At 44.8% G+C, this 288,358-nt stretch overlaps 8 protein-coding genes and 1 pseudogene across 12 annotated transcripts in view; 5 read left to right on the forward strand and 4 right to left on the reverse strand.

Moving 5' to 3' along the window:
• Positions 1–14,449: 14,449 nt before the first annotated feature.
• On the forward strand, positions 14,450–71,621 carry LOC140722087 (uncharacterized; annotated as a pseudogene).
• LOC140722121 (uncharacterized) lies at positions 28,916–35,637 on the reverse strand. Its single transcript, XM_073036923.1, has 2 exons — positions 35,618–35,637; positions 28,916–32,966 (listed from the first exon to the last, which is right to left on the reverse strand). Exon 2 carries the CDS (start codon positions 32,574–32,576, stop codon positions 31,245–31,247), a length of 1,332 nt encoding a protein of 443 aa, XP_072893024.1. The 5' UTR covers positions 32,577–32,966; positions 35,618–35,637; the 3' UTR covers positions 28,916–31,244.
• LOC140722088 (uncharacterized) lies at positions 50,581–89,812 on the forward strand. The gene is made up of 4 exons (XM_073036881.1): positions 50,581–50,719; positions 52,142–52,292; positions 81,319–81,488; positions 88,326–89,812. Exon 4 carries the CDS (start codon positions 88,790–88,792, stop codon positions 89,810–89,812), a length of 1,023 nt encoding a protein of 340 aa, XP_072892982.1. The 5' UTR covers positions 50,581–50,719; positions 52,142–52,292; positions 81,319–81,488; positions 88,326–88,789.
• LOC140722122 (uncharacterized) lies at positions 81,479–211,063 on the reverse strand. 2 transcript variants are annotated; one of them, XR_012097540.1, is made up of 2 exons: positions 211,031–211,055; positions 81,479–81,987 (listed from the first exon to the last, which is right to left on the reverse strand). XR_012097540.1 is itself a non-coding variant. In XM_073036925.1 (2 exons), the coding sequence occupies exon 2, from the start codon at positions 205,501–205,503 to the stop codon at positions 204,364–204,366; it is 1,140 nt and encodes a 379-aa protein (XP_072893026.1). In that variant the 5' UTR covers positions 205,504–205,907; positions 211,031–211,063; the 3' UTR covers positions 203,339–204,363. The 2 variants fall into 2 exon arrangements, 1 of the variants encoding a protein (XP_072893026.1); XM_073036925.1 differs by lacking the exon at positions 81,479–81,987 and adding an exon at positions 203,339–205,907 and having other exon boundaries at positions 211,031–211,063.
• Positions 105,053–107,999, forward strand: LOC140722090 (uncharacterized; the record flags this gene model as incomplete). The annotated part of the gene is made up of 1 exon (XM_073036882.1): positions 105,053–107,999. A coding segment is annotated over one exon (1,377 nt), but the record flags the coding sequence as incomplete, so codon positions are not given.
• On the forward strand, positions 119,184–192,465 carry LOC140722117 (NACHT, LRR and PYD domains-containing protein 3-like). 2 transcript variants are annotated; one of them, XM_073036913.1, is made up of 15 exons: positions 119,184–119,330; positions 135,543–135,836; positions 136,950–137,007; positions 138,730–138,787; positions 160,916–161,083; positions 166,425–166,519; positions 168,651–169,064; positions 169,626–169,792; positions 178,692–178,863; positions 178,969–179,034; positions 183,896–185,633; positions 188,435–188,521; positions 188,679–188,849; positions 189,005–189,172; positions 191,734–192,465. In XM_073036913.1, the coding sequence occupies exons 6-15, from the start codon at positions 166,510–166,512 to the stop codon at positions 191,819–191,821; spliced, it is 3,081 nt and encodes a 1,026-aa protein (XP_072893014.1). In that variant the 5' UTR covers positions 119,184–119,330; positions 135,543–135,836; positions 136,950–137,007; positions 138,730–138,787; positions 160,916–161,083; positions 166,425–166,509; the 3' UTR covers positions 191,822–192,465. The 2 variants fall into 2 exon arrangements, with proteins under 2 accessions (XP_072893014.1, XP_072893015.1); XM_073036914.1 differs by having other exon boundaries at positions 160,920–161,083.
• Positions 211,064–230,368: 19,305 nt separating the features above from the next.
• The window catches only part of LOC140722116 (uncharacterized), a 265,387-nt gene continuing 207,397 nt past the window's right edge, over positions 230,369–288,358 (forward strand). Inside the window, 3 exon segments of the mRNA XM_073036910.1 lie at positions 230,369–230,512; positions 232,620–232,792; positions 244,930–246,692. Of these exon segments, the coding sequence (XP_072893011.1) occupies positions 245,337–246,692 (1,356 nt within the window). The 5' untranslated portion in view covers positions 230,369–230,512; positions 232,620–232,792; positions 244,930–245,336.
• LOC140722119 (uncharacterized) overlaps positions 243,222–288,358 on the reverse strand; it is a 1,111,870-nt gene continuing 1,066,733 nt past the window's right edge. For 2 of the 3 annotated variants that reach the window (XM_073036922.1, XM_073036921.1), the window contains exons 3-4: positions 268,232–268,382; positions 258,806–260,790 (exon numbers count right to left, since the gene is read on the reverse strand). In XM_073036922.1, coding sequence (XP_072893023.1) covers positions 259,173–260,378 — 1,206 coding nt within the window. In that variant the 5' untranslated portion in view covers positions 260,379–260,790; positions 268,232–268,382 and the 3' untranslated portion in view covers positions 258,806–259,172. Of the gene's footprint in view, positions 243,801–258,805; positions 260,791–268,231; positions 268,385–288,358 lie in introns of those variants that run through there. The other variant, XR_012097536.1, reaches the window with a different exon arrangement.
• LOC140722123 (uncharacterized) overlaps positions 280,087–288,358 on the reverse strand; it is a 161,951-nt gene continuing 153,679 nt past the window's right edge. Inside the window, exon 5 of the mRNA XM_073036926.1 lies at positions 280,087–281,537. Coding sequence (XP_072893027.1) covers positions 280,109–281,537 — 1,429 coding nt within the window. The 3' untranslated portion in view covers positions 280,087–280,108. The remainder of the gene's footprint in view (positions 281,538–288,358) is intronic.

A 288,358-nucleotide genomic window follows, 5' to 3' on the forward strand; every position in this document is an offset into this window, starting at 1 on the left:
ATCGAGTCTGCTCCGCCAGTTCATGGCTGATCCTGGATTCCACGCAACCCCATATAGTGTCTTCACACTATATCCTTTGATGCCCTGACCTTTCAGGAAACGACAGACTTGCGCTTGAGATGTAAAGCAAGACTTGTCCTCCACCGCAGACTGTAGCAGAGCGTTCCACAGACTCTCATGCTCCATGATAGGTAATTGTAGTATGGCAAGCGGCTGCGGATTGTAACATTAACTCCGTGGTCACACTGGCGCTGCTCAGAATTCTGCATTCTGAGAGACATAACTACCTCTCAAAACTTCAGGAGCTTCACCGCACAGTCGGCGGTGACGTCACATGAAGCGGCTGCTGTGCAGAACGACTTTGAGGAACCTGCTTACAATCATGGGCACAGTATACCCCTCGGTTACTGACATAGGTAAACAGACATGGCTCTCCATTACTTTAACCTCAGTAACACCTGCTCTCTATGCTCCGGCAAACATGGAACATTATTCACTGCATTACTAAAATGGATATTTTAAATATCTGGCAAATTGACTTATAAATAAATAACTTCAGACCGCCGTTATATCTGTTTCTGTGCTCCATATTCACTGTCCCTGACGACACTGAAACATTCTTTAATCTCACCGAAGAGCACATCGCGGGAATTGCAAAACTTCGACGTTGAAGCGGTCGATTGAAGTGGAATATGGACAGAAACTTCACAGACAGGCCCTGTCCTGTGTTCACATAATCTGTCGCATTGCGCTGTCTATAGTCAGCACTTAGAATTGATTGGGCAGAAATAGTTTCTGATTGTAACAATATCTGGCACCAATAGAATCTGCTGCTGAACCTAGGTATTGTCTGAAATCGAGATGGTATGTTGTTTCTGTAATCGGTACTATTGAATGGAAACTAATGCAATGAGCTACCTGCACAATCACAGTTAATTTGCAGGTAGATCCCTGCGCTGTCGCGGTTGTAGCCATTGCTCACGGTCCATTTATATTCTTCCTGTCATTTTTGTACAGATGTACATCTACAACCTGGCCTCGGTTCCGTCACCCAGCTTACAGCATCGCGTCCTCTCTCCCTCATCCCCTCGGGCCGACTCCCCAAAAGCCCGCCAAAACTAGCTTACAGACCCAGAAGAGAGAATAACATTAATCCGAACTGGTTAACAAATGAATGCAATTCTCGTTATCAGTAAATTTTAACCTAAACAAGCTTCCAGCGCTCTTTTATAACAAAGAAGCATTCTTACTTTTAACAAGAAAAAGAAGCCATTTTGATTAACAGACGGAGTAACAAAGAAGAAACGCCCTTTACACTCCCCTCCCACCAAATAAAAGTCATGTCCTCATGACTTCTAAATAACTCCCCAACCCTTCCTGCCAATACACACCCTAACCCAGGCACAAACAGTGACATTGCTCCCCAAACAGTAGACCTCACGCCCTGTTCCTCAGGCGCTACACAGGTCAACTTATCTGGGAGTTCCTTAACCCTCCGAGACCTCCATACCCCTTCAGCAAAACCCTCCAGGCTCGGACACAACCGGGGATACCTCGGGTCCGCTTGCCAACTTCTCTCTCAATCTCTCACTCATAACCCCACTGCAACTCTGAGCCCCCCGCTGTCCACGGCTAACCCTCCCCACTACACCTGACTCAGTGGTAGAAGGGCTAACGTTATCTTCCTCAATCGAGGAGAAGTTAGCAAAAGGCAGAATGTACCACACATCCAGAGCATCATCCTTCGAATCCGTATTCTTCCTCACTTCTGCGATCGGTAGCTGCTGTTTGATCTTCTCCAAACGGAAGCACGTGGCCTGCACTGCTCCCCCAGCCTCTTCAGCCTCCCGCAATCGAGACATCAGCTTCCCCTCTGGCTCCTCCAACTCCCGCCACAGTCTCAACAATTCTGTATTCACTGCACTTATCTCCAGCTTTTCCTTCCTGATGACTTCTTCAAGGTCAACCTTCAGGGTTTCCACTTCATTTGGACTGTCGATGGTCATCTTCAGGTTCCCTTCAAGCTTCCGCTTTCCTCTTCCAAGATCTGTCCGCAATTGCTTCACCTCAAACTCCCCTCTCCGGGCTCTCGGTTTGCTGTTACTCTTAATCAGATAACTTTCTTGGTCTTCCAACTGATTCCGGATCACTTTCTCCGGTCTCTACTGAGAATTCGGCCTCTCCATCTCCACTTCAAACTTGATTCCGTAAAGACAGTCACTCACGAGCTGCGACCTTCGCCAGACCTGACACGTGTCCAGAGAAAGCTTTAGCTCTTTAGTTCTCAGTCGCTCCTGCAACAGTCTCGCTTCAGATTCTCCCGAGGCAAATCCAAATACCAGGAGAACATCCACATACGCCAAAACTCCAGACACCCCCACGTCCCCCATGGTCTTCCACATGCCCCGCGGGAAGTTTGCAAGGGCTCCGGATATGCCCTCTGGCATCTTTCCGGACGAGAAGAATCCTAGGGGACCTATAAAGGCCGTCTTCTCCTTGTCGGCCTCACTAATCTGGATCTGGCAACATCCACTCCTCAGATCCAGCACCTTAAACCACTTTGCACCACTCAGACAGGCTATCGCCTCTTCGACCCTCAGGGCCCTATTCTGGTCACTATACTCCACACACACGCTGCCTACGTCTCCCACGGCTTCAGGGCCCAGTCGCCGCAACCTCTCCCTCTCACCGAGGTGTCTTCAGCGGTCAACTCCCCTCCCTCGTGGTTTTTCGCAGCGTCCACTAAGAGGGTCTCACCCTGAGATACTTGCCCCAGGCCGTACCACCACCGGCTCTCGTTTGAATTCGGTACCGGCCCGTGGCTATTACACAAGTCCTCCCAAGCAGCTCGAAACTCTGGGTGCATCGACAATGCCTCCAAACAGCCCTCACCCGCCTCCTCCGGGCAGGCCCCCAGGCGCATCCACACCAGCAGGGTGTTGGTCCCCTCCAGAATCGAAACGCTGCCCGTCTCAACAATGTCCGGATACATCAGCATTAACGATTCACGAACCTCAGTCACCCCGCATTGGCCTCTAAGAACTCCATTTTCACTGACCAATAATCGTCGTTGGATAATCACCGGCACTGGTACCCCAAATCTCCAGTGCCCTCATCGTCGTCAAGGGTAAATGCTTCCAATACCGGTTGTAAAACGAACTGTAGAGCAACTTGACCTGCGCCCCGGTGTCGAGGATGGCTTTAACTTGGCTTCCATCCATCCGTAACGACACCTGAGTGCGTGGTCCCTCTAAGCCTTCAGGAATAGGGTCTGTTCCTTTCGGGAGTTCCTTGGTACATTGCTGGGAACGTGCTCCCCCAGAGACCCCAAGCCGTTCCCCCACTGGGCCTCTAAGTTTCTCGACAATCTAGGATCAACTGAACAATTGAGGGAGGAGCTGATCCCCTTGACAGATCCCCCTGGCACCGCAAGAAATTTATCTGCCCCCCCCCCCCCAGCCAAAGAAGGTACTCTGGAAACTTCCCACCAATCTCCCGCCACAGATATGGTAAGCCCCCCAGCTGTGGCATTTGAATTCTAGTCGAACCAAACGCATATCCCCCCGCTTTCCCATAACTGGCAGTTGTCACCTCCAGGTAATTGGAACAGACAGTTCTAACAACGTCACAAGCCCGCCTACTCAAACTCTCAACCAATCCCTGTCGCTTTCCCTCAGCCCAGCACTGCCATTCGCCTAACATCTGAGAGGTCCGCTCCACCCACGCCTCCGCCATTTTAGGGCTGGATATTATTCCAACAACCGGGCGGAGCCTACCACAGCTGAAACATCCCAACCTGTCATTCCTCACTCTCCTAACAGTATGGACAGCCCATGGTCCCACCACCATTTCGTCAGCGCTAGTCTGAACTCGAACAATGATCTCCAGGCTACAAAAAGCCACCCCACCCAACATGCACACAGTGATAACCAGCAATCGCACACCAGCAGAGGCACAACAGCATTCCATCCCCGCAGCACGCATAGGTTAAAGAAGGGGGAACACACAGCTCCCGCTTAATTTCAATCCCGGAGGAGCCCCCACAATGTAGTCCCCTGGCAGGCCTTAGGCTCGTTCAGTTCGCTTCCGTCTAGGGGGAGCAGCCTTCGGCCCCGCCAAACTGGGTAGCCAACCTGTGTGGATGCTGTGCGATGTCCCCACCCCGCCAAATAACAGACAGTACACCATATGCGATTAAATGATTACAGTTTATAGATATTACTATAACTAAGTGATTTATAACGATACAGTATACATGAAGGAAAAGAAAATAAAGAAAAGGCGCCAAACTTATCAAAGTCCAAACCACTTCGTGCACAACTGTTGGAGCTCAATTAACAAAATCTTCTGGTCACCATTTGATCCCCTCCGAACTCCTCGACTCGTAGCTCGGGACCACCCGAAGTGATCAACCAAGCACATCTGTCCTCGTCTCTTCTCCTCGCCGAACATCCTGGCCTCGGACCCCCACTCGGGGTCCGTTCCTCACCCAGTTTACAGCATCGCGTCCTCTCTCTCTCAGCCCCTCTCGCCGACTCCCCAAAAGCCCGCCAACAATAGCTTATAGACCCAGAAGAGAGAATAACATTAATTCCAATTGGTTAACAAATGAATACAATTCTCGTTATCAGTAAATTTAACCCAAACAAGCTTCCAGCACTCTTTTGCAACAAAGAAGCAATTCCTACTTTTAACAAAACAAAGAAGCCATTTTGATTAACATATAGAGTAACAAAAAAGAAAAGAAACCTCACAAAGAAGAAACCCCTTTCCCTTAATAAGAAACCCCCTCTACGCAACATTTCCATGGATGCTGCCCGACCTGCTGAGTTCCTCCAGTGTGTTGTACGTGTTGCCTTTACCAGCGTTTGAAAGCCGCCAATCCTTCAATGTGGGGGCGAAGATGCTGGAGAAGACAGCGCCTCACTCGCTACAAGGAGAGCCCGAACACGTGACAATGTCCGTGATCTGATTGGATACATCGCCATGACGTTCAGAGCACTGTGACGTCATTCACTGGCTCGCATTTTGGAAAGGATTCCATCGGTCATCGCAGATACACCAACAGCTTCGCACTGGGAAGCGGCCGTTCACCTGCTCCGTGTGTGCGAAGAGACTCATTCAGTTAACCCACCTTGTGATGCTCCGGTGAGTTCACAATAAATAGAGGCCACATTTCTGTCCGGAGTGAGCAAAGAGTTTTACTCAATCATCCCAGCTGCTGCAACACCAGCAACTTCACATCAGGGAGGAAGTTCAAATCAGCTCCGTGTTAAATGTTTAACCATCACGGTGACTGAAGGCAGCTGCAGGTTCATGAGGGACTGTTACTGTCAGATTCTGCAGTTCTTGCGGCTGCTCATCGCACCCAGGACTGAACCCTGGTCACTGAGCATTGGAGGAGTCTGTTCTGCTGATGTTAGCCTTAAACTGGACTGGTGTTTAATATTGTGTATCTGTGAAAGATAAATCACTTCTGTATCAAATCCCGTGTCTCAGATACTTACTGTCTCTACCACACTCACGATGCAAACTAGAGAGGCCACTCGGCCCATCTGGTCCCTGCCCATATTTCTGTTCCATATCAGTTTATCAAAATCTACCCTTGCCGTTTCCCTCTCACTCTCCCTGAGATGACAGGTTGCAACTAGTCACCACTCCGTGGGATAGGAGATTTCTCTTGAATTTCATAGAACTATAGAAATCTACAACACATTACAGACCCTTTGGCCCACAATGTTGTGCCGACCATGTAACTTACTCAAGAAACTGCTTAGAATTACCCTACCGCAAAGCCCTCTATTTTCCTAAGCTCCATGTACCTATCTAAGAGTCTCTTAAAAGACCCTATTGTATCCGCCTCTACCACCGTCGCTGGCAGTGCATTCCACACACACACACTACTCTTTGCTTAAAAAAAAATAGCTCTGACATCTCCTCTGTACCTACTTCCTAGCAGCTTAAACCTATTCCCCCTCGTGTTAACCGTTTCAGCCCTGGGAAAAAGCCTCCGGCTATCCACACGACCAATGTCTCTCATCATATTATACACCTGCATGAATTTCCTGCATGATTTTCTCCGGGCTGAATAAGACAATGAGCTTACTGTGGTTGTGACTTTCTTCAGGGCTCTGGATGAAGTTGGTTAAACTCCTTCTTCCCTGCTCTTTTCAACGTTTTGGGTCATTTTCACCAATTTTAACGGACTGTGTCTCAGACAGCTGGGTTGTTGCAATTGTTACGTACCAGTACATTAGATCACTAATGGAGTCTGGTTTCGATGTGAAAACGACTATCTTCATTAGTATTGTAACGGGGTCCTGAATTACCCCTATGAACTGTGTTTTTGAAAAGAGAGAGGGAGTTGTTGTTCAACACCGAACACCTTGTTGGAGAGAGGGGGGGGGGAGGAGAGAGAGAGAGAGAGAGAGAGAGAGAGAGAGAGAGAGAGAGAGAGAGAGAGAGAGAGAGAGAGAGAGAGAGAGAGAGAGAGAGAGAGATGGTTTCTCTGCAAGCTTGTTTACACTTTTACAAGGACACTGTCAGCTTCTGTGTTACAGAGAGAGAAGGGAGGAACTGTTTGATGGACAGCTGGGGCTCAGCACGGTGAGATAAGTAGGAGGTCCGCTGATAGACCTCCAGACACATGGTTTTGGACACTGAATGATCTTTGTTGTGTCCACAGAAAAAGGTGGGTTTTGGAAGATCGATCAGGAGCATCGATCAGTGGCTCTCGCAGTGTGAAAAGGCTGTGACCGGTGGGGAGTTATTCGTATGCCCATCCCTCGCCTGGGTTAATAACTCCACCACAGAAGAACGGTCCCGTTTGTAGTGTCACAGTCGGTGACTTCCAAAGGATTTCGGAGGAGGACGGGATTCTCGACGGCGTCAGCTTACGTGAAGACTCAAATCTCTCCCTCTCTCTCTCTCCATCACTACTCGACTCAATCCCACGAGATGAACTGAACTTCACTCATCTCCGTAAGACGGTATCCATTCACCCCGAGGCGTGAAGAAGCTTGGCTTTCCTATTTCCACACACACATACACACACACACACACACACACACACACACACACACACACACACAAAAATTGCTAACCTGTTTGATATATCTGCATTTATCTTGCTGTATCGCGTAGTTACTAATAAATAGCATTAGTTTATAGCAATACCAGACTCCACGATGTTTTCTATTTCTGCTGGTTCTTTGACCGGTCACGGGGTACGTAACAGTATCTACTCCAAATATAAAAGATTAAACGAAATAAACAGAAGTTAACAGTGTATTGCCTATATATAGCTCCCAAACTATCAAGCTTGGGAAACAATGCTTAAAGTCTTCAGATGGTAAAGTGGAAAAGTTCAGTAATCCACGGAATAAGTGAGTGAGAGGAGAGATTTGTAAATCCACACGAACATGTAGAGAGAAGGCAATTACGAAGAATTCCACACACATTCCACGCTGGGTAAACGAAATAACTGTCGCCGAAGATCTTATCCGTCGATTAGTTCCGAAATCCACTTAGAAATATCACCAGGTGACGGTAACAGGAATATCGTCTTCAAGTGGTTACCACAGAAGACCCCGATTCCAGGTAAGGGCCAACAAAAGTGATACCACAGGATACTCCAGCAAATCCACACATATGGATGATACGAAGTGACAGTCACACATCCGTTGTGCACTGCGTGCCGATGATCAGATCAACCCAACCTTTTGGGCATGGAAGAGTTGCAGCCTATAGCAGTCACACGCTGAAGTTCCAACAGCTTGTCTCCCTCTCCCTCTCCCGCTCCCTCAGGCTGCCGCAGCTTGTGTCTGACGTCAGAGCCCCGCCTTACTCAGGCACTTAAAGCGACACTCACAGTAAACGAACCTGCGGTCTCGTAACACAAAGCACCTCTAAAGTCTGACAGCAGACTAGCGAGTGAATCTTCGATAGTGCAGAGTCAGAAACCGAAGATTTGCCAGCCTGGGTCAGGGGTTCCAGAGAGAGATGGGGTTCAGAGCAGGAGGACGAATAAGATAGATAGATAGATAGATAGATAGATAGATAGATAGATAGATAGATAGATAGATAGATAGATAGATAGATACTTTATTCATCCCCATGGGGAAATTCAACATTTTTTCCAATGTCCCATACACTTATTGTAGCAAAGCTAATTACATACAATACTTAACTATTTAAATACATTGAATGGTAACTGAAGCTCAGTCCTAACCCCGGCACTTTAACATATCCTACTCCTGGCGGTTGAATTGTAAAGCCGAATGGCATTGGGGAGTAGTGATCTCTTCATCCTCTCTGAGGAGCATTGCATCGATAGCAACCTGTGTAGACCAGCAGGATGTGGTCAAAAGTGAAAGATTAAAAGCATTTGGAAACTGGTTGATCGAAAAAAAGGTGGTTAATTTCTGCAAAACACAGGTGGAAATAAACAGATCAGGAAGAAATTTTGGAGAAGAATAAATAGAAAACGTTTAGGCAGAGCCCCTTCAGCATGCTTAGCCTGTGTACTTCGCTGCTTAGTTGTTCTCTGAATTGCAGAGTTCCTCTAGCGTTTTGTGTGTGTGCGTCTCTGTATTTCCAGTAACTGCAGAATCTCCTGTGTTTTATATCTGCATTTTACTTTGGCATTAGATACACGTTGATATTGAGTATGTTGCTTATGGGAGCCGCTTTCTGCGTTAAAACAGCTGCAGATTTTCCTATCCACACGGTTAAAAAAAAATGAGGTATGGACATTCAACTGGTGCTTGCAGAAATGTTTAATGGCACCGTGATTACCCATAGGGCCATGCGTTAAGAATTTCGCCGGCGCTGAAGCGCCGATGAAATGCGCAGGCGTCAGGCTGAGGACGTCCCCGAGTATCACGCATGCGCGCAGTACACAGAAGACTTTCAAAATGTCGGTTGCAGGTAAGAGCGATTCTCTGTGTTTTTATCTTAAACACCGACTTCGGGATAATTCCTTTGAATTTCTGACACCTTGACCAGCAATCCCGGGACAGTGCTGCCCTCTTCCCTCTCTCTCAGGCCCACGATCTGTACACGGGCCCCGGGGAGCTTCCGGTTGAATGGGAACCGAAGGATCTCTCAGACAGAGCTGAGCTCCAGCTATCTAAATGCAAGGATTAGGAACTCAGAGAAAGGGAACAAAATCTTTTACATCACCAGTTCAGAAAATCGGCATTAGTACTCTTTTCCATAGATGCTGCCTTGCCTGCTGAGCTCCTCCAGTATTTTGTGTGTGTTGCTTCCTCTACCTCCTCTTGCTCTGGACTTTTCTACCGGTGAGAACATGTTTTGTCCCATTCTCTCTGGGTACGTAATGATATCAAACACCTTTGCCCTGGGCAACAAGTAGCTTTCACATCCCAAATGTGCCAGACTCCAATGAGACAGATTACTGCCCTTCCCTTCATATTCATTGGCATTGCATTCACTGAGTTCACCACCGTTAGTCACCCGGGGGAGAGTTCAGAGGGAATATTTATGTAGAATATAGAAAGTAGTGATGCCTGTTTGCATTTGGGTGATGCAAAAGTTGCTGGAGAATTTGCAAGTGGGAAGAAGTGGAGTGATATTTGGAAATCTGACTTTTTAAAGCGTAATTTAGCAAGCAAACCACATATGGGCAATGTGCAAAAGCTCTGGTGAGAAAATCCTCCATTTCCTGTTACAGGCCTGCTACATAGGTTGTGTGAGAGTGCAGATGAACTCGATCAAACCCAGAGGAGATCAAAGTTCCTATTGACAGTGATTTGCTAGATGTTAAAATGAATACCTCTCTATATAAAATTCACTGTGCACATCTTGTCACTGGGTAAAAATTGGGTACAAGATTTATCTGCACACTGGTTATTACAAATTAGAGGGGAGATTATTACAAATTAGAGGGGTATTGGAGGGAAGGAGGGGAGACCTCCAGTGTCCCTGATGCCCTCACCTGCAAGATGTACATCCAGCTGCTGCTTGTAACCCTGCACTTCAATGAGCTGGAACCTGAAATGGGTGAATTCCAGATCATCCAGCAGTTGGAGGGGGTGATATATATGACATGAAGAGAGGTGAGTTACTCCCAAGGTGCAGGACACAGGAAACTGGGTGAGAGTCAGGAAGGGGAATGAGGTTAAATATCCATCGCAGAGTACTCTAGTGGCCATCCCCAACAACAGGTGGACCACTTTAGTAGCTGTTGGGGGGAATTACCTGGCAGAGGAAAGTCAAAAGGCTGATTAGGGATTCGTTAGTTAGAGGAACAGAGCAAGAGGGGAGGAATATCCTAGTGGTAAGGCTTGCTAGTGGTAGTGAACAGGGGAGGGGGTGATGTGGTTAAAATAAGTTGTAGGGGGAATGGGAGCCAGAATGACAGAACAGATAGTGGAGAGGGTGAATTGAATTGACTTTATTAAATACATACTTCATAAACATGAGGAGTAGAAATATTTACCTTACATCATCTAAATGTGCAATGTGTAATTTATAGTAATTTATAATAGATAGTTTGCACATAGGACAGTCAATATAACATCGAAATGCAATTGTATCAGCATGAATTAATCAGTCTGATGGCCTGGTAGAAGATGATCTCCTGGAGCCTGTTGCTCCTTTTGCTGTGGTACTGTTTCCTGGATGGTAGCAGCAGGAACAGTTTGTGGTTCTGATGAATTGGGCCTGTTTGACCCTGATATTCGTTGGGCCCTTTTTACACACCTGTCTGTGTAAATGTACTGAATCATGGAAAGTAGATTGTGCAATGTATAATTTCCTTGTATATATTTAGAGACATTTTTTGGTGTATAAAATGATGAGGGCTATTGAGCGTGTGAGTGGCCAGAGGAATGTTTTTTTTTCCAGGGTTGAAATGGTTAATGCCGCTTTTCCACACTCCCATAGACCCTTTGTCCATCTCCTGAGTAAATAGAGATGGAAAAATATTTAAGATCTCCCCCATCTGCTTTGGTTCCACACGTGGATTGCCATTCCGGTCTTCCAGAGGACCAACTTTGTGCCTTGCAATCCTTTTGCTCTTAATCTATCACTAGAATCCCTGAGGATTATCCTTCACCTTTTCTGTGACAGCAACCTCATGCCATCTTTTAGCCATCCTGATTTATTTCTTATGTGTTCTCTTGCATTTCTTATACTCCATAAGAAACTGACTGCCTATCCCTGTTATGCAATTCCACTTTCTTTACCAGGGTCTCAATATCTCTTGCAATCCAAGTTTCCCTGCAGTTTCTATCTTTACCTTTTATTCTGACATACCCGCTTACTACTTTCAAAATTTCGCTTTGAAGGCCTCCCATTTACCAAGCACACCTTTGCCATAAAGCAGCCTGTCCCAATCCACAGTTGCCAGATCCTAGTATCTTAATTCCAGGTGTTGATCCGTACCCTGAACACATCTACCTTTCCTACGCTGCTCCTTGTATTGAAATATACAGGGCTCAGCATATTCACTGCACCATGCTCAACATTTTCATTCCTGACTTTGTCTGAGGCCTGAACAACATCTGTCTCCACAACCTCTCCACTATCTGTTCTGTTATTCAGGCTCCCATTCCCACTGCAACTTTAGTTTAAGCCTCCTTACCCCCACCTCCCACCATGCAGCTCTATCACCCCTTTGGCTTTCCTCTCCCAGGTCAATAAAAAGGAGGTGCATACCAGGTACAGGCAGATAGGAACAAATGGGGTACTTATGAAATACAGGAAATTCAAGTGAACACTTATGAAAGAAATAAAGGCACGAGGTTGCCTCAGCATACAAGGTGAAGGAGAATCCTCAGGGATTCTGCAGACATGTTAAGAGCAAAAAGATTGCAAGGGAACAAAATAATTCTCTGGAAGATCAGAATGGTAATCCATAAGAAGGGATAACATAGACTTGGGGAGATTTTTTTTGCATCCGTATTTACTCAACAGATGAACACAGAGTCTATAGAAGTGAGGCAAAGCCGCATCAACTTCATGGACCCTGTACAGATTACAGAGGTGGAGGGGTTTGCTGTCTTGAGGCAAATCAGTGTGGATCAATCCCCAGGGCCTGACAAGTTGTTCACTAGGACCCTGCGGAAGACAAGTGCAGAAATTATTGGGGCCTAAGCACAGATATTTAAATCATCCTTAGTGACAGGTGAGGTACTGGAGGATTGGAGGACAGATTGTTCTGCTGTTCAAGAAAGGCTGTAAAAATATACTAGGAAATTATACGTTGGTGAGCTTGACATCAGAACTGGGAAAGTTATTGGAATGTGTGTGCAGGAACCCAGTATACACTGTAAGTATTTGGATAGGTGTGGACTGATAAAGGATAGACAGCATGGCTCTCGCCAATCTTATAGAGTCTCTCGAGGAAGTTATCAGGGAAGTAGATGAAGGCAAGGCAGTGGATGTTGTCTGCATGGACTTTAGCAAGGCACTTGACAAAGTCTCATATGGGAGCTTGGTCAAGAAGGTTCAGTCACTCAGCATTCAAGATGAGGCAGTAAATCGGATAAGACACTGTCTTTGGGAGAAGCCAGAGTGTAGTAGCAGATGGTTGCCTCTCTGACTGGAGGCCTGTAACTAGTGGTTGCCACAGGGATCAGTGCTGGGTCTATTGTTGTTTGTCATCTATATCAGTATTCTGGATGATAGTGTGGTTAACTGGATCAGCAAATTTATGGATGACAACAAGACTGGGGGTTTAGCGGACTGCGAGAAGACAATCATGGCTTGCAGTGTGATCGGGACCAGGTGGGAAAATGGTTTGAAAAATGGAAAATGGAATTTAATGCAGACCAGTGTGAGTTGTTGCACTTTGGTATGACCTACCAAGTGAGGTCTTTCATAGTGATTGGTCGGGCATGGAGGAGTGTTGTAGAAGAAAGGGACCTGGGAATACAAGTCCTTAATTCACTGAAAGTGGTATCACAGGTAGATAGGGATGGAAAGAATAATTTCAGCCCATTGCCCTTCATGAACCAAAGTACTGATAACAATAGATGGATGTTATGTTGACTTCTAGAAGACATTGGTAAGGCCTAACTTGGAGTATTGTGTGCAGTTTTGGTCACCTACCTACAGGAAAGATGTAAAAGAAGTTCAGAGATTTCAGAGAAAATTCACAAGGATGTTGCCATGTCTGGAGGACTTGGGTTAGAAGGAAAGATTAAACAAATCAGGACTTTATTCCTTGGAATGCGGAAGATTGAGGGAAGATTTGATTGTGATAGAGAGGCACAGATAGTGTTAATGCAAGCTGGCTTTTTCCACGAAGATTGGGTGGAACGACAACCAGAGGCCATGGGTTAAGGGTGAAAGGTGAAATGTTAAGGGGAACATGAGGGGAAACTTCTTCACTCAGACGGTTATCCGGCTGTGGAATGAGCAGCCAGCACAAGTGGTGCATGCGAGCTCGATTTCAACATTTAAGAGGTTTGTTTTGGTACCTGGATGGTAGAGGTGTGGGAGTGGGCTGTTTAAATAGTTCAGCACAAACTAAATGGCCCAAAGGGCCTGTTTCTGTGTTGAAATTTTCTATGATTGTGACAAGAACCTGAAATAATACAAAAATTCACTCTAACCCCTTTTGACAGCTGTGTGAACCAACCAGTCATTTCAGCAGGAATTTTTTATATGGCGTTAAAACTGTGACACTTTAAGTTAATAATACATAAAAGAAAATCCCAGCTGCACGTCAAGAAAAACTATTTGTGTGAGAGTGTTTCAGTTACTGTGGGGTGAGGAACCCATGCAGCTCAGTGGGAACAGGGAATAATACCAATGTAGAGAGTCAAACTGAGCCAAGGCACAAATTGGAGATGGCAGAAATGCCCCATTCTTATAGAGACAGGAAGAGCATCAGGGAATTGATGGTCATTCCAGATACCAGCACTCTGCCCAGTCAGAAGTTGATTTCTCTGTCCAACTTTCGTTGAACCTCACTGTAACAGTGTGATACCAGATCAAACCTTGGCAACTCAAGTAATCTCATCTGAAATGTTGTCCTACACCCATTGATGGATTTTGCAAATCTTTTTACAGGTTAAAAATGAGAAGTAATTCGTCTCTAGGAAGCTCAAACATGGCACAGCAGTTTTGTTGTCTCTGTCCAGATATTTAAGAAGTGGAACAAGGGAACCAATTGACCACCCTTCCTGCTCAGACTGTGGGGAGGGATTCACTCGGTCATTTGACCAACTGGCACGCCTGTAATTTACACAGGAGAAAGGCCTTTCACCTGCTCAGACAGTGGGAATGGATTCACTCGGTTATCACAATTGAAGGTACATTAGCAAGTTCACACTGGGCAAGGCCATTCACCTGTTCTGTGGGTGGGAAGGGGTTCAGTTGGTCTTCCCACCTGTGGACACACCAGTCAGTTCACACTGGGCAGAGGCTGGTCATCAGCTGAATTTGTGGGGAAGGATTCACTCGGTCATCTGGCCTAATGGCTCACCAGCAAGTTCACACCAGGGAGTGGCCGTTCACCGGCTCAGAGTGTGGGAAAGGATTTACACAGTCATCTACCCTACTGGTACATCAGCAAGTTCACACTGGGGAGAAGCCGTTCACCTGTTCAGAATGTGGGAAGAGATTTACTCAGTCATCCCAACTACAGAGACATCAGCGAGTTCACACTGGGGAGAAGCTGTTCACCTGCTCAGACTGTGGGAAGAGATTCACTCGGTTATCCCACCTCCAGAGACATCAGCGAGTTCACACTGGGGAGAAGCCGTTCACCTGTTCAGAATGTGGGAAGAGATTTACTCAGTCATCCCAACTACAGAGACATCAGCGAGTTCACACTGGGGAGAAGCCGTTCACCTGTTCAGAATGTGGGAAGAGATTTACTCAGTCATCCCAACTACAGAGACATCAGCTAGTTCACACTGGGGAGAGGCCGTTCACCTGCTCAGTCTGTGGGAAAGGATTCACTCTGTCATCTACCCTACTGGTACATCAGCGAGTTCACACTGGGGAGAAGCCGTTCACCTGCTCAGTCTGTGGGAAAGGATTCACTCTGTCATCTAACCTACTGGTACATCAGCGAGTTCACACTGGGGAGAAGCCGTTCACCTGCTCAGTCTGTGGGAAAGGATTCACTCTGTCATCTACCCTACTGGTACATCAGCGAGTTCACACTGGGGAGAAGCCATTCACCTGCTCAGACTGTGGGAAGAGATTCACTCGGTTATCCCACCTCCAGAGTCATCAGCGAGTTCACACTGGGGAGAGGCCGTTCACCTGCTCAGACTGTGGGAAGAGATTCACTCGGTTATTCCACCTCCAGAGTCATCAGCGAGTTCACACTGGGGAGAGGCCGTTCACCTGCTCAGTCTGTGGGAAGAGATTCACTGAGTCATCCAATCTGCAGAGTCATCAGCGAGTTCACACTGGGGAGAAGCCATTCACCTGCTCAGAATGTGGGAAGAGATTCACTCGCTCATCCACCCTACAGAGTCACCAGCGAGTTCACACTGGGGAGAGGCCATTCACCTGCTCAGTCTGTGGGAAAGGATTCACTCTGTCATCTACCCTACTGGCACATCAGCGAGTTCACACTGGGGAGAGGCCATTCACCTGCTCAGTCTGTGGGAAAGGATTCACTCGGTTAGCTAACCTACAGAATCACCAGCGAGTTCACACTGGGGAGAAGCCATTCACCTGCTCAGAATGTGGGAAGAGATTCACTCAGTCATCCCACCTACGGAGTCATCAGCGAGTTCACGCTGGGGAGAGGCCGTTCACCTGCTCAGTCTGTGGGAAAGGATTCACTCGGTTAGCTAACCTACAGAGACACCAGCGAGTTCACACTGGGGAGAAGCCATTCACCTGCTGAGAATGTGGGAAAGGATTCACTCAGTCATCCCACCTACTGGCACACCAGTCAGTTCACAATGGGGAGTGGCCATTGTTATGAATCCCTAGGTTTTGTTTGCTGTAGACTGTCATTTTAAGAGAGAGAGAGAGAGAGAGATTAAGAAGGCAAATCAGTCTGACTTGCAGCTTGTTTAGTTTTAACCAAGGACACAGACACTCAGAGTCAGACGGAGACGAAGGAGGAAAAATGGAAGGATCAAAACCAGGGAACTAGTGGCCAAGGGTCACTGTTTGGAACTTTCCTATGCCCACAAGGGTGGGCTAATTATCGATTCACCGTACATCGAATGTGTGGTTGTCACCTCATTTAATCCATAGGAGTGGATCTGATTTGGGGTATCCTGTGGAGACCACTTATGTGTTAACCCTTGCCTGGCTGTGGTGTGGTAATTCATTAAGATGATACCCCTTATGACAAGTCACTTTGGGTGGTAATTAGTATGTGGATTTGGAAGGATGACAGATAAAATCTACAGCGACTGTTGGTCTCGTTTTACCACCATGGAACCCGTGGAATAAGACATAATTGCCTTCTCTCAACATTTACCCTGGATTACAAATATCTCTCTCTCATCACCTATTCTGTGGTTGAACTGAACTTTCATACTTTCCCATCTCAAGACTCCAAACCTTGTTTCCCCCGAGCTCAATAGTTTGGGAGTTGTATTTATACACATAACACTCACGAGGAAATCTGCAGATACTGGAAATTCAAACAACGCACGCAAAATGTTGGTGGAACACAGCAGGCCAGGCAGCATCTATAAGGAGAAGAACTGTCGACTTTTCAGACTGAGACCCTTCATCAGGACTAACTGAAAGGAAAGATACTAAGAGATTTGAAAGTAGTGGGGGGAGGGTGAAATGCGAAATGATAGGAGAAGACCGGAGGTGGTGGGATGAAGCTAAGAGCTGGAAAGGTGATTGGCGAAAGTGATGCAGAGCTGGAGATGGGAAAGGATCATTGGACAGGAGGCCTCGGGAGAAAGAAAGGTGGGGTGAAGCACCAGAGAGACATGGAAAACAGGCAAACAATTAAATATGTCAGTGATGGGGTAAGAAGGGGAGGAGGGGCATTAACGGAAGTTAGAGAAGTCAATGTTCATCCCATCAGGTTGGAGGCTACCCAGCCGGTATATAAGGTGTTGTTCCTCCAACCTGAGTTTGGATTAATTTTGACAGTAGAGGAGGCCATGGATAGACATATCAGAATGGGAATGGGACGTGGAATTAAAATGTGTGGCCACTGGGAGTAGTCTGTTGCTGCTGGTTCGTTTCTAAAGCGTTACGGTTTGTAACAAAATGGGGCCTGCATCTGGGATATGAACAAATTTAAGGATTGATTTAATATCAATTTCATTAGGGAAATCCCTTTTGATTTATTTGTGTGTGGAAAATGAGCAGCAATGGATGTTGATAGATATCTGGAAGTGTGAACCTCTCAGGCATTAGAGGACACCAGAAGGATTGAGTTGTAGAGTATTGCTAAAACGTTAATACTTGCTAAGGTGAAATTGACAATGAAGAGGGCACAGATGCAGAGGATAATAGCTGAACATTATGTATCTGAGGGTGTGTTTAAAGTGGAGGAATTGGATTTTCCTGAAAGTAAACCTCGTGAGCTTGAGCTCCAGTACAAGTTAGAAAAATTAAAGATGGATGCTGCGGAAAGGCAGAGGCAGTTTCAGGCTGGAGAGGCAGAAAAGCAGAAAGAAAATTCTCTTACAAAGTGTAAATAAGGGGAAGGCTTAGCAAGCCTATTCTGCTTTGACAGTTGCTGAAGCAGCTTATTATTTATTTATTTATGCTGCCCCAATCATCGCCAACGGGCTATAAATGTGCAGGAGCTGTGTGTGGTTCAGTGCTTTGCTCAAGGACACACACGCTGCCTCGGCTGAGGCTCGAACTTATGACTTTCAGATCGCTAGTTCAACACCTTAACCACATGGCCACGCACCACACATAATGACATAGTGAAACAGGCTGTGCTCAAAGCTTACGAGTTGGTCCCAGAAGCTGACAGGCAAAAGTTTAGAAATTTGAAGAAATCTGTGAACCAGACATTCGGAATTTGCTTATGAGAAATTTTTGTGTATTGACCACTGGTGCACATCTGAACATGTAAATGATGATTTTAACAGCTTGAAAGAGTTGGTTTTAATTGAAGAATTCAGAGGGTGCGTCCCTTATGACATAAAGTCGTATTTAGATGGAAATGATGTTGCCACTATGCAGGAATCTGCTAGATTAACAGATCAGTTTGCTTTAACTCATAAAGTTATGTTTACCCTGAATAAGAGTTTCCAAAAGGCACTTGTCAAGTTGTGGGTAAACCGAATGAGCTCACCCCAGTGGCCTGTACCTGCATTCGGTGAACCCTTTTCCAACGTTATAGTTGATTGTGTTGGCCCATTGCCAAAGACTAAAGCTGGCCATCAGTATTTGCTAACTATTATGTGTACTGCATCCAGATTCCCAGAGGCAATACCTCTCAGAAATATTAAAGCTAAAACTGTGGCGAAGGCTCTTACCAAAATTTTCAGTTTATTCGAATTGCCTAAAGAAATCCAGTCTGATCGAGGATGTAATTTTACATCTGGATTATTCCAGCAGGTAGTTTCTGAACTGGGAGCAAAACAAATTGCATCATCTGCGTACCATACAGAATCACAAGGGGCTTTAGAAAGATTTCATTCTACCCTCAAAACAATGATTAAGACATATTGTGTTGAAAATGGAAAAGACTGGGATGAAGGAATACATTTGCTTTTGTCCAGATGAAGGAATACATTCGCTTTTGTCCACAGAAAGAGAGTCAGTACAGGAATCACTGGGCTTTACTCCATTTGAACTTGTATTTGGTCACAGAGGGACCTTTGACCTTGTTAAAAGGAACGGTGGATTGATGGGGATGTACATGTTAACTCGTTAGACTATGCTTTGAAGTTCAAAAATAAACTACACCAAGCTAGTAGTCTAGCGAGACAAAACTTAAAGATTTCTCAAAACAAAATGAAGTGTTGGTTTGATAACAGGGCTCGCGAAAGAAAATACCAGGTGGGAGATAAGGTGCTTGTCTTATGTTGACGAATCCACTTCAGGTGAAATTCGTATGACATAGTCTCCCAAATTAATGATGTGAATTATGTTATTAAAACACCCAACTGACTTGAACTAACACAGGTGGTACACATAAATATGATAAAGCCTGCTTTGACAAGCAGGTACCATCTGTGTGTGTTGTTGTCAAAACAAATGAAACTGGCAACCCTGAGAATGAAACAATTGACTCGTCTGAGACTTTTCACAAGCCAAACATGGTCCCAGTTAGGCTAATGAACTCGGTTGTTCCAGAAAACATTGCTAACAAGTTGTCTCATCTGCAGCCAAAGCAACATCCACAGCTGAAGGAATTAATTCTGAAGTTTAAAGATTTATTTCCCGATGTCCCCAAGCAAACCACGGTCGCAGTACATGATGTAGATGTTGGTCAAGCCAAACTGATTAAACAACACCCATATAGCATGAACGTAGAAAAGTGTAAACTGGCTGACCAGGGAATTGAGTATATGCTGGAGAATGGTATTATTTGGCCTTCAAAATGAGATTGGAGTCACCCTGCATTATTGTGCCCAAACCTGATGGTAGTGTTAGATTTTGCACTGAATATAGAAAGGTAAATGCAGTAACAAAAACAGATGCCTATTCTATCCCTAGAGTGAATGATTGCATCGATGAGGCTGGAAAACCCAATTTCTTACAAAGATTGATTTGTTGAAAGGGCATTGGTGTGTTCCATTGACGGACAGAGGTAGAGAAATTTCTGCGTTTGTGACACCATCTGGGTTGTATGAATACAATGTTTTGCCTTTTGGAAGGAAAAATGCTCCAGTAACATCCCAGAGAATGATTGATTTTGTAATTCGAGGGTTAGAACACACAGATACCTATATTGATGACTTAGTTACAGGGAGTGGCACTTGGGAAGAGCATATCTCTGCAGTAGAAAAGCTATTTGACAGGCTTTCCTAGGACAACCTTACAGTTAACTTGGCTAAGAGTGAATTTGGCCATGCCAGTGTGACCTGTCTTGGCTATGTTGTAGGTCAAAGCACGTTGGCTCCTGTTCAGGCAAAAGTCCAGGCAATTTCTCAAGTTCTTATTCTGACTGCTAAGAAGGCTCTTAGAAGGTTTCTGGGAATGGATGGATGTTACCGTAAGTTCTGTAAGAACTTTGCTGCTATCGCTCTGCCTCTGACTAATCTCCTGAAGAAGGGTGAAAAGTTTATTTGGACTGAGCCTTGTCAGAAGGCATTTGATTGATTGTTATCAGTATTTGAGATTAGGCCAATCAATGTAGTGCTGTCAGCAAAATTTAATTAGCAGATTGGAGCTGTGGGTGGCAACACAAGTCATGGGTGCACAGAGAGTAAAGGAGGGGGCCAAAGTGACAACCCTGTGGGGTATGTGTGCTGAGGGTCAGAGAGACAGAGGAGATGGAGCCCACTCTTACCACCTGCCGGCGATCTGACAGGAAGTCCAGGATCCAGCTACACAAGGCAGGGTGAAGGCCGAGGTCTCTGAGCTCCTTGTCAATACTTCACGCCTTTGTATGGCTACTGCTCCGCCGATGACTGCAAGGAACTGCAGAGAACATCAGAGAAACAAGCCTCCACTCCATGGACTCTTCCTACACTTCCCCTCCCTTGGAAAAGCAGGCCATGTACTCAAAGAACCTCATTACCTGGACATTCTTGCTGCAAACCCGCTCCCCCATCGGAGAAGAGATACAAAAGCCTTAAATCGCGTAACACCAGGCTAAAGGATGGCTTCCTGTCTGCAGTTACAAGCCAAATGAATGATAAAATGGACTCAACCTCACAATGTAACTGGACGTGACCCTGCACCATATGTCAATCTGCACTGCACTTTCTCTGCAGCCATAATGCTTTGTTACAGTGAGTGTTTTGTCGTATATCAGCTCAATGTACTGTTGTAATGTATCTGTCTGTGTGGATGGTACGTCAGGCAAGATTTCCACTGTAGCTCAGTACATGATGATAATAAATAAATTTCCCATTTTAATTGTGTGGAAATATTAGACAGACTGAGCTTCTGCTCTGGAACCACAGAAGGAAACTGAACTGTTGTCATTCCTGTGGAAAGCAAATATATGGAAAATGCTTCAATCTCACATTACGATCTGCGGTAACTGGGATCAGGTGACCGGTGGTGGGTCTCCCATATCAATATCAGAATCAGGTTTAATAGCACCGGCATATGTCATGAAATTCGTTGTCCCTAATTCACCTAATTAGTAGAACCTAATTCATAACAATAGTTTTTAACAATTGTGATTTAAAATAAGAATATACATCTATAGTACAGAAATAGAAAAAAAATTAAAGATATAATAAACTATCTTAATTGTGTGGAACTATTTGACTGACTGGGTTGTTGCTTTGGAAATTCTGAAGTGAAGCTGAACTAAACTTTTCACATTTATGAGAAGCTCAGATAAATAGAAAAGGCTAAATTCTCACATAAATGGGTCAGACACCCAGAAATATCGGCTGCACTTCAGCGCCTCAAAACAGTGGAATGAAACAACAGAAACTATTGCAGAGAAAAAAAACATTGTCCACCCACAACGAGAGGATGTGACAGATCCGGATCTCACTGACTTGTCTGAACGGGGAAAGATGAAGCTACACGTACACGTAGAGCAGTGACCCGCAGATGCTGCAGATCTGCGGAAAAACAAGAACGGGAAACAGGATCAGGTGACGGGTGGAGGGTCTCCCTCCTGAACCAGTGACTCTGCTCCTCGCCCCTCACACGCTGCCTGACCCATCCGCCGCATTCCCCACATTATTCCATATTTACCACAGATACATGATTATTTTTCCACACCATATCTTCCCCGATCCCTTTCCCTCCACCTCCAGGTCACAGAGTCACTGGCTCAATTCCCATCCCGGTCCGAAACATAATTCAGACCCAAACAGGAAATGTTCACGTTTCATTTAAATCAGCTCTGTGTTTATAAACACTAATTTCTATTCACATTCCTCCAGAGCCTTGCTGGACAGGAACACTGAAACATCAAGTGAGAAACAGCAGGAGGTGGCCATTCAGCCCGTCTAACCATCAGCAAGGTGGCGGCTGCTCTCCCATCTCAGCCACATGTTTCTGCCCGATCCTCATTTCCTCGATCCCTTCGGTCTCCACTCATCTTTTATGTGAGGATGATCACCGAGTCTTCACCGTCCTCTGTGGTGGGGATTTATGGACATTCAACACCCTCGGAGTGGAGACGTTTCCCCTCATCTCAGTCCCAGACAGTCCACCCCTGTTTCAGAGATTGGGATCCCTGGTTCAACCGGTAATGATGTTGAACATTTCAATATGTTCACCTCTCAGTCCTCGATTCTCTAAATGAAAGTGTTATCATATTTGATCTTTCTTCATATGATAACCCCACCACTCCAGGGATCAGTCTGGTGAATCTTCATTGCACTCTCTGTAACAAATACTCTCTAACCTCTTTGTTAATCCTCTATGGAATTAATTTCCATCTTCTGCAGCCCCGTGTTGCCCCAACCACTCACCTCCCACCCCTGTCACTATTTCCACCTTCCCACCTCCCCCCTCACCTGGATCCACCTCTCACTCCCCAGCTCTTGCCCCATCCCCACCCCTCACGTCTTTTCTCTGACTATTTCCTATCCACTCTCAGTCCAGAGGGAGAGTCTCGGCCCGAAATGTTGACGGTCCATTTCCCTCCACAGATGCTGCCCGACCCACTGAGTTCCTCCGGCAGTTTGTCCTTTGGTCTCTATAACCCGTGTTAGTGTGGGGATCGGGATTTTACACCATATTCCAGGTACAATCTCAACAAAGCACAAATAATTGTCACTTTGCCTGGACCATTGGCGCCGCTTGCAGGGCAACAGTCTGCCGGTGTTTGCCCCCAATGTGGTGAATCCCTCTGCTCGACACCACCGTGGGCTCAGACATTTCCACAGATGATCCCCGGGACAAACATCCTGTCCGCCCCCTCTCTCACCATCTTCATCCTTTCAATAAAATCCTCCCTCCCCGGGGAACCGGCATCAAACCGACGGGCTGAGCGGTCTCCTCCTACCTCTCAGCGATACATCAGACTCCGGCCGCAGGAGACGCTTCACAAACGCCCCAACTTCCCTCGGAGGGAAATGGAAATAAATCAGAAAGCGGACATTTACTTTGAGGTTTTCTCCGCTCTGAGGAGGCGGTCGGCGCTTGAGCGGGAGACGGACTCAGCGGGGTAACGCCCGCTCGGCCTGTCCGCCTCCGCGACTGGTTGTAACCGGTGATTGGCATCGCTTCGCACCAATGGGAATAGCGCAGCGCCCGAATCCTGTGTTGACAGCGGTGGGGGAGGGGCTGGTCACGTGATTATTAGCCCAGCCGGTAAACCGATAAAGCTCGAGCACAGCAGCGCGTGGGTGACGTAAGACACCGCGCACGTGAGGGCAGATCCCTGTGGGGGAGCCCATGTGTGACGTCAGGCGCGTGGGGGAGGAGCTGTGTGACGTCACCTGTGAGTGCTGGCATTTAAAAGCACCTTGATGGACTTTTCAGTGGGACAACAACATTAATCACGGGTTTCATCACTGAATCTAGTGTTGTGGGATGTAAAGTCCCCTGTTATGTGTCCGGCTGTGCCGTGTTGTTGGTGGAGTGGGCAGCGTGGTGTTTGTCTCGATTCGGGTCACAACACCAGAATTGCCAGCGGGGTCCACACACAGTGTATTAGTCAACAGAAAACCTCTTGTCCCTGCAGTCTTTGTCTCTTGGTAAACTCAACACCCTGACAGTGTGGACCATAAGATACCCCTTCCTCTCAGAGTCAGGGGATCATTCTGACAGCTGATCGCTGAGAGGAATTATATTTATTGGTCATTAAAGTTCACCCAGATTCGTTTGGACGGATTTGATGTGGAGTTCGGGGTGTAGCAGTGAAAGGGCCGGACGACCGAACTCTCTCCGTTGTCCAAACATCCTTCCAGGTGAGGCGACACTTCACCTGTGAATCTTACGGGGTCGTCCGTTGTGTCCGCTGCTCCCGATGCGGCCGCCTCGACACTGGTGACACCGGCTCCTCCGCGGTTGTGCGGGGTAGGGTTTTTTTGGAGGGGGGGGGGAAATCGAAGATATTGTTCCCTTTTGTGCGGGAGGGGTGGGTTTTGGGAGTTGAAGATCAGGATGCCGTTAGTTTTTTATGCGGGGTGGGCGGGGTAGTAGTTTGATTTTTCTCTCTGAACGACTTTGATGCTCTTTCCTTGTTTCGTGGTTCTTTGGAGAAGAAAAAAACTCACTTGTTTAGATAGATAGATAGATACTTTATTCATCCCCATGGGGAAATTCAACATTTTTTCCAATGTCCCATACACTTGTTGTAGCAAAACTGATTACATACAATACTTAACTCAGTAAAAATATGATATGCATCTAAATCACTCTCTCAAAAAGCATTAATAATAGCTTTTAAAAAGTTCTTAAGTAGTTTACTTAAATACATTAAATACAATCAACCCTGGCACTTTAACATATCTTACTCCTGGCGGTTGAATTGTAAAGCCTAATGGCATTGGGGAGTATTGACCTCTTCATCCTGTCTGAGGAGCATTGCATCGATAGTAACCTGTCGCTGAAACTGCTTCTCTGTCTCTGGATGGTGCTATGTAGAGGATGTTCAGGGTTTTCCATAATTGACCGTAGCCTATTCAGCGCCCTTCGCTCAGCTACCGATGTTATACTCTCCAGTACTTTGCCCACGACAGAGCCCGCCTTCCTTACCAGCTTATTAAGACGTGAGGCGTCCCTCTTCTTAATGCTGCCTCCCCAACACGCCACCACAAAGAAGAGGGCGCTCTCCACAACTGACCTATAGGACATCTTCAGCATCTCACTACAGACATTGAATGACGCCAACCTTCTAAGGAAGTACAGTCGACTTCCTGCTTTATGGATACCTGCTTTGATAATAAATTAACCTTTGAACTATCCGCTCCGAGCGGGACTTCCCGGTGTGCAAAGATTTCAATTCCGATTCCCATTCTCGTTCCGACGTGTCAGCCCATCTTGTGCCAATATGAGGCCACCCTCAGGGTCCAGGATCAGCAACTTATATTCCGTCTGGGCACCCCCAACGGAATCACAACCTGATAGCATAAATATAGATTTCTCCTTCCGGTGAACAAATTCCCTCCTCACACCCCTCCCTCCCACTCCCTCTCTTCCTCTCTGACTTTTCACGTCATCTCACCTGCTTATCACTTCTCTCTGGGTCCACTGCTCCATCCCTTTCTCCTATTCTCCACTCCCCTCTCCTATTAGACTCTATTTTCTTCTGCTCTTGAGCTTTCCCACCTACATGGTTTCACCTGTCACCTTCCAGCCAGATATTTCCTCGCCCGCCCCAATTTTATTCAGGTATTTCCCTCATTCCATCTCCTTTCTGAAAGAGGGTTCAACTGGAAACGTCGACTGTTGACTCTTTTCGATAGATGCTGCCCGGCCTGCTGAGTTCCGCCAGCATTTTGTTTGTGTTGCTCTGAATTTCCAGCATCTGCAGACTTTGTCGTGTTTGTGATTTACCTCTCCGTTGTCCCTCCGGCCTCCGGGCACTGGTGGCGCTGTGTGGAACTCCGGCCACCCGCGGCGATATGCGGACCTCCGGCCGTGGGTGTTGCTGCCGCGAACCTCATGCGAAACGCAGGCGCGGTACCGACCACGGCTGTCGCCGGTGGTTCTCCCATTCGGGCGGCGGAAGGGGGGGGGGGGGTTGATCCTCGGTTTGTGTAAATCGAGGGCTTGCTGCAGTGGGAAAGGGCCCCTTCCCCTATCCCAGGTCCCTCTCTGCCTCTCTCCCCTTTCAACTTTCTGCTCCTTTATCTCTACAGTTCTTTCATGCTTATCCCTATCCCCCCTTTATCTGTCCTCTGATTGGTTCTCCACCTGGCGCCTCTAGCCCTTCCCCCTCCCCTATCTCTATTACTGGGCTTCGGCCCTCTCACCCCCCCCCCCCCCATTCCTGATGAAGGGTCTCGGCCCGAAACGTTGGCTACTCTTTTCTCACGGATGCCGAGTTCGTCCAGCGTTGTGTACGTATTATTTGTGATTTACCTCTCCGTTGCCCCTCCCGCCTCCGGCCACTGGTGGCGCTGTGCAGACCTCTGTCCACCGGTGTTGCTTCGGAGTACCTCCTACTAAACGCATGCGCGGCGTTTCTCCTATTCGGGCAGCGGTGAGTAAGGGGCTGATCCCGGGGTTGTGTAAATCGGATCCGGCTGCAGAGGGAAAGGCCTGGGATCGAGCTCGGCCGGACGTCTGGAAGATCCGGGCTCTCGGTCCCGTAGCCCCGGTTTTAGCTTTGGGCCCGAACCCTGTGGGATCGGTAAGTTGTGGTTCCCCGAGCCGGAAGGATGCTTGGAACGAAGGGGATCTGTCTATGTGTGTGAATAGAGCTGTTAGGTGGATGTATATGTGTGGGGTGAGTGGTCGGATGAGGGATGTGGGAGCAGAGTGGTGATCGGACGTTCCGTAACCCGGGGAAGAGAGGTCCCGGGACAAAATAAGTTGTTAACTAGGGAGAATCTGGGCAATTGGATGAGCCAGTTGGCGTGTCCTTTCAGGAAGCAGCAATTCTCTGTTCATATTAATTACTGTGTAATCTTGCTGTTAACATTGTGTTTGTTACAAAGCCCCAGAGTCTGGGAGCCCATGGGCTGCGACTACAGATTGGGAAGTGGGGGGTGGGGGGGGGGAAGAGGTCAGTGACCTTTGCATCAGAGGAGGACACGGGGTTGCACAGATGGTTCGGATCTAGTGGGACATCCGGTGTTTACAAAGGGAGAGAGAGTTTTAACCAGCGAAGCATGGTCAGAGGTGGAGGGGTACAGGAGCTGCCTGACAGATCGTTCTACAGTAATTGTAATTTTTATAATCTCACAGATGGTGACTGAGGAAGAAGCTTGTTGAGGGAGGATACCCGGAGGTGAGCAGGTCAGACACGGGATCAGGAGAGTGACAGTGATGTGATTTCCTGTGTCACGGGTACAGACAGTCGTCTCAAGTGAGGAGTTTGTGTGGAGATGCAGCTTCCCTGGAGGTGGAGGAAAGAGGACACAACAACAGGTGGAACCAGCTGTGGGAAGACATGGTTTGTCAGGTCTGACGACGAGCTGAATGTACTGTAACCTTCAGACTGAATCAGAAAACCATTCTGAGGGTATTTGAAATGTCAGAAGCAGGGGAGATGTGATCCCATGTCTCCATCAGACCCTCAGTGAGATGGTTCCAGTTATAACGTGCAGGGATGAAAGCACGGTGTTCGGGTTCTGATTTAATCACTGATTCTGACACAGTGAGAGGGTTAGTTTTGCTGTAAGGCAGCAACATTAATGGAAGAAGACACAGAAACTTCATCAATTGCTAGTTGTTTAGCAAAAGTGATCAATTTGTATATTACCTTGACAGAAATAGCTATTTCCAGTGGTGACAAAGGGGTTCAGTCTGGTTTACTTCAGGTTGGAGAGGGGCGTGGAGTTTTGAAATCAATGCCTTGCGGTGCCACCATCCTTAATTTAGCATGTCTGGAGTGGAGGATCACACAGCACGGAAACAGGCCTTTGGCCGGCCATACCTGTTCTGACCATCCACTCACTGTCTACACTGGTCCCATTTATCAGCACTTGGATCATACCCGACTGTATCTCGGCAGTTTCAATGCTCATCCTGTTCGTAAATGTTGTGAAGGGACCTGCCTCCACCACCACCTCGGGCAGTGTGATCCAGATTTCAGCTACCGTCTGAGTGACAAATCTCTTCCTCAGATCCCTCTAAACCTCTTCATCCTCTGCTTAAATCCATGCCCTCTGATCTGTGACACCTCTGTCCCAGGATCATGGCCGATATGGGCATCAGTGAAGCCTTTGATAAGGTTCACATGGTAAGTTGCTGTGGAAAGTCAGATCACACGGGATCCAGGGAGAGCTGGCTCATTGGATGCACAGTTGTCTTGATGGTAGGAAGCAGAGAGTGATGGTGGGAGGCTGTTTATTGGACTCGAGGCCCGGGCCTAGTGAGGTTCCCCAGGGTTACAACCATGTCTCTCATTATTTATTGATATTTAATGATATTTGCATTTGCACAGTTGAATTCGATGCTTCACTTGATCTTTCATTGATCCTGTTACTATTCTATAGATTTGCTAAGTGTTCCTGTAGGGAAAAACAATCTCAGGGTTGTATGTGGTGACATATATGTACTCTGATAATAAAATTTACTTTGAACATCAAACATTGCTACTTGTCATCTAGATCAATAATTTGATTAAGAATGTACAGGGTATGGAGAGTAGGTTTGCAGCAAGTTCAAACAATTAGTTTTTCTGAAAGATATTATGTATAAACACTCCACTCTGTTTCCCTCTCCACACTCGACCACCCCTCACATTACTGTCTTCCTTCTCTGCCTCGTCCTCCCTCTCACCCTAACATTGGACATATGTTCAGGGTGCAAGTGAATTATTTTCGGGGAATCGGAAGGGGAATACTTCACTCTGAGGTTGGTGAGAGTGTGGAATGAGCTGCCAGTGGAAGTGGAGGATGTGGGTTTGATTTAGACACTAAAGAGGAATTTGGGTGAGGACGTGGATGGGAGGTGTATGGCGGCTCTGGTGCAGGTAGCTGCAACTAGGCAGTAACAAAAAAAACAGGTCGGCATTGACTGGAAGGGCCGAAGGGCCTGTTATATTGCTGCTGCTCTCTTTGACTCTAGTAATATAGTGATTTGTAACTTCCACATCAGTGCTTTGCTGTTTATGACTGAACCCAGACATTTACCCAAACAACAATTGTAAGACTCTTGGCTGGCTACAGAAAGCATTTACAAGCTGTGTTTCTTGCCAAAGGGGTTGTTACTAAGTACCGACCATGCAGGGCACCCAAACTTTTGCTTTGGGCCCTTTTCCTTTTTTGTTATTTTGAAACTGTAAAAGATGGAAATTAAAATGTAATCTTGTTTAAAATATTAAAGAAATGTGTCATCTTTGACTTTATGCCTTTTGGAAATCAGGTCATCTTTTACTTGCTGAGCTATTCACAGTAACAGAAATTTTGACCAGGGGTGCCCAAACCTTTGCAATCCACTGCTGGACTAAATGTGTAAATGTAGGACGGGACTACCTTGAAAAATAAATGTGCTAGGTTTTCCAAAATTGACTCCTTCCATCTGAGGCCACGAATATATCAATCACCCCTCGTATATATTTTCATCAAAAATGAAGAGGATTCAGCACTCAATGTGTGTATATGCAATCGTGATGAGAAATACAGACCAGAACACGTACATGAGAGGCCAACTCAGAAAAATGAATCACCACTCTGGAAGAAAACATTAACCAGTGGAATGAGTATGACCCTCCATGGGAGACATCCCAACGATCTGAGCTGATGAGATGGTGACAAATGAGCCCTGAATAAGGACGTTCACTCCCAATGTCATTCTTCCTCAGCCAGAGATTTGAGGGGCGAAGAACATCTCAGACAGAACTGCGGTCAGCTCGACTTCTTCAGTCTGCAGGAAATTCAAGGGAAACCTCTTCTTCCAGTGTGATGACAATTTGGAACCCATCACCACAGGGAGAGTGAGAGGTGAGCAACAGGGGAGGATTTGAAAGATCTGTTGTGGAAGAGAATCAGGTCCAGCCGGCCTGAGTTGACTACTGTACACTAGGTGTGTTATAAATTCACTAAGTACCAGAGACAGTGTTTAAAATAGGACTGATTCATTTGTCACAGATCTAGTCCCATTAAAGGTGAATATGCAGCAGATGAAACTCCTCCCATGCCCGGTGACCAGGGTGCAGACCTGGGTGTGGTCAGCAGCAGCAATAGTTGCAGAGTTCAACACCTACAGAGTTTAGCACTGACAGACATTCTCAAAGTTGCATTCAGCAACAGTGATGGACAAATATCCAGCATGCAGCTCATTGAAACTTCCTCCCCAGTGTGAACCCGGTAGTGTGTCACAAGTGTAACGCACTGTAAGGTTTCACTGCTGATGCAGTGGACTCTCTGCAATGTTTCACTGCTGAGGTAATGGCTTCTCTGCAGCAGCAGTGTTTAGGGTAAGACTAGAAATAACAGGGTTTTGGAGTGTGGGACTATCCAATGACAGAAGTGTTCTTTCTTGTGAGTCAGGAGGAGAGATTTTCATGGTCTTTTGCTGGGGAGAGATGAGAAGAAGAGAGAGTGGGCCCTTTTTCTTTCTTTTTCATTACTTCACTAACCATCTAGTCAAAGTAAGAATCATACATCTCAGTCGTTTAATCACATATTGTGTATCGTTTGTTACTGTGGGGGTACTGATTTGTAACAGGGGACACATCACACAGCATACACCTAAACAAGATTTCTTAAGTTTGGTCGGGCTGGGGGGTTATCACCCCCTATATTTAGCTGCTAGCCGAAGCAAGAGTTGCATAGGGTTAGATTACTGAGTGAATCGCTTCCAAAATACACAGCAGGTGAACGGTCTCTCCCCAGTGTGAACTCAGTCATGCACATTAGGTTGATTTCACAGAGAGAATCTCTTCCCAAAGTCTGAGCATCAGATCGGCCTCTCCCCAGTGTGAACTCATTGGTGTCTCTGTAGTTGAGATGTCCGAGTGAATCCCTTCCACACACTGAAGCCTGAATTATGCTTCACCGTACGGTCCGCATAGCTGCGTATCTGATGCGGCACCCTAGGCCATACCATACGCCGTAGCCTAAAGAACACCTTACGAAAATGTAACTGTGCGTCACAGACCGTGAGAACTGTGATCGGTCTGCTTGGTAGCAGCACATTTCCTCCTAGGGATTTCCTGTTGCTTCGAAGTTGGAAGATGGACCAAATCGAGGAGAGGTTACGTGAGGAAGTCAGAAAATATCTACATTTGTACGACTCTCCACTGGTATACTATAAAGACTTGCAAATGGCATGAAATTCGTGTAAAGATATTTCCACAAACATCGGTTTGGACGTCGCGGACTGCACAAAGAAATAGAAAAGCTTCTCTTTTCTGCGCTGCAGTAATTTCAATAAAAGTAACTCTTGTTCAACATCAATTAGCTTCAACTCCAACAAGATTAACTCAGCAGTCGCCATCGTTCCCAACTCCACATGAGTCAATTCAATACAGTGACATAGAACCCCAACACCAACTGGCGCTTTGCCAGAGCAACGCAGACACACGAACTCACAAGTAAAAATGCACACAACGGTGTAGGCCACTTGCATGGGCTACTGTGTATGCTACACTGTAGCGTCTACGCAGAGGTATAATTCAGGCTTGAGTCTGTGAACGGCCTCTCCCCAGTGTGAACTGACCAGTGTGCTTGCAGGTGGTATGACTGAGTGAATCCCTTCCCACAGTCTGAGCAGGTGAATGGCCTCTCCCCGGTGTGAACTCGCTGATGTACCTTCAGTTTAGATGACAAAGTGAATCCCTTCCCACAATCTAAGCAGGTGAATGGTCGTTCCCCAGTGTGAACTCTCTGATGTACCTTCACTTGAGATAACTGAGTAAATCTTTTCCCACAGTCTGAACAGCTGAATGGCCTCTCTCCAGTGTGAATTCGCTGATGTACCTTCAGTTGAGATGACCGAGTGAATCCCTTACCACAGTCTGAACAGGTGAATGGCCGCTCCCCTGTGTGAACTCGCTGGTGTGCCAATAGGTGGGATGACTGAGTGAATCCTTTCCCACAGTCTGAGCATGTGAATGGCCGCTCCCCTGTGTGAGCTCGCTGATGAACCATTAGGTGAGATGACCGAGTGAATCCCTTCCCACAGTCTGAGCATCTGAACGGCCGTTCCCCAGTGTGAACTCTCTGATGTACCTTCAGGTCAGGTGAACAAGTGAATCCCTTCCCACAGACAGAGCAGATGAACGGCCTCTCTCCAGTGTGTACTCTCTGATGTACCTTCAGTTTAGATGACAGAGTGAATCCCTTCCCACAGTCCGAGCAGGTGAACGGCCTCTCCCCAGTGTGAACTCGCTGGTGAGCCATTAGGGTGGATGACTGAGTGAATCCCTTCCCACAGTCTGAGCATGTGAATGGCCACGCCCCAGTGTGAACTGACTGATGTCTCAGTAGCTGTGATGACAAAGTGAATCCCTCCCCACAGTATGAGCAGGTAAACGGCCTATCCCCAGTGTGAACTGACCTGTGTGCTTGTAGGTGGGCTGACTGAGTGAATCCCTTCCCACAATCTGAGCAGGTGAACAGCCTCTCTCCAGTGTGAACTCGCTGATGTACCTTCAGTTTAGATGAGCAAGTGAATCCCTTCCCACAGTCTGAGCAGGTGAACGGCCTCTCCCCAGTGTGAACTCGCTGATGTACCTTCAGTTCAGATGAACGAGTGAATCCCTTCCCACAGTCTGAGCAAGTGAACGGCCTCTCTCCAGTGTGAATTCTTTGATGTACTTTCAGTTGGTATGAGCAAGTGAATCCTTTTCCACAGTATGAGCAGGGAAACGGTCTCTCCCTAGTGTGAACTCTCTGATGTAGCTTCAGTTTAGATGACTTAGTGAATCCCTTCCCACAGTCCAAACAAGTGAACAGCCACTCCTCAGTGTGGACTTGCTGGTGAACCATTTGGTCGGATGACCGAGTGAAACCTTCCCTACAAATTCAGCAAATGACCAGCCTCTGCCCCAGTGTGAACTAACTGGTGTGTCCACAGGTGGGAAGACCAACTGAATCCCTTCTCACACACAGAACAGGTGGATGGCCTTGTCCCAGTGTGAACTTATTGATGTCCCTTCAGTTGAAATGTCCATCTGAATCCATTCCCACTGTCCTACCCGTTTAAAATGACAGGTGTGCCAGTCGGTCAGATGATAGAGTGAATCCCTCTCCACAGTCTGAGCAGGAATGCTGATCGAGTGAATCGCTTGCTCCACTTCTTAAATATCTGGACAGAGACAGCAAAACTGGTGTGTTGTGTTTTTGATTTCCGGAGAGAAATTCCTTGTGATTTGTAACCTGTAAAAAGATTTACAAAATCCATCAGTGGGTGTAGGACAAAATTTCAGATTATATCACTTGAGTTGTCAAGCTGTGAACTGACATCACACAGTTACAGTGAGGTTCAACACAAGTTGGAGAGAGAAATCATCATCTAACTGGGCACAGTGCTGGCATCTGGAATGACCATCAAACTCTCTGATGCTCTTCCTGTCTCTATAAGAATGGAGCATTTCTGCCATCTGTGACCTGGCTCAGTTTGACTCTCTCCATTGGTATTATCCCTGTTCCCACTGAGCTGCATGGGTTCCTGGCCCCACAGTAACTGAAGCACTCTCACCGAAAAAGCCAGCAGTGCATTCCACACACCCACCACTCTCTGTGTAAAAAACTTACCCCTGACATCTCCTCGGTATCTATTTCCAAGCACCTTAAAACTCTGCTCCCTCGTGTTAGACATTTCAGCCCTGGGAAAACAAACCTCTGGCTGTGCACACGATCAATGCCCCTCATCATCTTATACACATAAAAAAGGCTCTAAACATAAACAAGGAAATTACAAATTGCTTTGAGGATTTGTTGGAAGTATACAAGATGATGAGGGAGAACATTGGGTAAATAAATGCAAGCAGCTTTTTCCGCTGAGGTTGGCTGGGATGACAACCAGAGGTCAGGGGTAAGTGGGGAAGGTGAATATTTAATGGGAACATGTGGAAAAGCTCTTTACTGAAATGGTTGTGAGAGTGTGGATTGTGATGCCAGCACAACTGGTGAATATGAGCTCGGTTTCACCATTTAAAAGAAGTTTGGATGGGAGCCTGGATGGTAGGCGTATGGATTTGTGTAAAAATGGCCCAAAGGATATCGGGGACCAAATTCACCACAACCACAAACTGTTCCTGCTGCTACCATCCAGGAAACGGTACCACAGCAAAAGGACCAAAAGGCTCCGGGACATCATCTTCCACCAGGCCATCAGACTGAATAATTGATTTCTGTTTTCTTGACTGTCCTATATACAAACTAAATATCATAAGTTAATTTAAATTACACATTGCACATTTAGACAGTAATGTAAATATTTCTACTCCTCATCTATATGAAGGATATTTGTAATAAAGTCAATTCAATTCAATTCACCCTCTCCACTATCTGTTCTGTCAATCTAGCTCCCATTCCCCCTACAACTTATTTAAACCACATCAACCCCCCCCCCCCCACACTACCTCCAGCAAGCCTTATCACTAGGATATTAGTTGCCTCTTGGTCTGTTCCCCTAACTAACAAATCTCCTATCACCCCTTTGACTTTCCTCTGTCAGGCAATTACCCCCAACAGTGTCTAAAGTGGTCCACCTGCTGTTGTGCGGGATAGCAACAAAGTACTCTGCGATGGCTATTTAACCTCATTCACCTGCCTGACTCTCACACAGTTTCCTGTGTCCTGCACCTTGGGTGTAACTCACCTCTCTTCATGTCATATCTATCACCCCCTCCAACTGCTGGATGATCTGCAATTCACCCATTTCAAGATCCAACTCCTTAAAGTGCAGGATTACAAGCTGCAGCTGGATGTACATCTTGTAGGTGAGGGCATCAGGGACACTTGAGCTCTCCCCTCCTTCCCTCCAATATCCCCTCTAATTTGTAATAACTGATGTGCAGATAAATCTTGCACTGTGCATTTTTTTTACCCAGTGACAAGATGTGCACAGTGAATTTTATATAGAGAGGTATTCATTTTCACAGCTAGCAAATCACTGTCAATAGGAACTTTGATCTCCTCTGGGTTTGATCCAGTTCATCTGCACTCTCACACAACCTATGTACCAGGCCTGGAACGGGTAATGAAGGATTTTCTCACCAAAGCTTTTGCACATTGTCCATATGTGATTTGCTTGCTAAATTATGCTTTGAAAAGTCAGATTTCCAAATAGCACTCCATTTCTTCCCACTTGCAAATTCTCCAGCAACTTTAGCATCACCACAATGCACACAGGTAACACCAGTTTCTGTATTGTACATAAATATTTCCCCTGAAGTCTCCCCCAAGTGACTAACGGTGGTGAACTCAGTGATGGCAATGCCAATGAATATGAAGGCAGTAGTCTGTCTCATTGGAGTCTGGCACATTTGTGATGTGAAAGCTACTTGTTGCTCAGGACAAAGGTGTTTGATATCATTATGTACCCAGAGAGAATGGGACAAAACATGTCCTCACCGGTAGAAAAGTCCAGAGCAAGAACACACACAAAATGCTGTAGGAACTCAGCAGACCAGGCAGGATCTATGGAAACGTGTACTAAAGCTGAGTTCATCCAGCAATTTGTGTTGCTTGGATTTCCAGCATCTGCAGATGTTCTCTTGTTTGTGATTGGAGATAGAACAAAGGTGATTTTCTCAACTGGTGATATAAAAAATTTTGTTCCCTTTCTCCGAGTTCCTAATACTTGCATTTAGATAGCTGGAGCTCAGCTCTGTCTGAGAGATCTATCGGTTCCCATTCCCTCATCGGCCGGAAGCTCCCCGGGGCCCATGTACGGATCGTGGGGCTGAGAGAGAGGGGAGAGAGCAGGAGTGTCCCGGGATTGCGGGTCACGGTGTCCGGATTTCACAGGAATCGTCCCTCAGTCGCTGTTTAAGATAAAAAACACAGAGAATCGATCTTACCCGCAGACGGTATTTCCAAGGCCTTGTGCACCGTGCGCATGCGTAATACTTGGTGACGTCATCGGCCCTGACGCCTGCGCATCTGTTCGGTGCTTCAGCGCCAGCGAAATTTTAAACGCACCGCCTTATGGGTAATCACGGTGCCATTAAATATTTCTGCAGGCTCTGGTTCAATATTCATACCTCATTTTTTTCGTGTGTGTATTGAAAAATCTGCAGCTGTTTTAACGCAGAAAGCTCCCATAAACAATATACTCAATATCAACGTGTATCCAATGCCAAAGTAAAATGCAGATATAAAACACAGGAGATTCTGCAGTTGCTGGGAATACAGAGACGCACACACTCAAAATGCTACATTTTCGAGTGGATTTACAAACCTCTCCTCTCACTCACTTATTCCGTGGATTACTGAACTTTTCCACTTTACCATCTTACGACTTTAAGCATTGTTTCCCAAGCTTGATAGTTTGGGAGCTATATATACGCACAACACTGTTAACTTCAGTTAATTTCGTTTAATCTTTTATATTTGGAGTAGATACAGATAAAGATAGTGGTTTTCACATCGAAACCAGACTCCATTAGTGATCTATTGCTGCTGGTACGTAACAATTGCAACAACCCAGCTGTCTGAGGCACAGTCCTTTAAAATTGGTGAAAATGACCCAAAACGTTGAAAAGAGCGGGGAAGAAGGAGTTTAACCACCTTAGTTCGGAGCCCTGGGGAACGTCACAACCACAGTGAGCTCATCGTCTTATTCAGCCCGGAGAAAATCATGCAGGGAATTCATGCAGGTGCATAAGATGATGAGAGGCATTGGTCGTGTGGATAGTCAGAGGCTTTTTCCCAGGGCTGAAACGGCTAACACGAGGGGGAATAGGGTTAAGCTGTTTGTAAGTAGGTACAGAGAAGATGTCAGAGCTATGGCTTTTAAGCAAAGAGTGCTGTGTGTGTGGAAAGCATTGCCGGCGACGGTGGTAGAGGCGGATACAATAGGGTCTTTTAAGAGACTCTTAGATAGGTACATGTAGCTTAGGAAAATAGGGGGCTATGCGGTAGGGTAATTCTAAGCTATTTCTAGAGTAAGTTACATGGTCGGCACAACATTGTGGGCCAAAGGGTCTGTAATGTGTTGTAGATTTCTATGGTTCTATGAATTTCAAGGGAAATCTCCTATCCCACGGAGTGGTGACTAGTTGCAACCTGTCATCTCAGGGAGAGTCAGAGGGGAACGGCAGGGATAGATTTTGATATTCTGATATGGAACAGAAACATGGGCCAGGACCAGAATGGCCGAGTGGCCTCTATAGTATACACAGTGAGTGTGGTAGAGACAGTAAGTGCCTGACACACGGGATTTGATACAGACTGATTTATCTTTCACAGATCCACAATATTAAACACCAGTCTAGTTTCAGGCTAACATCAGCAGAACAGACTCCTCCAATGCTCAGTGACCAGGGTTCAGTCCTGGGTGCGATGAGCAGCCGCAAGAACTGCAGAATCTGACAGTAACAGTCCCTCATGAACCTGCAGCTGCCTTCAGTCACCGTGATGGTTAAACATTTAACACGCAGCTGATTTGAACTTCCTCCCTGATGTGAAGTTGCTGGTGTTGCAGCAGCTGGGATGATTGAGTAAAACTCTTTCCTCACTCCGGACAGAAATGTGGCCTCTATTTATTGTGAACTCACCGGGGCATCACAAGGTGGGTTAACTGAATGAGTCTCTTCGCACACACGGAGCAGGTGAACGGCCGCATCCCAGTGCGAAGCTGTTGGTGTATCTGCGATGGCCGGATGAACCCCTTCCGAAATGAGAGTCAGTGAATGACGTCACGGTGCTATAACGTCATGGCAATGTATCCAATCAGATCACGGACATGGACACGTGTTCGAGCTCTCCTTGCAGCGAGTGAGGCGCTGTCTTCTCCAGCATCTCCGCCTCCACATTAAAGGATCGGCGGCATTCAAGCGCTGGTGAACTGACAGATACAGCGGAACTAACGAGCTGATGTGTTTGTGATTCCCATACACAGATCCTTTGACTTTTCTACACTGTTAAAAGTTTACAAAGCTTGTCAGTGAATGAAGGACAACATTTCATTTTTCAAAATGTTCTTGAGACGAGCGGGGTAATTTAGTGAAGGTTTATAACCTTTGTTATATAACTCAGCCATGACTTTTTTTTAATACTTAAAACGTTCATTTAATACCCCGGGCAAATAATCAACGACCAGCCTTATCTTATCATCTTCAAAGTTAATCATACCTAACCGACGAGATGGCGAATTATAGTAACCTTTCTTTCCAAGAAACGCAATGATCACAGGTGGAGGTTTCTGCTGAGAAGAGGATTTGAACACTGGGTCTCGGTGTACCCGGTCTATTCTAGGCGGAGTCTCCAAAACGTCAGAAAACATACGAGCCAACAGCTTTGCAAAAAATTCTGAAGGTCGATTGCCTTCGACCAACTCAGGAAGACCCAAAATTCGTATATTGTTCCTTCTTGATCTATTCTCAAGGCAACAATCTTTCTTCTTAGAGATTCAACGATTTTCGATTGTTTATCTCCGAACTTCCCCAACTCATCCGTCTTAGTATCGAGTCTCGTTAAAGCATCTTCATGTTCCTGAATCTGAGTAGTCTGTTCCTGCAAAGTGTTTTGAATAGTCTGCAGCAGAATCTCAATTCGTTTAAGCTCTGTGGTAACCTTTAAACACACATCCGAATGTGGTTCAGACGTTTCGCTCTGAGCTTCCGAATTAGCTCCGCAATAGCTTCCACAGTCACAGAAGGATCCTCTTCTTTTTTCCAGAAGTTTTAGCACGAGACATCAACGCAGATTGGATTCAGTAACTTAAAAAGAACGAAGCTGTTCGACAAACACGTCTACTCCATGCAATGCCATGAGGGGAAGGACAACATTTCAACTCAGGTAATTTTAGTCCCCATAGTGCCTTCTGATAAAAACACTGTCACAGCTCCAAACAATTTGGAGAAATAATACTTCATCTTCAAACTGACCGCAGTTCCGGCATCAGGCACAATATCAAACTCTCTGCTTCCCTCTCTGTATCAAAATGGATCATTCCTCCCCTTCATCAGTCTGTGACTTGGCTCAGTTTGTCTGTCTCTTTCGCATTCTGAGCATGCTCCACACACCGACTGAGATCACATTTTATTTACACGGCTGTGATAGAGACTTTCTGATTATTATGTCCCTCCTAGCATTTGACGGTGGTAAATTCAGAGTCAGCAATGCTGTTGAACATTGGGAGTAGGTGATTAGGGTTTTTCGTTGGAGATCGATAAACTGCCGGTAGTGTGTGGCTGGATGAGTGGGTCGTTTTCAGACTGGAAGGAGGTAGCGTTTGGAGTACCCCAGAGATCAGTCCCTGACCACAGTTGTTCACAGTTTAATGTCCTGGCGGAGGCAGCGAGATATAAGGTGCCCCAGTCAGCTGCTGACGCAGAAAGAGTGGAGTTGGGGGAGGCTATTCACATGCAATTTCGTAGCTTTGCAATCAGTACATAGTGCACTGTGGGGCTGCAGTGGCGGGTTCCAATCTGCTAATTAGATTTGCTGAACAGTGTCGATGATCAGAGGGATCGCAGACTCCAAGGAGGCGGGGCATTGACGTCAGTCACAGGCTGACAGCGCTGACTGTGGACTGAACCATAAGAGAGAGAGCGATCTGCAGACAGGCAGTCGGCCAGTCTAAGGAGAGAGAGAGAGAGAGAGACTGGAAAAGCTGATCGCTTCAGTTAGTCGCAGCTGAGGCTTGAAACTCTCCTATGCCCACAAGAGTGGGTTGATCATCGGTACACGGATCCACAACAAATGTGTGTGGCTGTCACTTAGTATAATCCATAGGAGTGGATTTTGGAATATCTTGTGTTAACCCTTGCCTGGGTATGTTGTGTGGTAACCCCTGGAAGACGGTATTCCTGTGACAGGTCATTTTCGCTGATAACTCGTATGTGGACGGATTCAACGGATAAGAACTTCGACGACGGTATTTTGAAGTAACGGCCGTTTCTCTACGTTTCACCCTGGATTACAAATATCTCTTTCCCGTCATTTATTCCGTGGATTACTGAACTATCCTACTTTACCACCTCAAGACTCTGAGATTTATTCCCTCAGGGTGGATAGTCTGGGAGTTATATTTACACATATAGGCACTTAGATAGATAGATAGATAGATAGATAGATAGATAGATAGATAGATAGATAGATAGATAGATAGATAGATAGATAGATAGATACTTTATTCATCCCCATGGGGAAATTCAACATTTTTTTTCCCAATGTCCCATAGCTAACTCGTCTAACAGTGTAAACTTTCCTTTACTTCGTTAAGTTACTATATGACAAGTAGATACTCATAAAGAAAGTGGTTTTAACATCAAAACCAGACTCCAGTGTGAATTCTATTGTTGTTGGTTCGTTTCTAAAACGTCACAGTTCGTAACAACAGTTTTATAAAACTAGTTAGACCACATCTGGAGTGTTTCATGCAGTTCTGGTCGCCCCCATTCTCGGAAGGATGTCGGGGCTTTGGACAGGGCGCAGAAGAGGTTTCCCAGGATACTGCCTGGATTAGAGGGCATGAGCTATAACGAAAGGCTGGACAACAGTTCAGTTCAGAAATGACAACAGTTCAGTTTCCTTCTGTGGTTCCAGAGCAGAAAATCAGTCTGTCTAAAATTTCCACACAATTAAAATGGGAAATTTGTTTATTATCATCACGTACTGAGCTACAGTGAAAATCTTGCCTGACGTACCATCCACACAGATTGATACATTACAACAGTACATTGAGCTGATATACGACAAAACACTCACTGTAACAAAGCATTATGGCTGCAGAGAAAGTGCAGTGCAGATAGACATATGGTGCAGGGTCACGTCGAGTTACATTGTGAGGCCGAGACCATTTTATCATTCATTTGGCTTGTAACTGTAGACAGAAAGCCGCCCTTGAGCTTGTCATTACTAATAACTGCAGGTCTTCTTTTTTTCTCACTTCCTCGTGGCACTAGACGGGAATGTCCATTAAGCCCTTTAATTTTTGAAACTTGTATTGGAGCCTTTATCTATAACACTACGTGAAGCTGAAAATATTTTCGGTATCTCTATGAATGGAACCATACATAAGATTTCTCTTTATGGAGATGATCTTTTGGTTTTTATTTCAAAACTTGAGGAATCAATTCCTAATCTTTTGGAAACACTTAAAGATTTTGGTACATTTTCAGGATATAAACTTAACTTGAATAAAAGCGAATTGTTTCCATTAAATGCCCATGTTAGTATATATGATGATATTCTTTTTAGAATTGTTAATACATTTAGATATTTAGGTATTATAATTACTAAAAAACATAATGATCTCTATAAAGCGAATATAGTTCCTTTAATGGACTCCATGAAGCAGCTATTTTCTAGATGGAATCCACTTACTTTTTCTTTAATAGGTCGTATTCATGCTGTAAAAATGATGATTTTACCTAGATTTTTATATATTTTCGAAAATATACCTATCTTTTTAACTAAAAAAATTCGATCAAATTGACTCTCTTATTTCTTCCTTTATTTGGACCAATAAGAGACCAAGAATTAATAAGTATCAATAACACAAATCTAAAAAAGATGCTGGACTTGCACTTCCTAATTTAAGACTGTATTATTGGGCTGTGAAAATTAGACAATTATGTTTTTGGTTATATTGGCTTGATAGGAACCAAAAATCATTATGAGTTGATTTGGAATTAAAAGCTGTTAAACAATTTTATTTAACTTCAATTTTAGGAGCTCCATTACCTTTACAGCTCTCTAAAATTCCAAATTTAAATCTTTACCCGGTTATTAAACAATCCCTACGGATTTGGGTTCAGTTTCGTTTTTTAAAAAATTTTAAACAATTTAAGTTGTCCAGTTTTTTATATCGAAACTTTTCATTTAAACCTTCAACATCTGACCCAATTTTTCTCCTATGGAAAAATAACGGGATCCATTCTTTTACAGATTTATTTTGTGATTGTCGATTGATGACCTTTGAAGAGTTATTTAACAAATTTTCTCTCGCTCATACACATTTTCAGCAATATGTTCAGATTGGACATTTTTAACAGCAATATTTACCTAAGTTTCCATATTTACAAGAATCTGATTTGTTGGATAACATTTTGAAATCGAATCCCTTAGTGAAAGGTTGCATTAGCAGAATTTATAATTTATTTTTGTTACAAAAGGAGAACCTATCACTAAAGACTAAATAAGATTGGGAGAGAGAACTTAATATGGCCTTTGTTAATGAAGATTGGCTTCGAGTTTTGAAAAACGTAAATTCTTCTTCTGTATGTGCCCACCATCGTTTAATTCAATTTAAAATTGTTCACCGTTATTATTTAACAAAGGAGAGACTATCTAAAATATTTCCTAGTATAGACAAATGCTGTGATAGATGTAAAACTCAATTAGTTCTTTGTCACATATGTTCTTGTCATGTTCTTCATTAAAATCGTTTTGGAAATCTTTATTTTCGACAATTTCTAAAGCTCTGATAATTAATTTACAACCTAATAGATTGACTGTTCTATTTGGAATAGTTTCCATATCATATTCAGGGTATTTCACCTTCAGATGAACATGTAATTGCATTTGTTACACTACTGACAAGAAGGGCTATTTTATTAAAATACAAAGATATTTCTTCCCCTACATTAATTGAATGGTTTTCTCAGGGAATGTTATGTCTTAGTTTGGAAAAACATAGAAGTAGAACTTTTGATCCTCGATTCGAATTTGAAAGAAGATGGGGTTCATTTGCCAAATATTATCATTTAATTTGAATTACTCTGTATGGTTTCCTTCCAAATTTATTTTTTTTATAAATACGAAATGGCGGTTGATGTTTCTTATTTTCATATTTAGATGATGGTCAAATGTGTGTAGTTATTGGATTTTTCCCCCTAGTTAGATGGGGTTCCTTTTTTTCCAAATACTTTTATATATATGTAAATAATTTCCAATTTTATATTTTACGATCAGTTTTTATCAGCTTTATTAATTGCATACATATTAATCTATTGAAGTTTTGTATCATTTTATAGCTGTACAAGATTCTGTACCAATAAAAAAGATTCTAAAAATTTAAAAAAATGAAAACGACTAAACAGTAACTGTAACAAAGCATTATGGCTGCAGAGAAAGTGCATTGCAGATAGACATATGGTGCAGGGTCACGTCGAGTTACATTGTGAGGCCGAGTCCATTTTATCATTCATTTGGTTTATAAACACAGACAGGGAGCCGTCCTTGAGCCGGGTGGTTCGCGCTTTAAGGCTTTTGTATCTCTTCCCCGATGGGGGAGCGGGTTTGCAGCAAGAATGTCCAGGTTGTGAGGATCTTTGAGTACATAGCCTGCTTTTCCGAGGGAGGGGAAGTGTAGGAAGAGTCCATGGAGTGGCGGTTTGTTTCTCTGATGTTCTCTGCTCTCCAAAGTTCTCTGCAGTTCCTTGCAGTCATGGGCAGAGCAGTAGCCATACAAAGGCGTGAAGTATCGACAAGGAGCTCAGAGACCTCGGCCTTCACCCTGCTTTGTGTAGCTGGATCCTGGACTTCCTGTCAGATCGCCGGCAGGTGGTAACAGTGGGCTCCATCTCCTCTGTCTCTCTGACCCTCAGCACATATACCCCACAGGAGTGACACCTTGCCCTCTCCTTTACTCTCTGTGCACCCATGACTTCCATAGCCACCCACAGCTCCAATCTGCTAATTAAATTTGCTGTCTATACTACACTGACTGGCCTAATCTCAAATAATAACGAGGCAGCCGACAGAGAAGAAGTCATCACCCCGACAAGAAAACAACATCTCCCTCATTGTGACAAAAAGACAGGAGCTGGTTGTGGATTACAGGAGGAATGGAGACAGGGACCAAATTCAACATTTCCAAGTCTGTTGTTGACACAAAATGCACATTTTAATATTGATCATGAGACAATGTATTTTATATATTGTTAATGACTGAAATCATATTTACAGATTGTTACTGACAGAGAATCGTATAATTTGTGTTCCGTGTGTTATCTGAATGTACTTGCCTGTGATGCTGCCACAAGTCAGTGTTTCTCTGTACCTGTACCTTCCCGTACTTGTGCACTTGGCAATAAATTCAACAGGACCTGAGAAATCTCAGTGAGATTTGATTAGTGATGATCATCTTAGCAGCTCGGTAGGTGGAATGTATGAGACAGTACACTGTTAAATGCAAAACCCTGAACAGTGTCGATGATCAGAGGGATCTCAGATTCCAAGGAGGCGGGGCAATGACGTCAGTCACAGGCTGACTTCGCTGACTGTGGACTGAACCATAATTGAGAGAGAGCGATCTGCAGACAGGCAGTCAGCCAGTCTAAAGAGAGAGGAGAGAGAGAGAGAGAGAGAGAGAGAGAGAGGGATGAGAGAGAGGAGAGAGAGAGAGAGAGAGAGAGAGAGAGAGACTGGAAAAGCTGATCGCTTCAGTTAGTCACAGCTGAGGCTTGGAACTCTCCTATGCCCACAAGAGTGGGTTGATCATCGGTACACGGATCCACAACGAATGTGTGTGGCTGTCACATCGTATAATCCATAAGAGTGGGTTTTGGAATATCTTGTGTTAACCCTTGCCTGGGTATGTTGTGTGGTAACCCCTGGAAGACGGTATTCCTGTGACAGGTCATTTTCGCTGATAACTCGTATGTGGACGGATTCAACGGATAAGAACTTCGACGACGGTATTTTGAAGTAACGGCCGTTTCTCTACGTTTCACCCTGGATTACAAATATCTCTTTCCCGTCATTTATTCCGTGGATTACTGAACTATCCTACTTTACCACCTCAAGACTCTGAGATTTATTCCCTCAGGGTGGATAGTCTGGGAGTTATATTTACACATATAGGCACTTAGATAGATAGATAGATAGATAGATAGATAGATAGATAGATAGATAGATAGATAGATAGATACTTTATTCATCCCCATGGGGAAATTCAACATTTTTTTTCCCAATGTCCCATAGCTAACTCGTCTAACAGTGTAAACTTTCCTTTACTTCGTTAAGTTACTATATGACAAGTAGATACTCATAAAGAAAGTGGTTTTAACATCAAAACCAGACTCCAGTGTGAATTCTATTGTTGTTGGTTCGTTTCTAAAACGTCACAGTTCGTAACAACAGTTTTATAAAACTAGTTAGACCACATCTGGAGTGTTTCATGCAGTTCTGGTCGCCCCCATTCTCGGAAGGATGTCGGGGCTTTGGACAGGGCGCAGAAGAGGTTTCCCAGGATACTGCCTGGATTAGAGGGCATGAGCTATAACGAAAGGCTGGACAACAGTTCAGTTCAGAAATGACAACAGTTCAGTTTCCTTCTGTGGTTCCAGAGCAGAAAATCAGTCTGTCTAAAATTTCCACACAATTAAAATGGGAAATTTGTTTATTATCATCACGTACTGAGCTACAGTGAAAATCTTGCCTGACGTACCATCCACACAGATTGATACATTACAACAGTACATTGAGCTGATATACGACAAAACACTCACTGTAACAAAGCATTATGGCTGCAGAGAAAGTGCAGTGCAGATAGACATATGGTGCAGGGTCACGTCGAGTTACATTGTGAGGCCGAGACCATTTTATCATTCATTTGGCTTGTAACTGTAGACAGAAAGCCGCCCTTGAGCTTGTCATTACTAATAACTGCAGGTCTTCTTTTTTTCTCACTTCCTCGTGGCACTAGACGGGAATGTCCATTAAGCCCTTTAATTTTTGAAACTTGTATTGGAGCCTTTATCTATAACACTACGTGAAGCTGAAAATATTTTCGGTATCTCTATGAATGGAACCATACATAAGATTTCTCTTTATGGAGATGATCTTTTGGTTTTTATTTCAAAACTTGAGGAATCAATTCCTAATCTTTTGGAAACACTTAAAGATTTTGGTACATTTTCAGGATATAAACTTAACTTGAATAAAAGCGAATTGTTTCCATTAAATGCCCATGTTAGTATATATGATGATATTCTTTTTAGAATTGTTAATACATTTAGATATTTAGGTATTATAATTACTAAAAAACATAATGATCTCTATAAAGCGAATATAGTTCCTTTAATGGACTCCATGAAGCAGCTATTTTCTAGATGGAATCCACTTACTTTTTCTTTAATAGGTCGTATTCATGCTGTAAAAATGATGATTTTACCTAGATTTTTATATATTTTCGAAAATATACCTATCTTTTTAACTAAAAAAATTCGATCAAATTGACTCTCTTATTTCTTCCTTTATTTGGACCAATAAGAGACCAAGAATTAATAAGTATCAATAACACAAATCTAAAAAAGATGCTGGACTTGCACTTCCTAATTTAAGACTGTATTATTGGGCTGTGAAAATTAGACAATTATGTTTTTGGTTATATTGGCTTGATAGGAACCAAAAATCATTATGAGTTGATTTGGAATTAAAAGCTGTTAAACAATTTTATTTAACTTCAATTTTAGGAGCTCCATTACCTTTACAGCTCTCTAAAATTCCAAATTTAAATCTTTACCCGGTTATTAAACAATCCCTACGGATTTGGGTTCAGTTTCGTTTTTTAAAAAATTTTAAACAATTTAAGTTGTCCAGTTTTTTATATCGAAACTTTTCATTTAAACCTTCAACATCTGACCCAATTTTTCTCCTATGGAAAAATAACGGGATCCATTCTTTTACAGATTTATTTTGTGATTGTCGATTGATGACCTTTGAAGAGTTATTTAACAAATTTTCTCTCGCTCATACACATTTTCAGCAATATGTTCAGATTGGACATTTTTAACAGCAATATTTACCTAAGTTTCCATATTTACAAGAATCTGATTTGTTGGATAACATTTTGAAATCGAATCCCTTAGTGAAAGGTTGCATTAGCAGAATTTATAATTTATTTTTGTTACAAAAGGAGAACCTATCACTAAAGACTAAATAAGATTGGGAGAGAGAACTTAATATGGCCTTTGTTAATGAAGATTGGCTTCGAGTTTTGAAAAACGTAAATTCTTCTTCTGTATGTGCCCACCATCGTTTAATTCAATTTAAAATTGTTCACCGTTATTATTTAACAAAGGAGAGACTATCTAAAATATTTCCTAGTATAGACAAATGCTGTGATAGATGTAAAACTCAATTAGTTCTTTGTCACATATGTTCTTGTCATGTTCTTCATTAAAATCGTTTTGGAAATCTTTATTTTCGACAATTTCTAAAGCTCTGATAATTAATTTACAACCTAATAGATTGACTGTTCTATTTGGAATAGTTCCATATCATATTCAGGGTATTTCACCTTCAGATGAACATGTAATTGCATTTGTTACACTACTGACAAGAAGGGCTATTTTATTAAAATACAAAGATATTTCTTCCCCTACATTAATTGAATGGTTTTCTCAGGGAATGTTATGTCTTAGTTTGGAAAAACATAGAAGTAGAACTTTTGATCCTCGATTCGAATTTGAAAGAAGATGGGGTTCATTTGCCAAATATTATCATTTAATTTGAATTACTCTGTATGGTTTCCTTCCAAATTTATTTTTTTTATAAATACGAAATGGCGGTTGATGTTTCTTATTTTCATATTTAGATGATGGTCAAATGTGTGTAGTTATTGGATTTTTCCCCCTAGTTAGATGGGGTTCCTTTTTTTCCAAATACTTTTATATATATGTAAATAATTTCCAATTTTATATTTTACGATCAGTTTTTATCAGCTTTATTAATTGCATACATATTAATCTATTGAAGTTTTGTATCATTTTATAGCTGTACAAGATTCTGTACCAATAAAAAAGATTCTAAAAATTTAAAAAAATGAAAACGACTAAACAGTAACTGTAACAAAGCATTATGGCTGCAGAGAAAGTGCATTGCAGATAGACATATGGTGCAGGGTCACGTCGAGTTACATTGTGAGGCCGAGTCCATTTTATCATTCATTTGGTTTATAAACACAGACAGGGAGCCGTCCTTGAGCCGGGTGGTTCGCGCTTTAAGGCTTTTGTATCTCTTCCCCGATGGGGGAGCGGGTTTGCAGCAAGAATGTCCAGGTTGTGAGGATCTTTGAGTACATAGCCTGCTTTTCCGAGGGAGGGGAAGTGTAGGAAGAGTCCATGGAGTGGCGGTTTGTTTCTCTGATGTTCTCTGCTCTCCAAAGTTCTCTGCAGTTCCTTGCAGTCATGGGCAGAGCAGTAGCCATACAAAGGCGTGAAGTATCGACAAGGAGCTCAGAGACCTCGGCCTTCACCCTGCTTTGTGTAGCTGGATCCTGGACTTCCTGTCAGATCGCCGGCAGGTGGTAACAGTGGGCTCCATCTCCTCTGTCTCTCTGACCCTCAGCACATATACCCCACAGGAGTGACACCTTGCCCTCTCCTTTACTCTCTGTGCACCCATGACTTCCATAGCCACCCACAGCTCCAATCTGCTAATTAAATTTGCTGTCTATACTACACTGACTGGCCTAATCTCAAATAATAACGAGGCAGCCGACAGAGAAGAAGTCATCACCCCGACAAGAAAACAACATCTCCCTCATTGTGACAAAAAGACAGGAGCTGGTTGTGGATTACAGGAGGAATGGAGACAGGGACCAAATTCAACATTTCCAAGTCTGTTGTTGACACAAAATGCACATTTTAATATTGATCATGAGACAATGTATTTTATATATTGTTAATGACTGAAATCATATTTACAGATTGTTACTGACAGAGAATCGTATAATTTGTGTTCCGTGTGTTATCTGAATGTACTTGCCTGTGATGCTGCCACAAGTCAGTGTTTCTCTGTACCTGTACCTTCCCGTACTTGTGCACTTGGCAATAAATTCAACAGGACCTGAGAAATCTCAGTGAGATTTGATTAGTGATGATCATCTTAGCAGCTCGGTAGGTGGAATGTATGAGACAGTACACTGTTAAATGCAAAACCCTGAACAGTGTCGATGATCAGAGGGATCTCAGATTCCAAGGAGGCGGGGCAATGACGTCAGTCACAGGCTGACTTCGCTGACTGTGGACTGAACCATAATTGAGAGAGAGCGATCTGCAGACAGGCAGTCAGCCAGTCTAAAGAGAGAGAGAGAGAGAGAGAGAGAGAGAGAGAGAGAGAGAGGAGAGAGAGAGAGAGAGAGAGAGAGAGAGAGAGAGAGAGAGACTGGAAAAGCTGATCGCTTCAGTTAGTCACAGCTGAGGCTTGGAACTCTCCTATGCCCACAAGAGTGGGTTGATCATCGGTACACGGATCCACAACGAATGTGTGTGGCTGTCACATCGTATAATCCATAAGAGTGGGTTTTGGAATATCTTGTGTTAACCCTTGCCTGGGTATGTTGTGTGGTAACCCCTGGAAGACGGTATTCCTGTGACAGGTCACTTTGAGCTATAACGAGAGGCTGGACAAACTTTGTTGTTTTCTCCAGAGCGGCGCAGGCTGGGGTGAGACTGGATGGACGTTTATAAGATTACAAGCGCAACAGATAGAGTGGACAGACGATATATTTTTCCCGGGGGTTGAAATTTCTAATACATTTAAGGTGAGAGGAGATGTGAGCGGCAAGTTTGCTTCTTTCCACAGACTAATGTGAAGATCACATTCCTTAACTTCTCTAGTGCCTTTAACACCATCCAGCCCAAGATCTTAAGGTACAAACTAACGGAGATGGGAGTAGACTCTCACATGGTGGATTGGATAGTGGACTACTTGACAGATAGACCTCAGTATGTGCGGTTGGGAGACTGTAGGTCTGACACGGTGGTCAGCAGCACAGGAGCGCCGCAGGGAACCGTACTCTCTCCGGTCCTGTTCACCCTGTACACATCAGACTTCCAATATAATTCGGAGTCCTGCCATGTGCAGAAGTTCGCTGATGACACGGCCATAGTGGGGTGTGTAAGGAATGGACAGGAGGAGGAGTATAGGAAACTGATACAGGACTTTGTGATATGGTGCAACTCAAACTACCTGCGTCTCAATATCACCAAGACCAAGGAGATGGTGGTGGACTTTAGGAGATCTAGGCCTCATATGGAGCCAGTGATCATTAATGGAGAATGTGTGGAGCAGGTTAAGACCTACAAGTATCTGGGAGTACAGTTAGACGAGAAGCTAGACTGGACTGCCAACACAGATGCCTTGTGCAGGAAGGCACAGAGTCGACTGTACTTCCTTAGAAGGTTGGCGTCATTCAATGTCTGCAGTGAGATGCTGAAGTTGTGGAGAGCGCCCTCTTCTTTGTGGTGGCGTGTTGGGGAGGAAGCATTAAGAAGAGGGACGCCTCACGTCTTAATAAGCTGGTAAGGAAGGCGGGCTCTGTCGTGGGCAAAGAACTGGAGAGTTTAACATCGGTGGCTGAGCGAAGGGTGCTGAGTAGGCTACGGTCAATTATGGAAAACCCTGAACATCCTCTACATAGCACCATCCAGAGACAGAGAAGCAGTTTCAGCGACAGGTTACTATCGATGCAATGCTCCTCAGACAGGATGAAGAGGTCAATACTCCCCAATGCCATTAGGCTTTACAATTCAACTGCCAGGACTTAAGAACTTTTTAAAGCTATTATTAATGCTTTTTGAGTTAGTTCTTACTGAGTTAAGTATTGTATGTAATTAGTTTTTGCTACAACAAGTGTATGGGACATTGGAAAAAAGGTTGAATTTCCCCATGGGGATGAATAAAGTATCTATCTATCTATCTATCTAATGAGCAGCTGGAGTCTCTGCCTGGGGGGGGGGGGGGGGGGGGGTCGCCAATCCTGACACGTGATCCCGTTTGCCCCTCCCATTTAACCGCAGATGGGCAGCATCTGGCGTCTGTTTCCGAGGCCCCGCCTCCCGATGATGTAATAATCTCTTCGCGCATGTTCACAGTCTCCGGGTGGACGGTGTTTTCCTCTCTGCTCACAGCTGAAGTGGGTCGGCTGTGTGTTCGTGAAAGACTTTCGTCTCTTCCGTCGGTATCTCTGTCTGCGGGCCGAAGATATCACTTTCCCATCGGTGAGTATTGAGACCGATCCCGAGCGGGGAGATCCGATGTTGACCGTGAGCCCCGAACTGTGGGCCAGGAATTCATTTGTTTCCCAACTATCTGGGCTCGTCAGAAATGTGTCGACTTCACTTAATCTGCATTGAACGATCCAAACCAGGAGCCCAGGCTGTCTGTTTCCACAGAATTGAAATGGAAGTCCCGCCGTCAGGTCACGTGAGGCTGTGTGCCGCAGATTTGCCCCGCCCTCCGCTTTGTGACGCCAGATCACGTGGTGTGCTTTTGGCCGCTGAGTACCATTAACTTCCCCGAACTCGCCTCGTTTACTGAGGCTTCTCGCATTTGGCCTGGAGCTTTATGGCTGTTGTGTCTTCTCCCGGACTGGGGTGGGTGAGAAAGGAGAACGTCCCAGGTTGTGGGGATCTTTGGTTTCACTGCCTGCTTTACCGAGGGACTGGGAAGTCTAGGGGGAGAATGGTTCGAGCCTCAGCTCCCCGCAGTAGAGCTGAGCCATACATTACTCCTGCACGTTCATAGCCCAGCGAGGGCGGTCGGTCCAGTATAGACAAGACAAGATCTGTATCCTAGGATCTGTAATACAAATTTCCTGAAATGGTCCTGTTTTCACCTGGAAATGGAGTGATAGTATAACAGTAAAGGAAGCACAACTTTTCCCTGTAAATTATCCTGGAACCGATTTGTCTGTTATTCCTGGAAATGTGTACAGTGCAGTCGTTGCTAATGAGGTTCACATGAATAATCTCAGGAATGATCGGATTTATATATGAGGAGCATTTGATGGTTCTGGACCTGTGCTCAATGGAGGTCAGAGGGGCGGTGGGGGTGGTGGAGGGATGTATGGTTAAGTAAACCTACCGAATGCTGAAAAGCCTGGATACAGTGGACATGGAGAGGATGTTTCCATTAGACAGAGAGTCTGTGATCTGAGAGCACCGTCTCAGAATAAAGATGCTTTCCTTTAAAACTGAGATGAGAAAAAATTTTTGGCCACAAGATGTCTGATCTGTGGAATTTGTTGCCGCAGAATTTGTTTGAGGCTGCCATTTGGGTATATTTGTGAAGATTAATATACTGATGATTGCTGAGTAGTTTCAGGGTTACAGGAGGAAGGCAGGAATATGGTGTTGGAATAAAAATTGGCCATGATTGAATGGCTGAGTGGTGGAGCAGACCAGATGGATTGAATCACCTAATTCTGTTCCTGTGTCTTGTGTCTTACCATGACTGAATGATGGCTCCTTCTTATCCCATATTGTTTTGTGATGTGTGAGGGACAATTAAAGATTGTTCACTGACATCATTATATTTGCCAACGTTTAAATTTCAGTGAGTTTTGTTCCTAGTAACATTCAGCAGATACGTTTGGTCCTCCTTTTCATTGTTAACGTGCTTCATTATCTTTCATGTTTAAGTTAGACCTGCAGAGAGAGATTTATTGGAAGAAAAACCACGACTGAAGACGAGGGAACAGCAACAAGTGAACCAGCCCGAGGATTGAGAGCATCAACTGGAGAGAACCCATCTGACTTGGAGATTCCAGTGATTCAGTCAGGAGAAAGTTTGGTGAGTCTCATTTACTCAAACACTGGTCCTTTAGACATTACGTACCTGTACAAAGGAAGGTAGGAAATAGTTGGGAGTGAGACTGAATGTGCCCAGAAGAACCAGTTATGCCAGTACCAGTCAGACTCAGTTATGAAGAACCCCCCCCCCCCCCAATTTTCCCTTTAAACTTTTCACCCTTCACCCTTAACCCATGTCCTCTGGTTTTTTTTTCTCCCCTAGCCTCAGTGGAAAAAGCCTGCTTGCATTCACTCTATCTATACCCATCATAATTTTATACATCTCTATCAAATCACCCCTCATTCTCCTACGCTCCAGGGAATAAAGTCCTAAACTATTCAACCTTTCTCTGTAACTCAGTTTCTCAAGTCCTGGCAACATCCTTGTAAACCTTCTCTTGCACTCTTTCAACCTTAGTATTATCCTTCCTGTAATTCAGTGACCAAAACTGCACACAATACTCCAAATTTGGCCTCACTAATACCTTATACAACCTCACCATAACATTCCAACTCTTATAATCAATACTTTGATTTATAAAGGCCAATGAACCAAAATCTCTCTTTACTACCCTATCTACCTGTGATGCCACTTTTAGGGAATTTTGTATCAGTATTCTTAGATCCCTCTGTCCTAGTGCACACCTCAGCGCCCTGCCATTTACCTTGTATGTTCTACCTTGGTTTTTCCTTCCAAAGTGCAATACCTCACACATGTCTATATTAAACTACATCTGCCATTTTTCTAGCTGGTCCAGATCCCTCTGCAAGCTTTGAAAACCTTCCTCACTGTCCACTACACCTCCAATCTTTGTATCATCAGCAAATCTGCTGATCCAATTTACCAAATTATCATCCAGATCATTGATATAGATGACAAATAACCATGGACCCAGCACTGATCCCTGTGGCACACCACTAGTCACAGGCCTCCACTCAGAGTAGCAATCCTCCACTACCACTCTCTGACTTCTCCCATTCTCAATTCACAATCAAATTTACTACCTCACCATGTATACCTAGTGACTGAATCTTCCTAACTAACCTCCCATGCGGGACCTTGTCAAAGGCCTTACTGAAGTCCACTACATCCACTGCCTTGCCTTCATCCACTTTCCTTGTAACCTCCTCGAAAATCTCTAATATATTTGTTAAACATAACCTACCATGCACAAAGCCGTGTTGACTCTCCCTAATAAGTCCCTGTCTGTCTAAACAATTGTCAATCCTATCTCTTAGTACTCCTTCCAATAATTTACCCATGACCAACATCAAACTTACCAGCCTATAATTTCCTGGATTACTTTTTGAGCCTTCTTTAAACAATGGAACAACATGAGCTATCCGCCAATCCTCTGGCACCTCACCCATAGATAACTACTTTTAAATATATCTGCCAGGGCCCCTGCAATTTCAACACTAGTCTCCTTCAAGGTCCGAGGGAATACCCTGTCAGGTCCTGGAGATTTATCTACTTGCCTCAAGGTAGCAAGCACCTCCTCCTCTTCTATCTGTATAGGTTCCATGACCTCAATACTTGTTTGCTTCATTTCCATTGACTCCATGCCAGTTTCCTTAGTAAATTCAGACACAAAAAAATCATTTAACATCTCCCCAATTTCTTTTGGTTCCATACATAGCCGACCACTCTGATCTTCAAGATGACCAATTTTATCCCTTAACTATCCTTTTGCTATTAATATACCTGTGGAAGCTCTTACTATCCTTCACCTTGACTGGCAACACTACCTCATGTCTTCTTTCAGCCCTCCTGATTTCTTCCTTAGGTATTTTTTTGCACTTTTTATACTCCTCAAGTACCTTATTTGCTCCCTGTTTCTTATACATGTCATACATCTCTCTCTTCTTTATCAGAGTTCCAATATCCATCGAGAACCAAGGTTCCTTATTCTTATTCACTTTGCCTTTAATCCTGAGACTTTGTCCCTAGGGTGTCCTCATGGGCCGTCCAGAAATGATTTCAGCTGGTGACAACCCTGTTTTCCCCTGTGGGGTAACCCTTATGTGGAATCGGGCTAATGGTCGGACCTTCAACCAAGTGGGTCCAGTCTCCACTGTTAGTCTGGCCAGTTTACTCTTCAGAGTGCCATTGGCTCTTTCCACTCTGCCAGCGGCCCGTGGGTGGTGTACAAACTGGAATTGTTGCTTGATAGCTAGTTTGTTACATACTCCTTCATTTACTTTCACCATAAATGTGGGCCATTGTTGAACTCAGCATCTCTGGCAGGCCATACCTGGGAATTATTTCCCTTAATAATACCTTCACAACAGTCACAGCAGTATTAATGGTAGTTGGAATAGCTTCAATCCATCTACTAAACACATCTATAATAACTAAGCAGTATCTATAGCAATGGACTCTAGGCAATTCAATAAAATCAACTTGTAGACACGAAAAAGATCCACCTGTCAAGGGAGTCGTACCCGGTGTGCAGGGTACAGGATACCAACCATTCCCTCCTTTCCCAGGAGTGTACAATTATGTATATAATCGACCAGTATTGGTAAAAACTGTGTAGGAACACAAACCTGTCCCGCTGGGGTGATCCAAAAACCCAGGTCGGGGTCTTTCTGGCACCCCATCTGGGACCACAGTTTTCACTCCTCCTCAGAGGCGTCCCCCTGAGAAGAACAAAACTCGAGGTAGCTGTAGAGCGGTGAGTAAGTTGTTTACAAAGGTGGCATTACTAATGGGGTGGCCAGAGGAAGTCAGGAATCCCCATGTTCCCAGAGAGCCCCCTAGTCATGTACAATTCCAAATGCATAACGGGAGTCTGTGTAAACGTTTGCACTTTAGTCTGTTGCTGGGATACAGGCACGAGTCAGAGCAAACAGCTCAGCCTTCTGGGTGGAGACAGCTGCTTCAAAAGAGGCTTGCTCAATTACTTCACTGTCCATCACTATCGCATAGTCAGAATATTGTTTTCCTGATGGATCCACAAAAGAGTTTCCATCCTCATAAAACGTTGCCTCGGGCTAGAGGGGGTATTGCTAAATGGATGGGAGAGTCTGTCCTTCTTTCACTGTGATCCGGAAGGGCTAGAGGGGGTATTGCAGAATGGATGGGAGAGTCTGTCCTTCTTTCACTGTGATCCGGACGGGCTAGAGGGAGTATTGCAGAATGGATGGGAGAGTCTGTCCTTCTTTCACAGTGATCCGGACAGGCTAGAGGGGGTATTGCGGAATGGATGCGAGAGTCTGTCCTTCTTTCACAGTGATCCGGACAGGCTAGAGGGGGTATTGCGGAATGGATGCGAGAGTCTGTCCTTCTTTCACAGTGATCTGGACAGGCTAGAGGGGGTATTGCAGAATGGATGGGAGAGTCTGTCCTTCTTTCACAGTGATCCGGACAGTCTAGAGAGGGTATTGCAGAATGGATGGGAGAGTCTGTCCTTCTTTCACTGTGATCCGGACAGGAGGGCTGACTTCATGGACTGAAATTGCCCAGAGATGGGGTATAACGTCTTGGGTTCGGTCACTGTTAAAAGAATGTCTTACCAGATGTCCTGTTTTCACCTCAAACTCCTTCCAGTATCGGAGTTGGCCCACGGCAAAGTCTTGCCAGTCTCCCTCGGTGCTGGAGGCCTGTTTCATCAGAGTGTAGGCAAGGAGCCCTAGGCTCTTTGGCTTGAACCCAGGGCAAACCCTGAAGGTGGTATGGGGAACCACCAATCCTGTCTGTCGCCAAAAGAAATCTGGAACTTCAGCAAGAAATGCAATGCCGTCTCTTACTTTAACCTCTCCAATCACCGTGACTGGGAATTTCTGTCCCTCGAGGGGTGCATAATATTAGCTTTCCTCAGTTGAGCACCACGTAGGGTCATAACACAGAGTCACATGAGAGTCGGCCGCTGGCAGAAGGTGTTCAAATGTACTGGAGTCCAGATAAAGTGCCCACCCCTGGGTGGTCAGAAACTGAGGAAGCTATCAGTTGTTCGCAGTTCCAGCGTGATATCCTTGTCCGTGCATAGAATCTCGACTTCCAACGGACAGAGGAAGTCTCTCCCTACGAGATTACACCCCCGTCTGGTGGTGACTGTAAATGAAACCTCACACTGGTTCCCCTGGAATTCCACCTGCAGTGGCTGGGTACGTGAATACGTATATTCCGTGCCTTTGAACCCTGACAGAGTGATTGTAGCGTCTGATAGCTGGAATCCCTTTTCCGATACTATTTCCTGATCGAGAGTCGTTGTGGTTGCCTCATATCAGTCATAAATGGAATTGGATTTCCAGCAACTTGCAATATTACACTGGGCTCTTCCTGAGGGTTGACACTCATGGTTGGAAGCATCTTCTTGTCAGTTTCTAAATGGGTTGTTGTCCCCACCTGTCCCTTGGTCGGTTTTTGTTCCCATTTCTGTTTCTCAGATATAGCCCGCTCGCGTCCTTCTTCCCGCTGAGCATATTCACCTTTAATATTAGTTCCCTTCGGGGTTGATGGGGATTCGATAGTTGGGTCCTAATGATATGTCAAAGCTCGTCGCATTCGATTTTGGTCATTGTCAGGCCAATCCATATTATTTGTTTTAATCATATTGGCTAACTTAGTTGGTAAGCATTGGAACAGTAGGGCATTGAACTGGGGGGACAGATTCCCATCATTAAAGTCTTGGTCTCCTGCGAAGGTGCCGTAGCAGGACACAAATCGCTCTCAATAGTCTGGTCCCCATTCCCCAGGTTTAGGTTTGCATTCAGGTACTTTAGTGATGTTTACAGGTTGCTGGAGAGCCCTTTACAAAGCTTGAATGATCTGGTCTGTCTGTTCATTCTCATTATGGTTTCTCGCCTGTAACTCCTGATAGGTTTGGTATCTCAATTCTGCCTTCCATTTCCACCCCTCATCAGCTGAGAGAATCATGCAGGAGAGACCGAATAAATCTTGCAGAGTCGCATTAAACATTTGTGTAGTACTGTGGACACACTGAGCAAACTGTGCTGGTTTTTCTTTTCTATCTGGGGCATGATTCATGATCATTATCATTTCTTGAGGCTTCCAGTCTGCATACACAGGATTCACTGAGGGCTGTCCCTTCTGCTAGTCCTAGGGGGAGCATTTGCTACTGCTGTTCAGGAGGATTTAAACTAATGTGGCGGGGGTATAGGAACAAGTGCAGAGAGACAGAGGGGTGTAAAATGAGAGTAGAAGCAAAAAGTTGTAAGGTGAAAAGTAAAAGTGACAGGCAGTCAAATCCAGGGACAAAAATCAAAAAGGGACACTTTTCAACATAATTGTATAAGTGTTGTAAAAACAAGCCTGAAGGCTTTGTGTGTCAATGCAAGGAGCATTCGTAATAAGGTGGATGAATTGAATGTGCAGATAGTTATTAATGAATATGATATAGTTGGAATCACAGAGACATGGCTCCAGGGTGACCAAGGATAGGAGCTCAACATCCAGGGATATTCAATATTCAGGAGGGATAGACAGGAAAGAAAAGGAGGTGGGATTGTGTTGCTGGTTAGAGAAGAGATTAACGCAATAGAAAGGAAGGACATTAGCCTGGAGGATGTGGAATCGATACGGGTAGAGCTGCGTAACACTAAGGGGCATAAAACGCTGGTGGGATTTGTGTACAGGCCACCTAACAGTAGTAGTGAGGTTGGGGATGGCATTAAACAGGAAATTAGAAATGCGTGCAAAAAAGGAACAGCAGTTATAATGGGTGACTTCAATCTACATATAGATTGGGTGAACCAAATTGGTAAGGGTGCTGAGGAAGAGGATTTCTTAGAATGTGTGCGGGATGGTTTTCTGAACCAACATGTCGAGGAACCAACTAGAGAGCAGGCCATTCTAGACTGGGTATTGAGCAATGAGGAAGGGTTAATTAGCAATCTTGTCATGCGAGACCCCTTGTGTAAGAGTGACCATAATATAGATAGATAGATAGATACTTTATTCATCCCCATGGGGAAATTCAACCTTTTTTCCAATGTCCCATACACTTGTAGCAAAAACTAATTACATACAATACTTAACTCAGTAAAAATATGATATGCATCTAAATCACTAACTCAAAAAGCATTAATAATAGCTTTAAAGATGGAGAGTGACATAGTTAATTCAGAACCAAATGTTCTGAACTTAAAGAAGGGCAACTTTGAAGATATGAGACGTGAATTAGCTAAGACAAACTGGCAAATGATATTTAAACGGTTGACCGTGGATAGAAACATAGAAAATAGGTGCAGGAGTAGGCCATTCGGCCCTTCGAGCCTGCACCGCCATTCAGTATGATCATAGCTGATCATCCAACTCAGAACCCTGTACCTGCTTTCTCTCCATACCCCCAATCCCTTTAGCCACAAGGGCCATATCTAACTCCCTCTTAAATATAGCCAATGAACTGGCCTCAACTGTTTCCTGTGGCAGAGAATTCCACAGATTCTCCACTCTCAGTGTGAAGAAGTTTTTCCTCATCTCGGTCCTAAAAGTCTTCCCCTTTATCCTTAAACTGTGACCCCTCATTCTGGATTCCCCCAACATCGGAAACAATCTTCCTGCATCTAGCCTGTCCAATCCCTTTAGAATTTTATACATTTCAATAAGATCCCCCCTCAATCTTCTAAATTCCAGTGAGTAAAAGCTTAGTCGATCCAATCTTTCTTCATATGAAAGTCCTGCCATCCCAGGAATCAATCTGGTGAACCTTCTTTGTACTCCCTCTATGGCAAGGATGTCTTTCCTCAGATTAGGGGACCAAAACTGCACACAGTACTCCGGCTGTGGCCTCACCAGGGCCTTGTACAACAGCAGTAGAACCTCCCTGTTCCTATACTTGAATCCTCTTGCTATGAATGCCAACATACCATTTGCCTTTTTCACCGCTTGCTGTACCTGCATGCCCACTTTCAGTGACTGGTGTACAATAACACTCAGGTCTCATTGCACCTCCCCTTTTCATAATCGGCCATTCAGATAATAATTTGTTTTATTGCATATGAATGTTGAGGAACAAACTAGAGAGCAGGCCATTCTACATTAGGTATTGAGCAACGAGGAAGGAAATGTTGTCGTGCGAGACCCCTTGGGTAAGAGTGACCATAATATGGTGGAATTCTTCATTAAGATGGAGAGTGACATAGTTAATTCAGAAACAAAAGTTCTGAACTTAAAGAAGGTTAACTTTGAAGGTATGAGACGTGAATTAGCTAAGATAGTCTGGCAAATGATACTCAAAGGGTTGACGGTGGATATGCAATGGCAAGCATTTAAAGATCACATGGATGAACTACAACAATTGTTCATCCCAGTTTGGCAAAAGAATAAACCAGGGAAGGTAGTGCACCCATGGCTGACAAGGGAAATTAGGGATAGTATCAAGTCCAAAGAAGAAACATAAATTAGCCAGAAAAAGCGGCATACCTGCGGACTGGGAGAAATTCAGAGACCTTAATTAGGAAAGGGAAAAAAGGTTATGAGAGAAAGCTGGCAGGGAACATAAATTACAGCTTTGTGAAAAGAAAAAGATTGGTCAAGACAAATGTAAGGACCTTTACAGTCAGAAGCAGGTGAAATGATCATAGGGAACAAAGACATGGCAGACCAATTGAATAACAACTTTGGTTCTGTCTTCACTAAGGAGGACATAAATAATCCTCCGGAAATAGTAAGGGACCGAGGGTCTAGTGAGATGGAGGAACTGAGGGTAATACATGTTAGTAGGGAAGTGGTGTTAGGTAAATTGAAGGGATTAAAGGCAGATAAATCCCCAGGGCCAGATGGTCTGCATCCCAGAGTAGCCCAAGAAATAGTGGAAGCATTAGTGATAATTTTTCAAAACTCCTTAAATTCTGGATTAGTTCCTGAGGATTGGAGGGTGGCTAATGTAACCCCAGTTTTTAAAAAAGGAGGGAGAGAAAAACCGGGGAATTATAGACCAGTTAGTCTGACGTCAGTGGTGGGGAAAATGCTAGAGTCGGTTATCAAAGATGTGATAACAGCACATTTGGAAAGAGGTGAAATCATTGAACAAAGTCAGCATGGATTTGTGAAAGGAAATTCATGTCTGACGAATCTTATAGAATTTTTTTTAGGTGTAACTAGTAGAGTGGATAGGGGAGAGCCAGTAGATGTGGTATATTTAGATTTTCAAAAGGCTTTTGACAAGGGCCCACACAGGAGATTAGTGTGTAAACTTATAGCACACGGAATTGGGGGTATGGTATTGATGTGGATAGAGAATTGGTTGGCAGACAGGAAGTAAAGAGTGGGAGTAAATGGGACCTTTTCAGAATGGCAGGGAGTGACTAGCGGGGTACCGCAAGGCTCAGTGCTGGGACCCCAGTTTGCATTATATATTAATGATTTAGATGAGGGAATTAAACGCAGCATCTCCAAGTTTGCAGATGACACGAAGCTGGGCGGCGGTGTTAGCTGTGAGGAGGATGCAGGGTGATTTGGATAGGTTAGGTGAGTGGGCAAATTCATGGCAGATGCAATTTAATGTGGATAAATATGAGGTTATCCATTTTGGTTGCAAGAACAGGAAAACAGATTATTATCTGAACAGTGGCCGATTAGGAAAAGGGGAGGTGACCTGGGTGTCATTGTACACCAGTCATTGAAGAGAGGCATGCAGGTACAGCAGGCGGTGAAAAAGGTGAATGGTATGCTGGCATTCATAGCAAAAGGATTTGAGTACAGGAGCAGGGAGGTTCTACTGCAGTTGTACAAGGCCTTGGTGAGACTGCACCTAGAGTATTGTGTGAAGTTTTGGTCCCCTAATCTAAGGAAAGACATTCTTGCCATAGAGGGAGTACAAAGAAGGTTCACCAGATTGATTCCTGGGATGGCAGGATTTCATATGAAGAAAGACTGGATCGACTAGGCTTATACTCACTAGAATTTAGAAGATTGATGGGGGATCTTATTGAAACGTATAAAATTCTAAAGGGATTGGACAGGCTAGATGCAGGAAGATTGTTTCCGATGTTGGGGGAGTCCAGAACGAGGGGTCACAGTTTAAGGATAAAGGGGAAGACTTTTAGGACCGAGATGAGGAAAAACTTCTTCACACAGAGAGTGGAGAATCTGTGGAATTCTCTGCCACAGGAAACAGTTGAGGCCGGTTCATTGGCTATATTTAAGAGGGAGTTAGATATGGCCCTTGTGGCTAAAGGGATTGGGGGTATGGAGAGAAAGCAGGTACAAGGTTCTGAGTTGGATGATCAGCCATGATCATACTGAATGGCGTTGCAGGCTCGAAGGGCCGAATGGCCTACTCCTGCACCTATTTTCAATGTTTCTATGTGTGGAAAATTAGAATCTCCCACAATCACAACCTTGTGCTTACTACAAATATCTGCTATCTCCTTACAAATTTGCTCCTCCAATTCTCGCTCCCAATTAGGTGGTTTATAATACACCCCTATAGGTGTTACTATACCTTTCCCATTCCTCAATTCCATCCAAATCGGCTCCCGAAATGAGCCCTGTAATCTATCCTGTCAAAGCACTGCTGTAATATTTTCTCGGACAAGCATTGCAATACCTCCCCCTCTTGCCCTTCTGACTCTATCACACCAGAAGCAACGAAATCCAGGAATATTTAGTTGCCATTCACACCCCTCCTGCAACCATGTTTCACTAATAGATACAACATCATTTTTCAGTTATCAATCCATACTCTAAGCTCATCCACCTTTCTTACAATGCTCCTAGCATTAAAATAGATGCATTCAAGAAACTTTCCACCTCTTCCTCTCTGTTTATCCCTAAACAACTTTATTATCTCTTTTTTTTCCTTCTCCCCTACATCTTCAGTCTGAGTGCTCCTACATCAGGGAGGAAGTTCAAATCAGCTCCGTGTTAAAAGTTTAGCCATCACGGTGACTGAAGGCAGCTGCAGGTTCATGAGGGACTGTTACTGTCAGATTCTGCAGTTCTTGCGGCTGCTCATCGCACCCACGACTGAACCCTGGTCACTGAGCATTGGAGGAGTCTGTTCTGCTGATGTTAGCCTGAAACTAGACTGGTGTTTAATATTGTGGATCTAGATAGATAGATAGATACTTTATTCATCCCCATGGGGAAATTCAACATTTTTTCCAATGTCCCATACACTTGTTGTAGCAAAAACTAATTACATACAATACTTAACTCAGTAAGAATATGATATGCATCTAAATCACTAACTCAAAAAGCATTAATAATAGCTTTAAAAAGTTCTTAAGTCCTGACAGTTGAATTGTAAAGCCTAATGGCTTTGGGGAGTATTGACCTCTTCATCCTGTCTGAGGAGCATTGCATCGATAGTAACCTGTCGCTGAAACTGCTTCTCTGTCTCTGGATGGTGCTATGTAGAGGATGTTCAGGGTTTTCCATAATTGACCGTAGCCTACTCAGCGCCCTGCGCTCAGCCACCGATGTTAAACTCTCCAGTACTTTGCCCACGACAGAGCCCGCCTTCCTTACCAGCTTATTAAGACGTGAGGCGTCCCTCTTCTTAATGCTTCCTCCCCAACACTCCACCACAAAGAAGAGGGCGCTTTCCACAACTGACCTATAGAACATCTTCAGCATCTCACTGCAGACATTGAATGACGCCAACCCTCTAAGGAAGTACAGTCGACTCTGTGCCTTCCTGCACAAGGCATCTGTGTTGGCAGTCCAGTCTAGCTTCTCGTCTAACTGTACTCCCAGATACTTGTAGGTCTTAACCTGCTCCACACATTCTCCATTAATGATCACTGGCTCCATATGAGGCCTAGGTCTCCTAAAGTCCACCACCATCTCCTTGGTCTTGGTGATATTGAGACGCAGGTAGTTTGAGTTGCACCATATCACAAAGTCCTGTATCAGTTTCCTATACTCCTCCTCCTGTCCATTCCTTACACACCCCACTATGGCCGTGTCATCAGCGAACTTCTGCACATGGCAGGACTCCGAGTTATATTGGAAGTCTGATGTGTACAGGGTGAACAGGACCTGAGAGAGTACGGTTCCCTGCGGCGCTCTTGTGCTGCTGACCACCGTGTCAGACCTACAGTCTCCCAACCGCACATATTGAGGTCTATCTGTCAACTAGTGACCACTCCGTGGGATAGGAGATTTCCCGTGAATTTCATGGAAACATATAAATGCACAGCACATTACAGATGCTTTGTCCCACATTGCTGTGCCGACCATGTATCTTACTCTAGAAGCTGCTTAGAATTACCCTGCCACATAGCCACCCATTTTCCTAAGCTCCATGTACCTATCTGAGAGTCTCTTAAAAGACCCTATTGTATCCGCCTCCACCACTGTTGCTGGTGGTGCATTCCACACACACACCACTCTTTGCTTAAAAAACTTAGCTCTGACATCTCCTCTGTCCCTACTTCCAAGAAGCTTAAACTGATCCCCCTCATGTTAGCCATTTCAGCCCTGGGGAATAAGCCTCTGGCTATCCACACGACCAATGCCTCTCATCATCTTATACACCTGCATGATTTTTTCCAGGGTGAATAAGACGATGAGCTCACTGTGGTTTTGACTTTCTCTCTCTCTCTCCTTGTGAGGCTGATGTCACAGTCCCGCCTCACTCAGGCACTTAAAGTGACACTCACAGTAAACGAACCTGCGGTCTCATAACACAATGCACCTCTAAAGTCTGACAGCAGACTAGCGAGTAAATCTTCGATGGTGCAGAGTCAGAAACCAAAGAGTTGCCAGATTGAGTCAGGGCTTTGGGGCTGCAAAGAGAGATGGCGTCTAGAGTTTACGAGGAGGAGGAGCAATCAGACCAGCAGAATGTGGCTACAAAAGAAAGGTCAGAAACATTTGGAAACTGGTTGACCGAAAAAAAGGTGGTTAATTTCAGACAGCAATTGTGGAGAGGAATAAAAAGACAATGTTTAGGCAGAGCCCCTTCCGCATGCCTAGCCTGTGTACTCCGCTGCTTAGTTGCTCTCTGAATTCCAGAGTTCCTCCAGCATTTTGTGTGTGTGCGTCTCTGTATTTCCAGCAACTGCAGAATCTCCTGTGTTTTATATCTGCATTTTACTTTGGCATTAGATACACGTTGATATTGAGTAGATTGCTTATAGGAGCCACTTTCTGCGTTAAAACAGCTGCAGATTTTTCTATACACACTAAAAAAAATGAGGTATGGACATTGAACCGGTGCTTGCAGAAATGTTTAATGGCACCGTGATTACCCATAGGGCCATGCGTTAAGAATTTTGCTGGTCCTGAAGTGCCGATGAAATGCGCAGGCGTCAGGCTGAGGACGTCCCTGAGTTTCACGCATGCGCGCAGTACACAGAAGGCCTTGAAAATGTCGGCTGCAGGTAAGAGCGATTCTCCGTGATTTTATCTTAAACACGGACTTTGGGACGATTCCTGTGAAATCTGGTCACTGTGACCAGCAATCCCGGGACAGTCCTGCCCTCTTCCCTCTCTCTCAGCCCCATGATCCGTACACAGGCCCCAGGGAGCTTCCGGCTGATGAGGGAATGGGAACCGATGCATCTCTCAGACAGAGCTGAGCTCCAGCTATCTAAATGCAAGGATTAGGAACTCGGAGAAAGGGAACAAAATCTTTTACATCAGCAGTTGAGAAAATCGGCATTAGTACTCTTTTCCGTAGATGCTGCCTGGCCTGCTGAGCTCCTCCAGTATTTTGTGTGTGTTGCTTCCTCTACCTCCTCTTGCTCTGGACTTTTCTACCGGTGAGAACATGTTTTGTCCCATTCTCTCTGGGTACGTAATGATATCAAACACCTTTGCCCTGGGCAACAAGTAGCTTTCACATCCCAAATGTGCCAGACTCCAGTGAAACAGACTACTGCCCTTCCCTTCATATTCATTGGCATTGCATTCACTGAGTTCACCACCGTCAGTCATTGGGGGAGGGTTCAGGGGGAATATTTATGTAGAATACAGAAACTAGAGAAACTAGTGATGCCTGTTTGCATTTTGGTGATGCAAAAGTTGCTGGAGAATTTGCAAGTGGGAAGAAGTGGAGTGATATTTGGAAATCTGACTTTTTAAAGCGTAATTTAGCAAGGAAACCACATATGGACAATGTGCAAAAGCTTTGGTGAGAAAATCCTCCATTTCCTGTTACAGGCCTGCTACATAGGTTGTGTGAGAGTGCATGTGAACTCGATCAAACCCAGAGGAGATCAAAGTTCCTATTGACAGTGATTTGCTAGCTGTGAAAATGAATACCTCTCTATATAAAATTCACTGTGCACATCTTGTCACTGAGTAAAAAATGCACAGTACAAGATTTATCTGCACACTGGTTATTACAAATTAGAGGGGAGATTATTACAAATTAGAGGGGTATTGGAGGGAAGGAGGGGAGACCTCCAGTGTCCCTGATGCCCTCACCTACAAGATGTGCAGCTTGTAACCCTGCACTTCAATGAGCTGCAACTTGAAATGGGTGAATTCCAGATCATCCAGCAGTTGGAGGGGGGTGATAGATATGACATGAAGAGAGGTGAGTTACACCCAAGGTGCAGGACACAGGAAACTGGGTGAGAGTCAGGAAGGGGAATGAGGTTAAATAGGCATCACAGAGTACTCTCGTGGCCATCCCCAACAACAACAGGTGGACCACTTTAGAAGCTGTTGGGGGGAATTACCTGGCAGAGGAAAGTCAAAAGGCTGATAGGGGATTCGTTAGTTAGAGGAACAGAACAAGAAGGGACGAATATCCCAGTGGTAAGGCTTGCTAGTGGTAGTGAGCAGGGGAGGGGGTGATGTGGTTAAAATAAGTTGGAGGGGGCATGGGAGCCAGAATGACAGAACAGATAATGGAAAGGGTGAATTGAATTGACTTTATTAAATACATATTTCATAAACATGTGGAGTAGAAATATTTCCCTTACATCATATAAATGTGCAATGTGTAATTTATAGTAGTTTATAATAGATAGTTTGCTCATAGGACAGTCAATATAACATTGAAATGCAATTGTATCAGCATGAATTAATCAGTCTGATGGCCTGGTGGAAGATGATGTCCTGGAGCCTGTTGCTCCTTTTGCTGTGGTACCGTTTCCTGGATGGTAGCAGCAGGAACAGTTTGTGGTTCTGATGAATTGGGCCTGTTTGACCCTGATATTCGTTGGGCCCTTTTAACACACCTGTCTGTGTAAATGTACTGAGTCATGGAAAGTAGATTGTGCAATGTATAATTTCCTTGTTTATATTTAGAGACATTTTTTGGTGTATAAAATGATGAGGGGTATTGAGCGTGTGAGTGGCCAGAGGAGTGTTTTTTTTTCCCCAGGGTTGAAATGGTTAATGCCACTTTTCCACACTCCCATAGACCCTTTGTCCATCTCCTGAGTAAATAGAGATGGAAAAACATTTAAGATCTCCACCATCTGCTTTGATTCCACACGTGGATTGCCATTCCGGTCTTCCAGAGGACCAACTTTGTGCCTTGCAATCCTTTTGCTCTTAATCTATCACTAGAATCCCTGAGGATTATCCTTCACCTTTTCTGTGACAGCAACCTCATGCCATCTTTTAGCCATCCTGATTTATTTCTTATGTGTTCTCTTGCATTTCTTCTACTCCATAAGAAACTGACTGCCTATCCCTGTTATGCAATTCCATTTTGTGCTTTACCAGGGTCTCAATATCTCTTGCAATCCAAGTTTCCCTACAGTTTCTATCTTTACCTTTTATTCTGACATACCCGCTTACTACTTTCAAAATTTCGCTTTGAAGGCCTCCCATTTACCAAGCACACCTTTGCCATAAAGCAGCATGTCCCAATCCACAGTTGCCAGATCCTAGTATCTTAATTCCAGGTGTTGATCCATACCCTGAACACATCCGCCTTTCCTACGCTGCTCCTTGTATTGAAATATACAGGGCTCAGCATATTCACTGCACCATGCTCAACTTTTTCATTCCTGACTTTGTCTGAGGCCTGAACAACATCTGTCTCCACAACCTCTCCACTACCATTCAGGCTCCCATTCCCCCTGCAACTTTAGTTTAACCCTCCTTACCCCCACCTCCCAGCATGCAGATCTTAAACCCCTTTGGCTTTCCTCTCCCAGATCAATAAAAAGGAGGTGCATACCAGGTACAGGCAGATAGGAACAAATGGGGTACTTATGAAATACAGGAAATTCAAGTGAACACTTATGAAAGAAATAAAGGCATGAGGTTGCCCCAGCAGACAAGGTGAAGGAGAATCCTCAGGGATTCTGCAGACATGTTAAGAGCAAAAAGATTGCAAGGGAAAAAAATAATTCTCTGGAAGATCAGAATGGTAATCCATATGAAGGGATAACATAGACTTGGGAATATTTTTTTTGCATCCGTATTTACTCAGGAGATGAACACAGAGTCTACAGAAGTGAGGCAAAGCCGCATCAACTTCATGGACCCTGGACAGATTACAGAGGTGGAGGGGTTTGCTGTCTTGAGGCAAATCAGTGTGGATCAATCCCCAGGGCCTGACAAGTTGTTCACTAGGACCCTGCGGAAGACAAGTGCAGAAATTATTGGGGCCTAAGCACAGATATTTAAATCATCCTTAGTGACAGGTGAGGTACTGGAGGATTGGAGGACAGATTGTTCTGCTGTTCTAGAAAGGCTGTAAAAATAAACTAGGAAATTATATGTTGGTGAGCTTGACATCAGAACTGGGAAAGTTATTGGACTGTGTGTGCAGGAACCAAGTATATACTGTAAGTATTTGGATAGGTGTGGACTGATAAAGGATAGACAGCATGGCTCTCGCCAATCTTAGAGTCTCTCGAGGAAGTTATCAGGGTAGTAGATGAAGGCAAGGCAGTGGATGTTGTCTACATGGACTTTAGCAAGGCACTTGACAAAGTCTCATATGAGAGCTTGGTCAAGAAGGTTCAGTCACTCAGCATTCAAGATGAGACAGTAAATTGGATGAGACACTGTCTTTGGGAGAAGCCAGAGTGTGGTAGCAGATGGTTGCCTCTCTGACTGGAACCTGTGACTAGTGGTGTGCCACAGGGATCAGTGCTGGATCTGTTGCTGTTTGTCATCTATATCAGTAATCTGGATGATAGTGTGGTTAACTGGATCAGCAAATTTGTGGATGACACCAAGATTGGTGGTCTAGTGGACAGTGAGGAAGACTATCATGGCTTGCAGTGTGATCTGGACCAGGTGGCAAAATGGTTTGAGAAATGGAAAATGGAATTTAATGCAGACCAGTGTGAGTTGTTGCACTTTGGTATGACCTACCAAGTGAGGTCTTTCACAGTGACTGGTCTGGCACGGAGGAGTGTTGTAGAAGAAAGGGACCTGGGAATACAAGTCCTTAATTCACTGAAAGTGGTATCACAGGTAGATAGGGATGGGAAGAATGATTTCAGCCCATTGCCCTTCATGAACCAAAGTACTGATAACAATAGATGGATGTTATGTTGACTCCTAGAAGACATTGGTGCGGCCTAATTTGGAGTATTGTGTGCAGTTTTGGTCACCTACCTACAGGAAAGATGTAAAAGAAGTTCAGAGATTTCAGAGAAAATTCACAAGGATGTTGCCATGTCTGGAGGACTTGGGTTATAAGGAAAGATTCAACAAATCAGGACTTTATTCCTTGGAATGCAGAAGATTGAGGGGAGATTTGATTGTGATAGAGAGGCACAGATAGTGTTAATGCAAGCTGGCTTTTTCCACGAAGATTGGGTGGGATGACAACCAGAGGCCATGGGTTAAGGGTGAAAGGTGAAATGTTAAGGGGAACATGAGGGGACACTTCTTCACTCAGACGGTTATCCGGCTGTGGAATGAGCAGCCATCACAAGTGGTGCATGCGAGCTCGATTTCAACATTTAAGAGGTTTGTGTTGGTACCTGGAGGTGTGGGAGTGGGCTGTTTAAATAGTTCAGCACAAACTAGATGGCCCAAAGGGCCTGTTTCTGTGTTGAAATGTTCTATGATTGTGACAAGAACCTGAAATAATACAAAAATTCACTCTAACCCCTTTTGACAGCTGTGCGAACCAACCAGTCATTTCAGAATTTTTTATATGGCGTTAAAACTGTGGCACTTTAAGTTAATAATACATAAAAGAAGATCCCAGCTGCACGTCAAAAAAGACTATTTGTGTGAGAGTGTTTCAGTTACTGTGGGGCGAGGAACCCATGCAGCTCAGTGGGATCAAGGAATAATACCAATGGAGAGAGTCAAACTGAGCCAAGGCACTGATTGGAGACGGCAGAAATGCGCCATTCTTATAGAGACAGGAAGAGCATCAGGGAATTGATGGTCATTTCAGATACCAGCACTCTGCCCAGTCAGGAGATGATTTCTCTGTCCAACTTCCGTTGAACCTCACTGTAACAGTGTGATACCAGATCAAACCTTGGTAACTCAAGTAATCTCATCTGAAATGTTGTCCTACACCCATTGATGGATTTTGTAAATCTTTTTACAGGTTAAAAATGAGAAGGAATTCGTCTCCAGGAAGCTCAAACACGGCACAGCAGTTTTGTTGTCTCTGTCTACATATTTAAGAAGTGAAGCAAGGGATCCAATTGACCATCCTTCCTGCTCAGACTGTGGGGAGGGATTCACTTGGTCATTTGACCAACTGACACGCCTGTAATTTACACAGGAGAAAGGCCTTTCACCTGCTCAGACAGTGGGAATGGATTCTCTCAGTTATCACAATTGACGGTACATCAGCAAGTTCACACTGGGCAAGGCCATTCACCTGTTCTGTGTGTGAGAAGGGGTTCAGTTGGTCATCCCACCTGTTGACACACCAATCAGTTCACACCACACCGGGCAGAGGCTGGTCATCTGCTGTATTTCTGGGAAAGGATTCACTCTGTCATCTGACCTAATGGCTCACCAGCGAGTTCACACTGGGGAGAAACCGTTCACCTGCTCAGAATGTGGGAAAGGATTCACTCGGTTAGCTCACCAACAGAGACACCAGCAAGTTCACACTGGGGAGAAGCCGTTCACCTGCTCAGAATGTGGGAAGAGATTTGCTGACTCTTCCAGCCTACAGAGTCATCAGCGAGTTCACACTGGGGAGAAGCCATTCACCTGCTCAGAATGTGGGAAGGGATTCACTCGGTCATCCGGTTTATGGAGTCATCACCGAGTTCACACTGGGGAGAGGCCATTCACCTGCTCAGAATGTGGGAAGGGATTCACTCAGTTATCCGATTTACAGAGTCACCAGCGAGTTCACACTGGGGAGAAGCCGTTCACCTGCCCAGTCTGTGGGAAGGGATTCACTCACACACCCCACCTACAGAATCACCTGCGAGTTCACACTGGGGAGAAGCCGTTCACCTGCTCAGTCTGTGGGAAGAGCTTCACTCATTTATCCACCCTACGGAATCACCAGCGAGTTCACACTGGGGAGAAGCCATTCATCTGCTCAGTCTGTGGGAAGAGCTTCACTCATATATCCACCCTACGGAATCACCAGCGAGTTCACACTGGGGAGAAGCCGTTCACCTGCTCAGACTGTGGGAAGGGATTCACTCAGTCATCCCACCTACAGAGTCATCAGCGAGTTCACACTGGGGAGAGGCCATTCACCTGCTCAGTCTGTGGGAAGGGATTCACTGAGTTAGCTAAGCTACAGAGTCATCAGCGAGTTCACACTGGGGAGAGGCCATTCACCTGCTCAGTCTGTGGGAAGGGATTCACTCAGTCATCTACCCTACAGAGTCATCAGCGAGTTCACACTGGGGAGAGGCCGTTCACCTGCTTCGTCTGTGGGAAGGGATTCACTCAGTCATCTACTCTACTGGTACATCAGCGAGTTCACACTGGGGAGAAGCCGTTCACCTGCTCAGTCTGTGGGAAGGGATTCACTCGGTTAGCTAACCAACAGAGACACCAGCGAGTTCACACTGGGGAGAGGCCATTCACCTGCTCAGAATGTGGGAAGGGATTCACTCAGTCATCCCACCTACAGAAACATCAGCGAGTTCACACTGGGGAGAAGCCGTTCACCTGCTGAGAATGTGGGAAAGGATTCACTCAGTCATCCCACCTACTGGCACACCTGTCAGCTCACAATGGGAAGTGGCCATTGTTATGAATCCCTAGGTTTTGTTTGCTGTAGACTGTCATTTTAAGAGAGAGAGATTAAGAAGGCAAATCCACAGACTCAGAGTCAGACGGAGATGAAGGAGGAAAAATGGAAGAATCGAAACCAGGGAACTAGTGGCCAAGGGTCACTGTTTGGAACTTTCCTTTGCTCACAAGGGTGGGCTAATTATCGATTCACCGTACATCGAATGTGTAGTTGTCACCTCATTTGATCCATAGGAGTGGATCTGATTTGGGGTATCCTGCGGAGACCACTTATGTGTCAACCCTTGCCTGGCTGTGGTGTGGTAATTCATTTGAAGACGATACCCCTTATGACAAGTCACTTCAGGTGATAATTAGTATGTGGATTTGGAAGGATGACAGATAAAATCTACAGCGACTGTTGGTCTCGTTTTACCACCATGGAACCTGTGGAATATGACATAATTGCCTTCTCTCAACATTTACCCTGGATTACAAATATCTCTCTCATCACCTATTCTGTGGTTGAACTGAACTTTCATACTTTACCATCTCAAGACTCCAAGCCTTGTTACCCCTGAGCTCAATAGTTTGAGAGTTATATTTATACACATAACACTCACGAGGAAATCTGCAGATGCTGGAAATTCAAACAACACACACAAAATGCTGGTGAAACACAGCAGGCCAGGCAGCATCTATAAGAAGAAGAACTGTTGACATTTCAGGCTGAGACCCTTCGTCAGGACTAACTGAACGGACAGATACTAAGAGATTTGAAAGTAGTGGGGGGAGGGTGAAATGCGAAATGATAGGAGAAGACCGGAGGGGGTGGGTTGAAGCTAAGAGCTGGGAAGGTGATTGGAGAAAGTGATACAGAGCTGGAGATAGGAAAGGATCATTGGACAGGAGGCCTCGGGAGAAAGAAAGGTGGGGGGGAAGCACCAGAGAGACATGGAAAACAGGCAAACAATTAAATATGTCAGTGATGGGGTAAGAAGTGAAAGAGGGGCATTAACGGAAGTTAGCGAAGTCAATGTTCATCCCATCAGGTTGGAGGCTACCCAGCCGGTATATAAGGTTTTGTTCCTCCAACTTGAGTTTGGATTAATTTTGACAGTAGAGGAGGCCATGGATAGACATATCAGAATGGGAATGGGACGTGGAATTAAAATGTGTGGCCACTGGGAGTAGTCTGTTGCTGCTGGTTCGTTTCTAAAGCGTTACGGTTTGTAACAAAATGGGGCCTGCTTCTGGGATATGAACAAATTTAAGGATTGATTTAATATCGATTTCATTGGGGAAATCCCTTTTGATTTATTTGTGTGTGGAAAATCAGCAGCAATAGATGTTGATAGATATCTGGAAGTGTGAACCTCTCAGGCATTAGAGGACACCAGAACGATTGAGTTACTGAGTATTGCTAAAACGTTAATACTTGCTAAGGTGAAATTGACAATGAGGAGGGCACAGATGCAGAGGATAATAGCTGAACATTATGTATCTGAGGGTGTATTTAAAGTGGTGGAGTTGGAGGTGTTTCCTGAAAGTAAACCTAGTGAGCTTGAGCTCCAGTACAAGTTAGAAAAATTAAAGATGGAGGCTCCGGAAAGGCAGAGGCAGTTTCAGGCTGGAGAGGCAGAAAAGCAGAAAGAAAATTCTCTTACAAAGTGTAATTAAGGGGAAGGCTTAGCAAGCCTATTCTGCTTTGACAGTTGCTGAAGCAGCTGATTATTTATTTATTTATGCTGCCCCAATCATCGCCACTGGGCTATAAATGTGCAGGAGCAGTGTGTGGTTCAGTGCTTTGCTCAAGGACAGACACGCTGCCTCGGCTGAGGCTCGAACTCATGACTTTCAGATCGCTAGTTCAACACCTTAACCACATGGCCACGCACCACACATTTGACCTCGTGAAGCAGGCTGTGCTCAAAGCTTACGAGTTGGTCCTAGAAGCAGACAGGCAAAAGTTTAGACATTTGAAGAAATCTGTTAACCAGACATACGGAATTTGCTTATGAGAAATTTGTGTGTTTTGACCGCTTGTGCACATCTGAACATGTAAATGCTGATTTTAACAGCTTGAAAGAGTTGGTTTTAATTGAAGAATTCAAAAAGTGCGTCCCTGATGACATAAAGACGTATCTAGATGGAAATGATGCTGCCACTATGCAGAAATCTGCTAGATTAGCAAATCAGTTTGCTTTAACTCATAAAGTTATGTTTACCCTGAATAAGAGTTTCCAAAAGGCACTTGCCAAGTTGTGGGTAAACCGAATGAGCTCACCCCAGTGGCCTGTACCTGCATTCGGTGAACCCTTTTCCAAAGTTATAGTGGATTGTGTTGACCCATTGCCAAAGACTAAAGCTGGCCATCAGTATCTGCTAACTATTACGTGTACTGCATCCAGATTCCCAGAAGCAATACCTCTCAGAAATATTAAAGCTAAAACTGTGGCGAAGGCTCTTACCAAGATTTTCACATTATTCGATTTGCCTAAAGAAATCCAGTCTGATCAAGGATGTAATTTTACATCTGGATTATTCCAGCAGGTAGTTTCTGAACTGGGAGCAAAATAAATTGCATCATCTGCATACCATACAGAACCACAAGGGGCTTTAGAAAGATTTCATTCTACCCTCAAAACAATGATTAAGACATATTGTGTTGAAAATGGAAAAGACTGGGATGGATACATTTGCTTTTGTCCACAGAAAGAGAGTCAGTACAGGAATCACTGGGCTTTACTCCATTTGAACTTGTATTTGGTCGCAGAGTGACCTTTGACCTTGTTAAAAGGAATGGTGGATTGATGTTAACTCGTTAGACTATGATTTGAAGTTCAATAATAAACTACACCAAGCCCGTAGTCTAGCGAGACAAAACTTAAAGATTTCTCAGGACAAAATGAAGTGTTGGTTTGATAAGCGGGCTTGCGAATGAAAATACCAGGTGGGAGATAAGCTGCTTGCCTTATGTTGACAAATCCACTTCAGGCGAAATTCAATAGACCGTATGAAATAGTCTCCCAAAATAATGATGTGAATTATGTTAGTAAAACACCCAGCTGACTTGAACTAACACAGGTGGTACACATAAATATGATAAAGCCTTTTTTGACAGGCAGGTACCATCTGTGTGTGTTGTTGTCAAAACAAATGAAACTGGCAACCCTGAGAATGAAACTATTGACTCATCTGAGACTTTTCACAAGCCAAACATGGTCCCAGTTAGGCCAATGAACTCGGTTGTTCCAGAAAACACTGCTAACAAGTTGTCTCATCTGCAGCCAAAACAACAACAACAGCTGAAGGAATTAATTCTGAAGTTTAAAGATTTATTTCCTGATATCCCCAAGCAAACCACGGTCGCAGTACATGATGTAGACGTTGGTCAAGCCAAACTGATTAAACAACACCCATATTGCATGAACGTAGAAAAGTGTAAATTGGCTGACCAGGGAATTGAGTATATGCTGGAGAATGGTATTATTAGGCCGTCAAAATGAGATTGGAGTCACCCTGCATTATTGTGCCCAAACCTGATGGTCATGTTAGATTTTGCACTGATCATAGAAAGGTAAATGCTGTAATAAAAACAGATGCCTATCCTATCCCTAGAGTGGATCATTGCATCGATAAGGCTGGAAAAGCTAATTTCTTACAAAGATTAATCTGTTGAAAGGGTATTGGTGTGTTCCATTGACGGACAGAGGTAGAGAAATTTCTGCATGTGTGACACCATCTGGGTTGTATGAATACAAGGTTTTTCCTTTTGCTCCAGGAATCAGGTTTAATAGCACCGGCATATGACAGGAAATTTGTTGTCCTTGCAGTAGCAGTAGAACCTATTTCATAACAATAGTTTTTAACAATTGTGATTTAAAATAAGAATATACATATATATAGTACAAAAATAGAAAAAAATTGTAATAACTTATTTTAATTGTGTGGAGCAATTTGACTGACTGGGTGTTGCTTTGGAAATTCTGAGGTGAAGCTGAATTGAACTTTACACATTTATGAGAAGCTCAGAGAAATAGAAAAGGCTAAATTCTCACATAAACGGGTCATACACCCAGAAACATCGGCTGCACTTCAGCGCCTCAAAACAGTGGAATGAAACAACAGAAGCTATTGCAGAGAAAAAAACATTGTCCACCCACAATGAGAGGACGTGACAGATCCGGATCTCACTGCCTTGTCTGAACGGGGAAAGGTGAAGCTACACGGACACGTAGAGCAGTGACCCGCAGATGCTGCAGATCTGCAGAAAAATGTGAACAGGAAACGGGATCAGGTGACGGGTGGAGGGACTCCCACCTGAACCGCTGTGACTCTGCTCCTCTCCCCTCACACACTGCCCGACCAATCCGCCGCATTCCCCACATTTTTCCATATTTACACCAGATACATGATTATTTTTCCACACCATATCTTCCCCGATCCCTTTCCCTCCACCCCCAGGTCACAGAGTCACCGGCTCAAATCCCATCCAGGTCCAAAACATAATTCAGACCCAAACAGGAAATGTTCACGTTTCATTTAAATCAGCTCTGTGTTTATAAACACTAATTTCTATTCACATTCCTCCAGAGCCTTGCTGGACAGGAACACTGAAACATCAGGCGAGAAGCCACAGGAGGAGGCCATTCAGCCCCTCTAACCATCAGCAAGATGGCGGCTGTTCTCCCATTTCAGCCACATGTTTCTGTCCGATCCTCATTTCCTCGATCCCTTCGGTCTCCACACTTCTGCCGGCCTCTGTTTTATGTGAGGACGATCACTGAGTCTTCACCGCCCTCTGTGGTGGGGATTTACGGACATTCAACACCCTCGGAGTGAAGACATTTCCCCTCATCACAGTCCCGGACCGTCCACCACTGTTTCAGAGACTGGGATCCCTGGTTCAACCGGTAATGATGTTGTGCATTTCAATGTGTTCTCCTCTCAGTCCTCGATTCTCCAAATGAAAGGGTTATCACATTTGATCTTTCTTCATATGATGACCCACCGCTCCAGGGATCGGTCTGGTGAATCTTCATTGCACTCTCTATAACAAATACTCTCTAACCTCTTTGTTCATCCTCTATGGAATTAATTTCCATCTTCTGCAGCCCCGTGTTGCCCCAACCACTCACCTCCCACCCTTGTCACTATTTTCACCTTCCCACCTCCCCCCTCACCCGGATCCACCTCTCACTCCCCAGCTCTTGCCCCATCCCCACCCCTCACCTCTTTTCTCTGACTATTTCCCGACCACTCTCAGTCCAGAGGGAGGGTCTCGGCCCGAAATGTTGACGGTCCATTTCCCTCCACAGATGCTGCCCGACCCACTGAGTTCCTCCGGCAGTTTGTCCTTTGGTCTGTATAACCCGTGTTAGTATGGGGATCGGGATTTTACACCATATTCCAGATACAGTCTCAACAAAGCACAAATAATTGTCACTTTGCCCGGACCACTGGCCCCGCTTGCAGGGCAACAGTCTGCCGGTGTTTGCCCCCGATGTGGTGAATCCCTCCGCTCGACACCACCGTGGGCTCAGACATTTCCACAGATGAGCCCCTCCTGTCCCCACCGGGACAAACATCCTGTCCGCCCCCTCTCACACCATCTTCATCCTTTCAATAAAATCCCCCCTCCCCGGGGAACCGGCATCAAACCGACGGGCCGAGCGGTCTCCTCCTACCTCTCAGCGATACATCAGACTCCAGCCGCAGGAGACGCTTCACAAACGCCCCAACTTCCCTCGGAGGGAAATGGAAATAAATCAGAAAGCGGACATTTACTTTGAGGTTTTCTCCGCTCTGATGAGGCGGTCGGCGCTCGAGCGGGAGACGAACTCAGCGGGGTAACGCCCACTCGGCCTGTCCGCCTCCGCGAATGGTTGTAACCTGTGATTGACATCGCTTCGCACCAATGGGAATAGCGCAGCTCCTGAATCCTCTGTTGACAGCGATGGGGAAGGGGCTGGTCACGTGATTATTAGCCCAGCCGTTAAACCGATAAAGCTCGAGCACAGCAGCGCGTGGGTGACGTAAGACACCGCGCACGTGAGGGCAGATCCCGGTGTGGGGAGCCCGTGTGTGACGTCAGGCGTGTGGGGGGAGGAGCTGTGAGACGTCACCTGTGGGCGAGCGCTGGCATTTAAAAGCACCTTAATGGACTTTTCGGTGGGACAACAACATTAATCACGTGTTTCATCACTGAATCCAGTGTTGTGAGATGTAAAGTCCCCTGTTATGTGTCCGGCTGTACCGTGTTGTTGGTAGAGTGGGCAGCGTGGTGTTTGTCTCGATTCGGGTCACAACACCGGAATTGCCAGCGGGGTCCACACACAGTGTATTAGTCAACAGAAAACCTCTCGTCCCTGCAGTCTTTGTCTCCTGGTAAACTCAACACCCTGACAGTGTGGACCATAGATACCCCTTCCTCTCAGAGTCAGGGAATCACTCAAATAGCTGATCGCTGAGAGGAATTATATTTATTGGTCATTAAAGTTCGCCCAGATTCGTTTGGACGGATTTGATGTGGAGTTCGGGGTGTCACAGTGAAAGGGCCGGACGGCCGAACTGTCTCCGTTGTCCAAACATCCTTCCAGGTGAGGCGACACTTCACCTGTGAATCTTCCGGGGTCGCCTGTTGTGTCCGCTGCTCCCGATGCGGCCGCCTCTACACTGGTGACACCGGCTCTGCCGCTGTTGTGCGGGGTAGGAGTGTTTTTTGGGGGTTGATGATTGGGATGCTGTTCTTCTTGATCCGGGGGGTGAGGTGGGAGTTTGATTTTTTTCTCTGAACGACTTTCATGCTCTTTCTTTCTTTCGTGGCACTCTGGAGAAGGAAAAAAAATTGCAGTTGTTTATGGATACCTGATTTGATAATAAATTAACCGTTGAACTCTCCGCTCCGAGCAGGACTTCCCGGTGTCCATTCCATTTCCATTTCCATTTTCATTCCGATGCCCATTCCAGTTCCGACATGTCAACCCATCGTGTCCTCTTGTGCCAAGATGAGGCCACTCACAGGGTCCAGGATCTGCACCTCATATTCCGTATGGGTACCCCCTTCCCCAACTTGATAGCATGAATATCGATTTCTCCTTCCTGTGAACAAATTTCCCTCACACCCCTCCCTCCCACTCCCTCTCTGACTTTTCACGTCCTCTCACCTGCTTATCACTTCTCTCTGGGTCCGCTGCTCCATCCCTTTCTCCTGCTCTTCATTCTCCTCTCCTATTAGACTCTATTTTCTTCTGCTCTTGAGCTTTCCCACCTACCTGGCTTCACCTGTCACCTTCCAGCCAGACATTTCACGCCCTCCCCGATTTTATTCAGATTTTTCCCCCATTCCATCTCAATCCTGAAACAGGGTTCAACTGGAAACGTCGACTGTTGATTCTTCCCGTTAGATGCTGCCCGGCCTACTGAGTTCCGCCAGCATTTTGTTTGTGTTGCTCTGAATTTCCAGCATCTGCGGACTTCGTCGTGTTTGTGATTTACCTCTCCGTTGTCCCTCCCGCCTCCGGTCAGTGGTGGCTCTGCATGGACCTCCAGAGACAGGTGGCGCTGCATGGACCTCCAGAGACTGGTGGCGCTGCATGGACCTCCGGGCACCAGTGGCGCTGTGCGTACCTCCGGCCACCGGGGACAATGAGCGTACCTCCGGCCACCGGGGACTATGTGCAGACCTCCGGCCACCGGTGGTGCTGCGGAGAACCTCCTGCTATTCGCATGCGGTTTGCTCACTGCATCTGTTGTTGGCATTTCTCCGATTCGAGTGGGGGTGAGTCGGAGTTCATCCTGAGATTGTGTGAATCTTGGCCGGTTGCATTGAGACCTGCGGCTGGAGCAGGGGTGCTTTGCCAATTTTTTGAGGTGTACGAGGGGTGATTGATAAGTTCGTGGCCAAAGTTAGAAGGCCTGAAGTTATACAGCTCTCGGTACCTGCACGTGTAGTTCAACTCTTTGATTGATTATGCAGAAAGTTTGAAATTAATAACTTTTGTGGTCTTTCTGTTTCAGATAATTGAAAATAGCTAGGTTTTGTAAACACGAGGAAATCTGCAGATGCTGGAAAGGTTTTGTAAAATTGATTTCTTCCACCTTCAGCCACGAACTTATCAATCACCCCTTGTATGTCACACCCAATTTTTGTACCTGCTCATTTCATGTACTGAACAACTTCCTTGCCCCATTCACGTAACATATATGTAATGAGCAGGTACACAAATTGGGTGTCGCACACACACACACACACACACACACACACACACACACACATATATATGTATATACAAATATATGAGAATATGCCTTTTTATAATGTCTAGCACTATACCAAGATGAAAGAAATATATATGAATTCCAGAGCTCCACAGAAATATAGTGATAGTTAAGTCATAAGTTAAGATTATAGCCAATCACAACATTTCAGTATATAACTGGTACAATAAAACGTATAATACGGTACTTAATTTAATAATATGACAAAGTAGCGCACGGTTGAATTCACTAATTCTCACAAAATATAATTATCAAGCAAGTTAACGTTGTTTGCTTAGGGTTGTTTGTGAGATAAATTTAGTTTTGTATTAGCAAGTAATCCACGGATCACCACAATCACAGCTCCTGGATTTCACCAAAAACAATCAAATATCCTATCCTAATGTTATTAGTGGTATTTTCCCCACCAGCCACCAACCCCTCTCCCCAACCCCCACTTCTGTAAGTTTCCCTCTATTTAATATGCGGCCGCTGTTAAATTCCCCGCTTGTTTATTTTGACTGTTTTTTACAGAGGTGCTGGAGTGGCGTTCCGGTGAGCTCCGGCAGCACTGCACCCCTGTTAGATCCAAGTAAAATGGACCCGGGGATCAAGCTGCCCAGGTATATGAGGTGTTGAGTGAGTATTTCTGGTTTGGGATCAGATGTTTGTTTCTGGAGTTCCTTTGGAAGCAATGACTGCCAGTCTGAGGAGGGAATGAGTTCCCATTCCATCCCTCACAGGGAGAGGCTGTGATTAAATGGGCTGTTCTGTGTTTGAACCAGTAGAAATAAACCTGGGGGGGGGGGGGGGTGTTCAGTGTTCGGACTGTGTTTGGAAATTCCTCCTCACTGTCGCCTGTCTGTCAGACAGTGGAAATCAAACAGAAACTCAAGTGGCTGGAGATCTGCACTAAAAATGAGAAATTCTGAATCCATTCGGATAAAAGATTGTGAACCTGAATCCTTAACTTTGTTGCTCTCCCCACAGCAGTTCCTTACCTGTTGAGCGATTCTGGTGATTCACTCTGGAATGGTTTAAATTTCCTGATTGTCTGTTATACTTGGGAATGTGTTCAGTGCAGTTGTTGCTAACAAGGTTCACATGAATAATCTCAGGAATGATCGGCTTTATGTATGAGGAGCATTTGATGGTTATGGGGCTGTGCTCACTGGAGTTCAGACGGGGGTGAAAGGGGACGGGGTGGTTAAGTAAACCTACCGAATGCTGAAAAGCCTGGATACAGTGGATGTTTCCATTAGACGGGGAGTCTGTGATCTGACAGCACGGTCTCAGAATAAAGATGCTTCCCTTCAAAACTGAGATGAGAAAAATTTCTTCAGCCAAATGATGTCTGATCTGTGGAATTTGTTGCCACAGAGGTTGGTTGAGGCTGCCATTTGGGTATATTTATGACAGAGATTAATATATTCATGACTGCTAAGTAGCTTCATGGTTACAGGAGGAAGGCAGGAATATGGTGTTGGAATAAATCTCAGCCATGGTTGAGTGGTGGAGCAGACTCGATGGATCGAATCACCTAATTCTGTTCCTGCATCTTATATCTGACCATGACTGAACGATGACTCCTTCCTATCCCATATTGGGTTTTGTGACGTGTCAGGGACAATTACAGATTTGTTCACTGAGATCATTATATTTGTCTTCAATGCTTCGATTTCAGTGAGCAGAAATATTTTGTTTTCCTTTGTATTGTTAACGTGCTTCATTGTCTTTCTGATTAAAGTTAGACCTGCGGTGAGAGATTTATTTGAAGAAAAACCCACAACTGGAAGCAAACCACGACTGAAGACGAGGGAACAGCAACAAGTGAACCAGCCCGAGGACTGAGAGCACCAACTGGAGGGAAACCCTTCTGACTCAGAGTTTCCAGTGATTCAGTCAGGAGAAAGTTTGGTGAGTCTTACTTACTCAAACACTGGTCCTTTACACATTACATATCTATACAAAATAAGGTAGGGAATAGTTGAGGTGAGAATGAATGTGCCCAGAAGTATCAGTTATCTCTGTCAGACCCAGTTATAATCACTCCAGGTCTGGTAATGTACAGTCAGTGTCCCAGCTCTTTAAAGTCACACACATTCCCTCAGTGTTTGCTCATTTGAAGAACTTACATCTTCTGAAGTAGCTTTCGGTCGGTTCTGAGGGTGGAGAGGGAAAGAGGGGTGTCTATATTTACTATCTTGCAAAAATGAGTAATTGTTTGAAATTACTTGCTGCAAGCTCACTACCCATATCCTGTACATTCTCAACCAGATTATTGACATCGATGACAAGTAGCAATGTGTGTTACCCTGGGGAGCTCCACGAGGCATGGGCCTTGACTCCAGTAAACTGCCTCTCGTCATCACCATCGAGCTGTTCCCACCATCGAGCTGTTCCCAGACTCTGGGCTCTGTGACAAACACAATGTTAGCAGCAAGATTAGACAGTGATTAATATAAAGAGAGATTTGTTGCTTCCTGAAAGCTGTCTGATGCAATGGACCAGATCCTCCTTTGCTTACAACTTAATCTGCCATAGGACCCATCCTCCCGGGTCACACTGTGTCCGATAACCCACATCCCCAATGTCCTTCCACTCCACCAGTAGCCCCACAACTTCCCCACCAATTACCCCACACTCGTACACGTAAACAGATCCACGTTACTGTTGTGCCGACTGTCTAACACTGCCTCCCATATTATCCCCCACCTTAAATACCTCCATATACCTGTCTAGTAGTCTCTTAAATTTCACTAGTGTATCTGCCTCCACCACTGACTCAGGCAGTGCATTCCACACACCAACAACTCTCTGAGTAAAAAACCTTCATCTAATATCCCCCTTGAACTTCCCTCCCCTTACCTAAAAGCCACAACCTCTTGTACTGAGCAGTGGTGCCCTGGGGAAGAGGCGCTGGCTGTCCACTCTATCTATTCCTCTTAATATCTTGTACACCTCTATCATGTCTCCTCCCAATCTCCTTCTCTCCAGGGAGTAAAGCCCTAGCTCCCTTAATTTCTGATCATAATCCATACTCTCTAAACCAGGCAGCATCCTGGTAAATCTCCTCTGTACCCTTTCCAATGCTTCCACGTCCTTCCTATACTGAGGTGACCAGAACTGGACACAGTACTCCATGTGTGGCCTAACCAGAGTTTTATAGAGCTGCATCATTACCCCATGACTCTTAAACTCTATCCCTCGACTTATGAAAGCTAACACCCCATAAGCTTTCTTAACTACCCTATCTCTGTGAGGCAACTTTCAGGGATCTGTGGGCATGTACCCCCAGATCCCTCTGATCCTCCACACTCCCAAGTACCCTGCCATTTACTTTGTACTCTGCCTTGGAGTTTGTCCTTACAAAGAAGTGTACCACCTCACACTTCTCTGGGTTGAACTCCATCTGCCACTTCTCAGCCCACTTCTGCATCCTATCAATGTCTCTCTGCAAACTTCGACAATCCTCTACACTATCCACAACACCACCAACCTTTGTGTCATCTGCAAACTTGCCAACCCACCCTTCTACCCCCACATCCAGGTTGTTAATAAAAATCACAAAAAGTAGAGGTTCCAGATTAGATCCTTGTGGGACACCACTAGTCACAACCCCCTAATCCAAATGTACTCCATCCATCTTGACCCTCTGTTTTCTGCAGGCAAGCCAATTCTGAATCAGTTAATGTAATCAACTAATTTCCGAGTATGGGCTGCACATTTAATAACAGCCAAAACTCGAGGTAGCTGTAGAGCGGTGACTAAGTTGTTTACAAAGGTGGCATTACTAATGGGGTGGCCAGAGTAAGTCAGGAATCCCCAAAGCCCCGTAGTCATGTACAATCCCAAATGCATAAGCTTCAAAAGAGGCCTGCTCAATTACTTCACTGTCCATCACTATCGCATCATTTCCCTGCTGGATCCACAAAAGAGCTTCCATCCTCAGAAAACGTTGCCTCAGGTATGGGGACCACCAGTTCTGCTTGTCGCCAAAGGAAATCCGGAACTTCGGCCAGTAATGCACTGCCCTCTCTTCCTTTAACCTCTCCAATCTCCGTGACTGGGAACTTCTGTCCCTCATGGGTCAAAGCACAGAGTCACGTAGGGGTCGGCCGCTGACAGAAGGGGTTCAAACATGGTGGAGTCCAGATTAAGTGCCCACCACTGGGGATTCGGAAACTGGGGAAGCACTCGGTTGTTCACTAGTCCCAGGGTGATACCCTTGTCCGTGCATAGAATCTCGACTTCCAACGGACAGAGCAAGTCTCTCCCTGCTAGATTACACCCCCGTCTGGTGGTGACTGTAAATGAAACCTCACACTGGTTCCCCTGGAATTCCACCTGCAGTGGCTGGGTACGGGAATACATATGTTCCGTGCCTTCCAACCCTGACAGAGTGATTGTAGCGTCTGATAACTGGAATCCCTTTTCCAATACTGTTTCCTGATCGAGAGTGGTTGTGGATGCCCCATATCAATCATAAACAGAATTGAAATTCCAGCAACTCTCAATATTACATTGGGCTCTTCCTGAGGGGTGGAACTCACAGTAGGAAGCATCCTTGCTTGTTCATTTCTAAACGGGTTGTTGTCCCCACCTGTCCCTTGGTAGGTTCTTGTTCCCATTTCTGATCCCCAGATGTAGCCCACTCGCGTCCTTCTTCCGGCTGAGCATATTCACCTTTAATATTAGTTCCCTTAAGGGTTGATCGGGATTCGAAAGCCGGGTCCCAATAATATGTCAAAGCTTGTCGCATTCGGTTTCGGTCATTGTCAGGCCAATCAATATTATTTGTTTTAATCATGTTGGCTAACTCAGTTGGTAAGCATTGGGGCAGTAGGGCATTGAACTGGGGGGACAGATTCCCATCATTAAAGTCTTGGTCTCCTGCAAAGGTGCCGTAGCAGGCCACAAATCACTCTCAATAGTCTGGTCCTGATTCCCCAGGCTTAGATTTGCATTCAGGTACTTTAGTGATGTTTACAGGTTGCTGGAGAGCCCTTTCCAAGGCCTGAATAATCTGGTCTGTCTGTTCATTCCCATTATGGTTTTCCACCTGTAACTCCTGATAGGTTTGGTATCTCAATTCTGCCTTCCATTTCCGCCCCTCATCAGCTGAGAGAATCATGCAGCAGAGACTGAATAAATCTTGCGGAGTTGCAGTAAACATTTGTGTAGTACTGTGGACACACTGAGCAAACTGTGCTGGTTTTTCTTTTCTATCTGGGGCCTGATTCATGATCATGATCATTTCCTGAGGCTTCCAGGGTGCATACACAGGAATCACCATAAGACAAAGGAGCAGCAGTCGGCCATTCAGCCCATCAAATCTGCTACGCCATTTCAACATTAGCTGATCCAATCTCCCCTTGAGTCCCATTCCCCCGCCGTCTCACCATAACCTTTGATGCCCTGACTACTCAGATACCTATCAATCTCTGCATTAAATACACCCAATGACCCAGCCTCCACTGCCGCACGTGGCAACAAATTCCACAGATTTGCCACCCTCTGGCTAAAAAAATTTTTTTGCATCTCCATTCTGAATGGGCGCCCTGCAATCCTCAAGTCCCGTCCTCTCGTACTAGACTCCCCCACCATGGGAAACAACTTCGCCACATCCACTCTGTCCATGCCTTTCAGCATTCAAAATGTTTCTATGAGGTCCCCCCTCATTCTTCTAAACTCCAAGGAGTACAGTCCTAGAGCGGTCAAACGTTCCTCATATGTTAACTCTCTCATTCCCAGAATCATTCTAGTGAATCTTCTCTGAACCCTCTCCAATGTCAGCACATCCTTTCATAAATAAGGAGCCCTAAACTGCACACAATACTCCAAGTGACGTCTTACCAGTGCCTTATAGAGCCTCAACATCACATCCCTGCTCCTATACTCTATTCCTCTAGAAATGAAAGCCAACATTGCATTCACCTTTTTCACCACCGACTCAGCCTGGAGGTTAACCTTAAGGGTATCCTGCACGAGAACTCCCAAGTCCCATTGCATTTCAGAACTTTGAATTCTCTCCCCATTCAAATAATAGTCTGCCCGTTTATTTCTTCTACCAAAGTGCATGACCATACACTTTCCGACATTGTAATTCATTTGCCACTTCTTTGCCCATTCCCCCAATCTATCCAAGTCTCTCTGCAGATTCTGTTTCCTCAGCACTACGGGCCCCTCCACCTATCTTTGTATCATCAGCAAACTTAGCCACAAAGCCATCTATTCCATAATCCAAATAGTTGATACACAATGTAAAAAGAAACGGCCCCAACACGGACCCCTGTGGAACACCACTGGTAACCGGCAGCCAACCAGTATGGGATGCCTTTATACAACAACACACACAAAATGCTGGTGGAACACAGCAGGCCGGGCAGCATCTATAAGGACAAGCACTGTTGACGTTTCGGGCCGAGACCCTTCGTCAGGACTCAATGGGGATGCCTTTATTCCCACTCTCTGTTTCCCGCCAATCAACCAACGCTCTATCCACATATGTAACTTTCCCATAATTCCATGGACTCTTATCTAGTTTAGCAGCCTCATGTGTGGCACCTTGTCAAAGGCCTTCTGAAAGTCCAAATATACAGCATCCATTGCATCTCCCTTGTCTAGCCTGCTTGTCTTCCTACAAATTTCCTCAAAATTTGCACTAGGTTTGTCAGGCAGGATTTTCCTTTAAGGAAACCATGCTGAGTTCTGCCTATCTTGTCATATGTCTCCAGGTACTCCATAACCTCATCCTTGACGATTGACTCCAACAACTTCCCAACCACCGATGTCAAGATAACAGGTTTATAATTTCCTTTTTGCTTCCTTGCCCCCTTCTTAAGTAGCGGAGTGACATTTGCAATCTTCCAGCCCTCGGAACCAGGCCAGAATCTATTGACTTTTGAAAGATCATTGCTAATGCCTCCGCAATCTCCACTGCTACCTCCGTCAGAACACGAGGGTGCATTCCATCTGGTCCAGGAGATTTATCTACCCTTAGACTATTCAGCTTTCTGAGTACTTCCTCTGTCGTAATTGTGACTGCACATATTTCTCTTCCCTGACACCCTTGAATGTCCGTTATATTTCTGATGTCTTCCTCAGTGAAGACTGATGCATAATCCTTGTTCAGTTCCTCCGCCATCTCCTTATCTCCCATTACAATTTCTCCAGCATCATTTTTTATCAGTCCTATATCTACTCACACCTGTCATTTACTCTTTATATACTTGAGAAAGCTTTTAGTATCCTCTTTGATATTATTTGCTAGCTTCCTTTCATAGTTCATCTTTTCCCTCTTAATGACCTTCTTAGTTTCCTTCTGTCAGCTTTTAAAAACTTCACAATCTTCTGTCTTCACACTAATTTTTGCTTCCTTGTATGCCCTCTGCTGTGCTTTTACTTTGGCTTTGACTTCTCTTGTCGGCCACGGTTGCATCCTTTTTCCATTCGAAAATTTCTTTTTCTTTGGAATATATCTGTACTGCACCTTTCTCACTTCTCGCATAAACTTCAGCCACTGCTGCTGTGCCATCCTTCCTGCTAGTTTCCCTTTCCAGTTAACCTTAGCCAGTTCCTCTCTCATGCCACTGTAATATCCTTTACTCCACTGAAATACCGACACATCGGATTTTGGCTTCTCTTTCTCAAATTTCACAGGAACTCAATCATGTTGTGATCACTGCCTCCTAAGGGTTCCTTCACTTCCATCTCTCTAATTACCTCTGTTTCATCACACAATACCCAATCCAGTACAACCGATCCCCTAGTGGGCTCAACAACAAGCTGTTCTAAAAAGCAGTCTCGGAGACATTCTACAAATTCTCTCTCTTGAGATCCAGTGCTGACCTGATTTTCCCAATCCACTCGCATGTTAATATCCCCCAAAATTGGAATTCCTTGGAATGTAGAAGATTGAGGGGAGATTTGATGGAGGCATACCAAAATTATGAGTGTTATAGATGGGGTAAATGCAAGCTGGCTTTCTCCACTGAGATGGAGTGGGACTACAACCAGAGGCCATGGGTTAAGGGTGAAAGGTGAAATGTTAAGGGAAACATGAGGGGAAACTTCTTCCACTGACGGTCATCCAGGTGTGGAATGAACAGAAAACCCAGCTGGTCCATGCGAGCTCAGTTTCAACTTCTAAGAGGGTTGTATAGGTACCTGGATGGTAGGGGTACAGGAGCAGACAGTTTAAGTAGTTCAACACAAACTAGATGGGCCAAAGGGCCTGATTCTGTGTTGTACTTTTCTGTGACTGTGACAAGAACCTGAAATAATATGATTATTCATTTAATTCCTTTTAACAGCTGTGCGCATTCATCTGGGCAGGAAATGTTTACATGGCTTCAAAACTGTGGCACTTTACATTGACAGTAGATAAAAGAAAATCCCAGCTGCACGTCAACAAAGGGTATTTGTGTGAGAGTGTTTCAGTTACTGTGGGGCCAGGCACTCTTGCAGCTCAGTGGGAACAGAGAATTATACCAATGGAGAGAGTCAAACTGAGCCAGGTCACAGATTGGTGATGGCAGAAATGCCCCATTCTTATAGAGACAGGAAGATCATCAGAGAGTTTGATGGTCATTCCAGATACCAGCACTGTGCCCAGCTGGAAGATGATTTCTCTCTCCAACTTGCGTTGAACCTCACTGTAACAGTGTGATGCCAGATCACACCTTCACATCTCAAGTAATCTCGTCTGAAATATTGTCCTTCACCCATTGATGTACTATAAATCTTTTTCAGGTTAAAAACGACAAGGAAATTATCTACGGGAAGGTCGAACACAATACGCTGTTTTGTTGTCTATGTCCAGATATTTAAGAAGTGGAACAAGGGATTCACTCGATCATCATTCCTACTCAGACTGTGGGGAGGGATTCACTCGATCATCATTCCTACTCAGACTGTGGGGAGTGATTCACTCGATCATCATTCCTAGTCAGACTGTGGGGAGGGATTCAGTCGATCATCTGATCGACTGGCACGCCTGTCAATTTACACGGGGGGAATCCATTTATCTGCTCAGACTGTGGGAATGGATTCAGTCGGTCATTTCAACTGAAGGTACATCAGCAGGATCACCATGGGCAAGGCCATTCACCTGTTCTGTGGCTGAGAATGGATTGAGACGGTCTTCCTGCCTGTTGGATACACCAGTCAGTGCACATTGAATTTGTGGGGAAGGATTCACTCGGTCATCTGACCTAATGGCTCACCAGCGAGTTCACACTGGTGAGCGGCCGTTCACCTGCTCAGACTGTGGGAAGGGATTCACGTTGTCAGCTCACCTACTGAGACACCAGTCAATTCACACTGGTGAGAGGCCATTCACCTGCTCTGACTGTAGGAAAACATTTACTTCGTCATCTGAACTTAAGTTACATCAGCGAGTTCACACTGGGGAGAAGCCGTTCATCTGCTCAGACTGTGGGAAAGGATTCATTTCATCATCTAACCTTAAAGTGCATCAGCGAGTTCACACTGGGGAGAGGCCGTTCAGCTGCTCAGACTGTGGGAAAGAATGCACTTCATCATTCCAACTTAAGATACATCAGCGAGTTCACACTGGGGAGAGGCCATTCACCTGCTCAGACTGTGGGAAAGGATTCACTTCGTCATCTAATCTTAAGCTACATGAGCGAGTTCACACTGGGGAGAGGCCGTTCACCTGCTCAGTCTGTGGGAAGGGATTCGCGTTGTCATCTCACCTACTGAGACATCAGTTAGTACACACTGGTGAGAGGCCGTTCACCTGCTCAGACTGTGGGAAAAGATTCAATTCGTCATCTCAACTTAAGGTACATCAGCGAGTTCATACTGGGGAGAGGCCATTCACCTGCTCAGACTGTGGGAAAGGATTCACTCAGTCATCCCACCTACAAGCACATCAGCGAGTTCACACTGGGGAGAGGTCGTTCACCTGCTCAGACTGTGGGAAGGCATTCACACGGTTCGCTACCCTACAAGCACACCGGTCAGTTCACACTGGGGAGAGGCCATTCACCTGCTCAGACTGTGGGAAAGGATTCACTTCATCATATAAACTTAAGGTACATCAGCGAGTTCACACTGGGGAGAGGCCATTCACCTGCTCAGACTGTGGGAAGGGATTCACTCAGTCATCCCACCTGCGAGCACACCAGTCCGTTCACACCGGGGAGACTCTGGTCACCTGCTCGGACTTTGGGAAGAGATTCACTCAGCCAAATCAACCAAATGTGCATCATTGAGTTCACTCTGGAGAGATCGTTCACTGGATGTGTGTCCATCACCGTTGCTGAATGCAATTTCGAGAGTGACTGTCGGTGCTGAACTCTGCAATTATTGCTGCTGCTCACCACACCCAGTTCTGCACCCTGGTCACTGGGCATGAGAGGGGTTTCTTCTGCTGCATATTCACCTTTAATGGGACTGGAGTTTAATATTCTGCATCTGTGACAAATAAGTCAGTTCTATTTTAAACTTTGTCTCTGGTACTTAGTGAATTTATAACACACCTAGTGTACAGTAGAGAGTCAAATCAGGCTGGCTGGACCTTGCCAGAGTTTCAACTACACGACAGTCCCTTTAAATCCTCCCCTGTTGTTCCCCTCTCGCTCTCCCTGTGAGATGGGTTCCAAACAGTCACCACTCTGTGGGTGAAGAGGTTTCCCTTGAATTCTCTGCAGACTGTAAAAGTCGAGCTGACTGCAGTTCTGTCTCAGATGTCCTTTGTCCCTCTAATCTCTGGGCTCAGGAAGAATGACATTGGGAGTTAACCTCCTTATTTAGGGCTCATTTCCACATTATGGGTCATTTTCCCTGCTTCTAAAGTGTTGTTAGAGAACACCACTGTCCTCTAAAGACTGAAAGCAGAATGGGAAACCATCTGTTGGATGTTCAACAGAGCAGGGTCAGAAAGCAGAGGCAGGTCTGCACAGGGCAGAGTGTGGGGCTCCGGGAAATGGTTGGTGTAAGAACGGACCATGAGAAGGGAATCAGCAGCAGGGAGTGGAAACGAATAACAGAGTAGCAACATTTCGAAGCTGATTGACAGAAAATAATTTGGTTGTCTGACTGATGACACAAACAATACCTATTGTGAGGTGCTCCATTGGTTGAGGGAGATGTGGGTGTTGGGAATGGTTATATCTATTGAGGGAGTTAGTCCTGCTTGTTTATCCTGTAATATTATTTCTGGATGGTAATTATATAACCATATAACAATTACAGCACGGAAACAGGCCATCTCAGCCCTTCTAGTCCATGCTGAAAGCTTACTCTCACCTAATCCCACCAACCCGCACTCAGCCCATAACCCTCCATTCCTTTCCTGTCCATATACCTATCCATTTTTAAAAAAATATCGAACTTGCTTCTACCAATTCTACTAGAAGCTCCTCCACACAACTACCACTCTCTGAGTAAAGAAGTTCCCACTCGTGTTACCCCTAAACTTTTTCCCCCTAACTCTCAACTGAAGTCCTCGTGTTTGAATCTCCCCTACTCTCAATGGAAAAAGCCTATCCACGTCAAATCCATCTATCCCCATAATAATTTTAAATACCTCTATTATGTCCCCCCTCAACCTTCTACACTCCAAAGAATAAAGATCTAACTTGTTCAACCTTTCTCTGTAACTTAGGTGTTTAAACCCAGGTAACATTCTAGTAAATCTTTTCTGTACTCTCTCAATTCTATTGAAATCTTTCCTATAATGCGGTGAACTGAACTGCACACAATACTCCATATTTGGCCTGAACAATGCCTAGTATAATTTTAACATTACATCCCAACTCCTATACTCAATGCTCTGATTTATAAAGGTCAGCATACCAAAAGCTTTCTTCACAAATCTATCCACATGAGATTCCACCTTCAGAGGACTATTCACCATCATTCTATTATCTATGCCCCATAGATCACTCTGTTCTACTGCATTATTCAATGCCCTACCATTTAGCATGTATGTCCTATTTTGATTAGACCTACCAAAATGTAGTGCCTCACACTTATCAACATTAACCTCCATCTGCCATCTTTTTGTCCACTCTTCTAACTGGCTTAAATCTCTCTGCAAGCTTTGAAAACCTACTTCATTATCCACAACGCCACCTATCTTAGTATTATCTGCATACCTACTAATCCAATTTAGCACCCCATCATCCAGATCATTAATGTATATGACAAACAACATTGGACCCAGTACTGATCCCTGAGGCACACCACTAGTCACCGGCCTCTAACCTGACAAACAGTTATCCACCACTACTCTCTGGCATCTCCCATCCAGCCACTGTTGAATCCATTTTACTACTTCAATATTAATACCTAATGATTGAACCTTCCTAACTAACCTTCCATGTGGAATCTTGTCAAAGGCCTTACTGAAGTCCCTATAGACAACATTCACTGCTTTACCCTCATCAACTTTCCTAGTAACCACTTCAAAAAGTTGAATACGGTTTGTCAAACATGATCTTCCACGCAGAAATCCATGTTGACTGTTCCTAATCAGACCCTGTCTAATCAGATAATTATATACCATATCTAAGAATATTTTCCATTAATTTACCCACCACTGACGTCAAACGTACAGGCCCATCATTGCTAGGTTTACTCTGAGAACCCTTTTTAAACAATGGAACAACATGAGCAATTCGCCAATCTTCCGGCACCATCCCCGTTTCTAATGACATTTGAAATATTTCCGTCAGAGCTCCTGCTATCTCTACACTAACTTCCCTCAAGGTTCTAGGGAATATCCTATCAGGAACCGGAGACTTGTCCACTTTTATATTCCTTAAAAGCTCCTGTACTTCCTCTTCTTTAAGCATCAGAGTTTCCATAACTACCCTACTTGTTTCTCTTACCTTACACAATTCAATATTCTTCTCCTTAGTGAATACCAATGAAAATAATTTTTCAAAATCTCCCCCGTAGCTGTCCACTCTGATTCTCTAAGGGACCAATTTTATCCCTCACTATCGTTTTGCTATTAATATAACTGTAGAAACCCTTTGGATTCATTTTCACCTTACTTGCCAAAACAGCCCCATATCCTCTTTTAGCTTTTCTAATTTCTTTCTTAAGATTCTTTTTACATTCTTTATATTCCTCGAGCACCTCATTTGCTCCATGCTGCCTATATTTATTATAGATCTCTCTCTTTTTCCGAACAATGTTTACAATATCTCTTGAAAACTATGGCTCTCTCGAACTTTTAACCTTTCATTTCAACCTAAAAGGAACATAAAGATTCTGTACCCTCAAAATTTCACCTTTAAATGAACTCCATTTCTTTGTTATATCCTTCCCATAAACAAATTGTCCCAATCCACTCCTAAATCTTTTCGCATCTCATCAAAGTTAGCCTTTCTCCAATCAAAAATCTCAACCCTGGGTCCAGTCCTATCGTTCTCCATAATTATATTGAAACTAATGGTATTGTGATCACTGGACCCAAAGTGCTCCCCAACACATACCTCTGTCACCTGAGCTATCTCATTCCCAGCAGGAGATCCAACACTGCCCCTTCTCTAGTTGGTACCTCTATGTATTGCTGCAAAAAACTATCCTGCACACATTTTACAAACTCAAAACCATCCGGCCATTTTACAGAATGGGCTTCCCAATCTATGTGTGGAAAATTAAAATCTGCCACAATCACAACCCTGTGCTTACTACAAATATCTGCTATCTCCTTACAAATTTGCTCCTCCAATTCTCGCTCCCCATTATGTGGTCTATAATACACCCCTATAAGTGTTACTACACCTTTCCCATTCCTCAATTCCACCCAAATAGTCTCCCTAGACGAGCCCTCTAATCTGTCCTGTCAAAACACCACCCCGATATTTTCTCTGACAAGCAATGCAACGCCTCCCCCTCTTGCCCCTCCAATTCTATCACACCTTAAACAACGAAATCCAGGAATATTTAGTTGCCAGTCACACCTGTCCTGCAACCATGTTTCACTAATAGCTACAACATCATATTTCCAGCTATCAATCCATACTCTAAGCTAATCCACCTATCTGACAATGCTCCTAGCATTAAAATAGATGCATTTAAGAAACTCTCCACCTCTTCCTCTCTGTTTATCCCTAACGGTGGAAGCAACTTTATCATCTTTTTGTTTTCCTTCTCCCCTACATCTTCGGTCTGAACCCACATCAGGGAGGAAGTTCAAATCAGCTCTGTGTTAAAAGTCTAACCATCACAGTAACTGAAGGCAGCTGCAGGTTCATGAGGGACTGTTACTGTCAGATTCTGCAGTTCTTGCGGCTGCTCATCGCACCCAGGACTGAACCCTGGTCACTGAGCATTGGAGGAGTCTGTTCTGCTGATGTTAGCCTTAAACTAGACTGGTGTTTAATATTGTGGGGCTGTGAAAGATAAATCACTTCTGTATCAAATCCCGTGTGTCAGGTACTTACTGTCTCTATCACACTCAAAATGTACACTAGAAAGGCCACTCGGCCCATCTGGTTCCTGCCCATGTTTCTGTTCCATATCCGTATATCAAAATCTACCACTGCCGTTCCCCTCTCACTCTCCCTGAGATGACAGGTTGCAACTAGTCACCACTCCGTGGGATAGGAGATTTCCCTTGAATTTCATAGAATCATAGAAATCTATTTTCCTAAGCTCCATGTACCTATCTGAGAGTCTCTTAAAAGACCCTATTGTATCCGCCTCTACCACCGTCGCTGGCGGTGCATTCCACACACACACCACTCTTTGCTTAAAAAATTTTGCTCTGATATCTCCTCTGTACCTACTTCCAAGCAGCTTAAACCTATTCCCCCTCGTGTTAGCCGTTTCTGCACTGGGAAAAAGCCTCTGGCTATCCACACGACCAATGCCTCTCATCATCTTATACACCTGCATGAATTCCCTGCATGATTTTCTCCGGGCTGAATAAGACGATGAGCTCACTGTGGTTTTGACGTTCTCGCCCCTCTCCCCTCTCCTCCCCTCTCCCGTCCCCCTCCCCTCCCCTCTCCCCCTCCCCCTCCCCCTCCCCTCCCTCTCCCTCCCCCTCCCCCTCACCCTTTGTGTTTTACGTCAAAGACCCGCCTCAATCAGGCACTTAAAGGGACACTCACAGAAAACGAACCTGCAGTCTCGTAACACAATGCACCTCTAAAGTCTGACAGCAGACTAGCGAGTGAATCTTCGATGGTGCAGAGTCAAAAACCAAAGAGTTGCCAGATTGAGTCAGGCTTTGGGGCTGCAAAGAGAGATGGGGTCTAGAGTTTACGAGGAGGAGGAATCAGACCAGCAGGATGTGGCTACAAAAGAAAGATTAGAAGCATTTGGAAACTGGTTGATCGAAAAAAAAGCTGGTTAATTTCTGCAAAATACTGGTGGAAATCAACAGTCAGGCAGCAATTGTGAAGAGGAATAAAAAGACAACGTTTAGACCGAGCCTCTTCAGCATGCCTCGCCTGTGTACTCCGCTGCTTAGTTGCTGCTTGAACTGCAGAGTTCCTCCAGCATTTTGTGTGTGTGCGTCTCTGTATTTCCAGCAACTGCAGAATCTCCTGTGTTTTATAACTGCATTTTACTTTGGCATTAGATACACGTTGATATTGAGTATATTGCTTATGGGAGCTGCTGTCTGCGTTAAAACAGCTGCAGATTTTTCGATACACACGAAAACAATAAGGTATGGACCTTGAACCGGTGCCTGCACAAATCTTTAATGGCACCGTGATTACCCATAGGGCCATGAGTTAAAAATTTCGCCGTCGTTGAGGCACCGATGAAATGCGCAGGCGTCGGGCTGAGGACGTCCCCGAGTATCACGCATGCGCTCAGTACACTGAAGGCCTTGAAAATGTCGGTTGCAGGTAAGAGCGATTTTCCGTGTTTTTATCTTAAACACCGACTTCAGGATAATTCCTGTGAACTTCGAAAACCGTGACCCGCAATTCTGGGACAGTCCTGCTCTCTTCCCTCTCTCTCAGCCCCACGATCCGTACACGGGCCCCGGGGAGCTTCCGGCTGATGAGGGATTTGGAACCGATGGATCTCTCAGACAGAGCTGAGCTCCAGCTATCCAAATGCAAGGATTAGGAACTCGGAGAAAGGGAACAAAATCTTTTACATCACCAGTTGAGAAAATCACCTTTGTTCTACCTCCGATCACTGACAAGAGGAAATCTGCAGATGCTGGAAATCCAAGCAACACACACAAAATGCCGGCGGAACTCAGCATTAGTACTCTTTTCCATAGATGCTGCCTGGCCTGCTGATTTCCTCCAGCATTTTGTGTGTGTTGCTTGTTCCACCTCCTTTTGTTCTGGAATTTTCTACCCGTGACGACATGTTTTGTACCATTCTCTGTGGGAAGATAATGATATCAAAAACCTTTGCCCTGGGCAACAAGTAGCTTTCACATCACAAATGTGCCAGACTCCAGTGAGACAGACTACTGCCCTTCCCTTCATATTCATTGGAATTACCATCACTGAGTTCACCACCGTCAGTCACCTGGGGGAGGGTTCAGGGGAAATATTTATGTACAATACAGAAACTGGTGATACCTGTGTGTATTGTGGTGATGCAAAAGTTGTTGGAGAGTTTACAAGAGGGAAGAATTGGAGTGATATTTGGAAATCTGACTTTTTAAAGCATAATTTAGCAAGCAAACCACTTATGGACAATGTGCAAAAGCACTGGTGAGAAAATCCTTCATTACCCGTTACAGGCCTGCGACATGGTGTGAGAGTGCAGATGAACTGGATCGAGCCCAGAGGAGATCACAGTTCTTACAGACAGTGATTTGCTGGCTGTTAAAATGAATACCTCTCTATATAAAATTCACAGTGCACATGTCGTCACTGGGTAAGAGAATGCACAGTACAAGATTTATGTGCACACTGGTCATTACAAATTAGAGGGGACATTGGTCGGAAGGTGGGGAGAACTCCAGTGTCCCTGACACCCTAACCTACAAGATGTGCGTCCAGCTGCACTTTAAGGAGTTGGAGCTGAAAATGGATGAATTCTGGATCATCCAGCAGTTGGAGGGGTGATAGATATGACAGGAAGGGAGGTGAGTTGCACCTAAGGTGCAGGACACAGGAAACTGGTTGAGAGACATGAAAGGGAATGAAGTTAAATAGCCATCACAGAGTACTCTTGTTGCCATCCCACACAACAGCCAGGTGAGCCGCTTTAGAAACTGTTGGGGAGGGAGGGATTACCTGGCAGAGGAAAGTCAAACGGGTGATAGGGGATTCGTTAGTTAGGGGAACAGAACAGAGGGGATGAAAGGTCAGTTTTGATGCTGTCAAAAGGACCTGAAAAGTGTTGTTTGGGATAGGCCGTTTTCTGGCAAAGGAGTACTTGGTAAGCGGGAGGCCTTCAGAAGTGACATTTTTGAGAGTGTAGAGTTTGTATGTTGAAAGGTAACTAGTGCAGGGAATCTTGGATTTCAAGAGATATTGAGGCCCCCGATATTTTGTTCCTCTAAATGCCTCAGACTGTTGGGTGCTACCAAGACTCATTAATGATAACAGTATTGTTACGTACCCGTGACACATGACAGTGGTACCCTTGTCACGTGACTGGGGTTGAAGTTATACTGGACATGAGGTAATGGTCTTGTGATGGTGGAGTTATGTCATTTTCCCGCCAGTAGAGGTCATGTGACAGGTTTTTTCTACAGGGTATAAAAGGAAGACCCACCCTGTCAGGTGGGGCAGTTCGTGGCGGAATTTGCCAAGATGACTTCATGTCACTGCGTGATTTAATGTGATGACGCAGTTTAGTTAAAAATGAAGTTCTATATAATGCCTAAAGCTTAAAAGGTCACTGCCAATGGTTTCTTTGCCATGGAGAGTGAAGAAAAGTTTGGAAGGTAAAAATCGAGGAGAACCGATTTTCGAAGGTGGAAAAGTTCGACCTTGTTTGATCCTCATTCGGAAGGATTTCGTTGACTATTCTCGCTGTTAATCCCTGGGTTGACCAGAAAGGATTGAGAATAGTGTGGGAAGAAAGGTCAGTACCTTTAAGCCGTTATATTTTATAAAATTCTTCGTGGGAAAGTTCGACGCCGGGGAATTGAAGGACATCGACGTGGAAGAGAATTTAAATCGCCTTAAAAAGTCTCTCCCTTTTAAAAGGACTGTGAGCTTTTGAACTTTTGGCATATCGCTCTAAAGAACTGTTTACTTTCGGCATACCGTTTTAAAGAACTGTTTTTTTTTCAATACTGCTTTAAAGACTGTTTGAACATGCAGCGCTATTAAGAACTGTGAATCTGCCGCACAGCAGCTGAGTTCCGATTACGTTTGGGTTTGTTTACTTTTGAGGGGGTTTGTTTCAGTGTTTAATAAACGTGTTATTTGTTGTTAAACCCTTGCCTATCTCATCTATATTTATTGTTGCCTGGATACGTAACATTAATTATGGGGGCTCGTCCGGGATTTGGATCGTTTGAGTTTAAAATGTTTTTTGAATTTTGAATCGGTGTTTTGGTAACGGGGATTGCTCGGGTTTTTTTGTTTGATTGGCTTGTGAGTGGTATTTGGCAACGATGAATATTGATGAGTTTCTGGATTCGCCAGACGCGGATTTGTTAGCGAAGGCGAAAAAAACTGAAGTATCTGAGATTGCTAAGAGATTGCAACTTAAAGGTATTTTGGCGACTACATCAAAGGCTGTAATACAGAGAAAGATCGCATCACATTTTGTGGCTTCGGGTGATTTTGATGAATCGAATTTAGAATCGTTTCCAATAAGTAATCTGGAGATGCAGTTGCAAATTGAACAAATGAGGTTGGAACAAAGTAAAGCAGAGTTGGAGCGTTATAAATTGGAATCTGAACAGAAAAAGAGAGAGTTTAAATATGCAATGGAGAATTTAAGGTCTGAGAATCAGTCTTCTGATTCTAGAAAACCGTTTGTTGCTAGCCAAGAAATTAAATTGGTCCCTCCATTTAGTGAAACAGAAGTGGAAAGATATTTTCAACATTTTGAAACTATTGCTCGGATGTCAGAGTGGCCGAAAGATAAATGGTCAGTGTTGTTACAGAGTGTGATTAAAGGCAAGGCACAACAAGTTTACACAGCTTTAACTGCTGCGCAAGCATTAGATTATGATATTGTGAAAACAAATATTCTCAAAGCATATGAATTGGTCCCAGAAGCATATAGAGAAAGATTCAGGGGTTTGAAAAAGTCTGTGGAAAAGACTTATGTGGAATTTGCCTATGATAAAGCTATGTGTTTTGAGAGATGGGTTTCTTCTAAAAATGTAAATGAGGACTATGATACATTGAGAGAGCTGATTTTAATGGAGGAATTTAAAAGAAGCATTCCTGTTGAAGTAAGGACCTACTTAAATGAGAGGGATACTGATAAATTGCAGGACTGTGCTAGATTAGCTGATGAGTATGTTTTAATCCATAAGAATAAATTTCTTCAGGGTAGAATTTTCAAGAGGAAAAATAATATGGAGACTCCAGGTAAATTAGAAATTAAATCAGAGGTTAATGAGAAAGGTAAGGAGGAAGGTAAACCTGTGAAGGAAAGACAGTTTGGTCTTATTTGTAACTATTGTAAGAAGCCTGGCCATGTAATAGCTAACTGTTTCAAATTGAAAAAGAAAGAGAAGGAAGCAGTTCCAGATGCTTGTGTGCAACATACTGAAGCACCTGTAAAGTTACAGGGTTTGGTAAACACAAATGAGGATTTGTTAGAGTCTGACAAAGTTAGAAAGGGATATGATCACTTTATAACTGAAGGGTTTGTATCCTTGAAAGACGGATCTACTCTGGTGCCAATAAAAATTCTTAGGGATACTGGAGCTTCTCAATCACTGATGTTAGATAGTGTGTTGAAGTTTAATGAAGAGAGTGATACTGGTGAGGTAAATTACATAAGAGGTGTTGGAAGTGATTTTATGCCTGTACATTTACATGAAGTAAATTTAAAGTCAGGGTTAGTTACAGGATTTGTTAAAGTAGGATTACAGCATAGCTTACCTGTGAAGGGTATTTCTTTCTTGTTAGGTAATGACTTGGCAGGTGGACAAGTTTTTCCTGAAGTGCATTTGACAATGGAATCAGAGGAACCAGAGGTGAATTCTAACACAGATTCTTCCTGTGTTGTGACTAGAGCTATGGCTAAAAAGATTGATGTGCAGAATGAGGTTGTTACTCATGACTGTTCAACTCAGGATGTGAGTTTTGAGGATGTGTCAGAGACTTTCTTACCTTCGTTGTTTGAACAAGATTCTGGGAGTAAGTCTGACTATGAAGATTTATCTCTGTCTCGGAAGGAGTTGATAGCAGAGCAGAATAGAGATCCTGAGATTGTAAAATTAAGGGAACAAGCTTTACTAGGTAGTGAAATTGAGAAGGTGTCAGTAGGATATTACTTGGAAAAAGGAGTGTTGATGAGGAAGTGGAGGTCGCCTACAATTCCTGCAAGTGAGGAATGGAATGTTGTTTATCAGGTAGTTGTTCCTAAAGTTTATCGGAATGAGATTTTGACTTTAGCTCATAGTGTGCCTTTAGGTGGACATCAAGGGGTAAGGAAAACTGTGGACAAGATTTTAAAACATTTTTACTGGCCTGGTTTAAGAAAAGATGTGGCGATGTTTTGTAAGACGTGCCATACTTGTCAAATTGTGGGTAAACCAAATCAGGTTACACCAGTAGCTCCATTACAACCTATTCCAGCATTTGGTGAACCGTTTTCTAAAGTTATTGTAGATTGTGTTGGTCCATTACCAAAGACAAAAACTGGTTATCAGTATTTGTTGACTATCATGTGTACTTCGTCTAGGTTTCCAGAGGCAGTACCACTTAGGAATATAAAAGCTAAAACTGTGACGAAGGCTCTTATAAAATTCTTTACTTATTTTGGATTGCCTAAGGAAATACAAACTGATCAAGGTAGTAATTTTATGTCTGGATTGTTTCAACAGATAGTTTATAAATTGGGAGCTAAGCAAATCACTTCGTCTGCATACCATCCAGAATCGCAAGGTGCCTTGGAGAGGTTTCATTCTACTCTCAAGAATATGATTAGGACATATTGTGTGGAAAATGAAAGTGACTGGGATGAGAGTATAAACTTACTTTTATTTGCAGTAAGGGAATCGGTACAGGATTCTTTAGGGTTTAGTCCATTTGAACTTGTGTTTGAGCATAGAGTTAGAGGACCTTTAGCTTTATTGAAGGAACAGTGGATTAGTAAGGAAGTGCATACTAATTTGTTGGACTATGTTTTGAAATTTAAGGACAGGTTACATAAAGCTTGTAGCTTAGCCAAGGAAAATTTAAAGTTGGCTCAGGAGAAAATTAAAACTTGGTATGATAAGGAAGCTAGGATGAGGATGTTTAAGCCTGGAGATAAGGTGTTGGTTCTTTTCCCAGTGCAGACAAATCCTTTTCAAGCTAGATTTCATGGTCCTTATGAAATTGTGTCTAGAATCAATGATGTGGATTACGTAATAAAAACTCCAGATCGTAGAAGGTCAACACAACTTTGCCACATAAATATGATTAAACCATATTTTGAGAAACAACCTGATACTGTGACTGTTGTGGTTAGTGAGAATGAGTTTGATTTAACTGGGAACATGATAGATGATTCATCTGACTTTCATTCTAAATCTAACATTGTTTCTGTTAGGCTACCTAATTCGACCATTCTGGAAAATATGGATGAGAAATTAGCACATTTACAGCTAGAGCAGAAACAACAGATGAAGGAATTGATTTTTAAGTATAAGGATTTGTTTCCAGATGTTCTGAGAAGGACTACTATAGTTTCACATGATGTAGATGTTGGAGATGCCAAACCTATTAAACAACATCCATATAGAATGAACATGGAAAAATGTGAACTTGCTGAGAAAGAAATTGAATACATGTTAGAGAACGATATTATTAGACATTCTAACTCGAATTGGAGTTCGCCATGTGTTATGGTGCCAAAACCTGATGGTAGTATTAGGTTTTGTACGGACTATAGGAAGGTGAATGCTGTAACGAAAACAGATGCATATCCAATTCCTAGAGTAGATGATTGTGTAGATAAAGTTGGGAAAGCAAAGTTCCTTACAAAGATTGATTTATTGAAAGGGTATTGGTGTGTTCCATTAACGGACAGAGGTAGAGAGATTTCTGCATTTGTAACTCCATCTGGGTTATATGAGTATAATGTTCTTCCATTTGGGATGAAGAATGCCCCAGGTACTTTCCAGAGGATGATTAATTCTGTGATTCAGGGATTGAAAGATACTGATGCTTATATTGATGATTTAGTGACAGGAAATGATACTTGGGAAGCACACATTATTGCGGTGGAGAAATTGTTTGAAAAGCTTTCAAAAGCTAACTTGACTATTAATTTAGCCAAGAGTGAATTTGGACATGCCACTGTGACTTACCTTGGTTATGTTGTAGGTCAAGGTAAGGTAGCTCCTGTTCCGGCAAAAGTTCAGGCAATTTTAGAGATTCCCACTCCGACGGGGAAAAAAACTCTCAGAAGATTTTTGGGAATGGTAGGATATTATAGAAAATTTTGTAAGAATTTTGCTAATGTTGCCCTTCCATTAACTAATCTTCTGCAGAAGAATGTGAAGTTTGTGTGGACAGTGTTTTGTCAGGAAGCATTTGAAAAATTGAAAACAATGATATGTCAACAACCTGTGCTTAAGGCACCTGACTTTGAAAAACCTTTTTCATTAGCTGTAGATGCTAGTGATGAAGCTGCGGGAGCAGTATTGATGCAAAGGAATGAGGGTGATGAGGTTGATCATCCAGTAGCTTACTTTTCTAAGAAATTTAATAAGCATCAAAGAAACTATTCAACAATAGAGAAAGAATTGTTATCTCTTGTTTTAGCTTTAGAATATTTTGAGGTATATGTTGGTACAACTCAAAAACCACTTATTGTTTACACTGATCATAATCCGTTAGTTTTTCTGAGTAAGATGAAAAACAAAAACAGAAGATTGTTAAATTGGAGTTTGATGTTTCAAGAGTACAATATTGTGATAACTCATATTAAAGGTAAAGATAATGTGGTTGCTGATTGTCTATCTCGATGTTGAATGTACAATGTAATATTTTTTTTTGAGTGTTTTTTTTATTGTAACACTCCTACTGTATTGTATATTGTGTATGTTATATAATTTATACATTTGTTTTTCTTGTAAGTGATTGTTAAAATTTTTGTTCTTGTCAGACCAAAAATGTCTTTTTTTGGAGGGAGGTGTTACGTACCCGTGACACGTGACAGTGGTACCCTTGTCACGTGACTGGGGTTGAAGTTATACTGGACATGAGGTAATGGTCTTGTGATGGTGGAGTGATGTCATTTTCCCGCCAGTAGAAGTCATGTGACAGGTTTTTTCTACAGGGTATAAAAGGAAGACCCACCTTGTCAGGTGGGGCAGTTCGTGGCGGAATTTGCCAAGATGACTTCATGTCACTGCGTGATTTAATGTGATGACGCAGTTTAGTTAAAAATGAAGTTCTATATAATGCCTAAAGTTTAAAAGGTCACTGCCAACGGTTTCTTTGCCGTGGAGAGTGAAGAAAAGTTTGGAAGGTAAAAATCGAGGAGAACCGATTTTCGAAGGTGGAAAAGTTCGACCTTGTTTGATCCTCATTCGGAAGGATTTCGTTGACTATTCTCGCTGTTAATCCCTGGGTTGACCAGAAAGGATTGAGAATAGTGTGGGAAGAAAGGTCAGTACCTTTAAGCCGTTATATTTTATAAAATTCTTCGTGGGAAAGTTCGACGCCGGGGAATCGAAGGACATCGACGTGGAAGAGAATTTAAATCGCCTTAAAAAGTCTCTCCCTTTTAAAAGGACTGTGAGCTTTTGAACTTTTGGCATATCGCTCTAAAGAACTGTTTACTTTCGGCATACCGTTTTAAAGAACTTTTTTTTTCAATACTGCTTTAAAGACTGTTTGAACATGCAGCGCTATTAAGAACTGTGAATCTGCCGCACAGCAGCTGAGTTCCGATTACGTTTGGGTTTGTTTACTTTTGAGGGGGTTTGTTTCAGTGTTTAATAAACGTGTTATTTGTTGTTAAACCCTTGCCTATCTCATCTATATTTATTGTTGCCTGGATACGTAACAGTATCATAATTCCACCCCCGAGCTCAACTGACTTATTTTTAATCATCTTCTGTTGGTTTCTAAAAGCTTCGAATAGTTTTTGCTCTTTTGTTTGCCCTCTCTTTGGCTTTTATGTTGGCTTTGGCTTCTCATTTCAGCCACAGTTGTGTCTTCCTGCCTTTACAATGCTTCCACTTCTTTGGGATGTACCGATCACTCAGCTCCTGAATTCTCCCAGAAACTCCAGCCATTGCTGCTCCGTTGTCACTCCTACCTTTTCCCTTCCAAACAAGTTTGGCCAGCTTGTCTGTCACAGAAACATGGAGAAGTTCAGTACAGAAACAGGCTATTTGCCCAATCCAGTCAATGCCAAACAAACATTTAAACTGGCTAATGCAACTACCTGCACCGGGACCATCACCCTCCATACCCGTACCATCCAGGCTCCCATCCAAACTTCTCTTAAGTGGTGAAACCGAGCTCATATTCACCACTTGTTCTGGCATCTCATTCCACACTCTCACGACCATTTCAGTGAAGAGCTTTTCCAAATGTTCCCATTAAATTTTCACTTCCCCACTTACCCATGACCTATGGTTGTTATCGCACCCATCCTCAGTGGAAATAGCTGCTTACCTGTACCCTATCTATACTGTCATAATGTTGTCTATTCCCAACAAATCCTCAAAGAAATGTATAATATCTTTGTTTATGTTTCGAGCCTTTTTCAGATGTATAGGATGATGAGGGACACTGATCATGTGGATAGCCAGAGGTTTTTTCCCCAGTGCTGAAATGGCGAACGTGAGGGAGCATATTTTTAAGGTGCTTGAAAGTTGATAAGGAGGGAATGTCAGGGGTAACTTTATTTACAGTGAGAGTTGTGGGTGCATGGAACGGATTGCAGGCTACTTGTGTGAGAGTGTTTCAGTTACTGTGGGGCCAGGAACCCATGCAGCTCAGTGGGAACAGGGAATAATACCAATGGAGAGAGTCAAACTGAGCCAGGTCACAGATCGGAGATAGCAGAAATGCCCCATTCTTACAGAGACAGGAAAAGCATCAGAGAATTTGATGGTCATTCCAGATACCAGCACCGTGCCCAGTTAGAACATGATTTCTCTCTCCAACTCTTCACTGTAACAGTGTGATGCCAGCTGACACCTTGACAACTCAAGCGATCTTATTAGAAATGCCCTGCACCCATTGATGAATTTTGTAAATCTTCTTACAGGTTAAAAATGACAAGGAATTTGCCTACGGGAATCTCGAACATAACACGCCAGTTTTGTTGTCTCTGTCCAGATATTTAAGAAGTGCAGCAAGGGATTCAGTCGATCATCCTTCCTGCTCAGACTGTAGGGAGGGATTCACTCGATCATCTGACCCAATGGCACGCCCGTTAGTTTACATGGGGGGAGCCCATTCATCTGCTCAGACAGTGGGAATGGATGCACTTGGTCATCTCAACTGAAGGTACATCAGCAAGTTCACACTGGGACAAGGCCATTAGCCTGTTCTGTGTGTGAGAAGGGATTCAGTCTGTCATCCCACCTCTGGACACACCAATCAGTTTACATTGGGCAGAGGCTGGTCATCTGTGGAATTTGTGGGGAAGAATTCACTCAGTCAACTAACCTAATGGCTCACCAGCGAGTTCACACTCGGGAGCGGCCGTTCACCTGCTCAGACTGTGGGAAAGGATTCACTCAGTCATCTCAGTTACTGAGACACCAGTCAGTTCACACTGGGGACAGGCCATTCAACTGCTCAGCCTGCGGGAAGGGATTCACATCATCATATCAGTTACTGAGACACCAGTCAGTTCACACCGGAGAGTGGCCGTTCACCTGCTCAGACTGTGGGAAGCGATTCACTGAATTATCTCGACTGAAGATACATCAGCGAGTTCACACCGGAGAGAGGCCATTCAACTGCTCAGACTGTGGGAAGGGATTCGCTCAGTCATCTCAACTGAAGGTACATCAGCGAATTCACACTGGGGAGAGGCCATTCACCTGCTCGGACTGTGGGAAGGGATTCACTTCATCATCTCTACTAAAGGTACATCAACAAGTTCACACTGGGGAGAAGCCGTTCACGTGCTCGGACTGTGGCAATGCATTCACTTCTTCAGCTCACTTACTGAGACACCAGTCAGTTCACACTGGGGAGAGGCCATTCACCTGCTCAGACTGTGGGAAAGGATTCACTTTGTCATATAAGTTACTGAAACACCAGTCAGTTCACACCGGAGAGTGGCCGTTCTCCTGCTCAGTCTGCGGGAAGGGATTCACTGATTTACCTCAACTTAAAGTACATCAGCGAGTTCACACCAGAGAGAGGCCATTCACCTGCTCAAACTGTGGGAAGGGATTCGCTCAGTCATCTCAACTGAAGGTACATCAGCGAATTCACACTGGAGAGAAGCCGTTCACCTGCTCAGACTGTGGGAAAGGATTCACTCAGTTATCTCAACTGAAGGCACACCAGGGAGTTCACACCGGAGAGTGGCCAATCACCTGCTCAGACTGTGGGAAGGGATTCGCTTCATCATCCCATCTGAAGATACATCAGCGAGTTCACACTGGAGAGAGGCCGTACACCTGCTCAGACTGCGGGAAGGGATTCACTGCATCATCCCATCTGAAGGTACATCAGCGAGTTCACACTGGAGAGAGGCCATTCACCTGCTCAAACTGTGGGAAAGGATTCACTCAGTCATCCATCCTAAAGGCACACCAGCGACTTCACACTAGGTAGAGACCGATCTGCTCAGACTTTGGGAAAAGATTCTCTCAGCCAAATCAACCAGTGTGCATCATTGAGTTCACACTGGGGAGAGGCCGTTCACCTGCTGTGAATGTAGGAAGCGATTCACTCAGTCATCTAATCTTATGTAGCTCTCATTTCTGCTGGCAGCTTAACAGAGGGGTTTATAGCCCCCCCACCCCAGTCTGGCCAAACTGAAGAATCTCGTTTGTGTGGATACTGTGCGATGTGTCCCCTGTGTAATCTGCCCCTGGGGTTCATACTTTCTATGGACTATCTCTTTAAAATGCAAAGAGAACCGAGACTGACTTTGGACACGCTGTTGGATTTCTGCAGAAGTGCTGGGTTGCTATGGTGACCAGCAAATGTTTATACTCTCTGTGGTTAAGCAAGGTCAGAATGATCCTTTACCGACACAGAACAAACAAGCAACTTCTTACAGAGAGAGGGGGCGGAGCTACATGATGGACAGCTGGTGTTCAGCACAACGGTATTTAAACACACGTAACTGCTTTTCTCGCAGGACACGCGGACGCACGAAGGCAAGTGATGAAAGTTTCTGCCAGTTGGACTTTCTAGCAGGGTGGGATTTGAGGATCGATAAAGAAGAGTCGATCTGTGGCTGTTAGTGCGTGTAAGAGCGGCCCTGTGGAATCTACCGGTGAGTCTAACCCTTGACTGGGTTGGTAGATTTTCTCTTGAAGAAGGTGCTCTTCAGTTGGTCATCTCTGGCTAACTTGGAAGATTTGATGGGCATTGGAAAAGGTCAACAACACTTGTTTACTTGGATTACATCTCCCTCTCCCTCCTTCCCTCCCTCCCTCCCTCCTCTCCCCCCCCCCCCCAATCTTGTGAACTAAATTGAATCTACCACATCATCGTAAGACTATGCCGTTTACCACCTAGGTTTGGATTTTATATACAGGTGGCCCCCGTTTTTGGGACGCTCGCTTTACGACAGCTCACTGTTACGAAAGACCTACATTAGTACCTGTTTTTGCTGACCAAAGAGGATTTTCGCTTTTACGATAAAGATGATGCCTCCTTTATATGTGAGTTTACCCCGAAAAAGACTACCATGACCGTGAAGCCTTGTGCGGCAGTTGTGTACGCATGTGTGTACGTGCATAGCTGTGCACGTGCCGATTCTTTTTCTCTCCAAATCAATTTCAGTTCACTATCTTCCCGATTTTCAGTGAAACTACACTGTAAATACAATATTTCTACTTTATATAGTGTGTATATTTATCATATCATTCCTACTTTTACTATAGGTTAGTGTTATTTTAGGTTTTATGTGCTATTTGGTATGATTTGGTGGGTTATTCTTTGGGTCTGGGAACGTCCAAAATCTTTTCTCATTTAGATTAATGGTAATTGCTTCTTCGCTTCATGACATTTCGGTTTACAAACGGTTTCATAGGAACGCTCTACCTTCAGATACCGGGGGAAACCTGTATTCACACCTATATATGCATAACATTGCTAACCCTTGGATTATCTGGTTTAAGTTCACTATTATTAGTAGTTACCAATAAAATAGTGTTTGTTAACTGCAAAACCAGACTCCAAGTGTGTTCAATTGTTGCTGGTAGTTTTATAGGTTTGCGTCTGTGTGACACCTGAAGTAACAAATGGTACATAATATGTGATTAAACTATTAAGATTTATAATTCTTACTTTGATTATAGGGTTAGTAAAGAAAACAAAAAGAAAGAAAAAGGGCCCACTCTCTCCATTCACGTCTTCTCATCTCTCCCCAGCAAAAGGCCATGAGAATCTCTCTTCCAGACTCACAAGAAAGAACATTTCTGTCATTGGATAATTTTGTCGTGGTTTTTCGTGCCCCACAAATGACCAGGAGACGCAGAAGATTCTTCAAGAAGTATTAAACTTTAATTTGCAAATCAAACCTGAGACAGTCATTGAGCTAGTCGCTGATTGCCCACCAATCCTTGGACATAGCATGTTTTATAGCAATCTCCTGGCTTAGTTGCATTAGCATATGCAATCGGTCTATAGTTGCGTACCACACGTACATCCGCCACTATTGTTTCTACCCATTGACTTAATCATGTTCTAATCTACATCTCTTAGCTACCTCTCAGTAACACACCATTGTCTTCTACATTCTTAAGATTTCATTCTCCTACTAAATTGGGTACAAGCATAGCAAATAGCAAACTCAGACTACATAATCTACGTCTTTTAGCTTCTTATTAACAAACCATTGTCTTCTACATTCTTAAGATTTCATTCTCCTATTAAATTGGGTACATGCATAGCAAATAGCAAGGTTCAAAGCTGACTACATAGTTTTGGTTACACATCAAATAATCTCAACTTTTATACTCCAATATATCCCCCCTTTGAGACCCAGAGGGTCTCACACAGAGAAAAGACGAAGAGTCTGCGCACAAAAGCCCCAATAAACTCAAGCACTTATTCCCAAATCTTGGGTTAAACTATAATTTTCTGCGCCAAGACCTCAAAGTATTCTCTCCCTGTTACCCTGGGCTGCTGAGCCAAAAACCTGTCCTTCTGTACCTGAGACAGGGAAAAAGACTCAGAAGCCCTTACAATTTACTTCCACACTGTTGTTTTGCTCTTGTTCATCCTGCAGGTGTTGTAAGCTGTAACGATACATTTTTGGTGTTTCTTTCTCCACTAAGCTTGCTTCAGTAATTGCCACGAGCATCGGAAATTGTTTGGTTGCAGCATGCACTACAAGAGATTTGAGACAAGGAAGAAAACAGCACAGCACAAGCGCACAGTTCAACAATATAATACTGACAGTTATTGCTATTTTAGTCAGCCATGCTCCCCATCCTCCGAGTCTACTTTCCAACCAATCAAAGAACTGATGTCCGAACCCTGCATTCTGTTTGACCTCCGTCCGCAGATTCTTTAACTTATTCATTACTCTGGTGAAAGGCCCTTATGGGCTAGTATTGTTCGGTATAAAAGTGCAGCATTGTTCTCCAAACATTACACACACACCCCCTTTCTCTGCCAAAAGCCAATCTAGTACCTGTCTGTTTTGCCACGTCACCCTCCTAGTTGCATCCAGCTGTTGCCCTAAGGCCTCCAGTGCATCATCGGTGTAGTTGATGAATCTCTGTTGATTGTAGTATATATAGTTTATCCATTCAACATTTTTGCTTACCCCTATCACAGGTATGATAGCTTCCCAGTGAGCATCTCATGCGGTGTCAGGCATGTTATTCGATTAGTTTGCATGCGGTAACTCATCAATTCTAACGGTAAAGCATTGACACAATTAAGTTTAGTGTCTGCACAAATTTTGTTTAGTTTGGCTTTCAGGGTTCCATTAATTCTCTCTACCATGCCCTGCGACTGAGGGTGGTATACACATCCAAATCTTTGCTTTATCCTCAGCGCCTGTAGTACCACTTTGACCACTTTCTGGATAAAAGCTGAACCATTGTCTGAGCTAACTTCTGTAGGTATTCCAAACCTTGGGATCACTTTATTTGTCAGAAATTTTACCACTGTCTTTGCCCCTTGATCTCTTGAAGGTACCACCTCCACCCATCTGCTAAATCGATCAATTACTACCAGCATGTATCTTTTACCTCTCACTGTCTTTATCATGTCTACATAATCAATCACTAGATGTTTAAATGGTCCTTCAGGTACAGGAATGTGACCTATTGGGGTTGTAATTCCCTTCCGAGCATTATTTTGTGCGCATACCTCGCACTGTGATAAGACAAAGTCCACTGAAGCCTGTAAATAAGGTGACCAAAAACCATCCTTCTTTATTTTCCTTATCACTTCCCCCCTTGCACAATGGTCCATCCCATGCGCTTCTGAAATCAGAATCGTCAGTAGAGGGGTGGGCGCTACCAACAAACCGTCTTCCGTGCTCCACAAGCCTTCCGGGTTCTGCTTGGCCCCCCTTTTTCTCCACATTGTCTGTTCTGCCAAAGTTGCCTTACCTTGTATTTCAATTAGGTCCTCTACCTCAGGTTCTGGAGTTAGGCTTACCTGGGGGGCAATGACGGCTGACGTACATCCGGACGCTTTTCTAGCAGCCTCGTCTGCAGCTTGATTTCCCTTTGTTATTACATCGTTTCCTTTTTTATGTGCCTGGCACTTTACTATAGCCAATGCTTGAGGTTTCATTATGGCTTTTATCAAGTCTAGAATTTGCTGACAATGTTGTATGGGATCTCCGCTACTTTTTTTAAAACCTCTCTGCTTCCACACTGCCCCGAACAAATGGCATACTCCGTGAGCATATGCTGAATCAGTATAGATGTCTACTTTCTCACCTTTCATCATTTCACACGCAGCTGTCAGGGCTTTGAGTTCTGCTAGTTGGGCGGAACACGGTTGGGGACAGGACTCCATCCTAATAATCTTATAGCTCGACTGATCCTGCTGCACCACTGAGAATCCTGCGTGATTTCCATCATAATCCGTATAATAAGAGCCATCTACGAACAGAACCTTTTTATCTATCTCCTCTAGTGGTTCTGACCGTAAATCTGCTCTCAATCTGGCAAATGCCATCGTCTTCCCTACACAATCATGGGGTTCTCCTTCATAGTCTAAAGGGACAAAATCGGCTATATTACTGGTAGTGCATCTCTGTATAGTTATGTCAGGAAATGTCAATAGCATCTGATACGCTGCTATCCTGGCTGGCGTCAGCACAAATTTCCCTTTTTCCAGCAATTCTGCTACTTTGTGGTGTGTGTACAGAGTTACAGGATAGCCCAGGGTTACCGATGATGCTTTTTCATATGCATAGTACAGCGCCGCCAATCCCTGATAACAGGGTGGGAACCCCTGAGCCACCTCATCTAGTCTCGTACTGTAGTATGCTATCGGCTGCTTTGCTTTTCCTGTGCCTGTCTCTTGTGTTAGAACCACTGTAACATAACCCTCCTGTCGATTGGATACATACAAATAAAAAACCTTCTCGTAGTCAGGCAAAGCTAATGCTGGTGCTGACTGCAGTTCCTGCTTAATAGTATTGAAAGCTATCTCCGCCTCTCCATTCCACTGTAAGCCGTTCTTCAAATTTGTATGTCCTGCTTCTTTCATTATCTTTCTTAAAGGTGCCACAATCTCAGCATATTCTCCTATCCAATCTGAGCTATACCCTGCCATTCCCAAAAATGTCATCATCTGCCCTACAGTCTGGGGTTTTGGGACCTTAGCTATCGCCTCAATCTGATCTGGTGCTATCGCCTTCACTCCCTTGGATATTACCCTGCCTAAGTACTCCACTTGCTGTGTGCAGAATTGCAGTTTCTTTTTGGATACTTTATGTCCTCCGTGCGCTAGCTTCTCTAACAGAGTTATAGTGTCCTGCTTACACTGTTCCTCGCTGTGGGAGCAAATCAACAGGTCATCCACATATTGTAACAATGTACTTTCCAATGGCATGCCCTCTAGGTCTGCCTTCAATACCTGATTAAAAATGTGTGGTGAATGTTTAAATCCTTGCGGCATTCTGGTCTAGGTATACTGAGCACCTCTGTAGGTAAATGCAAACAAATACTGACACTGGTCGGCCAGAGGAATGCTGAAGAAAGCCGAACACAAATCAACACTGAAAAGTAACTTGCTTCTGGTGGAACATTAGTCAAAAGCGTGTGTGGGTTGGGGACTACCGCTGGCCAGTCCTCTACCACATTGTTTACCGCTCGCAAATCATGCACCAATCTCCACTAAGATTTATCTGCTTTTAAGACCGGCAACAACGGGGTATTGCATGGACTGTTTGTTCTTTTAAGCACTCCTATTTCAAGCAACCCCCGCACTGTCGATGCTATTCCCTCTTCCGCTTCTGGTCTTAGTGGGTATTGTGGTCTCCTGGGTGGAATTGCTCCTTTTTTCAGCCTTATTTCCACCGGACTAGCTGTTTTTATTTTCCCTACGTCCGTGTCATGCTGTGACCACAGAATAGACGGCAACTCATCTAACCTTTTATGTTTCTGCTGGTCTCTTTCCTTTCCCAGCACGGGCATGTGTGATTGGGGAGTTATTTCGACCTCCCTCACTGTCCCTACCATATCTACACTTACCATTATTTGAATACAATTATTGTCTTCTGATATCCACACCTCTGGCGTGATTTTCCTCCACATTGTTACGGTTTCAGCACTCTTAACTAAAGGTCCTAAGTCTTTAGACTGATATCCCTTATTTACCAACAACGTTACGTGGGGCGCCGCCTCCGGTATCCTGTACCATTTTTCTAAAAAGGTGTTCCACTTAACTTGTAAAGCTGCCCCTTGCTTTCCAATTATCACCGCCTCCCCTTCCAGGTGCTGTTGGGCACATGCCTCCAGGTGCCATTTCTCCTCTAACTCCCTGAGTCTCGTCAAAAATCACTGTACAATGTAGCTCAGATTTGGGCATTACAACCCTGGGTAATATAGCCTGCACGCCCTTTTTCCATTTTTCCCAGGTTTCCTGAATCTGATCTGTGATGTCTCCTATCCAAAAGACATTAGCCTTCTTGTCTTCTCGCACTATCAATTGAGCCCCTGCTCTTTCCACACTCAGCCCATTTCTGGTGCATTCTAATTTTAATTTCAGTTTCAATAAGGCATCTCTGCCTAACAAATTAATCGGAGTTCCTTTAAATACTAGCACCGGCAAAACAATTTCTTTATTTCCCATTCTCAAACACACTGGAGCCATGCACTGTGTCAACTGTGTTTTCCCCGAGAACCCTACCGTCTTAATAAACTTTCCTGACATGGGAAGGTGAAGGGCATACTGTGGCTGTACGCAAGTGTACGTGGCTCCAGTATCTATCATCATTGGTGTCAGTTGCCCTTCTAACATAACCTGAACACTGGGTTCCTCATCTGCCTCCCTTGTTATCATTGGGTAATGTCCCTTCCCACTCAAGTTCTCGGGGCACCCCTAAAACCTCGCATAGGGGTTCACAGGTCCGCTTGGGCCGGTGGGGGCTAGTCCTTGGCTAAACTTAGTTCCCTTCTTATCGGTTCCTGCTGGTGTGTGACAGGCCATAGTATAAACGGACAATCTCTTCTCATGTGACCTTGCTGATTACATTCCCAGCACAATCTCTCTACCTCTCTTTCCCACTGTCTTCTCACTGGTCTCCTTTGCCCATAGCTCCTCTGTCCCCCTCCTTGGGACTTCCAGTCCTGTCTGGGCTGTTTGAATTTAGTCTGTTCCTGATAGAGCATTTGTGGGAACGCTCCCTCAAAGTTAATTATTGGCATGGGGTTTTCCAGCCCTTGTCTTACAGTATGACCGCTCCCTCCATATAGCAGTGCTTTGTCCAGCTCGATGGCTGTACTCGAACCGGTGGTTGTTGGCAGCATCTTTTTGTTTTTCGCTTTTTCCTTCTTTTTGAGTTCTTCAAGCTGCATTTGTATTAACTTTCTTTGCACCTCTTCCTGCTGCTCAGCCAACCTTTGTTTGTCTTTCCGGTATTTCTCAACCGCATGGACTACGTGGACTCTAAATTCTTGTGGGGTCTTTGACGTTAGCCCAACCACCTCCTCCAGTTTGGATTTTACTTGTGGTGGCATTGCATCCAAAAGGCTATGTCGGAACAGTGAGGTCATAAATAAGCTATTCTCCACCTCTTGCTCAGTCTCCAGTCTCCACCTTTTCAACTGGTTTTCTACGTAGGCTGCTGGGTTTTCAGTGTCTCCCAGTGGATCCCCTTTTAAGGCTTTGGGGTCCACTTTGGGTGGATAAAGCTTTCTGAGGGCCTGCCATACCCTCTGCCTCACTCTGTCAAAGCCATCTCCATCAGTTCTTGGTTCGTTCGAGTTTACTATGCCAGCCATTTCCATTAGTTCGTTAAATTTGGAGGTTCCCATCAGCCTTATCAACAATGCCTTCAACTCTCCCATAGCCAATAATCGTCCCGCTGTTTCTTCTTCAAAGGCTCTAATCCATTTCCCTGCTCCTTCATGTAAATTGGGCAGAGTGTTTTTCAGACCTTCTAGGTCCTGGGATCCCCAAGGGATATACTGCACTTGTCCTGATCCTTTAACTAACAACGGCATCATTCTTCCTGCTCCTTCCCACCTGCCCTGGCTTTCCTCCTCACCTGACTCCCCATCTGTCTCTGGGTATGTCTTTACTGCCTCCCACACAAATGTCTCCGGGGTTCTGCTCTTCCCTCGGTCTCCCTGTGGAGTCCTTCCTTTCTGTATTGATTCAATACTTGGTTGGCCCCTAGAATATTTTTCGCATCTCTCCTGGCAATCCCCTTTCAGTAACTTATCTGGCTCTCTCTCTACTTCTGCAAGTCGCTCTCCTACTGCCTCCTTCTTTCCTTCTAGGCTTCTGCCTCCTACCTCTTCCCCACAAATTCTCACATCCTCTCTCTCTCCACTTAACTCTTGCTCCTCCAATGAGTCACCTTTTCTAGTCTGTTTATTTCTATGGTATAATCGATACTCCTCATATTTCTTTTCCTCTCTCAAGTATTTCATCCGTTCAATCTGTTTTTGCATTTCTCTCTGTACCTGTTCTATCTTTATCCTTTCTGCCTGTATCTCCTGCCATATCGCCGCTTTTTCCTTCTCGTATTTCTTTTTCCTCCTCATTATCCCAAACTTGGACTTCTCCCTGCATGTTTACTGTTCCCGTCAGCAGGGGGCACTGCTTAGGGGTTCCTTCCTCATTATAGGGAGGGGGTTTTTCTGTTTCTTTCGCATCCGGGTACGGAGCCGAAGACAACTTCTCACCGTACCCTTCTCTCTCTTTAACAGGCTGTTTCTCCAGCACCTTAGTGTCTTCCTCGCTTGTAATCAATATTCTACCTGTCCTCCTCAGCATTTCTCCCTCCGTTCTGAAGAGTTTTAGCACTTCCATTTCTCGTTCTCTTTTTTGCTCTCTTTTCTTAGATTTATCTTTTGATTTGTAACTTTTAATTAGTCCCTCCATTTCTTCGCACAAACTTACATCAAATGTTCCTTCTTTTAGCCACTTTGTGACCAGGTTTTTGGTTCTTTTTTCCCATTTTTCTGAAGTTTTTGTGATCTCATCTTGAACTAATGGGAGTTTTTTGCTCAGAATCTCTAATGCTGTTCCTTTACCTGTCATGTTATTCTCTCTTGTTAAGGTATTTTAGAGATTCACAGTTTGTTTACTGGATAATACTATTTACTCTAATTCTACACCTAGTCCTAGTCTAACACCATGTGGCCTTTTTCTTCCTATAACTTACTCTAATTCTACGCCTAATCTAACACCTCGCCCATTCAGACCCTTATCTCTTAAGGCGGTAACCACGAGGACTTTCTACTCTAATTCTATTCTAACACCTCGCCCGAGCAGACCCTTATCTCTTAAGGCAGTAACCACGATGACTATCTACTCTAATTCTATTCTAACACCTCGCCCGAGCAGACCCTTATCTCTTAAGGCAGTAACCACGAGGACTTTCTACTCTAATTCTATTCTAACACCTCGCCCGGGCAGACCCTTATCTCTTAAGGCGGTATCCACGAGGACTTTCTACTCTAATTCTATTCTACTTTCCCTGCCCGTTCAGCCCTTCCTTTCATACGAAGCGGTACCCACAGGGATTTACCAACACCACGTGGACTTTTTCTTAACGTATTAACTTATTTGTACTTACCCTCACTGCAGTGTTCTTGAGCAATCCTCTGAGCCTCCTCTGTTAACCCCCAATTCTGCCAGATTCTTTGGCAGTGGTTCCACACTTCTGAGACTCCAAGACCTCCCCAAAGCCAACCGAATTCTTAGTCCAAATTGTCGCAAAAAGCGCTTTCGTTTTGTTTGGGTGCACCCTTAATTCTGTTAGCCTTGTGGGGGTCCCTAGAGGACCGGGAAGCGTTCCCAATCTGCCGTTTCCCTTCCGCAGGTCTCTATCCGGTCCCATCTGGGTCGCCAATTATGTCGTGGTTTTTCGATCTTCACAAATGACCAGGAGACGCAGAAGATTCTTCAAGAAGGGTTAAACTTTAATTTGCAAATCAAAGCTGAGACAGTCATTGAGCTAGTCGCTGATTGCCCCCCGATCCCCGGACACTGCAGCTTTTATAGCAATCTCTAGTTGCATACTGCATACACTGCACGTACATCATGTCCCTTTTGTTCCTATCAATTGGCTTAATCATGTTTTAATCTACATCTCTTAGCTACCTCTCATTAACACACCATTGTCTTCTACATTTTTAAGACTTTGGTCTCCTACCAAATTGGATACATGCATAGAAAATAATAAACTGAGAACTGAGCAATGTTCTAATCTACATTTCTTTAGTTCTTTAGCTACCTCTCATTAACACACTATTGTCTTCTACATTCCTAAGATTTCATTCTACTAAATTGAGTACATGCATAGCAAATAACTGACTTCATAGTTAAAGTTTATACTTTTATACTCCAATAAACACAGCAGGCAAGGCAGCATCTATAGGGAGAAGCACTTTCGACGTTTCAGGCCGAGACCCTTCGTCAGGACTAACTGAAAGGAAAGATAGTAAGAGATTTGAAAGTACGAGGGGAGGGGAAAATGCGAAATGATAGAAGACTGGAGGGGGTGGGGAGAAGCCAATAGCTGGAAAGGTGATTGGCGAAAGTGATACAGAGCTGGAGAAGGGAAAGGATCATGGGACGGGAGGCCTCAGGAGAAAGAAAGAGGGAGGGGGGCACCAGAGGGAGATGGAGAACAGGTAGAGTGACGGACAGAAAGAGAGAAAAAAAAGGAGGGTGAAAAAAAAAATATATCAGGGATGGGGTAAGAAGGGGAGGAGGGGCATTAATGGAAGTTAGAGAAGTCAATGTTCATGCCATCAGGTTGTAGGCTACCCAGCCGGTATATAAGGTGTTGTTCCTCCAACCTGAGTGTGGCTTCATCTTGACAGTAGAGGAGACCATGGATAGACATATCAGAATGGGAATGGGACGTGGAATTAAAATGTGTGGCCACTGGGAAATCCTGCTTTCCTTGGCAGACAGAGCGTAGGTGTTCAGCAAAACAGTCTCTCAGTCTGCGTCGGGTCTCACCAAAGGCCACACCGGGAGCAGCGGACGCAGTATACCACACCAGCCGACTCACAGGTGAAGTGTCGCCTCACCTGGAAGGACTGTCTGGGGCCCTGAATGGTGGTGAGGGAGGAAGTGTAAGGGCAGGTGTAGCAGTTGTTCTGCTTACAGGGATAAGTGCCAGGAGGGAGATCGGTGGGGAGGGATGGGGGGACAAGGGAGTCGGATAGGGAGCGATCCCTGCGGAAAGCAGAAAGGGAATGTGGAGGGAAAGATGTGCTTAGTAGTGGGATCTCGTCGGAGGTGGTGGAAGTTACGGAGAATTATACATTGGACCCGGAGGCTGGCGGGGTGGTAGGTGAGGACAAGGGGAACCCTATCCCGAGTCGGGTGGTGGGCAGATGGGGTGAGGGCAGATGTGCGGGAAATGGGAGAGATACGTTTCAGAGCAGAGGTGATGACAGACAGACAGACATACTTTATTGATCCCGAGGGAAATTGGGTTTCGTTACAGACGCACCACCAAGAATAGTGAAGAAATATAGCAATATAAAACCACAAATAATTAAATAATAATAAGCTAATCATGCCAAGTGGAAATAAGTCCAGGGCCAGCCTATTGGCTCAGGGTGTCTGACACACCGAGGGAGGAGTTGTAAAGTTTGATGGCCACAGGCAGGAATGAATTCCTATGATGCTCAGTGTTGCATCTCGGTGGAATGAGTCTCTGGCTGAATGTACTCCTGTGCCTAACCAGTACATTATGGAGTGGATGGGAGTCATTGTCCAAGATGGCATGCAACTTGGACAGCATCCTCTTTTCAGACACCACCGTCAGAGCCCCTTTGTTTAAAAAAGGAAGACATCTCCTTCGTCGTGCAATGAAAAGCCTCATCCTGAGAGCAGATGCGGCGGAGACGGAGGAAACGTGAGAAGGGATAGCATTATTGCAAGAGACAGGGTAGGGAGAATAATAGTCCAGGTAGCTGTGAGAGTCTGTAGGCTTCTAGTAGATATCAGTAGATAGGCCGTCTCCAGAGATGGAGACAGAAAGATCAAGAAAGGGGAGGGAGGTGTCGGAAATGGACCAGGTAAATTTGAGGGCAGGGTGAAAGTTGGAGGCAAAGTTAATGAAGTCAACGAGCTCAGCATGCGTGCAGGAGGCAGTGCCAATGCAGTCGTTGATGTAGCGAAGGAAAAGAAGGGCACGGATACCCGTATAGACTTGGAACATGGACTGTTCCACAAAGCCAACAAAAAGGCAGGCATAACTGGGACCCATGCGGGTGCCCATGGCTACACCCTTGGTTTGGAGGAAGTGGGAGGAGGCAAAGGAGAAATGATTGAGAGTAAGAACTAATTCCGCTAGACGGAGGAGAGTGGTGGTAGAGGGGAATTGTTTAGGTCTGGAATGCAAAAGGAAGCGGAGAGCTTTGAGACCGTCCAGGTGGGGGATGGAGGTATAGAGGGACTGGACGTCCATGGAGAAAATAAGGCGGTGGAGGCGAGGGAACTTAAAATTATTGAAAAAATTCAAAGCGTGCGAAGTGTCACGAACATTGGTGGGAAGGGATTGAACAAGGGGGGATAAGACAGCGTCAAGGTATGCAGAAATGAGTTCGGTGGGGCAGAAGCAATCTGAGACAATGGGTCTACCTGGCCAGGCAGGTTTGTGGATCTGCAGCTTCGTTCCGAGGCCCCGCCCACTTACCTGGTGACGGGCTGGCGACATCGCGCATGCTCAGTACGGGAAGGGCGGTGTTGTTTTTCGTTCTTTGTTGAAGCGGGTCGGCCGTGGGATCGAGATCGGGATCGGGAGGGGGTCCTCACCCTCGCCCCCTGGGGTGCGGAGCCGGGGACAGATTATTCTCTGCAGGGCGACGACAACAGTTTCCTTTCGGTGAGTATTGAAACAGGTCCGGAGCGGGGAGGTCCCGAATTCAAACAAGAGAACTGGAGAACAAAAGATGGGGGTGGGGAGGGAGAGAGAAACACAAGGTGATCGGTGAAACCTGAAGGGGGTGGGGATGAACTTTCCCGAACTGGCGGCCTCGCCTCGCTTCCTTCACAGAATCTGCCGGGGTCGGTCCGGGTTGTGAGACTTTCACACCGAACCGTCTGAGATGAGCCGGCGCTCAGCCCCTGTTGTTCTGGTCCTATTAGCATGATGAAGTAAAACATATTTCGATATTGTTACTGACAGAAAATTGTATAATTTGTGTTCCGTGTGTTATCTGAATGTACTTGCCTGTGATGCTGCCACAAGTCAGTGTTTCTCTCTCCCTGTACCTTCCCGTACTTGTGCACTTGGTAATAAATTCAACAGGACCTGAGAAATCTCAGTGAGATTTGATTAGTGATGATCATCTTGGCAGCTCGGTAGGTCGAATGTATGCGACAGTACACTGTTAAATGCAAAACCCTGAACAGTGTTAATGATCAGAGGGATCTTAGACTCCAAGTTCATCGTTCCCTGAAAGAGACTGCTCAGATTGATCGGGTGGTTAAGAAGGCAAATGGTTGTCTTTATTAGTTGAAGCATTGAGTTCAAAAGTCGGGAAGTTGTGTTGCAGCTTTATAAAACTAGTTAGACCACATCTGGAGTGTTTCATACAGTTCTGGTCGCTCCCATTCTCGGAAGGATGTCGGGGCTTTGGAGAGGGCGCAGAAGAGGTTTACCAGGACACTGCCTGGATTAGAGGGCATGAGCTATAACGAGAGGCTGGACAAACGTGTTGTTTTCTCCAGAGCGGCGCAGGCTGGGGTGAGACTGGATGGACATTTATACGATTATGAGAGGGATAGAGTGGATAGACGATATATTTTTCCCCAGGGTTGAAATTTCTAAGATAAGAGGCCATCCGTTTGAGGTGAGAGGGGGTAGGTTAATGGAGATATGAGGGGCGTGTATGTTGTTCCTCACCGAGTCTGCTGGGTCGGTCACTGGAATTTGCTCCCTGGGGTGACCCTCCGCTCTGACGCAGTAATCATCCTGTGCATGCTCACAGACGCCGCCCCCCCCCCCCCGTCCCCCGGATCGATGGTGGTTTTTCTCCCCGTTCGTTGTTGAAACGATATATATATACCTTCGGGCCGGGAGCCGGGGGAAAATCAGATTCCCGTCGGTGAGTACTGAGGCCAGTGTCGAGTCGGCAGTGAGTCCCGGTAACTTCCCGAACTGTCGGCCATTTACTCATTTTCCAACTATCTGGTCGTGGAGTGGGGCTGAGGAGGGGGAAAAGGGTCACCCTGATTGAACGCCGGAGCAGAGTCGATGGGCTAAACGGCCTAATTCTGCTCCTATGTTCTGTGGAGCCGGTTTATTGTCGGGGAGACGCGCCCACCGGTCACGGTATCCTGTTTTCCGCTCTTATTCTGCCGCAGATCTGCAGCCTGCGGGTTTTTCCCGAGGCCCCGCCCCCCCCCCCCCGGCTCTGTCGATGTGAAAATCTCATTGCGCATGCTCACAGTCGCGGAATGCAGTGATTTTTGGCCGGCAGAGTGCAGTCACCGTTTTGTGCTGACGTGGATTTTTTGGAGAAATCTAATATTGGCCAATGAGTCCCGTTAACTTCCCGAACTGTCGACTTCGCCTCGCTTCCTGGAACTTCTCAAAAACTTTTTTCACTTCAGATAAACCGCTTTTAAGCCTGGTGATATGTATCTTCTCCCTAATGGGGGTGGGTGAGAAAAGGGAATGCCCAGGTTGTGGGGATCTTTGATTTTACCGAGGGAGTGGGAAGTCCAGAAGGAGTTCACGCAGGGGAGACTAGTTTCTGTGATGAGCTGATCTGTGTCCGTAACTCTGCAGTTCCTTGCCGCCATGGGCAAAGCAGTCACCATACCAATGTGACTTATAGTTTGTTCCGGTTTGTTCAGATCTTTTATATAGTAGTATTGTGGTGAGCATTTGGTCCATAATGACAGATGAGGCAGCTCATTAAACTCAATAACAGTTTTATCGTGATAAACACAAAATAGACCGGCCAGCACGACCCTGAGAGTGAACCCAACCAGTCTCATACAGACAGGGGAGGCGACCATCACACACCCTGGTTACAGTTAGTGTGACCCAGAAATATATGATCCAAGCTAAAAGGTAACAATAAATGAACTGGAACATCCCATCATAATCCCACAAAAGCATTTTAATACAAGAACAATAAACAGTGCTGTTCATTAGAAATCTAGGGGCGGGCTGTTAACCAACCCCTCCTCCTGAGGACCATCAGTGATCATCCTTGATCCCTTCTCCCAGCTGATCCCATCTGCTCATTCCCCGCCCATGCTGTTCAACCTCTGTCCAGTCTGTATCCCACCACCCCAATGATATATATCAACCATCTTGTTCAACCTCTGTCCAGTCTGTATCACATCACCTCAATGATATGTATCAACCATCTTGTTCAACCTCTGTCCAGTCTGTATCCCATCATCTCAATGATGTATATCAACCATCTTGTTCAACCTCCATCCAGTCTCTGCTGCCTGGGGTGATGGTAGTGGCAGATACATTGGGACTTTTAAGAGATATTTAGATCAGCACATGAATGTGAGGAAAATGGAAGGATATGGACATTGTTCTGGCAGATGGGATTAGTTTAGTTGGCCACTTCATTAATTGAATAGACTGAGCACTGTGCTGTACTGTTCTGTGTCTCTTGTTGAGAGGTTTTGGGGTAATGGAGGGAAAGGAGTGAGTGGGAACAACAGGTCACAGGAGCCCAGTGTGGGAAATGGCAGATCACCCACTTCTGTAGGAGAAACTGAAATCCTGAGTATGTTAAAATGGAGAGTTTGTGCAGTGGGTAGAGAGGGAGGTGAAAGGTACATTGTATTTATTGTAAGAGTTATTGGGTGTAAGAGTGAAATGACATTAACAATTACTTGCGTTTTGTTGAGATTGTACCTGGAATATGGTGTAAAATCCCGCTCCCCATACTAACATGGGTTATATGTTGAAGAAACATGCTGTTGAAGAAAGGCTGAAAAAAATAAACCAGCAAACTATAGGCCAGTGCTTCTGACATCAGTATTAGAAGCACTGCATATATAAGTATTTGAAAAGACAAGACTGACTTGGAACAGTCAGCATGACTTTGTTTGCTCTTGGCAACACACAGAATTTTTTTTTTGGATGAGGTTATGGGGAATGTTACCAGTAAAGTAGATTTCCTTGTTACCAATAAAGCAAATTTTGTTTACATGGTCTTTTGCAAGCATTTAACAATCCCGCGTGGGAGGTTGTTCAAGAAAATACATTTGCATCACGTTCAACGTAAGGAAGTAAATTGGAGTAGACAATGGCATTTTGGGAGAAGGTGGACTGTGATGGTAGATGATTGTCTCCATTAATCGGGGCTTATGACCAGTGGAGAGCCGCAAAAATGTAGTTGGGTCCGTTGCTGTTTGTCATCTATATCAATGATTGGGATGGTAATGTTTTTAACTTAATAAGCACATTTACATGTGACACCAAGATTAGGGGTGTAGTTGACAGAGAGGCAAATTATCTATCATCGGTTACAGGGATCTGGAACAGCTGGAAATACTGAGCTGAAAATGGCAGATGGAATTTAATGCAGGCAAGTGCAAAGTGTTGTGCTATGGTAGGTCTTACACAGTAAACAGTAGAGCACTAACGTTGCGGTGGAACAAAAGGATTTGGGAATAAAGGTCCATAATTCATTGAAAGCAGCGCCACAGGTAAATAGGGTGGTTAATAAATGCTTTTGGCATAGTGACCTTCATCAATTAAATTATTGAGTGCAGGAGATGGGATGTTATTTTGAAGTTGTATAAGACATCGGTGAGTCCGAATTTGGAGTATTGTGTGTAGTTTTGGTCACCTACCCACAGGAAAGATGTAAGTAAGTTTGAAAGAGTACTGGGAAAAATTTCAAGAATGTTTCCGGAGGACCTGGGTGATAAGGAAAGGATGAATAGTTTTGGACTTTAATCCTTGAAATGCTAAAAATTGAGAGGAGACTTGATAGAGCAGTACAACATGAAGATGGGTAGAGATAGGTAAATGCAAGCAGGCCTTTTCCACTGAAGTCAGGTGGAACGACAACCAGAGATCATGCATTGTGGGTGAAAGATGAAAAGTTTTATGGGGACATGAGTGGATAAGTCTTCAATCAGAGGGTTGAGAGACTGTTGAATGAGCTGCCAACAGGAGTGGTACATGCGAGCATGATTTCGCCTTTGAAAATATGGATGGGTGAATATGGCTGTGCAGGTGGGTGGGAACAAGTGGTTCAAATGACTGAGACAAAGCGCCTGTACTGTGGAGCGTTTTGATATGACTCTCTAACTATGACTCTGACTGCTTGATCACAGACAAAGGTTTGATTGAGTAAATATCAATTAAATATTAAAAAATTAATATCAGACTTGAATGATTCACACCTTAATTCCCCAAGAATATTCAACAGCGTGGATATGTTTTGATATGATGTCAAACTGCCCACACACTCCCAGTCACGGATCTTTCGTAACCAGGGAAAGACAAAATGCTGGAGTAACGCAGCAGGTCCGCGGAGGCAGTGTGTATGGAACTGAATACAAAGGGAGCGTTTCGGGCCGAGACCCTTCAGAGGAACTGGAAAGGAAGGGGGAAGAGGCAATATCATTGATTGATTTGGATTGTGCAGGTTGCTTTTCTGTGAGACTCGGAGCTCAGGGTTTGTGTTTAAGCAGCTGCCTGCACATTCTTTAGAACAGGGAGCAGCATTTCTGCTGAAACTGGTTCAACATTTCACTCTCAATCTTGTAAACAAAGTCACTTCAGTATTCTATTTAACTATTTCTGCATATGCAAATATGCTAAGCTGTTAATAGTTTGCAATGAACCTGTAGCATGTCGTAAACGACACTGCTGATGGGCTCGACCCAGCTATGTTACCAATTACAGCTGTGAGTTTGCAGTATTTACCGTAGATTCCGGATTTTAAGCCGCTACTTTTTTCCCACATTTTGAACAGCTTTGAACTTTGCGGCCAATAATCCGAAGCGGCTAATGCATGATTTTTTTCATGCCGCCTCGTAAACATTTTGCCTCATAACAGTAGACCAATAAAATTGATGAGTAGTTCACAGAGGTCCAATGAAATTGTACGATAAATCAAGCGCACTTTCACAATTAAATTATTGTAAATCAGTCATTTGTACTCACCCTCATCAACATGGAAAACACTCGAAGCATTGTGCTGCCTACTTAGTTTAAACTATATTTGTTTTCTGTACTACATCGCGGGATGCTATGACGTCACACCCGGTTTCGCGGTGTCTTGTGGGAAAATGCCGGTTTGCGATAAACGGAAAGGAGGGGGGGGAGCGCATTACGCGAGCGGCTTTGGATCTGAGCGAACTTTGCTTTTAAGTTAAAGGTGATCAATAACTTTTCCTGGTAGGCTGCAATATATATATTTTTTTACCAGTCGTTAGGAGATATTGGAATGTTGTTCAGTAAAGAAGTATACGCAACGTATATTTAAAAGTAGCCGCGTACGGGCACGGTTCGAAAAAAAGCATTTGCAATATGTATTTGTTTTTGTTACCATATGGATTTAATTAAAAGTTAAAAAAATCCTCACGTGTAATATCTTTCTGTGTAAATATCTCATATTACAACGTGGGACACCTGCGGCCGAAAATCCGGTGCGGCCTAAAATCCGATGCGGCCTTTACAATTAAAAAATTGATTTTATTTCTAAAATTAGAGCCAGCGGCTTTTAATCAGGTGCGCTCTGTAGTCCGGAATCTACGGTAATTATTTTTACTTCAGACTCACATTATCTGCAGTTATTTTTAAACTTTTTTTCCCAGTACTTTTTAAAAAAAAATGGATCCACGACATTCCCAACTGTGACATTCCTTAATATAAAGAATATTACACAGTGTATGAAACATGCATGCATCTTTCTCAGTCAAAGTTGCCAATAACCCTTGAAATATTGTTGATGTAAGGGTAAACGTGAGGGGTGGAATGAGGTGGAGAGAGAGAGGTTGAGCAGGGAGAAGGGAAACGGTCAGGGCGAGGGTCTGCAAGGTGGACAGGGAGCAGCTAAGATGAGGGTGAGTCAGTGGAGTAGGTAGATGGGGGTTAGACCTTGGGACAGAATGGGTAGACAGCGGGAGGAGATATAATTAGAGAGAAAGGGACAGAGAGGGCGGAGGGTGACAGAGTGGGTGAGTGAGGGGTTTGAAAGATGGGTAGAAAGGGGAGAGAGAGGTGGGAAGGGAAAGAAGAGTGAGAAAGGTTAAGAGGGAGTAGAAGATACAGGGTGAGAGGGAGGGACTGTGAGAAAGGGAATGAGGGAGAGTGAGAAGAGTAGAGTGTTGGTAGAATAGGAGAGAAAGTTGGAGAGGTTGATGGACAGAGTAGAGTGAGTAACATGTAGAGAGGATGAGGGAGTAGAGTGGGAGTGATAGTGTGAGTGGGGTTTCGGGAGTGGAGGATGGAGATGAGGAAGGAGAGGTGTGGACGAGGGGGCGAGGAGGATGGTTGAGCGAGAGCAGCTGCAAGCAAGCAGGGGTGAGTGACTGGGGATTTGTGGGAGAGGGACGAGTGAGATAGGCCGTGAGGAGGGAGCAGAGCTGGATGTTCAGTGAGTAGCGAGGGGTGACTGAGTTGTCGTGGCAGGTATATTTAAATTATACTTGCTGATATGTGAGGTAATGGAGGGTTGGAGGATAGCTAACGTTGTTCTGTTTAAGAAATGCTGAAAAATTAAACCAGAAAACTATAGGCCAGTGATTCTTAATACTTAATACTTTATTGTCACCAAACAATTAATACTAGAGCATACAATCATTACAGCGATATTTGATTCTGTGCTTTGCACTCCCTGAAGTACAAATTGAATTAAGTATAATAAAAATTGAAATTATAAATCATAATTAGAAAATAGAAAAGGGAAAGTAAGGTAGTGCAAGTTAGGTTTGGTTATTTGGAAGGTACGGCCCAGATCCGGGTCAGGATCTGTTCAACAGATTCTGACACCAGTAGTGTGAATGGTATTGAAAGCACCACATTATATAACTATTTGAAAAGACAGGACTGATTTGGCATGATCAGCATGACTTCCTCTGTGCTTGGCAATGACAGAATTTTTTTCGATGAGGTTAGGGGGAATGTTCCGAGGGAAGTAAGTAAAGTCAATGCAGTGGACATTGGCAACATGAACTTTTGCAAGGCATTTAACTATCCCGTGTGGGGGTTTGGTAAAGAAAATTCATTTGCTCCAAGTTCAATGTAAGGAAGTAAATTAGAGTAGACAGTGGTGTTTTGGGTGAAGGCCGACAGTGATGATAGATGGTTGTCTCCCTGATTGGGGGTTTATGACCGGTGGAGGGCCACAGAAACGGTAGTTGGGCCATTGCTGTTTGTCATCTATGATAACGTGTTTAACTTGATAAGCGCATTTGCATATGACAGCAATATCAGGGGTGTAGTCGGCAGAGAGGCAGGTTACAGTGGGATCTGGCGCAGCTGCAAATTCTGAGCTGAAAATGGCAGATGGAATTTAATGTAGACAAGTGCAAAGTGTTGCACTATGTAGGTCTTACACAGTAAACGATTGTGCACTAAAGAGTGCGGTGGAATAAAGGGATCTGGGCATACAGGTCCATAATTCATTGAAAGTAGCGCCACAGATAGATTGGGTCATAAAAAAGAGCCTTTTCCAGATTGCCTGTGTAAATTAATGTACTGAATCCTGGAGATGGGATGTTGTTTTGAGGTTGTAAAAGACAATGGTGAGTTAGAATTTGGAGTATTGACTGCAGTTTTGGTCATCTATCTATAGAAGACAAGTAAATAAATTTGAAAGAGTACTGGGAAAATGTTTTTCTGTGAGATTCTGAGCTTGGGGTCTGATGTAAGCAGCTGTCTGGCCCCACATATTCCACAGAACTACAGGCAGTTCTTCTTAAAGCAGAACTTTAGGCCATTCTGCTAAAACCATATCCAACTCTCATTCGGGTGTTAAAACATTCACATTATTTGTCTGTTTGACTATTTCTGCTGCAGGGAGGGTCAATGAATGTGAAAACTGATATAAAGAATACTACCGATGATTTCGAAACCACAACATTACCAATTACAGATGATGCTCTGCTTGCTGTGAGTTTCTGGAATTTTATAATTTCTTCCTTCAGACTCACATTGTCTATATTTGTTTCTAAAACTTTCTTTTCATGATTCCTTAAAAAATCAGTTTGTGACAGTCACCGGACCATGAGACACAGGAGTAGAATTCAGCCTATCGATTCAGCTCTGACATTCCATCATGGCTGACCCCTGATCCCACTCAACCCTATACATCTGCCTTCTCACCATATCCTTTGATGTTCTGAATGATCAGGAGACAATCAACTTTTGCCTTAAATACACCCACAGATTGTCCTCCACTACAGTCTGTGACAGATTCACTACTCTCTGGCTAAAACAAATCCTTCTTTAATCTTTTCTAAACGGTCGCCCCTCAATTTTAAGGCTGCAACCCCCAGATTTGGATACCTTCACCACAGGGCCCATCCACTCCACATTTGCCCCAGCCAGTCCTTCTAACAGTCAGTAGGTGTCAATGAAATTCCCCAGCATTCTTCTAAATTCCAGTGAGTACAGACCCAAAGCTGCCACATGCTCCTCATATGTGAACCCCTTCATTGCTGCAATCATCCTCATGAACCTCCTGCGGTCACTCAACGATGACAACACATGGTTTCTGAGATATTGGGCCCAAAACTGTTGACAATACTGAAAGTATGGCCCGATTAGTGTCTCATAAAGACTCAGAATTATCTCCTTGCTGTTATATTCTATTCCCTTTGAAATAAATGACAACATTGCACTTGCCTTCTTTATCACAGACTCAACCTGTAAATTAACCTTCCAGGAGTCAGACCCGAGTACACCTGATTCCCTCTGCACCTCTGATGTTTGAACATTCTCCCGTTTAGATGACAGTCTACATTATTAGACAGGGATAGACAGGCGGTAGCTGGGCAGGAAGAAGAAGGAGAGATGGAGAGGGATGAAGGCATGAGAGAGCAGGGAAGGGTGTGGGGAATGAGGAAGGAGAGTTGAGCATGGGATGAGTAGAGCACGAGAGGGGGAAGTAGAGAGCTCGGGGTAGGTGGGGAAGGAGAGGGTGGGAGGAAAAGTGGACAGGGGGTGGGAGAAGAGCGCAGCGGGGAGGGGGCAAGTGGGAGGACAGCGTGGGAAGGAAAGCGAGTGTTTTGTGCTGAGCGACAGACACTATATAACCGAATAACCTCGGGTGTAGCGGCTCAGACTGACATCTCTGTGTATGCTGAGCAGACCACTCACCCGGCACCTCACTGAACTCCGTCCGGTTTCAACATCACAGTAAGTGTTGTCTCCGATTCTTCAGAACCAGGGAGCATTTACAATGGGTTTTGGCTTTTGTCGGGCTCGGGAGGGAAGTCAGTGGGAGAAGGGATCTCTGAAATCTTCAAATTAACAAATTAATTATTGACCAAATGGATTAAAAGAAACAATTACCTTCAACTACAAACATTCTCCAGTTGATTTCTACTGAGACGCTGTAGAAAAACCTTTCTGCAGTGATATGCGAAATGTCCCCCCAGGGCAGTGAAAGAGTCTCTCTCCCTCTTCTCCCTCCCTGACACACACTCACTCACATACACAGGAAAAACTACTGAGAATACAGAGCTACTGTAAGATATTGGCATTCGGAACATCGTCGTGGACTATGCCACAGATCGATTCATTTAATTATGTCGCAAATATATATATATATATATATTAAAACTACAGATATTGGGTGTTTGAAGTAAAATAAACTACTGGAAACTCTCAAAGTCTGATATCAATTGTAACAAGTAGACATTCAGATTGCAGACACTGGTGAACTCTCTTTTCTATATCATCGGTGTTTTAATGTTTTTTCCTGTTACAGAAATATTTAAATACAGTGTTAAATTAGCTTTGTTCACAGTTGAATGTGAGCGCGAAATGTTGAAGTAGTTTGTTCATTTTCAGCAGAGAAGCCGCTCCCTGCTCCAAGGAATGTCTGCGTGTCAGAATTTGCCCTGCAGACAGGCAGCAGCTTGCACATAGAAAATTGCACTGTGAGTCTCACAGAGCAGCAACACCGGCCCCTCCCCCATAGTTACTCAATGACCCTCGTCTGATGGTCTGGTGTAAAGTTAGAAGAAAACGACTTGAAAATATACCCACAGGGAGACTAAACGTTCTTAGTGAATTAAGGTGAGAACAGTTCAGCTTCAGATATTTTGATATTTCTGATCTTTACTTCCAGTTGACACGTTTCCCATGTTTTGGATTAGTGTTCAAGAAGATATTCGCAAACAAGAGAACATCTGTAGATGCTTGAGCAACACACACAAAATGTTGGAGAAACTCAGCAGGCCAGGCAGCATCTTGGGAAAGAGTGAACAGTCAACGTTTCGGGCCGAAATCCTTCGGCAGGACTCCTTTCCCAGATGCTGCCTGGCCTGCTGAGCTCTTCCAGCATTTTGTGTGTGTTGCAAGAAGTTACTCGCTCTATTTTGTCCCTTCTGTCGGTCGTGGTATTTGTGTTCTTGTATTATCCTGTCTGCACGGTTGAGATTCTCCACAATTCATGTCAAGGTTAAAAATAGTTCCCAAATCAGGGGTTAAGATTCCAAAGCAAGTGTGCCAAAAGATGTTTAGTCAACATGGCTTCTGTTTCCAAAACCTGTGACTTCAGATGAATGCATGTCGTTTTTCTCATGACTGTGTTTATTGTTGGTGTTTCGAGCTGATTTCCTCAACGTCCTTTAAAAGAAAAGACGTTGATTCTGTTCAAGGTCTCGATACATAACAAACATTGGGGGTGGTGTGGTGACAGGCGGCATTGCAGAGTGAACATCATGATTTCACAGTATGGGGCAGCAGGCTCGATGGGCTGAGTGGCCAATTTCTTGCTGGTCTGTGCACAAGAAAAGCTCTGACTACAGAGTTACTGTAAACTAAGTTAATGTACGGACCACGGCAAATAACCTACTGTTGAACAAACAACAACTATTGCAGTAATTAAATCATCCAGAACATTGACCGAGATGATAAGCAACAATGAACCTAGCACCGACCCCCGCTGCACCCGACGAGTCACTGGTCTCCAGTCAGAGAGTCAAACCATCTTCCACCACTTACTGGCTTCTCCCGCAAAACCAATGTCCAAACCAATTTACCACCTCATTCTGAATGCCAAACCTTCTTGACTAATCTCCCAGGTGGGACTCTGCCTAATGTCTTGCTACATTGTACTGAACTATATATTTTTAATTCAGTAAATTAACTGTTCTCTCTCCCAGAGCAGTAAGTGTCACGTTGTTCCAGTCTGATAACTGTCCAACAACATTCTTGCACATCATACTTTCACTGCTCTGGGGAGAAACGAACCATAAAAGTAAGGAAATGGGGGGGGGGGGGTAGAGACTTTGTGGAACTGTGCTGTTGCCCATTGTCTGAGTCTAGGATCTGATGAGCCCAGGGCTGCTGCAGGACCATCCACACTGCAAGTGTCCTCTCAGGGCTGTGGGAACGAGTCTGTTTCAAAAAGCCTCGGATATCGCTGTGAACACAGTCCCAAATCGGCAGTGTCCAGTGTCCGGCTCTCTGGAAAGTGAAACGATAAAGATGGTTTCCCATCACTGACAAGTGGAGCAGCGGCATTACTGGCTCACGATGGCTGTGATTGTCCCAGGGATGAGGATGTGATCTTTGGCCGTCCAGCTGCACAGTTTGTTATTGGGGAACAGAGAAGAACATGGGAAGTGGATCTTCAGCCCGATGGACTCAATCGGAATTAATACCCGAAGAGTCATCAGGAGGATGTGTCATATCACAGGCATACATAGTGAATGTTGTTGACTTTGTGGCAGCAGTACAATGCAATATATAATAGTAGAGAAAAAACTGCATTACAGTAAATATCTGTTACTAAAAGTTAAATAATTATTGCAAAAATGAATTCAGTGAAGTAGGTTCATGGGTTCCATGTCAATTCAGAAATGGGATGGCAGAGGGAAGGAAGTGGTTCCTGGCTAGTTGAGTGTGTGCCCTCAATCTCCTGTACCACCTTCCTAGTGATACCAATGAGAAGAGGGCATCTTCTTGGTGAAGCAGATCCCTAATGACTGATGCCGCAGTTTTGAGGCATCGCTCCATGACGATGTCCTGGATGCTATGGAGGCTACCGCCCATGATGGAGCTGACTGAATTGACAACATTGCTGAGAGTATTTCAATCCTCTGCAGTAGCTTCACCACTTCCCCCACCCCACCATATCAAGCGATGTGCAGACAGTTAGAACAATTTTTACGGTACAACTGTAGAAATCCGCAGTCGTTGTTCACATCCCAAATCTCATCAAACTCCTAATGAAATATAACAGCTGCCGTGCATTCTTTGTAACTGCATTGATATGCTGGGTCTTGGATAGATCCTCAGAGATGCTGACACACAGGAACATGAAGTTGCTCACTCTTTCCACTGCTGACCGATCAATGATGATTGTTGTGTGTGTGTGACCTCGTCTTACCCGTTCAGAAGTCCGCAGTTAGACCATTGGTCTTACCGATATTGAGTGCGTTTGTTGCTGCAACACCACTCATCCAGGTGATATATCTCGCTCCTGTTTGCCTTCTTCTCGCCATCTGAAAATCTGCCAACAATAGTGGTGTCATTAGCAAATTTGTCACTGGCATTTGAGCTGTGCCAAGCTGCACAGCCATGGGTGCAGAAAGAGTAGGGCAGTGGGCAAAGCACATATCCTTGAGGTGCACCAGTATGGATGGTGATGTGCAGGCGTTACATCCAAACCGCATAGATTGTGGTTTTCTGTTGAGGAAATTGAGGATCCGGTTGCAGAGGGAGGTAGAAAGGCCCAGCGGTTCAAGCCTTTTGATCAGAACTGTAGGAATAATTGCATTACACGCTGAGCTCTGGTGGAGAAACAGCATTCTGATGTAAGTATTCATATTGTCACGGTAATCCAAAGCCGCGTGAGGAGCCGATGAGAGTGCATTGTGTCCTATTGTGGATGCAGGTAAATTACAGTGGGCCCAGGTCCTTGCTGAGAGAAGAGCTAATTCTAGCCATCGCAAACCTCTCAAAGCATTTCCTCACAGTAACTGTTATTGCTATGGACGATAGTCATTAATGCAACTCACACTGCTCTTCTTGGGCACAAGTGTAATTGTTAGCCTTTTAAGGGATGTGGAAACTTCCAACTGCAGCAAAAATGACCCCATCTCGGAAACATTCACAGAATACAACTCCTGTTGTTCTGGGGTGGCTGAAATCCCTTGTAAATATGTGTGACGACAGCACCCACCACTTCCTCACTCTCCGTAAATCGATAGAAACACAAAGAAAATTCCCACAATGTATTGTATTGAAGGAAAGGCAGATGAGCTCAGGCATGGATCAACACATTGCATTATGATATTGTCACCATTATTGAGACTGGCTTGCAGAGAACTGGCAGCTCAGTATTCTGGGATTCTGTTGTTGTAGAGTTGACAGAGCGTGGGGGATTAAAGGGTAGGGGTGGTTTCACTCAGGGAAAATGTCACGGCAGTGTGCAGTAAGGGCAGATGGGAGAACTCATCTAGTGAGCCTTTATGGCTAGATCGGAGAAATAAAATTTGTTTAAAGATGTTAATGGGTCTGTCTTATAGACTGCCCAAGAGTCTGTGGGATTTAGAGGAACAAATTAGTAGACGTCAGAGAATATTGCAAAAAACATAATTTGTTATAATTTGATTTTAACCGTCCACATACGGACTGGAACTCTCATGCTGTAGATGTACTCATGTAGTTGACAAATGTCTTCAGGAAAGTTTCATTAATCAGTACATCGATGTCCCAAAGACTCAAGTGTGATACTTGATCTCCCATTAGGGACTGAGACAGGACAAACGTAACAGAAGTCTGTGTAGGGAAACTGTTTGCATCCGGTGATCACAACACCATCATATTCAAAGGAAGTATGGAGAACGATAGCTCTGCTCCGTGGTATTGAGGCCCTGGTATAGAAAAAAAAAACGTACAGAAAAGCTGGATGAACTCAGTAGGTCGGGCATCATCTGTTGAAAGGAGCAGTCAAAGTTTCGGGTTGAGACCCTTCATCAGGACTAAAGAAGGAGGGGGCAGGGGCCCTATAAAGAAGGTGGGGGGAGGGTGGAAAACCAATCAGAGGAAAAATATTCTTGAACATCAAAATCTCCAACTTCCAGTAATTCCCTCTCTCTCCCTTCCCCCATCCCACCTTCACTCTGTCTCCTCTTCTAGCTGCCGGTCACCTCTCATGACTCTGCCTTCTTCTACTACCCATAGTGCTTTTCCCTTAGATCCCTTCTTCACCTCTCCTGCCTATCCCCTCCCTGCTTCCTCTCCCCCACCCTTTGATCTTTCCTCTGATTGGTTTCCCACCCTCCCCCACCTTCTTTATAGGGCCCCTGCCCCCTCCCTCTTTAGTCCTGATGAAGGGTCTCGACCCGAAACGTTGACCGCTCATTTCAATGGATGCTTCTCGACCTGCTGAGTTCATCCAGCTTTTTTGTACATCTTGATTTGACCACAGCATCTGCAGTGTACTTTGTGTTTAGAAAAAAAATAGATGCATAACCGGTGTAGGCAGGTAGGAAAAAATTGAGGTACTTTTGGAGTTGAGAAAATGCAAGATAACATTGAGGAAAGAAACCAGGAAGGCTATAGGGTGGCATAAGGTTGTCCTAACAGACAAGGTGAGGGATCATACAGATGTTTTAAAAGCAAAGGGATTTCAGGGGACACAATTGATTGTCTGGATTATCAGAATGCCAATGTATGCATGGAGCCAAAACAGATAGAGGTGTTCTTAAGTGGATTTTTGCTTCTGTGTTCACTTGTGAAAATAATCTATAGAAGTGAGACAAAGGAGAATTGAGGCCACGGATGTTATACAAATTACAGATGAGAAAGTGTTTTGGGCAAATTGGGCAACTTCGAGTGTATATAAATCCCCAGTGACTGAGAAGTTCAGTCCTTGGACCCCGATGTAGGCGGATGCAGAAATTGCAAGGATGTAACCGTTATGTTTAAATAATGCTCAAAGACAGGAGAACTACCAGAAGATTGGAGGATAGCTAATTTTGATCCACTGTTTAAAAAAAGGCTCCAAAATTAAACCAGAAAATTATAGGCCAATGCACTTGACATCAGTCATGTGAAGACATTGGATATAGGAGTATTTAAATAAACAGGACTGATTAGGGACATCCAACATGACTGTGTGTTCTAGACAATCTATTGAGTTTTTTGAAGAGGTTACAAGGAATGTTACCAGGAAAGTTGATGAAGACAAGGCTCTAGATATTGTCTACATGGACTTTAGCAAGGCATTTGGCAAGGTCCCGCAGAGTGTGTTGACCAATAAATTTCATTCTCTTGGCATCAAAGTTGCGTTAGTAAATGGGAGTAGACATTAGCATAGAGGAGGAAGGCAGATAGTGGTAGCAGATGATTGCCTCTCTGACTGGAGTCCTGTGACTGGTAGAATTCCACAGGGATCGGTGCTGATATCCGTTGTTGTTTATAATCTATATCAATGATCTCGATGATAATTAGATTATCCGGATCAGCATATTTGCGGATGACTCCAAGGTTTGGAGTGTATTTGACAGCGATGAAGACTATTGGAGCTTGCAGCGGGATCTGCATTGGGTGTAAAAATGTCTGATAATGGCAGATGGAGTTTAATGCAGGCTCGTGAGCTGTTACGCTTCAGTAGGATCAACCAGGGTGGGACTTACACAATGAAGGGTTCGGCACTGAAGGGTGCGGTAGGACAAAGGCATCTGGGAATACGGGTCCACAATTCATTGAAAGTGGCAGCACACCTAGATAAGGTAGTAAAGAAATCTTTGGCACATTGGCCTTCATAAATTAAAGTATTCAGTACAGAGCTTTGCATGTTATAAGCTGGTTATGAAGCCTAATTGGTTGCAAAGAAAGAAAAATGAGAGATCCACATGGAAATCTGGACAGAAAGGTTAACTTTGTTAACCTGTTTGTTTTCCTCTTCAGGGTTGCTACATTGATCCCACTCCCGCCTCCTCCCGCTGTCAGACCCGTCCTGAGCCGGTGAGAGTTAGTGTGACCCGGACTGCGGCAGTCCCGCTCTACCCCGGCTCACCCGGCCCTGTCCATATGTAATGAGCGACGGACACATCACAGCCGAGTGGCCTTGGGAGCAGCAGCTCAGACTCAACTCTCCGTACAGGGTGAGCACACCGGTGCAGGACCATTGTCGATTACCCAGGAAGTCAGACTGTGATTTCCTGGGACCACATTGAACGTCGTTCAGTTACATCATCAGAGGTAAGTGTTGTCTATGATTCTGTACAACGATTCAATGTTAACAGCGAGACTCAGCTTTGGTCAGGATCGGGAGTGAATTTAGTTGGAGAAGGGAGTCCTGACATGTTCATGTTAACGAGTCAAGTTACTGTCCAAATGGATTAAGAGAAATGACGTCTTTGCCGTCAACCAGAAATACTCTCCTGGGTTGTTTCTACTGAGTGCGAGCAGAAAGCATCTTTTACCCCGGTAGTGAGATGTGAAATATCCCACGGGGCAGTGACCCGTCACCGATCTCTCTCAAACAAGAGAAATTCAGTAAATGCTGGAAATTTGTGTAACACACACAAAATGCTGGAGGAACTCTGCAGGCCAGGCAGCGTCTATGGAGAAAAGAACAGTCGACCTTCGAGACCCCAGCTAATGGATTTTACATCGCGTCATTGGTTCTATCGCTCTTCTCTGTACCACAAAGAGTTAAACTTTCTTCACGCTTGAATGAAAGTGTTTTCACTGGAACACTGGAATCTAGAAGGATGAGAGGGGATCTGATCGAAACATATAAGATTATTAAGGGATTGGACACACTAGAGGCAGGAAACATGTTCCCGATGTTGGGGGAGTCCAGAACCAGAGGCCACAGTTTATGAATAAGGGGTAGGCCACTTAGAACAGAGTTGAGGAAAAACTTTTTCACCCAGAGAGTTGTGGATCTATGGAATGCTCTGCCTCAGAAAACAGTGGAGGCCAATTCTCTGGATGCTTTCAAGAAAGAGTTAGATAGAGCTTTTAAAGACAGCGGAGTCAAGGGATATGGGGAGAAGGCAGGAACAAGGTACTGATTGCGGATGATCAGCCATGATCACAGTGAATGGTGGTGCTGGCTCGAAGGGTCGAATGACCTACTCCTGAACCTATTGTCTATAGAACTGCACCGTCTGGCACCAACAAACATTCCACTCTCAAAATCACTGGGACATTTCATCTCCATGGTGATGTTTGTTGGAGACAGAACGTACCCTGTACTAAGGAACAGGACAGAGGGAGAGACCTGCTGGTAATGCTGTGGGTTTAGTTAATGATTACCACCAAGAGCTGACTGAACATTAACCAGGGTGTGTTCATTACTTACAGAACCCGTAACACAGCTACTGGGACAGGGTGGTATCAGAACCTGGAGCCGCTGTACACGGTAAGAAGCTCTATATACTGAAATATAAACATCACAAAGGCAGTCAGACACTTAAATGAACAATCAAATGAGATTGATAAAGTATTGTGTTGATCGACATTAGAACTGTAGCGAATCGCTTTTAAGTGAATTAACAATTCCCTTCATCTAATTGAATGCATCGACTTCCTGTGCATGTCCCGCGGGGAACCGGGGCAGCTGATAGTGCTATTGGAATCGCCGCACGTTCAACTGAGCTGCGAATCATCAGCAAAGGCTCGGGAGGTACGAGCTTCCCGCATCTCGGAACTGTCCCCGGGCTACTGCTTCCAACAGCAGGAGGCCGATCCGCCCACACTCGGGGCTTTACTGATCCCCGACCGAGGGAGCTGAGGATTTGCTTTGCTTATTCCTTCACTGGCGGGATCGACACTATCTGTCCATCCTGGACGGCATTGCGATTCGTGGTCAAAAGTATGGAACCACCCACATTGGAGATTACAGCCAGGGCGGGGGGTAGTCGTGGGGGAAGGCGGTGTAAGGAGTTGATGCTTCCATTATATAGTCAGTTGGTGAGACCTGTTGAGGATCACCATCTGCAGTGTTGATTCCCTTCTGTCAGATGTGAGTGGGTAGGTGGGAAATGAAAGGAAGGTTTACCAGACAGATATCTGCCCCCGTGAGTTTTTCTATGAGGAATCTGTTGTCATCTTGCCTTGTGTTACATAAAACAGGGGAGACCTGCTTGTATACATCACAGTTTTTTTTTAAAATAACAATGTACATGATTGTTTCTGTGGAAATTTGGTAAAATGAGTGGGAAATTCGATGAGACATAAAGTATGCCGCGGAGTTTGACAGGAACGTGGACAAAATAGTTCCTGTTGTGTGAGGATCTGAAACCAGGCACCGCCAGTTGAAGACAGTTGAGATGTTTTCTCTCTCTCTCTCTGTGGGTCTAGTGTGTCATGGGAATGACTGTCCTCAATATTCAGGAGAAGGAGAGTCTTTCAGTTAATATTGTAATCCTGCAGTGTGGTGGCACTTGATACACAAATGAGTGAGATGTTACAGGTGAGAGGCAGGATTGATGAGCCGAGATCACAGTCAGATCTGCGTTGGTCACAATCAATGCGGGATGCCAATGTAATTAAATCTCCCGTCAGCAACTTCTGGCTGACAAAAACACATATCAATGGGCACTGTACTGTGCACGTCCCATACCTAATACTGCGGCCACTGATTGTATGTCCGTGGTTTTCTACATCTGTAGCCCATCCATTTCAATGTTCGACATGTTACACGTCCAATGACGCCTCTCTGCACAATGCATTTGCAGCATGGTTATTTCAGTTACTGTCGCCTTCCCGGCAGATTGAACCAATTTCGCTTTTCCCATTCAATCTCTCTCATTAACAAGGCGTTTTCGCTCTCAGAACTGCCGCTCGCTGATCTTCTTTCGCGCCATTCTCCGCAAAACTGAGACTGTTGAATGGGACAATCCCAGGAGTTCAGCGGTTCCTGCGATATTCAAAATGCATCCTCTGGCACCGACAAACATTCCACTCTCAAAATCACTGAGATCACATTTCATCTCCATGGTGATGTTTGTTTGGAGACAGAACGTACCCTGTGCTAAGGAACAGGACACGGAGAGACCCGCTGGTAACGCTGTGGGTTTATTTAATGATTATCACCAGGGCGCTGACTGAATATTAACCAGGGTGTGTTCATTACTTACAGAACCCGTAACACAGCTACTGGGACAGGGTGGTAACAGAACCTGAAGCTGCAATACAAGGTAAGGAGCTGTGTATATTGATATATAAACATCATAAAGGCAGTTAGCCACTTAAATGAAACTGAGAACTTATTGGGTTGTTCAACAATTGAACTGTAACGAATCACTTTTGAAAGAATTAATAATTCCCTTCAACTAATTGAATGCATCGACTTCCTGTGCATGTCCCGGGGGAGACCGGTGTAGTTGGAGGTGTTATCGGAAACGCCGCTCTTTCAACCCAGCTCCGAATCATCAGCAAAGGCTCGGGAGGTGCGAGCTTCCCGCATCTCGGAACTGTCCCCGGGCTACTGCTTGCAACGGCAGGAATCCGATCCGTCCACACTCGGGGATTTACTGATCCCTGACTGGGGGAACTGAGGATTCACTTTGCTTATTCCATCGCAGGTGGGATCGACACTATCTGTCTGCCCTTTACGACATTTCGGTAGGTAGCTGCTGGGAGAGGGCAAAATTATGAGAACTCCTCACACTGCAGTTTATGGGGGGGGGGGGGACTGGGAGGGGTGTAAAGATGTGATGGTTCCATTATATAGTTGGTTGGTGAGACCTGTTGTGGGTCACCTCCTGCAGTGTTGTTTCCCTTCTATCAGAAGTGTGTGGGTAGGTGGGAGATCAAAAGAAGGTTTGACAGAGAGACACACACAAAATGCTGGTGGAACGCAGCAGGCCAGGTAGCATCTATAGTGAGAAGCACTGTCGACATTTCGGGCCGAGACCCTTCGTCAGGACTAACTGAAAGGAAAGATAGTAAGAGATTTGAAAGTAGGAGGGGGAGGGGAAAATGCGAAATGATAGGAGACCGGAGGGGGTGGGGTGAAGCTGAGAGCCAGAAAGGTGATTGGCAGAAGGGATACAGAGCTAGAGAAGGGAAAGGATCATGGGACGGGAGGCCAAGGGAGAAAGAAAGGGGAGCACCAGAGGGAGATGGAGAACAGGCAGAGTGATGGTCAGAGAGAGAGAGAGAGAAAAAAAAGGAGGGGGAAATTAAAACAAAATATATCAGATTGAACTGAAAGCAGGCACCGCCAGTTGAAGGCAATTGACATGTTCTCTCTCTCTCTCTGTGTCTCTCTCTGTCTCTCTCCCCGTCTCTCTCTCTCTCTGGGTCTGGTGTCTCATTGGAATGGCCTCCGCAATATTCAGGAGAAGCAGATTATTACAATTAATTCTGTAATCTGTGCACTGTAATGGTCTTTGAAGGACAAGTGAGTGAGATGTTACAGGTGAGAAGCAGGATTAAGGCGCTGAGATCACAGACTAGATCGGTCACAGTAAATTCAGCATGTGAATTTTATTAAATCTCCCATCAGCATCCTTTGGCTGACAAAACACATCTAGTAAATTTAATGCTAAAGGGATTTTCATCAATCAGTAAAGGGAAACAGCTCAGCTATTTGTAAAGTATGAGTGATAGCGAGGAAACACACTGACAGGAGGAAAGTAACAGACACATTAATCATAATTTTATCTGATCGATCCGGTTACTTATTCCTAATAAGTGAACACTAATTTCAAGGTGAAATATATTCTTATCTTACTGTACTCGTTAGGGTGTGGTTATCTCCAGTTTGTAATCTCGACACAGTTGCTGCCTTGCCCATTATTGTAATGGCCCCATTGTGGACAAATATTGAAGTTTGCTTTATCAAAGGGCTGACTCTGAGATCAATGGAGCTCCAGACATTTGGGGCACAGTTAATCTGGTGAAAGGGAATGTCCGGTGTTCAAAAGAAAATACTATTCCAAAATCATAACTTTTCACCAGAGTTGACAGCGCCCGTCCTGCTGCTGTGCTTTTCCTATAAGCTCACAGGGATCTTTGCCCTCAGCTATTGCTACAGTTTATAGTCTGAAAATAAATTACTCCCCAAATATACAATAAATTAATGCCAAGAGTAAATCTGCAGAAGCTGGAAATTCAAGCAACAAACACAAAATGCTGGAGGAACTCAGTAGGCCAAACTGTATAGAAAAGAGTACAGAGGATGTTTCAGCAAGACCGGACAAAAAAAGAGATGATAGGTCAGAGCTAGAAGGAGGGGGAGGGAAGTGGAGGAAGAGGTGGAAAATAGATAGATAGATAGATACTTTATTCATCCCCATGGGGAAATTCAACTTTTTTCCAATGTCCCATACACTTGTTGTAGCAAAACTAATTACATACAATACTTAACTCAGTAAAAAAATATGATATGCATCTAAATCACTATCTCAAAAAGCATTAATAATAGCTTTTAAAAAGTTCTTAAGTCCTGGCGGTAGAATTGTAAAGCCTAATGGCATTGGGGAGTATTGACCTCTTCATCCTGTCTGAGGAGCATTGCATCGATAGTAACCTGTCGCTGAAACTGCTTCTCTGTCTCTGGATGGTGCTATGTAGAGGATGTTCAGAGTTATCCATAATTGACCGTAGCCTACTCAGCGCCCTTCGCTCAGCTGGTGATAGGTGAAACTGGAAGGAGGAGGGATGAAGTAAAGTGCTGGGAAATTGATTGGTGAGAGATGCAGGGCTGAAGAAGTGGGAATCTGATAGGAGAGGACAGAAGGCCATGGAAAAGTAAAAGTGGGGAGAAGCACACAATGGAGGTGATGGACAGGTAAGGAGATAAGGCCAGAGAGGGAAAGAGGGATGGGGAATGGTGAGGTGGGGGGCGCTATTACCTGAAGTTTGAGAAATTGATATTCATGCTATCAGGTTAGAGGCTACCCAGACGGAATATAAGGTGTTTCTTCTCCAGTCTGAGTGTTTCCTCATCACGGCAGCTGAGGAGGCCATATATTGACATGTCAGGATGTGCATGGGAAGTGGAATTAAAATGGCCGGCTACTGGGAGATACCGCTTTTTCTGGCGGACGGAGTGTAGGTGTTCTGGAAAGCGGTGCTGCCGGAAGTTCTTGGCCCAAAATGTCGACTGTTTTCTATAGATGCCTCCTGGCCCTGGCCCGCTGAGTCCCTCCAGCATTCTGAGCGTGTTGCAATGAATTAGTGTGTTGACACCAACTGAACGGAGCCGGGTTGCGGGTCGCGGTTGCTCCCTGGAGCGGATCGAGTTGTGGACAGATACTGGATGTAATCTGTGTCACCGGGCACTGAGGCACAATAGGAAGCCTGGACCGAACAGCCCAGTAGAATCGTTTGCTTGAATCAGCTTTTGTGTCATATAATGTGCTGTGGAGCAGGGTGTGGAATTACATGCTGACTGATGTGAAGCCCAGGTTTATATGTGTGTTATCAACTGAATCTCGCTCATGGTGTGTTCACTTACTGTTTGCACCCACAAAGTTGAGGTACTCGGATTCGCTGGAACAGAAACAGAAGCTCAGCACCGAGTACACACAGAGACCGTACTGGGTGGGGAACGTTGTGGTGTTTCAATATGTCCCCTCGTCAGGAGAGGATTTCCAGTGTTTCTACCTGTTCGATATCGTCTTTAAAACTGTGTGGCATTACGGACATGGATGCTTTTTACTGTGTGTGTGTTTTTAAGGAAAACAGACATGCACCTGGCAGTGATACTTAATGTAAAACTTGCTGTACTGGATTTCAGTGGGTGTTGATACAAATATCAAAGTCTGCCCTCCGTGGGCAGTTTAGTATGTACCTCCTGTACCTAATAAAGTAGCTACTGAGTGTATGTTCGTGGTCTTGGACATGGCATCGAAGTTTACGGGGAGAAGGTCAGGAACTGGGATTCAGACGCAGATTAAACAGAAAGGATCAGCTATAATTGAACGGTGGAACCGACTCGATGGGCCAGATGGCCTAATTATGAACCTATGTCTTAAGGTCGTATGGTCTTCTGCTGCTGCAGCCTGTCCACTTCCAAGTTAAAATGTTACGTGATCAGTGATGATTTTTCTGCACACTACTGTTGCAGCCTGTGATTATTATAGTTACTATCACCTTCCCGGCAGCTTGAATCAGTCCGGCCATTCTCCTCTGGTCTCTCTCATTAACACAGCGTTTTCCCATACAGAACTGCAACTCATTGGATGTTTGTCTGTTTGTATTTCACACCATTGCCTGTAAATTGAGACTGTTGTGGGTGACAATCCCGCAGATATTCACACTACACCATCTGGAATCAACAATCATTCCACTGTCAAAGTCACCGAGGTCACATTTCTTCCCCAATCTGATGTTCTGAACAACATCTGGACCTCTTGACCATTTCTGCATGTTTTTATTAAAGTGCCTGAGCTGGTGCCACGTGATTTGTTGATAACGAGCTGGTGTACAGGTGCACTTTGTAAAATTACCATTGAGTTTATTTCCTATTTAGAGAACCCACTCACACCCAACTCGGTGTTATCATAAATGAGATCTGGATCTATTTATTCACTCCCCTGTTTCCCACAACTGGATGGCACAACTGCGAACTAAAAATTGTCATGATGACAAGGGCGGGTCAATAGAAACATAGAAAACCTACAGCAAAATACAGGCTTTTCGGCTCACAAAGTTGTGCCGAACATGAACCTACCTTAGCAATTACTAAGCTTATCCATAACCCTCTATTTTAAAGCTGCATATACCTATCCTAAAGTCTCCTATAAGACCGTATCATATCCTCCTCCACCTCCTTTGCTGACAGCCCATTCCACGCACTCACCGCTCTCTGCGTAAAAAAAAAAAACACTATGCCTGACATCTCTTCTGTATGTACTCCCCATCACCTTAAACCAGTGTCCTCTTGTGGCAACCATTTCAGCCCTTGGAAAAAGCCTCTGACTATCCACACGGTCAATGCCTACCATCATCCTATACACCTCTATCAGGTCACCTCTCATCCTCCATCACTCAAAGGAGAAAAGGCTGAGTTCACTCAATCTCTTTTCATAAGGTATGCTCCCCAATCCAGGTAAGATCCTTGTAAATCTCCTCTGCACCCTTTGTATGTCCTCCATGTAGAATATGACCCATCCCCAACCACTCTTTGCCTTCTGTGGGCAAGCCAGCTGTGATCGACAAAGCAATGTCCCCTTGGATCGTATGCCTCCTTTGGCGTTACATGCTGAATAGACTGAAGTTCAGGTTTATGAACGTGTTATCAACTGAACATTGCTCAGCGTGTGTTCACTTTCTGTTAGGGACAATAAAATTCAGATGCTCGGATTCGCTCAAACCAGACCCAGGAGTCCAGCACCGGGTAAAAACAGGGACTGTACTGGGCTGTGTAATGGTGTTTCAATAACCCCACTTGTCACGGCAAGTATTTCTAGTTTTCTACCGTATCCATACTATCAGTTGCAGTTCCAGGGGAAGCTGAAACAGGTGAAGGTAGATGAGGTTATTTTTCTGAGGTGGAACTGTTTTCAAAGGAAATGAGAAGCAGAGTTTTTTTTTTCAATGTGTTTAATTCTGCAGGGCACAAATTCTGGACAGACAAAGGAGTGACGTGTTGCAGGCGGTCGCAGGGATGTGCCACTGAGATCACAGTCCTGCTGTGATCATAGAGAATGGCAGAACAGGACTGAGGGGGGCGAATGTCCTGTTACTAATTCCACACTCTATGTGGTGGAACTAGTGTGTGTTTGGAATTCTCTTCCTCAAAGGAAACGAGAAGCAGGGATTATTTTCAGTGAGTTTAATTCCACAGCGGAGAGATTCTTGACAGACAAAGGAGTGAATTGGTCCAGACGGTCACAGGGATGTGTCACTGAGCTCACAGTCCAGCTGTGATCATAGAGAATGGCGGAACAGGACTGAGGGGGAGAATGTCCTGTTGCTAATTACACATACCAGCAGCGCACTCTGACAAATAAGAAACGTAGTGAAATTAATGTTTTTCCCCATCGTTCTCTGACGAGGAATGGTACAAATACTTGGAAAATAAATATGATGTTGGTTGCTGTATGTCTGAAGTAAATGGGTTGCCAGGCAAATTCCCCATCGGGATATGATCATAATTTCATATGATTGCTACTGTAAGTATCTACCTCCACCACTGACTCAGGCAGTGCATTCCACGCACCAACCACTCTCTGAGTACAAACCTTCCTCTAATATCCCCCTTGAACTCCCCTTACCTTAAAGCCATGTCTTCTTGTACTGAACTGTGGTGCCCTGGGGAAGAGGTGCTGGCTATCCACTCTATCTATTCCTCTTAATATCTTGTACAACTCTATCATTTCTCCACTCATCCTCCTTCTCTCCAAAGAGTAAAGCCCTAGCTCACTTAATATCTGATCATAATCCACACTTTGTAAACCAGGCAGCATCCTGGTAAATCTCCTCTGTACCCTTTCCAATGCTTCCACATCCTTCCTATAGTGAGGCGACCAGAACTGGACACAGTACTCCAAATGTGGCCTAACCAGAGTTTTATAGAGCTGCATCATTACATAGCGACTCTTAAACTCTATCCCTCGACTTACGAAATTTAACACCCCATAAGCTTTCTTAACTACCCTATCTATCTGTGAGGCAACTTTCAGGGATCTGTGGATATGTACCCCCAGATCCCTCTGCTCCTCCACACTACCAAGTATCCTGCCATTTACTTTGTACTCTGCCTTGGAGCTTGTCCTTCCGAAGTGTATCACGTCACACTTCTCCAGTTTGAACTTCATCTGCCACTTCTCAGCCCACTTCTGCATCCTATCAATGTCTCTCTGCAATCTTCGACAATCCTCTACACTATCTACAACACCACCAACCTTGGTGTTGTCTGCAGACTTGTCAAGCCACCCTTCTACCCCCACAGCCTGGTCGTTAATAAAAATCATAAAAAGTAGAGGCACCAGAACAGATCCTTGTGGGACACCACTAGGCACAACCCTCCAATCTGAATGTACTCCCTCCACCACGACCCTCTGCTTTCTGCAGGCAAGCCAATTCTGAATCCACCTGGCCAAACTTCCCTGGATCCCATGCCTTCAGACTTTCTGAATAAGCCTACCGTGTGGAACCACTGGGGGAAGCAACAGTGGCCATGCTCCGGTACAGAGTCCGAAGCTCAGAAGGGTAAGGAAAGGAAGTGGAAGGCAGTAGTAATAGGAGACTCGATAGCTATGGGGTCAGATAGGCGATTCTGTGGACGTGATCAGGAGACCCGGATGGTAGTTTGCCTCCCTGCTGCCAGTGTTCGGGATGTTACTGATTACTGAACTGGGAGGGTGAAGAGCCAGAGGTCGTGGATTACTGCCTGTGCCACGCGACAGTGAGAGTAGGAATGGAATGAGGTGGAGGATAAATGTGCGGCTGAGGGATTGGAGCTTGGGACAGGGATTCAAGTTTCTGGATCATTGGGACCTCTTTTGGGGCAGGTGTGACCTGCACAAAAAGGACAGGTTACACTTGAATCCTAGGGGGACTAATATCCTGGCGGGGAGATTTGCTAAGGCTACTGGGGAGAATTTAAACTAGAATGGTTGGGGGGTGGGAATCAATTTGAAGAGACTAGGGGAGAGGAGGTTAATTCACAAATAGAGAAAGCTAGTAGACAGTGTGTGAGTGAGGATAGGAAGGTGATAGAGAAGGGGAGCGCTCCAAACGAAGATGCAGGGGAGAAGGAAGAAAAAGATAATAAAGTTGATTGCATTGTTAGGGATAAACAGAGAGGAAGAGGTGGAGAGTTTCTTAAATGGATCTATTTTAATGCTAGGAACATTGTAAGAAAGGTGAATGAGCTTAGAGCATGGATTGATACCTGGAAATATGATGTTGTAGCTATTAGTGAAACATGTTTACAGGAGGGGTGTGACTGGCAACTAAATATTCCTGGATTTCGTTGCTTCAGGTGTGATAGAATCAGAGGGGCAAGAGGAGGAGGTGTTGCATTGCTTGTCCGAGAAAATATTACAGCGGTGCTTTGGCAGGATAGATTAGAGGGGTCATCTAGGTAGTCTATTTGGATGGAATTGAGGAATCGGAAAATGTGTAGTAACACTTATAGGGGTGTATTATAGACCACCTACTGGGGAGCGTGAATTGGAGGAGCAAATTTGTAAGGAGATAGCAGATATTTGTAGTAAGCACAAGGTTGTGATTGTGGGAGATTTTAATTTTCCACACATAGACTGGGAAGCCCATTCTGTAGAAGGGCTTGGAGGCTTGGTTTGGAATTTGTAAAATATGTGCAGGATAGTTTTTTTGCAGCAATACATAGAGGTACTGACTAGATAAGGGGCTGTGTTGGATCTCCTGTTAGGGAATGAGATAGGTCAGGTGACGGACGTATGTGTTGGGGAGCACTTCAGGTCCAGTGATCACAATACCATTAGTTTCAATATAATTATGGAGAAGGATAGGGCTGGACACAGGGTTGAGATTTTTGATTGGAGAAAGGCTAACTTTGAGGAGATGCGAAAGGACTTAGAAGGAGTGGATTGGGACAATTTGTTTTTTGAGAAGGATGTAATAGAGAAATGGAGGTCATTTAAAGGTGAAGTTATGAGGGTACAGAATCTTTATGTTCCTGTTAGGTTGAAAGGAAAGGCTAAAAGTTTTAGAGACACATGGTTTTCAAGGGATATTGGAAACTTGGTTAGGAAAAAGAGAGATATCTACAATAAATATAGGCAGCATGGAGTAAACGAGGTGCTCGAGGAATATAAAGAATGTAAGAAGAATCTTAAGAAAGAAATTAGAAAAGCTAAAAGAAAATATGAGGTTGCTTTGGCAAGTAAGGTGAAAATAAATCCGAAGGGTTTCTACAGTTATGTTAATAGCAAAAGGATAGTGAGGGATAAAATTGGTCCCTTAGAGAATCAGAGTGGACAGCTATGTGTGAAGCCGAAAGAGATGGGGGAGATTTTGAACAATTCTTCGGTATTCACTAATGAGAAGGTTATAGAATTGTGTAAGGTAAGGGAAACAAGTAGGGAAGTTATGGAAACTATGACGATTAAAGAGGAAGAAGTACTAGCACTTTTAAGGAATATAAAAGTGGATAAATCTTCGGGTCCTGGTCAGGATATTCCCTAGGACCTTCTGAGAGGTTGGTGTAGAAATATCAGGGGCTCTGACAGAAATATTTCAAGCGTCATTCGAAATGGGGATGGTGCTGGAGGATTGGCGTATTGCTCATGTAGTTCCATTGTTTAAAAAGGGTTCCAAGAGTGAACGTAGCAATTATAGGCCTGTCAGTATAACGTCAGTGGTTGGTAAATTAAGGGAAAGTATTCTTAGAGATGGTACATATAATTATCTGGATGGACAGGGTCTGATTAGGAACAGTCAACATGGATTTGTGCATGAAAGGTCATGTTTGACAAACCTTATTGAATTTTTTGAAGAGGTTACGAGAAAAGTTGATGAGGGTAAAGCAGTGGATGTTGTCTATATGGACTTCAGTAAGGCCTTTCACAAGGTTCCGCACGGAAGGTTAGTTAGGAAGGTTCAATCGTTAGGTATTAATATTGATGTAGTAAAATGGATTCAACAGTGGCTAGATGGGAGATGCCAGAGAGAAGTGGTGGATAACTGTTTGTCAGGTTGGAGGCCGGTGACTAGTGTTGTGCCTCAGTGATCTGTATTGGGTCTAATGTTATTTGTCATATACATTGATGATCTGGATGATGGGGTGGTAAATTGGATTAGTAAATATGCAGATGATAGTTAGGTAGGTGGCGTTGCGGATAATGAAGTAGGTTTTCAAAGCTTGCAGAGAGATTTAGGCCAGTTAGAAGAGTGGGCTGAACGATGGCAGATGGAGTTTAATGCTGATAAATGTGAGGTGCTACATTTTAGTAAGAATAATCCATATAGGACATACATCATAAATGATAAGGCGTTGAAGAATGCAGTAGAACAGAGTGATCTAGGAATAATGGTGCAAGGTTCCAAGAAGGTTGAATATCATGTCGATAGAGTGGTGAAGAAAACTTTTGGCATGCTGGCCTTTATAAATCAGAGCATTGAGTACAAGAGTTGGGATGTAATGTTAAAATTGTACAAGGCATTGGTAAGGCCGAATTTGGAGTATTGTGTACAGTTCTGGTCACCGAATTATAGGAAAGATATTAACAAAATAGAGAGAGTAGAGAGAAGATTTACTGGAACGTTACCTGGGTTTCAGCACCTTAGTTACAGGGGAAGGCTGAACAAGTTAGGTCTTTATTCTTTGGAGCGTAGAAGGTTGAGAGGGGACTTGATAGAGGTATATAAAATAATGAGGGGGATAGGTCGAGTTGATGTGGATAGGCTTTTACCATTGAGAGTAGGGGAGATTCAAACAAGAGGACATGATTTGAGAGTTTAGGGGCAGAAGGTTAAGGGCATCATGAGGGGCAATTTCTTTACTCAGAGAGTGGTAGTTGTGTGGAATGAGCTTCCAGTAGAAGTGGTAAAAGCAGGTTCGGTATTGTCATTTAAAGTAAAATTGGATACGTATATGGACAGGAAAGGAATGGAGGGTTATGGGCAGAGTGCGGGCCACTGGGACGAGGTGAGTGTAAGTGTCGGCACGGGCTAGAATGGCCGAGATGGCCTGCTTCCGTGCTGTAATTGTTATATGGTTATCTGGTTATATGTAGATCACATCCACTGCACTATCCTCATCTATATGCCTGCTCACCTCCTCAAAGAACTCTATCAGGCTTGTTAGACACGATCTGCCCTTCACAAAGCCATGCTGACTGTTCTGGATCAGACCATGATTCTCTAAATTCCCATAGATCCTATCTCTCAGAATCTTTTCCAACAGCTTTCCCACCACAGACGTAACGTAAGGCTCACTGGACTATCATTACCTGGACTATCCCTACTACCTTTTTTGAACAAGGGGACAACATTTGCCTCCCTCCAATCCTCCGGTACCATTCCCGTGGACAACGAGGACATAACGATACTAGCCAGAGACTCAACAATCTCTTCCCACGCCTCGTAGAACAGCCTGGGGAAGTACAGGAGGAGCAGCGTTAGGCCCGGGGACTTTTCCTTCCCAATGTATTTTAACAACTCCAACACCTCCTCTCCCTTGATATCAACATGTCCAGAACATCAATCTCACTCATATTGTCCTCACCGTCATCAAGTTCCCTCTCACTGGTGAATACTGAAGAGAAGTATTCATTGAGGGCCTCGCTCACTTCCACAGCCTCCAGGCACATCTTCCCACAATTATCTGTAATCGGTCCTACCTTCACTCCTTTCATCATTTTGTTCTTCACATAATTGAAGAATGCCTTAGGGTTTTCCCTTACCCTACTCGTCAAGGCCTTCTCATGGCCCCGTCTTGCTCTTCTCAAACCCTTCTTAAGTTTCTTTCTTGCTACCCTATATTCCTCAAAGGAGCCATCTAATTCTTGCTTCCCAAACCTCATGTATGCTGTCTTCTTCCAGCTGACTAGATTTTCCACCTCACCTGTCACCCGTGGTTCCTTCACCCTACCATTCTTTATCTTCCTCACCGGGACAAATTTATCCCTAACAACCTGCAAGAGATCCTTAAACATCGACCACATGTCCATTGTACATTTCCCTGCAAAAGCATCATCCCAATTCACACCCTCAAGTTCTAGTCTTATAGCCTCATAATTTGCCCTTCCCAATTAAAAAAATTCCAGTCTTCTCTGATTCTATCCTTTTCCATGATAATACTAAAGGCCAGGGAGCGGTGATTACTCTCCCCCAGATGCTCACCCACTGACAGATCTGTGACCAGACCCGATTCGTTACCTAATACTAGATCTAGTATGGCATTCCCCCTAGTCAGCTTGTCAACATACTGTGACAGGAATCCGTCCTGGACACATTTAGCAAACTCTGCCCCATTTAAACCCTTGGAACTAATCAAGTGCCAATCAATATTAGGGAAGTTAAAGTCACCCATGATAACAAGCCTGTTATTTTTGAACCTTTCCAAAATCTGCCTCCCAATCTGTTCCTCCGTATCTCTGCTGCTACCAGGGGGCCTATAGAATACTCCCAATAGAGTAACTGCTCCCTTCCTGTTCCTGACTCTCAACCATACTGACTCAAAAAGGGATCCTGCTTCATTACTCACCCTTCCTGTAGCTGTAATAGTATCCCTGACCAGTAGTGCCATCCCTCCTCTCCCTCCCTCCCCCATCCCTTTTAAAGCACTGAAGTCCAGGAATATTGAGTATCCATTCCTGCCCTGGTGCCAGCCAAGTCTCCGTAATGGCCGCTACATCATAATTCCATGTATGTATCCAAACTCCCAGTTCATCACCTTTGTTCCTGATTCTTCTTGCATTGAAGTACACACACTTTAGCCCTTCTGACTTACTAGGTTTACACCCTTTATTCTGCTTCTCTTTCCTCAAAGCCTCTCTATATGTTAGATCTGGCTTTCCTCCATGCACTTCTTCCACTGTTCTATCGCTCCGGGTCCCATCCGCCTTGCAAATTAGTTTAAACCCTCCCGAACCATGCTAGCAAACCTACCTGCAAGGATGTTGCTCCCGCTCGAGTTCAGGTGCAACCCATCCAATCTGTACAGGTCCCACCTTCCCCAGAAGAGATCACAATGATCCAAAAATCTAAAACCTTGCCCCTTGCCCCAACTCTTCAGCCACAGATTCAACTGCCATCTCCTCCAATTCTTAACCTCACTATCACGTAGTACTGGCAGCAATCCTGAGAACGCCACCCTTGAGGTCCTGTTCTTCAGCCGACTGCCTAGTTCCCGAAACTCACACTTCAGGACCTCATCCCTCTTCCTGCCTATGTCACTGCTATCAACACGTATCACGACTTCTGGTTGCTTTCCTTCTCGTAACAGTATGTCATGCACCCGGTCAGAGACATCCCGGACCCTGGCACCCGGGAGGCAACAAACCATGCGAGTGTCCTTCTCACATCCACAGAATCTCCTGTCTGCTCCCCTGACTATAGAGTCTCCAATGACGACAGCTCTCCTCTTCTCCGTCCCATCCTTCTGCACCACAGGGTCAGGATCAGTGCCAGAGGCCCTGCTACTGTGGCTCATACCTGGCCGGTCGTCCCCACCAACAGTATCCAGGACATTAAACCGTCATGGTCCGGATCGGTTCCCCTTTAAATTTAGTTAAGTTCCGATCCGGACCATTAACTCCTTGTTCCCGTATAATTCTGTTTCACGCGTCTCTTGAGCTCGGCAATCAAGGTAATCTACCCTCGAGCCGAACCGGCAGAGTATAAACCCCTGGCCTTAGCCGTTCGGGGCAAGAGCGTTAAAGAAGCCGTTACAAGTCGCCGCCGCCACGACAAAACAAGTCAGAGTGATCCAGCCCGCCTTGGAGTAACAGCAATTTGTCTTCCATCGCCAGAGTGGGTCTGGGCAAGGTCAATCTACCAGGCATGAGTTGAAGGCGGAGTCCGGACTCGACGTTTATGCCCCTTGTCCGTGTCTACCCCTGGAAGAGTCTCGGCTCGGTGCCTGAGCTGAAGGCGGAGTCCTGGCTCGATGCCATGCCCAGTGTATGTCTACCCCTGAAAAAGAGCCCCGGCTCGGTGCCTGTGTGGAAGGCGGAGTCCTGACTCGATGTTCCTACGCGTTGCCTCCATCGGGCAAGTCCGGCTGGACTGCCGCTGCCTGGCGGTTGTTCTGCCCCTTCCTACCCGTTGCCTCCGTCGGGCAGGTCCGGATGGACTGCCGCTGCCCGGCGGGGATTCCCCCTTTCTACCCATTGCGCCCCTTGTCCAAGTCCAAGGTCCGCGGATGTCCATGCTCCCCTGTCCGAGTCCAAGGTCCACAGATGTCCATGCTCCCCCTGTCCGAGTCCAAGGTCTGCGGCTGTCCCAGTTCCTTGTTTCCAATCCAAGGTCCGCGGCGATCCTAGTCCCTAGTCCCCTAGTCTGAGGTTCGTGTTCCTCTTTGTCCTCGATTTTAGATCTTCTGTGTAGCGAGTAATAAACGCTATTTTATTGTACCTAAGAAAGAAGTGTTTGTGTCCTGCTTGTGGGACCTTCCCCAGCACCCCTGTCCCCACGACCTGACATAAACTTATTATTCAGTGGAATGGCTACAGGGGTGCTCTGCACTACCTGTCTACTCACCTTCGCTTTCCTCCCTCTGACTGTCACCCAATGACCTGCTTGCGGCAGCCTAGGTGTGACTACCTACCTGTAGCTCTCATCTATGACTGCCTCATTCTCCCTTATGAGTCGAAGGTCATCCAGCTGCTGCTCCAGATTCCTCACACAGTCTTCCAGATCGACCAACCGCATGCACTTCTGGAAGATGTGACTCTGCGGGAGAGGAGAGTTCCCCCAAGACTGTCACATCTCACAGGCGAGGCACATCACCGTCTGAGGAAGCATTGAAAAGACTAACTGGGAACAAGCTCGCCCTCCGACTCTTCTCGCTGAAGCCTCCCAAGTCAAAGCCTCAAAGCTCCACTCCTTCACTGGCCCACTCACTCATTGGCCGCTTTTGACAGACCGCTGCGCTTGAGCTACCCCTCTATTTACTCGTTTGAGTTTTTCAAACTGCTTGCTCACCTGACCTCAATTGCTAAAACAGCTGCTCTCTGCTGAGTCTGAGCTATTCAAATCTTGATTGTCTGATCAGCGGCTTTCTGCTGAGCTATTCAAATCTTGATTCATTTGATTGCACAGTCCAATTACTAAAACTGCCAGAATCTCTCAAGTCAAATTCTCAAAGCTCCACTCCTTCACTGGCCCACTCACTCACTGGCCGCTTTCCACAAGAAATGCGTACACTCCCTTCAGAATTTCCAAAGGAGCAATCCAGGCTGTCTGATATTTCCTCACCGTTGCAATAGAGGATCTTTATTTTGTTTTCCATGTACAGAGGTTGAGTGAAAATCGTGTCTCCGGTATTCTCTGCACAGATCAATGCATTGCAGCAGTACATTGAGGTAAAACAAATCATTCTGGTTACAGAGAAAGTGCAGTGCAGGTAAATATGTGATGCAAGGTCACATCGATTTAGACTGTGAGGCCAGGAGTCCACTCATCACGCTGTTCGCTTCTATCAGCAGAATGGACACCGTTCTTGAGCCCGGTGGCATGTTTCTGTTTTATTTTATCTTTGCCCCATGGGAGGTTGAGAAGTGAGAATGTTCAAGGTTGTGGTGATCTTTCATTCTGTGGCCTGCTTTACTGAGGCAGTGGGAAGTGTAGACAGAGTCCATGGAGGGGAGGTTGGTTTCTATGATGTACTCAGCTGTGTCCACAGTTCTCTGCTATTTCATTCAGTTAAAGGAAGAGCAGTAGCCGTATGAAGATGTGAAGTATCGGGATGGGATACTTTCTGCGGTGCATTGATAAAGTATGTAGAGTAGAAAAGGGCACATACCAAAGTTCTTATTGTTTGTTCTGGCTTTGTTATCTGCTAGTGCGTACCATTATTTCAGGATCTGTGCATTGCTGGAGGACCATCAGAGATCGCCTTTGATCAACCATCTTGTTCAATCTCTGTCCAGTCTGTATCCCATTGCTGCAATGATATATGTCAATCATCTTGTTCAACCTCTGTCCACTGTATCACCATCTCAATGATATATATCAACCATTTTGTTCAACCTCTGTCCAGCCTGTATCCTACCACCTCAATGAAATATATCAACCATCTTGTTCAACCTCTGTCCAGCCTGTATCCCACCACCTCAGTGATATACATAAACCATCTTGTTCAACCTCTGCCCAGCCTGTATCCCACCACCTCAGTGATATACATAAACCATCTTGTTCAACCTCTGCCCAGCATGTATCCCTTGCTGCAATGATATATTTCAGCAATCTGTCTTTCAAACGTTGTCTTCATTGTGAAGTTTTGTTTTGCATCTTTTCCAGGGTCGTTGTTGTCTTCTTATTTTTGATAGCTTGAACACAAAACGAGGCGGGGTAAAAACAGCCATTTCAATTTTAGTTTCACCATTACAAAATGGCTGCAGTGTTAATCTTTGTTATTAAGGAACTCATAACATCTGATGTTGAGTTTGTTATTTCCTTTTTCGTTTATTTCCAGTGAGCTACTTCCTCTGTTTCCAGGATAACAGCCCATCAGAGCTGCAGCAAGTGTTTCTCTTTTTTATCGCTCTGTGGTCACCGCCTCTCAGGGTAGAGACAATGGCCTCAGGAGCAAATGTAGCAGAATGATAGTGGGAGGAAAGGATGCTGTGAGTATTGACTGTATGGGATGAATTACACCAGGGTCAGAATGAACTGAGAACTAAGAAATTGGTTGGGGTGGGATGGTAGTTACAGTTTAGGGTGGCAATCAGTTTACTATCTGTGCATTAAAATGAAGAGGGAGAAATACTACAGTTGCGGGAAATTTAAAGTGAAGAGCAGAAAATACTGGAAATGCACAGCAGATCGGCAGCATCTCGGACAGTCTCAGCTCTGGAACTGGGTCTTCCACCATTTGTCCTTTCAGAGATGTAGTCTGATGTACTGAGTTCCCAGCATTTTCTACTTTATAATTTTACATTTTGTTCTTGCTACACTGAGGACAAGATCCCACACAGCAGGAAGATTGTGATCAAATGTGCTCGGTTTGGCTGCTGGGGTCAGGCTGAAGTGTATCCGCATCCTCTATACAGACCGGGGAACCAGCCAGAGCACCAGCCCCGGCAGAGGGTCATTAGCTTCTGAGGATATGGAACTGGCAGTATACGGGCTTCGGTCCAGGTTGGTAATTCAACAGCTGGGATTGGAATTTCCTCAGTCCGCAGTGAAGCTGAAATCCCGGGATGTTGGACATTGGTTATGGGGAAATCACGGTCTACACTGCCCACTAGGACATCATATCTGTCATGTATTTTGGAGATTATTTAAGAGTTAACTAGGGAGTTGGGTGAAGTTGGGCAGTAATGTTGTTCAACTTTGGTAAAGCTTGTAACAAGATCCCACATGTCAGCTGATCGGAAAGGTTTGTTCACGTGGGATTCACGGGGACCTGGTGAAGTGGATTCACACCGGGCTCGAGGACAAGAAGCAGAGGGAGATGATTGAAAATGGTTTTAGCAAATGGAGGCCTTTGACGAGTGGCATGTGTGTGTGTCACTGTTGGGACCTCTGTAATTCATTATTCATGCCATTGATTTGATCATGAATGTACAAAGCACGATGAGCAAGTTGAATTGAATTGAATTAAATTGAATTGATTTCTTAAATCCTTCACATACATGTGGAGTAAAAATCTTTACGTTACGTCTCGGTCAAAATGTGCAATGTGCAATGAAAGTAATTATAATAATTTATTATAAATTGAACAGTCCATATAATATAGAGTGCACTCAATTGAGTGTGAGTTAACTAGTCTCATTGCCTGGTGGGAGAAGCTGTCCCTGAGCCTGTTGGTCCTGGCTTTTATGCTGCGGTACCATTTCCCGGATGGTAACAGCTGGAATAGATTGTGGTTGAGGTGACTCTGTTCCCCAGTGATCCTTCGGGCCCTTTTTACACACCTGTCCTTGTAAATGTTCTGAAAAGTGGGAAGTTCACAACTGCAGATACGCCGGTCTGCCCACACCACTCTCTGCAGAGTCCTACGATTGAAGGAAGTAAAGTTCCCATACCAGGTAGTGATACTGCCAGTCAGGATGCTCTCAATTGTGCCCCTGTAGAAAGTTCTTTGGATTTGGGGGCCGATACCGAACTTCCTCAACCGTCTGAGGTGAAAGACGTGATTTTGTGCCTTTTTCACTGCACAGCCGGTGTGTACAGACCACGTGAGGTCCTTGGTGATGTGGATGCCGAGGAACTTAAAGCTGTTCACCCTCTCAACCCCAGATCCATTGATGTCAATAGGGGTTAGCCCGTCTCCATTCCTCCTGTCGTCCACAGCCAGCTCCTTTGTTTTTGCGACATTGAGGGAAAGTTGTAATTTTGCCATCACTGTGTCAGAGAGATGACTTCTTCCCTGTAGGCCACCTCGTTATTGCTTGAGAGGTGGCCAGTCGATGTAGTGATGTAGACAAATGTAATTAGCAGTTTAGAACCGTGTGTGGCGACACAGTCATGGGTGTACAGGGAGAATAAATTCGGGAGACTGATTGATAAGGCAACAGGTGACAATGAATTTCAAAGACATCTTGATCAATTATGGAGATGGGCTGAGGAATGGCAATGGTTTTTAACTTGGACAAGTGAGAGATGGTGCATTTTGGACAGTCAGACCAAGGTGGGACTGGTATAGTGAATGGGAGGGCACCGAGTGTTGTGGAATGGAGCGACCCGGGAGTACAAGAGCACAGTTCACTGACATTTGATGGACAAGTATAGAGGGTGAAAAAAGAAGGCATTAATCATGCTGGCCCTCATCAGTTAGGGCTTTGAGTTCTGGATTATGGGCATTATATTGTAGTTATATACTTGCTTGGTGTGGATACACAGAGTATTATGTACAGTTGTGTTCACCCTACTGTAGGAAACATATTATTAGTCTGGAGAGGGTGCACACAAGATTGCAGAAGGTGCTGCCTGGACTAGAGGGCAGAGTTATAGGGAGAGATTGGCTGAGCTGGATTTTTGTTCCAGAGGAGAATGGGGGTAACATTGTCGGAGTTCATAAAATCAAAGGGGAGTATAGGTAATGTGGTTTGTCATTGTATTTTCCCCAGGGTTCAAGATTCTGGACATACGGAGACTGATATTTATTGTCTGTTCATAAAGTGACGTTAGGCACAGGAGAGTCTGGACATACGGGGAATGATATTTATTGTCTGTCCATAAAGTGACGTTAGGCACAGTAGCGTCTGGACATACGGGGAATGATATTTATTGTCTGTCCATAAAGTGACGTTAGGCACAGGAGCATCTGGACATATGGAGAATGATATTGATTGTCTGTCCATAAAGTGACATTAGGCACAGGAGCGTCTGGACATATGGAGAATGATATTGATTGTCTGTCCATAAAGTGACGTTAGGCACAGGAGCGTCTGGACATACGGTGAATGATATTGATTGTATGTCCATAAAGTGACGTTAGGCACAGGAGAGTCTGGACATACGGGGAATGATATTGATTGTATGTCCATAAAGTGACGTTAGGCACAGGAGAGTCTGGACATACGGGGAATGATATTTATTGTCTGTCCATAAAGTGACGTTAGGCACAGTAGCATCTGGACATACGGGGAATGATATTTATTGTCTGTCCATAAAGTGACGTTAGGCACAGGAGCGTCTGGACATATGGAGAATGATATTGATTGTCTGTCCATAAAGTGACGTTAGGCACAGGAGAGTCTGGACATACGGGGAATGATATTGATTGTCTGTCCATAAAGTGACGTTAGGCACAGGAGCGTCTGGACATACGGTGAATGATATTGATTGTATGTCCATAAAGTGACGTTAGGCACAGGAGAGTCTGGACATACGGGGAATGATATTGATTGTATGTCCATAAAGTGACGTTAGGCACAGGAGTGTCTGGACATACGGAGAATGATATTCATTGTATGTCCGTAAAGAGACGTATGGATAAGTGTGAACGAGTGCAGGGAAGAGTATACAGACATTGCTGGTATTTCAAGAAATAATTATAGTTATAGGTTGAACAGGTTAAAACTAGATTACCTGGAATACAGGGGAATGAGGGGGTATCCTAGCAGGGTTCCAACTTTTCTATGCCATTTGCCCCTACAATTAAAGGAAGGAAACCATGGATCCCAGGTTCAGAACCACCGCTAGAGATATAGAGATCTATGATGGTATAAATATGGTGAATGCAGGCATTCCCCTCAGGTGAATACCCCTCAGGTTGGGTAAGGTCATGGATTGAGGGGAAAAGGTGACACACTTAAGGGGTATCCGAGGGGGAATTATTTCATTCAGAGGGTGGTGCGAATGTGGAACTGGCCCCCAGCGGAAGTAAGAGATGAAGGTTCAATTTTAGTATTTGAGTGATGTTTGGGTAGGTACATGGATGAGGGAGGTATAGAGGGCTGCGGTCTGAGTGCAGGGGGGATGGGACCACACCGAACATGGCACGAACTGGATGGGCTAACAGTCCTTTGTCTGTGCTCTAAGGGCTCTGTGAATCTCAACTGAAACTCCTACACATAATCGACATTTATTGCAGATGGGTCGTATCCAACAATATGTTTTTATTTTAGATCAGCGTCTGCACTGCTGAGAGCTCTGTAGATCTGTAACTGCCATGTGATTTACTGAATGCACCGCGAAAGGGTAAAAACAACCACTGGAATTTTAGTATCACCATTACAAAATGGCTGAATGTTCAGTTCATCTTTGTCACAATGAAACCGAGAACGTGTCACACTGAGTTTGTTATTTCCCCGCTCGGTTATCTTTGCGAGCCACTTCCACCGTCACCAGGGCAACAGCTCACCAGAGCTGCAGAGAGTGTTGAACATGTTTATCGCTCTCTGGTTGCTGACTCTCAGCGGAGAGACAGTGGCCTCAGATACGAGGATGCTTTGAGCATTTCCTGTCCGGGATGGAATGAAGAAGAGTGTAGGGATTGTATTTATACAATTCGGTTCAGGGTGTCAAACATCCTGCAGTCTGTCAATCGTTTCTGCATCAAAATAACAAAAGGAAATCTCCTGCACTGAGTTTCCAGTGCTATATTTTCAATTTTATATTTAAAACATTTTCTTCCTGTTACACAACGGGGAAGTGGCTGCTAATTGACCTGGGCTACACCGCACTCAATAAAATAATGAACAACTGTGTTCAATGTAACTGTGGGTGCAAGCTAAAATGTATCAGCGCCCTCTTTGTGATTCAAGACCCATGTTTTGCAGCTAATCCCCGTCTAGAAAGAGGATCATCAGGCTCCAGTTCTGTCATGGGTTGGTGTGGGAGTGTAAGTTTTTGAACTGGGATTAGCTAAGACACTGCTGCATATTACCGGCAGCAAAGAGCCCTGGGAGAGTTGGTGCTTGAGATACAATCTTGGGATGGGGGCTCCAGGAATATGGGACTGTCAGCGTCTGGGCTTCGGTCTACGTTGGTGCTTTTACAGAAGCGGCTGGATGTTCCTCCTTCCGCAATGAAGCAGACGTCTCCGGTGGTTTGATATTGGTAGCGTGAATCTCTCAGTGTGAGATGTGGAAAAGGCTCTCGGTGTGGGCTGTGACCCTCTGGGGTTGCATCCTGGGATACCACACATGTCTTGACCCAGATAAAATGAACCAGGGGATCAAGTTGTCCGGGTTTATGAGATGTTGAGCGAGTATTTCTGTTCTGTGCTCAGATGTTTGGTTCTGAAGTTCCTTTGGAAGCAAAGCAGAGAATTAGTTCCCATTCCATTCCTCACAGGGAGAGGCTGTGATTAAATACACTGTTTTGTGTTTGCACCAGTAGAAATAGCCCGGGGTTTCAGAATTCAATTCCCCCTCACTCCCACCTATCTACCTGCCAGTGGGAGTCAAACAGAAACTCAAGATGCTGAAGATGGAACAGTACATCTCAGGAACAGGCCCTTCAGCCACAATGGTGTGCCAAACCAGCTGAAAAGTAAATCAACCCCCCCCACCCCCATAAAATCTAGAGTTGGTGGGGGGGGGGGGGTGTTAAGGCAGGAGTGATTATTTACACCAACTGAATAACAACAAGCCTGGATACAGTGGAAATGGTGTCTTGACTTGACAGAGTCTGGGATCTGAGAGTGCTGCCTCAGAATAAAGAAGCGTCACTTTAAAATTGAGATGAGAGACATTACTTCAGCCAAAGGTTGTTTGATCCGAGGAATTTGTTACCACAGAGGGTGATGGAGGCTATCCTTGGGTATATTCAAGTTCTGGATTGCTAAATAGGTTGAGAATGATATCAGGAAGCAAGAATACGGTGTTGGAAAATAATCCCGCATGATTGATGATGGAGCAGATTAGAATGACTGAATCGCATAATTCTACTCCTATATATTATGACTTGTATCTTATACCATGACTGAAAGATGACTTCCTTGTATCCCATCACAAACAATAGGAAATCTTCAGATGCTGGAAATCCAAGCAACACACACAAAATGCTGCACTAACCAAGCAGGCCAGGCAGCATCTATGGAAGAGAGTAGCATCGACATATAGACGCTGCCTGGCCTGATCAGTTCCTCCAGCATTTTGTGTGTGTTCTTTTGTATCCTATGTCAGGCTTTGAAAAGTGTGAGCGACAGTTACAGATTTCTTCACTCGGATCATGACAAATGCGTTCAAAATTTAAATTTCAGGTTAATGCTTTGTTCTCGTTTGTTTTAGTAACATACTTCATTATCTCTCTAGTTAAAGTTAGACCTGCGGTGAGAGATTTATTGGAAGAAAAGTCCACGATTGGAAGCAAATCCCAAATGAAGATGAGGGAACAGCAACAATGAACCAGCCCGAGGACTGAGAGCACCAATTCGAGTGAACCCATCTGACTCAGAGATTCCAGTGATTCTGTGAGGAGAAAGTTTGGTGAGTCTCATTTATTCTGACACTGGTCCTTTAGACATTACATACCTGTACAAAGGAAGGCAGGAAATAGCTGCGGTGAGAATGAATAAACCTATAAATACCAGTTATGCCAGTTGCAATCATTCCAGATCTGCCAATGTGCGGTCAGCATCAGCTCTGTGAAGCCACGCACATCCCTCATATTGTTTGCTCATTTGAAACTCTTATCAGTTCTGATGTTTCCTTGCTTGTCTGTGTTAGGTCATAATGAACTCAAAACACGTTGAGAATTTCCTCCATTTATAAGATGCCGCGATTGTTTCCTGCTGTGGTGATTGCAGAAATGTGGAATTACCATGAACTCCAGCAACATATCATTGACGCCTCTGTCTATTGCAAGCTGCAATGATATACTTGCCCTCGAGTATATCGTCGTGCAAGCCTCTGCTAAGAGCAAACCCTCTTGAAGCTAAATGTCCCAGCACCTCATTTCATTCAGTCCTAACTAGAAAATGCCAACGAATAATTTATATTTACATACCCTGTCATCATCAAACACTTTTCTTCTAACAAATTGTCAGAACCTATGAATCTGTGAATAAGCATAAATAGGTTTTGCAATGTTCCCATTTGACCCTGTACCATGGGTTATATCTGCCCTTGAGATGAACAAGTGCTCTTGCAGCCAGGACTGCTGGAGCTGCCAGAATAGGTTTAAACTCAGTCATTTCGGGATGGGAAGCAGCGTGTCGGGTCAGATGATGAAGCTGTTGATATTAAGATATATCCAGTGTTCAGAGAGACTGTGAGAGGTTTAGCTATGGACAGGGCATCATGTAGTGAAAAGCAGCAACAGTTTCCGCTCCCCCCACACACACTCCCCCTCACACCTTCCTATTTTTTGCTGGTGTTAATCGCGGGAGTTAGGAACTCTTTCTACTCACTGAACAGTGAAATTAAAGCCTGTGATTCCATTCAAAGCCCAGTTTCTTTATAAAGAATGGGGTTGAAGTGTTATCGAGATGAACATGGCGGAATGCGTCACGGAAGTTTAAATCAGATCAGCAGCAGTTTTGGAGAGCCGAGTGGTCTCCTTATGCATTTGCTGTGTTAATTAGAAAAGTACCGACAGTTCAATTAGTGTAAGACAATATAACTTCAGCATATTAATTATATTGTGGAACTGGAAAGAAACACTGCATTGATTAACAATATACATTGAGATTTGTGCGTTAATGTTGGACGCCAGCGGGTTGCAGATCGACCATGACTCATTCGGTGATCTGGCCAGCGCGGTACGGGACCGAAGGATGCGCTCCCCGTTCCCTGTTACGCTACCGTGCACTCCCGCTTACCGCCTGTGCGTGCCCTCTCACGGAGCTTCGTCACACTAACACTCCCGGGCTGACGTTGAGACGATTTAAGCGTGCTGCACGTGTCCGGTATGTCTCGTGAAGTGACGTGAGATTTACTTGTCTCTCATTGGAGATTTCAAATGCCTATTTAGTATACCAACCAATGGGGATATGAGCTTCGTCATTTGTCATCCGTAGACCCCACCACGTGTTTCCTACCTGACTGCTGGGAAAGATCCAACAAGCTTGTTTTTGAATGTCACTTTTCCGCGCCAAGGAGTTGGCGGAGCCGTAAGGGTGACACATTGAAGTGGGAGAATAGGGGGCTTCTCTTCTCTGAAGTGGCGAGGACGAAGAGGGCTTCAGTATATCTGTTGCAGACACTGGTAAAGTGTTGCCCTGCAAGTGCGGTGTGGGGAGGGAAGTGATTTTGAGAGCAAGTCACGATCATACTATGGGACACAGTGGGAACCGATGGCTGCCATTTTTTTAATATCTGGGTTTTAATAAAAGGAGTAAACAGACTCACCTTAGGCCAGCAGGCTGTCCCAGTGGCTGTTGTGGGGACAGATGCTTGGAGTATGCTTGCTCCCTGCTTGCATTAGCAATTTATCTGAGGAATAATTTGAGCGGAACCATCCATGGCCGGAGGTCAGTAGGTCAGAGCGTTTGGCTGTCTGGTTCTTTCACTGTGACACCCCGAACTCCACATCAACTTCATCCAAACCACTCAGGGCGAACTTTAATGACCAACAAACATAATCGCTCTCAGTGATCAGCGATCTGAATGATTCAGTCACTTTTAGATGAAAGGATACCTACAGTCAACATTGTGGAAGTGTTTATTTTCCCAGGAGACAAGACTGTGTACGGGAGGTGTTCTGTTACCTGATGCAATCTGTGTTTTCCCTGCTGGCAATTCCAGTTAACATCAATAAAACTGCTGTTTATGAAAATCCTAAACAACGAGACTCTGCACTGACTGCAGCCACTCCATTCCAAAGCAGATCACCCTGGAGAGTCCTCCCCTCTGATGACGCATTGATCACATTGCGCATGCTCGCATTCCCGGAAGGGCGGTGTTTTCCTTTGTATTCTTTGCTGAATAGGTTTCAGGGTCGGGAAAAGTCTCCTGGGCGGAGAGCCGGGGGATGGATCACTGACTGTGGAGTGAAGACATAACTTTCCCATCGGTGAGTATTGAGACCAGACCCGAGTGAGGAGGTCTGATGCTGGGCAGTGAGACCCGTTATCTCAATCGAACTGGCGGCCTTCGCCCCGCTTCCTGGACGGAAACTGCCGGGGTCAGTCCGGGTTGTGGGACCTTCAGACCAAACCGCCTTGGATGAGCTAACGCTCAGCCCCTCTTATTCTGCTCCTCGGGAGGGGTGGGGATGAGGCGGTGATGCTGGGAACACATCCATCTTTCGCCCGTTTGGACAAGGCACTGAGATCTACATCTATCACGTCCTTCCGTTGCAGGTGGGGAATATGTTTCTCCTGACTCCATTCCACTCTTCCAACCGGCCGAAATGCAGCCAGTGTTTCCGGGTATATTACCCATTTGTGTGAGAATTTAGTCTTTTCTATTTTTCTGAGCTACTCAAAAATGTGTACACTTCAATTAAACCTCCCTCCAGAATTTCCAGTCTATCTGATATTTCCACATAATTAAAATGAGGATCCGGTTTATTGTCAGGGGAGACACTTCACCAGTCACAGGATCCTGTGTCTCGCTCTCATTTTACCGCAGATCTGCAACATCTGCAGGTTTCATTTCAGCCCTGCACTGATGGTGCAACAGTCATTGCGCATGCTCACTGTTCCTGGATGGGCGGCAGTTTCCTTTCCATTCTGTGTTGGGATTGTCTGCGGGGTCGGGAGTGGGAGAGGACCCTCGCCTCTGGGGCAGTGAACTGGGGGAACATCACCAGCATGGGCTGAATTAAATGCAGCATGAGGCAGGGTAAAAGGAGCCATTACAACTTCAATTTCATTATTATAGAATGTTGCCGCGTTACTCTTGCTCATAATGAAACTCGCAGTACATGATGTAGAGCTTTGTTATTTGCTTTTTCGGTTACCTTTGGTGAGCAATTGCTCAGTAACAGCCCAAAAAGGAGTGCTGCCTGTTTTTTTCTTTAATTCTCTGATCACTGCCCCTCAGTGAAGAGACAAGTGACTTCAGGAGGAGATGTAACAAATTGACAGTGAGGTGGGGAGGTATTGGGGATGGATGTTGTGAACATTGATGTATTGGAATGAAGAGAAAACTGGTGAATAAGGGAATTGCATTTCAGCAAAATCTGTTCAGGACATCACAAGCATTGTGAAATCAGTCAATGTTTGTGCATTGTTTAAGATAAAAAAAAAGAGAAATTACTGAAATTCTGGGAGATCTCCAGCCTTCCAGATAACCACATCTGCACCAGGTGCACCAAGCAGCAAATCCTCAGAGAATGTGTTAAGGAACTGGAGCTGCAGCTCGATGTCATTTGCCTCATACGGGACACTGAGGAAGTTCAAAGTAAAAATTATCAGAGTACCTTTAAAACCACCATCCCCTCAAAACTATTCAGCAAACTCCAACAACTGACCTCAATACATCCTTGTGCAATTGGATCCTGGATTTCCTCACTTATAGACCCAACTCAGTTCAGATTGGCAAAAACATCTCCTCCACATTTTCCAACAGCACAGGAGAAACACATGGATGTGTACTTAGCCCCTTGCTCTCCTCGCTTTACACCTGTGACTGTGTGGCTAAGTACAGCTCCACCACCATATATAAGTTTGCTGATGATACCTCTGTTGTGGACTCTATCAAAAGGGGAGGTGAATCAGCATACAGGAGGGAGTCTGAAAACTTGGCTGAGTGGTGTAATAGCAACAACCTCTCACTCAATATCAATAAGACCAGAAAACTGATAGTAGCAGTCAGGAGAGGGAAGCCCGAGGTCCCTGAGCCAGTACTCATTGGAGAATCAGAGTTGGAGGGGGTCAGTAACTTTAAATTCTTGGGTCACACTCTCAGAGTTTCTGTCCTGGACCTTTCATATAAATATAATTGCGAAGACAGTACTACAGTGCCTCTACTTCCTCAGGAGTCTGTGGAGATTCGGTATGTCATCAAAAACGTTGGCAAACCTCCGCAGATGTGTGGTGGAAAGTCTGCTGATTGGCTGCATTACGGACTGGTCGGGGAACACCAATGCCTTTGAGCAGAAAATCCTTCAAAAGGTACTGGATTTGGTCCAGTATGTCACGGGTAAAGGTCTCCCAAATATTGAGTTTATCTACATGAAATGTTGCCGTACAACAGCAGCATCCATCATCAAAGATCCTCACCGCCCAGGCAATGCACTTTTCTCGCTGCTGCCATCAGGTAGAAGGTACAGGTGCCTCAGGACACGCAACACCAGTTTCCAGAACAGTTACTATCCTACAAACATTTGGATGTGAATGTACAAGGCTTGACCAGTAAGTTCGCAGATGGCACAAAATTAGTGGATGGTGTTCACGGTGAAGATTATCGTAGCTTATAGGGGATCTAAATGGGCAGAGGAGTGTTAAATAGATTCCAAAACCAACACCAGCAGCAACGTTTCCATGCAGAGATTGGTGATGATGTGGAGGGAATTGCCAGAGGAAGTGGATGAGGCAGACACAATTGTATAATTCCAGAAGCAGTTGGGATGTGCAGATGGAATGAAGAGTCCAGGAGGGAAATGGGCCCATCACAGGAAATTGGGACCATCTCGGTGAGCACTGTGGTCAGTATTGTCTCATTGGGCTGAAAGGTCTCTATCTGTGCTCTGTTACTCTGTAACTCTATCAGTAGATGCACTGGACAGACATACAGACATGGTGTGGGAGTTCATGTTAACAGGGAATGTTTTTTTCCCTAAGCCAACGGATGCTCTGATACAGGGGATGGCGATACTGTTATTTGCAAAGTACTGTAATCGTATTCTCTCTGACTCACTGTTTGCTTGTTTGTAATTCAGGGTATCACCAGCAGGTGGAGCTTTCCTGCTCCGAGACCAAAGTGTAAACAAGACGACGACAATCAACAATCCTGTCACAATCAGAATGGACAGAGGTATGATCACTGGGATCATTCTAATTAAACTTCTGTTCTGTTGGCACACACTAGTACAGATGAACAAACTTACACAGGTCACAGAAAACTTTCATCAAGCAGTGTAATTGATCCCACTGGTAAAGCGGCCTTGAGTTATTAATCAAACTAACAGTTCCAGCACAGTGACCTGACACTGGTAATGGTCGAATCACTCCACTCACCTGAGTGAGTTTCAAAGCTTCACCTGAGTGAAAGGTGCAGAAGATCCTGAATCAGGTGGTCGTGACTGAAACAGAGACAGGAGTGCGACTGCTGGCTTGTGGGTTGTGTAAACGTCCAGGGTCAGTTTCTGTTTCACCTCTTACCAGGCCCTGATGTGTAAGATATTTCCAACTTTCATTTATAAAATTCAGAACCAGATGGTAGGAGCATTTCCAGGAATTCAGAGATTGTGTGATAAATGAGCATTTCTGGTTTTGGAAGGGCAGCTATCAACTCCCTCCTGGTTTTCTTGGCTGCTGCGGAAAGGAGATGAGGGGAGTTTCTGAAATCTGTTTTCTGTAGCCGAGCCGAGAACATTGGCAGCATTGGTAATGGCTGAGGATCAGATGACATCTCATTCTGGATAAATATGCGGTTTGCTTCAGTGTTTTAATACCCAAATCCATGTCTGCGCTGTGTACAAATGGTGAATGTGAGTTCTCAAAATTTCTCTATTAAGATCGTCTGCTACCTGGATTTAAAATTCCCAGGATCTCTGATGGAAAACCCGGTATAGCCAATGACCAAATGTCTCAGTCCCCAGCAGACATTGTGATGGTGCTCAACTCTGATTCCGGGGGTAATAAAACAGAGATTACAGCCTGGACACAGGTCCTTCGGCCCAGCTAATTAATGCTGATCCAAATGTCTTTTGTGCTTGCTCCATTTTCCCACAGCTTTTCCCAAATTTCCCTTATAGACTCATTCTGTCCGTTTCCCTGCCCACATCCTCTCCACTTTGTAAATTTATTTGTGTTTACTGCCTCCTCTGGCTGCATGTAATTTATACCCATCACCCGCCACGTGAACGAATGCCACTTCAGTCCATTTTAAATTTCTGCCCCTGAGTCTTCGACTCCTCTACCCCGGAAAAAAGACTATGACCAGAGTTTGTATGTTCCTGTCAGGATTAAAGGCAAAGTGAATAAGAATAAGGAACCTTGGTTCTGAATGGACATTGGAACTCTGAAAAAGAAGAGAGAGATGTATGACAGGTATAGGCAACAAGGAGCAAATAAGGTGCTTGAGGAGTATAAAAAGTGCACAAAAATACTTAAGAAAGAAATCAGGAGGGCTAAAAGAAGACAAGATGTTGCTTCGGCAGTCACGGTGAATGATAATCCAAAGAGCTTCTGCAGGTATATTAAGAGAAAAAGCATAGTAAGGGATAAAACAGGTCGTCTTGAAGATCAGAGTGGTTGGCTATGTATGGAACCAAAAGAAATGGAGGAGATCTTAAACATGGTTTTTGCATCTCTATTTACTAAGGAAACTGGCATGGAGTGAACGGAAATAAGGCAAACAAGTAGTGAGGTCATGGAACCTATACAGATTGAAGAGGAGGAGGTGCTTGCTATCTTGAGGCAAATCAGAGTAGATAAATCCCGAGGACCTGACAGGGTGTTCCATCGGATCTTGAACGAGACTAGTGTTGAAATTGCAGGGGCCCTGGCAGATATATTTAAAATATCGGTATCTACGGGTGAGGTGCTGGAGGATTGAAGGATAGCTCATGCTGTTCCATTGTTTAAAAAAATGATCTAAAAGTAATCCGAGAAATTACAGGCCGGTAAGTTTGATGTCATATCTTTATTTAATGTCCCAGTATCACCGGACACCGTTGCATTAAGATCCCGTGGTCATCATTCAACTGCTGTGAATTAAGTGTTTAGCATTAATGTGTCTATCCTGTTATTTTACTGGGAGTGAATGTGTCCAGTCATCGGCTTATCGGGATGGTCACCAAGCAGGATGTACGGTTCACATTCACCAGCACGGTTCCACTTCAAATCTGGTCAGCCAGAGTCTCGGCTCCATTGGAGTCTGAATCAGCTTTGCTTAGATCTAAATCATACTCTTATAACCTGCAATTCATCACTTATTTCAGGTGGGAAATTGAAGCTAGTAGGGAAAGTACTGAAGAGGATTTTACCAGGCGGATCATCGGGGAAGGATGATCGGGACACAGGAAGCAAGGTACCGAAGCAGGGTCAGATTGAGAGCGATGTCCCAGAATGCAGTACAGCCGCAGCGGAAGTGGAGCAAATGCAGCCCAGAGACACCAATCAGAGCCCTGGAACCAGCACAAGTGAGTCAACTGCCTGTCAGCCCAGAGACAGTGACATCAGAGACACTGATCAGGACCCTGGAACCAGCACAAGTGAGGCGACTGCCTGTCAGCCCCGAGACAGTGACATCAGAGACACTGATCAGGACCCTGGAACCAGCACAAGTGAGGCGACTGCCTGTCAGCCCGGACGCTCATTGAACACGGAATTGTCAAGTCCCCAACACGGAGCAGGTGAGTGAAATATGAGGGTGATGTGTTTGCAGAATCTGGCAGGGAGGAGGGTAAATGCGATTCCTTGCTGGAGGGTTGGTCAGAGAGAGGGGGAATGTGTGGGTGTGGTACATGTGGTGTAGTGGGCACCCGTTACCCCACGACAGGAAATATACTACCTGCTCTGAGGATTTACAGGATGTGCATTGGAGGAAAGGCAGTTGTCCAGATAAGAGAGTATTTCCAGGATGTGAATTAAGGGAAATGTATTCACCAGGATGGAGAGAGTATCTCTGGGAAGCGAATAGTACCGACAGTCCCAGCATTTATCGACAATCCAAAATTGAAATAGGTGAGTGGGTCGGTTGGGGGATGGACTGGATTGCATTAAATGTTGTCCTTCTATTAACGTAATGCCTAGAACATTGCTTGGTAGGTTTTAAGGCCAGTTGGAGAATGGGAATATATCCGTTTTTGTGTCTGTACGCAGGTTGAAGTCATTTTTTTTGTTAAGTTTGGTGAGAGCGGTGGAAACGAAGAATATTTGAGTTCAAGCCAACATTTTCCTTTTCATATGCACAGAGCCAGGGTTTACAATCTCTGACCTCCTGGCAGAGGGGGAGGAATATCGACTCTACCAACTGACAAAGTTCTACAGAGACAGACTCAAACAAGCAATTGAAGAAAAGGTTGAAAGACTCGGTTGGGTGTTGACAAAGGAGGGACATTTTAGTAGAGAAGAAAATGAGGTGAGTGTATTGAGTGTATTACCACCAATCTGCTGGGAATAGTGACCAAAATTAATCTTCACATTCTTTGCGTTCTACCTGGCAAAGGAGACTTTGATCTCTGACTTGTCTCTCGCAGATATGGTTTCAGCTGTTAAGGTGGGGGGCACTGGGAACGACAGAGTCAGCCTCAGCTTTTTTTCTCTCACCTGCTGTATTGATCAGTGTGATATAAGAGCAGTGGCGGCAAGTTATGGAAACTATGACATTTAAAGAGGAGGAAGTACTGGTACTTTTAAGGAATGTAAAAGTGGATAAATCTCCGGATCCTGACAGGATATTCCCTAGGACCTGTAGGGAAGTTGGTGTAGAAATTGCAGGGGCTCTGACAGAAATATTTCAAATGTCATTAGAAATAGGGATGGTGCCGGAGTATTGGCGTATTGCTCATGTAGTTACATTGTTTCAAAAGGGTTCTCAGAGTAAACCTAGCAATTATAGGCCTGTCAGTTTGACGTCAGTGGTGGGTAAATTAATGGAAAGTATTCTTAGGGATAGTATATAGAAGTATCTGGATAGACAGGGTCTGATTAGAAATAGTCAGCATGGATTTGTACGTGGAAGGTCATGTTTGACAAATCATTGAATTTTTTGAAGAGGTTATGTGGAAGGTTTACGAGGATAAAGGAGTGGATGTTGTCTATATGGACTTCAGTAAGGCCTTTGACAAGGTTCCACATGGAAGATTAGTTAGGTTAGTTCAGTCGTTGGGTATTAATATTGAAGTAGTAAAATGGATTCAACAGTGGCTAGATGGGAGATGCCAGAGAGTAGTGGTGGATAACTGTTTGTCAGGTTGGAGGCCGGTGACTAGTGGTGTGCCTCAGGGATCAGTACTGGGTCCAATGTTGTTTGCAATCTACATTAATGATCTGGATGATGGGGCGGTAAATTGGATTAGTAAGTATGCAGATGATACTAAGGTAGGTGGCGTTGTGGATAATGAAGTAGGTTTTCAAAGCTTGCAGAGAGATTTAGGCCAGTTAGAAGAGTGGGCTGAACGATGACAGATGGTGTTTAATGCAGATAAGTGTGAGGTGCTACATTTTGGTAGGAATAATCCAAATTGGACATGCATGGTAAATGGTAGGGCATTGAAGAATGCAGTAGAACAGAGTGATCAAGGAATAATGGTGCATAGTTCCCTGAAGATGGAATCTCATGTGGATTATGTGGTGAAGAAAGCTTTTGGGATGCTGGCCTTTATAAATCAGAACATTGAGTATAGGAGTTGGGATGTAATATTAAAATTGTACAAGGCATTGGTAAGGCTGAATGTGGAGTATTGTGTACTGGTCTTGTCACCGAATTTTAGGAAAGATATCAACAAAATAGAGAGAGTACAGAGAAGATTTACTAGAATGTTGCCTGGGTTTCAGCACCTAAGTTACAGGGAAAGGCTGAACAAGTTAGGTCTTTATTCTTTGGAGCATAGAAGGTTGAGGGGGGACTTAATAGAGGTATTTAAAATAATGAGGGGTATAGATCAAGTTGACGTGGATAGGCTTTTTCCATTGAGAGTAGGGCAGTTTCAAACAAGAGGACATAATTTGAGAATTACGGGGCAAAAGTTTAAGGGTAACCCGAGGGGCAATTTCTTTACTCAAAGAGTGGTTGCTGTGTGGAATGAAGTGGTAGAGGCAGGTTCGGTATTGTAATTGAAAGTAAAATTGGGTAGGTATATGGACAGGAAAGGAATGGAGGGTTATGGGCTGAGTGCGGGCCAGTGGGACTAGGTGGGTGTAAGCACGGACTAGAAGGGTTGAGAAGGCCTGTTTCTGTGCTGTAATTGTTATATGGTTGTATATATCGGGACTTCGAACAGGCATTCTGTCTGAAACTGATTTCAAATCTTGTTTGAACCAAAGGGCAGATTCACCTCATCTCATTAATCCAGGATGAATATTAAACTGTCAGATTGTAAACTGAGACAACCGGCTTCACTGCCGTACTTGACAGAGGGAAACCTGCTAACCACATCTAGTCTCGGCTCCGTGAGTTCCCAAACAATGTGTGACTGACTTGTCATAGTCATAGAAAAGTACAGCACAGAATCAGGCCTGTTGGCCCATCTAGTTCCATGCTGGACTACTTAACTATGTGTTCCCATTTACCTTCACCAGGCCATGGTGCTCTATACCCTTATCATTCATGGATCTATCCAGACTTCTCTTAACCGCTTGCACTGCTTCCGCTGCTAGCTAGTTTCACACTCTTAGCACCCTCTGAGTCAACAAGTTTCACCTTTGTACCCCTTGAACTTCTCACCTTTCACACTTTACTGATAACCTCTTTACCTCAGTACAAAATGCCTGCTTGCATTTATACCATCTGTACCCCATGTAATTGTGTAAACCTCTCTCAAACCTCCCCTCAATCTTCCACGTTCCAATGAATAAAGTCCTATCCCGGTCACTCTTCTTAGAACTTAGGTCTTCTAGTCCCGACAACATCCTTGTTTTTGTTTGTGTACTCTTTCAAACTTATTTCCATCTGCCCTGTAGGTAGGTGAGCAGAACTGCAGATAATATCCAAATTAGGTCTCACCAACATCTTATGCAACATCATATCCCATCTACTGTACACGATATTTTCATTTATAAAGGTTAATGCGCTAAGAAACTTTCTTTCAGATCCACAACTTGAGCACATTTGCCATCACTTTCAATGACCTATGGACCTGTATTCCCAGATCACTCTGTTCTACCACACTTTATAGTGCCCTGCCGGTCGCTGTGAAAGATCTACCCTGCTAGGTCCTTCCAAAGTGCAATTTGTCTGCATTATATTGCATCTGCCCCTTTTAACCCCATTCTCCAGTTGGTCTAGATCTCACTGCAAGCTCTTGTAGTCTTCCTCTTTGCCCACTGCAACTTCCCAATGTTGGTGTCATCCGCAAATTTGCTGATTCTGTTAACCATAATTTCATCCAGATCATTGATATAGTTGTCAAACAACAACAGGCACAGCACCGATCCCCGTGACACTACACGAGTTACAGGCGCCAATCGGAAATGCAACAGTCTATAGTCACACTCTGGATTCCTCCAAAAAGCCAGTGTCTAATCCAGTTTACTAACTCATCTCGGATGCTGAGCAACTGAAACTTCTTGACCGACCTGCTATGAGGGACCTTGTCAAATACCGTGCTGAAGTCCATGTAGACAATGTCCACAACCTTGGCCACAGCAAATTTCCTGGCAACTTCCTCGAAAATCTCTATGATATGTTAGGCGTGAAAGATCATGCACAAAGCTGCTATCTCATGACCACAAAAGTCAATATTTTGACCTAAAAGGGAAGACGAACTCACAAAATATAAAATAAATCTGCTGAGTGGCTGATATCTCATGATCCCAAAAATCAACAGGTTGTCCTAAAAAGGATCAATAGGTTGTCCTGAAAGGGAAGGGAAAGAAACGTAAAAAATAAATCTGATAACTTGCTGAATATCTTACCAATGAGAGACAGGGACACACCATTTCAGGTCACTCTCCTTGGAGCACACAAACAGTGATTGTCTTGTCCTAGATCTGACCTACTCAGCCATGAGTGGTATTAGAAAATCAAGTGTGTTACACCCGTGAGTGACTCTGTTCTCCTTGGGATTCATTGGCGCTGTCTGCAATGAATCAGACAGGCATTACCCAAAGGTAAGAGGAGTAATCTGTAAATATAATGCTCATCTACAAATTCATCATCTGAAGACGTCTGCTTCACTGGAAAACCATTAAGTCAAGTCAAGTCACGTTTTATTGTCATTTCAACCATAACTGCTGGTACAGTATACTGTAAAAACGAGACATCGTTTTTCAGGACCACGGTGCTACATAAAACAGTACAAAAACTACATTGAACTACGTAAAAAACAACACTGAAAAAATAACTACACTAGACTACAGACCTACCCAGGACTGCATAAAGTATACAAAACAGTGCAGGCATTACAATAAATAATAAACAGACAATAGGCACTGTAGAGGGCAGTAAGTTGGTGTCAGTCCAGGCTCCGGCTATTGAGGAGTCTGATGGCTTGGGAGAAAGAAACTGTTACATCGTCTGGTTGTGAGAGCCCGAATGCTTCGGAGCCTTTTCCCAGACGGCAAGAGGGAGGAGAGTTTGTATGAGGGGTGCGTATGGTCCTTCATAATGCTGTTTGCTTTGCTGATGCAGCGTGTAGTGTAAATGTCCGTAATGGCGGGAAGACAGACGCCGATGATCTTCTCAGCTGACCTCACTATCCGCTGCATGATCTTGCGATTCGAGATGGTGCAATTTCCGAACCATGCAGTGATGCAGCTGCTCGGGATGCTCTCAATACAATCCCTGTAGAATGTGATGAGGATGGGGGGTGGGAGATGGACTTTCCTCAGCCTTCGCAGAAAGTAGATTCGCTGCGGGGCTTTCTTTGCTATGGAGCTGGGGTTGAGGGACCAGGTGAGATTCTCGGCCAGGTGAACACCAAGAAATTTGGTGCTCTTAACGATCTCTACTGAGGAGCCGTTGATGTTCAGCAGGGAGAGGTCGCTCCTTGCCCTCCTGAAGTCAACAGCCATCTCTTTTGTTTTGTTCACATTCAGAGACAGGTTGTTGGCTCTGCACCAGTCCGTTAGCCGCTGCACCTCCTCTCTGTTAGCTGACTCATCGTTCTCTTAAATCTCTTGTTAAATCTCTTTCACAACTGTAACTCCTCAGACCTGGTAGCAGTGAAACTGAGGGATTATTTTACAGTGCAGTGGACCATCAGGGAATTATGCTGATTTATTCCATAATTGTTGTCCATTATTCGAGTTATGGAAAACCTTTCCAATTCCCTGCTGGTAACTATTCTGGGAGATCAATCATTCAAACCCGGGACATCATTCCTATTATTTCTCAGAGCAATGTCCTAAGCCCATCCATGTTCAGTTGCATCCTCGATTACCTTAATTCGACAATCCATGTATGTTCTGGTCAGACCACTCGTCTGAGTGCTACCGGTACCATGTAACCCAGTAATACCTGTCGCATGGTCGGATGGTCGGTGACTAAACCAGCTCCCCCACCAGGCTGGCCTGGTGAGGAGGGTGGCTAGACACCCTGTAGGATGAAATACAAGACCTGTCAAAGGGCGGATGACCCCTCTGTCAGGGTCAACAGCCATCTAGCAAACAAGCCTGGAAAGGGCATCCCTCGCATCGAAGCTTGGTCTGGCCATTCACTGCAGCAGAACTTCCCCCAGCCGTCTTGGACCCAACCAGGCTGCTGGATCGGGGAGCGGATGTCGAGAGGGTGGATCTGGACCGGTGCAACGCCCTACTCACCTAAAATCCACTCACGCACACGGTTCCTTTCTGAGGAGTGAAAGGAACCATCATCACCCTATGGGATGGATAGCCAGAGATAGAGAGAGAGAAAGATGTCGCTTGAAGACGGTTCAATGTTTAATTCATAATTCCTCAGTAAATGAGGAAGCCCATGCCTGCATTCAGGAAGTGATCACCATTTTACAGCATGAGTGCCAGGCAGTAACCATCTCCATTATAAGACGGCCGCACTGACATTCCTTAATGTTCTGTTGTCTTTACACATCATAAGACCATAAGGCATTGGAACACAAATAGGCCATTAGGCCCGTCGATTCTACTCCGCCATTACATCATGGGTGATTTACTATCCCTCTCAACTCCATTCTCCTGCCTTCTCCCAGTGAACTTTGCTGACCTGACTAGTCAAGAAGGTACCAACCTCTGTTTTAAATATACCCAATGACCTGGTCTCCGCAGCTGTCAGTGACAATGAATTCTACAGTTTCACTACTCCTCGGCTAAAGAATCTCCTCATCTCTGTTCTAAATGGACGTCCCTCTATTCCGAGGCTGTTCCGTCTGGTTCTAGACTCCCCCACTTGGAAACATCATCTCCTCATCCGATCAATGCCTTTCGATATTCCACTGGTTACAATTAGATTCCCCCTCATCCTTCCACACTCCAGCCAGTACAGGTGCATCCAGGAATCATTCTCATTAAAATCAGGTTTAATATCACTGGTTCTGTTCGTTTTGATTCCTCTCTGGACTTTCCACAATACATCACGTATTTTCACTGATCAGGGGATTAAAACCGTTCACAATATGCAAGTGTGGTCTGGCCAGTGCTTGTTCTTTTATTCTAATCCTCTCAAGATGAACACTAACATTTGTTTTTGCCTTTCCTAACACCGACTCAACCTGGAAGGAATCATGCACTAGGTCTCCAGAGACTCTTTACAACTCTCAAAAATAGTCTATGCCTTCATTAATTTTGCCAAAGTGTCTGGCCATGGATCTCCCTATACTACATTCCAATTGCCACTGATTTGTCCATTTTTTCATCGGTCTATGTCCTCCGGTGAAATCCCTGCTTCCTCAATGCTTCCTGTCCTTCCCCATATCTTCGTAATGTGCGCAATCTTGGCCATAAAGCCGTCAAATCATTGACATAATGGAAAAAGAAATTCTCCCAAAACCAGCCCCTGCAGAACACCACTGGTCACCAACATTCAACAAGAAAAAGCCCTATTTGTTCCCACTCTGTGCTTCCTGACAGTCAGACAAAATCTATCTGGAGATAATCATGGATCCTCCATCCTTGCTAGTATCTCTCTTGTCCTACTGTCGTCCCCGTCTCGTTAAACGGAATCATGTGGGGCGCCTGGTCAAAGGTCCTCGGGAAGTCCAAGTAAACAACTTGCACTGACTCTCCGTTGCAACCCAGCGTGCTGTTCTCTCAAAAATTTCCAGCAGGTCTGTCAGAGGAGAATTTCTTCCGTGGACTTTGGCCTTTTTTCATCATGTGCATCCAAATACCCCGAAACCTTATCCTCAATTATCAACTGCTGACATCTTCCCAAACGGTGTTCACACTAACTGGCCTATAATCTGCAGAACCATTCCAAAATCTAGTGATTCTTGAGTGATCATTACTAATGTCTCCACAATCTCTTCAGTCTCCTCTTTCAGAAGCAATTGGGTGCAGTTGATCTGGACTCATCTATCTTCAGAACTTCCAGCTTCCCGAGCGCCTTCTCCTTAATAATTACAAATACACTCACTTCTGTCCCCTGACATTCTCAATTATCTGGCACGTTCTAGTGTTTGTTACAGTGAAGACTGACGCAAAATACTTACTAATACCTTCCGCCATTTCCTTGTCCCCTGACAGTACCTCTCCACTGTGATTTTCCAGCGGCCCAAAATCCACTTTCTTCTCTTTCACTCTTCATATATCAGGCGAACCTTTTGCTAAGCTATTTTACTTTATTCGATAGCCTACTTTCATATTTCATTCTTTCTCTACTTACAGCTTTTTAATTGCCTTCTGTTGGTTTGTAAAAACATCCCAGTCCTCCAGCTTTCTACTATATTTTGTGATATTCTGTGCCCTCTCCTTTTCTTTTGTGCTGCTTTGACAACCTCGTCAGCCACGGTTGATCATCCTCCCTTTAGAATAATTCTTCATCTTATTGATCATTTGTCCTGAGCCTTCTGAATTGCTCCGAGAAACTTCAGCCACTCCTGCACTGCCATTGTCCCTGTTAGTGTCATTTCCAAAATTATATTTGCCCAGCAACTCTCCCTTGCCTCTGCAATTCCTTTATTCCACTGTAATACTGATACATCTAACTTTAGCTTATCACTCTCAAACTGCAGTGTGAATTCTGTTATTTTCTGATCACTGCCTCTTAACGGTTTATTTACAGACAGACAGACATACTTTATGGATCAGGAGGGAAATTGGGTTTCGTTACATTTGCACCAAACAAGAATAGAGTAGAAATATAGCAAAATAAAACGAGAAATAATTAAAAGATAATAAGTAAATTATACCAAGTGGAAATAAGTCCAGGAACAGCCTATTAGCACAGGGTGTCTGACACTCCGAGGGAGAAGTTGTAAAGTTTGATGGCCACAGGCAGGAATGACTTCCAATGATGCTCAGTGTTGCATCTCGGTGGAATGAGTCTCTGGCTGAATGTACTGCTGTGCCTAACCAGTATATTATGGAGTGGATGCGAGACATTGTCCAAGATGGCATGCAACTTGGACAGCATGCCACCTGAAGCTCCCCAATAAAATCTGGTGCAGTACACAACACAGCCTTTCTTATAGTGGGCTGAACCATAAGCTTCTCTCAAAAGCCATCCCGTAGGTATTCTATACATTCCCTCATTTAGTATTCAGCACCGACCTGATTTTCCAAAGCTACCTGCGTATTGAAATTCCCCATGACTATTTTCACATTCACCTTTTCACATGTCTCTTCTCTCTCCCGTTGTAATTTGTAGCTCACATCCTGGTTACTGTTAACAGGCCTGTATATAATTTCCATCAGTGTCAATTTACCTATGCAGTTTCTTAACATCTCCATCATCCAATCCGATATCAACTCTTTCTCAGGACTTTACATTTAAAATGACAACAGAGTCAACCCATCCCTTTCACCTACCTGCTTATCCTTTTGATCCAACTATAAACTTTATTCAGCTACAATTCAGTGATGCCCACCATCCATTTTCTTTTGCTCTCTCTCTCTCCCCTCTCTTCTGTTCTTGTTGGCACATCCTGTTGATGTAATGCTGCACATTGACAGATCAAGGAAATTATTCACATTGAATCTACTGCAGGGTATCAGTAAATACTTATTCTTACAGAATATTAATTTAGAAGTTCTTTCAGTTACTGTTTCTCTGTTAATGACTGAACCCAGGGAGAATGAGGCAGCAGCCCAGTGACTGCATCTGTTCTGAAGCTACCGGGACCATGAACAGATATTTTCCTGCACATTCTCCATGTCTGTCTGTCTGTCTGCTCCACAATAAATTCATTGTTTTCCTTTTGTAGAAAGTCACTGAACTGACAGAGAAGGGAAACCGGACAGAGAGTTCCAGACTCTTCCTCAGTTTGGTGATGGGCAAAGGCTCCCGGGCCCGGAGGGCGATGTGGGAATCCTTTCTGATGTGGAGGACCGAGTTACCGAAGTTGGACAGAATACTGAGGGAAATACAGGAACGAGGTACGTTGAAACCACGCACTGAACACAAGGGCATATTGAAATAAACATTTTAGTTATATTGATTATTTTAGCTCTGTTTCCATGGATTTTTTAATATTTAAACAGGTCCTGATCCACAGGAATACATGAACATCGCCCAAGGGTTATCTGAATTACCCACTCAACTGATCGGTGAGTGATGAAATGCTCAGTTCAAACCAGATCTCAAGTGTTAGTCTGTGACTTGGCAAAACCTGGGAATGAAAATTCGCCATTAGCCATTCGCTGATCTCTGGATTCAAGTAACAATTCAAAGAATCTCTCTTCGCAGCCTGAATATTCTGCAATGTACTTTTCTATTAATCCAGCTGTTGGTTCTGCTGAAGCCTTCACTCCAAGTCCTAATGCTCTGGGAATCCCCGCAATCCCCAGGCAGGCTCCTGATACACTGTATGACCCAGTCCAGTGACTTTTCTATCTTCAGACCTTTCAGATTCTGAAGCACCTACTCCTTCGTAACAGCAGCTGCCCTCAACTCTGTCCGCAGATGTTCTTTACATTTTGGAATTCCACTAGTAACTTCCACGGAGTTTGTCTGCCATTTCCTTTTCACCTGTTACTACAATTATAATAACATTTTCAGCAGTCCGATATCGACTCTCTCTCTTTCTTTTTTCCTTTACTCTTTATATATCTGGGAAAGAGAAAAAAAATAAATTTTGGTATCCTTTCTTACATTATTGACCATATCCTTGCATTTCCTGTACATTCATGTATATCTAGGAGCATCTGTAATATAGTTGCCTCTGATGACCCAGACAGTAAATTCCAGCGTCCACAGCTCTGTGAAAAAACCACGCACAATTGCTGTAAATTTACCCCATCTCACCTTAACCAAATGCCCTCTGGTATTAGACACCAGTCTAATAAAACAATAACAAACAAAATACAGTTTGTTGACTCAAACTCTTATCTCTCAAACTTGTACACCTCAGTCAGATCTCTATTATAACTCCAGAGTGAACAAACCAAGTTTATCAAACCTCTACTTGTAGCACATGCCACCGAACCCAGGCAACACCCTGATGAACCTGTTCTGTACCCTCTCCAATCCTTCCAAGAGCTGGACAATCAGAAGTGAATACAATACTCCAGATGCTCCCTAAAACCATAAGACTTAGGAGCCATTCGGCTCAGTGAATCTCCTCCACAATTCCTCTGAACCCCATTATCCCGCCTTGTGTAAATGTTGACGCTCTTCTGAATCAGGAACATATCGACCTGCATTTTAAATATATCCAATGACATGTCTTCATCAGCCGTCTATGACAATAATTTCACAGATTCACCGCCCGCCAGACAAGAAATTTCTCCCAGTGTGGGTCTTCGCCAGCCAGGACAATTCATAAAGTTCTCAAGCATGTTAATTTTCTGTATGAGCCTCCCGTGTGGGACCTTGTCAAAGACTCTACCAATATACAAGTAGACAACATCCATGTGTAACTTCATCCATCACCTTTGTCACCTCCTGGAGGAACTCAATCAAGTTGTCAGGATGCAAAACCCATCAAAAACCTCGCTGCTGAACCCCAAACCACCTCAAGCATTCTCTCTTTCATACTCCCATGGGGCAGAAGATATAAAAGGCTGAGTATGTACCACCAGCCAAAAGGACAGCTTTCATTCTGAATTTATAAGATAGTCACCTTCTATGTTATTATTAGCTCTTAATAATAGCATCGTACATCTCGTAACTAATAACAACTCACTTAGATAACTACAATATACTCTGAGGAGAGCAGAAAGAATACCGTTCGGGTATAAAACAGATTACTGCATGTAATTCTATTTCAAACAATGTAGAAAGCAGAAATCTTTCAGTGTTATATTGTCTATCAAAAAAATATTTGATTCTCTCCCTCACATGGTTAAGAGAAGTTCCAAATATATATAAAATTCATCCAATACTTGTGAAATATCTACAACAACTGATGAAGCATTGGCGTAAATAATCATCCTATTAACGACCACAAAGGAACAACCACCATTATCAAAAGAAATTGAGGGATTTTCCAGAGCAACTCACTAAGCCCACGAAGATGGTTTAGTCTAGCTTTATACCCGCTCATAATTTATTGAAACGGACAAAAATCAGGTATCAAATCAGAAAAAAATCTTATACCTTGTCACAGCTGCACATTGACGAATTGAAATTATTTGCTCTTACATCAGTAAAACTAAAACTAATAATCCAACTAATAGGACTAATTTCCAAAGATATAAGCACGAACTTGAGACTAGAAAAGTACAGAACATGAAACATAAAGAAAGGTGCAATAGAGCCAGTAGAATATCAAACAGAGCATCAAGATACAATGCAACAGAATATGAAACATATATTTAGGATATCAATTAGCAAAGAAGATAGATAATCGTGTAATAAAGGAAAACCTTCCAACAAAATTTACATAATGGCTGACGAAAATCTGAAATTACATCAAGAATCCTGCAGTAGTTTAGCTGAATCTCATGACTTGCACAAGCACAATCAAGTGGTGGACGACATTCACAAATGTCTTGCTTAAACTACAACTGATGAAAAACACAGTGATTACTATAAGTACAAACCTGCTCCACTTTTAGAGTTTTTGAGGCCTCTGTTTGTCTTGTGAGATCATGGATTTGCCTTGGAAGGAATGGGAGTACCGGCAGTTGCCCATGCTGAAAGGTCCCCCCTCTCCACGCCACCGGTGTCCTCGCAGAGCAATGTGTGGTTAAGTGCTTTGCTCAAGGACACTACAGTGCCTCAGCTGAGGCTCGAACTGGTGACCATCAGATCACTAGACCCACGCTTTAACCAGCGTCCTGGCCACCTGGTTAAAAATTAGAGTCCTTCATATCATACTGTGACCGATCATTGTTTCAGATAGGATAATCCATGGTAACCATTCGGATATAATTTTACAGGAAAAACAAGCAAAAACAACTTTTTAAATATATATAGCCATTCCAAACACACATACAGAAATGTATTAGTAAAACCACCAGAAAGATGCTGAATTAAAAAGGAAAAATGAAAGATCTATGGAACGCAAACAGGTTATTCATTATCCCAATCGTAATATCGATAACTGGTATCATCCCAAGGGCTTTACACAATAGCGTTAACCAATTAGGCCCACACAGCAATACTTGTGTAAAACTTCGAAAACCCACAATACCATACACCACGAGAATAGTCTGAAATTTCTTATCAATTCAGACTTGGCCATGCCGTACCTCAAATTTTACCAGTTTATGCTAAGAAAATTAATAATAATAATAATAATAATAATAATAATAATGATAATAATAATAATAATAACTTATTTATAAAGCACCTTTCATCCAGACGATGCCTTCAAACCACATCACAACAGGATAAAGTGCAAACTAGAAAATAAAAGACAAAATGTTGTCAGTTTTAATATACACTTCAGACTTCTGCACAGTACTGTAGTTTTAGGTGTTGAATTCTACAGTTTGTGAGCATAGTTCCAAAAACAAAGCCCTGACCTCCTTTGGCCTTTTACCTTATTGTCTGCCTGCACTGCATTTTCTCGGCAACTGAAACACTGTTTCCCTGAACTATTCTGTTCTGTTTGTCCTTGCATGACCTCATTGCGCCAATGTGATGTAATGATCTATTTGGTTCGCATGCAGAAAAGCTTTCTATATTACTGTGGTGTATGTGACAATAATAAAACAATTTATCGATTTACTGTTGTCAATAGTACATAGCCCCTTGCTTGCTTAAGATTGGGGTTGTAGTGGGGATGAGCTGCCACGACCTATTAAATACTCCCAGTGGCGTGCGACTCAAATAGCCTCTGACAACAAAGTCCAGCTCCTGGCCTTCACGTGTGGGTTAGCCACTAAGCCTGGTGGAAGTGTTTCTTCTGACAGGAGAAAGGATAAAGGCGGGTAACTGGTACCTTACAATCAGTCGCTTTGGGCAGATAGGGCTCGTCAGCTGTGATTTTCAGCTCACCCAGGAGCAGGAAAACGCTGATCTCAAAACTCCACTGCCCTGCAAATGCGCCTCTCATGGGGAAGAGTTTGGGAGTAAATCCAGTGGGAAAATTCTTGACCTGAGGCCCCTAAGCAGTGTTAAATGGTATTCAACGCAGACTGGCATGTCCTGCGACACCTCCGGTGCCAAGCTGTGTCAGTCTCTGCCATTCCTTTGTGTTCATCAGATGCATGGAGAGAGGGAGCTTACCACATCGGCAAAAGCTTCCTCTCCATATCGGAGTGTCCCGGCTTGAAGGGTCAGGGCATCCACGGTCGACTCTGACAGACGGAGGCCTCATTAGACAGACCCCCACACCCCCACAGCAAGACTGATGAGTAGCAGTTGCCAAGACTTCACCATCCTCTCCCACAAACACGATGTACATCACTGAGACAGACGCTTGTGGTTTCTTCCATTAACAGAGATTTCATCTTTCCACCAATCCTCCATCACTGCGACTGAAAACTACCGATTTTCTTTCTTGTCATTCCGATGGGTTCTGGATCCGCAAATTCACTCTGATTCTCCACTAGATGCTGCCTGACTTGAGTATTTCTCACATATCCTGCTCCTGTTTTGATGAAGAGCAGTGGACACCTGTGACTCCCCAGTGTGCAGCATTGTCAAAATGCAGTGTCCTGCTCGCCATATGTCCACACCAGATCAACATTAACATCATCTGTTAATGATGCAAACAATGTTTTAAATATAGTGACATGTTGTTGGAATGGGAGTGCAGTCAGGATTGCAATAGGATATCAGAGGAATGTTCACCTTCACAAGTCATTAGTGTCAGAATATGAAGATTGGACATTTTCTGGGACTTTCCTCACTGTCAATTCCGGTGTCTGTGAAGAGAACTTTACTTTCTCCTAATATCCATGGAAGTATGAAATTAATTTGTGTAATCTCCAACACTGAATGTTGAAATGAAGTTATAATATTCTTTGTCATTTGAGCTATTTAACAATTTTACTATGTTCTCTGTCCCCATGGAAGATGTTCAACAGAAACACAAGGAGACTCTGCGGGCACAAACTGAAACACTGACAGTGAACACGATCCTGATGAGGGAGAAGGTGAAGGTTTTCCAGCTGGTTGATCGATACGCTGAGCTCACGGTCATTTCTACTGTTCGAGATCGGAGACTGGTGGAGCATGAGCTGCTGGCAAGAGGCAGAGACCACGAGGAGTGTAGAGAGAAACATCTCCGCGGAGAGCTGGAAAAAATCCGGACTGATCAGTTGTTCCAGAGCAGCTTTTCGCGAAGTAAATCGAAATCTGGGAGTTCGGCAGCAGTGGCCGGAGTCCCGGGGATCGGGAAAACAACAATGGTACAAAAGATTGTTTATGACTGGGCCACGGGGAAAATATACCAACAGTTCCAGTTTGTCTTCAGTTTCAAATTCCGCAATTTAAACACCATTAACTGTAGAATAAACCTGAAGGAACTGATTCTGGATCAATATCCTTACTTTGGGAATATCCTGAGAGAGGTCTGGAAGAACCCAGATGGATTGCTGTTTATATTCGATGGTTTGGATGAATTCAATGATAAAATTGATTTTGCTGACAGTCGGAGAGACACAGAACCTCGGTCCACATGCACAGATCCTGAATTCAAGTGCAAGGTGTCTGACATTGTGTACAGTTTAATCCAGCACAAGCTGCTCCCAGGGTGTTCAGTGCTGGTGACAACCCGCCCCACTGCGTTACATTTATTGGAAAAGGCGGAGATTGGGATCTGGGCTGAAATTCTGGGATTTGTTGGTGAGGAACGGAAGGAATATTTCATCAGACATTTTGAAGATCAGACGGTGGCAGCAGCTGTTTTCAAACACGTGCAGGAGAACGAGATCCTGTACACCATGAGCTACAACCCCTCCTACTGCTGGATCCTCGCTCTGGCACTGGGCCCCTTCTTCACACAAAGAGTCAGCGACCCGCAGCGTGTTCCCAAGACCATCACACAACTGTACTCCTACTATATTTACAACATCCTGAAAAACCACGGCCGTGAGATTGAGAACCCCCGTGATGTGTTACACAGGGTAGGTGAAATGGCCTTCAGAGGAGTGTTTGATAAGAAGATTGTGTTTACAGATGGAGATTTGATCAACTTCGACCTGCAGCCTTCCCAGTTCCTGTCCGGGTTCCTGATGGAGCTTTTGGAGAGAGAGGATTCTGCCTGCTGTGTGGTGTACACATTCCCACACCTCACCGTCCAAGAGTTTGTAGCTGCAGTCGCACAATTTCTGAATCCACATCCCGGGGATATCCTGAAATTCCTCACCACAGCCCACAGCATGACAGATGGTCGATTTGAGGTATTTCTCCGTTTTGTTGCTGGTCTCTCCTCCCGAATAACAGCTCGGGGCCTGGAGGAGTTTCTGGGTCAATTTCCTCATCAAACAACCTGCCGGGTGATTGACTGGGTGAAGGAGGAGGTTAAACGCCAGGTTGGAAACACAGAGAGTGAAGATGGTAAAAGGAGCCTCCTGAACACATTGCACTACCTGTTTGAGTCTCAGAATCGTGGACTGGCTCAGGCCACACTGGGATCTGTGGAAACACTTTCATTCAGTGGAATGACACTGACGCCGATTGACTGCACGGTCCTGTCTCATGTCATCGGATTCTGTGATACAATAAAACACCTCAACCTGCAGAGCTGCCAAATTCAGTGTGAAGGAATCCAGCGGCTGGGACCCGGGCTGCACACGTGCCAGGAGTTGAGGTTACTTGATTTATCTCTCACTCTGAACTATGAAACTGTTCCATTCTCTTGTTTCATTGTAAAGGAATTTGCGTAAAACTGTACTAAATCAGATTGTGAAGAATTGTGACAAATGCCCAGGGGTTCGGTCAGAAATTCCCCAAGGACAGGAGGGTTCTGTGGCTCCTTGTGAAGGGATGGTGGAGACTTCATCAGATCAGTGAACAACGGCCATTGGTTTAATGGTTGTAAATCACAGGAATGGCCGAGTTTCTCGCTGCCTGTGACACGTCCATTGACAATATTCCTTCTCACTGTTACTGACAACCAGACCGACACTGACTGCAGCAGGTGGGTCAGAGATTCACACCCCCTTCCCGGTGAGGAACAAGAGATCGTCAGCAGTCCGTTTAAGTGAGAAGGAAAGAAACACCATTTGGAGATTGTCCTCCCCTGCCCTTCCCCGGAGGTGACTATCAACATCAGTCCACCTGTGTGACTATACTCACTACCAAATACCCGGACTCTATGGTGGCATCTTCTCTGCCGATTGTGGGCATCCGTACAGACCAACTCTTCCTGTGCAATCTATTTCTGCATCCTCTCATCTTGTGGGATTATCATTTCCCATTATTATCCCCTTCCTCCAGATAGATCTTTCTTATCCATCCCACTCACTCCTGTGGGATCTCTCTTCCCCAACCCCCTTCCCCCTGTTGGAACTCTCTTCCCAATTCCCATTCCCATTCCTCTTGTGGGATGTTTGTTTCCTATGCCACTTCCTCCAGGGGGATCTCTGATACCCATCCCCCTTCCACCTGTGGGATCTCTCCTCCCCACCCACCCTCCTACTGTGGGATCTCTCATCCCAAACCCCCTTCCTCATGTGGGATCAATCTTCCACATCCCCATTCCTCGAGTGGGATCTCTCTTCCCCATCCCCAGTAATTCTCTGTGATCTCTCTTCCCCATTCAGCATCCTCTGGTATGTCCCTTCCCCATTCACATTCCTCTTGTCGGATCTCTCTTCCCGATTCCATGTCCTCCTATGGGATCTCTCTTCCCATCCCACTTCCAACTGTGGAATCTCTCATTACTATCTCCCTTCCTCCAGTGAGATCTCTGTTCCCCATTACCCTTCCTCCTGTGGGATCCCTCTTCCCCATCCCCCTTCCCCATCTCCCGTCCTCCAGTGGGACTTCTCTTCCCCATCCCCTTTACTCCTATGGGATGGCTCTTCCCCTTTCCTCCTGTGGGATATTTCTTCCTGATTCATTTCCTACTGTGGGATCTCTCTTCCCCAACCCCCTTCCAACTGTGCGATATCTCTCCCCATCCACCATTCTCCTGTGGGGTCTCTATTCCCGATCCCCCTTCCTCCAGTGGGATCACTCTTCCCCATCACCCTTCCTCATGTGGGATCTCTCCTCCACCATCCCCCTTACCCGTGTGGGATCTCTCTTCCCCAACCCCCTTCCAACTGTGCGATATCTCTCCCCATCCACCATTCTCCTGTGGGGTCTCTATTCCCGATCCCCCTTCCTCCAGTGGGATCACTCTTCCCCATCACCCTTCCTCATGTGGGATCTCTCCTCCACCATTCCCCTTACCCGTGTGGGATCTCTCTTCCCCAACCCCCTTCCAACTGTGCGATATCTCTCCCCATCCACCATTCTCCTGTGGGGTCTCTATTCCCGATCCCCCTTCCTCCAGTGGGATCACTCTTCCCCATCACCCTTCCTCATGTGGGATCTCTCCTCCACCATTCCCCTTACCCGTGTGGGATCTCTCTTCCCAATTTCCATTCCTCCTCTGGGATCTCGCTTCCACATCATTCTTCCTCCTGTGGTATCTCTCTTCCCCATCCCACTTCCTCCGGTGCGATCCCTCTTCCCCAATCCTGGTCCTCCTGTGGGATCACTCTTCCCCATCCCCCATCCTCCTATGGGATCTCTGATTGCCAACCCCATCCTCATGTGGGATCTGTCTTCCCCATCCCCCTCCCTCCTTTGGGATCTTATTTCCCATCCCTATTCCTCCTGTAGGATCTCGTTTACCCATCCCCCTTCCTGATATGCGATCTCTCTTCCCCATCCACCTCCCCCTGTGCGATCTCTCTTCCCCATCCCCCCTCCTCCTGTGGGATCTCTCTTCCCCATCCCTCTTCCTCCTGTGGGATCTCTCTTCCCCACCCCTGTTCCTCCTGTGGGATCTCTCTTCCCCACCCCAATCCTCCTGTGGGATCTCTCTTCAACATCATCCTTCCTCCTGTGGGATCTCTCTTCCCCATCCCCTTTCCTCCTGTGGGATTTCCGATCGCCAACCCATTTCTTATGTGAGATCTGTCTTCCCCCTCTCCCTTCCTCATGTGGGATCTCTCTTCACCAACGCACTAGCTCACGTGGGATCTCTTTTGTCCATCCCCCTTCATACTGTTGATCTCTCTTCCCCATCCCCCTTCGTCCTTCATGTTTTCTCTCCCTATATCTTCCACCATCTCCAATTGACATTTACCCAGTTACTCACTGTGGGATTTTCTCCAATTCAACCCTGCTCAACGGCCCTCTCACATCAGCAACATTTTTCTAATAAACGGGGAATGTGACAGAATTTGTGGAGTTTACAGCGTCACACTGACAGACTAAATTACTGACATTCAGTTAATACCCTGGAGCTGGGCATTGAGGGACATTGACAGTGATGGGAACTCCGATCAGTGATTTACTGAAGTTTAATGTTTCCTGAAATATCCGAGTGAGAGAAATTCCCTCAGACCAACGGTTTGAATCACTTCGTTCATCAATTTGGCTGTTTCTGTTTAGACTTGGGGCGAATAAACTGGGAGATTCAGGAGTGAAACTGGTGTCTGCGGCTCTGAGGAACCCGGAGTGTAAAATACAGAAACTGGGGTAAGTACCAGACTGTGGGAGATTGTGTTTACAGTCACCGGGTGTCTGACACTGAACGTTAATGTGATCAGTAATTGTATTACTGATATTCGCTCGGGATTTGTACCGTCTCTTGTCTCTCTGTGTCCTTCACCGTCACACTGTCTCTCATCTCCAGGCTGAACGATGTCGGGCTCACAGATGCTGGTGCCAAGGATCTCGTCTCTGCTCTCAGTACAAACCCATCACTGACGGAGCTGGACCTGGGTAGTAATAAACTGGGAGATTTCGGAGTGAAACTGGTCTCTGTGGCTCTGAGGAACCTGGAGTGTAAAATACAGAAACTGTGGTAAGTACCAGACTGTGGGAGATTGTGTTTACAGTCACTGTGTGTCTGACACTGAACATTAATGTGATCAGTAATTGTGTTACTGATAAACACTGGGGATTTGTACCGTCTCCTGTCTCTCTGTGTCCTTCACCCTCACTCTCTCTCAACTCCAGGCTGCACAATGTTGGTCTCACAGATTTTGGTATCGAGGATCTCGCCTCCGCTCTCAGAACAAACCGATCACTAACGGAGCTGAACCTGAGTCACAACTCGTTCACAAACCGATCTGTCCCCGCTCTCTGCCGCCTCATATTGACCCTCCCGAGTCTGAAGTGGATCGGGTGAGTGTTTGTGTTAATGCTCAATGTGATAAAATATCAGCGGATCCGCGGGTTTTCTGGTGATATTTGCCTATGAGTGTTTTTGAAACACTAACCCAGGGAGGTCAAACTCATTTTAGGTTACAGACCGGATTTGGCAGAATGCAACTTCATGCAGGCTGCACGCGCACAGGCTCCCACAGCTTTCGTTGCCTCCATTTTTTTTCAACCTGCTCTTTGCGATAACTGTAAAGTGTTTCACTTTACGAATTTCGTTTCTTATGAAGATAATTTCCTAGCAGCATTATTTTTTATGATTGGTATTAACTTACAGTAGTAGGCTACAAGAAAGTTGTGATGAGAGAGAGAAAAAACAATGCTATTTTGTTTTGGTGCTAAGATTGATTTGGGAGCCACACCCTTTCCATTAATAAACCATTTGAAATCGAACATTAGCAGACACAAATTTAGACCTAATGAAACAAATTGTTAATGCAGGCTACACAACTGCACCTAATTTTTATTAGCCTGCTTCCAGCAAGCAAACTCAGACAATTAACACATTTAGCCTCTAATTTTTATTGAAGTGATCACATTTACAATAATTGAATAGTCAGAAAATGAATGAGTCACAATATTATGACACTCAATATTTTATAATGCATTTTGCTTACATGTCGCAGTGCATCGAACAGTGTCACATTTTTCACTTGCTGTTTCCAGACACCTGACATCTCTTGGCTTTAACCGGCCAGTCAATATTAGGGACCAGTTTCTGGGCAGTTGTGATTATCATAATGTCATTTAGATGTCTGTGTGTCAGCTGCAAGCGCAGCTTGAATTTGTTAATCTTCATTATGGAGATGCCTACTCACAGATATATCTTGTCCCGAACATGCAAAGGATCTTTGAGACAAAGTCTGTCATCTCGGGGTACATCAGTCCCAGATATTGATAGAATGAATCCAGACCCACAGTCTCAAATCTGTATTTCAAAGTTGAGTTACACTGAATTTCAATTAGTTCCATTTGGAGTTCCTCCGGCACATCTGATGCTGCGGTGACGGCAAACGGCAAAATAGTGAGAATTCCTTCTCGAGCTGAGGGAAGGCTTGGAAGCGATTCTGAAACTCACTTTTCGACCGTGATATTTTGTCCTTGTACCTGTCCATATTGTCATTATTCCCATGAGCGACACGCACAGACTGCAAAGAGGGGAAATGAGCTGAGTTGCTCCGGACAGCTGCATCCCCCACAGGCCTAATTTAATTTGAAAGGCATGAATGCTGTCGTAGTATTCCATAAAAAATTGTTGCGGCCTTGCATGTTAACATTAAGCACATTTAAGTGCTCTGTTATATCCACCAAAAATGCAAAATCATGAAGCCAGTCTGGGTCATCCAGCTCTGCCACTGGCTTCCTTTCTCGTTCATGAATAGTCCAATTTCCGCACGTAATTGAAAATAAAAACTTTTGAACACAGCCCCTCTGCTCAACCAGCGGACTTCTGTGTGGTAGGGGAGGCCGTGTCCAATATTACTTTCGGACAAATGAGTTTCAAATTGCCGATTGTTGAGTCCCTTGGCTATAATAAAATTAACTGCTTTGATAACTACATCCATGACATTGTCCATTTTCAAGCTCCTGCTACATAATGCCCCTTGGTGTAAACTACAAAGAAAATTCCAGAATTTCTGCTCTGGATTTTCTCTGAGTTTCACAACAACACCTGCCTTTTTCCCGACCATGGACGGTGTATCATCTGCTGCCACGCTGACAGCGTGACTCCAGTCAACCCCCAGTCTGTCCAAGGTCTCGTCGAGGCTGGAGAAAACGTCGTTCGCCATTGTAGTGTTTGCGATGGGCACCATCTCCACAAACTCCTCGGTGACGGTCAAAGACGCATCAACACCACGAATAAATATTCCAAATAGAGCTACATCAGTCACGTTGGTGCTCTCATCAATTGCAACAGAGAAGGCAATAAGTGACTTCACTTTGTCTTTTAGTTGACTGCTCAAATCTCCTGCAAGGTTCCTGATTCTCTCTGCCGCAGTATTTCTTGACAAGCTGATATTACCAAAAGCCTGTCTCTTCTCAGGGCACACCAGCTCAGCCGCCGTCAGCATGCATGCTTTGATGAATTGGCCCTTTGAGTATGGCTTCGACGCAGCAGCTATTTTGTTGGCAATGATATAGCCGGCCTTGACGGCTCCACCATGAGTCTCTCGACTTTTGTTGGCAATAATATAGCCGGCCTTGACGGCTCCATCATGAGTCTCTCGACTTTTGTTGAACACTGACTGTTGGTGGTAGGTGCTTATGCACAGCGGGTGGTTAACTGCCGCCTATAGTTTTATAATTACACACAATAAGCTGCTAGTGCAGCAAGCGACACAGACCGCGGTGGAAAAGGGCGGCTGCCGTACAGATACATATAAATGGTGGTGAATATACTTCTTTATTCCCCCAAGTCATCCCGCGGGACGGTAGTTTGACACCCCTGAATTAACTCCAGTCCCCTGCTATTGATACTGTTGTCTGATCTGTTTATTTCATCGTTATTCTTCCATCTGTTTCAGGCTGTACGGGAATCGGTTCAGTTGGACCGGGGAGAAGGAACTGAGATCTCTGCAGGAACCCAGACCCGGACTGACAGTGGAACTGTGAACATCTGAATGTGTGAACATCCCCGCCCGCAGGATGGGGACATTTTAGCCGATTCCCCGCCCTCCCCTTTAACGTCCAACCTTACTTTTAATGGCCGAGCACCAGGTTTAATTCCGAACGGTTCAAATGGAACTGGCTTCACTCTCTCTGACATCGGAAGCGTTCCTGCAGTGACGTATTTCCGCCTGCTGTCCAGCAGTGCGGCCTCCGTCGGATGTGCGCGTTTGAGGCTTCCCCACGTAAGATCCGGGAATTCACACAAACAGGAAGAGCCCGGGGCCGGGGCTCAGTCTGGGAAACCGGTGTCCCAGGATGGGATTATCCCAGGAGATAATCCTTTTGTTCACATTGGGTTGAGGACCGTGCCAATTGGCAGACTGGCCAATGTAATGGTGTTAATTTGACAAATACCTTAGAAATGACACTAGATCCAGGACACAGCCCCCAAATGTAATTTTAATGATTTCCCCGGTATGGAGCGAAGGTGAGATCATTCAATCTGTCACCGGTTGTCGTCGGTCAGTTAATTGTGTGTGACTGTGAGTGAGTCGGGAGCAGTTTATTAATTCCCACACGTCAGCAGCTCACACATTGTTTAATTTACATTTGTCATAATGAAATCAATAAACCGCTGTAACTTCCTGTCTTGGTGTTGGATTTGAGTCTCATTAGAGGAGATACAGTGACCTGGGGGATACTGCTGCCCGGTGAACTGCAATAATGGGTCTGAGCTCCTCATACTGGTACAGCAGCGTCTCAGTTCCAGGCTGAGGGATGTCAGTCTGGCGGTGTTTGGTCCCCAGGATCTCCTCACTCCCCATCCCCATCCAGGCTGTCCACCGTTTCCCCGCACCCATACGTGTACTATCCTGACCCCTACAGTCCTGCGCACTCTCCTTGCTCTCACAGCCAAAAACGACAAAAGAGATTGGAAGCTAATATACTGTTTAATATCTGACCTGCGCCCACAGAGGTCGTGAAAAAGAGAATGGAACAGTAGCAAACAGCATGGGGTGTCAGAGTGAAGCTCCGTCTGCATCGTCCCATCAATCTCTCCTTTGGTCAGACACAGATCAAAGTACTCTCCACAAAGAGACATCAGATATTCCTGGGGTCAGAAATAAAGTGAAGCCTCCTCCTCAAAATATCATCACACTCTCCCAGGGTTAAAGCACAGAGTGAAGCTCCATCTGCATCTACACAATTCCAGGGACAGAACCACACTGCAGCTCGTTCCACCACCATCTCGCCCCGACTACCTCCCTCGACACCTACCTATCAAATAGTCCCCCGTCAGAAACTCAGAGAAGCTCCCTCCGCAGCATCATATCACACACTCCCCGGATCAGACATAGAGTGAATCACCCTCCACACCGTCCCATCACACACTCCCGGGGTCAGACACAGAGTGAATTTCCCTCCACACCATCCCATCACACACTCCCGGTGTCAGACACAGAGTCAATCTCCCTCCATACCATCCCATCACACACTCCCAATATAAAACACACATTGAAACTCCCTCTGCAACATTCCATCGCTCACACACAAGGGCAGACACAGAGCGAAGCTTCCTTCACACATCCTTTCACACGATCTCCCTCCACACCACCTTACCTCACACTCCCTGGAGAATGCTCTCTCATCTTCTTTCCATTAAACACTATAGTTGTTGGACACAGGGTGAATCTCCCACCAGCCCAACCCATTACACATTCCCTGAATCAGACACAGAATGCAGCTCCCTCCAAAGCTTCTCATCAGACACACGCCGGCTCAGACGCAGAGTGCAGAGTGCAGATCCATCTCATCACAGAATCCCTGGATAAGTCAAATTAATCTCCCTCCACACCGTCCCATCACACACTCCCGGGGTCAGACACAGAGTGAATCTCCCTCCAGACTGTCCCATCACACACTCCCGGGGTCAGACACAGAATGAAGCTCCCTCCTCACCGACCCATCACAAACTGCCTGGATCAGACACAGAGTGATCTCCCTCCACAGCGTCCGATCAATCACTCCAGTGTTTAGACACGGGGTGAAGTTCCCTTCATTACGTCACATCACATACTTCCCAGATCAGACACAGTGTTAAGTCCTCCACACTGCCACATCACACACTCAGGGGTCAGACACAGAGAATTCCCTCCACACCATCCCATGATACTCTCCCAGGGTCATCATTGAGAACATTTCACTCTGGCCTGTGCCATTACAAAAATCCTGTGTCAGACACAGAGTCACATCACAGTCACAGGGTCAGATGTTGAGATGCACCGCTCTACATCATACTCTACGGATCAGACACGGTGAAGCTCCCTACCCACTGTCCCATCACTCACTCCCGGATCAGACACAGGGTGCAGCTCCTTCAACACCATCCCATCACACACACCTAGGGTCAAACACACGGTGAAGCTCCCTCTGCACCGTCGGATCACACACTCACCAGGAACAGACACAGAACGAAGCTCCTTCCACACTGTCCCATCACACACTCCCGGGGTCAGACTGATGCACCATCAATAACTCTCTGAGACGTGAGGCGAGATATCGACTTTTATTGAATGGAAGAAAGAACAAGCAGCAATTGACCACCATGCTACATCCTGGAGACTGAGGGCAGGGCTCAGACCTCAATCGCCTTTATACCGGGGCCTGTGGGAGGAGCCACAGGAGCAGTCAGCGGGGGGGGCGTATCCAGACAGGTATATGTAGTTCACCACACAGATACAGCGTGGAGCCGTTCTGAATCATTTGGGAGAAATCGAGGAAAAACTGCTATATGAAGTTCGTGAGATCTTTGGAAGTGGCTCGAAATGTCTCTTGGACATCTGAGAGAGTGGTTGGGTTAGTGCGGAAGCATCGTTTGGAGTTTTTCTGCCAGTTTAGACTAGGTTTCTCGACGGCTGCGAACTGCATAGCACCCAGCTGTGACCGCTGGCAACTCGCCAGGAAGCCGATTCGTGTTTTAAAACCGGAGACAAATACCGTTGTTCCCCCACTGACATCGGGACAACCTCCTTCCGCCTTTATCGTCGTGACTCCCGTTCGGTGTGGGAGCCGAAACATCGTTTGAGACGTCTCGACCTCTCACGGCCTGGAAGTTCTGCAGGACTAACGGAGCCTTTCCTGGCGTTGGAATTTCTGGCGCCGGGCCAGCAAGGCACCGTTGAGTACAAACTTTTCCGGCCAGTTACTCAACTCGCTCCAGGACTTTACAACCAGCACCGACATATAATTCTCGATTCGGACACATAAGTAACATGCCGGACCAGTCTACAGGGAGTCGCAGGCCTTCGGGGAGTTAGGCAAAGGCGGCTGCCTCTCCAGCCTCGGACAAGGCCCTGTTTCGGTCGGTGAAAGTGGAACGCGGGGTGCAATGTATTTTGCGAACTGGAACTACCCTGGAAAAGTGCGCGGATGCCATGGAGGACTTGTTGGGGAGAGAGAGTGTTTTGGCCACTGAGAAAGAGTTCAGGAAGGCAGTGTTTTATCTGAGGAATGATGAGTTGGTGCATCGGACCCCCAGTAGGGGGATCACGGTGGAAAACATCTTACAGATGGAGCTGGTGACAGCTCCCACACAACGCATCGTCCTCGGTCACGTTAAGCCTTTCATCCCCAATGAGGACCTACTTCCTACACTAGCACGTTTGGGGCAAATAAGGTCAGAAATAACTGCCATCAGACACAAATTTGAGAGAGGCACCCTCCGTACCGTAATCTCTTTCCGGCATCAGGTATTCATACTGGAACGAGAGGACGAAGTTGAGGGCCGGTTTACTGTCCGGCACGAGGGATAGACTATCAGGTGTATTGGAGCTCTGAGCGCCCACGGTGCCATGCGTGCGGGGTGGTGGGGCACTTTCGGAGGGACTGTCCTAGCACCCGAAACCCTAGGGAGTCCACTTCTGGCACCAATGCCCAGATACCTCTGCCCCGATCCTATTTCTGCCCCTACCACTGTCCCTATTCCTCCATCTGTTCCAGTCCCTGCTCCTGCCCCTATGGTTCAGGTGGGAGATCTTGAGGCTACGTGCAGGGAGGTTCAGGCGAGGGTGGGGCTGGAGCCTGTGCGGAGCAAGAAAGTGAATAAGAAGTCCAAACACCTTAAGAAGTCTTCCCCCGGGACCGCAGAGCTCACGCCCATTTGCCCTGAAGTGGAGCGGGAGGCTCGGGGAAGTGCGCAGTTGGACGTGGTGATGGAAGCAGAGAGTACCGCTCCATCGGTGAATCCCGCACCTGTGTGCTCCTCCGGCTATAAGAGAAGGGAATGTTCCCCCAAGAGGGCATGGAATATACATGCGGGGGAGTCCCAGCAAGGGTGGGAATCCGGGTAAAGGTTGGTTTTAACCCTGAATCCCCAGATGTATCCACCAGTCCTGTGGTAGGTGGAGTGGCTGTGCCGGAAGCTAGTGCTAGCCCTGTTTACACAACTAAGTCAGACTTGGAGTACTTCACCCAGGACTTAGCAGTAAGCGCCTCCCTGGAGGCAAGTGTATTAAACAGTATGAGTGGAGAGGAGACCAAGCTCTCTCACTGTCAGCATCAGGCTGCCAGTGAATCCCTTAGATCAGAGCTGCTGGGGTCCCCTTCATACCTGTTTCCTGGGAAGGGTGATATAACCTGCATGCGGACCTCATCAACTAATGGCCTGCAGGGAGTCTCTGGGGATTATCTCTCCATCGTCGTAACTGTGGATAAGACTGATGCGCTGGTGGAGCGGGAAGGTTTGAGTGAGGTACCCGCTGCGCAGTGTGGGTTACAAGTGCAGCCACCTATTAGAACACATGAGGAGAAAGATGGGGGATCTGTCTGCAGTGAGGGGTTGGAGGGAGACTCTTTTGATAGCGAGACAATGGACATCCTCACCATTCCTGAGAAATCGCCGTTGATACCTGTGGAGGAAATCAGAGAGTTCATACACTCCTCTGTGGGTGCAAAGCATCGGCCTAAACTAGCATCGCTTCGCTGGCCGAGTCATCCTCAGACGGAAGGGGAAGAGGAATGCAGTGTCAAGGAATGACAGGCGGCAGCTGAAATCCTTCCTGGATGACCTGGTGAGGGACATCAGAGTGGAAAGCAGCCTCGCTCCTTCCGGAGACGGTGGGTCACAGGGTGACGTTGGCATCACTGGGGCCCGGAAAGCAAACAGCATTCTTGCTTCTTTTTCGGAATAGTGTGGTTGAGGGCGCCTCCGCTCTCACCGGGAAGGGTACTGGTGCTGAGGCCTGGTATACTCCCGACATGAAGCTCACTGTAGCTGGTCTAAATTTTAATGGTAGCAGGGGTTCTCTCCGCAGATAAAACAATATCGCAGTCCTCAGGCATGGGAGATATGCGGTGAATGACCTGTAGGGAAACCATCCCATCCCGGGAGACGAGTCCGCTTGGCTCCTGGAGTGGCCGGGAGGGGTCTACATGAGCCTCCTCAGCTCCAACTCTAGCGGGGTGGTGATCCTGTTGGCCTCGACCTTCCAGCCGGAAATGGTAAAAGCTCAGGATGACGTGCCCGGCCGCCTGCTCCATCTGGCTGTGCGCCTGGATGGTGAACCTCTGCATTTCATCAACGTGTATTCCCTGAGGAGCGGGGTGATCTGGGGGAGCACCCGACACACAGCGGCCACCGGGACAAGAGGGCCATCATGGAGGCGGAGAGCTTCTGGATGATAGCCTCTCCGAGATAGGGCACGGCCAGAATGTCCCGTGAGTTGATCCAGATGACCAGTGTGCTCGGGACGCCGGCCAACGAGACGGCAGTGACACTGCCACACACCGAAGATGCCCTCACCCGAACGGCGGCAGAGCGGGCGGCCGTCAGGATGGTCACCCTGCAGAATCGACAGGCCCCGGATTACCTACTGGCGGCCGTCAGGATGGTCACCCTGCAGAATCGACAGGCCCCGGATTACCTACTGGCGGCCGTCAGGATGGTCACCCTGCAGAATCGACAGGCCCCGGATTACCTACTGGCGGCCGTCAGGATGGTCACCCTGCAGTATCGACAGGCCCCGGATTACCTACTGGCGGCCGCCAGGATGGTCACCCTGCAGCATCGACAGGCCCCGGATTACCTACTGGCGGCTGATGGTGGTACCTGTGCAGTCATTGGTAAGGGGTGCTGCACGTTTACCCCTGACGTCTGGAGCAACATCACCCACTTGGCTGCTCACATTCGGGACTCGGTGGCAAAAATTCAAAAATCGAGGGACCAGCTCCTCCGGCACGACACCTCATGGGGAAACTGGTGGCCGTTTGGGTCCTCAGTGGGGTGGTGGGCTACTGTCATTCACTGATCGATTGCACTCAATCTCGTTATCATTCTGTGTGTATATTATGCTGTGCTTGTCAAACTATTCAGAGCACGTCTGCCTTTCTTTAGAAATAGTTAAGTGTAAGACTTCCATTAAGATATGTTACTTTCCTTCTCACTGCGTTACATGTAATGAATTGGCAGATTCAGGAGTGAAACTGGTGTCTGCGGCTCTGAGGAACCCGGAGTGTAAAATACAGAAACTGGAGTAAGTACCAGACTGTGGGAGATTGTGTTTACAGTCACTGGGTGTCTCACAGATTTTGGCGTGGATCCGACGGGTAGACTGTATTGGAGGGGTCGTGACTGTCACGTGACGAAACTGCCCACTACCTGGTCGGAAGGCACGCCACCTGCCAATCAAAGTTTGACCCCTCCTCGCCCATCAATGCGCACCTCACCATTGGTCCCTTTAATTAGCCTTCCTTGTACTTGGCCTCGAGCAATTGGCCTTTGTAATCGGCTTAATTCTGCTGGCACCCACCCATTACCCCCACTGTGAATTACCAGGGCAGGACCCTCCAGCCCTGCTGCACTATAAGGGATGCCACGTGTGCTGGACCCTTTCCCTTTGCCAACTCCGAGGGACCACCCTGCTTCACCCCAGGCTGAGAACCGTGGAACGGAGCTGGAGGAATTGTTGGTGAGCTGTGTATTGAATACTGTTGGGAGCGTTGATTACTGTCCCTAATAACATAGAGCCGAGCCTGCACAGAGTCAAGGGGTGGAAAGTATCGTATTGACTTTTCCCTTGGTTGTGCATGTGTGCGTGTACTTTGTTCCCAGGCGATTTTCCCACGTTCGATAGTAATTGTCGGTATGTGTTTTATTGCCGATCTGACTTTCCCCACGACTGCTGTAAATTGTGTGCGTGTTGCTTCTGTTGCCATTTTCCCACGCTTGACTTCTGTAAATAAAATCCTTTACTACCATTACTGTGTGTGTCCGAAGTCCTTGCCTTTGAGACCTACCGAATCTGTTTCCCCACTTAAACAATTGCTCAGCCAATTTACACTTTACTATGTTCATGCGATATGGGTGTTGTTTAATCGGTTTGGCTTGACCAATATCTATGTCATATACTGCGACCGTGGTTTGCTTGGGAACATCGGGAAATAAATCTTTAAACTTCAGAATTAATTCCTTCAGCTGATGTTCTTGCTTTGGCTGCAGGTGAGCCAACTTGTTCTCAATGTTTTCTAGAACAACCGAGTTCATTAGCCTAACTGGGACCACGTTTGGCTTGTGAAATGTCTCAGACGAGTCAATTGTTTCATTCTCAGGGTTGCCAGATTCATATGATTTGACAACAACACTCACTGCCTGTCAAAAAAAAGGCTTTATCATATTATCTGTAACACCTGTGTTAGTTTACGTCGGTCAGGTGTTTTAATAACATAATTCACATCATTAATTTGAGAGACTATTTCATACAGTCTGTTGAATTTCGCCTGAGGTGGATTCGTCAACATTGGAGAAAAAATAAGTTAAGATAAGATAAGATATCCCCCACCTGGTATTTTCTTTCGCAAGCCCGCTTATCAAACCAACACTTCATTTTGTTTTGAGAAATCTTTAAGTTTTGTCTTGCTAGAGTACAGGCCTGGTGTAGTTTATTTTTGAACTTCAAAACATAGTCTAACAAGTTAACATGTACATTCCCATCAACCCACTGTCCCTTTAACAAGGTCAAAGGTCACCTCACTCTGCGACCAAATACAAGTTCAAATGGACTAAAGCCCAGTGATTCCTGTACCGACTCTTACTGCGAACAAAAGCAAATATATTCCTTCATCCTAGTCTTTTCCATTTTCAACACAGTGTCTTTTGTTGGCGTGTGCGTGCGTGCCTCCGATTATGTATTTTTCAAGCCTTTACAAGGCACGGAGCGAGAGAGAGAGATTGTGCGATACACATTATGTCTTAATCATTGTTTTGAGGGTAGAATGAAATCTTTCTAGAACCCACTGTGATTCCGGATCGTACGCGGACGATGTAATTTGTTTAGCTCCCAGTTCATAAACTACCTGCTGGAATAATCCAGATGTAAAATTACTTCCTTGATCAGACTGAATTTCTTTAGGCAAACCAAATAAAGTAAAAAAAACTTGGTAACAGCCTTCACCACAGTTTTAACTTTAATATTTCTGAGAAGTATTGCCTCTGGGAATCTGGATGCAGTACACATAATAGTTAGCAAATACTGATGGCCAGCTTTAGTCTTTGGCAATGGGCAAACTCAATCCAGGATAACTTTAGAAGAGGGTTCACCGAATGCAGGTTTAGACCACAGTGGGGCCACTGGGATGACCTGATTAGGTTTACCCACAACTTGACAAGTGTTACAGGTTCTGCAAAAGGTCACAACATCTTTCCTCAAATTAGGCCAGTAAAATTATTTCATAATCCTGTTTACAGTTTTATTCACTCGAAAATGTCGACCTAATGGCATACTATGGGCCAAAGTTAAAATTTCAGCCCTATAAACTTTAGGAACTACAGCTTTGTGAAAAATTGCCCATTCCTCACTCGCTGGTATAGCAGGTGGCCTCCACTGCCTCATTAACACTCCATCCTCGAGATAATACCTTACTGGCACTTCCTTAATCTCATCATCTGAGACAGCTGTTTCTTTCAAAGCTTCAATCTCAGGGTCTCGGTTCTTTTCTGCTATAAACTCCTTCCTACACTGGGATAAATCTTTCTCATCAGACTTGCTACCTGAATCCTGTTGAAACAATGAAGGCAGAAAAGTCCCTGACAAGTCATCATAACCTGAATCCCAATTTTGGCTATCATGGGTATCAGAATCATGCTGCACAGAACTGTCTGTGTCGGCAGACATTTTAGCCATACCTCGAGTTACTTTGAGTTACTGCGCAGGAAGGATAAATGTTAAAATCCATCTGTGGGTCGTCACTGGTTGGCTTAGTTGTCAACTACACTACAGGAACAACTTTACCATCTGCCAGGTCATTCCCTAACAGCAAAGTAACATCTTCCACCGGTAAACTGGAGCATAATCCAATCTTAACAGGTCCAGAAACCAATCCTGACTGTAAAGTTACCTTGTGCAATGGCACAGAAACCATGCCACCCCCAATGCCTTTAATAAGATTTATCTCATCAGTGTCAGTCTCATCACCAAACTTTACAACGCTGTCTAATATAAGTGACTGAGAAGCCCCAGTATCTCAAACAATTTTCACTGGTAACGGGGTTGACCCTTCCTTTACTAATACAAACCCATCTGACATAAAATGATCAAACCCCTTCTTAACTCGGTCAGACCTCTCAGTCCTTAACTGAACCTCAACAGAATGTTCAGAACCCTGTGGGTTTATAGGTGCTTCAACATACTGAACACAGGCATTTGGGACTGCCTCCTTTTCCTTTTTCTTCTTCAGGATGGAACAATTAGCCATCATATGACCAGCTTTCTTACAATCGTAACAAGTAAGACCAGAATATTTCTCCTTCAACTGCTTCCCTTCATCCTTACTGTTGTCACTAGTCACAGCTTTAATTTCTGGTTTACCCTGCTGATCCCTGCTATTCTTTTGGAAGATCTTATTTGGGGTAAACTTAACCTTATGAGTTAAAGCAAACTAATCTGTTAATGTAGCAGACTCCCGTAAAGTGGCAGCATCCTTTTCATCTGAATATGTCTTTATGTCATCATAGACGCACCTTTTGAATTCTTCAATTAAAATCAACTCTTTCTATCTGTAAAAATCATCATTTATATTTTTATATGTGCACCAGCGGTCAAAGCACACAAACTTCTCAGAAGCAAATTCCATATAAGTCTGATTCACAGATTTCCACAGATTTCTAAACTTTTGCCTGTATGATTCTGGGACCAACTCATAAGCTTTGAGCACAGCCTGTTTCACTATGTCATAATTAGCTGCATTAGGGCAGAATGAGCTTGTTGAGCCTTACCCTTAATTATACTTTGTAACTAAAGAATCCAGCTTCCTTTCGGCCACTTTTGACTTTGAGCCACTTTATCAAAATGCAGGAAGTATTTACCAACCTCAGTCTCATCAAATGGAGGGACCAATTTAACTTCCTGGCTGGCAATAAACGGTGCAACCAACTCCTTTGAGACAGCAACTTCTTTCTCGAGCCTTAACTTCTCTATCACAAACTGCCTCTGTCTTTCTCCTTCTTCCCTCTGTTTTTCTGCTTCCTCAGCTTCAAAACATTTTTATGCTTCTTCTGTCTGTTTGTATGCCTCTTGAGCATCAAACCCCCTCTTTCTCTCGTTCTCTTCAGCCTCTAATTTAAGTACATCAATCTTCAATTGTTCCAGTCGTAACTGGATCTCCTCTTTACTCACAGGAAACCTCTTTAACACTTCTTTATCAAATACCTTCATAGATATATAGTGCTCAACTATTTTCCTCTGAATTTCTGGCTTTCTCATAGCCCCCTATGGTGGCTGCAATTCCCAGCCGCACCATCAACCGGGCATATTAATGTGTCCTGTAGCCGACTGTCCTCCTGATAATCTGGGAAACGACTGAGTGGCTGCATTACACCACCCTAAGTAGATGGGGCTGGATAATTGGATTGTGCCATTCTACTACAGCCAGAGGGGTGTTCTCTGGAGCTACTTCATTTATGGCATATCTTTTTAAGGAGAGGAATGTTTTCTCTCCCATGCAATTTACTATTGAATGGCCAGCATCCAATATAAGCCCACAGCCAGGAGCTCAGTGGTGTCTCTAGGTCTGAGGAGTATTTCGCTATGTTGTTGTAACCCAGTTTTGTTCCGTTTAGCTGATTCAAGTTTGGACTGTAGAACAGTTCTGTTGAGATTATAAACATTTTGGGTAATAAAACCCCTATTTTTTTCACCTGTACCTGCTCTCCCAGTTTTATGCTTCCCCTGGTCCTTCACACATTCTTTCCTCCTTAAGGTTCTGCCCATTCGCAATAGTCAGCAATTCATTCTTTTTTGCTTTTCCTAATGCCTCAGGGGGTTGGCGCTTCCAGACATATATAAATATCCATTGCTGCTGATTTCCACACACAAATAAATCAAAAGGGATTTTCCCCAATCAGATTGATAATTATTTGATCAATAAGCCCCCAAATTTGTTCATATCCCAGATGCAGGCCCCAATTTTGTTATGAACCATAATGCTTTAGAAACAAACCAGCAGCAATAGACTACACCTGGAGTCCAGTTTTGATGATAAAACCACTGTCTTTATTTGTAACTACTTATAAAATTGTAACTTAAACAATTTAAACAAAAGTTAAGTGTTATGTGTATAAATGTGTGTAAATATAACTCCCAAACTACTGAGCTCGGGGGAAACAAGGCTTGGAGTCTTGAGATGGTAAAGTTCAGTTCATCCACAGAATAGGTGATCAGAGAGAGATAGTTGTAATCCAGGGTAAATGTCGAGAGAAGGCAATTATGTCGAATTCCACAGGTTCCACCGTGGTAAAATGAGAGAACAGTCGCTGTAGATTTTATCCGTCGTTCCAAATCCACATACAAATTATCGCAGAAAGCGAATTGTCACAAGAGGTATCGTCGTCACACCCAGGAAAGGGTAAGACATAAGTGGTCTCCACAGGATACGCCAAATCCGATCCAAACCTATGGATCAAACGAGGTGACAACCACACATTCGATATACGGTGAATTGATAATTAACCCGCCCTTGTGGGCATAGGAAATTTCTGAAAAATGACCCTTGGCCACGAGATCCCTGGTTTCGATCCTTCCATTTTTCCTCCATCTCCGTCTGACTCTGAGCGTCCATGTCCTCGGTTAAAACTAAACAAGCTGCAAGTCAAACTGATTCACCTTCTTAACCTCACACTTTCTCTCTAAAAATGACAGTCCATAGCAAACGAAACCTAGGGATTCATAACAACGGCCACTCCCTGTTGTGATCTGACTGGTGTGCCAGTAGTTGAGATGACTGATTGAATCCTATCCCACATTCTGAGCAGGTGAACAGCTTCTCCCAGTGTGAACTCGCTGATGTCTCTGTAGGTAGGATGACTCAGTGAACCCCTTCCCACAGACTGAGCAGGTGAATGGCTTCTCCCCAGTGTGAACGCTCTGATGTACCTTCAGTTTAGATGAGGTAGTGAATCCTTTCCCGCACAGTGAGCAGGTGAACGGCTTCTCTCCAGTGTGAACTCACTGGTGCACCAGTAGGCTGGATGACTGAGTGAATCACTTCCCACAGACTCAGAAGGTGAATGGCTTCTCCCCAGTATGAACTGACTGGTGTGCCAGTAGTTGGGATGACCAAGTGAAACTCTTCCCACAGTCTGAGCAGGTGAACGGCTTCCCCCCAATGTGAACTTGCTGATGACTCTGTAGGTTAAAAGACTCAGTGAATCTCTTCCCACAGACTGAGCAGGTGAACAGCTTCTCCCCAGTGTGAACTCGCTGGTGTCTCTGTAGGTAGGATGACTCAGTGAATCCCTTCTCACAGACTGAGCAGGTGAATGGCTTCTCCCCAGTGTGAACTCGCTGATGTCTCTGTAGGTTGGATGAATCAGTGAATCTCTTCCCACAGACTGAGCAGGTGAACGGCTTCTCCCCCGTGTGAAATCGCTGATGACTCTGTAGGCTGGATGACTCAGTGAATCTCTTCCCACAGACTGAGCAGGTGAATGGCTTCTCCCCAGTGTGAAATCGCTGATGTCTCTGTAGGCTGGATGACTCAGTGAATCTCTTCCCACAGACTAAGCAGGTGAATGGCTTCTCCCCAGTGTGAACTCTCTGATGACTCTGTAGTCTGAATGACTGAGTGAATCCCCTCCCACAGACTGAGCAGGTGAATGGCCTCTCCCCAGTGTGATCTCGCTGATGTACCAGTAGGTTGGATGATGCAGTGAATCTCTTCCCACAGACAGAGCAGGTGAATGGCTTCTCCCCGGTGTGAACTCGCTGATGGACCAGTAGGCGGGATGACAGTGTGAATCCCTTCCCACATTCTGAGCAGGTGAACGGCTTTTCTCCAGTGTGAACAAACTGGTGTGCCAGTAGTTGGGATGACCAAGTGAATCTCTTCCCACAGACTGAGCAGGTGAACGGCTTCTCCCCGGTGTGAACTCGCTGATGTACCAGTAGGTGGGATGACACAGTGAATCTCCTTCCACATTCTGAGCAGGTGAACGGCTTCTCTCCAGTGTGAACTCGCTGATGACTCTGTAGGTTGGATGATTCAGTGAATCCCTTCCCACAGGCTGAGCAAGTGAACGGCTTCTCCCCAGTGTGAACTCGCTGATGGCTCAGTAGGTGGGATGACTGAGTGTATCCCTTCCCACAGACTATGCAGGTGAACGGCCGCCCCCTGGTGTGAAGTCGCTGGTGAGCCATTAGATCAGATAACCGAGAGAATCCCTTCCCCGAAATTCAGCAGATGACAGCCTGTGCCCAGTGTGATCTAACTGATTGGTGTGTCCACAGGTGGGATGACCAACAGAATCATTTCCCACACACAGAATGGCCTTGCCCAGTGTGAACCTGCTGATGTACTTTCAGTTGAGATAACCGAGTGAATCCATTCCCACTGTCTGAGCAGGTGAAAGGCCTTTCTCCTGTGTAAAATGACGGGCGTGCCAGTTGGTCAAATGACCAAGTTAACCCCCCCCCCCACAGTCTGAGCAGGAAGGATGGTCGATTGAATTCCTTGCTCCACTTCTTAAATATCTAGACAGAGACAACAAAACTGGTGTGCCGTGTTTGAGCTTCCTGGAGACAAATTCCTTCTTGTTTTTAACCTGTAAAAAGATTTACAAAATCCATCAATGGGTGTAGGACAATATTTCAGATGAGATTACATGAGTTGCCAAGGATTGATCTGGTATCACACTGTTACAGTGAGGTCCTACCCAAGTTGGACAGAGAAATCATCTCCTGACTGGGCAGAGTGCTGGTATCTGGAATGACCATCACTTCCCTGATGCTCTTCCTGTCTCTATAAGAATGGGGCATTTCTGCCGTCTCCAATCTGTGACCTGGCTCAGTTTGACTCTCCATTGGTATTATTCCCTGCTCCTGCTGAGCAGCATGGGTGCCTGGCCCCACAGTAACTGAAACAGTATCACACAAATAGTCTTTCTTGACGTGCAACTGGGATGTTCTCTTATGTATTATTAACTTAAAGTGCCACAATTTTAACGCCATATAAAAAATTCCTGCTGAGATGAATGGTTGGTCCACACAGCTGTTAAAAGGGCTTAGAGTGAATGTTTGTAATATTTCAGGTTCGTGTAGAAAAGTACAACACAGAAACAGGCCCTTTGGGCCACCTAGTCTTGTGCTGAACTATTTAAACTGCCCACTCCCATATATCCCTACCATCCAGGTACCTACACGAACCTCTTAAATGTTGAAATTGAGCTCACATGCACCACTTGTGATGGCTGCTCATTCCAAACCCAGATGACCATCTGTGTGAAGAAGTTTCCCCTCATGTTCCCCTTAACATTTCACCCTTCACCCTTAACCAATGGCCACTGGTTGTAGTCCCACACCAATCAGTGGTAAAAGCCAGCTTGAATTTACACCTTCCCTTTAGTTGAATATACTCAAACGGCGCTTTCTAAATGGTCACCTATGTTGATGTCATTGACAGGTCGAATAAATGCTATAAAAATGGCTATTCTACTGAAATTTTTATATATATTTCAAGCAGTTCCCTCTTTTGTTCCAAAAACATTATTTGATAAAATAGATTCTTTGATTTTATCTTATGTTTGGAATAATAAAGGCTCTAGAGTGAATAAACTTTTATTGCAAAAATCAAAATAAGATGGAGGACTGGCTTTACCAAACTTTAGATGTTATTATTGGGCAATTAATATTCGTTATATTACTTTTTGGATTTATGATACAGACGACCAAGATCGCCCTTCATGGTTACAGTTGGAGGAAAATTCAGTAATGGGGTTTTCGTTAGCTTCTTTATTAGGAGCTCCTCTTCCGTTTTTGTTCTCCAGAATAGGTAGACAAGCTCTTAACCCTATTGTTAAACATACTTTAAAAATTTGGTTTCAATTTCGTAGATTTTTTGAATTAAATTATTTTTTACTTTCTAGTAATGTTTATTCTAATTTCTTTTTTAAACCATCAACTTTGGATAAGGCTTTTTTAACATGGAAAATTAAGGGAATAAAGACTTTCTTAGATTTGTTTTTACAAGATTGTTTAATGTCTTTCTCACAGTTAATGGATAAATATGATATCTCTAATACACATTTTTTCAGGTATTTACAGGTTAGGAATTTCTTACGCGATTTTTTACCGAATTACCCCTTGGCCTGCTCTTCAAATTTGGCTTACGTTATTTTTCAGTTTAAACCTTTTCAAAAACAATTAATAGCTATCATGTATAAACAGTTAATGAATGCTCACATGTCGCCTAATGATAGGGTTCAACGTACCTGGGAAGTAGAACTTCAACATTCACTTTCAGATAATCAACGGAGTAAAATTTATTACTTAGTCAATAATTCATCTATCTGGTCACGCTATATCTTAATTCAGTTTAACATAGTACATAGGGCTCATATGTCCAAAGATAAATTGGCGCATATTTTACCGAATATAAGCCCTATTTGTGACAGATGTAACACAGAAATGGCTACTTTAACTCATATGTTTTGGTCATGTGTAAGTTTAAATAATTTTTGGAGGAATGTGTTTGGAATATTATCTGAAGTTATAGATATGGATGTTTAACCTAATCCACTTACAGCAATTTTTGGGATTATTCCAGAGGAAGCAAGCAAAGTGTCTGCTTCCACCCAACATGTGATAGCTTTTTCAACTTTACCGGCTAGGAGAGCTATTTTGCTACATTGGAAAGAATCTAACCCACCTACTGTTTTCTATTGGCTCTCCTCCATTATGTCATGTCCAAGCTTGCAGAAAATTAGAATCCGAACATTTGATACATCCTTTAATTTTGAACAAGCCTGGCGACCTTTCATTCAAAATTTTCACATGATTTAAATTTATTATTTTTTTAAAAATTCTCTTCGGGGAAAATCCTTATCCATGAAGGTTTGGAGATGACTGGAAGGATGTGTTTTTTTTCTCTCTGTTTTCTTTAATTTTATCCTCAATTGGACTGCCCAATCTTTCTTTTTCTTTCCTTTTTTTCTCTTTCTTTTTTTTTTGTTTTTTGTTTCAGTTTAGTTAGTGGGTTTTTTTCCTTATCAATAAAATCTCCAATCTTTTTTTATGATTATTATGAGTTATAGTTTTTTTTTGACCATTGTATATATAACAGGATAATATTTTACTTATTTGATTTTGATATTATATACTTTTTGTTTTTACTGTTGCTGTTTATATGTCTTTTATATTATCTACTTGTTAAACTCCTCTTCCGATTTGTATATTCTTTATTTGGAAATCAATAAAAAAGATTGAAAAATGAATTTACACCATCTATGCCCCTCTTTCACAATCAAATCTCCCCTCAATCTTCGACATTCCAAGGAATAAAGTCCTGAGAAGATGAACTGATCTCCAAAAGTCATGAAGTTAAAGATGAAACATTCTTTTCAACATTTTAAGCAAGATTAGAGTATTATTTTTGTTTTTACAATTTCAGAGTGGAAAAAAAAGGAAAGGAGCACCATGCAAAAGTTTGGGAACCCCAAGAGATTTGAGCTCTCAGATAACTGTTACCAAGGTCCAGCCCTTAATTAGCTTGTTAGAGCAATGGCTTGTTCACAGTCTTTTTTTTTTATTAAACTTTTTTTATTGTGTTTTCAAGTAATTACAGTCTTCATTAGGGAAAGGCAGATGTTGCAAATTTCAAAGCTCTATAAATACCCTGACTCCACAAACTTCGTCCCAACAATCAGAGCCATGGGCTCCTCTAAGTCCCTGCCTAGCACTGTGAAAATTAAAATACATGATGCCCACGAAGCTGGAGAAGGCTATAAGAAGATAGCAAAGCGTTTTCAGGTAGCCATTCCCTTAGTTCGTAATGTAATTAAGAAATGCCAGTTAACAGGAACGGTGGAGGTCAAGTTGAGGCCTGGAAGACCAAGAAATCCTTCCGAGAGGTCTGCTCATAGGATGACCAGAAAGGGAAATCAAAACCCCCGTTTGACTGCAAAAGACCTTCAGGAATATTTAGCCGACTGAAGTGGTGGTGCACTGTTCTACTGTGCAGGGACACCTACACAAATATGACTTTCATGGAAGAAACATCAGAAGAAAACCTTTCCTGTGCCCTCGTCACAAAATTCAGCTTCAGATATTTGCAAAGGAACATCTAAACAAGCCTTATGCATTTTGGAAACAAGTCCTCTGGACTGATGAAGTTAAAAAAGAACTGTTTGGCTGCAATGAGCAAAGGTATGTTTGGAGAAAAAAGGGTGCAGAATTTCATGAAAAGAACACCTCTGCAACTGTTAAGCACGGGGGTGGATTGATCATGCTTTGGGCTTGTGTTGCAGCCAGTGACACGGGGAACATTTCACTGGTAGAGGGAAGACTGAATTCCATTCAATACCAGCAAATTCTGGAAGCAAACATCACCCCGTCTGTAAAAAAGCTGAAAATTAAAAGAGGATGGCTTCTACAACAGGATAATGATCCTAAATGCACTTCAAAATCCACAATGGACTACCTCAGGAAGCGCAAGCTGAACATTTTGCCATGGACCTCACAGTCCCCCGACCGAAACATCATCAAAAATCCGTGGATAGACCTCAAAAGAGCAGTGCATGCAAGACGGCCCAAGAATCTCACAGAACTAGAAGCCTTTTGCAAGGAAGAATGGGCAAGAATGGGCAAGAATGGGCAAAAATCCCCAAACAAGAATTGAAAGACTCTTAGCTGGCTACAGAAAGCATTTAGAAGTTGTGATACTTGCCAAAGGGGTTGCTACTAAGTACTGACCATGCAGGGTGCCCAAACTTTCACTTCAGGCCCTTTTCCTTTTTTATTATTTTGAAACTGTAAATGATGGATACAAAAGAGTAATCTTGCTTAAAATATTAAAGAGTGTGTCATCTTTAACTTTATGCCTTTTGGAAATCAGGTCATTGTTTTACTCACTTAGCTATTCACAGGAACAGAAAGGTGCCCAAATTTTTGCATGTCACTGTATGCAATTTTCTTGCTAAATGATGCTTTAAAAAGTCGGGCTTTTAAATATCACTCCCCTTCTTTCTACTTGCAAATTCTCCAGCAATTTTTGCATCACCACAATACACACAGGTAACACCAGTTTCTGTATTGGGCATAAATATTTCCCCTGAACCCTCCCTCAGGTGACTGACGGTGATGAACTTGGTGATGCCAATGAATATGAAGGGAAGGGCAGTAGTCTGTCTCATTGGAGTCTGGCACTTTTGTGATCTGAAAGCTACTTGTTGCCCAGGGCAAAGTTGTTTGATATCATTATGTACCCAGACAGAATAGATCAAAACATATCCTCACGTGTAGAAAACTCCAGAACAAGCAACACACACAAAATGCTGGAGGAACTCAGCAGGCCGGGCAGCATCTACGGGAAAGAGTACTAATGCTGAGTTCCTCCGGCATTTTGTGTGAAATTCCTCCGGATTTCCAGCAGCTGCGGTTTTCTCTTGCTGCGGTTGGAGGCAGAACAAAGGTGATTTTCTCAACAGCTGATAGAAAGATTTTGTTCTCTTTTTTCCGAGTTCCTAATCCTTGCTTTCAGATTGCTCGAGCTCAGCTCTGTCTGTGAGATCTATCTGCTCCCATTTCCTGATTAGCCGGAAGCTCCCCGGGGCCCGCGTACGGATCGTGGGGCTGAGAGAGAGGAAAAAGACCTGCCTGTGCCGAGTTTGCGGGCTACAGTCTCCGGTTCTCACAGCAATTGTCACTCAATTAGAGTCGAAAAAGCCCTTACCTTTCCGCTCCTCCCGACATTTTGTATACTGCGCGCATGCGTAGTTATCGGAGACGGCAGCAACCCTGCGCCTGCGCATTTGATCGGTGCTTCAAACAACAGCGAAATTTTAATCGCGCGGCTTTATGGGTACTCACGGTGCCATTAAAAAGTTCTGCAAGCTTCGGTTTCATGTCCATATCTCAGTTTTTTTTTGTGTGTAGAAAACTCAGCAGCTTTCTTAACGCAAAAAGCGGCTCCCATAAACGATACACTCAATATCAACAGGCATTTCGTGTATCTAATGCCAAAGTTCACTCCCCTTACAAATGCAGATGTGAAACAAAAGAGATTCTGCTTTTGCTGGAAATACAAAGACGCACACACACACAATACTGAAGGAGCTCTGCAGTTCAGGCAGCAACTAAGCAGAGGAGTACACAGTCTAGACATGCTGAAGGGGCTCGGATTTAATGCTGCCCATTTATTCCTCTCCACATTTGCTGCCTGACCTGCTGATTACCTGCAATGTTTTGTAGAAATTAACCATTTTGTTTTTCAATTAACCAGTTTCCAAATGTTTCTCATCTTTCATTCATAGCCACATCCTGCTGATCTGGTTCCTCTTCCTCCTAATGCTCGTAACCTCCAGACCCCATCTCTTTCCAGAGCCCCAAAGCCCTGATTGGTGCTGGTAACTCTTTGGTTTCTGACTCTGCTCCACTGAAGATTCACTCGATAGTCGGCTGTCAGGCTTTAGAGGTGCATTGCAGCAACCCAGCTGTCTGAGGCACAGTCCTTTGAAATTGGTGAAAATGACACAAAATTTGAAAAGAGCAGGGAAATAGGAGTTTAACCACCTTAGTCCAGAGCCCTGGGGAAGGTCAAATACTCAGCGAGATCATCGTGTTAATTAGCCTGGGGAAAATCATGCAGGAAATTCATGCAGGTGTATAAGATGATGAGAGGCATTGATCGTGTGAAAAGTCAGAGGCTTTTTTCCCCCCAGGGCTGAGATGGCTAACACGTGGGGGGCATAGTTAAGGTGCTTGGAAGTAGTTCAATGGAGGTGTCAGAGGTATATTTTTTTATACAGATGGTGGTGGGTGTGTGGACTGCACTGCCAGCGACGGTGGTATAGACGGGTACAATTGAGTCTTTTAAGAGAATCTTAGAGAGGTACATGGAGCTTAGGAAAATAGAGGGTTCTGTCGTAGGGTAATTCTAGGCATTTTCTAGAGTTGGTTGCTGTGGGCCGAAGGGCCTGTAATTTGCTGCAGATTTCTCTGATTCTAAGAAATTCAAGGGAAATCTCTTCTCCCACGGAGTGGTGACAAGTTGCAACAGGGAGAGTGAGAGATAATTTTTAAAATACTGATATGGAACAGAAACCTGGGCAGAGAGCAGATAGACCGAGTGGCCTTTCTGGTGTACATTGTGAGTTTGGCAGTGACAGTAAGTACCTGCGACATGGGATTTGATACAGAATTGATTTATCTTTCACAGATCCACAATATTAAACGCCAGTGGGGCGCTGTCTTCTCCCGCATCTCCAACTCCACATTCAAGGATCGGTGGCATTCAAACGCTGGTAAAGGCAACACGTACAACACACTGGAGGAACTCAGCAGGTCGGGCAGCATCCATGAGAACGTTGTGTAGAGGGGGTTTCTTATTAGTATAAGGGGGCTTCTTCTTTGTGAGGGTTTATTTTTCTTTTTTGTTACTGCGTATGTTCATCAAATGGCTTTTTTGTTTTGTTAAAAGTAGGAATGCTTCTTTGTTGCAAGGGAGTGCTCGAAGCTTGTTTGGGTTAAATTTACTGATAACGGAAATTGTATTCATTTGTTAACCAATTGGAATTAATGTTATTCTCTCTTCTGGTTCTGTAAGCTACTGTTGGCGGGCTTTTGGGGAGATCGCCGCGAGGGGGTGACAGAGAGAGAGGACGCGATGCTGTAAACTGGGTGAGGAACGGACACCGAGTGGGGGTCCGAGGCCAGGATGTTCGGCGAGGAGAGAAGACGAAGATAGATGTGCTTGGTTGATCACTTCGAGTGGTCCTGAGCTACGAGTCGAGGAGTTCGGAGGGGATCAAATAGTGGCCAGAAGACTTTGTTAATTGAGCTCCAACGGTTGTACACGAAGTAGTTTGGACTTTGATAAGTCTTGGCGCCTTTTCTTTATTTTCTTTTCCTTTATATATATTGTATCATTATTAATCACATAGTTCTAGTAATATCTATAAAGTGTTATCATTTAATCGCATATGGTGTACTGTCTATTATTATTTATTAAACCCAGAGTTTCGAGCTGCTTGCGAGGACTTGTGTAATAGCCACGGGCCAGTACCGAATTCAAACGAGAGCCGGTGGTGGTACTGCCTGGGGCAAGTATCTGAGGGTGAGACCCTCTTAGTGGACGCTCCGAAATACCACGAGGGAGGGGAGTTGACCGCTGAAGACACCTCGGTGAGAGAGAGAGGTCGCGGCGACTGGGCCCTGAAGCCGTGGGAGACGTAGGCAGCGTGTGGGTGGAGTATAGTGCGGTGAAGAGCCACACTGTCATTGATCAGAATACGGCCCTGAGGGCCGAAGAGGCGATGGCCTGTCTGAGTGGTGCGAAGTGGTTTAAGGTGCTGGATCTGAGGAGTGGATTTTGCCAGATCCCGATGAGTGAGGCCGACAAGGAGAAGACGGCCTTTATAGGTCCCCTAGGATTCTTCCCGTCCGAAAAGATGCCACAGGGCATATCCGGAGCCCTTGCAACCTTCCCGCGGGGCATGTGGAAGACCATGGGGGATGTGTAGGTGTCTGGAGTTTTGGCGTATGTGGATGTTCTCCTGGCATTTCGATTTGCCTCGGGAGAATCTGAAGCGAGATTGTTGCAGGAGCGACTGAGAACTAAAGAGCTAAAGCTTTCTCTGGTCACGTGTCAGGTCTGGCGAAGGTCGCAGCCCGTGAGTGACAGTCTCTACGGAATCAAGTTTGATGTGGAGATGGAGAGGCCGAATTCTCAGCAGAAACCGGAGAAAGTGATCCGGAATCATTTGGAAGACCAAGAAAGTTATCTGATTAAGAGGAACAGCAAACCGAGAGCCCGGAGAGGGGAGTTTGAGGAGGTGAAGCAATTGCGGACAGATCTTGGAAGAGGGAAGCGGAAGCTTGAAGGGAACCTGAAGATGACCATCGACAGTCCAAATGAAGTGGAAACCCTGAAGGTTGACCTTGAAGAAGTCATCAGGAAGGAAAAGCTGGAGATAAGTGCAGTGAATACAGAATTGTTGAGACTGTGGCGGGAGTTGGAGGAGCCAGAGAGGAAGCTGATGTTTCGATTGCGGGAGGCTGAAGAGGCTGGGGGAGCAGTGCAGGCCACGTGCTTCCGTTTGGAGAAGATCAAACAGCAGCTACCGATCGCAGAAGTGAGGAAGAATACGGATTCGAAGGATGATGCGCTGAATGTGTGGTACATGCTGCCTTTTGCTAAATTCTCCTCGATTGAGGAAGAGACCTTTTGGCCCTTCTACCACTGAGTCAGGTGTAGTGGGGAGGATTAGCCGTGTACAGCAGGGGGCTCAGAGTTGCAAGGGGTTATGAGTGAGAGATTGAGAGAGTTGGCAAGCGGACCCGAGGTATCCCCGGTTGTGTCCGAGCCCGGAGGGTTTTGCTGAAGGGGTACGGAGATCTCGGAGGGTTAAGGAACTCCCAGATAAGTTGACCTATGTAGCGCCCGAGGAACAGGGCGTGAGGTCTACTGTTTGGGGAGCAATATCACAGTTTGTGCCTGGGTTAGGGTTTGTATTGGCAGGAAGAGTTGGGGAGTTATTTAGAAGTCATGAGGACATGACTTTTATTTGGTGGGGGGAGAGTGTAAATGGCGTTTCTTCTTTGTTACTCCGTCTGTTAATCAAAATGGCTTCTTTGTCTTGTTAAAAGTAAGAATGCTTCTTTGTTATAAAAGAGTGCTGGAAGCTTGTTTAGGTTAAAATTTACTGATAACGAGAATTGCATTCATTTGTTAACCAATTGGGATTAATGTTATTCTCTCTTCTGGGTCTGTAAGCTAGTTTTGGCGGGCTTTTGGGGAGCCGGCCCGAGGGGATGAGGGAGAGAGGACGCGATGCTGTAAGCTGGGTGACGGAACCAAGGCCAGGTTGTAGATGTACATCTGTACAAAAATGACAGGAAAAATATAAATGGACCGTGAGCAATGGCTACAACCGCGACAGCGCAGGGATCTACCTGCAAATTAACTGTGATTGTGCAGGTAGCTCTTTGCATTAGTTTCCATTCAATAGTACCGATTACAGAAACAACATACCATCTCGATTTCAGCCAATACCTAGGTTCAGCAGCAGATTCTATTGGTGCCAGATATTGTTACAATCAGAAACTATTTCTGCCCAATCAATTCTAAGTGCTGACTATAGACAGCGCAATGCGACAGATTATGTGAACACAGGACAGGGCCTTTCTGTGAAGTTTCTGTCCATATTCTACTTCAATCGACCGTTTAAACGTCGAAGTTTTGCAATTCCCGCGATGTGCTCTTCGGTCAGATTAAAGAATGTTTCAGTGTCGTCAGGGACAGTGAATATGGAGCACAGAAACAGATATAACGGCGGTCTGAAGTTATTTATTTATTTATAAGTCAATTTGCCAGATATTTAAAATATCCATTTTAGTAATGCAGTGAATAATGTTCCATGTTTGCCGGAGCATAGAGAGCAGGTGTTACTGAGGTTAAAGTAATGGAGAGCCCTGTCTGTTTACCTATGTCAGTCACCGAGGGATATACTGTGCCCATGACTGAAAGCAGGTTCCTCAAAATCGTTCTGCACAGCAGCCGCTTCATGTGACGTCACCGCCGACTGTGCGGTGAAGCTCCTGAAGTTTTGAGAGGTAGTTATGTCTCTCAGAATGCAGAATTCTGAGCAGCGCCAGTGTGACCACGGAGTTAATGTTACAATCCGCAGCCGCTTGCCATACTACAATTACCTATCATGGAGCATGAGAGTCTGTGGAACGCTCTGCTACAGTCTGCGGTGGAGGAAAAGTCTTGCTTACATCTCAAGCGCAAGTCTATCGTTTCCTGACCGGTCAGGGCATCAAAGGATATAGTGTGAAGACAGGTGTATGGGGTTGTGTGGAATTCGGGATCAGCCATGAACTGGCAGAGCAGACTCGATGGGCTGAATGGCCTAATTCTGACATTTCGTCTTCTGATCTTATGGTCCTCTGGAACTAGAATTGGAATATGGAGAGTCCTTCATATCCCTCCCGTCCATGTGTATTTGGTATTAGATTAATAAATCGGGGAGATGGGGAGTTAGAATCTCTGCTGAAATTAGAGAAAACACGTTCGACAATTAACTCCCACTCAACAGGAACAAATGTTGGCAATTATTTTCTCAGTGATTCTAGAACTAAAGGAGTTTATTCACGTTCATTGTTTAACACAAACATTAAGCGATTATAGCCATACCATCCGGACAACTGCTGTCGCAAGAAATCCCCTCCTCCACGGTAAACAGCGTGTTTTATTTCACAAGCAGGGGTTGTTGCCCCCACCCAACCGGAATGATTTGTGGAATTTGTCTCCCTGAAAGTCCACAAGACAAAATGACCATAAGACATCGGTGCAGAATCAGCCCATCAGATCCATCGAGTCTGCGCCGCCATTTCATCATGACTGATTCCGGTTCCGTCTGAGCCCCAGTCTCCTGCCTTCTCCGTGTATCCATTCATGCCCTGACCAATCAAGAGTCGATCAAACTCTTCCTTAAATATACATAAAGATTTGGCCTCCACAGCAGCCTGTAACAAAGAATTCTACACATTCACCGCTTCCTGGCAAAATAAATGCCTTCCAGAAGAACGCCTCTCCATTGTGAGGTTGTGTCCTCTGGTCTCAGACTCTCCCACCAGAGGAAACATCCTCTCCACATCCACTCCGTCAAACTCTTCAGTCAGGCTTCAATGACATCACCTCTTATCCTTCTGAAATCCAGTGAATACAGGCCCAGAGTCAAACACTTTTCATATGACAAGCCGTTCAATCGCAGAATCGTTTTCGTCAACTTCGTTTGAACTCCTTCCAGGTTCACAGCACTTTTTCTAAGGTAATGGCCTGAACTGCTGACAGTGCGGCCTCACCAGTGCTTTACAAAGTCTCAACAGGACATCTTTGCTTTTATATTCTATTACTCTTGAAATGAATGCAAATATTGCACCTGCCTTCCTCACCACGGACTCACCCGGAAAACTAACCTTTAGGGAATCCTACACAAGGACTCCCAAGTGCATTGGCGCCCTCGTGTTTTTTCGTAATTTCCCTCCGTTTCGAAAATACCCAATCCTTCCACTTCTTCAACCAAAGTGCCTGACAGTACATTTGAAGACACCGTGTTCCAACTGCCATTTCTTTGTCCACTCTCCTAATCTGGCTGTCCGTCCCCCCGTACCTCCTCAACTTCCTCAAAACTACCTGTCCCTCCACCCTTCTTCATATCACCTGAAACTTTTCAACAAGGTAATCAGTTACATCATCCAAATTCTGGCATACAACGCAAAAAGAAGCAGTCCCAACACCTGTCCCTGTGGAACACCACTGGCCATCGCCAGCTAACCAGAATAGGCTCGATTTATTCCCGCTCTTTGCCGCCTACCAATCAGCCACTGATTTATCTATGCCAGAATCTTTCCTGTAATACCACGAGTTCGTAACTTGTTAAGCAGCCTCACTATAGGAAGGATGTGGAAGCATTCGAAAGAGTACAGAGGAGATTTACCAGGAAGCTGCCCGGTTTAGAGAGTATGGATGATGATTAGAGATTAAGGGAGCTAGGGCTTTACTCTTTGGAGAGAAGGAGGATGAGAGGAGTCATGATAGAGATGTACAAGATATTAAGATGAATAGATAGAGTGGACAGCCAGCGCCTTTCCCCCAGGGCACCACTGCTCAGTACAAGAGGACATGGCTTTAAGTTAAGGGGAAGTAAGTTCAAGGGGGGTATTAGAGGAAGGGTTTTTACTCAGAGAGTGTTTGGTGCGTGGCATGCACTGCCTGAGTCAGTGGTGGAGGCAGATACACTAGTGAAGTTTAAGAGACTACTAGACAGGTATATGGAGGAATTTAAGGAGGGGGTTATATGTGAGGCACGGTTTGAGGGTCGGCACGACATTCTGGGCCAAAGGGCCTGTAATGTGCTGTACTATTCTATGTTTTATGTATGGAATCTTGTCAAAGGCCTTCTGAAAATCCGAGTACACAGTTTCGTTCGATTCTCCTTTACCTCTCCTGCTTGTTATTTCTTCAGATATTTCCAACAGATTTATCAGTCGAGATTGTCCTTTGAGGAAACCATGCTGACGACGGCTTATCTTATCACGTGATTCCAAGTACCGTCAGAGCTACTTAATAATAGACTCCAACACCTCTCCAACCCGAGATCAGCCTAACTGGCCTACAATTTCCTTTCTTCTAACTCTTTCCCTTCTGGAAGAGTGGAGTGACACATGAAAAATTCCAGTGTTCCGGAAACTTTCCAGATCCTAGTGCTTCTTGAATGATCATTACTAATGCTTCCACAATCTCTTCAGACACCGCTTTCAGAATCCTGGGATCTGCACCATCTGGTCCAGGTGACTAATCTTCCTTCAGACCTTTTAGTTCCCCAACAACCTTCTCTCCACTGATGGTAACTTCACACACTTCATGAACCATGACACCCGGAAATTCCACCATATTGCTCGTGTCGTCACAGTGAAGACTGATGCAAAATACTCAATCAGTTCGTCCGCCATTTCCTTTCCCCATTACTATCTCTCCAGCATCTTTTCCCAGCGTCCGACACCTAGTCTCACATTTTGCTTCCGACTGTATGTTTCGAAAGAAACTTGTGATATCCTCTCGGAATGTCGCTTATTCCAAAGGGCCAAATGATTTAACACGGGAAAGAGTGATGGGCTGATCCAAAATGGGAACCATGGAGGGAGTGAGGGAAGAACTTCAGTAAAAAATTGTTGTCAGAATGTCGTCTGGGAGGGAGAGATGCACTCACTGAAAATGTTCACCTGTGTTAAAATGCCCGAAGGGAGTTTATGACGACCTGATTGACAATCAGAGAAGGTGTGAGCCGCGGATTGAAAATGGCCACCCGTGCTGAAATGATGCACTGACCTCTTCAGGCTGTAGAGCGGGGAAGGTGTCTTCAATGGATTTCTGTGCCAACTGGAGGCGAGGTTTAAAGGTGCGAGTTGGTTAGCGTCAATCGAGACCATCTTCTACAGGGGACATGGAGAGCGCGAGAGCGTGATGGGAAGAGATTGGGGAAGATAGTGGGGAAAGCGAAGTGTAGAAGAGGAGAAAAGATGAGTGAAATCATCATCACCCCTGCGTCCTCCATCTCCACTTACCCTTCACATTTCTGTCCCTCTCTCCACCAGTCTTTCCACTCACTCTGCACTCTTTCAACCCCCTCGCTCTCCGCCCACACTCTCGCCTCTAGCTCTGCACCGCTCCGTCAGCAACCCCCTCACCACCACTTTACTCTCCTCTGCACATCCTTTGCCCTTCATTCCCCTTTCCCCCGGTCTATCCCTCTCTTCCCATCCCTCCGCTCCATTAACCCTACTTGTAAGCCTCATAATTTGTATAATCTCTATCAAATGTCCCGGAAATCTACATTCCAAGGAATAAAGTCCTAACCTATTCAATCTTTCCTTATAACGTAGGTCCCCCAATCGCGGCATTATCCGTGTAAATTCTCAAAGTATTCTTACAAACCTATTTACATATTTCATGCAGTTAAGTGACCAAAACTGCAGACAACACTCTACATTAGGCCTCACCAACTTCAACATAACATCCCATCTCCTGCACCCAGTACATGAAGTCCAATGCGTCAAAACATTTCCTTACGACCCTATCCACATAGGACGCCATTTCCAACGCATTGTGACCTTGTATTCCCCGAACCCATTGTTGTACACATCATCAGTGTCCTACTTTTAATCTGTAAACCCTAGCCTCCTGGTTCCTACCGAAGGTCCATTTGCTATTTATCCAGCTGATCCAAATCCCTCTGCAAGATATGTTGGCCTCCTTCGCTGTCCAATATACACTCACTTGGTGTACATACAGAAACTTGGTTAAGTACATGGATGGGAGGGCATGATCTGACGGATTTACAGTTCGACACAGAGATCGGGAGCAGTGCGTGGAAATCGCAATACCCCCAACCCCCGCCTCACCCCACAACGCCCCCTACCCCACCCCAGCGTCGGGTCGCAGAACCGGGGCCATGTGCGGTAAAAGTTTCGCTGTGGGATTCCGAGACGAGGGCCACAATCTCAACCATGACTAACATATTCGCCACTGTGGATAAATAACTGGTTAGTCTAATCATTCTGACCAGACGCACCACCTCTCACTCATCCATGTCTCCTCACTGCCGCTCCCCTTCACAGTGGACTCTTCTTCCAGCCTCTCCCTCTTCCCATCCAAATCGCTCCACTCTCCTCGCCACCCTCCACACTGCACTCATTCACTCATTTACGCTGCAAACTCGTCTCCCCCTTTCCTTTCTCTTGACGCGATTTTCACTCACCTCACCTTCCTCGCCACCCCTATAGCTCACCCCCACCACCTCGGTATCCTGCACACCCATCCTTCCTCACCCCTTTCTGTAGCCCACCACGCCGCCTCCCCCCCCCCACCAATTCCACCTTTCCATCCCAGTCTCCGTAAAAAAAACCCTCCCACTCCCTTTCTTTGAGCCCTCTATCCCTTTCTCTCTACCTCGCTCTCCTCACTCTCCAGCTCTCTCCCCTTGCTCCAACCATCTCTAAATCCCCCTCTCTATATCCCCCGTGACTGTCCACTCTCAACATCATACATTGCCAGGTGTGATGATGCGGCCATCACTGAATTGTGGCTGAAGGATGATTGCAGTTGGGAGCTGAATGCCCAAGGTTACATTTTATACAAGAGGGATAAGAAGGCAGGCAGAGTGGGTAGTGCGGCTCTACTGGTAAAGGTAGGGTGATGTTACATAGGACCGGAAGATGTTGAATCCTTGTGGATTGAGTTAAGAAACAGCAAGTGTAAAAAGACGCTGATGACAGTTATATAGAGGCCTCTAACAGTGGCTGGGAGGTGGACCACAGGTTACAACAGGTAATAGAAAAGGCGAGTCAAAAGGGCAATGTTATGGTAGTCATGGGACATGTTAACATGAAGGTCAACTGGGAAAATCAAGTTAGTAATGGATGTCAAGGGAGTGAGTTTGTTGAATGCCCGAGGGATAGCCTTTCAGAGCAGTTTGTCGTTGAGCCTACTGCGGAATCAGCTGTTCTGGATTGGGTGCTATACAATGAACGGGAGGCGATTAGGGAGCTTAAAGTAGAAGAACCTTTGGAAAATGTGATCGCAACACGAGTGCGAGCAACTAAAATCATCAGAAGGGAAAAAGATGAAATATGAAAGCAAGCTGAGAAATAATATCAACGTGGAATATAGAAGTTTTTCCCCAAGTGTATATTAAAAATAAAAGAGAAATTGGAGTGGATCAAGGACCGCTAGAAAACGAGGCAGGAGAAATTATAACCGGGTACAATGAGATGGCTGATGAAACTAATTGAGTATTTTGCATCAGTCTTCACTGTGGAAGACACTAACAACACGCCTGATGTTGTGGTGTGTGAAGGAAGAGAAGTGGGTGCAGTTACTATTACAAGAGAGAAGGTGCTCAAAATACTGAAAGACCTAAAGGTACACAAGTCACCGTGACCAGAAGAACTGCACCCTGTGGTGCTGAAAGAGGTAGCGTTAGAGATTCTGCTGGCATTAGAAATTATCTTGCGATAATCATTAGACTCCAGCATGGTGTCGGAGGACTGGAAAACTGCAGATGCCACTCCACTCTTTAAGAAAGGAGGAAGGCAGCAGAAAGGCAACTATAGACCAGTTAGCCTGACCTCAGTTGTTGGGAAGATGTTAGAATCAATTGTTAAGATTGAGATGATGCAGTATCTGGTGACACAGGACAAGATAATACAAAGTCAGCATGGTTTCTTTCAGGGAAAATCCTGCCTGACGACTCTTTTGGAATTCATGAAGGAGATTACAAGTAGATTAGATAAAGGTGATGAATTGGATGTTGTACATTTGGAACTCCAGAAGTCCTTTGACCAGGTGCACACACATGAACTGCTTACCAAGTTAAGAGTCCATGGTATTACAGGAAATTCACTAAAGTGGTTAGAGCATTGGCTGATTGGCAGGACGCAGGGAGTTAAAATAAAAAGGACCCTTTTCTGGTTGTTTGCCAGTCACTAGTTCCACAGGGGTCAGTAATGGGACCGCTTCTTTTTATGCTTTATATAAATGAGTTAGATAATGAAATAGATTGTTTTGTTGCCAAGTTTTCAGATGATGCGAAGGTTGATGAAGGAGCAATAGTGTTGAGGAAACAGGTAGGATGAAGAACGACTAAGATTAGGAGAATGGGGAAGAAAGTGGCAAATGAAGTTCAATGTGGGAAAATGCAGGGTCATGCAATTTGGTAGCAGAAACAAATGTGCGGACTATTTTCTAAACTGGGAGAAATTCCAGGAATCTAAGATGCAGGGGGAGATGGGAGTCCTTGTGCAGAACACCATGAAGGTCATCTTGCAGGCTCAGTCGGTGGTGAGGAAGGCAAATGCCATGTTAGCTTTCATTTCAAGAGGTCTAGCATACAAGAGCAAGGATCAGATGCTGAGGCCTTATAAGGCACTGGTGAGGCATCACCTTGAGTATTTTGAACAGCTTCGAGCCCGTCATCTTAGAAAAGATCTGCTGCCATTGGAGAGTGTCCAGAGGAGGTTCACAAGGATGATTCCAGGAATGAAAGGGTTATCACACGAGGAGCGTTACATGGCTCTGGATCTGTACTCGCTGGAATTCAGCAGGATGAGGGGAATATCATTGAACCCTTTCGAAAGGTCCGGACAGAGTGGGTGTGGAAAAGATGTGTTCCATCGTGGGACAGTCTAGGACAAGAGAGCACAGCCTCGTGATAGAGGGGCGCCCTTTCAAAACAGAACCGGAAAAATTTCCCGAGCCAAAGTATGTTGAATGTGTGGAATTCGTTGACACATGCAGCGATGGTGGTCAGATCGTTGGGTATGTTTAAGGCAGAGATTGTCAAGCTCTTGATTAGACATGACAATGAACATTACGGGGAGAAGAGCGGGAACTGCGATTGAGGAGGAGGGGAAAAGGTTTAGTTTTGATTAAATAGCGGAGCAGACTCGATAGGCCAGATGGCCTCATTCTACTCCCATGTCTTATGGTCTCTCTTTCGCCTCCTCTCTTTTCCCCACCATCTCTCCACACACTCACTTTCATCTGCAGCTACCCGCTCTCCACTTTCCACACACAACTTTCTCAACACCTCACTCTCCTCCCATTCCTCAGCAATGGAGGGAGGTAGCGTTCTACCTCTACCTCCACCCTCATATAAAGATCACTTAACAAGTCAGTAGCTCTGTAACCGCGAACGCTGCAGATTCCAGATTCTCGGTAATGTTCGTAATATTGAGGAAATCACAGTTAGGAACGCCACGGGCTAGCTTATGTATGTTGCCAGCGGCGGTGGAGGGGGGCGCTGGTAGTGGATTCAAATGCAAGACACAGACACTGAAGTACTGGGAGCAGGGCTAAGATTATCCAGAATGCAACGGAAGTCAGGAGGAAAGGACGCTGGACATGGATACAGGCCGTGGACGAGACAAGCAGACCGAGCCTGGTCTAGGACTTAGACTGTGAAAACAGGACCTGGATGAGGAACTTGGAACTAGATGTCTGGACTAGGACTCCGAGCCAGAGACTGGACAGGGATCCGGAACATGGGTCTTGACTCGGGCTCGGAACCTGGATCCAGTCGAGGATTCGGGACTAGGAACAGACTAGACACAAGATAGCACTGGGAACACAGGGACGTGGCTTGGACTAGACCAGGATCTTGGACGTGGCTAGGGCTGGACGAAGAATCCCCAGCACCAGGCTGGGCGAGGTACTCCTGGGCTCAGTGAGGCACCAGAACTGGATGAGGACACGAAGCTCGGACTTGGACGGTGCTGGAACACGGCGCCCTGACTTGATCTTGGAACACAGAGCCTTGGTGTTGGAGTACAGGGTCACAGAGCCGGGACCCCTCCTTGGGAACAGGTCTGAGAGCCGGCGTTCTACACAGAACACAGAACCAGGACCCCTCCTTGGGAACAGGACTTAGGGCCGGGGATCTACACAGAGTCAGGACCCTCCTAAGGCCAGGACTCTTTCCTTGACGGACACTAAACACAGGGACACAAAGAGATAGATTCAAACTCAGCAATAGATACCTCCATATCTTGGCATGGCGAGGCTCCAGTCTCACTCCGGCGGTTGAACTTGACGGCGATACAGGCAAGGACGCTGGCGAGGTTACAGGCAAGGTAGCAGGCGAAGGAAACTGACGAAGGTTAGTGCCAAAATAACTGTTTTTTAAAAAACTTTTTTTATTGAGTTTTCAGATAATTACAGAAAGAAGAAAAAAATACCCTTCCTCCTCCCCTTAGCACCTCCCCCTAACATCCCTATAGTAAAAGAAAGAAAGAAAGAAAGAAAGAAAGAAAGAAAGAAAGAAAGAAAGAAAGAAAGAAAGAAAGAAAGAAAGAGTGCCTGGATATCGGAAGATCCCCACATGCTCCACAGAGTTCGTAATAACTTTAGCATATATATTTATTTATTTCCCCAAATAACCAATTATTTTATCTTCAGAGCACCTATATAATCAATCCTGCCTTTTGTAAATAAGGGTGCCAAATTTTCAAAAATGTTTCATATTTATCTCTTAGATTATAAGTATTTTTTTCAAGTGGAATACCGCTGGAAATTTCATTCTTCCAACGATCTATACTTAAGTATGCATCCGATTTCCAAGTAAATGCAATAGCCTTTTTTGGCTACTGCCAGTGCTATTTTTATAAATTCTTTCTGATATTTATTCAATTTGGGTTTCGATTTTATCCCTTCAATATCGCCTAATAAAAATAATATTGGATTATGTGGAAGTTGTGTTCCAATAATTTGTTCCAATAAAACTCTTAAATTTGTCCAAAAAGGTTGAACTTTAGAACAAGACCAAGTAGAATGTAAAAAAGTACCAATTTCTTGGTTACATCGGAAGCACTGATCAGATAAATTTGGATTTAATTTATTTATTTTTTGTGGTGTAATATATAATTGATGTAAAAAATTATATTGCACTAATCTTAACCGGACATTTATTGTATTTGTCATACTATCAAAACATAGTCTTGACCAATTTGTTTCTGCAATTTTAATATTCAAGTCACTTTCCCATTTTTGTCTTGACTTATGGACTCCTTGTTTAAATGCCTGTTTTTGAATCAAGCTATACATACAAGAAATACAATTTTTAGTTTCATCTTTTTGAATTAAAGTTTCTATTTTATTAGATTTCGGCAATAACATTGTTTGACCCAATTTTTCTCTTAAATAAGCCCATAATTGGAAATTTAAAAAAGAGAGTTGTTTGATACTTTATATTTATTATTTAATGGATCAAATGACATTAATATACCTACTTCAAAACAATCTCCTATATATCTAATCCCTTTTTAAAACCAATTATATAAAAGTTGATTATCGATTGTAAAAGGAATAAGTCTATTTTGAATTAAAGATCTCTTTGCTAATAAAGATTTCTTTGTCTCATCATCAACATTTATCTTATTCCATAAGTCAATCAAATGTTTTAATATAGGAGATTCTTTCTTTTCCCGTATCCATTTAGATTCCCATTTATATATAAAATCTTCTGGTGTAGTTTCTCCTATTTTATTTAGTTCTATTCTAATCCATGCCGGTCTATCTTTCTCAAAAAAAGATGCAGTAAATCTAAGGTGACTTGCTTTATAATAATTCTTAAAATTTGGAAGTTGTAACCCTCCTAGATCAAATTTCCATGTCAATTTTTCCAACGATATTCTTGACATCTTACCTTTCCAAAGAAACTTCCTCGCATATTTATTTAACTCTTGAAAAAAAACTTCTGGGGTAATTGTATTGGTAGTGATTGAAATAAGTATTGTAGTCTAGGGAATATATTCATTTTTACGGTATTTACTCTACCTACTAATGTTATTGGTAATATCATCCATTTATCAAGATCTTCTTGAATTCTTTTCAATAATGCTAAGTACTTTAATTTGTATAAGTTCTTTATATCATTATCAACTCTTATACCTAAATATTTTATACCATTTGCCGGCCATCTAAACTGAGTTATTAATTGACATTGACTATAATCTCCTTTAGTAAGAGGTAAAATTTCACTTTTATCCCAATTTATTTTGTAACCTGATATTTTCACATATTCTTCTAATCTATAGGATAATTTACGCAAAGAGTGCAATGGGTTTCTTAAATAAAGCAGAACATATCAGAACATATCTGGGTCCATTCTAATTAATTCAGCTAATGGTTCTATCGCCAACACAAATAAAGCAGGTGTTAATGGACAACCTTGCCTAGTTGACCTTGTTAACTGAAATGGTGTTGACATTTGACCATTTGTCACTACTTTAGAGATATTATGAACCATGGCAGTTAAAAACAGACCAGACTTCTAAAGCGATAAATGCAATTCGAACAAGAGTAAATAAAATTACTTATAAACCTTTAGAAATTAATGAAACTTTCAAGAATTTTTATTCTAAATTGTATAAATCAGAATCACAAAATGAAAATGTCAAGATAGAAAGGTTTTTATCACAAATAACTCTTCCAGAATTAAATACGGAAGAACAGAGGGATTAGATATGCCTTTTACATTAAAAGAGGTTGAAGAAGCTCTAGGATCATTTCAAAGTAATAAATCTCCAGGAGAAGATGGTTTTCCGCCTGAATTTTATAAAAAGTTTAAAGATTTATTAATTCCTCCTTTTATGGAGTTAATACATAAAGCGGAAAGAACTCATAAACTTCCAGAATCTTTTTCGACAGCTATTTTAATAGTATTGCCAAAAAAAGACAGAGATCTTTTAAAGCCAACATCATATAGACCTATTTCTTTGTTAAACACTGATTATAAAATAATAGCAAAAATCTTATCTAACAGACTATCTAAATACTTACCAAAATTAATACATATGGATCAAATAGGATTTATTAAAAATAGACAATCGGCAGATAATGTAACTCGGTTATTTAGTATAATTCATTTGGCTCAAAAGAGGGAGGAAATTAGTGTGGCAGTTGCTTTAGATGCAGAAAAAGCATTTGATAGATTGGAATGGGATTTTTTATTTAAGGTATTGGAAAAATATGGATTAGGGGTATCTTTTATAAAATGGATTAACATAACTGTTGAGATAAGCTGCCGAACTAACTGCCAGGGATTCAGAAGTGCGGGAACAGGAAGAATGGAGAGAACAGTCCAGCAGCCTGAAGCTGAATTCCGAAACGATTTATGGAACCAGCCCAAAACGAGAATCAGGTGCCTCAATTTAGGCAGCTACTGGACCCAGGGAAAACAGAAAATCCCGGAATGAGGATCGATGAACCGGACCGTAAACCGGAATGCGGATTTCACGGACCGGACCATGACACTCACTCCAGTACAATCGCATGTTTATTATGATTGTTTTTATCAGTTAATCTGAGAGGGGGTAAGTTCAAAGAAGATGTGAGGCAAGTTCATTCACACAGAGATTGGTGGGTGTCTGGAATGCCTGGGGTGATGGTAGAGGCAGATATATTAGAGACTTTTAAGAGACGCTGAGACAGGCACATAAATGTGAAGAACATGGAGGGAGATGGACATTGTGCAGGCACAAGGAATCAGTTTAGAGGCCATTTGGTTGCTAATTTATTTGGTTGAGCTCAACATGATGGGCCGAACTTTGTTGACGTACTTTGTTACGTCAGCAATATTTCAATGTTATTTTCAGTTCGGTGCGTTGTTTTACCGTATCGAGCTGCAGAAATCCTTTCAGCATTTTGTCCAACTTTGCCAACTCATTCCTGATTCCCACATCACCCTCTGGGACTGGGAGCCTTTCCCCATCACCAGGTCTGAGGAAAAGCGGGGAATCCTCTGTCACGGTTTCCTTCTCTGTGAGTTCTGTGATTTCCTGTAAACATCGAAGGTGTTGAGTGACGGACTGAGTGAAGGAGAATGGAGAAGACATTATCTGCTCAATGATGAGACGTTCCAGTGACTTTGATCACAGGAACAGTCACTGGGCAGCCTGTACACCCATTCTGTAAATTACTGGTTTCGGTAATTAGCAGCAAAGCACATGACTGTGGAAATTACAAATCAGAATATTATTAGAGTCACAGAGCCCAGCAGCACTGGAACAGGCTTTTCAGCCCTTCTAGTCAATACGGACCCGTTTTTGTTTTTACTGCCAACAACCTGCATACACTTCCCATCCATGTCCTCACCCAAATTTCTCTTTAGTGTCTAACTCGAACCCACATCCACCACTTCCATTGGCAGCTCATTCCACACTCGCACCAACCTCTGAGTGAAGAATCCCCCTTCAGATTCCCCAAAAATATTTCACCTTTCACCCTGAAATATCAAGTATGACAGTGGGAATGTGTGTATTGAACCGGAGGAAATAGCAGAGGTACTTAATGAATACTTTACTTCAGTATTCACTATGGAAAAGGATCTTAGTGATTGTACTGATGACTTGCAGCAGACTGAAAAGCTTGAGCATGGAGATATTAAGAAAGAGGATGTGCTGCAGCTTTTGGAAAGCATCAATTTGGATAAGTCACTATGGATATGAACATTTGGAGAGGTATCATGTGATTAGTAATAGTCAGCATGACTTTGTGAAGGACAGTTCGTGCCTTACGAGCCCGATTGAATTTTTTGATGATGTGACTAAACACATTGATGAAGAAAGAGCAGTAGATGTAGTGTATATGGATTTCAGCAAGGCATTTGATAAGGTAAACCATGTAAGGCTTATTGAGAAAGTAAGGAGGCATAGGATCCAAGGGGACATTGCTTTGTGGATCCAGAACTGGCTTGCCCTCTGAAGGCAAAGAGTGGTTGTAGATGGGTCATATTCTGCATGGAGGCCGGTGACCAGTGGAGTGCCTCAGGGATCTGTTCTGGGACCCTTATTCTTTGTGTTCTTTATAAATGACCTGGATGAGGAAGTGGAGGGATGGGTTGGTAAGTTTGCTGATGACACAAAGGTTGGATGTTTTGTGGATAGTGTGGATGGCTGTCAGAGTTTACAGCGGGACATTGATAGCATGCAGAATAGGGCTGAGAAGTGGCAGATGGAGTTCAGCCCAGATAAGTGTGGTGGTTTATTTTGGTAGGTCAAATATGATGGCAGTGAAAATGTCGGGACTGAGATGAGGGGAAATGTCTCCACGCCGAGGGTGGTGAATGTCTGTAAATCCCCACCACCGAGGGCGGTGATGACTCGGTGATCGTCTTCACATAAAACAGAGGCTGGCAGATTTGTGGCGACCCAAGGGATCGAGAAAATGAGGATCGGCAAAAGCATGTGGCTGAGATGGGAGAGTAGCCTCCATCTTGCTGATGGGTAAAGGGGCCGAATGGCCTCCTCCTGTTGTTTCTCACTTAATGTTTCAGTGTTCCTGTCCAGTGAGGCCAGAGGAATGTGAATAGAAACGAGTGTTTATAAACATAGACTAATTTAAATGACAAACACGAGGAAATTTGCAGATGCTGGAAATTCAAGCAACACACACAAAATGCCGGTGGAACGCAGCAGGTTAGGCAGCATCTATAGGGAGAAGCGCTGTCCACGTTTCGGAACGTTTCAGGACTGACGAAGGGTCTCGGCCCGAAGCGTCGACAGTGCTTCTCCCTATAGATGCTGCCTGACCTGCTGCGTTCCACCAGCATTTTGTGTGCGTTGACGGATTTAAAAGAAACCTGCTCATTTTCTGTGTGGGTCTGAATTGTGTGTCGGGATGGAAAGTGAATCAGAACTATAACTCTGAGAACTCTGTGACCTGGGGCTGGAGGGAAAGGGATCGAGGAAGATATGGACGGAAAATCTAAATACGTATGGAAATGATATAGGGAAATAATGAAATAATGTGGGAAATGCGGCGGTGGGTAGGGCAGTATGTGAAGGGCGAGGAACAGTCACCGGTCACATGGGAGACCCTCCAGCGAAACGTGATCATGTTTTACCGCAGATCGGCAGCATTTGCGGGTTTGTTTCCGTGGCCCCGCCCACCGCATGTGACGCAAAATAACCACATTGCGCATGCTCACAGGCCCAAGCTAGGCAGTGATGATTTTTTCGTTCTTTGTGGAAGTGGGTCAGCGGTGGGTCCGGGTTCGGGATCGGGATCGGGATCGGGAGGGGGTCCTCGCCCCCTTGAACGGGGAGCCGGAGACGGATTATTCTCTGCGGGGCAACACCAACAAATTTCCCTTCGGTGAGTATTGAAGCCGGTCCCGATCGGGGAGGTCTGACGTTGAACAGTGAGTTAACTTTCCCGAACTCAAACAAGAGAAAATCTGCAGATGCTGGAAATGCGAACAACGCGCACAAAATGCTGGAGGAACTCAGCAGTCCGGGCAGCATCTAGGGGAAGAATACAGTCGACATTAGCGGCCGAAACCCTTCGGCAGGACTGGAGAATAAAAGGTGGGGGTGGGGAAGAGAGAGAGAAAGACAAGGTGATCGGTGAAACCTGAAGGGGGAGGGGATGAACTTTCCCGAACTGGCGGCCTCGCCTCGCTTCCTTCACAGAATCTGCCGGGGTCGGTCCGGGTTGTGAGACCTACACACCGAACCGTCTGAGATGAGCCGCCGCTCAGCCCGTGTTGTTCTGGTCCTATTAGCCGGATGAAGTAAAACATGTTTCTGTATTGTTACTGACAGAGAATTGTATAATTGCTGTTCTGTGTGTTATCTGAATGTACTTGCCTGTGATGCTGCTACGTCAAGTACACTGTTAAATGCAAAACCCTGAACAGTGTTGATAATCAGAGGGATCTTAGACTCCAAGTTCATCGCTCCCTGAAAGAGACTGCACAGATTGATCGGGTGGTTAAGAAGGCAAATGGCATGGTTGTCTTTATCAGTTTAAGCATTGAGTTCAAAAGTCGGGAAGTTGTGTTGCAGATTTATAAAACTAGTTAGACCACATCTGGAGTGTTTCATTCAGTTCTGGTCGCCCCCATTCTCGGAAGGATATCGGGGCTTTGGAGTGGGCGCAGAAAAGGTTTACCAGGATATTGCCTGGATTAGAGGGCCTGAGCTTTAACGGGAGGTTGGACAAAATTGTGTTGTTTTCTCCGGAGCCGTGCCAGCTGGAGTGAGACTGGATGGATGTTTATAAGATTACCAGAGGATTAGAAGCCATGTCTCAGAAAGGCAGCGTCCATTATCAAGGACCTCCAGCACCCAGGGCATGTGGTTTTCTCAATGTTACCAGCAGGTAAGGAGGTACAGAAGTCTGAAGGCTCACACTCAGTGATTCAGGAACAGTTTCTTCCCCTCTGCCGTCCGATTGCTAAATGGATATTGAACCCCTGAACACTACCTCACATTTAAAATATATAGTATTTCTGTTTGTTGCACGATTTTTAATTTATTCACAGAAACATAGAAAACCTACAGCACAATACAAGCCCTTCTGGAGATCTGCACTAAAAACTGAAAATGTTTGAAGTCATGCTGCCAAAATGTTATTAACCTGAATTGTAAAGATTGTTTCTCTCCCCACTGCTGTTCCTTACATGCTGAGCAGTTTGGTAATTCCAATTTCTTTTTATTACATTCACTCTGGATTGGTTTATGTTTCCTGAAATGTACCGGTTTTAATGTGGAAGTGGAAATGGCTCACTCTGTGACAGTTGAACAATAAAGTAACCACAACTTTTCCCTGCGAATTACCCTAGTGCCAATTAGTTTGTTATTCCTAGAAATGTGTTCAGTACAGTTGTTGTGAACAAGGTTTACAAGAATAATCTCAGGAATGTTCGGCGTTATGTATGAGGAGCATTTGATTGTTTTGGACCTGTGCTCAATGGAGTTCAGAGGGACGGTGGGGGTGGTGGAGGGATGTATGGTTAAGTAAACCTGCTGAATGCTGAAAAGCCTGGATACAGTGGACATGGAGCGGATGTTTCCATTAGACTGTGATCTGACAGCACAGTCTCGGAATAAAGAAGCTTCCCTTTAAAACTGAGTGGAGAAAAAAATTTGGCCAGAAGATGTCTGATCTGTGGAATTTGTTGCCACAGAGGTTGGTTGAAGCTGCCATTTGGGTATATTTATGACAGAGATTAACATATTCATGATTGGTGAGTAGCTCAGGGTTACAGGAGGAAGGCAGGAATATGGTGTTGGAATGAAAATCAGCTGTGGTTAAATGGTGGGGCAGACCAGATGGATCAAATCACTTAATTCTGTTGCTGACTGAGTGATGGCTCCTCCTTATCCCATATTGTTTTGTTCTTAGTAACATTAACCAGAAATGTTTGGTTCTCCTTTTTATTGTTATTGTGCTTCATTATCTCTCTGGTTCAAGTTAGACCTGCGGTGAGAGGTTTATTGGAAGAAAAACCCCAACTAGAAGCAAACCACGGCTGAAGACGAGGGAACAGCAACAAGTGAACCAGCCTGAGGACTGAGAGCATTAACTGGAGAGAACAGCTCTGCCTCAAGAGACTCTGAGATTCCATTGATTCAGTCAGGAGAAAGTTTGGTGAGTCTCATTTACTCAAACACTGATCTTTTAGACATTACATAGCTGTGTAAGGGAAGGTGGGATATAGTTGCAGTGAGACTGAATGTGCCCAGAACAACCAGTTATGCCTCTGTCAGACCCAGTTGCAATCACTCCAGGTCTGGTAATGAGCTTCCAGCAGTCCAGCCCTTTAAAACCACTCCTATTCTGTGGAAGTCGAATCTGGATAAAGTCAATCTGAGACCATACAGTACAAACTCTTTATTCCAAGCACCCGGGGCTTACTCAGTTAGTCGCTCAAACAGGAACAGTCTGTGACTGTTCCCACCCAATCCACTAACTGACTAACAATTCCCCTTACACCACAGATATATCCGTCCAGATACCCCCACACAAGACAGGCTGGAGCCAAAGATATTTACTACATGACAGGCTGGAGTCCCTAAAGACAAACTACAAAATAGTCATAATGGTTTACACACACAGAACAGACTGAAGCTATCCTATCTCTACATGTGAATGCGCAAGGAGATAAGCATCTTGAAACCCTAGCTAGCTGCCCGCAAGAAGAAATATGGCTCAGCACATCGGTTGATCATCAGCAGTTTCTTTCAGAAAAACAGGCTGCTATTGTTTAACGAAGTGTTAACCATTTTACAGACTTTATCCTTCCCTCCTTTTGATCATTACATTATCAACAACGCGGTAACTTTTTACAGAGAAAGCAACTGACGACAGCATTGACTTATCAGTGGGTAAAGACAGTATACAACAGTAATTGTAACAAAGATATGTACAACTATTAGGACATAATGCAGTATCATGCCCCACATATTACCAAACAGGCCTTCAAAGATCACCATTTCGACCCTTCGGTGAACCCGTGTAAATCCTGCCCTACTTTCTTGATGCTGTCAATCTCCTTTGCAGTGTGCTCGGAGAGGGGTGTAATGTTAGTAGATTCATCAGGGATATACGTGCAGCATTCTGTGTCAATAACAGCACAGGTTCCCTATTTCTCAGCTGGGATAAACTTTAAAGCTGTATGATTCTGTGTGACTGTTTGCCAGTTTGCAATCATTTCAGTGGATGTTTCTGTCAGGGCCCCTGCAGTATTGTGGCCAGCTCCTCAAGTGCTGTATCCAAATTGATTATCTCTCGTGAATTCCTGGCTACTCCATAGGAGAGAAAAGTAATCATCCAAAATCAATCAGTCTCAGTTGTTCCTCTTGGCTGCTGGGCACCTGCAGGTATGGCCAGGATGCATGTTTCCCAGTATTGGAAGTTCCATTTGATGGGGGCCTGAGACACCATCCCTCAAAACACTGACAGCCACAGTCATCTCTGACTGGACCACAGGTCCTCATCTCACTTCCCCGGATGTTATTTGAGAAAGCCCAGGCTGAGAGTTCCTCACTCTGGTTGAGCAGGATTACTGACATTGGAACCATAGTTTTACCATGCTGTGGAATTTCAGCACAAACCCAGCAGGACCCTAGTTCTACCTGTTTGGCATAGGTATGACAGAAAGACGGAAATGTGTTAACTTGGGGGCCCCCGGACGCTGGGGTGAGCCCTCTCAAAGACATAAACATGAACACCACTAACAACCAATACATTCCCGTTAGTCCGAGAGAGACCTTCTACACAGTTCCTTCAGTAACATGTTTGGCGCCTAATGATGTATCCACCAAGATTGCCCCTTCAGTTTCACAGCTGTGGGAGTGGTCGGTAACACCTGATATGGTCCTCTCCTCCGAGGTCCAAGATTCCCTTAATCCCAGTTCTTCATCAGGAAAAAAAAGTCCCACGTTCCATGGTGCGGAGTAGTTCTCTTCCTTGTAAGCCTGTCATACCTGTGAATGTATGCTTGGAAAATCTTGGTTAGTTGGCATATATATTTCCCCATGTCTTCCCCTCGCGTATGAATATCCAATTTTGCTGGTAGACTTTCTGGGAGCAATGATACACAAGGTCTTAGTCCCCAGGGTGTTTTCATGGGCCATCCATAAATGATTTCAGCTGGTGACAACCCTGTTTTCCCCTGTGGGGTAACCCTCATGTGGAACTGGGTAACGGAAGGACCTTCAACCAAGTGAGTCCAGTCTCCGCTGCTGGTCTGGCCAGTTTACTCTTCAGAATGCCATTGGCTCTCTCCACTCTGCCAGCGGCCCGTGGGTGGTGTACACAGTGGAATTGTTGCTGGATAGCTAGTTCGTTACATACGCCTTTGTTTACCTTCATCACAAAGTGTGGGTCATTGTCAGAGCTCAGCATCTCTGGCAGGCCGTACCTGGGAAGTATTTCCCGTAATAATACCCTCACAACAGTCATAACAGTATTATTGGTAGTTGGAACAGCTTCAACCCATCTACTAAACACATCTATAATAACTAAGCAGTATCTATAGCAATGTGCTCTAGGCAATTCAATAAAATCAACTTGTAGACACAAAAAGTTCCACCTGGCAAGGGACTTGTACCATGTTTGCAGGGTACAGGATACCAACTATTCCCTCCTTTCCCAGGTGTGTACAATTATGTATATAATTGACCAATATTGGTAAAAACTGTGTAGGAACACAAACCTGTCCCACTGGGTGATCCAAAAACCTATGTTGGGGTCTTTCTGGCACCCCATCTGGGACCTCAGTTTTCACTTCTCCTCAGAGGCGTCCCCCTGAGAAGAACAAAACTCGAGGTAGCTGTAGAGCAGTGAGTAAGTTGTTTACAAAGGTGGCATTACTAATGGGGTGGCCAGAGGAAGTCAGGAATCCCAATGTTCCCAGAGAGCCCTGTAGTCATATACAATTCCAAATGTATAACGGGAGTCTGTGTAAACGTTCCCACTTTAGTCTGTTGCTGGGATACAGGCACGAGTCAGAGCAAACAGCTCAGCCTTCTGGGTGGAGACAGCCGCTTCAAAAGAGGCTTGCTCAATTACTTCACTGTCCGTCACTATCGCATAGTCAGAATATCATTTTCCTGCTGGATCCACAAAGGAGCTTCCATCCTCATAAAACGTTGCCTCGGGATTGAGGGGATATTGCTAAATGGATGGGAGAGTCTGTCCTTCTTTCATGGTGATCCAGACAGGGGGACAGTTGGTGCGACAGATTTCTTGGCCTGAAATTACACAGGGATGGGATACAGCGTCTTGGGATCGGTCAATATTAAAAGGTTGTCTTAACAGATATCCCGTCTTCACCTCATACTCCTTCCCGTATTGGACTAGACCTGCGGCCAAGTGTTGCCAGTCTACATCGGTGCTGGAGGCTTGTTTCGTTAGGGTGTAGGCCAGGAACCCTGGGCTCTTTGGCTTGAACCCAGTGCAAACCCTAATGGTGGTATGGGGAACTACCAGTTCTGTCTGTCGCCAAAGGAAATCTGGAAATTCGGCCAGTAATGCAATACCGTCTCTTCCTTTAACCTGTCTAATCACCATGACTGGGAACTTCTGTCCGTCGAGGGGTGCATAATATTGGCTTTCCTCAGTGGCGCACACCGTAGGGTCAAAGCACAGAGTCACATGAGGGTCGGCTGCTGGCAGAAGGAGTGGAGTCCAAATTAAGTGCCCTCCACTTGGGGGCCGAAAACTGGGGAAGCTGTCGGTTGTTCACCTGTCAAGGGTGACAGCATTGTCTCTGCAAAGAATCTCGACTTCCAACAGACGGAGCAAGTCTCTCCCTGCTAGATTACACCCCCGTCTGGTGGTGACTGTAAATGAAACCTCACACTGGCTCCCCTGGAATTCCACCTGCAGTGGCTGGGTACGTGAATATGTACGTTCCGTGCCTTCAAACCCTGACAGAGTGATTATAATGTCTGATAGCTGGAATCCCTTTTCCGATACTATTTCCTGATTGAGTGTTGTGGTTGCCCTCATATCAATCATAAACGGAACTGGATTTCCAGCAACTTGCAATATTACATTGGGCTCTTCCTGAGGGTTGGCACTCATGGTTGGAAGCATCTTCTTGTCAATTTCTAAACGGGTTGTTGTCCCCACCTGTCCCTTGGTAGGTTTTTGCTCCCATTTCTGTTCCTCAGATAAAGCCCGTTCGCATCCTTCTTCCCACTGAACATGTTCACTTTAAATATTAGTTCCCTTCGGGGTTGATCGAGATTCGAAAGTTGGGTCCTAATAATATGTCAAAGCTTGTCGCAATCGATTTCAGTAATTGTCAGGCCAATCCATATTATTTGTTTTAATCATGTTGGCTAACTTAGTTGGTAAGCATTGGAGCAGTAGGGCATTGAACTGGGGGGACAGATTCCCTTCATTAAAGTCTTGGTCTCCTGCGAAGGTGCCGTAGCAGGCCACAAATTGCTCTCAATAGTCTGGTCCCGATTCCCCAGGCTTAGGTTTGCATTCAGGTACTGCTGTTCAGGAGGATTTAAACTAATGTTGCAGGGGGATAGGAACAAGTGCAGAGAGACAGAGGGGTGCAAAATGAGAGTAGCAAAATTCCATATCCACCGTCAACCCTTTAAGTATCATTTGCCAATCTATCTTAGCTAATTCATATCTCATACCTTCAAAGCTACCCTTCTTTAAGTTTAGAACCTTTGTTTCTGAATTAACTCTCCATCTTAATGAAGAATTCCACCATATTATGGTCATTCTTGCCCAAGGGGCCTCGCACAACAAGATTGCTAACTAACCCTTCCTGTTTGCTCAATATCCAATGTGGAATTGCCTGCTCTCTAGTTGGTTCCTCAACATTCATATGCAATGGCAAGCATTTAAAGATTGCAAGGATGAACTACAGCAAGTGTTCTTCCAGTTTGGCAATAGAATAAACCAGGGAAGGTAGTGCACCCGTGGCTGACAGGGGAAACTAGGGATAGTATCAAGTCCAAAGAAGTAACATACAAATTAGCCAGAAAAAGTGGCACACCTGAGGACTGGGAGAAATTCAGAGTCCAGCAGAGGAGGACAATGGGATTAATTAGGAAAGGGAAAAAATATTATGAGAGAAAGCTGGCAGGGTACATTAAAACTGACTGTAAAAGGTTTTATAGATAAGTGAAAAGAAAAAGATTGGTTAAGACAAATGTAGGTCCCTTACAGTTAGAATCAGGTGAATTGGTCATACGGAACAAGGACATGGCAGACCAATTCAATAACTACTTCAGTTCTGTCTTCACTAAGGAGGACATAAATAATCTTCTGGAAATAGTAGAGGACCGAGGGTCTAGGGAGATGAAGGAACTGAGGGAAATACATGTTAGTAGGGAAGTGGTGTTAGGTAAATTGAAGGGATTAAAGGCAGATAAATCCCCAGGGCAAGATGGTCTGCATCCCAGAGTGCTTAAGAAATTAGCCCAAGAAATAGTGGATGCATTAGTGATAATTTTTCAAAACTCCTTAGATTCTGGATTAGATAGATAGATAGATACTTTATTCATCCCCATGGGGAAATTCAACTTTTTTTCCAATGTCCCATACACTTGCTGTAGCAAAACTTAATTACATACAATACTTAACTCAGTAAAAAAAAATATGATATGCATCTAAGTCACCGTCTCAAAAAGCATTAATAGCTTTAAAAAGTTCTTAAGTCCTGGAGGTAGAATTGTAAAGCCTAATGGCATTGGGGAGTATTGACCTCTTCATCCTGTCTGAGGAGCATTGCATCGATAGTAACCTGTCACTGAAACTGCTTCTCTGTCTCTGGATGGTGCTATGTAGAGGATGTTCAGAGTTATCCATAATTGACCGTAGCCTACTCAGCGCCCTTCGTTCAGCTACCGATGTTAAACTCTCCAGTACTTTGCCCACGACAGAGCCCGCCTTCCTTACCAGCTTATCAAGACGTGAGGCGTCCCTCTTCTTAATGCTTCCTCCCCAACACGCCACCACAAAGAAGAGGGCGCTCTCCACAACTGACCTATAGAACATCTTCAGCATCTCACTACAGACATTGAATGACGCCAGCCTTCTTAGGAAGTACATTCGACTCTGTGCCTTCCTGCACAAGGCATCTGTGTTGGCAGTCCAGTCAAGCTTCTCGTCTAACTGTACTCCCAGATACTTGTAGGTCTTAACCTGCTCCACACGTTCTCCATTAATGATCACTGGCTCCATATGGGGCCTAGATCTCCTAAAGTCCACCACCATCTCCTTGGTCTTGGTGATATTGAGACGCAGGTAGTTTGAGTTGCACCATATCACAAAGTCCTGTATCAGTTTCCTATACTCTTCCTCCTGTCCATTCCTGACACACCCCACTATGGCCGTGTCATCAGCGAACTTCTGCACATGGCAGGACTCTGAGTTATATTGGAAGTCTGATGTGTACAGGGTGAACAGGACCGGAGAGAGTATGGTTCCCTGCGGCGCCCCTGTGCTGCTGACCACCGTGTCAGACCTACAGTCTCCCAACCGCACATACTGAGGTCTATCTGTCAAGTAGTCCACTATCCAATCCACCATGTGAGAGTCTACTCCCATCTCCGTTAGTTTGTGCCTTAAGATCTTGGGCTGGATGGTGTTAAAGGCACTAGAGAAGTCAAGGAATGTAATCCTCACAGCACAACTGACCCCCTCTAGGTGAGAGAGTGATTTGTGCAGCAAATACGTGATGGCATCCTCCACTCCCACCTTCTCCTTATATGCAAACTGAAGAGGATCCTGGGCGTGCCTGGTTTGTGGCCTCAGATTCTATATTATCAGCCGCTCCATGGTCTTCATCACGTGCGACGTCAAGGCAACAGGTCTGAAGTCATTCAACTCCTTTGGTTGTGGTTTCTTCGGTACCGGGACAATACAGGATGTCTTCCACTGTCTGGGTTCTCTTCTCTGCTCCAGGCTCATGTTGAAGATACGCTGTAGTGGTTCTCCCAGCTCAGTCGCACAGGCCCTCAGTAATCATGGGGAAACTCCATCCGGTCCAGCCGCCTTGCTGGTACAGATCTTCCTCAGTTGACCTACCACCTGTGCAGCCATAATCCTGGGCGTGGGCAAGGTCTCCTGTGATTGGCTATTTTCCTGTGAGGGAAGTAAGCCTGGTGTGGATTTCTGCGGTGAGGATGAGATTGAGCTGTCGAACCTGTTGAAGAAGTTGTTCAGCTGGTTCGCTTTCTCCACATCTCCACTTATGTTCGCCGTCCGCTTTGCACCGCATCCGGTGATGATCTTCATCCCATCCCACACCTCCTTCATGCTTTTTTCATGCTTTCCTGAGGATTGGAGGGTGGCTAATGTGACCTCACTTTTTTTTAAAAATGAGGGGAGAGAGAAACCAGGAAATTATAGACCGGTTAGCCTGACATCGGTGGTGGGGAAAATGCTAGAGTTGGTTGTGAAAATGTGATAACAGCACATTTGGAAAGAGGTGAAATAATTGGACAAAGTCAGCACGGATTTGTGAAAGGAAAATCATGTCTGTCGAATCTTACAGAATTTTTTGAGGATGTAACTAGTAGAATGGATGGGGAGAATAAGTGGATGTCGTATATTTAGATTTTCAAAAGTCTTTTGACAAGGTCCCACACAGGAGATTAGTGTGCAAACTTAAAGCACACAGTATTGGCGGTATGCTATTGATGTGGATAGAGAATTGGTTGGTAACCAGGAAGCAAAGAGTGGGAATAAGCGGGACCTTTTCAGATTGGCAGGCAGTCACAAGTGGGGTACTGCAAGGCTCAGTGCTGGGACCCCAGTTGTTTACAATATATATTAATGATTTAGACGAGGGAATTAAATGCAGCATCTCCAAGTTTGCAGATGACACGAAGCTGGGCGGCAGTGTTAGCTGTGAGGATGCAGGGTGACTTGGATAGGTTAGGTGTGTAGGCAAATTCATGGCAGATGCAATTTAATGTGGATAAATGTGAGGTTATTCACTTTGGTTGCAAGAACAGGAAAACAGATTATTATCTGAATGGCCAATTAGGAAAAGGGGAGGTGCAATGAGACCTGGGTGTCATTGTACACCAGTCATTGAAAGTGGGCATGCAGGTCCCTCAGGCGGTGAAAAAGGCAAATGGTATGTTGGCATTCATAGCACGAGGATTCAAGTACAGGAGCAGGGAGGTTCTACTGCTGTTGTACAAGGCCCTGGTGAGGCCACAGCCGGAGTACTGTGTGCAGTTTTGGTTCCCTAATCTGAGGAAAGACATTCTTGCCATAGAGGGAGTACAAAGAAGGTTCACCAGATTGATTCCTGGAATGGCAGGATTTTTATATGAAGAAAGACTGGATCGACTAGGCTTATACTCGCTGGTATTTAGAAGATTGAGGGGGGATCTTATTGAAACGTATAAAATTCCAAAGGGATTGGACAGGCTAGATGCGGGAAGATTGTTTCCAATGTTGGGGGAGTCCAGAATGAGGGGTCACAGTTTAAGGATAAAGGGGAAGCCTTTTAGGACCAAGATGAGGAAAAACTTCTTCACAGAGTGGTGAATCTGTGGAATTCTCTGCCACAGGAAACAGTTGAGGCCAGTTCATTGGCTATATTTAAGAGGGAGTTCGATATGGCCCTTGTGGCTAACGGGATCAGGGGTATGTAGAGAAAGCAGGTTCAAGGTTTTGAGTTGGATGATCAGGCATGATCATACTGAATGGCGGTGCAGGCTTGAAGGGCCTAATGGCCTACTCCTGCACCTATTTTCTATGTTTCTATGTGTGGAAAATTAAAATCTCCCACAATCACAACCTTGTGCTTACTACAAATATCTGCTATCTCCTGACAAATTTCCTTCTCCAATTCTCGCTCCCAATTAGGTGGTTTATAATACGCCCCTATAAGTGTTACTATACCTTCCCCATTCCTCAATTCCACCAAAATAGGCTCCCTAAATGAGCCCTGTAATCTATCCTGTCAAAGCACCGCTGTAGTATTTTCTCGGACAAGCATTGCAATACCTCCCCCTCTTGCCCTTCTGATTCTGTCACACCAGAAGCAACAAAATATTGGAATATTTAGTTGCCAATCACACCCCTCCTGCAACCATGTTTCACTAATAGATACAACATCATATTTCCAGTTATCAATCCATACTCTAAGCTCATCCACCTTTCTTAAAATGCTCCTAGCATTAAAATAGATGCATTCAAGAAACTTTCCACCTCTTCCTCTATGTTTATCCCTAACAGTGCAAATAACTTTATTATCTCTTTTTTTCCCTTCTCCCCTACACCTTCAGTCTGAGCGCTCCTATATCAGGGAGGAAGTTCAAATCATCTGTGTGTTAAAAGTTTAGCCATCATGTTGACTGAAGGCAGCTGCAGGTTCATGAGGGACTGTTACTGTCAGATTCTGCAGTTCTTCTGGCGGCTCATCGCACCCAGGACTGAACCCTGGTCACTGAGCATTGGAGGAGTCTGTTCAATTGATGTTAGCCTTAAACTAGACTGGCATTTAATATTGTGGATCTGTGAAAGATAAATCAGTTCAGTATCAAATCCCGTGTCTCAGGTACTTACTGTCTCTACCACACTCACAATGTACACTAGAAAGGCCACTCAGCCCATCTGATTCCTGCCCATGTTTCTGTTCCATATCAGTATATCAAAATCTATCCCTGCCGTTCCTCTCTCACCCTCCCTGAGATGACAGGTTGCAACTAGTCACCACTCCGTGGGATAGGAGATTTCCCGTGAATTTCATGGAAACATATAAATGCACAACACATTACTGATGCTTTGTCCCACATTGCTGTGCCGACCATGTATCTTACTCTAGAAGCTGCTTAGAATTACTCTGCCGCATAGCCACCTATTTTCCTAAGCTCCTTGTACCTATCTGAGAGTCTCTTAAATGACCCTATTGTATCTGCCTCTACCACCGTCGCTGGCAGTGCATTCCACACACACTCCACTCTTTGCTTAAAAAACTTAGCTCTGACATCTCCTCTGTACCTACTTCCAAGCAGCTTAAACCTATTCCCCCTCATGTTAGCTGTTTCAGCCCTAGGGAAAAAGCCTCTGGCTATCTACACGACCAATGCCTCTCATCATCTTATACACCTGCATGATTTTTTCCAGGGTGAATAAGACAATGAGCTCACTGTGGTTTTGACGTTCTCTCTCTCTGTCTCTGACGTCACAGTCCCGCCTCACTCAGGCACTTAAAGTGACACTCACAGTAAGCGAACCTGCTGTCTCGTAACACAATGCACCTCTAAAGTCTGACAGCAGACTAACGAGTGAAACTTCGATGGTGCAAAGTCAGAAACCAAAGAGTTGCCAGCCTGAGTCAGGGCTTTGGGGCTCCAGAGAGAGATGGGGTCTAGAGTTTACCAGGAGGAGGAGGAATCAGACCAGCAGGATGTGGCTACAAAAGAGAGAAAAGAAACATTTGGAAACTGGTTGACCGAAATAATGGTGGTTAATTTCAGGCAGCAATTGTGGAGAGGAATAAAAAGACAACGTTTAGGCCGAGCCCCTTCAGCATGCCTAGCCTGTGTACTCCGCTGCTTAGTTGCTCTCTGAATTGCAGAGTTCCTCCAGCGTTTTGTGTGTGTGCGTCTCTGTATTTCCAGCAACTGCAGAATCTCCTGTGTTATATATCTGCATTTTACTTTGGCATTAGATACACGTTGATATTGAGTATATTGTTTATGGGAGCCGCTTTCTACGTTAAAACAGCTGCAGATTTTTTCTATACACACTATAAAAAAAATGAGGTATGGACATTGAACCGGTGCTTGCAGAAATGGTTAATGGCACCGTGATTACCCAGAGGGCCATGCGTTAAGAATTTTGCCGGCGCTGAAGCGCCGATGAAATACACCAACATCAGGCTGAGGACGTCCCCGAGTATCACGCATGCGCGCAGTACACAGAAGGCCTTGAAAATGTCGGGTGCAGGTAAGACCGATTCTCCATGTTTTTATCTAAAACACCGACTTTGGGACAATTCCTGTGAAATCCGGACACCATGGCCAACAATCCCGGGACAGTCCTGCTCTTGTCCATGTCTCTCATCCCCACGATCCATACACGGGCCCAAGGGAGCTTCCGGCTTCTGAGTGAATGGGAACCGACGGATCTCTCAGACAGAGCTGAGCTCCGGCTATAATAAAGGCAAGGATTAGGAACTCAGAGAACAAAATCTTTTACATCACCAGTTGAGAAAATCACCTTTGTTCTATCTCCAATCACTAACAACAGAAAATCTGCAGATGCTGGAAATCCAAGCAACACTCACAAAATGCTGGAGGAATTCAGCATTAGTACTCTTTTCCATAGATGCTGCCTGGCCTGCTGAGTTCCTCCAGCATTTTGTGCCTGTTGCTTGTTCTACCTCCTCTTGTTCTGGACTTTTCTACCCATGAGAACATGTTTTGTCCCATTTTCTCTGGGTACTTAATGATATCAAACACCTTTGCCAGGGGAAGCAAGCAGCTTTCACATCCCAAATGTGCCAGGCTCTAATGAGACAGACTACTGCCCTTCCCTTCATATTCATTGGCATTGCCATCACTGAGTTCACCACTGTCAGTCATTGAGGGAGGCTTCAGGGGAATACAGAAACTGGTGATACTTGTGTGTATTCTGGTGTTGCAAAAGTTGCTGGAGAATTTGCAAGTGGGAAGAAGTGGAGTGATATTTGGAAATCTGACTTTTTAAAGCGTAACTTAGCAAGCAATCCACATATGGACAATATGTAAAAACTTTGGTGAGAAAATCCTTCATTACCCATTACAGGCCAGCTTCATAGGTTGTGTGAGAATGCAGATGAACTGGATCGAACCCAGAGGAGATCAATGTTCCTATCGACAGTGATTTGCCAGCTGTTAAAATGAATACCTCTCTATAAAAATTCACTGTGCACAACTTGTCACTGGGTAAAAAAAATACACAGTGCAAGATTTATGTACACACTGGTTATTACAAGTTAGAGGGGGTATTGGAGGGAAGATGGGGAGACCTGTAGTGTCCCTGATGCCCTCACATACAAGATGTGCATCCAGCTGCAGCTTGTAACCCTGCACTGTAAGGAGTTGGAACTTGAAACGCATATGGGAATTGATGGTCATTCCAGATACCAGCACTCTGCCCAGTCAGGAGATGATTTATCTTCCAACTTGGGTTTAACCTCACTGTAACAGTGTGATACCAAATCAAACCTTGGCAACTCAAGTGATCTCATTTGAAATGTTGTCCTACACCCATTGATAGATTTTGTAAATCTTTTACAGGTTAAAAACGAGAAGGAATTTGTCTCCAGGAATCTCAAACACAACACGCCAGTTTTGTTGTCTCTGTCTAGATATTTAAGAAGTGGAGCAAGGGATTCAATTGACCATCCTTCCTGCTCAGACTGTGGGGAGGGATTCACTTGGTCATTTGAACATCTAGCAAGCCCGTCATCTTACAGAGGAGAAAGGCCTTTCACCTGCTCAGACAGTGGGAATGGATTCACTCGGTTATAACAATTGAAGGTACGTCAGCAAGTTCACACTGCGCTAGGCCATTCACCTGTTCTGTGTGTGAGAAAGGATTCTGTCGGGCATCCCACCTGTGGACACACCAGTCAGATCACACTGGGCAGAGGCTGGTCATCTGCTGAATTTCGGGGAAGGGATTCTCTCGGTCATCTGACGTAATGGCACACCAGCGTGTTCACACCAGGGGGCGGCCATTCACCTGCACAGTCTGCGGGAAGGGATTCACTGCATCATCCAACCTACTGGTACATCAGCGAGTTCACACTGGGGAGAGGCCATTCACCTGCTCAGTCTGTGGGAAGAGATTCACTCAGTCATCCCACCTACAGAGTCATCAGCGAGTTCACACTGGGGAGAAGTCGTTCACCTGCTCAGACTGTGGGAAGAGTTTCACTCGGTCATCCCGACTACTGGCACACCAGTCAGTTCATACTGGGGAGAAGCCATTCACCTGCTCACTCTGTGGGAAGGGATTCACTCAGTCATCCCACCTACTGAGACATCAGCGAGTTCACACTGGGGAGAGGCCCTTCACCTGCTCAGACTGTGGGAAGGGATTCACTGAGTCATCCACCCTACAGAGTCATCAGCGAGTTCACACTGGGGAGAGGCCATACACATGTTCAGTCTGTGGGAAGAGATTCACTCATTCATCCCACCTACAGAATCATCAGCGAGTTCACACTGGGGAGAGGCCATTCACCTGCTCAGTCTGTGGGAAGGGGTTCAGTCAGTCATCTGACCTGCAGAGACATCAGAGACTTCACACTGGGGAGAAGTTGTTCACCTGCTCAGAATGTGGGAAGGGATTCATACTGTCATCCTACCTACAGAGACATCAGCGATTTCACACTGGGGAGAAACCATTCACCTGCTTACTCTGTGGGAAGGGATTCACTGAGTCATCCACCCTACAGAGACATCAGAGAGTTCACACTGGGGAGAAGCCGTTCACCTGCTCAGTCTGTGGGAAGAGATTCACTGATTCATCCCACCTACACAGTCATCAGCAAGTTCACACTGGGGAGAAGCCGTTCACCTGCTCAGACTGTGGGAAGAGTTTCACTCGGTCATCCCAACTACTGGCACACCAGTCAGTTCATACTGGGGTGAAGCCATACACCTGCTCAGTCTGTGGGAAGGGATTCACTCAGTCATCCACCCTACTGGTACATCAGCGAGTTCACACTGGGGAGAAGCCGTTCACCTGCTCAGACTGTGGGAAGGGATTCACTCATTCATCCAGCCTACAGAGTCATCAGCGAGTTCACACTGGGGAGAAGCCGTTCACCTGCTCAGACTGTGGGAAGAGTTTCACTCGGTCATCCCACCTACAGAGACATCAGCGAGTTCACACTGGAGAGAAGCCGTTCACCTGCTCAGTCTGTGGGAAGAGATTCACTCGGTCATCCCACCTACAGAGACATCAGCGAGTTCACACTGGGGAGAAGCCGTTAATCTGCTCACTCTGTGGGAGGGGATTCACTCAGTCATCCCACCTACAGAATCAGCGAGTTCACACTGGGAAGAAGCCGTTCACCTGCTCAGACTGCGGGTAGAGTTTCACTCGATCATCCCAACTACTGGCACACCAGTCAGTTCACACTGGGGAGAAGCCATACACCTGCTCAGTCTGTGGGAAGGGATTCTCTGAGTCAATAAACATTACTGAGTCATCAGCGAGTTCATACTGGGGAGAAGCCATTCACCTGCTCAGTCTGTGGGAAGGGATTCACTCAGTCATCACAACTACTAGCACACCAGTCAGTTCACAGTGGGGACTGGCCGTTGTTATGAATCCCTGGGTTTCCTTTGCTGTGGACTGTCATTTTAAGAGAGAGAGACAGAGATTAAGAAGGTGAATCAGTCTGACTTGCAGCTTGTTTACATTGCTCGCAGCTTGTTTAGTTTTAACTGAGGACACAGACACTCAGAGTCAGTTGGAGACGAAGGAGGAAAAATGGAAGGATCGAAACCAGAGAACTAGTGACCAAGGGTCACTGTTTAGAAGTTTCCTATGCCCTCAATGGTGGGTTAATTATCGATTCATGTACATCGAATGTGTGGTTGTCACATTGTTTGATCCATAGGAGTGGATCTGATTTGGGATATCCTGTGGAGACCACTTATGTGTTAACCCTTGCCTGGCTGTGGTGTGGTAGTTCACTTGAAGACGATACCCCTTGTGACAAGTCACTTTTGGTGATAATCAGTATGTGGATTTGGAATGATGACGGATAAAATCTACAGCGACTGTTCTTTCATTTTACAACCATGGAACCTGAGGAATTCTACATATTTGCCTTCTCTCGCTATTTACCCTGGATTACAAATCTCTCTCTCTCTTATCGCCTATTCTGTAGTTGAACTGAACTTTCATACTTTACCATCTTATCTTGTTTAAGTTGCATATTACAAGTAGATTCTAATAAAGACAGATTTAACATCAAAATCAGACTCCAGGTGTAGTCTATTGCTGCTGGCTTGTTTCTAAAGCATTCTGGTTCATAACAAATTTGGGACCTGCGTCTGGGATATGAACAAATTTGGGGGCTATTGATCGATGAATTATCGATTTGATTGGGGAAATCCCTTTTGATTTATTTGTGTGTGGAAATCAGCAGCAGTGGACATTTATAAATTTCTGGAAGCAACAACCCCTAAGGCATTAGGAAAAGCCAAAAAGAATGAATTGCTGACTGTTGCTACTGGGCTGAATCTTAAGCAGGTAAGGGGGTGTGAAGGACCAGGGCAAGCATAAAACTGGGAGAGGAGGTAAAGGTAAAACAATAGGGGTTATATTATAAAATATAGGCATCCACCCCCTTTTTCAGAGACTGGGATCCCTGGTTCAACCGGTAATGATGTGCATTTCAATGTGTTCACCTCTCAGTCCTCGATTCTCTAAATGAAAGGGTTATCACATTTGATCTTCCTTCATATGATGACCCAACCATTTCAGGGATCAGTCTGTTGAAACTTCATTGCACTCTCTATAACAAATACTCGCTAACCACTTTGTTAATCCTCTGTGCAAAAAATGTCCATCTTCCGCAGCCCCGTTTTGCCCCAACCACTCACCTCCTACCCCTGTCATTGGCCCCACTTGCAGGTCAACCGTCTGCCGGTGTTTCCCCCCCAATGTGAATCCCTCTGCTCACCACCACCGTGGGCTCAGATTTTTCCACAGATTTCCACCGGGACAAACATCCTGTCCGCCCCCTCTCACATCATCTTCACCCTTTCAATAAAATCCCTCCTCTCCCTCCCCAGGGAACTGGCATCAAACCGACGGGCCGAGCAGTCTCCTCCTACCTCTCGGTGACACATCAGACTCCGGCCGCAGAAGACGCTTCACAAATGCCCCAACTTCCCTTGGAGGGAAATGGAAATAAATCAAAAAACGGAGATTTACTCCGCTGTGATATGGAGTTTGAGGCCGGAGCGGGAGGCGAACTCAGTGGGGGTAAGGCCCTCTGGACTTGGTGGTAACAAGTGATCGACATTGCTTTGCACCAATGGGAATTGCGCAGACCCTGAATCCTCTGTTGACAGCGGTGGGGGGAGGGCTGGTCACGCGATTATTAGCCCAGCTATTAAACTGATAAAGCCTGAGCTTACCAGCGCATGGATGACGTAAGACGCTGTGCACGTAAGGGCAGATCCCGGTATGGGAAGCCCATGCCTGACGTCAGGCGCGATGGGGTCTGTGTGACGTCACCTGTGGGGATGCACTCACATTTAAATGCACCTTAATGTGCGTTTCTTATGATTTCAGAGGGAAAACAACATTAATCACCGGTTTCGTAACTGAATCCAGTGTTGTGAGATGTAAAGTCCCCTGTTATGTGTCCGGCTGTGCCGTGTTGTTTGGGGGCTATTGATCGATTAATTATCGTTTTGATTAGGCATATCCCTTTTGATTTATTTGTGTGTGGAAATCAGCAGCAGTGGATATTGATAAATTTCTGTAGGGTGGATGACTGAGTGAATCCCTTCCCACGTACTTCCTCATCCAGGGCATCCACTCTTGGTCTTCCTGGAATCATTCTTTGAAACTTCTCCGGACCCACTCCAATAAGAACACATCTTTTGCTCAGATAATAAGTCGGAAGTACAGGTCAGAATCTGCTCACCATACACCAACAGTGATCTGCCCAATGCGTTATAAAGCTATAGTATCGCATCCTTGCTCTTATATTGCTAACATTGCAGTTGTCATCCTTAATCAACTCAATCTGCAAGCAAACCTTTAGCGCCTCTTGCTCAAGGGCTCACAAGCACTTATGCACCTCTAATTTTTTCAAGTTTCTCCCATTTTTTTTCTACACCCAATTACTTCTACCAAATATACATGACTTGCATACACTGTATTTCAACTGCTACTTTGCTGGCATTCTCCAGACCTATCGAAGTCCTTCTGCAGACTCCCACTTTTCTCTAAACTACCTGTCCCCTACCTATCCTTGTATCAACTGCAATGTTCGTCACCAAGGTATCAATTCCATCATCCGTATCATTCAGATTTAACATGAAACGATGCGGTCTCAATACTGACCCCTGCAGAACAGCATTAGTTACCGACAGCAAAACAGAATTGCCCACATTATTCTGACTCTTTCTCCCTTCTCAGTACAAGTTTCTTTCCTGTAATTCCATGAGCTGTGATCCTGTTCAGCAGCCTCACGTGCAGCACCTTAGAAACATAGAAAACCTGCAGCACGTTACAGGCCCTTTGGCTCACAAAGCGATGCCGAACATGTCCTTGCTCTAGAAATGCCAAGGGTTACCTACAGTTCTCTATTTTTCTCAGCTCCGTGTACCTATCCAGGAGTCTCTTAAAAGACCCTATCGTTTCCGCCTCCACCACCATTGCCGGCAGCCCATTCCAAGCACTCACCACTCTCTGTGTAAAAAACTTACCCCTGACATCTCCTCTGTACCGACTTACAAGCATCTTCAAACTATGCCCTCTCGTGCTAGCAATTTCAGCCCTGGGAAAAAGCCTCTAACTATCCACACGATCAATGTCTCTCATTTTCTTGTACACCTCCATCAGGTCACCTCTCATCCTCCATCACTCCAAGGAGAAAAGACTGAGTTCACTCAACCTATTCTCAAAAGCCATGCTCCCCTATCCAAACAACATCCTCGTAAATCTCCTCAGCACCCTTTCTATGGCTTCCACATCCTTCCTGTAGTTTGGCGACCAGAACTGAGCACAGTATTCCAAGTGTGGTCTGACCAAAGTCCTATATAGCTGCAACATTACATCTCGGCTTCAAAACTCAAGCCTGCGGTTGATTAAGGCCAATGCACAGTATGGCTTCTTAACCACAGAGTCAACCTACATAACAGCTTTGACTGTCCTATGGACTCCGTCCCCAAGATCCCTCTGTTCCTCCACACTGCCAATATTCTATCATATTTGACCGAAGAAAATGAACCACATCACACTTCTTTGGGTTGAACTCCATTTGCCACTTCTCAGCCCAGGTTTGCAGACGATCAATATCCCCCTGCAACCTAACACAACCTTTGTGTCATCAGCAAATTTACTAACCCATACCTCCACTTCCTCATCCAGGTCATTTATAAAAGTCACTAAGGGTAGTGGTCCCAGAACCGATCCCTGAGGCAGACCACTGGTCACCGACCTCCATGCAGAATATGACCAGTCTACAACCACTCTTTGTCTTCTGTGAGCAAGCCAGTTCTGGATGCACAAAGCAATGTGCCCTTGGATCCCAGGCCTCCTTACTTTCTCAATAAGCCTTGCATGGGGTACCTTGTTGAAGATCATGTGAAAATCCAAGCAAACAACATACACTGCCTCTGCTTTATCTATCTTGCCTGTTATTTCCGCAAAGTATTCCAAGAGATTTGTCAGTCAAGATTTCCTCGAAAGAATCCGGCTGACTTTGGCCTACTTCATCATGTTTCCCCAATTACAGTACCCAAAAAACACACTCTTAGTACACTCTAACATCTTCCTGACCACTAAGGTCAGACTAACTGTCCGATAATTTTCTTTCTTGTGCCCCCTCTCTTAAAGATTGGAGTGACATTTGCAAATTTCTGGTCCACCAGAACCGTTCCAAAATCTAGTGATTTCTGATAGATCATTACTCATCACTTGAAGAGAAAACTAAGGGGGAACTTCTTCATTCAGAGACGGGGAGAGTGTGCACCGAGCTGCCAGAGCAAGTGGCAGGGACTATTGTAATCTTTAAGAGAAGTTTGCTTAGGTCACTGGATGAGAAGCATATGGAGGGCTATGGTCCAGGTGGAAGTTGTTGGAACTTGGAAGATTAATGCTTTAGCACGGACTAGACTGGCCGAATGGCATTTTCCTGTGTTGTAGTGTTTTATGACTCTAATGCCTTAACAATCTCTTCAGCTACCTCTTTCTGAACTCTGCGGTGTCTTATCTACCTTCAGGCCTTTCAGCTTCAAAAACACCTTCTCTCCTTGGTAAAAGCATGTATCCTCACTTCTGCCCCAGGTACTGCTGAATGTTTGGCATTTATGTAATAAATTTAATGACACAACTGTAGTGGGTGACTTCAATCTGCAGGAGGATTGGGAAAGTCAGATTGGCGTGAGATCGCAAAAGAGGGGATGTATTGAATGCAAACAAAATGGCTTTTTAGAGCAGCTGATGGTTGAGCCTACTCAGGGAACTGCTATCTTAGATTGAGTGTTGTGTAATAACCCAGGTCTTATTAGGGAGGTTAATGTAAAGGAACCATTAGAAGGCAGTGATCATAATATGATTGAACTCCTACTGCAATTTGTGTGGGAGAAGCACAGGTCACATGTGTAGTATCGCAATGGAATGAAAGTGAATTACAGAGGCATGAGAGAGGTGATTCCCCAGGTGGATTGGAGGATGCTGGTGGAGATGACGCCAGAGCAGAAATGGCTGACGTTTCTGGGAATAGTTCATAATGTGCAGGATAGATATGTCCCACAGACGTAGTTCTCAAGCAGCGGGGCTAGGCTGTCGTGGCTGACAAAGGAAGTTAAGGACTGTATAAAAGCATATAAGGTAGCAAAAGTGAGTAGTAGGTTGGATAATTGGTTAGCTTTTAACATCCAACAACAGGCAAATTTAAAATAAAAGCTATAAGGGGAAAGGTGAAATATGACAGCAAACTATACAATAATATAAACCAGTTATAAAATATACGAAAGGGAGGCGAGAGTTGATATTGGACCACTGGAAAGTGATGCTCATGGGGTACAAATGGGGAAGAGCTGGTGGATGAACTTGATAGGTACTTTGCATCCGTCTTGTCTGTGGAAGACACCACCAGTGTGCCAGAGATCCGTGAGTGTCAGGGAACAGGAGTGAGTGCCATTACTATTACAAAGGAAAACGCGCTAGGCAAACTTAGGTTCTTAAAGTGGATAAGTCACCTGGACCAGATGGACTACATCCCAGAGTCCTGAGAGAGGCTGCTGGAGAGATAACAGATGCCTTGGTCATGACATATCAAGAATCACTTGATAACAGATGAGGTTTTGCGGTACTAGGAGACTAATGATATAATAAGTCAAAGCCAGCATAGGTTCTGTACAGGGAAATCTTGCCTGACAAGTCTGTTACAGATCTTCGAGGAAGTCATAAGCAGGATGGACAAACGAGAGGCAGTGGATATCATTTACTTGGATTTTCAGAAGGCATCTGATATGGTGTCACACATGAAACTGCTTAACAGGATAAAAGTCAGAAGTAATACTGGCATGGACAGAGGAATGGCTGACAGCCAAGAGACAGTGAGCGGGAATAAAAGGAGCCTTTTCTGGTTGGCCAGCAGTGACTTGTGGTCTTCAGGGGTCAGTATTCGGACCGCTTCTTTTCATATTGTTTGTCAGTGACTTGGATAATGGAACCGATGGGGTTGTGACAAGGTTTGCGGATGATTCAAAGATAGGTGGAGGTGATGGTAGTGCTGAGGAAGCAATACGATTGCAGCAGGACAGAAGTTTGAAGAACGGGCACATGGAATACAATATTGGGAAATGTACGATAATGCATTTTGGTAAAAGGAACAATAGTGAACTATTATCTGATTGGGGAGAAGGTTCAAACCACAGAAGTACAGAAGGAAACGTGATGATGATGTCGTCGACTCAGGGCAGCGTCGGGCATTTTCATGTCTTACAAGGCGCGGATCGGAAGGTTGTGTGGGGCGCTACTTCTCACACAGACATTTTACAGTATTTTTCTTTCTTTTATGAAGTCGAATTGCGAGCTCAACACTCAACCCGGCACGGATGGAAAGCGTACTCGGGAGAGACCCGACTGTATTCGAACCTGGGGACCTCCGTTACGGAGTCCGGCGCTGACGTCACTACGCCTCCAGGACCTTGGGCAAGACTCCCAGAAGATTAATTTACGGGTTCAGTCTGTGGTAAAGAAGGCAAATGCAATGCTGGCTTTATTTAAATTGAAGTAGAATATATAAGCAAGGAGATAATGCTGATACTTTATAAGACACTACTCAGGCCGCACATCAGAACATAAGAAATGGGAGCAGGAGTCGGCCATTGGCCCATTGACCATGCCCCGCCATTCAATAAGATCATGACTGATCCGTCCGTAAACTCAGCTACATCTACCTGCCTTTTCCCCATAACCCTTAATTCCCTTACCTTGCAAAGACCTATCTAACTGTATCTTAAATATACTTCGTGAGGAAACCTCAACTGCTTCCCTGGGCAGAGAATTCCACAGATTCACCACTCTCTGGGAAATACAGTTTCCCGTCATCTCCGTCCTAAGTCTTCTCCCCTGAATCTTGAGGCAATGTCCCCGAGTTCTAGTCTCATCTACCAATGGAAACAACTTTCCTACTCCTATCTTATCCATTCCTTTCAAAATTGTGTACATTTCTATAAGAACCCCTCTCATTCTTCTGAACCCCAGAGAGAAAAGTCCCAGGCGACTCAATCTCTCCTCAAAGGTTAACCCCCTCATCCCTGGAATCAAACTGGTTCACCGACTCTGCATTGCCTCCAAAGTCAGTACTGTATATCCTTCCTCAAGTATGGAAACCAGAACTGCACACAGTACTCCAGGTGCGCCCTCACCAGTACCCTGTATAGTGGCAGCATTACCTCCCTGCTCTTGAATTCAATCCCTCTACCAATGAAGGCTAACATTCCGTTAGAGTTAGAGTATGTGGGACTTCTATCTTAGAAAATGTGTGTCGTCATTGGAGAGAGTCCAGAGGATCTTCAAGAAGATGATTCCGGGAATGAAGGGGTTAAGTATAAGAAGCGTTTGCCAGCTTTGGGCCTGTACTCCTGCACTGACTTATGTTTAGTAAATGTGGGTTCAGGGTGTTCAGAAGCTGCAGAAGGCTGTAAATCTAGTCACTTCCATCTTGGGTACTAGCCTACAAAGTACCCAGGACATCTTGAGGAAGTGGTGTCTCAGAAAGGCAGCGTCCATTATAAAGGACCTTCAGCACCCAGGACATGCCCTTTTCTCACTGTTACCATCAGGTAGGAGATACAGAAGCCTGAAGGCACACACTCAGTGATTTAGGAACAGCTTCTTCCCCTCTGCCATCCGATTCCTGAATGGACTTTGAAAGCTTTGGACACTCTTCAATATACAGTATTTCTGTTTTTACACATTTTAATAATCTATTCATCACACATAATTGATTTACTTGATTATTGTTTTAATTAATTTATTATTATCTATGCCAGAATATGTATTGCATTGAACTGCTGCTGCTGTCAACAAATTTCACGCCAAATGTTGGTGATAATAAACCTCATCCTGAATCTTGAATCTCACTGAAACCCACCGAATGTGGAAAGGTCCAGATACGGTGGATGAGGAGAGGACTTTTCGTATGGTGGGGGTAGCCATAACAGAGGGCACAGCCTGAAAACTGAGGAGCAACCTTTTAGAGCAGTTGAGGAGGATTTTATTTAGTCAGAGAGCAGTGAATCTGTGGAATTCTGTGACACAGATGGCGGCGGGGGCCAAGTCTGTGTGTACATTTCAGGCAAAAGCTAATAGTTTACGGATCAGTCAAGGCATTACAGGATATGCCAAGGAGGCAGGTGCATGGGGTTGAGTGAGAACCGGGATCATCCATGATAGAACGGCGGAGCAGACTCGATAGTGCTGAACGGCCTAATTCTGCTCCTATGTCTGATAGTCTTATACTGCGAGTGTCTGACACAGTGAAGATTGACACAAAATACTTATTACATTCGGCCGCGATTTCTTTGCTCTATTACTAACTCGCCAGCATCATCTTCCAGTGGTACAATATCAACTCTTGCCTCTCTTTTACTCTTTCTATATCTGAAAGACTTCTGGTACTTGATATTATTGGCTCACTTACCTTAATTTTTCATCATGTCTCCCCTGTGTTTTAATTTATTTGTCTCCTGTTGGTTATCTAAAAGCTTTCCAATCCTCTCACTTCCCACAGTTTTCTTGCTATTTTACGTGACCCCGCTTTTGTATTTATCAAAAACAGGAGAAAATCTGTGGATGCTGGAAATCCAAGCAACATATACACAAAATGCTGGCATATACACAAAAAGAGGCCAGGCAGCAAATATGGGAAATGTCGACGTTTCGGGCCGAGACCCTTCATCAGGACTGGGAACAAAAAAGAAGAGACGTCAGAAGAAGCAGTGTGGGGGTTGGAGGGGTGGAAGACGTGGTAGGTGATGGGTGAAACTGGGAGAGGGGGAGCAGTGAAGGAAAAATCTTTGAATTTTATTTCCTTAACGATTCTCGAAAGATCATTGCTAAAGCTTCCACATCACTTCAGCCACCTCTTTCAGATCTCTGGGGTATACACCATCTGATCTAGGTGACCTATTTACCTTCAGACCATCTCTGTTTCCAAAAGAACCTTCTCCCGTGTAACGTAACTTTACACATTCTGACCACTGACATCTGGGACTTCCATATTCCTGCCAGTGTCTTCGAGAGAGAAGAGTGATGTACAAGACTTATTCAGTTCATCTGCCATCACCTTGCACCCCCACCCCATTACTACCTGTCCAACCTCATTTTTCAGTGGTCCGATATCCACTTCAGCCTCTCTTTTACAATATATGTACCTGAAGAAAAATTTGGTATCCTCTTTAATATTGCTGGCTAGCACATCTATGTATTCCATCTTTTCCTTCTAAATTATTTTAGTTGCATTCTGTTTGTTTTTAAAAGCTTCCCAATTCTCTGAACTTCCTAATAATTTTTGCTCTCTGCCCTCTCCTTGGTTTTTACGTTGTCTTTGGTTTCTCTTATCAGCCACGGTTTTGTCACCTTACCTTTAGAATACCACTTTCTCTTTGTGATGTGTATACCCTGTGCCTTCCGAATTGCTTCCAGAAATTCCAGCCATTGCTGTTCTGTTTTCATCCCTGCCCGTATTCTTTTCAAATCAATTTTGACCAATTCTTCTCTCTTGCTCTCAAATTACACATCTGACTTTAATGTCAGGGTAACATTAATGTCACCTTCTCTAATGTCAGGGTGAATTTGATCATATTAACAGCACTTCACCCGAAGGGTTCCTTGAACTCAAGTGACCTAATTAATTCATTAATCATTCACCAAAATCTTGCTTTAAAATACAAAGTCATAAATGCCCTCCATTACTTCATAAAGGCACCATAAATGTAAGCCTGATCCAGTTTTAGAGTCAAAATATCACAATTTATATGATAAACTCCAAGTAAATGGCAGGATACTTGGTAGTGTGGAGGAGCAGAGGGATATGGGGGTACATGTCCTCAGATCCCTGAAAGTTGCCTCACAGGTAGATAGGGTAGGTTAGAAAGCTTATGGGGTGTTAGCTTTCATAAGTCGAGGGATAGAGTTTAAGAGACGCGATGTAATGATGCAGCTCTATAAACTCTAGTTTGGCCACACTTGGAGTACTGTCTCCAGTTCTGGTCGCCTCACTATAAGAAGGATGTGGAAGCATTGGAAAGGGTACAGAGGAGATTTACCAGGATGCTGCCTGGTTTAGAGAGTGTGGATTATGGTCAGAGATTAAGGGAGCTTGGGCTTTACTCTTTGGAGAGAAGGAGGATGAGAGGAGACATGATAGAGATGTACAAGATATTAAGAGGAATAGACAGAGTGGACAGCCAGCGCCTCTACCCCAGGGCACCACTGCTCAGTACAAGAGGACATGGCTTTAAGGTAAGGGGAGGGAAGTTCAAGGGGGATATTAAAGGAAGGTTTTTCACTCAGAGAGTGGTTGGTGCATGGAACGCACTGCCCGAGTCAGTGGTGGAGGCAGATACACCAGTGAAATTTAAGAGACTACTAGACAGGTATATGGAGGAATTTAAGGTGGGAGGCTATATGGGAGGCAGGGTTTGAGGGTCAGGACAACATTGTGGGCCGAAGGGCCTGTAATTTGCTGTACTATTCTATGTTCTATGTTTTATAATCAATACATTATTTCAGATAGGACAATCCATAATAACCATTCGGATATAATATTACAGGATAAACAAGCAGGAACAACTCCCCCAATAGATAAAACCATTCCAAACACACATACGTTCCTCAACCAGTGGGGCACCTCACCACAGGCATTGTTTGTGTCATCAGTCAGACAACCGAAAGATTTTCTCTGTCAGCTTCCAAATGTTGCTACTCTGTCATTCATTGTCACGCCCCGGTGCTGATTCCCTTCTCCTTATCATACGTTCTTACCCCAACCATCGTCCAGAGCCCCAAACTCTGCCCTATGCAGACTCGCCTCTGGATTCTGACCTTGCTCCGTTGAACATCCAACAATGGTTTCGCATTCTGCTTTCAGTCTTTAGAGGACAGTGGTGTTTTCTAACAACCCTTCAGAAGCAGGGAAAATGACCCATAATGTGGAAATGAGCCATGAATAAGGAGGGTATCTCCTAAATTCATTCTTCCTCAGCTCAGAGATTTCAGGGATAAAGAACATCTCAGACAGAACTGCAGTCAGCTCAATTTCCTCAGTCTGGAGAAAATTCAGGGAAATTTTCACCCACAAGATGGTGACTGTTTGGAACCCATCTCCACAGGGAGAGCAAGAGGTGAACAACAGGGGAGGATTTAAAAGGACTGTCCTGGAACAGAATCACTGGCAGGGGCCAGCCGGCCTGAGTTGACCCTCTACTGTACGCTAGGTGTGTTATAAACTCACTAAGTACCGGAGACAGAGTTTAAAATAGAACTGATTTATTTGTCTCAGATGCAGAATATTAAACTCCAGTCCCATTAAAGTTGAATGTGCAGCAGAATAAACTCCTCTCATGCCCAGTGACCAGGGTGCAGAACTGGGTGTGGTGAGCAGCAGCAATAATTGCAGAGTTCAGCACCGACAGTCACTCTCGAAATTGCATTCAGAAACGGTGATGGACAAATATCCAGCTTGCAGCTTATTGAAACTTTCTCCCCAGTGTGAACCCGGTAGTCTGTCACAAGTATAACAATGTTTAGGTTACGACTATAGAAAACAGGGATTTAGAGTGCGGGTCTATCCAATCAGAGAAATGTTCTTTCTTGTGAGTCTGGAAGAGAGATTTTGTGCTCTTTTGCTGGGGAGAGATGAGAAGACGTGAATGGAGAGAGTGGGCTCTGTTTCTTTTTTTTTTGTTTTCTTTTGTAACCCTATAGTCAAAGTAAGAATTATAAATCTCAATTGTTTAATCACATATTGTGTACTGTTTGTTATTTCGGGGTACAGTACTGATTTGTAACAGGGGACACATCACGCAGCATCCACCCAAATGAGATTTCTTAAGTTTGGCCGGGCTGGGGGGGCCACATTAAGCTATATTAAGCTGCTGGCTAAAGCGAGAGTTACATAAGCTTAGATTACTTAGTGAATCCCTTCCCACATTCGCAGCAGGTGAACGGCCTCTCCCCAGTGTGAACTCGCTGACGCACATTTTGGTTGATTTGGCTGAGAGAAACTTTTCCCAAATACTGACCAGTTGATCGGCCTCTACTCAGTGTGAACTCGCTGGTGTCTCTGTAGTTGAGATGACCGAGTAAATGCCTTCCCACAGTCTGAGCAGGTGAACAGCCACTCCCCAGTGTGAATTCGCTGATGTACCTTCAGTTGGGATGAACAAGTGAATCCCTTCCCACAGTCTGAGCAGGTGAACGGCCTCTCTCCAGTGTGAATTCGCTGATGAACCTTCAGATGGGATGACTGAGTGAATCCCTTCCCAGAGTCTGAGCAGGTGAACGGCCTCTCCCCAGTGTGAACTCGCTGATGTACCTTCAGTTCAGATGAGCAAATGAATCCCTTCCCACAGTCTGAGCAGGTGAACGGCCTCTCTCCAGTGTGAACTCGCTGGTGTACCTTCAGCTTGGATGACTGAGTGAATCCCTTCCCACAGTCTGAGCAGGTGAACGGCCTCTCTCCAGTGTGAACTCGCTGATGTACCTTCAGTTGGGATGACTGAGAGAATCCCTTACCACAGTCTGAGCAGGTGAACGGCCACTCCCCAGTGTGAACTGACTTGTGTACCAGTAGTTCGTGTGAGAGAATGAATCCCTTCCCACAGTCTGAGCACGTGAATGGTCTCTCACCAGTGTGAACTCTCTGATGTCCTTTCAGATTAGATAAGCAAGTGAATCCCCTCCCACAGTCTGAGCAGGTGAACGGCCGCTCCCCAGTGTGAACTCGCTGATGTAACTTCAGAATAGATGACTGAGTGAATCCCTTCCCACAGTCTGAGCAGGTGAATGGCCTCTCTCCAGTGTGAACTCGCTGATGTACCTCCAGTTTTGATAACTGAGTGAATCCTTTCCCACAGTCTGCGCAGATGAATGGCCAAACCCCAGTGTGAACTCGGTGATGTACCTTCAGTTGGGATGACAAAGTGAATCCCTTCCCACAGTCAGAGCAGGTGAACGGCCTCTCCCCACTGTGAAATTGCTGATGTTCCTTCAGTTTAGATGACTGAGTGAATCCCTTCCCACAGTTTGAGCAGGTGAACGGCCTCTCCCCAGTGTGAACTCGCTGATGTATCTTCAGTTTATCTGAGCAAGTGAATCCCTTCCCACAGTCTGAGCAGGTGAACGGCCTCTCTCCAGTGTGAACTCGCTGATGTTTCTTCAGATTAGATGACTGAGTGAATCCCTTCCCACAGTCTGAGCAGCTGAACCGCTGCTCCCCGGTGTGAACTCGCTGGTGAGCCATTAGTTCAGATGACTGAGTGAATCCTTCCCCACAAATTCAGCAGTTGACCAGCCTCTGCCCAATGTGAACTGACTGGTGTGTCCACAGGTGGAAAGACCAATTGAATCCTTTCTCACACACAGAACAGGTGAATGACCTTGTCCCAGTGTAAACTTGCTGATGTCCCTTCAGTTGAAATGTCCAACTGAATCCATTCCCACTGTCTGAGCAGATGAATGGGTTCCTTCCCCCTTGTTTAAAATGACAGGCATGGCAGTCAGTCAGATGATAGTGTGAATCCCTCCCCACAGTCTGAGCAGGAAGGATGATCGAGTGAATCCCTTGCTCCACTTCTTAAATATCTGGACAGAGACAGCAAAACTGGCGTGTTGTGTTCGAGATTCCCGTAGACAAATTCCTTGTCATTTTTAACCTGTAAAAAGATTTACAGAATCAATCAATGGGTGTAGGACCACATTTCAGATGAGATCACTTGAGTTGTCAAGGTATGATCTGGCGACACACTGTTACAGTGAAGTTCAACCCAAGTTGGAGAGAGAAATCATCTTCTAACTGGGCACAAGGCTGGCATCTGGAATGACCATCAAACTCGCTGATGCTCTTCCTGTCTCTATAAGAATGGGGCATTTCTGCCGTCTCCAATCTGTAACCTGGCTGTTTGACTCTCTCCATTGGTATTATTCCCTGTTCCCACTGAGCTGCATGGTTTCCTGCACCCACAGTAACTGAAACACTCTCACACGAAAAGCCAGCAATGAATTCCATGCACCCACCATCCTCTGTGTAAAAAAGGTTACCCCTGACATCCCCTCAGTATCAATTTTCAAGCACCTTAAAACTCTGCTCTCTTGTGTTAGCCTTTTCAGCCCTGGGAAAATAACCTCTGGCTATGCACACAATCAATGCCCCTCATTATCTTATACAACTAAAAAAGTTCTTAACATAAACAAGGACATTTTACACATTATACGTGATTGAGTTCATCTGCACTCTCACACAACCTATGTAGCAGGCCTGTAACGGGTAATGAAGGATTTTCTCACCAAAGCTTTTGTACATTGTCCATATGTGGTTTGCTTGCTAAACTACGCTTTAAAAAGTCAGATTTCCAAATATCACTCCACTTCTTCCCACTTGCAAATTCTCCAGCAACTTTTGCATCGCCACAATACACACAGGTAACAGCAGTTTCTATATTGGACATAAATATTTCCCCTGAACCCACCTGAGGAATTGAGGATATATAAAAAAATCACTTTGAACCTATGTAACCTCTGGCTAAAAGAATAATTGGGACTGAATAGGAATTTTGAACTGAAGTGAACTCAGTTTTCAGCATTTAGCTAAGACAGGCTCATAACCAGTTCTCTGTGGCAGACACACTGAGAGCTGATGACATTATACATTGTACTCTCATTAGCTGATAACATTATACATTATACCCTCATTAGCTGATAACGATTGTACTCTTGTTTGAGTAAGTGGAGGAGGACTCACTGATAAGGACAGGAATGAACTTCTGTTTGTAATCAAATCAGGGCCTTGCAAAGGGAATAACTGACAAGGACTGGACTGTACATGCATCTGTAATTAAAACCTTGATTTAGTGAACTCCCAATTCTAAGTAATTAAGTTTTGCACCAACAGACTTGGTTGTACCAATTCAAACAGCATATTGCAATTGTAATGTATGGGCTTACTATGTACAAGCATACGGCTGTAACCTGACTAAGTCAGTCCACTTGTTAGATAGTGGCAGTGCTTACGTGCCTTCCCTTTGACAAATGGGTCTCAAACTCCTGCAGGAGAATGTGCAATAAACTGTGGTGATGATAAGAAACTGGACTCCCGAGTTTTAATTGGATTCAACTTTTAACATTTGTCATCACAAACACGTTCCCAATACAGGGAGTGCCAAGCAGACAGGCTGAGCAACTGGCTGGACCACTCTGGGGACTGCGGAGAGTGACCAGGTGCCCAATAGTTATTTTACCTTTTGTCACTCTCCGTTAGTTCATTTGGAGGTACGGTCCCTCGCCGAAGGCTGATTGCTTAGCTTGACGGGATCAGGAAAAAATCTGTCGTGAGGCTCGTATAAGGCAAAATTTTGCTAAGTGGCCAGGAGGTGGTACCAGGTAAATTTTACTAAGTGGGCAGGAGGCTTACATGCCAGGTAATTTCATTAATTGAGCAGGAGGTGCCACCCGGGTAAAGTTACCTGATCGATAATTGAGCAGGAGGCTTTGTGCCGGGTAAATGACAAAGAGAACATGGGTCAATTGCAGTCGATTGTGTTTTCCAGACAAGGAAAAAGATTTGTGAATGTTGAGTGCAGCGCTGAATAGGAAATTGGGGAACAAAATGTGGCCATGGACGGGGGAGGGTGCAGGAGCCTGGGATATTACCTCCCTGAGAACAAGCAGTAAATTTGATTTGGAAAAAGAACTGTGGAAAGAAGTGGAAATTGTTGAAAAGGGAATGGAAGGAAAAACAGATATGAAGAGGAACAGTATATTATTAGCAAGTTGGAGTAATAATGCATGTGACAACGGGATAGAGGTATGTAATGCAAAGGTTGGGAGACGCTAAAAGTGAAGTGTGAATGGGTGGATGGATGCCGAAAATGAGAGCAGGAAGAACAACGTAAGCAAACCAAGGCTGGTCCTGATAGGAGAAAAGGGCAGGAACGTTAGACAGACATACTTTATTGACCCCGAGGGAAATTGGGTTTTGTTACATACTGATAGGGAAACAAGGGATCCCAAACCCATGTCTGTCATACCGACCCTGTTTGAGGACAGTGACCGTGATGAGGAGTGGGCACCCACCGTACCTCTCCTACCTTACCAGGGGCCAAGTGCACCCAGTGCTCCCAAACCCCAACAGTGGCCGCTCGGGTAAAACAGCGGGACAGGGAAGGTGGGGGGGGGGGGGGGGTGGGGTGTCACTTTACCATGTGATCCTGAAAGGGAATACAGACGTTTATTCCGAGACAGGGACGGAAGAATCCAATAAAACCCCAGTTAATGGCTCCACAAAGACAATTCCCACCCAAATGCTGCCCAATCCACGAGCAGGGGGAGTGACAGCCCTCAGTGATTCCTGTGTATGCTCCCTGGAAGCCTCAAGAAATGATAATGATCATGAATCAGGTCCCAGATAGAAAAGAACATCCAGCACAGTGTGTCCGCAATACAAAAATGTTTAATGCAACTCCACAAGATTTATTCAATCTCTGCTGCATGATTCTCTCAGCTGCTGAGGGGAGGAAATGGAAGGCAGATTTCAGATACCAAACCTATCAGGAGTTACAGGCGGGAAAACATAATGAGAATGAACAGACAGACCAGATTATTCAAGCCTTGGAAAGGGCTCTCCAGCAACCTGTAAACATTACTAAAGTAGTTGAATGCAAACCTAAGCCTGGGGAATCGGGACCAGACTATTGGGAGCGATTTGTGGCCTGCTACGGCACCTTCGCAGGAGACCAAGACTTTAATAATGGGAATCTGTCCCCCCAGTTTAATGCCCTACTGTTCTATCGCTTACCAATATAGATAGCCAACACGATTAAAAATAATATGGATTGGCCTGACAATGACCGAAATGGAATACGTTGAGTTTTGACATATCATTGCGACCCGACTTTCGAATCCCGATCAACCCTGAAGGGAACTAATAGTAAAGGTGAATATGTTCAGTGGAAAGAAGGATGCGAGCGGGCTATATCTGGGGATCAGAAATGGGAACAGAAGAACAGAAAGCTGCCACAGGACAGGTGGGGAAAACAACCCATTTAGAAATGAACAAGCAAGGATGCTTCCTACTGTGATTTCCACCCCTCAGGAAGAGCCCAATGTAATATTGCAAGTTGCTGGAATTTCAATTCCGTTTATGATTGATATGGGGGCATCCACAACCACTCTCGATCAGGAAACAGTATCAGAAAAGGGATTCCAGCTATCAGACGCTACAATCACTGTGTTTGGCTTTGAAGGCATAGGATTTACATATTCACATAACCAGCCACTGCAGGTGGAATTCCAGGGGAGCCAGTGTGAGGTTTCATTTACAGTCACCACCAGACGGGGGTGTAATCTAGCAGGGAGAGACTTGCTCTGTCTGTTGAAAGTTGAGATTCTCTATCATCCTGCAACTAGCAAACAACCGACAGCTTCCCCAATTTCTGAACCCCCCCAGTGGTGGGCATTTAATCTGGACTCCACTGAGTTTGAACCCCTTCTGCCAGCCGCTGACTCTCATGTGACTCTGTGTTATGACCCTACGTGGTGCTCAACTGAGGAAAGCTAATATTATGCACCCCTCAGGGGACAGAAATTCCCAGTCACGGTGATTGGACATGTTAAAGGAAGAGAGGGCAGTTCATTACTGTCTGAAGTTCTAGATTTCCTTTGGCGACAGACAGGACTGGTGGCTGCCCATACCAGCATCAGGGTTTGCCCTGGGTTCCCTGCCTACACCCTGACAAAACAAGCCTCCAGCACGAAAGGAGACTGGCAAGATTTCCTGTGGGCCAACTCCGATACTGGAAGGAGTCGGAAGTGAAGACGGGACATCTAGTAAAACTCTCTTTTAGTATTGACAAAACCCAAGATGTTGCATCACATCTCTGGGCAATTTCAGGCCATGAAGTCAGCCGCACCAACTGCCCCCTGTCTGGATCACAGTGAAAGAAGGACAGACTCTCCCATCCATTCTGCAATAGCCCCTCAAGCCTGAGGCAACTTTTTACGAGGATGGAAGCTCTTTTGTGGATCCAGCAGAAAAACGATATTCTGACTATGCAACAGTGAAGTAATTGAGCAAGCCTCTTTTGAAGCAGCTGTCTCTGCCCAGAAGGCTGAGCTGTTTGCTCTGACTCGTGCCTGTATCCCAGCAACAGACAGAAATGGGAACGTTTACACGGACTCCCGTTATGCGTTTGGAATGGTACATGACTACAGGGCTCTCTGGGAACATGGGGATTCCTGACTTCCTCTGGCCTCCCCATTAGTAATGCCACCTTTGTAAACAACTTACTCACCGCTCTACAGCTACCTCGAGCTTTGGCTATTATTGAATGTGCAGCCAACGTCCGCATGTCTAACCTGGTCACTACGGGCAATGCTTTAGCAGATTAGACAGCGAAAAGTGCGGCACCATCCTTGGTAGTTGTAGTTTGCTCGGGTTCCCGTCAAGCAATCCTCCATGACTCAAGCAGAACGGGTTTGCCAGACATGCGGGAGGTGCGTAGTTTTCAGGGGGACGTCTCTGAGGAGGAGCGCAAACTGTGGTCCCAGATGGGATGCCAGAAAGACCCTGACCTAGGTTTTTGGATCACCCAGTGGGACAGGTTTGTGTTCTTACACAGTTTTTACTAACATTGGTCAATTATGTACATAACTGTACACACTTGGAAAAGGAGGGAATGGTTGGTCACCTGTACCCTGCACACCGGGTACGACTCCCTTGACAGGTGAAACTTTTTTGTGTCTACAAGTTGATTTCATTGACTTGCCTAGAGTACATTGCTATAGATACTGCTTAGACGTGTTTAGTAGATGTGTTGAAGCTTTACCAACTACCATTAATACTGCTGACTGTTGTGAAGGTATTATTATGGGAAATCATTCACAGGTACGGCCTGCCAGAGATGCTGAGCTCTGACGATGGCCCACACTTTGTGGTGAAAGTAAACGAAGGGGTATGTAATGAACTAGCTATCAAGCAACAATTCCACTGTGTACACCACCCACGGGCCGCCGGTATAGTGGAAAGAGCCAATGCAACACTGAAAAGTAAACTGGCCAGACTAACAGCGGAGACTGGACTCACTTGGTTGAAGGTCCGACCATTAGCCTGATTCCACATGAGGGTTACCCCACAGGGGAAAACAGGGTTGTCACCAGCTGAAATCATTTCTGGATGCCCCATGAGGACACCCTGGGAACAAAGTCTCAGGATTTAAGGCTAAATGAATAAGAATAAGGAACCTTGGTTCTCGAGGGAACTCTGATAAAGAAAAAGAGAGATGTATGACATGTATAAGAAACAGGGAGCAAATAAGGTCCTAGAGGAGTATAAAAAGAGTAAGAAAATACTTAAGAAAGTCAGGAGGGCTAAAAGAAGACATGAGGTTGCTTTGGCAGTCAGGGTGAAGGATAATCCAAAGAGCTACATCAGGTATGTTAAGAGCAAAAGGATAGTAAGGGATAAAATTGGTCCTCTTGAAGATCAGAGTGGTTGGCTATGTATGGAACCGAAAGAAATGGGGGAGATCTTAAATGGTTTTTTTTGCGTCTGTATTTACTAAGGAAACTGGCATGGAGTCAATGGAAATAAGGCAAACCAGTATTGAGGTCATGGAACCTATACAGATAGAAGAGGAGGAGGTGCTTGCTATCCTGAGGCGAGTAGATAAATATCCAGGACCTGACAGGGTATTCCCTCAGACCTTGAAGGAGACTAGTGTTGAAATTGCAGGGGCCCTGGCAGATATATTTAAATGTTATCTACGGGTGAGGTGCCAGAGGATTGGAGGATAGCTCATGTTGTTCCATTGCTTAAAAAAGGCTCTAAAAGTAATTCTCAAAATTATAGGCTGGTAAGTTTGATGTCGGTCATGGGTAAAATATTGGAGGAGTACTAAGAGACAGAATCGACAATTATTCCGATAGACAGGGTCTTATTAGAGAGAGTCAACATGGCTTTGTGTGTGGTAGGTCATGTTTAACGAATCTTTTAGAGTGTTTTGAGGAGGTTACAAGGAAAGTGGATGAAGGCAAGGCAGTGGATGTTGTCTACATGGACTCCAGTAAGGCCTTTGACAAGGTCCCGCATGGGAGGTTAGGTAGTAAATTAGATTAGACATTGGCTCAATGGGAGAAGCCAGAGATTGGTAGTGGAGGATTGTTTCTCTGAGTGGAGGCCTGTGACTAGTGGTGTGCCACAGGGATCAGTGCTGGGTCCATTGTTATTTGTCATCTATATCAATGATATGGATAATAATTTGGTAAATTGGATCAGCAAATTTGCTGATGATACAAAGATTGGAGGTACAGTGGACAGTGAGGAAGGTTTTCAAAGCTTGCAAAGGGATCTGGACCAGCTAGAAAAATGGGCTGAAAAATGGCAAATGGAGTTTAATACAGACAAGTGTGAGGTGTTGCACTTTGGAAGGAAAAACCAATGTAGAACAGATAAGGTAAATGGTGGGGCACTGAGGAGTGCAGTAGAACAGAGGGATCTAGGAATACTGATACAAAATTCCGTAAAAGTGGCATCACGGGTAGATAGGGTAGTAAAGAGAGCTTTTGGTACATTGGCCTTTATGAGTCAAAGTATTGAGTATAAGGATTGGAATGTTATGGTGAGGTTGTATAAGGCATTGGTGAGGCCAAATTTGGAGTATCGTGAGCAGCTCTGGTCACCGAATTACAGGAAGAATATTAATAAGGTCAAAAGAGTGCAGAGAAGGTTTATGAGGATGTTGCCGGGACTTGAGAAACTGAGTTACACAGAAAGGTTGAATAGTTTAGGACTTTATTCCTTGGAGTGTAGAAGAATGAGGGGAGACTTCATAGAGGTATATAAAATTATGATGGGTATAGATAAAGTGAATGCAAGCAGGCTTTATCCACTGAGGCTAGGGGAGAAAAAAACCAGAGGACACGGGTTAAGGGTGAAGGGCAAAAAGTTTAAAGGGAACATTGGGGGGGACTTCTTCACAACTGGTTCTGACAGAGGCATAACTGGTTCTGGGCACATTCTGTCTCACTCCCAACTATTCCCTACCTTCCTTTGTGCATGTACGTAATGTCTAAAGGACCAGTGTTTGAGTAAATGAGACACACCAAACTTTCTCCTGACTAAATCAATGGAAACCCTGAGTCAGATGGGTTCTCTCCAGTTGATGCTCTCAGTCCTCGGGCTGGTTCACTTGTTGCTGTTCCCTCATCTTCAGTCGTGGTTTTTCTTCCAATAAATCTCTCACTGCAGGTCTAACTCTAACATGAAAGATAATGAAGCACATTAACATTACAAAGGAGAACCAAACATTTCTGCTTAATATTACTAGGAACAAAACTCACTGAAATTTAAACGCTGAAGGCAAATATAATGATCTCAGTGAACAATCTTTTATTGTCCCTCATATGTCACAAAACGATATGGGATAAGAAGGAGCCATCATTCAGTCATGGTAAGACATAAGACAAAGGAACAGAATTAGATGATTCGATCCATCTGGTCTGCCACACCACTCAACCATGGCTGATTTTTATTCCAACATCATATTCCTGCCTTCCTCCTGTAACCCTGAAGCTACTTAGCAGTCATGAATATATTAATCTCTGTCATAAATATACCCAAATGGCAGCCTCAACCAACCTCTGTGGCAACAAATTCCATAGATCAGACATCTTTTGGCAAAAAAAAATCTCAACTGAATTTTAACAGGAAGCATCTTTATTCTGAGACTGTGCTGTCAGATCACAGACTCTGTCTAATGGAAACATCCTCTCCATGTCCACTGTATCCAGGCTTTTCAGCATTCGGTAGGTTTACTTAACCATACATCCCCCCACCACCCCCACCGTCCCTCTGAACTCCACTGAGCACAGGTCCAGAACCATCAAATGCTCCTCATACATAACGCTGATCATTCCTGAGATTATTCATGTAAACCTTGTTAGCAACAACTGTACTGAACACATTTCCAGGAATAACAGACAAATTGGTACCAGGATAATTTAAAGGGAAACGTTGTGCGTTCTTTACTGTTCTACTATCACATGTGCTGGCGCGTGGCCATGTGGTTAAGGTGTTGGTCTAGTGATCTGAAGGTTGCTAGTTCGAGCCTGGGCAGAGGCTGCGTGTATGTCCTTGAGCGACAACACCAGTGCCAAGCTGTATGGGTCCTAATGCCCTTCCCTTGGACAACATCGGTGGTGTGGAGAGGGGAGACTTGCAGAGACTCTAACGGAGGCCTACAAACTATCACAGCCATTTTCATTTCCAGGTTAAAACAGGTCCATTTCATGAAATATAAACCAAGAAATAAAAAGAAACTGGAATTACCAGAAACACTCAGCAGGTAAGGAACAGATTACAATACAATTCAATTAATAACATTTCATCAGGTTGACTTCAAACATTTTCAGTTTTTAGTGCAGATCTCCAGCACAGCTGCCTGATTTTCACTGTGTGACAGTGAGGGGGGGGGGGGGATTTCCAAACACAGTTTGAACACCAAACTCAGGGTCTATTTCTACTGTTGTAAACACGGAATAGCCCATTTACTCACAGCCTCTCCCTGTGAGGATGGAATGGGAACTCATCCTCTCCTCAGATTGGCAGTCATTGCTTCCAAAGGAACTCCAGAAACAAACATCTGATCCCAGACCAGAAATACTCACTCAACACCTCACAAGCCCAAACAGCTCGATCCCTGGTTCCATTTTACCTAGATCAAAAACTATGATATCCCAGGACCCAACCTCACAATCACACAGCTGAATCTGCCACTCACTGACCCTGAGAGTCTCACACATTGTCCCCACTTCTCACACTGGGTTGTGCAATCTAGGATTTCACCACAACCAATGTCCAGTTGCTCGAAGAAGGACATCCATCCAGCCCCATCTGTAGAAGCACTAACCAAAGTCAAAGCCAAAACACTGACAGTTCCATTTGCCTGGAATGCCGATCACAGGATTAGAGCCCAAGCACCAACTCTCCCAGTACTCTTTGCTGCCAGTAAAATGCTGCAGTGTGTCAGTCCGTCACTGTTCATAAACTAGCACCTCCACACCAATGCACAACAGAACTGGGACCTGATGACCCTCTGGCATTCCAGCTAACAATAACCGATTCTGGAAATGACTCAGCGAGGCCAAAGGTACAAAAGAACACTTCACAATGAAGACAAGGGTTGGAAGAAAGTTTGCTGATATATAACATTGAGGAGGTGGGATACAAGGTGGACTGAGGATGACCCAGATGGTTGATGTATATCACTGAAGCGGGGTTGGGGGGTGTGAAGAGACTGGACAGAGGTTGAACAAGATGAGCAGATGGAACCAGGTGGGAGAAGGGATCAAGGACAATCACTGATGGTCCTCCAGCAACACATAGGTACGGAATGAATAGTACATACTATTGTACAAAAGATTCTAAAATGACAGAATTAGCAAAAATAACAAGAACTTTGCCAGATATACTTTGACCCTCACCAAAATTTTATCAACACACCATAGAAAGTTTCGCATCCGGACACTTCATGCTTTGCATGGTAACTACTCTGCCCGTGACTGCGAGGAACTGGTAAGACCTTTGGATCCAGATCAGCACATCACAGAAACCATCTTCCCCCCGAGACTTCCCAGTCCCTCGGTAAAGCAGGCAGTGAAATCAAAGATCCCCACAACCTGGGTCGTTATCCTTTCTCACCCACCCCACTCCGGGAGAAGACACAACAGCCATAAAGCTCCAGGACAAATGTGAGGAGCCTCAGGAAACGAGGCGAGTTCGGGAAAGTTAACGGGACTCAGTGGCCGACATCAGATTTCCCCAACACAACATGGAGGATGCGTGACCGCCCACCTGGAGATTGTGAACATGCACAAAGAGATTGTTACATCGGTGGTTAAATGGGAGGGGCAAACGGGATCATGTGACCGGTGGGGTCTAACACCCCAGGCACAGACTCCAGCTTCCCAGCACTCTGTGGAAATAAACAGACGCCCCTCACATCTCCTCTCACCTTAAATGTGTCAGACATTTCAAACCCCCAGGAAAAACATACCCTCTGTCCACTCTATCTATTCCTCTCGTAATCTTATAAACGTCCATCCAGTCTCACCCCAGCCTGCGCCGCTCTGGAGAAAACAACACGTTTGTCCAGCCTCTCGTTATAGCTCATGCCCTCTAATCCAGGCAGTGTCCTGGTAAACCTCTTTTGCGCCCTATCCAAAGCCCCGATATCCTTCTGAGAATGGGGGCGACCAGAACTGTATGAAACACTCCAGATGTGGGCTAACTAGTTTTACAGAGCTGCAACACAACTTCACAACTTTTGAACTCAGTGCTTCAACTAATAAAGACAACCATGCCATTTGCCTTCTTAACCACCCGATCAATCTGTGCAGTCTCTCTCAGGGAGCGATGCACTTGGAGTCTAAGATCCCTCTGATCATCGACACCGTTCAGGGTTTTGCATTTAACACTGTACTGTCTCATACATTCAGGGCTGCAGTGCTACCAGAGCTCACCGGAGAGCCGCTCCGACACCTCTGTAAAAAAGTCAAAATAAACAAGCACGGAATTTAACAACCTCGGATATTAAATAGAGGGAATTTTACGGAAGCGGGGGTGTTGGCTGGTGGGGAAAAATACCACTAATAACATTAGGATATTTGATCGTTTTGGTGAAATCCTGGAGCTGTGACTGTTTTTAATTTAGGTATTTGTGAAATTCCTTCTCGCTCGACCCGTTGTCCTAGGAAGCTGGGAAATACCTGTACACAAATGTGAGCATTCTTCCGCTCTTTCCAATGGGTACCATTGGATACCAGGAAGGAGCTATATTAAGCACGGAATGAGCATCGAAACCTATGTTTAAGAGTCTAAAATAATGAAACAAAAATTCACTGCTCGCTCATCTTCGGCCTGATTTTGATGAAATATTCAAGGTAATCATCCAAAATCCTCTTCTACACCTGGATAAATTTAGTTTTGTTTTGGAAGCCAAATGGAAAAAAAAAATTCTAGGCTACAAGCTAGTTTTACGTCATTTCATATCATTAGTAGCTGATTAACTCCTTGGCCTCGCTCCACCAACTGTAGTTGATTGAAAAGAGGCTCTTTTTCTCTTTGTGTTGACAGGAAAAAGAGTAATTTAGTGAGGCAATGAACGAGATGAAATGCATTTCCAAACCTCCCAAATGGTTGATCTCCTCCCATTAACATTTGCCACTTCCACAATACAATATTTTCTATTCGTATATTGCGATAATAATTTATGTAAAGATTCAAGCTTCTTTAACTTTTTATATATTTAAACACTGAACAGGATGTACAAATTTCGAACCATGTAACACCTGACGTCAGAGGATATTTTGAGTATCGACACTCACAGGTACACTTCAATATATTGAGAAAGGGATGGAGCAGTGGACCCAGAATGAAGTGATAAGCAGGTGAGAGGACGTACAAAGACAGAGAGGATGAGAGGGAGTGGGAGGGAGGGGTGGGAGGTAAATTTGTTCACCGGAGGGGGAAATCGATATTCATGCCATCAGGTTGGGTGGGGGCACCCAGACGGAATATAAGTTGCTGATCCTGCACCCTGAGGGTGGCCTCAACTTGGCAAGGGATGGGATGACACGTCGGAACGGGAATGGGAATCGGAATTGAAATGTTTGGACATCGGGAAGTCCCGCTCGGAGTGGATAGTTCAAAGGTTAATTTATTACCAAAGCAGGTATTCATAAATAACGCTGAGTTTTTTTCTTCTCCAGAGAAGCACGAAACAAAGAAAGCATGAAAGTCGTTCAGAGAGAAAAAAAATGAAACTCCCTCCACACCCCCCGCATCAAAAAGGACGGCATCCCGATCATCAACCCCCAAAACCCACCACTCCCGCACAAAAGGGTAGAAAAATATCGACACCTGTTATAAAACATTCCTACCCGACACAACTGCGGAGGAGCCGGTGTCACCAGTGTCGAGGCGACCGCATCGGGAGTAGCGGACACAATGGGCGACCCCGGAAGATTCACAGGTGAAGTGTCGCCTCACCTGGAAGGATGTTTGGACAACGGAGAGAGTTCGGCCGTCCGGCCCTTTCACTGTGACACCCCGAATCCACATCAAATCCGTCCAAACGAATCTGGGCGAACTTTAATGACCAATAAATATAATTCCTCTCAGCGATCAGCTGTCTGAGTGATTCCCTGACTCTGAGAGGAAGGGGTATCTATGGTCCATACTGTCAGGGTGTTGAGTTTACCAGGAGACAAAGACTGCAGGGACGAGAGGTTTTCTGTTGACTAATACAATGTTTGTGGACCCCGCTGGCAATTCTGGTGTTGTGACCCGAATCGAGACAAACACCACGCTGCCCATTCCACTAACACGGCACAGCCGGACACATAACAGGGGACTTTACATCTCACAACACTGGATTCCGTGATTAATGTTTTTGTCTCACCGAAAAGTCCATTAACCCTAACCCTGCAATATGGTGTAAAATCCCGCTCCCCATATTAACACGGGTTATACAGACCAAAGAACAAACTGCCGGAGGAACTCAGTGGGTCGGACAGCATCTGTGGAGGGAAATGGACCGTCAACATTTCGCGCCGAGACCCTCCCTCTGGACTGAGAGTGGACGGGAAATAGTCAGAGAAAAGAGGTGAGGGGTGGGGATGGGGCAAGAGCTGGGGAGTGAGAGGTGGATCCAGGTGAGGGGGGAGGTGGGAAGGTGGAAATAGTGACAAGGGTGGGAGGTGAGTGGTGGGGGCAACACGGGGTTGCAGAAGATGGAAATTAATTCAATAGAGGATGAACAAAGAGGTTAGAGAGTATTTGTTATAGAGAGTGCAATGAAGATTCACCTGACTGATCCCTGGAGCGGTGGGGTCATAACCTGAAGAAAGATCAAATGTGATCACTCTAAATGTCATTTAGAGAGTCGAGGACTGAGAGGTGAACACATCGAAATGCAAAGCATCTTTACCGGTTGAATCAGGGATCCCAGTCTCTGAAAAAGGGAATGGGAATCGAGCCCGTGACTCTGTGACCTGGGGGTGGAGGGAAAGGGATCGGGGTAGATATGGTGTGGAAAAGTAGACATGTATCTGGTGTAAATATGGAATAATGTGGGGAATGCGGCGGATGGGTCGGGCAGTGTGTGAGGTGAGAGGAGCAGAGTCATCGGTTCAGGTCGGAGTCCCTCCACCCGTCACCTGATCCCGTTTCCTGTTCACGTTTTTCTGCAGATCTGCAGCATTTGTGGGTCACTGCTCTACGTGTACATGTAGCTTCACCTTTGTCCCCTTCAGACAACGCAGTGAGATCCGGATCAAATAGTTCCACACAATTAGAATAGTTTATTACATTTTTTTTCTATTTTTGTACTATATATATACTTATTTTAAATCACAATTGTTAAAATCTTTTGTTAAGAATTAGGTTCTACTGCTACCGCAGAGACAACGAATTTCATGGCATATTCCGGTGCTATTAAACTTGATTCTGATATTAATATGGGAGACCCACCACCGGTCACCTGATTCCATTTACTGCAGATCGTAATGTGAGAATGAAGCATCTTCCATATATTTGCTTTCCACAGAAATGACAACAGGTCAGTTTCCTTCTGTGGTTCCGGAGCAGAAGCTCAGTCTGTCTAATATTTCCACACAATTAAAGTGGGGAATTTGTTTATTCTCATAACGTACTGAGCTACAGTGAAAATCTTGCCTGATGTACCATCCACACAGATCGATACATTACACAGTTTATTGAGCTCATATACAACAAAAAAATAACTGTAACAAAGCATTATGGCTGCAGAGAAAGTGCAGTGCAGATAGACATATGGTGCAGGGTCACGTCGCGTTGCATTGTGAGGCCGAGTCTATTTTATCTTTCATTTGGCTTATAACTGCAGACAGGAAGCCATCCTTCAGCCTGGTTGTACACCAGGTACACCTTTAAGGCTTTTGTATCTCTCTGCCAATGTGGTAGCGGGTTTGCAGCAAGAATGTCCAGGTATTGAGGTTCTTTGTGTACATGGCCTGCTTTTCCGAGGGAGGGGAAGTGTAGGAAGAGTCCATGGAGTGGCGGTTTGTTTCTCTGATGTCCTCTGCTCTCCAAAGTTCTCTGCAGTTCCTTGCAGTCATGGGCAGAGCAGTAGCCATACAAAGGCATGAAGTATCGACAAGGAGCTCAGAGACCTCGGCCTTCACCCTGCCTTGTGTAGCGGGATCCTGGACTTCCTGTCAGATCGCCGGCAGGTGGTAAGAGTGGGCTCCATCTCCTCTGTCTCGCTGACCCTCAGGACACATAACCCACAGGGTTGTCTCTTTTGCCCTGTCATTTACTTTCTGTGCACCCATGACTTATGTTGCCACCCACAACTCCAATCTGCTAATTAAATTTGCTCAGAATACTACATTGATTGGCCTAATCTCAAATACTGATAACAATCGATCAAATGCCTCCTGACAAGGTTCAGTCCAAACAAACTTTTCACCCTTCTTCAGGAGATTAATCAGAGGAAGAGCAATAGCAGCAAAGTTCTTACAGAACTTACGATAATATCCATCCATTCCCAGAAATCTTCTAAGAGCCTTTGTAGCAGTCAGAATAGGAACTTGAGAAATTGCCTGGACTTTTGCCTGAACAGGAGCCAACTTGCCTTGACCTACAACATAGCCAAGACAGGTCACAGAGGCATGGCCATATTCACCCTTAGCCAAGTTAACTGTAAGGCTGGCCTGGGAAAGCCTGTCAAACAGCTTTTCTACTGCAGAGATATGCTCTTCCCAAGTGTCACTGACTGTGACTAAGTCATCAATATAAGCATCTGTGTGTTCTAATCTTCGAATTTCAAAATCAATCATTATCTGGAATGTTCCTGGAGCATTTTTCTTTCCAAAAGGCAAAACATTGTATTCATACAACCCAGATGGTGTCACAAATGCAGAACTTTCTCTACCTCTGTCCGTCAATGGAACACACCAATACCCTGTCAACAGATCAATCTTTGTAAGAAATTAGCTATTCCAACCTTATCGATGCAATCATCTACCCTAGGGATAGGATAGGTATCTGTTTTTGTTACTGCATTTACCTTCCCATAATCAGTGCCTCTGAGACCTACTGAATCTGTTTCCACACCTACAATTGTTCAGCCAATTTACATTTTCTACGTTCATGCGATATGGGTGTTGTTTAATCGGTTTGGCTTGACCAATATCTGCGTCATGTACTGAGACCGTGGTTTGCCTGGGAACATCAGGAAATAAATCTTTAAACATCAGAATTAATTCCTTCAGCTGTTGTTGTTGCTTTGGCTGCAGATGAGCCAACTTGTTATCAATGTTTTCTGGAACATCGGAGTTCATTAGTCTAACTGGGACCATGTTTGGCTTGTGAAAAGTCTCAGACGAGTCAATTGTTTCATTCTCAGGGTTGCCAGATTCATATATTTTGACAACAACACTCACAGATGGTGCCTGATTGTCAAAATAAGGCTTTATCATATTTATGTGTACCAGCTGTGTTAGTTTATGTCGGTCGTGTGTTGTAATAACATAATTCACATCATTAAATTGAGAGACTATTTCATACGGTCTATTGAATTTCACCTGAAGTGGATTCGTCAACATAAGGCAAGCACCTTATCCCCCACCCGGTATTTTCTTTCGCAACCTTGCTTATCAAACCAACACTTCATTTTGTTTTGAGAAGTCTTTAAGTTTTGTTTCGCTAGACTACAGAATTGGTGTAGTTTATTTTTGAACTTTAAAACATAGTCTAACAAGTTAACATGTACATCCCCAGCAATCCACCGCTCCTTTTACAAGGTCAAAGGTCACCTCACTCTGCGACCAAATACGAGTTCAAATGGAGTAAAGCCCAATGATTCCTGAACCGACTCTCTTACTGCGAACAAAAGCAAATGTATTCCTTCATCCTAGTCGTTTCCATTTTCAACACAGTATGTCTTGATCATTTCATGTCTTGAGCGTAGAGTGAAATTTTTCTAAAGCCCCTTGTGATTCTGGATGGTATGTAGACGATGTAATTTGTTTTGCTCCCAGTTCATAAACTACCTGCTGGAATAACCCAGATGTAAAATTACTTCCTTGATCAGACTGGATTTCTTGAGGCAAATCGAATAAAGTAAAAAAAAACTCGGTAAGAGCCTTCGACACATTTTTAGCTTTAATATTTCTGAGAGGCATTGCCTCTGGGAATCTGAATGCAGTACACATAATAGTTAGCAGTGGGGCCACTGGGATGACCTGATTAGGTTTAGCCACAACTTGACAAGTTTGACAAATCCCAGCATTAATTTCTGGTTTACCCTGGTTATCCCTGCTACTCTTTTCGAAACTCTTATTCAGGGTAAACATAACCTTATGAGTTAAAGCAAACTGTTCTGCTAATCTAGCAGACTCCTGCATAGTGGCAGCATCATTTCCATCTAAATACATCTTTATGTCATCAGGCACGCACTTTTTGAATTCTTCAATTAAAACCAACTCTTTCAAGCTGTTAAAATCATCATTTACATTTTTATATGTGCACCAGCAGGAAATACACACAAATTTCTCATAAGCAAATTCCATATACGTCTGGTTCACAGATTTCTACAAATGTCTAAACTTTTGCCTGTATGCTTCTGGGACCAACTCATAAGCTCTGAGCACAGCCTGTTTCACTAGGTCATAATGTGTGGTGCATGACCAGCTGGTTAAGGTGTTGAACTAGCGATCTGAAGGTCATGATTTCGAGCCTGAGCCAAGGCAGCGTGAGTGTCTTTGAGCAAAGCACTGAACCACACACTGCTCCTGCACGTTTATAGCCCAGTGGCGATGATTGGTGCAGTATAAATAATCAGCTGCTTCATCAACTGTCAAAGCAGAATAGGCATGCTGAGCCTTCCCCTTTGTTATACTTTATGAGACAATTTTCTGTCTGTTTTTCTGCCTCTCTAGCCTCAAACTGCCTCTGCCTTTCCGCAGCCTCCATCTTTAATTTTTCTCACTTGTACTGGAGCTCAAGCTCACTTGTTTACTTTCAGGAAACACCTCCAACTCCTCCACTTTAAACACACTCTCAGAAACATAATGTTCAGCTATTATCCTCTGCATCTGTGCCCTCCTCATTGTCAATTTCACCTTAGCAAGATGTAACCTTTCAGCAATACTCAACAACTCAACCCTTCTGGCGTCCTCTAATACCTCAGAGGTTGGCGCTTCCTGACATCGATCAACAAATTTTCTGCACAGAAATAAATCAAAAGAGATTTCCCCAATGAAATCGATAATTAATCAATCCTCAAATTTGATCATATCCCAGATGCAGGCCCCATTTTGTTATGAACCGTAACGCTTCAGAAACGAACCAGCAGCAATAGACTACTACTGGAGTCTGTTTTTGATGTGTAAACCACAATGCTAATTATATCCACTTATAATATAGTAACTTAGGCAAGTTAAACAACAATTAACAGTGTTATGTGTATGTATGTGTGTAAATATAACTCCCAAACTATTGAGCTAGGGGGAAACAAGGCTTGGAGTCTTCAGATGGTAAAGTATGAAAGTTCAGTTCATCCACAAAATAGGTGATGAGAGAGATATTTGTAATTCAGGGTAAATGTCGAGAGAAGACTGTTATGTCAAACAGCAAGGGAGATAAGGCTGAGTACAGAGCTATGGTGGAAATCTTTGTCACATGGTACGAGCAGAATCATCTGCAGCTTAATCTGAAAAAGACTAAGGAGCTGGTGGTGGACCTGAGGAAGGCTAAGGCACCGGTGACCCCTGTTTCCATCCAAGGGGTCAGTGTGGACATGGTGGAAGATTACAAATACCTGGGCATACAAATTGACAATAAACTGGACTGGTCAAAGAACACTCAGGCTGTTTACAAGAAGGGTCAGAGCCGTCTCTATTTCCTGAGGATACTGAGGTCCTTTGACATCTACCAGACGATGCTGAGGATGTTCTACGAGGCTGTGGTGACTAGTGACTATCATGTTTGCTGTTGTGTGCTGGGGCAGCAGGCTGAGGGTAGCAGACACCAACAGAATCAACAAACTCATTTGTTATGCCAGTGATGTTCTGGGGGTGTAACTGCACTCTCTGGCGGTGGTGTCTGAAAAGAGGATGCTGTCCAAGTTGCATGCCATCTTGGACAATGACTCCCATCCGCTCCATAATGTATTGGTTAGGCACAGGAGTACATTCAGCCAGAGACTCATTTCACCGAGATGTAACACTGAGCATCACAGGAAGTCATTCCTGCCTGTGGCCATCAAACTTTTCTAATCTTCCCTCGGAGTGTCAGACACCCTGAGCCAATAGGCTGGTCCTGGACTTATTTCCACTTGCAAAGATAAACTTATTATTATTTAATTATTGATGGTTTTATATTGCTATATTTCTACACTATTTTTGGTTGGTGCGGCTGTAACGAAACTCAATTTCCCTCAGGATAAATAAAGTACGTCTGTCCGTCTGTCTGTTCTACAGGTTCCACAGTGTTAAAATGAGAGAACAGTTGCTGTAGATTTTATCCGTCATCTTTACAAATCTACATACGAATTTTCACCGAAAGTGACTTGTCATGAGGGGTATCATCTTCAAATGAATAACCACATCACACCCAGGCAAGGGTTAACACATAAGTGGTCTCCATAGGATATCCCAAATCAGATCCACTCCTATGTGTTAAATGAGGTGACAGCCACACATTCGATGTATGGTGAATCGATAATTAGCCCACCCTTGTGGGCAAAGGAAAGTTCCAAACAGTGACCCTTGGCCACTAGTTCCCTGGTTTCGATTCTTCCATTTTTCATCCGTCTCCATCTGACTCTGAGAGTCTGTGTCCTCAGTTAAAACTAAACAAACTGCAAGCAATGTAAACAAGCTGCAAGTCAGACTGACAGTCCATATCAAACAAAACCTAGGGATTCATAACAATGGTCACTCCCCACTATGAACTGACTTGTGTTCCAGTATTTGGGATGACTGAGTGAATCCTTTCCCACCGACTGAGCAGGTGAACGGCTTCTCCCTAGTGTGAACTTGCTGATGTCTCTGTAGGTTGGCTGACCGAGTGAATCTCTTCCCACAGACTGAGCAGGTGAACGGCTTCTCCCCAGTGTGAACTCGCTGATGTACCAGTAAGGTGGATGACTCAGTGAATCCTTTCCCACATTCTGAGCAGGTGAAAGGCCACTTCCCAGTGTGAACTTGCTGGTGTGCCAGTAGTTGAGATGACCGAGTGAATCCCTTCCCACACTCTGAGCAGGTGAATGGCTTCTCCCCAGTGTGAACTCGCTGATGACTATGTAGGTTGGATGAGTGAGCGAATCTCTTCCCACAGTCTGAGCAGGTGAACAGCTTCTCCCCAGTGTGAACTGACTGGTGTTCCAGTAGGTGGGATGACTGAGTGAATCCCTTCCCACATTCTGAGCAGGTGAACGGCTTCTCCCCAGTGTGAACTCGCTGATGCTTCTGTAGGGTGGATGAATTAGTGAATCCCTTCCCACAGACAGAGCAGGTGAACGGTTTCTCTCCAGTGTGAACTCGCTGATGTACCAGTAGGGTGGATGACCGCGTGAATCCCTTCCCACAGACTGAGCAGATGAAAAGCTTCTCCCCAGTGTGAACTCGCTGGTGACTCTGTAGGGTGGAAGAGTCAGTGAATCCTTTCCCACACTCTGAGCAGGTGAATGGCCTCTCACCAGTGTGAACTCGATGATGTCTCTGTAGATTGGATGACTGAGTGAATCCCTTCCCACACTCTGAGCAGATGAACAGCTTCTCCCCAGTGTGAACTCGCTGATGTCTCTGTAGGGTGGAAGAGTCAGTGAATCCCATCCCACACTCTGAGCAGGTGAATGGCTTCTCTCCAGTGTGAACTCGCTGATGACTCAGAAGGGTGGATGGATTAGTGAATCTCTTCCCACAGACTGAGCAGGTGAATGGCCGCTCTCCAGTGTGAATTCGATGATGTCTCTGTAGATTGGATGACTGATTGAATCTCTTCCCACATTCTGTGCAGGTGAATGGCTTCTCCCCAGTGTGAACTGACTGGTGTTCCAGTAGGTGGGATGACTGAGTGAATCCCTTCCCACATTCTGAGCAGGTGAACGGCTTCTCCCCAGTGTGAACTCGCTGATGCTTCTGTAGGGTGGAAGAATCAGTGAATCTCTTCCCACATTCTGAACAGGTGAACGGTTTCTCCCCAGTGTGAACTCGCTGATGTACCAGTAGGGTGGATGACCGAGTGAATCTCTTCCCACAGACTGAGCAGATGAACGGCTTTTCCCCAGTGTGAACTCGCTGATGACTTTGCAGGTGGGATGACTGAGTGAATCTCTTCCCACAGACTGAGCAGCTGAACGGCCTCTCTCCAGTGTGAACACGCTGGTGTGCCATTAGGTCAGATGACTGAGTGAATCCTTTCCCAGAAATTCAGCAGATCACCAGCCTTTGCCCACAGTGAACTGACAGGTGTGTCCGCAGGTGGGAAGACTAACTGAATCCTTTCTCACACACAGAACAGGTGAATGGCCTTGCCCAGCGTGAACTTGCTAATGTACCTTCAGTTGTGATAAACGAGTGAATCCATTCCCACTGTCTGAGCAGGTGAATGGCCTTTCTCCTGTGTGAAATGACGGGTTGCCAGTTGGTCAAATGACCGAGTGAATCCCTCCCCACAGTTTGAGCAGGAAGGATGGTCGATTGAACCCCTTGCTCCACTTCTTAAATATCTGGACAGAGACAACCAAACTGGTGTGCCGTGTTTGAACTTCCTGGAGACAAACTCCTTCTTGTTTTTAACCTGTAAAAAGATTTACAAAATCCATCAATGGGTGTAGGACAACATTTCAGATGAGATTACTTGAGTTACCAAGGTTTGATCTGGTATCACACTGTTACAGTGAGATTCTACCCAAGTTGGACACAGAAATCATCTCCTGACTGGGCAGAGTGCTGGTATCTGGAATGACCATCAATTCCCTGATGCTGTTCCTGTTTCTATAAGAATGGGGCATTTCTGCCATCTCCAATTTCTACCTTGGCTGAGTTGGAATCTCTCCATTGGTATTATTCCCTGTTCCTGCTGAGTTGCATGGGTGCCTGGCCCCACAGTAACTGAAACAGTCTCATGCAATTAGTCTTTCTTGATGTGCATCTGGGATTTTCTTTTATGTATTATTAACTTAAAGTGCCACAGTTTTAATGCCATATAAAAAATTCCTGTTGAGGTGAATGGTTGGTCCACACAGCTGTTAAAAAGACAGAGTGAATTTTTGTAATATTTCACATTCTTGTAGAAAATTACAACACAGAAACATGCCCTTTGGGCCATCTAGTCTGTGCTGAACTATTTAATCTTCCCACTCCCATACCCCTACCATGCAGGTACCTACATGAACCTCTTAAATGTTGAAATCGAGCTCGCATGCACCACTTGAGCTGGCTGCTCATTCCACACCCGGATGACTGTCTGTGTGAATGAGTTTCCCTTCATGTTCCCCTTAACATTTCACCTTTCACCCTTAACCCATGGCCTCTGGTTGTTCTCCCACCCCATCTCAGTGGTAAAAGCCAACTTGCATTTACACTATCTATGCCCCTCTATCACAATCAAATCTCCCCTCAAACTCCTACAGTCCAAGAAATAAAGTCTTGACCTGTTCAATCTTTCCTTATAACCCAAGTACTCCAGACCTGGCAACATACTTGTGAATTTTCTCTGAACTCCTTCAAAGTCCTTACAGCTTTCCTGTAGGTTGGTGACCAAAACTGCACCCAGTACTCCAAATTAGGCCTCACCAATGTCTTCTACAAGTCAACATAACATCCATCTATTGTTGTCAGTACTTTTGTTCATGAAGGCCATTGGGCTAAAATCTTCCCTTCCGTCTCTATCTAACTGTGATACCACTTTCAGTGAATTAAGGACTTTCTTCTACAACAGGTCCCTTTCTTCTACAACACTCCTCCGTGCCCAACCAGTCACTGTGAAAGACCTCCCTTGGTAGGTCAGACCAAAGTGCAACAACTCACACTTGTCTGCATTAAATTCCTTTTTCCATTTCTCAAACCATTTTGCCAGCTGGTCCAGGTCGCACTGCAAGTTGAAATGCTTTTTTGGCATTGACTAGATGGGCCAAAGAGCCTGTTTCTTTACTGAACTTCTCCATGTTTCTATGGCAAAGAAGCTGGCCAAACTTGTTTGGAAGGGAAAGGGTAGGAGTGACAATTGAGCAGCAGTGGCTGGAGTTTCTGGAGCAATTCGGGAGCTGAGTGATTCCACAGAAGTGGAAGCATTAGAAAGACAGGGGGACACAACTGTGGCTAAAATGAGAAGCCAAAGCCAACGTAAATGTCAAAGAGAGGGCAAACAAAAGAACAAAAACTATTCGGAAGCTTTGAGAAACCAAAAGAAGACAACAAAAAAATTCAGATGAACTCAGTGCGTGGAATCATGATTTGTAGTCATTAATGGGTCTCGGTAGCACCCAACAGTCTGAGGCATTTAGAGGAACAAACTATACGAGGCTTCAATTTCTTTTCAAAAGCAAGGTTCCCTGGACCAGTTACCTTCCAACTTTCATTTTGGCAGGCAAATACAAACTCTGCATCCTCAAAAATTCACATCTGAAGGCCTCCCACTTACAGGTACTCCTTTGCCAGGAAACAACCTGTCCCAAACCACACTTGTCAGATCCTTTCTGATACCTTCAAAAATGACCTTTCTCTAATTTAGAATCTCAACCCGTGGTCCAGACCTCTCTTTTTCCATATTTACTTTGAATCTCATGGCATTATGATCACTAATTTCTGTCACCAGCCCTGATCATTTCCTAACAGCTTATTGCACACTTCTACATTGGGAATTCTACTTATTGATTAAGGGCACATTTGACAAACTCTACCCTATCTAGTCCTTTTATAGTATGGGAGTCTTCGTCAATATATGGAAAGTTAAAATCACTTACTGAATCAACCTTTTTGTTTATTGGCATGGTCTTCAATCTCTCTACAAATTTGTTCCTCTAAATCCTTCAGACTGTTGGGTGTAAACAAGTCCCAATATTGGCCTGTCCTGAGCTCATCTGGCTTTCCTACGATACTTCTTGCATTGTGATATACACAGCTCAGCACATTCATTGCACCAGGCTCAACCATCTAACTGCTGAATCTATCTATGATCTGAACATCTGACTGGTGTCAAGGAAACAAACCCTCCATCATTTTCACAAAAACAAAGGAGCTGATTGTGGACGACAGGAGGAATGGAGACAGGATAACCCCTATTGACATCACTGGATCTGGGGTTAAGAAGGTGAACAGCTTTAAGTTCCTCGGCATAAACATCACCAAGCACCTTACATTGTCTGTACATACCGGCTGTGTTGTGAAAAGAGCACAACAGCACCTCTGTCACTTCAGACAGTTGAAAAAGTTGGGGATGGGGACCAAAATCCTGAGGACTTTCTACAGGGACACATTTGAGAGCATCCTGACTGGCTGCATCACTGCCTGGTATGGGAATTGTACTTCCCTTAATTGCAGGAAACTGCAGAGAGTGTTGCGGACAGCCCAGCACATCCGTAGTGGTGAACTTTCCACTATTCAGTACATTTACACAGACAGGTGTATAAAAAGGGCCCAAAGGATATCAGGGACCAAATTCACCACAACCACAAACTGTTCCTGCTGCTACCATCCAGGAAATGGTACCACAGCAAAAGGAGCAACAGGCTCCGGGACATCATCTTCCACCAGGCCATCAGACTGATTAATTCATGCTGATACAATTGCATTTCGATGTTATATTGACTGTCCTATATACAAACGATCTGTTATAAATTACCATAAATTACACATTGCACATTTAGATGGAGAGATAACATAAAGTTTTCTACTCCTCATGTTTATGAAGTAGGTATCTAATAAAGTCAATTCAATTCAATTCACCCTCTCCATTATCTGTTTGGTCATTCTGGCTCCCATTCCCCTTACAGCTTATTTTAACCACATCACCCGCTCCACCCCTACTAGCACTAGCATGCCTTACCACTTGGATATCAGTCCCCTCTTGTTCTGTTCCCCTAACTAATGAATCCCCTATCACCCCTTTGACTTTTCTCTGTCAGGTAATCCCCTTCACCACCAGTTTCTAAAGTGGTCTACCTTTTGTTGTGTTTGATGGGCACAAGAGTACTCTGCAATGGCTATTTAACCTCATTCCCCTTCCTGACTCTCTCCCGGTTTCCTGTGTACGGCACCTTGGGTGTAACTCACCTCTCTTCATGTCATATCTATCACCCCCTCCAACTCCCGGATGATCTGGAATTCATCCATTTCAGGTTCCAACTCCTTAATGTGCAGGGTGCACATCTTGTAGGTGAGGGCATCAGGGACACTGGAGGTCTCACCACCTTCCCACCAATGTCCCCTGTAATCTGTAATGACCAGTGTGCACATAAATCATGTACTGTGCATTTTTTTTTTTAACTCAGTGACATGTGCACAGTGAATTTTATACAGAGAGGTAATCGTTTTCACGGCTAGCAAATCACTGTTGATAAGTACTTTGATCTCCCCTGGGTTTGATCGAGTTCATCTGCACTCTCACACAACCTATGTAGCGGGCCTGTAACGGATAATGAAGGATTTTCTCACCAAAGCTTTTGCATATTGTCCATATGTGGTTTGCTTGCTAAACTATGCTTTAAAAAGTCAGATTTGCAAATATTACTCCACTTCTTCCCACTTACAAATTCTCCAGCACCTCTTGCATTGCCAGAATACACACAGGTAACACCAGTTTCTATATTGGGCATAAATATTTCCCCTGAACCCTCCTGACGAATTGAGGGTATATAAAAAAATTCATTTTGAACCTGTGTAACCTCTGGCTAAAAGAATAATTGGGAGTGAATAGGAATTTTGAACTGAAGTGAACTCAGTCTTCAGCGTTTAGCTAAGACAGACTCATTACCAGTTCTCTGTGGCTTGCAGAGAGACACATTGAGAGCTGATAATATTATACATTGTATCCTCGTTTGAGTAAAGGGAGGAGGACTCACTGATAAGGACAGGAATGAACATCTGTTTGTAATTAAGTCAGGGCCTTGCAAAGGGAATAACTGATAAGGACTGGACAGTACATCCATCTATAATTAAAACCATTTAGCAAACTCTGTTATCTAAGTAATTAAGTTTTGCACCAACACACTTAGTGGGCGTGCCAGTTCAAATAACAACTTGCAATATTAATGTATGGGATGTACTATGCATAAATATACGGCTGTAACCCAAGTCATTCGACTTGTCAGAAGGTGGCAGTGCTTACGTGCCTTCCCTTTGACAACTGGGACTCAAACTCCTGCAGGCATTTGAATGCACAATAAACCATGGTGTCGATAAGAAGCTGGTCTCCTGAGTTTTATTCAGATTCAACTTTAACATTTGGCATCACGAACAGGGTCCCAATATAGGGAGTGCCAAGCAGACGGGCTGAGTAAGCAGCTGGACCACTCTGGGGACTGCGGAGACCGAACGGAAGCCCAATGGGTATTTTAAATTTGTCACTCACCGTTAGTTCCTTTGGACATACGGTGCCTCACCCAAGGCTGATCACATACCTTGACAGGATCGGGAAAGAAATTGTTGGGAGATTTGTATAAGGTAGGCAAAATTTTACTAAGTGGCCAGGAGGCAGACATGCCAGGTAAATTCATCATTAAAGCAGGAGGTGCCAGCCGGGTAAATTTATCTCATTGTTAATTGAGCAGGAGGCTTTGAGCCCAATAAATTACTTAGAGACCATCGGTCAATTGCAGTCGATTGATACAAGTGGGCCAGCAGCAGCCCGACACAATTTGTGTGAGAGTTCTCCAGACAAGGAAAAATATTTGTGAATGTTGAGTGCAGTGCTGAATAAGAAATTGGGGAACAAAATGTGGCCACGGATGGGAGAGGGTGCAGGAGCCTGGGTTATTACCTCATGAGAACAAGCAGTAAATTTGATTTGGAAAAAGAACTGAGGAAAGAAGTGGAAATTGTTGAAAAGGGAATGGAAGGGAAAGGCAGATGTAAAGTGGAACTTTGCCGGCTATGCCACTGGTGGCCTAGTGGCTTCAGCGTTGGACTTCGAGGCGAGAGGTCTCGAGTTCAAACCCAGCCGACTCCCTTGCACACTTTCATCTGTGCTGGGTTAGAGCTGGTGAACAAAACAACTCACCCAGCAGAAGGCAATGGCAAACTACTGCTGTAACTTGCCTTGTACATGATTTCCCAACACCACACAGCAGCGTGGAAGGAAATCCTCGGCTAACTGGAAAAAATTCTGGATGTGACCTACCTTTAAAGTGGAACAGTATATTATCAGCAAGTTGGAGGAATAATGCATGTGAGAAAGGGATAGAGTAGCGGTCACCAACCATTTTAAGCCCAAGATCCCCTACCTTGGTCTTAGTCAAATGCAAGATCGACCCAGATCAATTAGTTACACGCATGCGCACCAGGGCAGAAAAGACCGGAAGTAAAACCCCACAACCTGGAAGTAGAAATAATGTATAAACACTGGGGCACCCGCCCTTTTTTTTGCACCGCAGACCGGTTTAATATTGAAAATATTCTTGTGGACCGGCCGACGGGGGATGGGGTGGGTGGGGGTGTTAAACACAATAGGAATACAGCGATACTCATAAGTTCCTTATGTCCAGTCTATTCCATAATTCAGTTTTTGTGGCGCTCGGCACTTAGCTTCTGTCCCGCGCTGCTCACGTTTTCTCCGCTGAAAAAACTCAACACGTTTGCGTTTAAGTGCAGGGTGCTTGGACTCGGGGTACCGAAGTGGTTTTGAGGGCTTCATTGCCTCATTGGACAGCCTCCTGCCCGCCCGCCGCCAGATGCCTTGGCTTGGTTTGGTTGGTCGTGGGTCGGGTGAGAGGACAATGTCAGGGCCGGAGGTCCCTGTGCCGGGGCCGCGGCAGTCACAGTCCGGAGAGAGTGACCAACCGAGCAAGGAGTGTGACAGGGCACGAGCCCGCCCCCCCAGTAGGACCTATCAGCCGACAAAAGTTTGTTTCAGTAGATCACAGCACGGTAGCTGCTCTGATACCTATGAAACGCTGAGCCCGAATTAGGTCGTCTGCGAATATTTTAGTGCCGGATTCCCCACGAACATTCGGTGTGCTAAAC

Source organism: Hemitrygon akajei, unplaced genomic scaffold, assembly GCF_048418815.1.
Source record: "Hemitrygon akajei unplaced genomic scaffold, sHemAka1.3 Scf000069, whole genome shotgun sequence".
NCBI lineage: Eukaryota > Metazoa > Chordata > Chondrichthyes > Myliobatiformes > Dasyatidae > Hemitrygon > Hemitrygon akajei.

What these genes read in the sequence shown, in the direction of transcription:
- LOC140722121 (XM_073036923.1), bottom strand. Translation starts at nt 32,576, where the DNA reads ATGGTTCACCAGCAAGTCCACACTGAGGAGTGGCTGTTCACTTGTTTG.
- LOC140722088 (XM_073036881.1), top strand. Translation starts at nt 88,790, where the DNA reads ATGGCTCACCAGCGAGTTCACACTGGTGAGCGGCCGTTCACCTGCTCA.
- LOC140722117 (XM_073036913.1), top strand. An exon ending in AAGTCCCCAACACGGAGCAG is followed by an intron (nt 169,065 to 169,625) that starts GTGAGTGAAATA and finishes TCATATGCACAG; the next exon opens with AGCCAGGGTTTACAATCTCT. An exon ending in TGTAAAATACAGAAACTGGG is followed by an intron (nt 188,522 to 188,678) that starts GTAAGTACCAGA and finishes TCTCATCTCCAG; the next exon opens with GCTGAACGATGTCGGGCTCA.
- LOC140722122 (XM_073036925.1), bottom strand. Translation starts at nt 205,503, where the DNA reads ATGGCTCACCAGCGACTTCACACCAGGGGGCGGCCGTTCACCTGCATA.